General features: G+C 42.6%; 8 protein-coding genes and 1 pseudogene across 18 annotated transcripts; 6 read left to right on the top strand and 3 right to left on the bottom strand.

The window, feature by feature from the left end:
- Nucleotides 1-9,407: 9,407 nt before the first annotated feature.
- LOC106650296 lies at nucleotides 9,408-11,081 on the bottom strand (annotated as a pseudogene).
- Nucleotides 11,082-11,328: 247 nt separating this feature from the next.
- On the top strand, nucleotides 11,329-15,335 carry LOC106650380 (post-GPI attachment to proteins factor 2-like). 2 transcript variants are annotated; one of them, XM_014368343.2, is made up of 5 exons: nucleotides 11,329-12,213; nucleotides 13,174-13,531; nucleotides 13,598-13,865; nucleotides 13,944-14,141; nucleotides 14,213-15,335. In XM_014368343.2, the coding sequence occupies exons 2-5, from the start codon at nucleotides 13,367-13,369 to the stop codon at nucleotides 14,344-14,346; spliced, it is 765 nt and encodes a 254-aa protein (XP_014223829.1). In that variant the 5' UTR covers nucleotides 11,329-12,213; nucleotides 13,174-13,366; the 3' UTR covers nucleotides 14,347-15,335. The 2 variants fall into 2 exon arrangements, with proteins under 2 accessions (XP_014223829.1, XP_014223830.1); XM_014368344.2 differs by lacking the exon at nucleotides 11,329-12,213 and adding an exon at nucleotides 12,317-13,106.
- Nucleotides 15,336-30,505: 15,170 nt separating this feature from the next.
- On the bottom strand, nucleotides 30,506-32,384 carry LOC111694375 (zinc finger protein 271-like). Its single transcript, XM_023462320.1, has 4 exons — nucleotides 32,299-32,384; nucleotides 31,606-32,200; nucleotides 31,128-31,417; nucleotides 30,506-30,520 (listed from the first exon to the last, which is right to left on the bottom strand). Exons 2-4 carry the CDS (start codon nucleotides 32,180-32,182, stop codon nucleotides 30,506-30,508), a joined length of 882 nt encoding a protein of 293 aa, XP_023318088.1. The 5' UTR covers nucleotides 32,183-32,200; nucleotides 32,299-32,384.
- A 4,441-nt stretch (nucleotides 32,385-36,825) lies between these two features.
- On the top strand, nucleotides 36,826-158,060 carry LOC106650535 (protein scalloped). Of its 5 annotated transcripts, none has more exons than XM_014368590.2 (10): nucleotides 36,826-38,056; nucleotides 103,679-103,766; nucleotides 137,525-137,649; nucleotides 138,051-138,189; nucleotides 152,097-152,227; nucleotides 155,169-155,351; nucleotides 156,386-156,601; nucleotides 156,684-156,913; nucleotides 156,991-157,225; nucleotides 157,315-158,060. In XM_014368590.2, exons 2-10 carry the CDS (start codon nucleotides 103,730-103,732, stop codon nucleotides 157,426-157,428), a joined length of 1,410 nt encoding a protein of 469 aa, XP_014224076.1. In that variant the 5' UTR covers nucleotides 36,826-38,056; nucleotides 103,679-103,729; the 3' UTR covers nucleotides 157,429-158,060. The 5 variants fall into 5 exon arrangements, with proteins under 5 accessions (XP_014224076.1, XP_014224079.1, XP_014224074.1 ...); XM_014368593.2 differs by lacking the exon at nucleotides 103,679-103,766 and adding an exon at nucleotides 124,581-124,628 and having other exon boundaries at nucleotides 36,827-38,056; XM_014368588.2 differs by lacking the exons at nucleotides 36,826-38,056; nucleotides 103,679-103,766 and adding exons at nucleotides 42,064-42,824; nucleotides 83,903-83,970.
- A 3,676-nt stretch (nucleotides 158,061-161,736) lies between these two features.
- LOC106650537 (UDP-galactose translocator) lies at nucleotides 161,737-164,208 on the top strand. Its single transcript, XM_023462476.1, has 5 exons — nucleotides 161,737-162,108; nucleotides 162,172-162,359; nucleotides 162,441-162,560; nucleotides 162,633-162,847; nucleotides 162,934-164,208. Exons 2-5 carry the CDS (start codon nucleotides 162,347-162,349, stop codon nucleotides 163,573-163,575), a joined length of 990 nt encoding a protein of 329 aa, XP_023318244.1. The 5' UTR covers nucleotides 161,737-162,108; nucleotides 162,172-162,346; the 3' UTR covers nucleotides 163,576-164,208.
- Nucleotides 164,209-164,435: 227 nt separating this feature from the next.
- On the top strand, nucleotides 164,436-167,312 carry LOC106650536 (probable transaldolase). Its single transcript, XM_014368595.2, has 5 exons — nucleotides 164,436-164,657; nucleotides 165,859-165,982; nucleotides 166,069-166,308; nucleotides 166,391-166,653; nucleotides 166,735-167,312. The coding sequence occupies exons 1-5, from the start codon at nucleotides 164,561-164,563 to the stop codon at nucleotides 167,007-167,009; spliced, it is 999 nt and encodes a 332-aa protein (XP_014224081.1). The 5' UTR covers nucleotides 164,436-164,560; the 3' UTR covers nucleotides 167,010-167,312.
- An 861-nt stretch (nucleotides 167,313-168,173) lies between these two features.
- On the top strand, nucleotides 168,174-172,336 carry LOC106650356 (zinc finger CCCH domain-containing protein 11A-like). Of its 3 annotated transcripts, none has more exons than XM_014368304.2 (5): nucleotides 168,174-168,636; nucleotides 169,157-169,262; nucleotides 169,708-169,827; nucleotides 170,066-170,324; nucleotides 171,436-172,336. In XM_014368304.2, exons 2-5 carry the CDS (start codon nucleotides 169,209-169,211, stop codon nucleotides 171,465-171,467), a joined length of 465 nt encoding a protein of 154 aa, XP_014223790.1. In that variant the 5' UTR covers nucleotides 168,174-168,636; nucleotides 169,157-169,208; the 3' UTR covers nucleotides 171,468-172,336. The 3 variants fall into 3 exon arrangements, with proteins under 3 accessions (XP_014223790.1, XP_014223791.1, XP_014223789.1); XM_014368305.2 differs by lacking the exon at nucleotides 168,174-168,636 and adding an exon at nucleotides 168,775-168,913; XM_014368303.2 differs by lacking the exon at nucleotides 168,174-168,636 and adding an exon at nucleotides 168,920-169,053.
- A 3,381-nt stretch (nucleotides 172,337-175,717) lies between these two features.
- On the bottom strand, nucleotides 175,718-261,094 carry LOC106650295 (paired box protein Pax-6-like). 4 transcript variants are annotated; one of them, XM_023462306.1, is made up of 10 exons: nucleotides 261,014-261,094; nucleotides 247,030-247,160; nucleotides 227,956-228,139; nucleotides 227,699-227,879; nucleotides 211,388-211,608; nucleotides 211,110-211,219; nucleotides 178,214-178,473; nucleotides 177,517-177,833; nucleotides 176,269-177,430; nucleotides 175,718-176,021 (listed from the first exon to the last, which is right to left on the bottom strand). In XM_023462306.1, exons 2-9 carry the CDS (start codon nucleotides 247,040-247,042, stop codon nucleotides 176,944-176,946), a joined length of 1,773 nt encoding a protein of 590 aa, XP_023318074.1. In that variant the 5' UTR covers nucleotides 247,043-247,160; nucleotides 261,014-261,094; the 3' UTR covers nucleotides 175,718-176,021; nucleotides 176,269-176,943. The 4 variants fall into 4 exon arrangements, with proteins under 4 accessions (XP_023318074.1, XP_023318073.1, XP_023318076.1 ...); XM_023462305.1 differs by lacking the exon at nucleotides 261,014-261,094 and adding an exon at nucleotides 252,616-253,277; XM_023462308.1 differs by lacking the exon at nucleotides 261,014-261,094 and adding an exon at nucleotides 252,616-253,277 and having other exon boundaries at nucleotides 177,517-177,806.
- On the top strand, nucleotides 194,016-196,292 carry LOC106650319 (sporozoite surface protein 2-like). The gene is made up of 3 exons (XM_014368247.2): nucleotides 194,016-194,053; nucleotides 194,209-195,549; nucleotides 195,623-196,292. Exons 1-3 carry the CDS (start codon nucleotides 194,048-194,050, stop codon nucleotides 196,112-196,114), a joined length of 1,839 nt encoding a protein of 612 aa, XP_014223733.1. The 5' UTR covers nucleotides 194,016-194,047; the 3' UTR covers nucleotides 196,115-196,292.
- Nucleotides 261,095-277,310: the final 16,216 nt, after the last annotated feature.

Below are 277,310 nucleotides of genomic sequence, written 5' to 3'. Positions count from 1 at the left end.
TGACGATAATTACTTTTTTGCACTGCATCGACGTCCTCGTCATCGTCATCTTCCTCGCGACTCGAGCGTTTCAGGCTATCATTACGTAATCGCAGTAAGGGATGTTGTTCAGTCCAGTGCGCGTTACTGTATGTTTATAACGCACATCTACATGTAGGAGCTCCGATACTCTTTGTGTTGCCGGTTGCGATCGTGGCTTTGTGTATTACAGTCATTTTTGCCATCATCGTCCACTTACGCGCGTCTCTTTAATTTATTTCCAAAACTCGTTTTTTCTTTCATTTTTTTTCTTCAATAGAGGGAGAGATAGAGAGAAATTTTGAAAACATTTGAGGCAAGGTGGCCGTTAAAATTTAAAAAATTGACGTCATTTGTTTCAATGCCTGCTACAGTTAGAGAGAGAAAACTTGTGAAAATTGTGCAAGCAAAGTGACAATTGGCCGTTTTAATAAAGAGATCTGGAGAAGCCGCGCGCACGCACTTACGCACGAAGAGGACGACGACGCCTTATCGAGAGAACCTTGACTTCAAAACTCCGTCGAGCACGAGAGCTCTCTTTCGACAAAACCTGAATGAGCTCTCGCGCGCTCGAAAGCACGATCGGAGCTGCTCTCGGCTGCTCGCGGGAATATAGCGTATAGAGATTCGCTCGACGCGACGCGTGCGCGCGGCTTTTGCATCTCTTTCTCTCTCTCTCTTCGGGCCCCGAAAGAATCCGTTTAGAGAACCTCGAAGAACCGGTTTGTTCGAGTATACGTACGCGCGCGCCAGGAGTTTGCAAGCAACAACAGCAGCAGCAACAGCACCACCACCGACGAGAGGAGCTGTGTATAGTTTGCTGCCGTTCGTTCGCTCGCTCGGATTCGATTTATTACGTATACGCGCGCGAGTGAGAGAGAGAGAGAGAGAGAGAGAGAGAGAGAGAGAAAAAGCTGCTTGACTCATACTCTTTCTTGCTCTTCGCTCGGAGTACGTATGTTGCGCTGCTGCAGGGCCCCGCAGTGCAGTTTTGCTGTACGGTGCTCGCAGCAGCACAAACAGTACCTCAATGGGCGCAGCACCTCATCGTTTGTGTGTATATGTTCGTGCATGTTGGATAAATGCATAAGCTACGCGCGGCTGTCTGCGTTTTATGAAAAGTATATGCGCGGGGAAAACAATGATGCTGTAAATCAGAGAGATCGAGAAAGAGAAAGATTCGATTCAGGTCATTCGATTAATGAAATTAGGAGTCGGACTGTAGAGGGCCTAGGAGAACGGTGAAAGAGAGAAAGATCAAAGTAGAAAATGTTATGGACGCTCAACGTGAAATGCCCATTCTTTTTTCCCACATATATTTTATGAAATCAAATCGAAAAGATTTAAATCGCTTGGAATAAAAAAAAATGTTTAACTACGCAGCAATTGCTCGGTTATCATTTCATACAAATATACACGTTTATGATCGCGACTTGTGGTGCGTTCGCTTTTAACCGATGCAACGAAGCTCGCCCGACATCAAAATAATTGTACGCACGCATATATACAAACGCTCGTCGTGAGATTCAAGGCCTATGGAAAAACGTGCGCGCACGAGAGAAAGTGATGGGCGTACACAGGCTGAAATAGTTACGGCAATTATGCGAGACCACCCCGCTGCACGATCGCGTCTTTGTAAATATACGATTCGAGCGCCTCAAACGTGCCTAATGAGTTCGCAATATAAATTTTATTTAACATAAAAATTTACTTTGCTTTATCCTTTTAACGAAAAAAAAACCGACTAATAATAATGTGAGAAAATACACGCACGGAAAAGTACGTCTCAAACGGTGGCGGCTGCCAGCTCAGAGCTATGTAAACATTACGCGACGTGCAAATGAGTTTGAAGCACGTATTGCAATAATATCAGAAAGGAAAGCGAAAACTCGAGCCATAATAATGGTACGTCGTTTAAATGTGAAAACGAAATCATAAACTGGTTAAAAGATCATTATTCAAATAGACTTGTGGTCGTGCCGAATGACTGAAAAAAGAATGTTATGTCCAACTAATTTGCAACTCGTAAATGTACAACTGCAAATAATTCGAATGGATTAAAGTCGATCAAAAATATCGTATTGCCGCATTCATAAATGCCTGCGGTGAAATAATAGACGATTAAATGATGATGATTTGTAATGCGATATATACATGACGTAAAGTGAAATTAGTACGACGTTTAAATGTATGCATGAATTATTCATGAATGCGCAGCTGTTCACACGATCGCAGAAATGAAGCTACAATGTGAACACATTATGTCCTTATCTACGGCGTTAGACAAATACAATTTCACGCGTTATCCGTTTGAATCCAATAGAATCCTTATGCGGTACTCTAGTGAACATGAAAAAATGCTGTCATCTTTAAACGTTCGTAATTCGCCGCATAATAAAAATATCTCGATATCTCGACACGCCTATGGCATTTTGGTTCAAAGCCTTGGCAAATATTTCTTGTATCATCGTCGAATTCGCCCTAAGTCAGCTCTGACTTTCCTCTTTGAATGATGCATTGTTACATGGGCGCTTTGACAAAAGACGCCGCTCGCAACCTCGAGAAGCGGGCGAGCCGCGCGCACGCAGTAAAGAGTTTGGAGGAAATGGGCTTGACTGAAACATAATGGCCACGTAAAAGGGCCAAGTCCACACATACACATATATATAAAATCATCAAGGTAGTGAAGGACCACACGCGTCAAGTCGCATCACAATTTGATGTCGAGATTCCACCTGAATGTTATGTAATTTTGGATAATTCCAGTCAGTTGTAGTACTCCTGAGTCTCTAGATACAAAAAAAATTAGCTTTATTATTGTTCCAATAAACAGCCAGATGCGTTGCACCATCGTAATACGTTGTTTCATGCGAGATATTAAGACTAATGCGCGTTCTACGAGTCATTTCTAATGTTACTCGCTCGTGCATGCGGCATATATAGTTTCAGTACGTCTGTCACAAGGTGCAGAATTTCGAGGAATGCGCACGTTGACGAAAATTCTACACGCTGACTGCATTGGGTGCATATATGTTAATGCGAGTAACGCGAAGTTGCCTTTATGACAATTGTCGAGGACTCGCGAAGATTAGACTGACGCGCCGAGTGCACTATAATGCGATAGATTCGAGGACACCTGTGTACGTGCCGCACACACACAGGAGTAACTTGGTGCTGAGGGAGCGAATCGCTTCATTATATGTGTGTGAATTAGCATCCAGCATATATCTCAATAATCGAATCGAGTGCGCACACTTACACACACACACACACACGCATACATATGCATATAACATGAACGTACATGCATGGATTTACACACACATATAGAAGTAGCAGAGCGGCGAGGGCATCGAAATACAATCAGCAAGTTCTCAACGACATTCCAACTGCTGTATATACCTGCTATATGGACAAGCTGCTCTATCTCTCTCTCTCTCGCCAGCCGAGCATAATCACACGCGGAGAATTGCGAAGGGCGACCAATCGCTTCAACTCACGCAGGTAAAACAAAAATATATATAACTTTAAAGTCCAGAGAGTATATGGTCGCGCACGTGTGAGCAAGAAAGAGAGGGAGAGAGGAGCCTGGGTATATACAGCTTGCCAGCTCGAGACACAATCGTGTTTTCTTTCTTTCTCATTCGACAACCACGACGACGACGAGTGAAAAAAAGTCTCCTGCATATATATACAGCCTGACTCATGTGTATATGTGCGTGTGTGTGTGCGCAACTTATATATGATACAAACTTACTACGGCTCGGCCGCGAGTACAACTCGTTGCTGCACTTGCGGCCGAGAGCGTTGATGCTGCTGCTGCCGCCGTCACTGGCTACTGCAGCAACAAACGCAACGAGACGCAACATTCCAAGAAAAGAGAGAGAAAGAGCGAGAAAGAGAGAGGAGAGCGGCCACTCACCTTTTGCAGGCAAAAACGGCTTTACCTCGAGAGACTTGCGCGCGCGTGTGTAATTCTTGCACAGCTGCTGCTGCTTCTTCGCGGCTGCACCGTACTACAGTCTCGGAAGATAATGATGCGCCATGCAAAAACGCATCGTGTAAACTTAATTTTCGGCTAAATAAAAGATGAAACTCAGCTTAAGATTTACACCTATTCTACTATCGGGGTAAAAAAATTATAGTCCCAACTCGAGATCGGGACTACTGCAGGGCACTTACTCACGGTCAAGATAGATAGAATTTAATGGTTCAAATTTTGCATCGAGCTACTTTTAAAATCATTCACCTGTCTTTGAAACTTTATGAATAGGAACGATCAATTTTTACCAATTAATTTTTTCAACGCATTTTCGCAAGGTACTTGTATAATCGTTAAGATATACTCAAGATCAGGAAACGGATATTGTCACAGGGCTGTTGTTTGTGTACGTATGCGTTTGTCTCGGTGCAACCAGCGGCTGCATGTAGTGTACTCAGGTTGCACGTATAGTGCACCAGCGGCGTGCACAGTCACCGAACCCCTTCAATTATCTCTCATCATCCGCGATCTTCCTCTTTCGTTGGCGCTCTCTCCTGCTCTCTTTCTTTCTCTCTCTAACTATACATGTGCGCGCGAGTGGCGCAAGGCGTCCAATCCTTAAAGATTTCCAAAATGTTACACATCGCGGACAGAGACGGCCTTACGCGCGGCTAAAAATATACCACCTCGCAAATGCTTTTACAAGTACTCACTGCTTATATTATATTGTACACGCAGAAAATCTGAATTTCTAAATCGCCATATATACGAATTTGAAAAACGAATCAACCTAGGCAGCTCTGAGCTATTCCACAAAGCAGCATGCTATTATTACACACGTATAAGCAAACGCAACGTACGTACATACGCTTGGTTCGTCGCACGTATGTACATGCATCCGAGTATGTACTTCATGTGCGCCGCATTTGAGAGTAAAGTGTTCGGTGCAACGCGACCATCTCGCAAACGTACACGCGCTTAGCAGCTGTTGCATAGAGAACGAGGGGATAGAAAGAGAGAGAGAAAAAGCTAGGTCACACGAGTTCGATAGTTTGCTTATTTGGCAGGCCTGCATTATTAGTAATAATTTATTACATTATAAACATACACTATGTTGTCTGTGAACAAGTTTGGTAATTTACTATATTGGTACAATTGAGATATTCTAAAATTGCGATATTTCAATTTTTTAAGCTATAATTTGATTTTATCGATATCAATAAAATATATATGAGTAAATTTAATATGGACGGAAAACAAAAAATTGGGCGACGACGAGAAGATATATTTGGAGCTCTCGAATTTGCGTTTTAAAATATTTATCAAAAGTATCATATCAAAAGTGAATACTGAATAGTAAACCTTTCCAATAATCGGGGACTAAAGTCCTCCGCTTTGAACGCGATTCTAATTTTATTTATAACGTAGAAAAATAGTAGGAATAAAGCTGCACAGATTTTAGACCCCAATTTCGATTGGAGCTAGAAAATCTCATGTAAACGTTGGTTTTCTTTCGAGACAAATTTTGAATTTCTTTTTTTTGACGATTTTTTTGTTATCATTATGCACAAATATTAAGCGCATTTTAAATAACTTGAAAATGATAGCGTAAACGTTGTAAAAAATGTTGAACAGTTTTCGGCCACTTCAAATACAGTAATACCTTTAAGCATCTACCACTAGATGGCCAGTACCTTTATCTTTACATCTGCAAGTGGTATAGTAAAAATAACCGTATAAGTAAAATCACGATTTTCAGAGTTGGCAATTATTGACAAGAAAATCACTACCTCTTTCAGTTGCTGCACGAGCTTTAAATTTTCCTTTTCTACAGTGATAGATGCGATCAGGATATTTACCGCCATTTTTGTAAAATAGGAAACCATATAGAGTAAACTAAAAAATAGATTTTCGTTAAAGTAGGTTTCTCAAAATAAATTTTTGAAAAAGGGTCATGCACGGTGCTGAACATTTTAATAAGATTTGAAGACATACGTGATATCAAAACGACACGTTCTTCACATGTATTGATTGTCAAGTAATTAATCGTCATTGCCTTACCGCACTTTACTGTACCTGAAATTACCTCGCGCAAGGATATTGGTACAGATTACGCTCAGTTCATTTATAAAATCAAACTCAGGGCCTAAATATCGGTTCAAATCGTGAGTGATGCAAGGCGGGATTTAGATTTTTTATCACTTGTGCGATTACTTGTCCTACAAGGACGTTACCAAATGTGCACAAGTATATAATTGCGTAATCACAGATATTCAAGATACGTTAACTCGATAATCTTCGATAAACAATGATTAAAACCATGGGAAATGGCGTGTAAATAGGCTGTGATATTATAATCAGACAGTGTCAACAATAACTAGACGAGGGAACTACTTAAACTTGACAGATGCATACTCCTTTCGGAACGGGCACAAACGGGTACCCTCACGATAGCAGCTACAAAAAAAGTCAAAAATCGCTCCTTATCTCTAAAGCTCTTTTTCCGAGATTGAATATCATTCGTTCACGAGATAATATATTGCACAATGCTCTATGATGCTCGACATCATTTCATAAAATCATCCGAAATATTCAGCATGACTTCCATTCGACGATAAAGGAGCAAATTGACCGGGCTAACTATAAATATGCTGATGTACATTTTGTAAATGAAAAATTTTAATATTTACGAAAAAAAATTATCGACTAAGTATATTAAAAAGTAAGTAAATGAAAAATTTGAGATGAACTAAAAATTCTGTGTGGGCAGAATACAAGGTTTCTATATGTATCAATAAATGGTAATCAACAATTATTTAGAAAACAACTCTGCATCGGTAGTGGGTTTCGTGAAAATTAAACAAAAGTGCGTGTATATAGATCTTGATCCAATACACAAAGAAGTTAAAGTGGACGCAATTCATCGATGTCTCGTTATAACTATACAAACAAACAAAAACAAGGAGCACGAAATGACAGCGGTGCAATGCACACAAACGCGGAGCTCCAATGTGTGTGGGTACACTGGAATGCATTTTTAATACGTAGCCTTGCGGTACTTTCACTTGGGTATAAGGATACGTATCCTATATGCATGTGAACACATACACACACACGAGCACGCAGGCATAACTATACATGCACGGGTACGAGAGCGCCTCATCCTTGGCTACTCCATGGGATTTCAATGCCTAGGCATTTTGCATAACTGTAAAATTCAAAGGGTTCGATTTTGCCGTGGTTCGCGTTGGCAAACACACATACCCCCGCGCACGCATACACATGCACGTAACGCAGAAACTGCACGCTTCTATGTATAAATAAAATCGTTGTTCCTACCTGACGATCCGTGAGGCTCGAAACGCTGGGCATGCAGGAGCTGAAGCACGAGGCTGCTCGATCCTTGTTGTTGCAGTCTACTCGGCCAGCCGATCGTCATGGCACTCGCGCAACAACGACTCTCCATGCATAGTAGATGTGTACATGCACATACACAAACACACAAACACACAGACGTATATAAAACACAGGATGGGTAAATATACAACTTCACTGTACGATGCCAAGAGATCCCGTACCACCACGGATCGTCCACATTTTCGCTGCAATGCGCGAGCACGTTATCCTCGTTATGATTTCTATGTGACACCACTTATTCGACGATTATTTGAAACGATGCAACAGAGGCACGAGTCGACGTAGGGATTTGGTTGAAAAAAGTAACGTACCCGTCGATATCGAACGACAAAATTGTTTGAACTTTGGAGCACTCGCGGATTCCTCGCACACCTATTCGATACTTAATAAATGATCGGCGGGCAAAAGTGCAGAGAGTTGTATCGAGGTAGTACACAAAAAGGTATTGGCTATAGGCACGCGCGCGCCAAAGGAAACGCAGAAACTCGCAGTTCTCTGTATTATATTATGTGGTGGCGGGAGGTTTGGCCCGCGCGAGGGGAGAAGAGAGACTGCCGGCGAAAGGTAAGCCGTAAGGTAGAACAACCCAATACCTTTATACATGCACACGACGCGCACACAGACACAATCACAGAGACTCCGGGCACGAGAATCGCGCGGCACCAACGAGCAACAATATTCCTTCCCTTCTTGCTCTTTCTCTCTCTTTCGTGCAGCATATACACGCTATATGGTGCTTTATAAGTTCTACATGCAACTCTTTCGAGTGTGCGTAAACAGACAACACACAGACACGACGATCGCACACAATCGCACGAGAGCAGCTATATGCGTGAGACGCGCGCAAAGAAGGGGCATGATACAGTCCGTGTCGTGCCTACAGATACCGTATATCTCGTGTGTATATATACCTATACCTATAGGTACCCAACCGAACTCGCTTACTCTCTGCGGCCCGATCTTTTATTCTCACGTTGTACTACTGCGTGTGTATAAATGCGACGCGCTTGTATACTTACGCATACACTCGCACGCCGAGCGCACACACGTATTTATGCATACAAGATATAGAGGTGTGCGTGCGTGTGTGCGTGTCAGCGCCGAACGCGATATTTTGTACGTGCGGCCTGCCGTTGAAAATCGTCTATGTTCGAGCTCGTAACCGATAAGCCGAGATTCGGAGTTTCCATGCTGCGCTACGACACTCGCGGAACTCGAAAATTTTGAGAAATGAATGTGTACACGTTGAAATCGGAGTCACTGCTCATTACCTGGTAGGGCTGTAACCTTCGAAGCTCAACAACAACATTGTTATATTCATTTTTTCTTACTTTTTTAACATCATGTCGTGGATGATAAATCACATATTTATATCTTGTGAAATTAACTCGATCGATGATCGCTGATGCATCTTTATGCAATGCAGCAATTATTTAGACATATGAATCTCAATATTGATGAAGCCAAGAACGAGACGATATCTTTGAAAATCTAAATTCTCCTTTATCGTTATTCTTAATTCAGAAGATTGACGATAAACTGTAAAAATAAAGAATTGATTCACATCATTTACGATGCGCGCATTGTTCCGAATGTTCCGATGGTAAAATAATCTCGGTCAGCAAAGTACTGTAGCTACTCCGAAATCACCGCGAGAGGCAGCACTCGACAGCGTCGAAAATATCACGAGCCTTCGTGAGAGTTTTTAAATCAATGAGACAAAAATCTGATTTTATCTCGACTTCTTTCAGCAGCGGGCCCTATCTTTTTCTCAAAATATCACTTGGCATAGATCGATAAAGTGCATTTATCGTAATTTGTTTTTTTAAAAGAGTAAAAAAAAAAAAGGAACCCAAAATGAATAAAGCTCAATGAGGACTGAGAATTAAAAAAATGCTTGAATTTTTGAAATATTTTAAAAGTTTTTTTATTTAAAATAAACAAACACAACTCTTATTTTCTAAATACATTACAACAGCTGTAATAACATTATAAAAATTTCTATTTACAATCGTTTAAATAATCTATTATCGAACCTTCCTCTTTTTATTTTTTCCTGAAAAAGATTTTTTAAATTTAGCTTTTTTGTCCAGATCATTTTCGAAATCGTTATCAGTTTGTCTTTGCTTGCGGCCCATTTTTTTATCGTCAATCAATTGAGATTTTTCATCGACTAATAACTTTTGAGCTGCCATCACATTTTTTAGCAGCTCATAACATCTTCTTTTTTGTGTGGATATAACTCTAATTTTTTTTCTATCATTTTTTCTATATTCAAAAAGAGTTCAACATCATATTGAGATGTGAAGGTAACAGAAAGACCTTCGCGTCCAGCTCTAGCCGTTCTGCCAACTCTATGTATATAATCTTTGCTGTGAGTAGGAACATCAAAATTGATGACTACGTCAACATGTGAAATGTCTAAACCTCTGCTGGCAACGTCTGTTGACACCAAAATTGGTCTATCCTTTGCTCTAAATTTATTTAAAGCAGCAATCCTTTTATTTTGTAGCATTTGTCCATGTAAAGGTACAGCCATGAATCCTAAGGCACACAGAAGTTGAGCAACTCTCGTAGTTCTTTCACAAGTGCAACAAAATTACACTTACACTCTTTGTTTTTTCTTTCTCTTTCTCTGACTGCCATTGAGATAGAAAATATGCCAAGTATACTTCTTTATACTGACCAGGCATGAACATATAGTAATGTTTTAATTTTTCAACAGTTTGATATGTTGTTGACACTTCAACTATTACTGGATCTTTTAATGATGCTCTTTGTAATTTATGAACTTTCTTTGTCATAGTGGCTGAAAATAACATAGTTTTTCTTTCTTGTGGAACAGCTCTTAAGATTGTATTCAATTGCTTTTCAAATTCATTACTTAAAAGTCTATCAGCTTCATCCAATACTAAGTACTTTATAAGTCTGAGGTTAAAACCTTTTGTTGCTTTTAAATGATCAACCAACCGACCAGGTGTAGCAACAATAATATGTGGTTTTCTGTTCAATTTAAGAACTTGCTTTTTTATGTCTTCACCTACAACAACGACAGCTCATCGAAGACCAATTATTGCTCCTACAGCGGTAAACTGTTGAGAAATTTGAACAAGTGCAAAGTACCTTTGTGGATTTTCTAATAATGATTGTACAACAGGCAATGCAAAGGAAGCAGTTTTTCCAGAACTTGTTTCAGCTAAGCCAATAATATATTTACCTTCAATAGCAGGAGGTATTGCTTTTTGTTGAATTAATGAAGGCTGTACCCAATTCAAATCTATTGCAGCTTTCACCATAATATCATTGAGTCCCAAGTCCTTCCAGGTAACTTAATTGGTTGAAGTTACTTCATTCATTGAATTTTCTTCGTTGATTGAATTTTCTTCATTATCCGATGGTTCTTGCACGTCAGACATGATGAGAGATTAGTCACACTGTTTATTTTTATGTAGGACTGATAATATTTATTTCTATACTACACACACGTGTTCGGTGTTGTAAACACGAGGTCGGCAATGCGTGAACTGAAGCGGACAGATATTCTTAGTACACGTTTAGGAATTTAAGCGGGAAATTTAAAACTCTCTTGATTTTCGAAGTTGATAATTTTGAAAAGATTTTGTCTTTTATTTAGAAGTAATTTTAATCTTTTTAAATATTTCATGTTTTCGATATAATTCTTTTTTAAAATAAATAATTGTATAATTTGACCATCGTTTACATGTAGAGTTTATTTGTTTACCATTTACATCATTGAGCATGTGTAGAGTTTGTCCAAGTAAAAATAATTTACTATTTAGACGCTCATGTAGATTTTGGTTGTGTAAAATTAATTACTGCTATTAATCACAATGCTCTATAATTTTTCTGCACATCAATGATGTACCATTTTATGGTGTACAATAATTTTACAAACATAAAGAAAATATTTGTGTAGAATTTGTTTTTGTGCATTTTATTCAATGTGTAAAATTCTGCGGTGTAAAAAGTAAACATAGCAAATTTTGGACGGTGCCAATCCTTTCACGCAGGCGCAATATCTCGGCGCGGATCGTAGTTTCTTCGTTCCCTTGACACGCGCTTTCATAATACTGCGTCTGTCAGTGGCCGTACAGTGGCTGCAGGCGGAGTGTATGAGTGTGTACCTTTGGCCACTGCCTCACACTCGCACACACACACACACACACTCATACGCATCGAGTCAGATAGTGCACAGTCCAGGAGAGAGTGAGAAAGAGATAGAGTGAGTAAGTGCGCGGAGTGCATGTAAAATCGCAGCTGCTGCTGCTGCTACTACTCGCTGCCATCCAGTCAGCGTTCAACACTCGGTGCCTCCTCTGCCGCGGCCTCTCGCAGTGCAGAGCAGCAGCCTGTGCACGACAGGGCCCAGATGTCGCCTCCTCGCAATTCAACGGCGGAGTTTCCCTTAGCCACTGTTACTTAGTCCTGTTGCGTCCAACTGCAGCAGCATCAGCAGCAGCAGTAGTAGCAGAAGCACTGATCTCCGTCACTTTTCTTCACGAAGCTTATTATATATATATATTATATAAAGTTTATGTGCGTTTCATGCGTCTTGTTTTCTTTCGCTGCTGCAGCGCGTCTCGCGTGCGGACGAGTTTACGACTGCACAGTGAAAAGATAAAAGAAACAGTGCGAAAATAGAATTGTGCGTGCGTACGTGATACATATCTACACGCATACATGTACCCTGCAGTGTGCGCGAGTTTCTCTCTTCAGCTAGAATGCAGAAACTTGCAGCCTTTTCGTCGCTTTGTCAGCGCATTTGCAGCTTATAGGTAAGATCATGATTGAAAAAACACACGCTGCTCTCTTGTACTCATATTGGGATTATAATGCATGACATTGACCTTACGTCGTTCTTCTTTGTGTGTTTTCTCTCTCTCTCTCTCATACTCTTTCACTGTCTCTCGACTGTTTTCGTTTCTTCTTTGTCGCAGTGATCACTGAGTCGGATTGTTTACCAATACGACGCTAGCTGTCAAGATGACAGTCGCGCTCGGATTACGCGCTATTAAATTTCTGCCTCCTGGCTTGCGTTTTCCTGCCTCGTCAAGACGAGACGCGGACGAGAAAATGCCGTCTCAGGTCGATGCAATGTTGTATCACGTAACTCCAGCCGTCGTCGCGCGGGTCTGTGCATTTTCTCGCTGTTAAAAATAGCCCCGCCGAGTATTCGCTGAAATATATATCAAGTTTTTGCTCCGCCGAGCTCTCTTGTACATTCATCGCACAATAATGTACAAATACAGGCATGCACCACTTGCTTTGCAGAAATCAATGTCTTCTTATCTTTGCTTATAAAAGCCCTCGCTCTCTCGCTCTTTCTCTTTCATTCAATCTATAACGTTCCATCGATTTTTTGTAGGATTAATTCGCGATGTGCTCGCTAAAATAACAATGATGCTTTATTTGTATCGGCATTAGGTAATACATCGCACGTGTGCGTCCGTGAGTAAGTGTGCCAATATCTAGATTTAAAGTGAAAACTTGATTGCCTCGCGGTTCTAATTGAAATTTCTTTGTATGGCTTCTTTGCTTAAATACTGTTTTATTCTCAATCGTTTCAGTATAGCAATAAACTTTGTTGTTGAATGTTCTTCATTTACTAGGCTCGGTTATCATTGCAATGATTGTATAACAGGCAATCTATTGTAATATTAGTATAGATGTAAGTTGACAGTAAATATTATTTTTATGTATGATATATTAACATGATGGCATTCTTTTACTTACAGATAAACTACTGCAATGCCAAAGTTGCCAATGATTGCTTGAATCAAATTTCAAAGTGCTAAAATGCTAGCTACGTAGAGCATTACACCAATTATTTGAAAAGCTGAGCCAGATATGGTTTTTAATACTGCTTCATTCGTGATAGATTATGTTCCTGAATAATTCTTAAGCTTTTCATACGCAAAAAGCAAAAGAATGGAGGTAAATAATGGTGCTGCTGGAAGAAGTTCCATATACCTTATGGTACCATTTCGCAAATTGTGCATCATCACTGTCTCAATACCCATTGTCACTTTGTTGTTTTGCTTTGTGACAGCTTATATATACCAACAAGATGATATTCACGAAACTCATTGCAGAGTAAGATATTTCATAGTTACATTTACAATTAAATAATATACTATACATAATTTTTTTTTATTTTAGGTGTACAATGTTCTTCCATCAATATCAGCCATTACTGGAGTATCGCCTCAAAGATATTTGTGGCGTGTTAGCATAGCTCTTCACATTGGTCCACGACTTTTAATAGCCAGTGTATATTACTCATTTTATCTTAAAATTCTCAAGTCCATTGAAAATGTGCCTAAAAGGTTGCAAGGATTGAGATTGTTAAATCTCTGCTATTGGCTAAACATTGCAGAACTGGCATCTTTATGTGGAGTTACTTACATTTCCAACAAAGAAAATTATGGTATAAGAACATTTTAAATTTCATTTAATCGTTGATTTTATTTAAATAAAACTTTAAAATGACCATTAAATTTTCCAGCGGTGCATGAAAAAACTTTTATAAGTTTTATGATCACTTCTCTGCTGCATATGTTGGTTGCTGTAAGGTTGGGTCGTCTCGCTACACCAAATGCACAAAGTTTGCAGTACAAACAAGCCCTTTTTTCAACGAGCCTGATAAGCACTGTTGGCCTTATAGTCTTCTTCTTGAAGCATCGGTTATTATGTCATGATTTGGGTAAGATGAAGTTACCTATGAACTTAAATTTTAAATGAATACTAACTGAAATAATCATGTTTCTTCCACAGCATTCAGTTGGTTTTCTCTTTGTGAATATGTGCTAGCTTCAGCCAATTTGGCTTTTCATGCCACAGTAATTTTGGATTTTCCAGTTGATCAACTAGTTGTGGGAAATAACTTACATCTTATCAAGGTGGACTAATTTGTAAAAGATAATTTTCACCATCTTCAGATGATTTTATTTAATCTACTAGATTGCTGCACTTTTGTTTACTTAGAAATGCTTAAAAATAGAAATTATAAAATTATAAAAACTTTTGCCTATAATGAATAAGCTGTTACAAAAACAGATACAGGTGAAAGTCAGGATAATCTTTGGTACTTGATAAATACTAATAAAAGTGATAGCTTTTACCTATCACTTATATATTTATAGCTAAAAGATAAATTCATCATATTTATTTAAAAGAATTTCATATTATTTTGCAAGAGATTGTTATAAAGTATAAGGTAAAAAATTAAAGATACACGGATATCACAAAATTGTATATTCTAGTCGAATTTGTTATTCTAGTCACAAGAATTCTCAAAAGCATCTGTTTTCAAAAAATAGTTTGTTTATTGATCATTGATCTCAAGTTACTCAGGGTTTTAAAAAAAATTAATTAACAATCGTGTATCATATCATGATAGTTGTTGATCAACTTATAGTATTTAAAATTAAATAAAACGAAGCACAAATAATACATAGAATACATAGAAGCTGTTAAAGTATTATAAGAAACTAAAAACTATATTTCGTCTATTGATTTATTCTATTAATTTCGAAATCAAATTCTGATTGATATTATTATTGTTAAATCTTCTCGAATTAGAATTTTTTTGCAAACTTAATAATTATAGCACTGGTGATAAACTTTAAAATCTTAAGTTTCCCATACTCTTTTTAGATGAAAAGAGTTTCTGAACACAGACTCGAGCGTGTATGTAACGTATTGTACTATAGTACTATTTCTTAAATGATAAAATAGATTGAGATCATTTTTATCGTATATGAGCTCAATTGATAAATGAGAATCATAAAGCACTTGAAATTTGGTGATATCATTTTTGCACCTTTTTACATATATAAAGTAATGTAGAAAATTTTGATATGCTTTTAAAAGTTGATCATTTTATTCATTTTTTCAATTTTTTGATGGAGATTATTAATTTTACATTTTCACTACACATTCTAATAAAATAATAGTAAGAAACAATATATAAAATAAAAATACTGTAAATGAGATAACACTTAATACATGATGATTTGTTGATCAAAAATATTCATTTGTTGCTTTGATCAGATATTTTTAAAACTCAGAATGAAGAATTGTTTTGTTTATAAAATCACTACAATGCGTTACACATTTTATTAAAAAAACTTGTTACTTTAATTAAAAGTTGTAAAATGTTAAGAAATTCTAGTTTAGAAATTGTACATTTTATGTAAATTCATATGACTATGTATCTGTAATCAAAAACGCATCGATAACTGTCGAGTACTTTAAAGCGTCAGATTCACGAAATAGGTGCCAAGCGATGCACGAGAGTAAATATAAACGTGTAAGTTAAGTTTTTAATGGAGATTTTTATGGTTTTACCATTTATATATCAAATTAAGCAACAGTTATTACTTTTTTTTTCATTCCAGATGGTACCTAAATTGTAAATCTTGAATTTTCATTTATGCGATTATAAAAGTATATTTTGGTTTTAGAGTATTATGATAAATTCAATTATTCTATTTTATAAAATCTGTATAAAAATTATAATGCTTCCAATTTGTATAGTTTCAAATATATTGCGCTGTGTTAATGCAATTATCAATATTTCTGTAAAAAAGTATTATTATTTGCTTTTAAATGCTTGCAAATTTGTGTTTTGCATAGTAAGGTAGTTTTTTTTAATATATGTGTCACATCGATTTTTTTTCTCGATAATTGGCTTCCATATTAGTTCTAAGAATTTTTGTCTTTCAGCCAAGTATATTAAAATGTAATGTATTATTTTAATTATTAATAATTATTTAGTCGAAAATTGTTTTGTATTGAATATAATGAGCTTTGGAAATAGTGTTTATTATGCTTTACAATGAATGTGAGATAAGTTCAAGCGTCAGAACGTCTAATCGGTATTTATCATCGCTTAAAGCGTAACAATAATGAATATTTTTAGCGAAACAAATGAATAATTTTCATTCCGCACTTATCATGTCGCGCAAAATAGAGTAATCGTTTTCTCGCACGCTTCTTCAGAGCAAAATATTATCAAAGATTTATGGGTAATGTGAAAATGATTAAACGACAATTGATATGAGTTCTCATATGCATTTTGAATGATGTCACCAATTGCATGAATCCAATTGTATGTTAGTGCGTATGCCGATGATACATTTATTGCTATGTGCGTCGTACAAAAAAAAATCATTTAGAAAATTATGCGAATGTTGTAAAGATAGGAGATATACTTTATCTCCAGGTTGTGAATCTTTAAAAAAAGTCTACGAAAACAAAAAAAAAACGTCTATACAGTACAATCACCGAATGAAATGTTATGTTTTTAGCGCGATCTTATACGATATATCACCAAAAGTTTTCAAAGATAAACCGACAGAGAATGAATGGAGATTATATAAGGATACACAATAATAATAATAATAATAAAAATAATATTAATAAAAATAATAATATTGCCTATATGATTCTTTTTTGTGAATTTTTTACCGCGCAGTTATTTTCAATATCTCGATGAATATATTATTATAACGAAAATAGATTGTTTTATGATTATGGAATAAAATCGTGTAATTGTTAAAAACAATCGTTTTACTTTCCTGTAGCTGTCACGAAAAACTTCATCGAATCTATACGTACAAATGTATATTTGTAGCTTACCTTTCAGAATGGAATCGATGAACAATTCAGTCGTCGCCGACGTCGTATCTTCCATGCGTACTCCGAGCCATGACGCAGAGAGCGACGTAGAAACGCGAAACGGATGCTGAGAATACCGCGAATCGGCGCGTATAACTTGACAAGTGTCTAAGTCACGATGTATAATATGCGGCGATATGCTGCAGCATATATATATTGGTCTGATACGAATGCACTCGATGTCCGTCTAGGTATACTCCGGCGCGTTCGGATTCAGACACGTAAACGACGGGAAAATCGTCCAATGAGGCGGCATCGTCGTCTTAGGGTATGCGCTCTGTACATCATTGGGCTTCCGATATGTTTCTCTATCTTCAATAACTCGACGACGAAACTGACGAGCTTTACAAGCTCCTGTCTGTGCGCCGAGCAGCGATGTCACGAGCACACGACATCGCGATACATGTACCTGCCGGGAGCATCCGAGAGAAGATTGTCATACCTTTACCAGATGTTTCGAATAATATGCTTTCTTACAACAACAACAATTGCGATTCAATCAAATTTTCTATACCCTTTTTACAAAGCAAAAATATATATGTAACATTAAATGGCCAACGAAGTTTTGAAAAAAATCAATCACAAAAGATAAATCGAAATAAGTTCTTAAGTTTTTTCATTTTATAGTTTCATAAAAAATTATTTCCAGTTGAAAATTGCAGTTTAAATGTGTTTTGTTAAAACATTTCAACGAAAATAAATGAGATGTGGCCATTGCACTGCTATATAATATTCAACACGAAGAACGAGCTCGATAATCGAGTCAGGCAGTTATTGCAGTGCATCGACTAATATCCATTTAGATCAATTAGATATGAGCAATATGGCAAAGCTGACGCATTTGATAGAAATTTATGATCTTGCGTTGATTTGATTTGTTAACCGATACACTTTCTTCGAAAAATTTAGCCAAGCTAGTCCAGAGCTTGAAATATTTTCTTTGTTAATTTTCAATAAATTTTTCTTAAATTTCATCGGTTTTAATGCTTAGTAATCTAATTTAATAATGATCAATATAAAAGTGATTAATTCACATCGAAGCACTTTTCACAGAGACGATGAGTGAAAATGTACTCGTACATGTCAATGTGTGCAAGAGAAGCAAGTATTTTTCAATACTCGTCTCGCAGCAAAAGATTTTCTCCTCGCCATGCGAATGAATGAAAATACCTGTTGCAACGAGAAAAGTGTAATTTTCCCCGGCGAAATTTCTGGAATAATCGAGAGGATGGACGACTGCTGCATTATAGTCAAGCGCTGCCATTAAAATGTAATATTTGTGCTCTGCCTCGAGTTCGACGATGCCTTTTTTTCATACTATGGATTTATATTCCTCGGTGACCAGGTGTGCAGTCTAGGAAAGGACGGACTCTTTTCTCTGTCGAGCTGCTTATAGTAGAGTCGAAGAGAGTGAGAGAGAGCCCGCTTGCGCGCGGATTCTTGTCCTCTTATGTATTCGCTGAGGAATCCAATGAAAATATGTCGCTCTCGCGTTCCAGACGCGCACTTCTTAAAGATATTCCGCGCCCCGGACGACGTCGAGAGAGAGAGAGAGACGAACTATCTTTTTCAATATTATACACGCTGTATCACAATATCTCTGCTCGTCAGTAGCTTTTTTGATGTATATGGGCTGATCTGCAGAACGTAGCCGCTTTAGATCAATTTCGATCCAAATTTTATAAAAAACTTTGCCACTTTTTTAAGTGCATTAAAAAAGAATAATAAAACATGCAGCATAATCAAATTTTAGTAAACGACTTGTAAGTGGTAGCGATAATTGTAATTTACCCGCGAAATTGTTAAAGTAAAAGTTTACATTATGCATTGTAGAATTTTTTAATGATACAATTATTTATTATTTATTATATTGTAAAAATAAATTTTTACTCATAATTAAGCTTTAAAAAAAGGGAATTATGCCAGTGATGTCTTGAAATCTTCGTATTCAAGAGAGGAATATATCATTTTAAGATGGTTTACGTTTTTCTAATTTTTCTCTTTATTATTAATTCAATTATTAAAGCGACGAAACTTGAGTAACGCAAGTACAACCCGTTGTATGCATAGGCTGCATAAAGTGCCGACCTCTAATACTTCGAAAATGATTAACAAACGACACTGGAAAAAATTCAAGCTGATTGCATAAAACTTGGAAAATGAACGCCTGAATCAATATTTTGATTTTTTTATTATATATCTGTGGTGGAAAGGCATAACGACTTAAGTCCATTTTTCGTGTTTTCGAGAAAAACGCGTTTTAAGTTGATTGTGCCAGCCTAACTAGACGCGGACGAGTTGAGGTCTGAACCTATGATGTTTTAAGCTACTATGAGGTAGCTTTTGACCTATGTACTTATGAAATTGAAAGGCGCATCATAGCGATGATACGGAGCAAAAAATATGGACTTAAGTCGTTTTGCCTTTCCACGCTTTGCACTTAAGTCCACTTTTGGCAGTCACACTTTTTTCAGTATCGATAATTTCGCGCAGTTTGTGATCATAACCTTATTTAATGATTTTATATTGATAAAATAGCTAATTTAACGTTATACTAGTGTCAGATCTCAAGTCTTGCAACGAAAAAAGGCCAAACTGAAAATCGCGAAAATGACCCCTCGCGTATTAAATGTACCAATTGTATAGTGAAATTCACAACATTCGAAGAATGTGAGAGCTATTTATATGTTTGAATATCATTTTCTTTCATTTTCAAATCAAAGTAGACTCTCTATAATATTTTGGAGCTCACAAAGGTGGACTTAAGTCGTTTTGCCTTTCCCCAGTTTTCACGAAATGGACTTAAGTCGTTATGCACAATGCTGAAACTAACGATAGAAGCTATATTCGTCTATTCTGACCTTTGTACCTTAAAGTAGACACTAAATATAGGTGTTTTTCATCATAATATCGATTTCCAAAAAAATGGACTTAAGTCGTTATGCCTTTCCACCACAGATATACTCAAGTATGAATTTAGAAAAAATCAGTTTTTTCTACAAATATGTATTCTAACGTATGCTAGCCTGCCCTAACTTATTAAGACACTGAAAAATCGACCGAACATGAGCTGCATCATGGCAACGTGACAAAGGCCAGAACGCCTGCAACGTTTTTTGGATTTGCCCATATACGCTGCGAAAGCTCTAGCTGCTGCTGCAGCTTTAGGCATTCTATCGCGCCTCTCCCTATCTACCGTCGAGAGACGAGAGAGAGAGAGAGAGAGAGAGAGAGAGAGAAAAGGAGCAGCTTATTCTAGTTCTTTTGCCCGAACTATATACATTGCCTGCCTCGGTAGCACATAACGGACCTCTTTTTTAATCTCTCTCTCTCTCTCTTCCCTGCCACTGGTACTGCAGCTTCTGCTGCTACTGCGCTCGTCTTTCACTCGGGCGAAGAATTTCCCTTGCAATATTTTAATACCTGGCGATGCGCGCGTATATAGACGCCAACCCCGCGTAGCGCAGCGCACCCAGAGATACTGGCACAGCAACAACCGCCCCGAGTGAATCTTAGCTCTAGCGATGAATCCCGAGCTCGCTTACACGCGCGTACAATGTATACATAGTAATATACATATACCCTGTACCTGCCGCGGATCCTGCATACCATATAGCCCATATACATCTATATACATCCTGCTGTGTACTGCGAGCTTCTTTAGCCTGTCTTTGGCCTGTTCTTACTTTTACGTAAGCCGCGTGCGCACCGCTGCATTTCTCTCCTGTACTCTACGAAAGGGAGTTGGCTTTTAAAAAAAGACGCGTACAACGAGTAGTAACGCGTATAATTTAAAACGCTCCTTCTCCAGAGAGAGAGAGAGAGAGAGAGAGAGAGAGAGAGAAGCAGAGAGACGCAGAGAGGAGAAGCAGGTGTGGTATATAATTAAGCCGAGCGTGGCCGAGTCGTCTCATGGCTGCTTTCCTTAATTTCCGAATGTTTCGCCGTCGTATACGATAACTTGAAAAGTTTTTCATCGATTGGTCTGTAACTTTTGGGTGCATTATTGCTTATATCTTGAATAATCAAAGTGCACTGAGATGACAGTTTTTATACATTTTTGAATGAAGGTCGACCTTAAAAACTGTCTCCAAGCCGAGAAGCGTTCAGTCAATTTCTCCAAAGATACGTGGATACTATTTATACGATCGAATAGATCCACCCTATGCTGCATAGAGAGAATTCGTGGTTCAACTTTTTGTTTATTTTTCTTTTATTTTGTTTATTGTAAACTGTGATAGGCTTGCTCGAACAAAGGAGCGCAGTTGAAAGCAACCCCTCGCTACAGTGGCAGCATATACCTGTATATAATTGCTCGAAAATACTCCATTGCATATCATCCATCGTTTGAACAAATTTACCATTTTGTGCGTGTGTACACACTTTGTAAAACATACACTTCAAACGATTCTCTCTCTCTCTCGCTTTGATTTTCTCTAAAATTGCAAAATTCGTGCTCGAGCCGCGTGCGTATATAAAACAGCTCGTGGAACTGCGCGCGGAATTTTGCGAGCCACGCTAGCATCTCGTTACAATTTGCTCGATGATGATCACTTCGCGTTTGGGATCAAAATTCGTTTGGCTGGTACACAAGCCTCTACGTCAGCTGACGAGCTAGAGCCAAGGAAACATGCAATGCTGTAACTAGCGTCAGTAGCAACATCGAGTATCGAATGAATTTTTCATCTCACTTTCGTTTATAAACATTCCCTCACTTGCTGTATGTAGCCACTTCTTTGTTAAGCCATATCTGTGCTATAAATTTTGGTATGCTTTATAGACGTACTCGTGTCCATACCTCTGCCATGGAAATGGATCTATAGTTCAACACTCGTTTTCTTCTCTATGCCTGTTGCGATTGGGTTTTCTAGCTTGCTCGCGCCGATCATTGCTCGATTGGTTTACGGCGGTGGCGATACTCGACGTTCACCGATCGATTCAAACGCCCGCAAAAATAAAAGAAAACAACAATCGCTGCAAACGAATTTCAGCGTATTAATCGACGTGCGAAATTCATACACGGAATCGTTCTTTGCAATCTTTTGCTTTTGTCGTCTTGCACCTGATCGATTTCCGGTAATGAGTTGCGTGAGAGTTTGGCCGAATGTTTTGAAATTACATTGCGCCACGATGGTGTGGCGAGCTCGTATGTGCACGTCTCGCGTTCGTAAACCTATATATACCAATCGAGTGACTATTTATTTCTTTATACGATATTAGAATGGTCCCCATCGAGGCGTGTTCCGGCGAAAAATTTGAATTCTGTCGCGCACCGTCTTCCTCGAAATCGTTCGACCGCTGTCTACACGTACATAAATACACGCTGTAAATAATTTCGTAACGCCCAAGTGATGAGGAAACATTACAAGGTGAAGCGACAAACGCAGCTGCGGCGACTATGCAAGTGTATGCATGTTATACCGTTTATAAAGACAATTATGAGCTGCACTCGGTACAAAATTCTAGAGAAAGTAAAATAAGTTCAAATCGCGAAATACTCGCATTGATTGATTTGTAAAACGTTTATTATTTTTTTTTTTAATTGATTCGATAGTATATTCTGCTTATTTGTAATTTTGGAAGGTAAGGACAATGGCGCTATTGATGGCTACAGTGCTCATTAACCCGACCTACGAGCGAGTTAATTTTATTAAATTACATTTATTTTATTAAAATAATGTATTAAAATTAAAATTTTTCTGAAATATTTTTTTCAAGTATCAACGTATCAACAACGTTATTTCGATGTCCAAAATTGAACCGGCATAATATGCATTTAAGAATCTTGATATCAACAATTTTATGTACTAACTGTTTAGATAATAATTTCCGTAAAGTTACGTAACACGACATAACGTTCAAGTACGGTTAATCAGTCAAATATAGGCGGGTGAATGGCCAAATTTGACAATATTTTTTTAATTTTGAAACCAAGAGCAAGTTTATCTGGCTCACAGGGGCCCTGCTACTGTATATATTCGCAAAAAAAGACCGTATGAAAGATTTTATATCAAGTGATATTTTATAAGTCGCATATAGTTTCAGATGAACGAAACAGCCAAGATTGTGAGGTACACACTTACGTAAACAAAAATAAATAAATAATCAGATTGATTTTTTCAATTTTATTTTTATGTATAATTTTGAATGGTATAGAACATCTGTGACATTTAAAAACATTAGACATTAAAAAATGAATAAATAAATATCCGCACCCCGAGCTTTGATCTTCAGTCGCTTCAGTCAAAGTTTTAACTTTTTTTGGAGTTTTTTCAGCCCTCACTGACCCTCAAACTTTTGTTGCTATTACATTTTATCACATTTACCGTTGTATCTTTACTACTGTTCTCGCTACTTTGGTCCCAAGCCGCCAAGAAAATGTGATACAAATCCTCGTTCTTCAGATTGTCGATGATCATTTCGCAGCAGAGAATCGGCAGCCGATAGTGCGTCAACTGCACGAAAGGGTCCAACGCCCAGGACTGGAAAAATCGCCTCGATATTTTTTCGCACAGATACACGGCACAAGTCTCTACTTCAAATATGTTACTAACTTCGTCAAACCGCGATATGTTCACGCGCATAAATCCGAAGAAGTCCGTATACGTGATTTGCTTTTTCGCCTCTTTCGGTGATAATAGGATTAGGTCGTAAAGCGATAGGTCTGGTTTTACCATTATCTCCTTCACTCTTACCTCAAAGTTCTCGTCATCTAACAAACGTTTTTCGAGATCTGCCGACTTCTCGAACAATCCGTTTTTGGCAAACCATTTCATGATCATCAAGGCCTCGCTTTGGTCCAGTTCGTATCCACTTCTCTCAAGACGTTCGACGACGAGCAAGGCACCGGACGCTCGTCTCGATTTAACATCGATTGGAGTACCAAAAAATGGCAACCAATAGGGAGCGTGGTTGAAGTGAATCTCCGCTGGATAAACGAAGCCAGATAGATCGGCGCCGTTATCTAACAAAACTTTGACCATATCCGGTAAATGATTCGCCACGGCCCATTGCAACGGTGTCCGGCCCGAATTGTCCCGAAAGTTGACCCGCACCGGCCGACTTAGTTCGTTGCTGATGTCGAAGAATCGCTTCAATGTCTCGTAGTCGTAGTCATTATTGCATAGATTGTGCAGAGGAGTTAGTCCCTCGTCATTGGCCTGGTTTGGATCGGCGCCTCTTCTCAGCATTAATTCGCCTACCTTCGGGTCGTAGTACCCGAAGCCAATAGCAAAATGCAACGCTGTATTACCCGTGCCATCCACGGCGTTGATGTTCACCGACTGATTCAATTCGTCGTTGATCCGGAAGAAAAACTGTAAAAAGTCAAAGTCGATCAGACAGCAGCAAATGCGTTGCAGAGGAGTCATTCCCTTCTTGTTAGCCGAATTGGGATCGGCACCGTGTCTCAGCAGCGTTTCGGCCACGTCCTGTTGGGTGAACACGCAAGCCAAAAATAGCGGCGAATCGCCAGTTTCTGTCACGCGGCAATTGGGATCCTGGCCGAGCGCCAGAAATTTCTTGACGGCGTCTTCATTGCCGTAGTTGCAGGCCGCGTGGAAATGCGTGTATCCACCTTCGTCGATATAATTCACGTAATCGTAAATTTTACAAAGGTCGGGGATCAGTTTATTCCTGTCGTAGAGGAAGTTTTCGGCTGCCTCGTGTACCGGTGTGGTGCGGCGCAAAATTGGCTTGCCGTCGTCGTCGACGTTGGGCTGGAGTTTGTAGCCGCTGTGAGCCACAAATTTGACGAATCGTTCTCCTACCACATCTTCTTTGTCCTTCTTCGTCGCGCAATCGGAGAGAAGACGCTCGATCTCTTCGGGCGGGAAAACCTCTCCGAGGTCTGGATATCGGCCCTCCCAATCTCCGATCACAGGATCGAGTTGGCAGAGAAATTCTCGTCGCACGTCTGCGTCATCCCAGTTCACTTTTTCTCGTAAGCACTTCAACAAGAACTTCGATTCTTCTAATTGTTGTAGCTCGAGATGGGCCAAGTCTTGGAAATCGATTTCGTCGTTGAACGTGGACATCTTTTGGCACGATACACAGTCACTTGCAATTTAAAGTATTTATTTCTTATTATTTTCACGAAAAACATGCTGCATTCGATACGATATTTCTTCGTCCACGTTGCAGCGTTGTAACTGACTATTGCATACGTTGGGGCCCCTTTACAGAGCACTTTCACCTTGTTTTTGAAGCATCGCGCATGCGCCATCCGACTACTTTCACCAAAAAAAAGTGAAGGTGTGAAAAAAAAAATTAGAATGTGCCTGCTACCGGAGTGACATCGTGAGTGAACTACCACAGTGGCGCAGAACGTTGTCTCCGAGTCCAGCGACGGTCATGGCCCAGACAATTTACCCAAAAAACTGAAGAGTATGTATATGTACATCAGGAACGGTATTTCCGAAAAATTATTCAGTCCAAATACATAAAACGAAATAAATGAAATTAAAGCTGTATTTTTTTTTAAAAACTCAACTGTCAAATGTCAAACTCAATCTCTGAGAAAATTGAGTATCCAAAATCCGACCTTTCATTTTCGGTCATAAAAGTGTATAAAAGTTTTGACAATTTTATAATATATGTGTACAAATTCGATTTTTGTCAAACAACAAAACGTAACGTACCGTGTCAGAGAAAAAAAATTATCTTGAATATCTTTTAAATCTTAATGTTGAAAAATCCATGTCTTATGTGTGCGGAATTGAATTCTTATTTTACCGCACAGGAGTGGAGATGTGTTAGCCCACCGATGATTGCTCGACAAGCAAGCTTACATGATTCTATCTGAATTATGCGCAGTGCCAACATCTCGTTATACCTAGTATTACAGTTTTCGCATAATTATTTGCCTTAAACTTTTTATTAGTTAATACAGTAATAAACAGTGTCTTTTATTTGCACCCTTAATTGTTGCCCTTTCATATAGCCTGCGAATTAGCAAGATTGAAATCGTACGTAATAATAATTATATACATTCCTGAACTTATTGTCATACGTGTTTTCAAAATCTGCGAAAAATACTCTGGTGAATATTTTCAGTAGCTTGAGTGACCTAGGGTCGGTAATGAAGAATGCGTCTTATCAGAAATCTAACGGAAAAATAGTTTTTAACAAATCATACCGAGTGATTGCATCTTATAATCTTACATGATTACTTACTACAATAATACGTGCATGCGCACACAAAAGATGTAAAATTCCAGATATAATTGATGCGTTTGACGGTGTACTTTGAATTGATAAAAACACACGTATAGATTTTTCAGAACTTTCATATTTAAAAAAAAATGGCCCTATTAAAAAATCGCTGGAAAAACTCTGAAAAAATTTACGCGTGAATTTTGATCAATTCTAAACCTTTTTTGCTGCATCTTTTTTTTTTAAAAGTTTATTATAGGTGAAAAAAATTCACGAACATTTTTGAAAACTTTTGAAAAAAGGAGGTACTTTAGATGTCCTAATTTTAAATTTTGACGAACTAATCCTCTTAACTTTTAGCATAAGCCTATATTATATACGTGAGATTATAACGGAAAAAAGTAACAATTTACCCTGTATTTCAACTCTAAATTGTCAACTTTTTAAAAAATTAAATAAATCGCAATTTTTACGGTAGATTCGAAAAGAAGAGCTAAAAATAAATAAGAATATTTAGTCTCATCTATTTTGAATAAATTTTACGAAAAAAGTACAGAAGTTGAAAAGTTTTTGATTTTTATGTTATATTTTTATGTATTGTTAACTTTTTTTCTAATCCTTTTTCCCTTTTTTCAAAATTCTGTTTCCAAGTTTTCAGGGTCACTCGTTTTATTCGATAATTACAGTTGTCAATCGTCGCTTCGTCGCCGAACGATCGAACGAGAATTGGATATAGTGCGCGAGCGATCCGCCATGCGCAGTTGTGTCTTCATATATATGACTTATCAGTTGCGCGAATAGAAATGCGAACTGTGCGTACGATTGTCGAGAGTAAGAGAGACGCCTAACGAGGAGGTGTAATTCTATCCGACTGCACGCGCGTAGCTGCAATTCAAATTTCCGCCGTTTGCGCTCGGGCTTGATTTTCTGCAAGCCTGCGACGTCTGTACGTTTGATAGTCCATCACTTCGTATCGTTCAATAACTCACTTGATGCATATTATATTGCAAGCTCGATCCTGCAAACCGACGTCGACCTTCCCCACAGTGATGTAGTTCGATCGGGCCTATGTTGCATAGGTAAACGTTCGTCGGTAATAGAATAAACGAACGTCCCCTGTTGACGTCGTCGTCTCGACTTACACCCATGATAATTGACAAGAAAAAGCGGATTCGATCGAGCTTCCTTCCGTTTCACCGTCTCAGCTTTGAATTGACTCTTTACCATTTATGAATGAGGGACAACAAGATTACGTCTCTGCGCGATCGAATGTACGGAAGACTCGATATGTCCGCGCAGAGATGTGCGACGATTGGGGTGCTAACCTCCCCGCTGATACATTCTCGAGCTTATGGACGAAATTACATCATGCAGCTAAAATTCGAATCCTTTAGATACATGATTTTTCAAATACCAGAGATACTTACAGCTGCTATGGAAATGAACGTTGCATTCGGAGTTGGGTCACGAAACGCGTTATTACGTCGATCTCCACTCTTGACTTTTGCAGCTGCAAATGAAATTTTCGCGATAAAACAATCGATATGAAAATTGACTACATATGCATGTGCCTAGTATGTGTAGTACGCCGCAACTCGCGTATGTATATAGCGCTTATATAGCAATGGTAGCAGTGAAAACATTTCAATCGCGTAATTTCGTACTCGCGCGCCTCGGCAAAATGTTAAATAGAGCCAAAATCGCCGCTGCATGCCGATAAACCGAAATAGCATCTCTCTCTCTCTCTCTCTCTCTCTTTCTCTTGCTTTGGCCCACCCACCCGCGCACACGAGCTTTAAATATGTCTGTGAGCTACGCTCACACATATGTGCACAGTAGATCTGTATATGGGACAATTTACGGATTTACTAATATTTCACTCATTCGCAATCATTTTTCTTCAAAGATCGCTTTCTGTAAGTTTGGCAAAAAAATATGAAACACTTATTAAAATAACTGCATTTGCTTCCAGACGCTTGCAGAAAATGCTTTATTTTGAGGGCTTACAGATGATGAGCTCTTGAGTAAAGTGAACACGAAAATTAAAAATGAATGATCTGAAATTCAAAAATCATGAAAAACAATATAAACCGCATCTTCGTACGAATTCGTGTTTGCTTACAATTTCAAATTGTTTCGAAAAATGGAAAAAGTTTTGTGGAATTCGTTAGAAGTTGCATTTCAATTATTTATACACAATTTAAGCAGCAAGTTTATAGAATATTAACGATTAAGCGGATTTCCCCATGTATGCATTTGGCTGTACTGTACAGTGTAGGAAAAGCAATGCAATCGATCTCGGTAAACTCGCGCGCGCGCGCACACACACACACACATACACTCGTATATACAACATGGCACAGCAGCAGCCGGCATATTTGCAATTCTCGCCGATATGCCTCGAAACATTTGCACTCGGTATTATATAGCTTATGCTAGTACGCAGCTAGGCACATAAGCTTCTCGCGCGCGCACGACACGCAGGCTCGGACTATTGCGAAATTCTGAGCTTCCGCACATCATACCCCGAATGGTGGCCCCGTGCGCAGCGAGCAAAAATCACCACGTGATAGATCCGCGGAAGTCGCCGGCCGAGCATCGCCCAAAACCCCACTGACTTCCTAGCAGAATTTCAGAAATGTCTGGCCAGAGGCCAGTTAAGTATGTATTTCCCGTAAACATCCGCCACCGCAGCGGCAGCATAGACACGATTGCGCTAAACGCAGACTCCGACGCGAAGGCCAAACGGACCTTTTCGAAGCAGTTGAAAAAGTCGTTTGTTGGAACGAATAATTTTGGTTAAAAATGTAGGGTTTTGACGCTAAAACTAAGAAAATCGTCTGAAAAATCTGAATAAAATAAAGAGAAAGGTATTTTCGTACGAAGCACATGTTATCAATGCGTCTAAGCGAATGAAGCTAATGGCACACAAATGCCTACGTATATCGCAGTACACAATTGTGCATGACTCTCGGATCACCACAGAAACTAACAACTCTAAAAGTTGTTAACATATTTTTGGCTTGATTAGGAACTTCCTTGACTCAATAAAGAACTTGTGCTCGCTTAGAAAACATTATCTTTTGTAACCTCTTATCTTACCCCGACGCACCCCGTCGGTTACACGAAAAAAAAAGCTCAGTAAACGGTACGAAAATGTTAGTTATAACAACAAAATTCGTTTTTGTTACCACAACCGAAATATTTTAGTTACGACAACTATTTTCCCTGTTGCTACAACAAAATGGACTTTTGTTGTCCTAACCGAGAAAATAGTTGTCGTAACTAAACAATTTTGGTTGTGGTAACAATAACGAATTTTGTTATTGCAACTATCATATTAAGTTACCACTACGTACTGCAGACTGAAAAAAAGGTATACGTAAGTTCAGCGAAAGTGGACAGTAAATCAGTAAAAAATATTTTGCTGTTGCAGCCAATATTTTTGTCGCCGCGGCTAAATAATTTTACCGTCCGAGCAAAAGGTTTTGTCGCAGCAGCGATCTATTTATCTATCTTTTGCTGTCTTAGATCGCTACTGTCGTACGGATAAACTCTTGCAGAAGTAACAAGAGTAATCGCGCGAACACCGAAGAGCACTGTCAACATTTTAAATTAAGTTCTAAATGCGAAATTTAGACTCGTTAACTCGTAACTCACCATCGCGCTATATAACACATGACACGCCGAACGCCTACACGAGATTGAGCAGTTGGCGGCTGCTTCGATGCACACAAATACACGCAAACACACACATACGAATCACGACTCATCACCACCATGCTGCAGCATACTCATGTATACGAATGCGGTGGGCACAGCGCAGCACCTCTGGCCGTCAGAGACGGCATTGTAACTTTTTAAACCGAGTTCTAAATTCTCTCGGCAACATCCGACGTTGAGCACGCTGAACGATTTTACACAAAATTGCACAACTGTTACAGATGCACAGCTCGTATTCACACGCGTTTGTACGAATGTGAATAAGCAAACGCATACTGGAACGCACACAACACAAACAAACAGATCGAACGACAATGCTACGCCGACGGTTACTCGAAGGGACTCACATACGCACACAAGAATCAACGCGCGAGCGAACAGTCAAGCAACCGGTCAGCACGACAGACGTGTTGGCCGGCTACTATTATCAAAATAATATTTATAAAAAAATTCAGTAGCCATTGAGACGCACGTCTCAATCACAGCTGCAAACAAGACGCTAAAAATTTTTCAGCTGATCGTTAACTGAAAATGCACGAAAAGTTTTATTTAATATTACGCGAAAACAGCCTACATAATTTTAACACATTTCGAGAATTATCCAATGAACTTTCATTTGATGCCTCAGCAAAAGATCTTTTTTTCCAAATTTCTTCTCGCACTGGTTGCAATTGTAATCTTTACGACCCTCGTGGACTGTCTTTTGATGTAAAAGCAAATTCCCTTTTTGTGTAAATTTCTTTTCGCCCTTGTCGCATGTGTAATCTTTCCGATCTTCATGAACTGCCTTTTGGTGAGTAAGTAAATTATATTTTTTTCCAAATTTCTTCTCGCACTGGTTGCAATTGTAATCTTTACGACCCTCATGGATTATCTTTTGGTGTAAAAGCAAATTCGATTTGTATCCAAATTTCAACTCACATTTGTTGCATGCGTAATCTTTGTAACCTTCGTGTACTAACTTTTGGTGGATGAGCAACTGACTTTTTTGTCCAAATTTCTTCCCACAATTATCACATAAGTAATCTTTGCGACCTTCATGGACTGTCTTTTGGTGCAAAAGCAAATTCGATTTAAGCCCAAATTTTTTTTCGCACATGTCACATGGGTAATCTTTGCGACCTTCGTGGACAGTTTTTTGATGTTTCATCAAAGTGGCTCGATCCCCGAATTTCTTTTCGCACCTGTCGCATGGGTAATCTTTGCGACCTTCGTGGACAGTTTTTTGATGTTGCATCAAAGTGGCTCGTTCCCCAAATTTCTTTTCGCACCTGTCGCATGCGTAATCTTTGCGACCTTCGTGGACAGTTTTTAGGTGTTTGTTCAAATTACTTCGATCTCCGAATTTTTTCTCGCAATGGTCACATGGGTAATCTTTGCGACCTTCATGAACTGATTTTTGGTGATTTAACAAATACCTTTTTTCCCACTCTAACCTAAAATACGCAACTTTGCCGCTAATTTTAGGCTCTCGTAGGAAAAAATAGTATCTCAAACTGGTGCAGATATGGTTTTTTAACAAAACTCGTTACAGCACTCGCCTTCGGCTCGTGCTATAATCCCTCGTTTTGCTAAAAAACCATATGTGCACCCGTTGAGAAATATACTATTGTCTTTAAATTTCTTCTCGCATTTGCCACATGCGTAATCTTTGCGACTTTCGTGTGCTGTCTTTTGGTGCCTCAACAAGTCTGATTTTTTCCCTAATTTCTTCCCGCAATAGTCACATGTGAAATCTTTGCGACTTCCTTGTATTGTCTTTTTGTGTCCTATTAACTTTGACGTTTGTCCCCTTTTCTTTTCGCACCGAGTGTGCACTGCTTTTATGTGCAAGAGCAACTTGTGTTTATTATCAAATCTCTTCGCGCACAATTCGCATAAGTAATTTTTGAAAACTTCGTGAAATATTCTTTTGTGCTTGAGTAAATTTGATTTTTTTTCAAATTTTCTCTCGCACTTGTTGCAAGAGTAATCTTCGCCATTTTTGTGAACTAATTTTTGGTGCATAAGCAAACTCGATTTTTTCACAAATTTCTTCTCACACTGGTCGCATGCAAAATCTTTGCGGCTTTTGTGTTCTGATAATTGATGTCTACACAAATGACTTCGGAACTCAAATTTTTTTCCACACTCGTCACATGTGAAAACTTTCAGATCATTATGAATTGTGTCTCTGTGTGTTGTCATGATGGATTCTAGTGCGTCCTGGCAAATATCACAAACGTGTTGTTGTTTATTCAAAACGACAATGTTACTTTTGTTTAAATTATTTTTCGAGACAATCTCTTCCGATTTCTACTCACTTTTATCCAATTCGATGCCTTAATTGAACAATGGATCTTTCTATTTGGTGCTACGGGTATTAAATGAGTAAAATGTATCTTTTGGTGTTCTGCCTTGTTTCATCAGGTAAGACAACATTCAAACTAATTTATCTTTACTATAAACATGATCGGTGTACCAGGAACGTGTAAAAATCGTTTATTATCATATTGTTTACAATTTAGGTACCCGCGGATAACGGGGTTTGACTGTATCTCGTTATACATTGTTCTTACAACATTTGAAACAATTTTTCGAGTTTTTCTAGCCATACAAGGTTATGAAAAAAATACAATGTTATCCAAAAGATGTTGTCCATCTTCAACCACGTATGAGGAAAACTTATCCGCGTATAACGAGAGATGCCTGTACTTCCAAATCAACCCTGACAGACAAAATTGATTAAATAGATCCTTGTGAACGTATCTAATAAACAATTTTATTATTCATTCCAAAATGTGTTGTGTTTATCCATTTTGGCGCCTAAATTAAACGATGAATCAGTCTATTTAGTGTCATGAAAATTGAATAAGTAAAATTTATCTTTTGGTATTATAATAACATTCAAGCTAATTTGTTGTTGTTACTATAAACGTGATCTTTCATATCGAGGATCTATGTCATAATCGTTTATGATTCTTTTATTTACAACTATAAGTTACCCGATTTATCTGTTCATACATTTTTCTCACAATATTAAAATTAGTTGAATATTCTAATTTGGCAACGGTTTCTTCGAGAAATTTTATTATCTCCCTAATACTAAGTACTCTCAAAAAACTCCAAGTAACATTGAGTTAATAGATCTTTATAGTTAAATATTTTGAAAAATTCGATTATTCAATGATTATTCAAAATGTGCCACCACTATTCGTTGTTACTTCTCATGCAATCTCACCGTAAAAGCCCTGATATGCGTTGTCATATAATACAAATCAATTTGACAAATTACTGAAATTTTGGTGAATTTTAGCTAATTGAATGAAAAGAGGATATCCTCTTAAAAACATGTCTTTTGAGTAGATAAAAAAATATTACTAAATGAAAAAAGCTTATAGTCTTGTATATGATATTTAATTTTTTTTCACCCCTGTAACTTCTTTGTTTTTTCCTTTGCTTTTTCATCGAATATTCCTTTCTTATTGGCTATATAAAAATTGTGTCAAAAAGAGGACGATCACAGAGGGAAAAATATCACTGTTATTAGGTTACGAAAAATTATAAATTTCTCCTTATCAATGACTTGAACCGAGATAGTGCCGTTACATTAACCCATTAACGCGCAAAAGTGCAATTTTGTGCATGAATTTTCCGTTGTAAAAAAATTATAAATAAAGTTAAAATATTTTCTTGAAAATCTATACCCAGGGGTTTTTGAGTATGCTCTTTCAGTATCCGGTGTTATTTTTGCGATAAATAAACATTATCATCGTTTATTTTGCCATTAAAAACAAAAAACGTGATTTTTTGACTCGAAATTTTTTTTCAAAGTCGATTTTTTACCTTGCCTTGCCTTCGGAGGGTTCCCATAACACCAGAAATCGTGCACTTTTTCTCTGAACCTTCGAAAAATGCGCTGCCGCGATTTTTATCTTGCCCCTATATTTCTAAAATGGCGAATTTATACCGAGCAGCGATATGAAAATTGCCTTATTTTTTATTTGTAAATTATTGACTTTATAAAAGAAAGTCATACAATGAAAAGTGTTCAAATTTGTTCAAAGAATACATGTGAATTTTTTTTAGAATTTTTTAATAATTTTTTCAAAATTTTTCAGATTTTTTTTGGAACATTTTGGATTTTTTCGACAGGCCGGGAAATGGTCGTATTTTGCAAAATTTTCAAAGTGGTCTGAAAAATTCTGAAAAAATTCACACGTATTCTCTAAACGATTTCAAATAAGTTTTTACACTCCAAATTGTACTTTTGAGTTCATATTTAGCGCATGTAAAATAGGTTCTGAGTAAAAAATGAGTGAATTTTTATACCGCTGCTCGGTATAAATTCGCCATTTTAGAAATATAGGGGCAAGATAAAAATCGCGGCAGCGCATTTTTTGAAGGTTCAGAGAAAAAGTGCACGATTTCTGGTGTTATGGGAACCCTCCGAAGGCAAGGCAAGGTAGAAAATCGACTTTGAAAAAAAATTTTGAGTCAAAAAATCACGTTTTTTGTTTTTAATGGCAAAATAAACGATGATAATGTTTATTTATCGCAAAAATAACACCGGATACTAAAAGAGCATACCCAAAAACCCCTGGGTATGGATTTTCAAGAAAATATTTTAACTTTATCCATAATTTTTTTACAACGGAAAATTCATGCACAAAATTGCACTTTTGCGCGTTAATGGGTTAAAATAATACATATTATGGTGCTAGTACTACTGATAGTATTATCTCTATACAAGTTAGTGATATGGAGAAATATGCACTTTTGCCAACTTACCTCACATGCCAACACACCCCGCTCTTCCCTAAAAAGTTTTTCACCGATCACCCACAAAAATTGTTTGTAAAAAAAAACATTTTTATGCTGCAAAAAAAAACAAAATGTTCAGCTTGAGAATTCATCGATCACGGAGGGGACACGATTTTCGTGTACAACTTATGTTATAGCGAAGCTGTAATTAAAATTTAAACATTCTGTGGGTGAAATTCGAGTACTTTGGTTCTGAAACATCACCTTCTCGGGATTGGAAAAGACAAAATGACTGTCAAACGAGGTAATTGAAATTATTTTCATAAAAGTTGACAACCCATTTATCATTGTTAAACAATTTTTGCAAACTTTTGAATGGGACCAATTTTACAAAAAACTCATTTATGATGTGTAGAATAAAGTCTATGTGTATAGGAATAATATTAGCTATTCACAAAAATAGTGAATAAGAAAAAAAAATTTTGATTTGAGAACAGGTCGCGAAGGAGATATTTATCATATTTATCCCACTGACAACTGAAATTGGCAGTAGTTCATGGCCAACTGATAGTGGCTACAGATAGAATTTAGTCAAATGAAAGGAACTACGGTGTTAGTTTTAATTATTTTCGCGTTTTCTACAGGCAGTGACACAACAAACGAAAACACGTAAAATAATAATGAATCATAAAATCACATAAGCAGCTAAAAAGTCATGATTATAAATGTAATCAAGCCTTTCTTGGAATTTAAAGAATTCACTCCTAAATATTCACAATGATCGTTGAAGCCTTGTATTAGATATCGTTGACACAAAAGTTGTATTAATCCATGAAGTCGCAAGGAAGAACGACTCGGCTACGCTCAACATTAATAATAACTGACCACTGAATAATACATTCGAGCGTCAGGGCTGAGTCGATGGAAGCATTTAAATCGGTAAGAAGCAATTGAAGCAGCGGCACAGCACAAGTCGCCTAGGGTCACCGGCAAAACCGAGTCGATTGAAAAGTGCCGCCACCTGGCGCCTCGCCGGCGCACAAAGTGGTGGACGACGCTCCGGCCATACGCACGAATACTGTATCGAATCTCGAGCGTGCATCACGTGTGCTGCTCTGCGCCTCATTGAGACAAGCGCACCTTTTGATAACCAATGCGCGTTATATCGGAACCGAAGCCTCACTTCGATCGCGCAAAAGTCAACCGACTCATTGAAAGGGTAAAAGTAAAAACGCACAACATTATCGATGTTGTATTTTCACGTCGAAACAGTTTATTCGTTGCAGATTTGAATTCTTTCAACGTTTTGGAACATCGTCGAACGTTGCATCAGGTCAATGATTTTCCGACGATTCCTCCACCCACGAGCGTAGTAAGGACTATAAGGGGACAGCAGCCATAAAAATGCCTCGGTGCGGTAAATCCGTAACGTATCGCGAACACACCTATGTACATCTAGGTATAATATTATACATAGGCATATAGGAGCTAAGGTCGAGAGCAGTTGTGCAGAAAACGGAGCTCGGCAATATATTCGCGAACAGTCGTTGAGCTGTGTGCGTTGATCATGCTGCCTGCCGCTCCTTTTGCGACCCACACACACACAGACACACACACAGACGGAGTCGCGAAACGCCGCAGCTCAGCGCACGCATTCGACGCCTGCTCTACTACACACCTATACACCCCTTACATATACACGCTACACACATTTTCGCTCTCTCTCTCTCGCTCCATCTTGCGTTATATTACCTGCTGGCACAGACTCGCAAGGGGGTAAGGGGAAATCGGCGAGGCAAAGGGGGATACTAGCAGCAAGTTTACCGAGCCCATGCTCCGCGAGAAGCGTCATCAACTTTCGCGTGCAGAATTGCCTGTAGGTGTGCGCGCGTGTGTGTACCGTGTAGATCGGCGGCGGCGACGGCGGCGTTGGAGGTGGTGGTGTCGGTGGCGGTGGCGGGAGAGAGACGACCGGGAAGAGGGGGCGGCGGCCGCGGGGGGGAAGGGCACCGTCGGACCAGACCGTGGCGTGCTGAGCGGCATCGCCGCGACTTATTCCGCTCCTCATGCGCAGTCGAGGCTGCGCGGTAGGCCCGTGCGTTGTCTAGATTCTTTGTGTCATTCTTGGCATACCAAAAACAGCGAGGCAGCAGGCGCGCATACACGTATCTATATCTATCTCTGTTTCCCTCTCGCCGATCGGCGCTCTCTCGCACAGCAGTTCTCGAGTTTGTTGCTACTACTACTATACACACGCACTCTTCTATCCATGTGTGTGTGAGAGTGTTTTCTATGTGTATGCGCGCGTGTGTGTATATACATAACGCGCCAAGCAGTGTGTGTCTCTGTATGTGCCCCCCGTAAGTGTATATGTGCAAGAGCCGTGCGTGTTTATAACGCCCGTTCACAAGTGTTTGTGCCACCGTGCGTATATACGTTTTATATACATGCATATCGAAGCATTATATACATAACAGATCAGGATAATTCCGAGTGTTTGGTCATATTCACTCGTAACTATATATGCGTAGACGTATATTCATTGTTAACACTACTGGCGTGCGTGCCGTGCGCGAGTGAGAGAGCCTCGAGTCTCTGACTGGCGTTTCGCTCTGGCTTTTTCGCGTTTTATCTATATTTATCGCGCGTGTGCCTCTGCGTCCGCAATAATATTCGGCCGATACACACACATACACACCTTGGCTTTCGATTCATCAGCTACTGCTGCTACTGCTTCTGTTGAGCGCAACGCCGTGTGTATATTGCACGCTCTCTCTCTCTCTATCTCGAAGTAAATCGAAGGAGAGCAACATTTATAAAGCCGCAGCTCCAAGGCATATTGGCGATTTTGCTGCTCTCGCGGTGTGAATCTTTCTCGATTTAAAAAAGTGTTTTGTGAATTATGCGTCACGATTGATCGTGAGAAAGAAGAAGAAAATTTAGTGCGAGTGGACTTGGACGCCGGTCGGAGTGTCGTTCTTTAATAATTGTCCGTACATAGAGTGACAGGTAAACTCGTGTTTCCCAGTGCTGGTGCCGTGTACATGCAGTTTATTGAAAGAGATTATCGTCGTGCATAAATATTATACGTTCGCCGATCGTCGAGGTACTCTTTCGCACTCCCTGTCTGTCTCTGTCTCTCTCTCTCTCTTGAGGCAACAGCTAGCAGCAACAGTGTGCCGTTGCAGTGCTCGCGCGAGATTACGCACACATATAATACACACAAACCCAAAAGGTGCTGCGACGTTCAAGTGTACAACGGACTGTGCGACGCGCTTCGATAGGCGTCGCTCGTCAACTCTTGCTATACCAAATCAGGTGAGTGATCTCTTTCACGATCTATTGACTAATTTTATTCATCTTTATCGTGGGGGGGGACTTATTATTAGTCGAAAAAGGAAAATGGAAAAGAAAGTTAAAGAGTTGGCCTCTCTCGACAGTCACAGGGAACGAGTACTACTGTACACAAATATAAACAAGCTCACGCCAAAGCAGCAGCAGTTCGGATTCACCTCTGTGCGCCCGCGCGACTCCCCGAGTTAAAAGTGTTGGTGCAGCAGCCGTGGCAGCGCGCAGTGCTGCCGCTGATGCTCGTTTATAGCTCTGTGTGTGTGCGAGTTTGCAACTGTACAATATAATACGTGAGCGAGCGAGAGCGAGAGACTTTGCGCGCAGACTTTCAATGCGCCAGAAAGAGACGAGCTGCATATACATGATCGCGTCGACGCCTTTAACTTATACTATACACATAGGCTGCCGAGCGCCGATATATATGTACACAGAGTATGTGTACCTTATACTGTATACACCTATGCATGCACGTACTCTTACATAGATACTGCTTTTACGTACATTACAGGTCCATCATTCATATATATAGTTATATGCAATGCATGTAATATTTATCGTACGGTTCGTTGAAACGCACAATGCAATAGTTAACGAGGTTAGGCTCGCCTCTCTCGCGCGAATTACCTTTTCGCATCCTCTTCTGCATTCGCAGGCAAAAATGAGGTTTATAATGCGAATTCGCACTCTCTTCGACGCTCGAGGCGGTTTCGCTTGCAGAAAAATCAAAGTCTTCGTTCGTTCGTTCGTCGTGCTCTATGTGTGTGAGTGCACAGCGTATATACATATTATGGTAGGGCTATACTCACACACAGAAGGTTGCACGCGAAAGCAATGCTAGTATAAGCGAGAGAAGAGGAGAGAAAAGCCAACGTCAGAGTGAAAGAGAAAGAAGGAAGGAGAGGGAGAGCGAGAGAGCGCCAAGGAACAGGTTGAAGCCTCTCGAGAACCCAAGCAACTCGCGAAGAGCCAGCCGAGAGTTGCTTTTATACCATCCATCCTCTCTCTCTCTTCTTCTCGTTTTCTCTGTGTGTGACTGTTGCCTTTGCTTCTTCGTCTCTTATATACCTATAGCTTTTCTATACTCACCTGCGTCCCTCTTTCTCTCCTTCTTTCGTCAATATATGCGTGAATATAAGGTACATTAGCTTTACCGTATTATTTAAACTCGAGGATAGCTATATCGGCGCATTTGAATTTAGTAATATCGATGTACTGTTATGTATGGGTCGCACTACCGCCGATGAATTTACCAATAAAACACCAAAACAATGAGTTAATTGCTCGCCGCCGTTTAACGAGAAAAACCATGCCGGCGAGGTAAGCCTGTGGACGCGCACGTAATTTCGTCAACTATTTAAATGTCTAATTTCGAGTGATCAACACGCCTACAACCGTTGCACTTGCCAGTTTGAATTTTTAATTTATAATTCTATCGTCGTGTTCCCCCGCCTCCATAAATCAATCTTTCGCGTAATTTTCAACGATGCTCCAGATACACACGTATCGATCTAGCGCAGCCTAATTTAATGTTAATTCAATTTCCATGATAATTGACGATTTGATTAAAGCGACACTTTTCCGCTGCAAAAGCAAAGCGCAGTAAAAACGTCGTTTATACAGCGTCGGCGGGGAAATAGCACGTAATACGTGTATAATATTTATTTGTCTTACTACTTCTTACGATATTTAACGAATTATCATGTCGCGAGCTCGTGTCTTTCTCTCTCTGTAGGTATGATTCATATTTTTTTTTTCTTTTTTGAAACCTGCCACAAGGTATGTAAATTTTTACGGTTCGCTCGTTCTATTCAGCAGACGTTTACACACGCACACACGCATGGAGAGTCTGTGGCGAGCATTTTAAAATCACCATTTAGATGAAAAGATTGAAGCAGGAACCGAAAAACACATCGAATATTCATAACGAGTGTCGTTCGCCTTCGTGGAAAATCGCCTCGATCAGTGGGGGGGCTTCGCGCGGCTGATACTTCATCTTCGTGAATAAGCAGGTGTAAACTTCAAAGTATTACGAGTTCGTCTCGTACATTACTTCATGTACATCGATCGATATCCATTATCATACGTGTAATGTATCGAGAAAGAAAGTTTGGCTTTTATCTGGGTGATGCAAGAACTGGAATAATCATATGCAATTACTTATGCATCATCTGTTCTCAATATAGGTGCGATGCTACTAAATGTACAATTTAGGTAGCTCATCCGTTATCTTCGTTTTCTTTATCTACTAATTTTGAATATTACCGAACTTGTCGCGTTAATTTTGACTACGACAATTAGCAAGACTAATCCTCGTGACTCGACGTGGTAAATCAATCGAGGGGACGATTGTGAAACGGAAAAATTGAATAACCAACAGATGTTAAGCTAGATTTGGCGTATGCGGGCTGATACGGGGGCTTACTGAAGCGAGATCGGCTCGACGCTGACCATCGTCTCACGATTTTTTTTTATCAAAAAACCGTGATGCCGTTGCATTTCCACCCTCGATCCTCTATCCCCGCGTGTTACATTAGTCGGCAGCGTCATCTTCGGTGTACGACGTTTTAATACACGAATAATACACGCACACTCACGAGCACAGTCAGCAAACGCAGACAATCGAAGCTTGACCCCCCACTCCGGGGCAATATTCGCGAGGCAGGCTCTCGAAGGCAAGCAGCGCCGTCTTTACCGGCAAAATATACTCCATAGGCGCAGCCGCACAGCTCCGATGTAGGGGCGAGCGTGTGTTTGTGCACATGCACGCGCCTACTTGTGCATAAACGAGTGTTGGTGTGTGTGTGTGTGTGTGCGTACAGCTCGAATCTCGAGAACGGAGTAGCGCGCGCAGGGACTCTACTACTACTATATGCTGCTCGTATAGCGCGAATGTCTGCCTGCTCGTGCGGCAGCAGCGCGCAAACTCGACGGGGCACTCGGCCGCACTTGGCAGCAGCAGCCGCGCACTGATCCTACACAACACACATACACAGACAAGCGCGCGACCGAACTAGACTCTCGGATCTCGGCAAGCAGCAGCAGCAGCAGCGAGTAAGCGAGCGAGTGAGCCAGCAACGGCAGAAAGCAGAGATACTACGGCAGATTGTCTGGCTGCTCCGCACGACGAGCGCGCGAAAAACAATCTCGCCTTTCCCGAGACCGTAAAGCTCTCGAATAATCTTACCAAACTATTCCAAAGCTCCCCCAAGTATATACTCGGTGCAGCGCAAGCTCGGACGAAAGCTCGAGACAGGCCTAGCTTATAAACGTTTTTTCGTCTCACCGAGAACTCGCAGTCTTGTCTCGACGAGAGTATACAACAACGCCGTGAGACAGGCTCTATTCAACTGTGTCCGTGAGAGACAACACGGCTAGTTTTCGATTTTCGATGAATTAAAAAGTGCGCGCGAGTGCTGCGATCGAACGGTGCTCCAAAGATTTTCGTCGTGTGCCGAGCCGGCGGCGAGCGATACACGGATACGCCGCCTCATAGGCGCGAGTACTACCAGTGCAGTGCAGTGCAGTTTGGCGCGCCGCGACGACATGTGCATGAGAGTAGTCGATCGACTCGCCGCTGCAGCGACTCTGACCGATTTTTTTCCCTAAACGAAATATATTCAAAATAAAACAGAGGGAGAATTATTTGCCATCGCGTAATAACTGGTATGTGTTTAATAAAAGAGTGTGTGCGCGCGCCCACAGCAGAGTGAAATAATCTTGCCGCGAGTCGACGTCGCGCTCGCGCGTGAATAAATAATAATATATACGCACACGCACACGTACGCATTAGTGGCTGCGAGCGCTGCGTGACTGGAGTTGCGTTGCGAGTTGGCTTGGTGTGTTGGTGCCGCACGGTGGTGTGCTCCGACTTTACATACGCACACAGGATAATTTTAAACGCGAGTGAATCGAGAGAGAGAGACTCGACTCCGAGCTCTAGATCGCCGAGTCGAGAACCAGCGAGTGTTCAACACCATTGTCATAAATTAAGTGTACATATTTTTTTCTCAAAGTGTTTGTTTTTGTGTTGCCAAAATTACTTCCTCGTTTGATATCGAAGCGAAGGAAAAAATTGCAAAAAAAGGATAACTCAGTGCGGCTTTTGCCGATAGAAAAGTAGTGAAAAAAGAAAGAAAAACGAAGCGATACTCTCGTTTTATCCTCCTTGATTTTTTATTTTTATTTATTTTTACCCCATCATCAATTTGTGTGTGAGTGTTGTTTATTTTTTTGTTGTTGTTGTTATTTTTTTTTTTTCGTTTTGTGAGACTGTGAGCCGATACATACATAGTCCAGTGCAAAGACGAACAAAGTGTTGCGTGGAGCGATTGAAGAATTGCAGAAGGAGCAACGGCAGCAGCAGAAGAGCCAGCGCAGCACATAGATTATAATAGCAAGGCGTGGAACGGCCGAGGCAGCAGCAGCAGCATCGTCTTGCAGCGGTAGCAGTAAGCAACAGCCGAAGATAGCCGCAGCAGCAACAGCAGCTTGTATGTGCATATAATAAGACGAAGAAAGAAGAGTAAAAAGAGAAGCCAACGGCTGCAGCAGCAGCAGCAGAAGAAGAAGCGACGGCAGAGAGACGTTGTAATATACGTATAGCCAGCGAACGTGCATATAGCGTATACCATATATAATATATCTATACTCTTGCCAGTAGAAAGAGTAAAGTACCAACGGAGGAACTGCTGCTGCGAGCTCGCGTCGCGGATGGATACCGTGCATCATTTCTGGAGTGAGTTTTGCCTGCGATTCCTTTTTTAGCTCAAGCGTATAGCCGCATGCACACATGCGTGTGTGTGTGCCCCGCGCACGGCTTATAAATGTATATGTGTGCAGCTAGCTCTCGCTGCAGCGCTGCATCGTGTAAAGTTGGACTTGAACACCGCGTGGGTTTATAATACTCGCACACATCTGCATCTCTCGCAGCCGCGAGCTTATTGCAGCTTTCGACCAATATAGTTTAATTTTTTTTTTCCTCTTTGTCAATTAAGACGATCGAGACTCGGTGAATTTCTCATATAATAGGCACGCTTACTACGGAGGCGCAGTCACGTGAGTGCGCTCGTATCAACAACAAAGAAAGCGATAAGGCGCGGAGCTTTCGAGCGCGCATCGCCGCGAGAAAAAGAAAAGAGAAATAAAAAGTCGTCGTTCGTGCCGTTTGGTTTTTTTTTTTTTTTCATACGTCTGCCTGTCTTATGCGACCGGTGATAAAGCCAAGAAAAATATACGTCACTCGCTCGTCGGTCTGCGAGAGAGCCGAGAATCGGTTGCGTAGTTTCACTGGCGAGCTGATACCGATGCACTTATACATACACGCGCGCTTACAACGTATATACACACCTAGAGCGCGTGTCGAAGGAAGCGAGCGATTAAAAAAATCCAAGCGAGAGTTATCCTCGGCCGCGGCGATCTGCGCCGTGTGTATACCTACATTTTGTGTATATGAGTGTATTATTGTTGAGAGAGGCCAACAGGTGGAATATAAAGCTGGTATAGTGCCACAATATACTCGCGGCGCGCAATATGTACGCAGGATGAATCGGGCTGACACGGCAGCTCGTGAGAGAACGGGCAAAAAGTATATCTTGACTTCTTGATTGCTCAGCTAGTTGAAAAACGCACGTACGGCCTGATACACACGTGACTTTAATAGCACTTTTGCCGCGCGCATCGTTTGTGTATTATGAATTTTTTTTTGTCTTTGTACGTATCGCGCGTCGCGGACTTTTGGGCAAAACTGATCTCTTCTCTTTCTCTCTCTCTCTCAACATAATGACTCGTGCCGCCTTCGATTAGACTTCGAGGTCGCGCTTAAACGTATATAACATAATATATAATGCGAGCTCGAGCGAGTGCGAAAGTTTTTCTTCGTGACTCACGCGCGCGCGGCGGCAGCAGCAGCAGCGACCGAGGCGAGATTTATGAATTTGTTTTGGCTTTTGTTTGATCGCCACTGCTGCTGCTACTATACGTATAGTACGTGTGTACACCGCAGCACGTTTATGTTATTCCGTTCATGTGGTGGTTGTTGCGAGTGCGTTCGTGTGCACTACACGCACGTTGAAAATTATTGCGCGCGAAATTACAGCGGCGCATTCGGATCGCGCTCACTATGTTACACGATAAGAAACTTTTCGAGTGGAATTTTTTCATATATACCGGTCGATCGCCAACGTGTATACACACACGCAGAACTGGCTTTTGTCTCTTTCTTCGTGTGTTTTTGCATATGTATGTACCATTGCAACTTTTTGTTATTTATATTTAATTTTTTTTATTTCTTTCTTTTTCAATTTTGTAAGCGACTTAAATTTATTTTATTCCAAATATATCTGGATCTCTGCTTTTAATGTTCAAGGTCAGCTCGTATGTGCGTACGCTCGTTTATATTAATGAGAAACCGATCGAGAACTTGGCCGAATGTTATATGCGCAACGATCTTCAGCGGCAGGTTTTCGGATATAAATTTATACGCGTAAAAACGATCGTCGCGCGCGCGGGAGGATTTTAAGCTCGCTCCAAGTTATTAGCGAGGAATTATCAACGGGGGGACGAATCATTGATAAAATTGGCCTGTGTGTACAACAGGCGATTCGCTATATAATACTCGCGCATGCACGGAATGATTTATTAAACGTTTTGATAAACTCGCTGTGAACAAGAGAGAGATTGAAAAAAGTTCAAACTGCGATTGATCGGGCGCATCGATATCGCGCACCGGTGGCACTTGACAATTCGCGACCTAATGAATCGCGCGCTTCCTTATCTCTCGCGCGCAAAACGAGTCGCGCCGTTCCGACATACATATATTTGTACACTCTTTCTCTCTCTTTCACTCTGAAATCATCGGAATCTCATTTATACGAATCATACACGCGTGAAAAATTCCATCGCGTTAATAATCGAATTCTTTGCACTGCTGGTGCGTTTTTTAACCGATCACATTCGACGTTGTGTATATGTTGCAAAAGAGTCTCGCGCAGAAAAAGAAAGAGGAAGAAGATAAGTAATAATATAATAAAAGCGCGGGGCGATCGCGCGAGCGAACAATGGAGCGAACGATAATCAGAAGCGAACAATTAACGGATCGACGGTTCCGACGAATTACATGCGAACAACGTGTATAATGTGCCTGACTGCCATTGCGCATTCGAAGCAATGCAAAGCTCCGAGCAGCGACTTAACTTCGGCCGAGAGTCGAGGCGATTTTTCTCTTACTCTCGGTCATATACGCAAACCGCATCGATGTATATAACGTGTACGTATACGTACTTATTCGACTGCAGCAACCGGTGTTACGTAAATTTTAATCCGGCTATTACTTGTCAGGCCTTATCCGTTTTCTCTATTTTTGCGCGCCAAAATCTATGATTCGTGTGCGTGCGCGTGTCATTCGCTGTACACACAACACGCCGACCTGTGCCACCTATATTACAAGTATACAGCGAGACAGATAAATAAATACGTTACACGTTTGAGGCGGGTGACACGAAAAAAGTTTGCAAAAAATGTGTCGGGCGTCGATCGGCGCTGTCGATAAACTACATATGGGCTCCAAGTTGGTCGCGCGTAACACACATACACACACGCATACACAATCGCTGAACAAACGTCATATTAGCGCCTGTGTGTGTTTGTGTATGTGTGTGCACTACATTTGAGCGCGATTTAAGTTATAGTTTTGTTATTTATATATGCCGATCATATATATAGGCGACCGATGAGTATCTCCTCGCACTGGCCGATTGCGCGATAAAAAGCTGCGAATATCGGCCCGAGAGAGATTTTATAATTGATTAGTACGAATATTGCCAAGTTCGCGCGCTCTCGGCCGATATATATATTTTTAGATGTGTCGCTCTCTTACGTGTGTATGTGTTAAAGTCACAGGTTTATTTTTTGCCCAGATATATGTTTTCCCGTAAGGCTATTATCTCTCGCGTTTGTATATGTTTATGTATGTGTTTGGCCTACTGATCGACTGTATAAAATACAACATAAGGCACGCACGTAATCGTAAGCTTTAGATCGCGCGCGAGCGAGCGTATTTTTACGTTCGCCCAAGCGCGCTCGATCGACTTACTGTTTTCATTCGCTCCTATTAAAACCAGTTTAAAAATCTCGAGTCGTGTAATACAGCTCATTACTGCATTATGAACCCCCATAAATCTTGATTTGTCCGATAAAAATAACCTTTTTTTTCTTCTCTCTCTCTCTCTCTCTTTTCACTCTCTCGTTTGTTATGAAATTTCAATCGGTTCTCTCGCAAAGAAGCCCCGCTATCTGCAATATTGCGATAAATTTTCCATTTCACGCGCGTATACACATGTACGTAAAGATGCGTATATTTGCCATCGTCGAAAAGTCTATGATCAATATATACACACTCCTCACTCGCACACGACTCGACTTTTTAATATAAATAAACTTCGCGCGCAAACGTTTGCTCAAAGCCGTGTAAATGTGCCGTACGCGTCGTCGTAGGTAGCTTCGAGGAGACACACCAGTTTAGCGCTATACGGCGGATCGGCGAGTTTATAACTTTTTTACAAATCGAAATCATTGACACGGCGCGTATATACATACAAACAGCACAAGCAAAGTTGCAGTTGGCGCACTCGCACGCTTCGCAACACCCTCTCGCGCATGCATCTTGACTTTTCGATCGTTCGTCACGCTTCCGTGTGTTGGTCTATGCTCTGTACAAAGGTATATAGGTATATACACACGAGAAGCCGCGAAATTTCCCGCAATCGTCGGCGTTTGGAGCGCAAGAGAGCACTTCTGCACCGACAGATTTATGTGTTGGATCGAGACTTATAGCATTTAAGATCGTCCTTTTTTTTCGTTCTTTCTCTCGCTCTCTTCAACGCCATTGGCCGATGCTGCTGCTGCTGCTGTTACTGTAATAGAACGACGTTTTATCGTTTGGTCGTAGAGAGAAAATGTCGCGTTATTTTTGCGCAGTGCTCGTAGTATTGTCCCTCGCATATAACTATATATAGTTGCTATACTGCAGCAGAGAGACACTCGGTTTCTGTGATCTGTGACTGAGGGATTTTAGTGCGAACGAGATGAGCCGACTCGATAACCCACACACACACACAGAAACTTACTTTCGTATACCTAAAGCACCTACACAAGCGTGCACACTAAGCAATTTAATGGCATCGATTCCACGTTAGATCGGCTGCTGCTGCTGCTGTTCGTTGTTTTCGAATTCTCTCACGATTAGGGAATTGGCTTATAAAGCCGCGGGAATTTCTCTCTTTTAGCCATAAAATTTTTTCCTTATTTTCGAAACCCTATATATCGAGTGTTGTGTGTGTTTGTGCGCGCAGCGTTAGAACCTGCACGATTCTCTCCTCGTTCGGCGGCGTGCGCGCGAGGCAGCTTACGTCACACACGCGCGGCAACACATTTATCTGTATACGTATAGACACGCGGGTGCACGTTTGGAGTCTCGACTTTGCACGTTACAATGCTCCGGAGCTCGAGCGCGAACACACTCGATCCCGGATTTGCATTTAGCATCGAGAGGCAGCAGCAGCAAGTGAGAAGTACGAGTGCCGCATTCAATAATCCGCCCCGAAAGCTCGTGTCTCATTGGAAATTCATTTATCCCTGGGCCCTGGCTAAAATTACACCGAACCTATACCCCGGTGTGCATGGCACATTGAGAAAAGAGCGAGAGAGAGAGAGACAAAGCGGGTATATAAGCGAGAGAGAAAGCTTTATGTATGCGCTCGAGCTGCTGCTGCTGCTGCTGCTGCTGTGTGTGTGTACTGTGTACGCAGAGCCAACGCGATGCACATTTTTCTTAGCGAGATGGTCGCATGCAAGTGTACATACGATACTGGTCCTCGAATAATTCGCATTCCCGACTGCTTGACGTACAAGTTACCAAAGAAGCAGCAGCAGCAGCGTCAGTAGCCCGCATCTTTTTTGTCGTGTTTTATCAGCTTTCTATACATAAGCAAGTCGTACTAACGCAGGGCATACACGACACACGAGCGCGTTTGTCATTGATTGGATGACTCGAGCGGTGCTATTTTTTCATTTCTCTTCTTTTTGCCGTTCGCTATTTTCCGACGCGCTCGCTTCATTGAAAGTCTTGCATCATATCGCATGATATGTGTACACACACACATGTGTGTTTATATATAAGCGTGTGTGTGTGTGTGTGTGTGTGTGTGCTTGCGCAGCAACAGCAGCAGCCGCATCGAGCTTCACGGTATAATTAGACGCTGCGCTATGGGGCAGCGGCGACGGCGGCGGCAGCAGCAGCAGCTCCAAGAAATGGAATTTCGCGCGCGCGCTGTCCGTCCGTCCGGATCGCGCAACCTGCTGACATCTCAACTACCAACTCTTGTTATAACTGCAGCTCTCTCTCTCTCGACGTTACGTTTCTTTTGTGTAGTTGCACGAGTTGCGCTGCGCAACATCGGCTTTATTTCTGGCGCGCTTTTTAATTTGCCTCTTTAAGCTCTGTCGCACACTGTACCCTCTATTGCTATTCTCTCTCTCTCTCTCTCTTTCTCAATCTTTTATATACATACATACACATCTACGTTTGGCCAATCGTCCGTTGCCTTTGAACTCGACTCGGGGCGAGCTCGAGCTCGACTCTCTACTTGGAGCACACTGCGCGTGCAAAGTCTTCGTCTCGGTGTCGCTTTTATTGCACATCTAGCGCGACGATAGCATTGCCTATACACAGGTATGAAACGTACAGAGAGAGAAAGAAAGAAGAGGCGCAAAGGCAAGAAAAGTTGAAAGTAATTGAGCGATTGTTGCGTCAAAAGAGAGAAGGAGGGTGTAGAAGAGGGTGTGTACTCGAGGCTCGAGTTCTGCTCTCTGCTGCTGCCAACGCCGCGCTAGTTCTTTCTGTGTTCTTATTTTTTGTCGCCCCTTCCTCGGCTTGGCGCGCTACAAGCTATAACATGCGAGTTGTGTCGCGAGCTCGGCCTTCGCTGAAAGGAGATTTACGAGAATGTATAATTGAATGAGCGACGCTCGGCTGGATTGATTGCGATAAAATTACCAATTGTTTATTAAGTCCTCTGTAGCGCTCGCGGCGTGTCGAGTCGCTCGGGGTGGAAGCTGTTTAGCATAAAAATTGAGACGGCGTCAAATCTCGATGTTTCAATTTTCTCCGCTTTCGTACCGTACTTTAATTACTTTCCATTAAACGAAACAATAGATATTTAGTTATTCGCAGGGCACGTATATACCTGTATACCACCTCGCTCGCCAATCGTCCCGAGTACGACGCAAAAAATCGGCCTTGCCACTTTTAAAGCCGCTGCAAAACGCCTATAGCACCATTCCTGTGCCTCGCTTTTAATTTTGCACTCGTTCCCTTTTACTCTATTCTGCACGAGGCTGTTGGATGTGCGCGCGCGTGAGTATAAATATATACAAACTGCCTCTCTCGCGCGCGGGCATTTATTCCCTTTTGCTCTGTTTGTTCCTCTATGCGTGTTGTTGCCGAGTGCGCGAAACGAACCCCAGTGCCAAATTGTCGAGCGCTACTAAAATTACCATCGTCGTCGTCGTCGTCGTCGTCGTCGTCGTCGTCGTCGTAGTCGTATTCGTCGACGCCGAGTGTTCTGCACGTACCAGTGCACTGCTACATTTACAAACACATGCATACCCACGCACACATGCACGCTCACACACAGATACATACACATATTGTTGTAGCAGCACAAGTCGTGGTGAGGCAGAGAAGGTGTCGCCCTCGACTTTTACTCTTCTCTTTCTCGGTGTGCTTTTCGCTTTTCCTCCCTGCAGTGCACACACGGTATAGCTATACATGCGCACGCCACCGCTAATATATGCAAACAGAGCTTAATTCCTCGCGAGCTGCACGCCAAATTGGATTTTCCCTTTTCATCTCTTTCGCCTCTTTCTCTCTTTCTCGGAGCCACGCCACCGAACTTTCTCTCTCTCTCTCTCTCTCTCTTCCTTTACGCAACGATCGTTGCCCAACTGTTTCCCCGACTGATCGTATCGAGCGACATTTTGTATACAAGTGTGTTTCACACGTGTATAATTTTCCATCAAGAGCACAGCTACCATCCGAAGCCAGTTGTATTTTATTTATTCGTGACTCTCGAATGACAATCGGGAAAAAAGGCAAAAAAAGCTGAGCAGAGCGTGGGTAAAGGCCATTAGAGCCAAATGACACGACTCGGATTTGTATATATACGTTTTTATGGATCAGCTGATGGCGCGGCGTGTATATACCCTGAAATTATGTGTTCTGGCTGGATGTTGGGGCGCAGCAGTAGTGGACCATATAATGCGTGTAAGCAACTCTGGCCGAAACAAACTCGCCCAATTTTTTTCGCTCGCTCGAGTGTCGTTTTGTATGTGTATTCGGGCACGCGCGTCTGCACACGCTCGCGTATCCGCATATTATCCATTGTGATTCCAAGCTTCAATATGTATACGTACGTATACGTACGCGCTCATGGTCGAAGATAAGGGACGGAACTATCGGCCACCTGGCTCGTGTATACCCCCCCGTGTATAGCGGCTCTCGAGCGCGCTCGCTCGTATGTATGTTTTAACCTCCCCTTCGCGCTCAGCACCGCCGTCGTTTTAAATGCAAGTATACGCACGCACGCATACGTGTGGCACGTATAATGTCAATAGTAAAACCAGTGGCATCGAGAGAGAGAGAGAGAGAGAGAGAGAGAGAAAGAGAGAGCGAGTTGCTGCAAGCTGTTGCGGGGGGTGCTGCTACTGGTGGCGGCGGCGGCGGCGGGCGACAACGCGATACTACTGGTGGTGTCTGGCGAAAAAAACTCGACGCTCGTGCCGTACCGTACGCAGAGAAAGAGAGAGAGAGAGAGAGAGAGAACCCGGCACAGCGCTGGCTCTAATCGAATTCGGCTTGACATTCTTGCATAATAATATTCCGTTACGAGCGGGCGCACGCGCGCGCGGGGGTTAAAAGTGCCGCACGAGTTTTATACTTTAGTATTTAAATGCAAAGCGCGTTTATACTCGAGTCCTTTCTTTTTTCAGCTGCTGCAACTGCTATCGTGCGCTGCTACTCTAAGCGTCCTGATATTGGCGTCTTCTATTGCACGAGGATAATTTATCAACGTAGTTGTTCATTTGCGAGCATACGCATTAAAAACGTGTTTACCTGTAAATAATAAGCATTTGAGTTCGAGTTTCGTCGCATTGCTCCGATCTTTGCGTTCTACAAAGTTTCCCATATTAACATTACAGGGCTTTAAGAGGTATCAATTTTAAAGCGACTGAATATCATTTCTCGAGCTCGCAGTGAAAAAGTCCAGTCCGTTTATGTATTGCGAGCCAGTGCAGAAGCGTCAGCAGCAGCAATGATGGCGGCTGGCATCGACTCGTGCGCGCGCGTGGCACACAAAGACAAAGTATATAACTGCACGAGCTTCCAGCGGAGTTTTGAGGTAAAGCCGCAGGATTATATAGCGAGTGAGTGGCGCGCGGGTGGGCGGCCGAGTCCGCGACGAAGCTTCGCTCTCAAAGTTTCTATTCACGGCGTAGGACTTGTTGCAACTGCATGTTCGCCTACAGTGACTACAAGAGCGAGCGAGAGGGAAAGAGAACGAACAGGAGGTGGGCTATTTTACCTTTGGGGAAACATAGCTCGCGGTATGCAGCCCCAGCTCTCTCTCTCTCTCTCTCTACCCTATACCTACACCAGCCTGTCGGCTCCGGGCTCGTCCCTTGTTTTCAATGTACGTGTGTGTGGGTGTACCTATATAAACGCAAGTTCGATTGACTCGCGCGAGCGCCAGCGAGGCTAGTATGTGCACTTCTCTCTCTCTCTCTCTCTCTCTCTCTCTCTCTCTTTTCCGTAGAGCGTGTACGTATGAGCCAACCGACGCAACGGCAATTATGATCTGCCACTCTGTTTCCATCCGGGGAATTCGATAAGTTCCTGTGGTCTCTGTGCGCGCACTACTGTTGATAGTAGTACCTGCAGCCAGAGCCTCTATTTCTCTGGGCTTTATTACTCCGTTCGTTTGAGCTTTGGATTTCACGAAAGAGTGGCGCTGTAAGAGAGGGCGAGGAGAGAGAAGAGAGAAATAGAGAGAAGCCAACGAGCCGATACTTTTTTGTCGACTTTTCGTCAGCTCACTCGAGTACCTGCCAGTAATTGAAATGGAAAAGCCAATCGTGTGCTCCTGTGTATATGGCTGATTCTGTGCGAAATCAAATTGCCGAAAAAAATTCTAATGACCTGAAAACATATCCACAAGTTTTATTAAAATTGTTGGGACCTTTCATCGCCCTTTTTCAGAAACTTAACGTTTTTAGTGACTTTTCTAATACAATAGTGTTAAATATATTAAGCGTTTTTTAAATGCCTTGTAAATTACAATTTAACTGTTTCAAAAAATAGAGACCCATTTTTAACCACTTTGAATAAAATAATACCACTTTAAGCCTTCACCGCTAGATTGCGATTATCTTTATCTGGAAATCTGCAAGTGGCAAAGTCAAAATAACTGAATAAATCAAAGCACGATTATAGCACTCCAAAAACGTATTTTAAAAATGTATTTTACCTCAATGTATCTCGATAAAATGTTTAACGTGTATATTGTAATAAAATTAGCCATAATATTAAAAACAAGTTTTTCGTGCGAACAAAAAGAAAAATTTGTTGGTCATTCGATTCCCTAGAAAATCGGTCATATGCATGCGTCTGCATCTCGATACGCAGCCGCTCGAACCTTCGCTCCTCTTTTTTATAGAATTATCAGAATTCGGACAAATTCAGCTGGATATATCACATACGTGGATCAGGACTCGGATAGTGGGTGCTTGTTAAACACGATCTATTTGTTAAATCCTGCCTTAGTAAGTCACGTATAAACACGATATAAGTACTGGGTATACACACATGCAAACTACATCCAGTCGGCCACAGGCACACACATACATTCGGTCTCGGGTATAAACTCTTGAGGCCTTACAGCTGAGTGTAAGAGCGAGCAAGAGCCTGGCAGCAAAAGCGGAAAAGGAAATGACCCGTACGTGCAAATCGCGCTACGTGTGCATTACTAACAACGCGCTTACACTACTGCTGCTTGGAGCTTCAAGCTCCCTGTGAGTGTGTCCGTGTGCGCTGCAGCATATGTACGTGTGTACGTGAGCAGGGAAAGAGTCTCGTGTACAAGAACCACCGAGATCCAGATGCATATCGATCGATTTACGTAAGGGTTTACAACCTATGCAGCAGCATACGCTGCTATACACGAGTGTGTGCGCGCGTGTGTGTGTGTGGGTACGTGTACCGTATATGCACGTATATCTAAACTAGCTCGCTCGTGAGCTCACAATCTTTGTGGATACGTATGGTATTAGTATGTATATTCTGGTACTTTTATATGTGTATATTATTGGCCACGTACGACGACGACGACGTACCTCGCACGAGACTCTCGTTTTCTGCCTCGCGATAACTATCCTCGATAAGAATGGTAAAAATTCAGGTAAATTTTGCGAGCTCCTCGAAAATCAGCTCGTTTTTCGCTGCCGCGCGGATGTAGGTCGTCGTTGCGAGCTCGGAGCCTCGAGAGCAAAAATTCTGCTCTTTTTCCTCCTTCGTTCGCGCCTAATGTAATTCAATGCGATTTTCAATTTTAAATTCGAATTCTACTACGTGCATACAAGGCGCGTGGATCGTAGCTGCCACCGTCACTTTTTTATCCCTCCCATCTGTGGCGCGTACTATACGGCTCTCGAGCCCAGAATGATCGCATACATAGGAACAGGCTTGTTGCGAATCGAATACGTGTTCATCCCCGAACGTTATATAGCCTGATATTCGACGCTCTCCATTGTTTATCCTTTTAAAAGAGAGGCAAAAAAGATCGAGTGCAAATGTGCGCGTGTGTGTATGCGTGTATAGTGGGTAAATTGATACGCGCACATATATCTCTTTTCTTCTTGCGTGTGCGTTAATTTCCGAAACAGCGCAGTTATACGCGTTGGGGTTCGAATGGACATCGAACGAGTCGTTTTGTACGGATCGATTGCGTCGTGACAATTTAGCATTAGAAAAGCCGTTCACCCCTCGCGTGCGGCAGAGAGATCACAAGGTGCTGGTAATAAAATGTATAAGCGGAACTATTAAGCAGACGCGCGCGTGTTCGAGCACACGAATCCGACACACACTCTAGGAACACGTGAAATAAATTTTTTTTCACCATCAAACAGTCAATCGTTAAAGAGAAATATATCTAATGTACATATTAATGGCTAATAGGCAAGATCCCAGAGGTAAAGTCTGAATGAGCAGCGAAGGTACAGAAGCCACTGTACGTATATAACGCGCGCAATGAAAGAGCCAAGATCCGAGATAAATACGATGATGTGCGCGCGCGCGAGCCGGGCTTTGCTGTAAGGATAGGAAAGCCGATCATTTCACGCGCCGACAAGATGATGGTTTTATGCCTCGGCAGCAGCATCCCCGCATTTGCCCGTTACTCATCTTTTATTGGGATTTAATTCTGCATTGAAGGCCTCTAATTCAATGTAACTAATGCTCGATGCTTTTGCGATCTCTCTCTTGGCCCGAATTAACGGCTTTTACCAAAAGAACATCGAGGAAACGTTATCTGCTCGCCAAAGATTTACAATCGCGAAAAAAAGCTCCTCACCTCGATGATTGAAAGAGAGACTTTTCGAATTTTTCCCGCTTTTATATGCAGCTTCATGTAGTATACGGCGAGTTACGTAATGCATCGATACTTATTTCCTCGGTTCATGTTAATGTTCGGTGGGTCCCATATAAGCTATCGGTCATCGATTCTCAATCGACTTGAATTTATTTTCTGCATACGAACGTATGAAATCTGGTCAACGCCGCTGCCACGGGACAAATCACCGAATGCAGCTGGTATCGTTAGATGCCCACAACGCACTGGCGATCCGCGAGGAAGAAATATAACCGAGCAGAGTTGCCAAGGAGTCGAGAGTAGTTGCGCTGCGCGCACGAAACGAGAAATTGATCGATCTCGCAGATTTCGCTAAACGCTCGACGTATAATGTTATCCAAGACGTATTCATTGAATATCAGGATCGGCGCGGAACATATGAATCGGAATTACTCGAAGCTGAATCAGCCAAAAGTCGAGTGGTGTACGCAAGCGATCAGCGAGTGCACGATCGACCTGTTGCCCATGGCTATAATATATCCGATCCGGTGGAGGAGCTCTTCGTTCGTGTTATACATCTCGACGAGATATTATCGGCGAGCTCTCGGATCCCCGTACGTGTATCGTTGAAAAATGCGTACGTACAAATCTACGGATGGAGAAAAAAAGAAAGACACTCGATCTTGGCTTGCTCGTCGCGGGCATGTTGGTTTACATGTGTACATAGGTATCGATTGACGCATTATAAGCAACAGCAGCAGCTAACGCAAGCGGCTCGGCGAAAAGCAAAACGTAATTCTTCTGGAATAAAAAATCGATTAGTTGATTGAAATTAAAACTTAATGAATAAAAGTAGCTGTGTAGTCTCTCGTTAAGCGACCGCCGCCGCACATACGCGCGTATTTACAAGATTTCCGGCAAAAATCCTTGACACTATTTTTACCTAATGCCACTTCATTAAATCGTTCTGTATGCTCTCGAATGTGTGCCGCAATGTGTATCGCGCGGGAAAATAATACGGAGCTCGATATACTACGGCTAGCTGCGCAGCGCACGTATATATAGTACAGTAGTCCGTGTAATAAGAAAGAATACATATAGCTGCAAGGAAAAATGTAATAAAGCGTGGTAATAGCGATATTGTTCGCTCTTGAGCTCGGCCGTATTATAGTATAGAGGGAGGCAGCCGCGCCACCAGCTCCTCGACGCGCCGTCGAGGAAAATTGAATCGGTGACGACCTCCTTTTGAAAACTGCTGCGTCCGCCCCCGCACAAACTCGCCTTATATTTTTTCACACTCGCCTAGACCCTTTATTACTATTTGGACTTTTTCATTTCGTGGCGTACAGCTATATGCGAGCAGCTCGTACGCTCGTTGCGGCCTGCTGCAGCTAGCGCTACGTGCTTTTGCGCCACCAAACCGATGAACGCACGGACTTACGCTATTATTTTCTCCTATACTCTCGTAATTCGAAGATATTCAAAAGCTCGAGGCAGCTTACGGGTTTGGGAAGTGCTATCGACATCTGTACACGAATTTATTCTCTCCGTCCCTGCGCCCAAAAAGCTCGGACTCGAACACGTATACACGCACAACGAAGCACACGTATGAATTTCCGAATGTCCCTGGCAAGCGAGAGTCGTAAAGCGACCGTACGCTATAATGCCCCACGCGCGCGCGAGAGACTCCTTTTCAGTATGTCACGCGTGTATTCCTCGAAAGATGTTAAATTCAAGCCCATGGCGTTCACGTCGGCACACAGCTGGGAAAGGGATGAAAACCCTTTATCTTCGCTTTTAACGGCGTTTCGCGCGTTTACGACGTTCGTCTCGTGTTCAGCCAAGTGCGGTTTACAATATATGTAATACACACACACACACACACACACAAACACCAACACAGAGGAGAAACATTTGGCGAATGTAAATTGCGCGTGCGGAGCAAAGACTTTACGATACGTCGTTGCGCCGTTGTTCTCTTTTAATGAACACAATGGTTTGGTCACGCAGCAGATAAAACAATTTCTCGGGTGACGTTCGCTAGGCCTACGTGTGCTGTTACAGCCTGGGGCTCGGTCGCTCCGTCGGAAAAGATATTCCCGCAACGGTGTTTATTCGGTGTGACGCGAACGTAATCGTTTAATCAACATCAAACGCGTCGAAGCCGTGTGTATGTTCATTTAAAGATGTATGGTAAGGTCGTAGTCGTCGTTTTATTCGGAGAAAAATACATACGGCGCATCGCATCTTCGAAATCCTCGAAAGCGAGTGTAAGAAAGTCTTCATTTACAGCCGAACGAGACGTAAGGGCAAAAAGATCGAGGAAGAACCCTCATAAGCGCTACACATAGACACTCGCATGCGCACATGCACACACAGGGCCACTTAGCCGTCAAAAGCCTGCTATTATCCTACCGTCGAAATATCTCTCTACTCTTCTCTCGTATATCGCGTATATACGGTATAATATAACTTTACAGGGAGTATAGTAGTAGTGGTAGTAACAGCTTCAGATGTGCGCGTTGATGCGGCATCGCGCACTGTGCCGCGGCGTCGTTGACTCACGCTCTCGCCCCGAGGCAAAGCCTCTGCGCTCGCGATTCCACCATCATCATCGTCATCATCGTCATCATCATCGTGGTCTAAGTATACCTGGGTTATTTCTGGCCGGTAGCTGACGCATCGCGTATACACACATACAATTTCGTCTCGCGCTCTTCTCTTTCACTCTCGAAGTCGCGTCCTCTCCCTCGTGTGTAACTTACTTAACCACTTTTTTTTTCTTCTCCTTTTCCTATATTCTGCTTATATCTTCTCCTTTGCGCAGTACAGACACCCACCGAGCCACAGCAGCGGCAGCAAATTTCGAGAAAGCGAGGTAAACTCAGCATCTCAGAGCCAGGACGAAAGAGAGAGAGAGAGAGAGAGGAAGATATACGAGTCTGGCAGAGTCTGCGCCAAGCGGTAAGGCGATACTCTCCGCGCGCCCGCCTGCGTATTATACAACGTATATCTATATGCGCGATATAAGCTTTGGTGGATCGAGACTCTGCGAGTCCGTTGGTGCATACTGTACGCTTATATATTTTGGGAGGTGGTACATATTAATAATACGAGTAACAAAAAAGTTCGGAGCAACGGTTGCGTGATATGTTAATCGGATTTCAGCTTCCGAAGCGACTGCGTATGCACACACACATGTGACGTATGAAATTCAAGTCGATCATCGCTCAACGTCGCTCCGTCTGCTGATCATGATATCGATATGCACTCATTATCTCTCTATATATCACACATCGCCTGCGAGTCTTTGCTGTAAATATCCTTAATAAATATACACTTGGCTTGGAAAAGCCTCGTAGCTGCGAATCGATTTCCACTCCATAAGTTGGCAGCAGCGGCGCGTCTCTCATTAAAACACCTGAAAACAGTAGAAAAAAAGGCTGTTTGTAAATCTTAGCCGGCAGCTATTGCGGTTCCCATATATATTATTTTCTCTCTCTCTCTCTCTCTCTCTCTCTCTCTCTCTCTGGCTCTCTTGCTGCAGCTCAAGCTGATCCTCGGCGCGCGCTATACACGCTACTACTCGCTTGTGCTGCTGCCGAGCGCGGGGCACGAAAGAGAACTCGACGTGCTCGTCGAATGCTCAATTACATTTAACGAGGAGTAATATATATACGGCAGCAGCCGAGGCACTACTGTTGATGCTGCAGCTGCAGCAGAAGCAGCTACTTCTGTCTCTCGAACGCGCGCGCGAGAAATACACAGACAACACAGGCAGCAGACAGAGACAAAAGTATATATGCGAAGAGCTGCGAACGCGTCGCAGTGCAGCGAGCGAGAATTGATTTCGCCTTTCCGCTTTTCTCTCTCTCAGCTTTGTCGATGCTGTGCGTAAATAGTAAAACGTATTCCCTTCGAATGGGACTCGATGCTCTTACGGGCTGTACGAGCGAGTCGCTGCTGCTGCAACTCGACTGTAATATAGGTACACATAATAACGCACTGTAGCGGTCGCCACGTTTCCTCGTACTCGAGCTGTTACTTTCCTACTTGCCTGGCAACCAGCTGAAATATAGTTGCTCGTTTGACTTTTCTCTTCCTCTCGCTTTTCCCTCTGCTTCTCTTTTTCTCCCTCTCTCTCTAAGAAGATTGATTCTCGTGCAATCGATACGTGCTCTAATACCTACCCGCTCTCAAGGATCACTTCACCGGTAATGAAGCGCCAATTTTCGACCATTTACACCCCCACGAATTTGATATGTAATTTTTTGCTTTTTGTGTCGAGTTCGCGGAACGACGCGAGCTCGAGCCTGCACTCTACTCACGTATTGACACTGATGAATCGAACCTCGAGCTGAAATGCATATTACGAATCGATACACCTGCCACTGTGCAATACGAGTCCGTATAGCATAGCGCGTCGATTGTGTTTTGTACGCGCCTGCAGCATGAATATTTCAATTGATAAGATAAAAACAGCCCAGTTTATGATATAATACCACGCCTGCATTAATAATAATGATAATAATAATAACAACTATATTGCAGGCACTTTTCCATGCAACGTACGGCGAATATTTGCCTCGAATTTCCTGTATTAATACGCCACTGCCTCGATAATAGTTGCAAAAACTATTTGTCATTTGTCTCGCTCGATATCGTTCTCTCCTCGATGCCTTTATTTTTTTTTTTCTGTTCTCGCTTCCGACAGCGAAATTTCGGAGCGTTTCACGCCCGGATTAGAGTCACCCGCAGGAATGTGTGCAAGTATTTTTGCGCTGGGCCGTGGTATATACTACTATATAACGCGCGAACACGTCACGTGCTTAATGCCGTAAACGAGATATATAGAGAGTAAAAAGTCGATAACGCAGGTGCGGTGTATATCGGAGTGTTGCTGTCCGTTGTACATTGGATATGTATTGGAGCACATGGAAACTGCAGCAGCAGTGCCCGCGCTGCAGGTGTTTATGTATATATCATGACTTATTGGCAACGATTGCAACTAGTATAATAAGTATTTGCTAAGCCTCTCGCGGATCTGTTGGTACGTTAAAAAGCGAAGGCCGCAAGCATATACTCGTGTAGCTGTCGCGATTCGGCACTCTTGTCGTGATCGCTAAAATGTAGTTCAGAGCCGCCGCGCCAAAGACTCTTTCTCCCTTTTTTGGCGTAACATAAATAGCACAAAGTTTCGCTTGTAGTGCATTTATGTATTATATCGGCGATGGACAATCAAATTGCTCTTAATATCTCGACAACTATCTAATGCGTTTCGACAACTGGCAATTAATTTCTCAACGAATTCTGCAACGATAAAATTTACATTTCAAGTTGCTCCATTACTATTTTTTTACAATTGAGTCGAATTATAAAGACTAAAATAAACTGCCGTTGAGTCGATCTAAGTCGTATTTTTTCGCTCGTGCGATGGATAATACCATATAGTACCAACATCGCAACTGCCTGCATACGACGCGTTCAAAACGTCGCGTCTTTGCACTCGTATAGTCGTCTATTTCGGAGATTACATACGCTGTCAACTGCTACATGTTCACACTCGCACGAATAGTGTGAACAATGGCGCAGCAGCAGCAGCAACAGCAGCAGCAGTAGCAGCAATAGCAACACGACTATACGACGATATCGATGGAAGGATCGAGTCGCGGCGTATAAGGCACAAAAAGAGAGAGAGAGACACACACAGCTATCTGGCTGACACTGCTGCTGCTGCTGTTGATTCGATTTTCTCTCTTACTCGCTGCGGTTTTATGCATCAATGTGGAACACAGCTCGAGTCTTGGCGTCGACGGCTTAGAGGACGGATTTCGCTTGCATAATGCATTTTTAATGCCACCCCGGCTTAAAGTCGACTGCGCGCAGCAGGCTCGATGCATGCGAGGCGCTGCTGCAGCAGCAGCATAGCCGATTCATTAGACTCGCAAAACTTTTGTTTACGACCCATCGGATCATTCGTCTCTCGCTGCGGTGACAAAAATGAATTTTTTTTTTTCAAGCGCGTCAATGTTAATGTTTTTTTGTACCTATTACGCGCGCATTGTATTATTCGCCACGCGCGCGCGACAATATTCCAGCCGTGTGCGTTACATTGCGCCGCGCGCATATCGCAGGAAAACCCAGGTGACGACGGTAAACAAGCTCTCGAAACTGCGGCGCTCTATCACCTGTTATCGTCCGCGTGTGCTTCGTCGCGCATATATAATACCAAAACCAGCCGATCATCGCCACCGCTGCTGCGCGCGTAAACGTATGCGGATACGTAGGCGAAGCTACACAACTGCTTCTTCCGCTCTTCTTACGTATGCCTGCGTGTGTATTGTGCACGCACGCGGACATGTGGCGCAAAATGTTGCTTTACAGCACGCGCTTTACCTCATATCTTTGGCTTATTCAGCGTGTCAACGTTTTTTTGTCCAGCTCTCTCATATAATACAAGTTGCAGCTCAAGCGCACTCTTCCTTATGCGAGCCACGCCAAACTACTGCTACGCTACGTAATTAAACTATTAGTTAAACATCGTGTCGAGGCCGCGCCGAGGCACCCTGCACAGTAGATCCTGCACAGCACGCAGAGACTGAAGCTCGAAAAAAAAATTTTAAGAATGTCGAAGCTCGTTAATTAGCCGGGGCTAAGAGCGTAGAGCTACGAACTTGGCGCATTATTCAACATTGAGGAGTTATTATAAAACGAGAGAATCTCGCGAACAAAAAAAAAAGAAATAAAAGGCAAGAAGCAACATCGCGAAGAGTACGCGAGGTAGCGTAGCTGCAGCAGCGAGCTCGTGTTGTTGTTCTTGTAATCGCAATTCGAAACAAGCATACACACATACACACAAGTGTATACACTTATACATACGAGTTTGACGATTCTTTATGTTCGCGACTTATAATGTAACTTATAGCTTATCTGAAAAGTAGATCTCTTACGTATAATGGCTAAATGCGCCTGGTATATTTCACCGGTGCATATGATACACACACACACATACAAGCACATTGCCAAGCTCGAGCAATCCTGCTCTGCGCTAACGCGCGTGCGAGCTTTTTTTGGTGACTCTCGAACCCTATTGCTACTTACTTACTGCTGCCACTGCTACTACTTCTAAACGGAAGTAAGATAAATCGCCTATTTATTAATGCGAGTTTGTTAGTTGGCTTTTTTGCTCACGGGCGCTCTCGACTGCGCCGCGCCGCTGCCGAAGTATAAACGCTCGACTCGAGATTTAGCGCGCAACTGTTATTATTTGTATTATCATACAATTGCGCCGTTTATAGAGTTCGCACGTTTCGAGTGTATAATGCCACGATCCTCGTGCATTCTTCATCGTTGTGAAGTACGCGAGCGCCTTTTTATCCGCGCGCTGCACTCGGCACAGACAGACTATACGATCATATTATAAACGTGCTTATGTAATAGACGTTTAACGAGGTTCGCGCGCTTCGCTGTACAAAACAAACGAATATTTGCGAATTATTCGCTGTTGAAATGGGACTCTTTTCCGACAAAACGACGAGCTGAGCTTGACACACTCACGAAAGACTTTTTTACCGTTGCGCGCGGATCGACTGCACTTCTCGCACAAAATTGCTTCCTATAAACAGAGAGCGCTTCGGTGCCGATTAATCGAGACTCGGATCATGGTAATTCTTCGAATCGTTCGATTTATTGTAATCTATATACCGAGCTGCGTACTTGTGCGGGCAAAAAAAAGTTTGCAGCGCGCGATGAACGATAATTCAAGATATCGATCGCGAAAATCATCGCCAGTCAGATATATTAACGTAATAATAACTCAATGATTGTCGTTTATATACAATATACATACGTGTACGAGTCACCGATTCTTTTTTTGTTTTTCTTAATCTCTTTTGCTCTTATAGCTCCGTTTTGCCTATCAATAATGCTCACACGCATCGATAAACGAAATATCACGTGGAATAAAAGCGCCATCGAGTCTTTCTATTTGTCCGCGTCACACGCTGCTGCTGCCTCGACTCGAGGCTCTCTCTCTCTCTCTCGTCCTTTTTTCTGGTCATACGCAGTTGGGATAATTCATCCATCTCATTGCCATCTCCTTCATTCTTCTCTTTCTTTGCCAAGTCTGCTGCTTCTGCACAGCCTAGCTTCACTCTTCGATCGTATAAGTATACGATGTATAAGCGCTTGTGCGCGTCTGGGTCATGAATAATTTATGCCTCCTCGAACGAGCCGTTGGCTTCCCTCACTCGTGCGCGAGTATGTGTGCAGCGTGTATGCGTATGCTTCTTTCGACTCGCGATGATCCTCTGCTGCTGCTGCTGCTGCTGCTGCTGCTGCTGCTGCTGCTTCTTCGCTGCACTTCTACCCTTTCTCGCTTTCAGCTTAACTTCCATGAGCTTGACTTGAGCTCGCATACACGATTGTCCGTTTTCGCACTCGCGTGAGCGGTCGACCGAGTTCGATAATCCTTTCCTCGGCGCGACACACGAGCCACACACATACGCAAGATTAGCCATGTATAAATGTAACAGTTTTAGGGCGAATCGCGTGAACTACTTTAAAAGTGAAACAATTGGGATGGTTAATCGAGTCGAAAATTTATCTGCCAAATAATGTGCTTCGCAATTACACTTTTTTCGAATGAATAAATTTTTAATTCAATCTTGTAGCTTTTATAAGTTTCGAAAGTTCAAACTTTTTATTCCCACAGCGCTTTTCGAGCGATAAACTACCGAGGGAGTACACGACTTGTGCCTTGTATTTTTGAATAATTCAATGCAGCAAATACAAATTAGTTTGAAAACAACGGCGGAATCAAAAGCACGTGATTATATTCCGTAATAGCATTTACATCGCTATCAAGTACTAGTATTAGTAGTAGTAGCAGTAGTCCTGTAAACAAACACACGCACCCCCGTATACGTCATATCTCAGATCTCCCGGTGTTTATTCAAGAGATTACGCTCGTTGACAGCTTATTCTACACACGTTGCTTTTTCTTTAGTCTCGTTCTCGCGACACGCGCTGCACCGATCGGCTTGCTCGTTTTTGTTTTTGTTGTTTTTTTTTCACTGATTTTCCTATCGTACGCCAAGCTTTCTTGGAAAATTGCAGGTACTTGACATTACGCAATCGGTAGCACGAGTTCTTCGCTGACATTGATACTCGTTTCTTATCGTAATTACTCTTGACTTGATGTGGCATCGTCGAAACTACATAGCGAGTAAAACTTGAGTAATTGCATTGTTTACAAGTCACATAATGGCTGGGGCTATAATTCACTCGGAAACAATCGGTGTAAAGTAATTAATGTCAAAAAATGTGGTCCCATCCATGTGTACAGGTCGCGCGTTCGTGTGTCGTTGCGATATCGCAAGTAACGTCAAAAAGAGCATAATGCTAAAAAATAAAAAGAAAAAGAGAAAAGTTTCCTCGTGGCAAGCATTCGCACTATGCGCAACGTCTCGATTACATTCTTGGAAATTCATATTCGCGCACGGAGAGAAAGATGCATGCAGCACGCGTGACCGTTGCAGAAAGCGCATAAAATTTTGCTTTGTTCGGTCATTGTATTACACGGCTTTAGCTATGGCGTTATACATATATGTACACACACACACACTCAAACACACACGCATTTATATACATAAGCAGCGGCACGAGGCGCATAATTTTTCAACGTCTCGTATACGTATGTAATGCACGCGAACTAGAAGCTCTAATTTAATTTATAAATAGTTACGTGCAACGTTTCAACTCGTTCGCCGAGGCTTCTCGATCGTTAAGCACGGGGCATTCGACGAAATTTTTTATTAGGAATTATTCTGAAATGTTTCTCTCTCTCTCTCTCGACGATTTCTTGCGTAAAAAGCAATATAATAATTCATATCGGTAAATACGATTCGTATACGAAGCCACGGGGAAAGCACCTGCTTCCGAGTCGTCAAAAGAAGCGTCAATATTACTGTAAGACTGCTAAGTAAACAGCTTCTAATTTGAAGTCTTATCTTGGGAACACACGGCGCAAGTGAGAAGCATCAATGTGTGAGAGCGAGTGCGTGAATACGGAGTGATTCATTGGGCAACAAGGCGATCGTTGGCGACCGCGCGGAAAACTGTTGACTTGGGATGACAAAAAATAACAGCCTAATTGCTAGGCCCAAGTTTGCTAAGATGAGACATAAACTGCAGACTGCGACGATTGTTGCAGCTTTTCGTATTTGATCCGTCCGTTAGTCGAGTTAATCAAACTGATCGCACGAGCGACGTGATTCGATCGTTTGTTTCGAAGAATTCTCTTTGTAAATAATCGAGAGAAAGCAGATTAAAGCTTATTTGCTCTGCCGAAAACGACAAAGTGCTAAATATTCAACAAATCAACGAATCAATTTGTTTAAGATTTGGAAGGAATTTTGAAATGCTTCTGTCGACATTTTTTTACACTTGCGGAAGTTGTAGTTTTCCAAATGTCACGCTCTTGTAACGTTTGCAATGCAGTGCAACGATCCACAGGTGTAACAAAATCCGTAAATTGATATTATTTTCCTTCGTCACACTAATAGATATGAAAGATAGTAATCTTTGATTAATCGGATTTTGATACGTCGGAAATCAATAATAAGCTGTCACTTTGAATTATGCTCACAGCGGAAATGAACCTGAGAAAAATTTGAAGAAAAATAACACAAACAAATCAACTTGACGAAAGAAATACATTAGAACAAGAAACCTGTGAAAAAAACCAAAGACGCTTCGGCGAATTTCGAAGAAAATGTAAATGCGGAGCAATTAAAATTGATTCAAGTAGTTGCCGTCGATCATGTGTGAAATCGAAAACTCATAAATATCTGAGTCACATTTTGACCGCAGCATACCGGTTACAGTTGCGAATCGTCACATTTAATATTTTATCAATAAAAAACCCAAAAGTACTTGAACATCACCTCGATAATTCATCGCGGCCTGGATATTACATGTCTCCACAGATTTTGGATCGATATATTTGGCTGCAAGTAGCCATGATTTCTGAATTATTAAGCAAACTTGGTACTCGTCATAAATTGAGTGTCTCATAAGTACAGTTAAGTCAATGGCTTTGAAATTTCCATAAATAATAAATTTTGTATTTATTTTTATTGAACGACTATCGGGAGCATGACTTAACGCGCATAATGCTTCTCTCCATTGTGTAAGATGCTGAAGATGCTCGGCGTCAAAATTACTTCTCCTTGAGTACTTTGCTTGGATTGGATGTCTCGAGCGCGTACACTTGTAATCGGACAAATTTTCTTCAATACACGTATAAATAAAACACTGCGCGCGGGAACGAAATCAAACAATGATTGAATTTTCAATAAGTGTTCTCTGGCATCGCTGTCTCGCAGGAATCGAGTTATTTTCAAAATGTGCCACTTAGCGCATGACAAGCGTGGTCTTTTGGTCGGAGCTTCCCTCGTGAATTTTTCAAATCTTGGCAAATATACATTGGTCGCGGGGAGCAAACTTTTAACTAGGGTAGTTATTGCTCAAGAGGTCGAGAGCCGCGCATTTAAAAGAGAGCATTAATATGAACGACAGTTTATCGGATTGGTGAAGGAATAATAAAAAAGGCTGCTTGTGCTCCAGAAACTTCGGGGACTTTCAAGGATATTAGCTGCGAATTCTCGAAACTGCGTTGAATTTAAATATAAAAACTTAAATTCGGAGCGGTGATAATTTTGACATTTGCACCGCGCGAGAGTACAGGTTATAATTAAAATGATCCGATGCCGGTATATCTCGCAATCCTTCTCGTGTCATGTGTAAACACAGACTCGCGCGCGAGTATTTCATCACACTATCTCGACTCATTCGCAATTCGCACACACACACACTATTATAGACGCACAAAAGTTGTAATAAGCGAAGAAAATGTATAAAACTAATTCTCGACTTCCTCGCGCCAATGCCTGTGTGTGCGTGTAAAGTGGAGTCATTCTTAGTCTTCAAGCTTCTGCACATATCGACCGGCGTGCGGCTGACGAGTAATGAAACACGTTCCATCGACGCGTATATATATTTCGTAAAGCAAGGCGAATCGAAAGGCTATATATGTGTGGAAGTTTCGTACGTGTGTAGCGGAGTTCAAGGCCGGCACATACGTTAGCCGCGGCCTGAGTGTACATTAGAAGTGTTAGATTTTTCATCGCTTCTACGGTCAGCGTACTCCGTGAGACACACACATATACTAATTGAACGATCGTCAATGGGAAAAGAGCTTGAAAATTGTGTATATATATGGCGTCGTCGGGTCAAGGCTGTGTATAACGAAGCGTCTCCACTCGGTGATGACGCGATCTCGGTCATTCGATCTCGATCGAGCAAACAATCGCCTTCGCAGCCAAATTTTGCGAAATAGTCGACGTTGTTTGCTCGGGCGCGTCCTCCCGCGTGCGCATCTTTGATAAGATCGATTCGACAGATGACAAGTACGAATAGTGCATTATATGTTCCTCCTCGTCTTCATCGGCAGCAGCAGTAGCAGCAGCATTAACAATATGATCAAGCAGGCATTTAGCCAGATAGACGTTGGCCAATTGTATATGAGCGATATGTTTCGTCACATCTGCGTTATAGATATAAAATGGGCTATGTATCGATGCGCGTAATATAAAACGATGCCCTCGGCGCTGTGTGTCCCCGTGGCTGCCAAAATTTGCAATACCGCATCCAATTATATACCTCCGATACTCGAGCTTTTATTTGTTAATACGATTGACTTCTCCAAGTTCATTCGCGGATGCGCATGATCGCTTTGTATGTAATGTTTTCTCGCGCGCGGCACGAGGTGTAATTGTCCATAAGAGATCGAGGCTCGGATTTTCGTGGCGCACGAATCGGCCTAATAACTTCAACACACTGCTGTGTAGCGTCGATCAAAGAACGAAAGAGAGAGAGAGAGAGAGAGAGAGAGAGGAAAAAATTCATATTGCTATTTGCGGCTCGTAATACGTGTTTGCAAGCGTATAATATGTACATACATACGTATGTACGGTTATGTACTGCAGGGTGTTGAATCCATATTATACGCTGTTATGCAGACCCGATTAATATAGCGCGAATTCACAACTCTCGTCCGCGAGGCGCGAGTTCGAATTCGCCTATATATCGCCATGCCGCGAAGGAAACATGATCGAGTAGTAGTGCTGCTGCGGCTGCGGCCTCAATTTCTGCCATTTCGCAAAGTAAAACCTCATTGATTTCTCTAATATACCGCACGAAGTTTATAAACCTGCGATTTGTGTGTGCACACAGACACGCGCTGGAGCGAGCGAGCGATCATATTAGACACTCGCGCGCCGGTACTTTAAGCGCAAAAAAAATCATCTTTTCGATTAATTGTACCATAAAATCGATTAAAGCGTCAATGAAAGAAAATGCCTCGATTCGAAATGGCTTCGCTCGCGCGCGAGCTAGCTATACCTAGCTCTGAGCAGGCCTCGATGATTAGAAATCGATCTCTCTCACACACACACACACACACGTGCTGCTGGCGTGCGCAGGTATAACGTTTGGCAATTACGACACATCGGACTGTTTCTTAAAGCCCGCATAACGAGTCTCTGGTGTGTAGCTTATATGTACATTATATAGGTACGGTATCCTTTTGCGGAAGAGCCCCACGATCTCGCGTCAATGATACAACGCGCGCGCGCACAGTCATAAAAGACGCGACTTGAGGCTGTGTTGCTGCTGCTGCCTATGGGATATAATACATATAAAAGCGAAAAATGTCTTGACGCGCTCGTCGACGTGTTCCTTAGAAATACGACGTCGTATAAGTATACAGAGTCTCTCAGGATATTGAAGCACGAGATACGTATCGCATAAAATTTCTCCCTCGTTTTCGTTTCGCGTTTAATCATGTATCGATAGATTACGATTTTTTCCCCCTTTACATTTATAAGAAGCATACATTTTACAAGTTGAATGTAAAATATAAGATGACGATCGCAGAAGCGTGAAATGTCAATTAAAATTTTGAATTTTTCCTCTGTTTCAGGTGAGTTTACAATAAATCGTACTTAAAGTCCTGTGAGTCGTCGAAATCGTAAGTTAACATGCACACGCATTCTTCGCAAACTTATTAAAGCCAATAACGATGGGAAACTTGGGGTTAAAATGAAGTCGAAGTAATTCCCAAAGTCCGAGCCAAAAGTGCAGTGTGATGAATTGCATCGAAAAATTTCGCTGACAAAAACACGTGCAGCAGCGGCAGCAGTCGGCGGAGCTCCCCCTCCTCCACCTTCTCCTGCCGCTGGCAGCCCTGCACACAACACGAGTATCATTGCCATCTTCTCTCCTCTCTCTCTCGTATGTGTGTTTGTCTCTAAAACTCGCATGAAAACATACACACAACGACACCGGCTCTCTTGCACATATACACGATCGTACCAGCAGCAACAGCAGCATCGCGTATATGATTATATGTGGGAAGCTGCATCAGCGGCAGCAGCAACAGTAAAATCAGCAAGCGGTACATATAATGTAACGAGTATAAGCTCGGGCTCGCTCGCTATTCCAAGCATTCGATTTGGTATTTTTCTTTGTGTATATATCGCTCACGCGCGCGGGTCCATATGGCTGCTGCTGCTGCTCCTCTGCGCACGTTCACGGATGGCCACGGATAGTTCGAATTGTTCGGCACGGGCAGCGGCGGCGGCGGCGGCCCATTGATATATCGTCCCAGGCGCGGGTTCCCTTTGAACAATCTGCAACTCTTCTCGCGCGCGCCTGTGTGTTGGTGATATGGGTACGCGCGCGTGTGTGAATACTCATACATACATATAGCCGAGCTCGCCCGCCGAATTATCCTTCGCGAACCTGCTTCTCTCTCACGGAACCTGCTTTGCTGCAGTTGGGATCTTGCTTACAAACCTACAAGCTTGGTCAATTTACTTGGGCAGCGGCGGAGGGGCGACCGACACAGGCCCGGGCTTTTTTACTTTTGTCGTGGCGTGCGTGCGTGCGTGTGTTGGGCTCTACGCACTCACGAGAGTACACCCGCGGGATTTCTTCTTTTGTTTTTCGCATTATATCTCTTTTCTTCCGAGCGAGAGATGTGTAGGTATCCTCCGCACGCGCTTGAGCGCAGATTTCGGACCTTTTGGCTGCTCCGTCGTCGTCGACGTTGTCGTCGTTGTCGTCGTTTATTTCACATCGTGCGCAACGAGAAAGACATTTAAAGGAGTAATTTCGTCGAAAGGAGGGAAAAAAGGAGTCGAGGGAAGGCAATAGTCTACATATCGAGCAACTTGTTTTATCGCAGCAGCTCTCGACGAAAGCGTACATAACGATTTTTCTCATAATATACTTAGCGGGTGAGCTGCTGCTGCCGCCGAGCGAGAGCAATGATTAAGCTAGCCACCAGAGCAAATAATCAATCGTCAAATGAAGCGTAACCGTGAAACCAACGGCCACCCAGAGATAGCTCTACGGATACCGAGTCATCCTTTCTGTTTGTGTACTTGCAGCGCAGCGTCGTATATTACCTGTATTAACAAATACTAGCGCGCTCCTTTCCCGCTCTTTTTTTTCTCTTCTCTACCTGCGTCTCTACTCTCCGCGCTCTGCTATTAATACCGCGAAATTCACAAAACGTTGAGGTCTCCTTTACAAGACAATCATCATCGTCGTCGTCGTCGTCGTCGTCATCGTCATCTTTATGATTCGTCAATCCCACAACGAGCATCTTTATAAACGCTCGTATATATATTGTATAGAGCCCGAGTAGTTCTAGATCAATGTCAAGTACTCAGAAGACGAATATTGTATTATATATATATTTTTTTCCTTTTTTTTGTCTAAGACTCATCCACGCACTGCCACACCGGTCGCTCACAAGTCCTGCCATGCTCCTCTCTTGAAGTTTCCCTTTGTAGGTTCGTCGCTCTTCGACTCGCTCGCTCGTTCGTTCGTGGTCGCTCGAGCGCGCGTGGGAACAAAGAGAGAAGGAAAAGAAGAAGGAGTAGCGAAGCAGGAACAGCAACAGCAGCAGCAACTCTTCTCTGCATCCTTAAAGTTCGCTCGCTCGCGCGCGTCGTCGTCATCGTCGTTTCTTGCCCTCCTTTTCGCCTCTTTTCGAATTTAATCCGTTGCGCTGCCGATGCTTCTGTATATATGTGCGCTGCAATATACACACACGTCGTATATATAGTCTTTAGCCGATACCTTACCAGTTTCTTTCTCGATTGTTCCTATTTAAGGATTTATAAAGCAAATACATCGGAGCTTTATGGAGGATCGATCGAGGCTTTTAAAATAGGACCGCTTATTTACACACGGTGTCGTGCAGACATGGAAAACTAACGTCATCGATTAAGTTTCCCGTATAATTACAGGTACGCGCGTCTAGTCATTGACGCGTGAGTTAAATCAATCGCAGAAGCTGTTTCATTCGAGTTGGAAAAATTTCTTTTCCGCGTCGGAATGGCGTCAATGTAACAGTTAACATCTCGTCTTTCTTGGCAACAACAGCAGCAACTGCGGCGGCAAAAGCATCGATATATAGGCCAGCGAGCATATAAAAAGACGACGTATACTGCGATTCTCTCTCTCTCTCTCTCTCACTTACATCGCTCCCATCGACTCTGCGGTGCAAATCTCGCGACTTTTTTTTCTCTTATAGATACGATAATAATAGTAAAAGCACCCATTGAAGCCATCGTCGTACATGGAGTGTCGAATGGAAACACAACATCGTACCAGTCTTTATCAGTCATTTTCTTGCTGTTCTCTATTATATTCCATTACTTGTACGCTATCGCCAGTGTGCAGCTACTCATATTCGCGCGCACAGCAGCGTTTCCACTTTGGTTTTATTATCGCGCGCGCGCACAATATAAGCGAGCTCGAACGGGAGAGAAAGAAAGAGAACGAGGAAAAAAAAATCATGATTCGCGAGACGAATCTCGTTCGATCCGCGCCCCGATAAAGTTTATATCTGCGCGCACACGAGAGGCTGAACTGCGAAGGCGATAAAGATGAAAGTATACACATCTGTACAGAGGAAGAGGCAAGAAGAGCCGGAGGAGGCGAAAGCAAAGATATAGGAGGGAGTAATGAGAAATTGACATCGCACGTAGAGCAGAAACATCGAGAGAGAGAGAGGAGACTGCATCAGCAGCAGCAGCGCTCGCGGGGTCAACCGGTCGGGGAAAAGAAGAAGAAGAAGAAGAAGAGGAAGAAGAAGAGGTAGAGGCAAAGCAGCAGCAGCCATGCTTTCTGCGGTTGCTGATCAACGCTGCTGCTCCTGCGCTCGTGCTAGCTTCTATATCTCGCGTTATATTGCGGTCATTACCGCGGCTTTTACGCACGTTAAGCTCTTCTCTCTCTCTCTTTCTCTCTCTTTTGTCTGGCCTTTTGCTTGTTTTCTTCTCGACTTTTCATGAGTTTCGCGCGCGCATGCGTGTGTATAAAACGCGCGACTCGTTTGTGTTTATTTTAGTTAGATTTACCTGACAATAACTCGGTTGCGATTGAGAAAATTCAAAGTTTTCATGTGCGAAGTTTTTAAGTACGCATAACAGAAAAATGCGGCAAATTATCAGTTACAATGAATGATACCTAACTCGTGCGTAATTCTCTATCGAATTGTGTATATAAATCAAACCGATCGAGTGCAATTTAATTTTTATTCGTAAATAAAGATCCGTCTTGCAACGTCGGCGCATAATTAACAACATTGCGTCAGGAAGCCGCGATCGATGTAAATTATATCGGAATCGCGACTCTCAAGCGTGGAATATGTAATATATAAAATATAGGGTTGCTTCTCGCGCTCGGCTCGGTGCGATGCACGAGATCTCTCTCTCTCTCTCTCTCTCTCTCTCTTTCTGGGGAGACGCGAGCAAAGAGAGAGCGAGGTTTCCTTCGCCTGACGGGCGCGGAGAAAGAAAAACAAGTACAAAAAGATGCAGTGCCTCTCCGAGCTCCGAAGGTGAGAGAAGGGGGATCCGTAGTGAGTGCGCAGAGGCAGATGCACTGCACTTCTATATAGGTAGACGCACGCGTTTATAACGGACTCCTCTGCTCCGCGGCGACTATAGTGCGCGATCAGCGATGACGAAGATGATGCTAGCTGCGCATCTCGCGTGTTCGTGCACGGTACACACACAAACAAGCACACACACACATGCAGGCGCTGCACTTCTGAGGGTGATGCTGCTGCTGCTACTCCGAGTCTCGTAAAACCTGTTGGCGCGCTGCTCCTCGCTAATTTCATTTCCTTTTTATTATAATACGACGGCGCGATGCGTGCGTGAAGTCCGACTCTCTCTCTCTCTCTCTCTCTCTCTCTCTCTCTCCTTGCCGGGATATGTTGTCCCGTAATATATTATACACTTCGTGTACATTATACTCGTATATCTGGCTACAATCTACCAAGATTCGCGGCGATATCGAGATCTTAAATTGTACTTTTCGAGAGCAGAAAAGAATATCGCCGCGGTAGCCGCCGCACTCCGAGTTGCGCGCGCGCGCGTGTATAATCACGAGGCACCCGTTCGACGCATAAATTGCATCATTACAGAGCGAAGCAAGATGTGTATGCGAACTTCGTCGCGGCTCCCGCGTGTGCACTGCGTGCGAGTCGCGTACCTGGTCTAATGCATGATATTTCCGAAACGACGACATTGGATTCATCTTTCGCCGAATTGACGGGTTCGGGTAGCAGCGCAATCGCTGGTTGTCGAATTACAAACGCGCACTAATTCGCGTCAATTAAATCGATCATACACGCGTCGAGAGGAAAAAAAGTTCCGACAAAAGCTACTCTCTGGCTGGCGTCGATCGAACGAGGGATACGCTCGTCGCGGCTCGGTTAAGTATAAAAGAGAAAAAAGTCGTGCGACCAAGGTATAATATCACGAGTAGTCATCTCTCCACGAGGCAGCCTCTCTTTCTCTCTCTCGTCTGATGCAATATCATAATGTACAGCAGCAGTCTTCTAAACGTGCACAAGGTGCGACACGTCTGTATCTCTAGAATCGGTCGACGATCTATCGCAATGCATGCGCTGCTGCTGCACCGATGCGCCGTTGTGTATGTGTACGTGTAATACGCCGCGTCGTTGTATCGCCTCGACGAGCTCTTGTTGAATGAATAATGACCCTTTATTGTAACAAGTATCGGCAACAACAGCGTCTGTGTACGATCATGCGTCGTCACTCGACGAGTCTCGACGATTGTCCCTACACACGCGCCATGTTTGCTGTTTATCATGGCAAAAGTTCGACGCGTTATGAATATCGAGCGATGATATTTTATCCATAAGCGCGGGACCAATGATGCAGGGATTAGTGACAATTTCCAATCCACTCGAGCTCATATGGACTGAAAAATAATCCTGCGTAACTTTATCGAGCCTGGATGAAACGTGGATACAAACATTGTGAAGCGAAGACGCGATATTGCGTCATTAAAATGATAAATTAAGTAAATTCGAACTCTCATCCCGTATGTGCGGCACAAAATGATAAATAGTGCACCGCGGGGACAAACTTGTACCATCTTCGATGTGGGGACTCAAAAATAATTGCCATGATTCATAAATGCTCGTGCCATAATTACGCTTTACGAGTGTATAATACGTATACTTGATATCAACTGTTAATATTCCGTGCCAGGTTTTTTGCTCTTTTTTGCTCTTTTATGTATACACAAGCGCGCACGCACACAAGAGATCTCATCGATGCCGCGCGTATATAATACGCATACATTTATGTACGCAACTCGCGCACCGGATCGCCGGCTAATGTGCGGAAGAACAAGTGCGCACGGATGGCAGCGAGCAATGCTACGCGTACTCCGCTGGCGCGGATTTATGGCTAATTGATGAATATCTCGCTGGTATTTTTCAAAGATTTTGCGCATTTATTTCTATACGTATGCGCGTGTGCGTGCTTGTGCGTGGAAGGGGCCTATATACATTAGGAATGATAAAAATGCGCGTGAGCACTTTGCGTAAATAATTCATTGTGTCAGGCCGAGCTGCTGCGCTGCACTCTTTAACGATATATACGCATGCGGTGCAGCACCGTAGTACCTATACCTACCGACTACATAGCGATCCGCGCGCAGCTCGTTTGGTGGCAGTGCGTTTCCGCGAATCCTTAAAGGACTTAATTAATGCATCCAGACTAGATTCTTATAGTTACGTGAAAACTGAGACCTGCTGCGTGGCGCAATTTTCATTTCGATACACGGCTCTCGCGCTGTATATCCGTTATAGCTGCAGCCCATGTGCGCTACACGGGAGACCTAGGCAAAATGAGCCGTAATTCGGTATTATTAAACTCCAAATAGCCGTAATTAGAGCTAATTTAACGAGCAGAAAAACAAATACGAGTATCGCTCGAGCCGCTTGACCTCGATATAAATGTGCACGAAAAAAAGTATAGTAATATAATCCATACAGCTCGCGTCGAATGCAATTGACTCGATCGCCGCGGCCGCGTGTACCTCGAGCGCGCCGGCGAGTTTGCAGCGAACATGTGCCTTGCAAATTAAATTAATTCTTAGCTCGTATATACGGGTTTCGTGTAAGACGCCAACGCAAACGCAGAAACATAATCCAAAGCCGAAGATAAAAATCCTGAATTTACAAGATTAGCCGAGCCGATCGAATGCAAGTGCGCTGCATGTATTATATAGTATACAGAGAGCGTTACCGATTTCGCTCGCTCGGCGCGCGCCACCATCGTCGTCATCGTCGTCACGCGCATCGTCATTGCAGAGTACGTAGAGTATAATGCTCGAAAGTTCCATCTGTCGTGAGCCGATGCTGCTGCTGCATGCCGTTACTGCAGCACATGTACAATAAATAACGAAGAGCGATGATGCAGCCCGCGACGCAGTGATATTATATTATTTGCTATGAGGTATATGAGCAATTCTCTAAATGAAACGCATTTTTGGAGGTAGAATCGCGGCAAATTTTTTTTTCAACCTACGCGGATACGGACCCCCGGGAAATGTTTTTGGGGGTCCTAGGAACATGTAACCACGTAGGAACCATTGAAATTTCAATAGTGCTTATTTTTATAGCTACTTTTGTGCTTTAGGTCCCGAAAAGTCATGTTTTCGCGTAAATACGACAATTCACTCAATTTCTAAGTGGCTGAAAAAGTATTAAAACTCATTTTAAAAAAGTGACTGACTACTCCATTCGATAGGAAATTTTCTCAGCTTTTCAATGGTGTTATCAGATTTTCCGATAAGTCGCACATTCACCGAGAAAATCGCCATCAAACATGCCAAGCTAAATATCTCGAAAAACTCGGTACGGAAAAAGTGAATTTTGAGGTTTAATTTCGATTTTTCCTCGTGAAAATGAAATTTATCGAAAAATCTGACTGCACCATGAGAAAGCTGAGGAAATTTTCTATCGAAAACATATCTTCATTTATTTTTTCAGTGGAATTACAATGTTAAACATGGGAATTTCTTTTACGTTGTTCGCTGTTTTCTGTTTCCGAGTTGATTCAGCGCGGTCGCGAGGTTTTCGGCTCACTACAATCAAAACTAGCTCGTAATTCCATTGAAAAAATAAATGAAGATATGCTTTCGATAGAAAATTTCCTCAGCTTTCTCATGGTGCAGTCAGATTTTTCGATAAATTTCATTTTCACGAGGAAAAATCGAAATTAAACCTCAAAATTCACTTTTTCCGTACCGAGTTTTTCGAGATATTTAGCTTGGCATGTTTGATGGCGATTTTCTCGGTGAATGTGCGACTTATCGGAAAATCTGATAACACCATTGAAAAGCTGAGAAAATTTCCTATCGAATGGAGTAGTCAGTCACTTTTTTAAAATGAGTTTTAATACTTTTTCAGCCACTTAGAAATTGAGTGAATTGTCGTATTTACGCGAAAACATGATTTTTCGTCCTGTAAATCACAAAAGTAGCTATAAAAGTAAGCACTATTGAAATTTCAATGGTTCCTACGTGGTTACATGTTCCTAGGACCCCCAAAAACATTTCCCGGGGGTCCGTATCCGCGTAGGTTGAAAAAAAAATTTGCCGCGATTCTACCTCCAAAAATGCGTTTCATTTAGAGAATTGCTCATATACGAGCGCTTACTAGCTCGACGTACTGCATGCACGAGCTCGCCAAGTGAAAGGGAGAAGAAGAAATCGCGAATCGATCCGATAAACCGGATAACGATGTATAACGCACACGCGCGCGCCGATAAACGTAAACGATACGCGCGACGAAAAACAATAGGCGAATCATCTTCGTAAACATTGCGCGTAAGCGATAATATTCGTATCGCACGCGCGCCTGTATATATGACTGCTGGATCGTGTCTATAATATAATCGAATCGCGCACGTTTATGGACAGTGAGGCTCGGGGGCACAAGCAGACGTAGTAGTTGGAGGAGCAGGAGGCGGCGGCGGAGGAAGGGCTAGCGCGCGAAGCCGCACCTGTGTCTTAGGAGGACACACCTGTGTGTTTTTCCTATATAAATTAAAAACAATACCAAATAAGTTATCTTTTTTTTTAATTTTATTATTCAGTATAAAATTATGTTATTCTAAGACTGTTTACTTCAGAAAGTCTAAAGATTATTATCATAAAATTCTCTCTTATTCAAATGGAACTGAATTTTAAGAAAATATTAGGAGAATTGTTTGCACACTAAGATACACAAGAAAATAGCAAAAAATATCGTAAATGAGCATAACTGGAGACAGTAAAATAATTGCATTGCAACGATTTTAAGACTTCAAAGATTGAGATTGGTTAAAAATTATGGTCAAAATTATGCTGCGAAGCCTCTGAGAATCATAAACCATTATAGTGAGGCCCCGACCTAATTGAAGTGCATAAAGGTATTTGAAGCATATTTTTTCTGAAATAAAAAGACTTGAATTAACTCAATATCATACACTGAACAATAAACATTTAAAAATGATAATTAATTTTGCATTTATTTTAAATTTATAGAAGAAAAAACACACAGGTGTGTCCCTTAAAGCGAGTCGCGTTAGTCACGCAAGCCTTATATTATACTGCACAAGTGTGCTTCGAAATTTTCGACGCTCGTGTCGTATATATATACGTGTCTCACGTGTGTACACATACACACACGCAATAGACGACGCGTGACGTACGCGAGGAAGATTTACGAACGATCGGTTGGAATCGTGAGGACGCGACTCGTTACTTTCGCACCCTCTCGTGCTGCTGCTGCCGCTACGATCGTTGACTTCGAGGACTTTATTTATTCGTGCGCATCGAGCCTCGTACTCTACTTCGCGATCGTGTCCAGCATTTATACACTATACACGCGTTTTGGCCTTGTTTGTAGATCGAAGATCGGTTGACCATAATGTGGGACTAGTCTCGTCCGCTGCTCTCTCTTTTTTTTATATACGTACATATATACAATTTCTACGTCTTCGTGACTGAAAAAAATCAATGCCATTCATTTCGATGAATTATCAATGCGTCTGCTCTATGTTAAATGAGCGATAAATTTTACGAGCTAAACTGTTATTAATTTCAATAGTTTAACTGCGGCTTTTAATGCGCTCTTGAACTTTTGCAAGATATATATTTCTCAAGACGCGAGCAACGGTAAAGTGATTCCGATGAAATATATATAAATGAAAAATTCAATAACAGTCCCTCTCTTTCTCTCTCGCTCTCTCGCTTTCCGTCCGTAAATTCATAATAAGGAATTCCCTACGTGCCGCGCGTGAGCTTTTTTCTTTGCTTCTCAAGCGCGCTTAGGCGCCTGAATGGATAAGGCGTTTAAAGGATAAAAATCCTCGCTCGCGCTCATAGTGGAAAAAGTCGGTGCAAACGGTCCAGAGAGTAAGTGGGAGAGAAAGAGTGAAATAGCTCGGTAATGAGGAAGGAAATGGTCACTGCGAAAGCGAGAAAGAGATGATTTTTCTTCTGCATAGCATGTTTATGATGCTTCTTCATTTGCGACACGCGTCGCGCCGCAGCCGCCACCACTACACTGCGCCGACGACGTCTTGTATATATTATATACAAAGATGATCTGTGTTGCAGGGCTAACGGTACAAACGTGTATGCGTATACATGTATACCGTGCTCATTATCCGTCGTCATCGCGGCTCGTCTCGTTGTGCAGCGCGTCGTCGCGCGCGACTCGGACGACGAGCCGCGAGATGAGGTCGCGAGCTTCGCAATAATACTTACGCGTAGACGTGTATAGCTGGCTCGACACCTACAGCAAAACATACGTAATAATATAATAATAAGGAAAAAACCAATGAGCGAGATCTTGCAAGATTATTGATTCATTTGCGCACGCGCGCGGAAGTCGAATATAGGACGTAATTTTCGACACATATACGCGCCTCGGCCACGTGCACCTCGACGACTCGGGGGCCTTTGTGATGGAACAAAACCTCGATGCTGCTCCTAGCGACGATAATGAGGCTTATATTCGCGTGCGTACACACAAACACATACACGCGGGCGCGCGCGTAGTCTCGGAAATTTCACTGTGAAAACCGCAAAAGAATTCAAACGATTTCCGTCTTGGAGGCTTTACCACAATGTACAAACAGAGAGAGAGAGAGAGAGAAAGAGACGAATTCGACCAAACGTACCTTTTATATAATGCTATTCCAATGAAGGCGAAATTTCTTAGGGGCGCGCGAGTGCGTTAAGAGTCCACCACATGAACATTCACGTATACATACGTGTATATCGAGCTGAAACCGAATCATCACGCGAAGAAAAAAGGGAAATTTGACTGCAAAAAGAGAGCAGGTCAGGCCTTCATAAAGCAACATCAGCAGCAGCGGTGGCAGCCACAGCTCACTGCACGCTCGCGGCGAGAGATAATGGTTTTAACGCACGCAACGTCATTTTTCTCTCTCCCTCCCATTTGTATACATACGTATTCCTGGATTGATAGCTGGAATAATTTCCATAATATCTCTTTCTTTTCTCGGCTTCGTCCATACATATACGCACGCGACGCAGGCATTGTTCCACTCTGCTTTTCGTTAAAGTGTTTCATTTTTTGGCTCCATCGCTGAACAATAGGTGTGGAATATTTTGAATACTTCGAGAGTGTTAGAAAGAATCTGATTCTTGAACCGAAGACCATCGGATTTAGCAAATTGAATAGAATCAGCTGACCGTTATACTTTTGCTTACACAAGTTCGCGTACGTAAGATCGGCTTATGAGGCTGAGCCGCACATAATGTTAGAAAACGTGAGCGTAATGCGGAGCAGCGAGTCGAAATGCGTAACTTGCTCATCTGGAAAATAGACAAGCGGACTGAAACACAGCTCTTGTAGTGGATTTTTTTACCTTATTTTTTGCATTGTCACAACTCGTGGACGCGCGAAGCTTTAATGATTTATGAGCTTCGAGGCCCAGACTTGGAATATGTTATAGCAAGGGAGCGCAGGTCTTTCTAAAATTACTGTTCCCTAACTTCTCTCTCTCTTCTTCTGCTCAACCTAATGACACGTAATTTTCTGTACATAGTCTCGAGCGAAAAAAGAGACTCAACGTAGGTCCTTGTAAGTGCGCGTATGCGCTTGTGTGTATGTCCGTGTACGTGGGTGCGACGACATCATAATTATATTTTCTAATGACCGTTAGAGCTTTCGCTTCTGAGAAACCGGTACCAGTCCACCGGTTTCGGATTACCTTTAATTATTTTTCAACTTTTAGATTTATTATACGATGGACACGTGCTCAACACATACATGTGATTAGCCTATATTTGGGAGAATGATAATTTTAATGATTGTTGTTTCTCAATGGAGCGCTGAGTTTCGCACAATAAGCATACGAATTATTACTGTATGACTTTTAAAAGTTCACTCACGTACATCGTGGATGTTATTTATTTTAATAAAGCAACATCTGATATTTTAAACTCTTAAAAATTACAGGATCCTCGTGAAAAATAAAATTGCACCAACGTATGAAAGCACTGCAAAAACAAACGAATTCAAATATCACCTAAGCATATTAGATGATGCGTGCGCTTCGGAAATCTTGGCTGAAAAACACGCGTGACTCACAAGCTCGATTTCATAATTTGATTCGATCGTTATATTACGCATATTATCCGACACCTTCTGTTATTACTATCGGCGCTCGGTGAAACGCAGCGTGGCAAAGCTTCGTTCGACGAGTTCATCGAGCGCTACAAAATTTTGCCTACAAAAACGCTCGGCTCGCAAGTTTCGCGTCAACGTTCCGATGTCGTACTTCTTCCCCGTCCATGAATGAAAAGTGCATCATGCAGCTAGAACGAGTCGAAGCTCGCGCGCGTTACGTATCGATGGCCGCTCGAGTGCTGAAGATTTTTGGCAGTGTTCGCGAGCAGAGGAGCCCTGCACACTTATAATACCTGCTCGTTTGGCAGCTCCCGACTGCGCGTCGTTGAATAGTCACTCGAATTCGCCGAATTACCGTAGAGATCGCCGCGCGAGAGCTTGCGAGGCTGCTGTTGCCACTTTTATTTGTACACAAACGGCTGCTGCACACATGTATTTTCGTATCGTCGGTGCACCTGCGCATGCGCACACAGAGCGAGATCGCTATCGATTATTTTCATTGACGTTGGCAATAGTTGGAAATAGCCGCATTGCAAATTCCAGGAAATCCGATTCCTGCTGCCGATTGTTCATTTGGCAAAAGTGAGATCTGCAAGCTCGAGCTCACGAGCCAGTGCAGCCGATGCCCCTCGGCTCGATTTATTATGCACTGGGTATAGCGGGTGCGCGCGTGCGAATAAAAGTGCGCAGATGTAGCGGATGACTTTTGGCAAACGTCTGGCTTATTTCAACGATGGCCATCGAGTCAGTTCCTCGTGGATGTACACAATCGCGGCGGTGATCGAAGCTTCTCGTCGATCATTATAATAAAAATCAATTTAATTCCGAATCTTTCTTTACCCGAAAAGCTCAGTTCGCGATCTGTCGTGTCACGCCACTAATACCCGGTCCCGATCGTTAAATTTCTACTTGCTCGTAATTGCTGTGGTATTAGTGCGAGTTTCCTGCGTACGTATGTGTATTCGTGCACGCGAGAGCTGCGCGCGACTTACGGATACGTGTGTGCACAGCATATAACGAGCACAGAGCTGCACCTCGTGCACATCAATTCTCATTAAAAGCCCGCGCGCTAATATATTATAGGCGCGCACAGATGAATGCTGACATCAATGTTTCGAGGGTAAAAAACTATTATGTGCTCGCGCTTGCATATTTAAGTGCCCGTATATGCTCTCCCGCGTACATGTATAGGTATACGGCGTTTGGCGTTCAAAGCCGATCGTGCACCGAGAGCCCGAGCGAGCGAGAGAGAGAGAGAAGGCGGAAATTTCCGTGAGAATAAAAGGGTCTTGTACGTATGTATACGCGTATGTGCAATATACGTAGAGAGAAAAAGCCGTAGTTGCGGTACTGCGTGGGCGAGTATAGAGAAGCTGAGCAAGAGAGAGAGAGAGAAAGGTCAAAAAGCATATTCAAACGAGCGAAAGCGTGTGTGCGTGCCAATGTTGTGTTACCGCGCTCGTGCGCCTATTACAGGCTCTTTGGTTCGGGCAAAAAGCGCGCGTGTACGGCACGCAGTACGCTTGTTTACTTTGTAGTCAAATATCAACCCCCAGCTCTCTTTCATTTCGATGTTTTTTTCACGATTTTCCCGCGCGAAATTTTCCTAGACGATTATGAATATCGCGATGACAATAACAAGATATTAAATTTTACATCTTAATCCGAGACAAGCACGCACACGCCTATAATCTCATTACATGCTCCGAGGAGGAGGAGGAGGAGGAGGAGGAGGGGAGGAAACGATGATTGTCGTGTCTCTTTTCGTGTGCATCAACGGAACACATATTCGCAAACAGAAGTTGGCACACTTTGGGAAACTATAGGCAGACCCTGCGCACGCTCACGCACTTAACCGCACACGCGCGTACACACAAACACACATGCAGCAGCAGGCGGATGCACAAACGCAAACGCCGCTTATATAGGTATACCTATGTACCGCGCAGAGAGCCGCTGCCGGTGTAATTTAGCGGGAAAGTCGCTCGACACGCGCGAATTTCGTTATACATCGCGAATCTCATAATAACGCATAAATCAAGCCTCCTCTCGGCTGGCTCTCTTGGTGTAATAATAATCCGAGCCACACACCAACACACGACGCTCATTGGGCTTTTATCCTCCTCTCGCTCTCTCTCTCTCTCTCTCTCTCTCTCTCTCTCTCTCTCTCTCTCTCTCTTTCGGGATGAAAAGTCTCAGGATATAAAAGAGAGGCACTCGGTCGCTCGCTCGCGCAATTGAAAGTCGGCGTGCTCGCTCGCTCGGGCTTCGATAAATCAGTGCTGCCACTGCACTAGTATACCTCCGGGGTGGTGTGCGTCGCTTATACACGTATATATATAAGAGAGCGCACACACCCACGTGAAAACAGCTTACCGTACTATATATATGGAGAGAGAGAGAGAGACGGGAGAAAGGAAGAGACGTCAGGCGTGCTGCGCTGCGTGCAGAGGGACGGAGCAAAAGAATAAATCGCGCGTAATGGCTCTCGGACACACAATGCGATTACTTTCGATTAAAGTGCAAGAACGGAGCGAAAGAGAGGAGAGCTGGAGATAGAGAGAGAGAGAGAGAGAGAGAAAGGAGGAAAGAAAGAAAGAAAGAAAGAGCAAGAGCAGCGTTTTACTGGCAGGTTGCCCGCGCTCGCTTGCCTGTTGACGTTCGTTCGCATGGGCTCGGTGAGCGCGAGGCTTACTCACACACACACATACATACACTTACGCAGAGCACACGTATTACGCCAAAAGCTCTGGCCCGCTCCATTACATACATCAACTTAATATATATTGCTAATGCGCTGCTGCTACCGCTGCAAGCTCCGCGCGCTCGATGTAGCGTAAGAGCTTTCGTGTAGTTGCAGGGGAGGAGGTGTTACGGTAATAAGCTCTTCATTGGGTGTACGTGTACGCTCCCCCCCTTGACGATTCAATCATTAAATTTCTTGTTGTTTGATGTTACAAGCCACGTATATTGTATTTGTAAACTTTAATTCTAACTTTGATTTTTTCCATTTTGTTCCAGGTAAGTCACGAAGATGTTCCAGTTCCTACCGTTAAATAATACATCCATTGCGACACGTCCAGTCACAGGTGACGTAGGCACACTAAAAATTAAACATAAACTACCAAATTTGATCGTCGGCTTGTGTTGAATAAATTTTCGCAGCTCCGAATCACGTCTTGTTTGTATAAAATGTCAACTTTCTTTATTTCATGCTCGTTCTTATCGTACAACTGTCTGTGTTCTTTAAATTGTATATATCTGTATGATTCATCTAATAATCTCGTGTAACAAGAAGAAAACGACGCTCGACTACGGCGACGAGGACGCAGAGCCAAGGCAGCTTTCGAGCTTGAATACAGATATAAGTAATTAATTCAGGCTTGCGCGCATTCATCGAGCTCGAGACTCGGAGACTCTCGTAGTCGTCGTCGTCGTCGTCGTCCCAATGCGCACGCCAGGCTGCTGGCTCGGAGCTCTGCGAGACTCTCTCCGAGTCTCGATGTAACCCAACTTCTCAATAATTGTTTCCGTAGAAACTAGCAGATCGTTAATGAGCTCACTTTCTGCGCGAGCCAGCAAGTGAATAAAGCTCCCCCCCGCCTATATGCGCCGACGGCTCGGGGATGCGGAATTAACGCGCGCTCACTCTCGCGAGCTTCTGTTATATTATAACGCGCGTATACTCACCTTATAATATTTTATATACATTTATAATCCAGTCTGGATCTCGAAAGATTCGCGAGACGATATATATAAGGACGAAAGAAATGGACTGCGCGCCGGGCGACTGCTACAACACAACTTATACCGTAACGAGATCTATACAAATGAGCAATTTCAGGGATAATTGCGATCGTCGAAAGATAACTATACGCGCATCGTATAGATGTATAGAAGTGCGCGCAAGCGATAGCTTAGTACCTAGTTCATAATACGGAGTCGAAGATCGACGGTGCTTTACGCGTTTCCGGTCGCTCGAAACGACGCGACGCAGCGCACCGAGCGAGAGAGGCAGTTTCCTCGTGACCCGTAGTCGTAAACTATATGTATACGACTGCTGCTGCTAGGATCGCTGCGTACATATACTGCAGTATACTACTACGCGCGCGCGCCAACGAGAGAGCGAACCTTTTAACGTTCCGACTTGCTCTGCTTTTGTTACACACTACTAGCTCGCGCTCGAGCGCCTCGCAGCTAACTTATATACACCTATATGCCCAAAGCGTATACGAACGAATAAAACTGGCGAGGTAAGAAATTGCATTAGCCGATTGAATTTCGCGCGGGGATGAATAGACGATGCGTATACAGCTTCCGTTACACACCGCACGCGCGTCTATTGTCTGTAATTGAGGACGAATTCGAAATTAATCCATTCAATCAGCGGCTTAGTCTTGGTGGTAGTGGTGCATCGTCTGCAGCCGATGGGGGTGCTCTTGGTCTGCTCGAGAAAAACACCACCACCACCACCACAGAGCCGTATATAAAGCACCGTATATGAGAGCGGTGTGTAGGATATAGGTGTCGAGTGGATTCAACGAAATCCATTAAGCCGTTGACGACGGCTATGCGCGAAATTATGTCGAGGAAGGAGTTAAACTTGTGCGTTCGGGCTCTGTGCTGAGAAATTTAACGGTACGTTAACTTCCGCGGGATATATGCTATATAGAGCTGGGGCTTGCTTGCTCGCTCGCTCGACTCTGCGCGCATATATAAACCGTCGTCTGGAGTTTCGAGGGTTTTCAAGACGAGTTTGACTATGCTTAAGAAAGGCCTGGGCGGCTTTTTCCCCTCGACTAAATTTTTTATATGTTACATGCACGTGTATGCGTAATGCAGTTTTCTGGGTATAGCATCGGGTCAAAACGTGCATAAACGTCGAGAGTCTCGTGATTATTAATACATGAACGTGTCGTCGTGTGTAAAAAGCGTCTGCTCCGGAACACACACACACACACACACACACACGCACGCACGGTTCGATATATAATACTTTTTCCTGAGAGTCGATTTTCATTTCGCGCCATATACGCGTATAATATAACGCCCAAAGTTGGTAATTAAATTATCTCGCACGATAAATATTCATTTTCCCAAAAGTAATAGCCGCCAATTAGCATAGCTTTGCGCGCATATATTAACTTATTGATGCAAGCAAGCAGCAGCACACGTGTACCATAGCTCGCAAATTAAATTGAAACTCGATTCACGTACGTCATTTATAGCGAGAGCCAGGCCGACATCAAAGAGTTGATTAATTTTTATGCTATTTGTACTTTAACATAGACACTTAATGAATATGACTAATTATGCACTCGAGACACTGAACGATATTACCCGTATTATACGTATATGGTGCAATAATTTCGCGATTCGCATAACAATGAACAGAAGCCTGTATATAACTATACACGTTCGCGACACACCCGACTGAATGACTCTGATACTCGATATTCATGCAGCGCAATACTTTTTTTAACTCGATGACATTTTTAACGCAGATTTTGACGTTTCTATTCTCTATAATCACGTAAAATCGATTACGTATCGTGACGTACTTTCGTGCCTCGAACTTTGTGTTATTACAAAATATGCATGTGTAGTCCCTGAGCCATGCGTATGTGCGTGTATGTTTGTGTGTGATAGCAGCAGACGCTCGAGGCAGCAGCAGGCAGGAACATTGATAAAGGCGAAACTGATCCAAGTGTATATAAACACAAATATAGCGTAGTGCTGCACGAGCAAACCAATAAACCGCTCCGGTTTTACGACTCGTTTCGAAGCCGGCCAGAAAGCAACAACTGATTTGATTTGTCGTTTATTTTGCGCGATTTATGTGCATGCGTGCCTCTATGCGTACTATAGTTTGTGTGTGTGTGTGTGGAACGCAAGCAAACAAATTGATAAAATTGAAAAGTTGTACGTGCACGCACACGCAAAAACACTCGTACACAGATGCGCGTCGAGGGAGAGAAAAAGAGAGAGAGATAGGAGAGCGACCGAGATTGATTAACTCGGTGCAAAATGGACTTGCAGTTATTTTTTCGGCTTATGTAATGCGTAAAATCGCATGTACGCGCACGCGAGCTGGCTTCATTTTTCTTTCTCTCTTTTTCGGACTGTTTCGCGCCCTCGAATATGAGGCGTTCATATGAATATTTAACGCACACGTGTGCGAGTGTGTTTACTGTGGAAAAAAAATGTATCGAAGCGCGTTTAGTGCGGCGTTTTGTGTCCACCAGAAAAAAAAATCGTTCTCGCGAGCACTGGACAAAAGCACACGCACACTGACTCACACGCGCGCGCACGCATAATACGCTATATCACAGGCTCGTGTCTCTGATCGCTCTTTTTTTATTTTTTTATTTTTTTGAATGTACGCGTCATCTTTTCAGCAAACTCTCGACGCATTTTCAAAGGAGCTTATCGACTCATCAGTTTATACATGAAAACCGATCATTTCTTGAAAGAAAAAAAGTTCACCTGTGTGTGTGTGTGTAAACAAAGAACGTATTCTTTCAGGGTGCTTTCCGGAAAAATCTCGAGGTAAAAGGGTTCTTCACAGGGCCGGTAGGCAGCTAGCCCAGGTTTTCTCTCTCTTTCTCTAGTCGGAACGAAAAAAAAGCAGCACGAGGTACAGAAGAGACACTGGCTCTCTGCGGTCTGTCTGAAAAGCGCCTCGACTCTTCGTCGTCGTGCTCGCCTTTTTTGCGCGCGTAACTTTTTTCCTCTCTTCTTATGTGTGTACGCTGCTGTATGGTCAGGTGTACTGTTCCATGCTCTACGTAGCGAGCGCGCGCTCTCTGTGTGCCGGGTTTCTCCGCTGCTCTGTCAGGTGCGTGCATTGGACCAACCGCGAGGAAATTTTTCCCTTTTTCTTCTGCGTCGTCGTCGCTGTACGATATACTCCCTCTCCCTCTCTCTCTCTCTCTCTCTCTCTCTCTCTCTCTACCGTAGTACGCCACTGCTTTGCGCGAAATTCTTTTTACCATAGACGGCGCTTTTTTCGTGGTTTTTCTCTTTTCCTTATACAATCTCACGTACACACGCGTACGTATACGTACGTATACCGCTATTTACTTTTACTTTGTTTACGCTCGTACACGCACGAGCCCGAGCGATTTGCGAATTATTTTCGTCCGGGCGGTATATGCTTGACATGCGAGCTGACGTGGAGGAGCTTTATCGTACACGTCAAAATTTTCCAAGCAATTTTCAATGGCTGAAATTTTTTGAAATTATTCCGAGCGCGCGTGTGCAGTTTACTGGCCGATATGTTATTTCTCAGCCGTAAGAACCAACTTGTGCAATTCCTGTTTGCGATTGCCTCATATCGCCTCGCGCGCGCGGTCACCGGGCAAAAACGAGAGCTCGAGCACCGAGAAAATAAATAAAGCGATGTACAATAAATTAACGGGAGATCAGCAGCTCGCTCTGCAGTACGAGAGGATTGAAAAAAAGCACGATTCGGCTGAAATGGCGCGCGCGCGCTCGGTTGACATAATAATTACTTAGTATTATACAAACATTCGTCCGCAATTGCTACCGCATCAAAACGACGAAACGTCGTGGCGGTGGTGCGCGGGAAGGATGAAGCAAAAAAAAAAGTAAAAGTCATACGCATAACTGTCGCGTACGATACGTACGGCTTAATACGGCAGCAGCGTTAAAGCGATTACTGCGTGTTCGACGTTTAATGCGTCGCATAGCAGCAGCAGAAGCAGTAGCTAACAGTAGCAGCTTGCAGCAGTAGTGGAGGTGCATCGATGCGATTGAAAATTGACCAGTGCGCGTGTGCAGGGGGCCCCGCGCAGTCAATATCGGCAATTATGCATCATATATGTACCCGATGCTCCACTCAAGGTCGGGTGGTGTAAAAGCTGCTTTGGTCCAGGATGATCAACCATTATACTTGTATACAGAATCAGAGAGTCTCGGGAGAAATAAGCAAGATGATTCACTGTATGTAGAGAGGCCAGGCCGATGAGGAGGTTGGCTAGCTTTAGCGGATATATATCGACGGAGCCTTTATTCACGCTCGCTCGAGGAAGATTGACGATCCCCTTTTTACATCTATCTCGCTTCTTTCCTCTCTCTCTCTTTCTTTCTCTCCTGTGTGCGCGTGCAAATCACAAAGTCAGAATGATTAATGGTTGCAAATGCAACGCGTACACCACATACGTATAAGTGTGTGTGTATAAGATCGAGTCTCCGTGCGCAATATATAGTACAATGTTACTGCTCGGCCCTTCTTGCTCCTTCTCTCTCTCTCTCTCTCTCCTAAGTTTCTCAGGTGATCTCAGTCCGTTCGTATGTGTGTACGGCTTGGAAACAAGGAAGTGCAATTTAAATAATGAATTTCGACGTTTTAGCCCGGAGCAAAGAGGCCTCAAAGCCACACAGCCACACTCTCTACGTGTATATGGCGCGACTATTACTTTAATAAGTACATACACGTTTAATTTTCTGCTTTGTACCCGGCCAATCGTGTGCACTGCCGAGGATTAGTTTTGTTTACTGTGCGACAAGCAGCGGAATTCATTGCAGCAGCTGCCCCCACCGAATCAGCTGCATCAAACAATAATCGATAATTTCGCCTATTCCGATTCGATCTTTATCGAACGGCTTGAATTGGCAATTAAGTTGTTCGCGCTATATACAACTCGCTCTCATATATAAATACAGCCATCTTCGACTTTGTCTTTATCGAATATAAATATGTACGTATATTCGCCAAGCTCGAAAATCCCCCTATAGCTTCACTTCGACTTTTCTCTCTTTCTTTTTGTGCATTCACAATTAATCAGGGCCGCAAGATAGAGACAAGAATCTCGTGTTTTCGCGCACACACACGCTGCTTAGGCCATGTGTGCAGTCAGTACTGCTCTAATAAGACGCTCGCGCGCGTCCGCGCAAACGTACCTATATGTGTTTATGGCAGGGACGCATGAAGATCAGAATCTCGACCCCGTGAACTTATTTTCTCGTACGGGAGAGTGTACTCACGATTTTCTCGCGCGCACACCGATATTGCATCGTAAATCTTGCGGTTTCAATCGCTTTACACGACTGCAGCGTACGCTTGAGTATGTTTCTGAGTGTGTGTGTGTGTGTGTGTGTGTGTTCGAGCATGTGGGGGAGAGTGGACGTATACATACATAGGAGATGAGCATCGATCACTACGTTTTTTGCCTCGTTTTAACTCTCCCTCCCCCTCTCGATGTCGATTCCTTTTTGCTCGCTATGCGATTTAGACCAGTCATTGCGCTGCGCCGAGTTTTTTCCCCCTTGCATTTCGTTAATACCTACATTCATGCGGCAGATAAACTTCGAGAGATCGTTTCGTTTCGTTTATCGAAACGTTCAAAAGTACATTAACGGTAATCGCGAAAAGAATACTGTAAAAAATGCTCATTAATTTCATTTTTTTTCATCGATCAACGTTGCAACTTTTTCTTCCATTTTTCACCAAGTTTGTGCATCAAGCAAGATTCTGGCTCTTTTTCCCAATTCATGTTTTAGCACATGTTTATGCAGTTTTATTTCAGAATTTTTTTTATGACTAATGTATCCATAGTTTTTGAACTCGCACAAACTCGTCTTTCCGTCTCTGGGATATATTATTCATACGACTAGTCTTTTATCTTGTATTTTTGTTGTTTCGTTTCTGCTGAGTGAGTTTCGTTCATTGGCAATCGGACGCTCAGCGGCGCACGCTTTAGTGATTTTCCAAAGAATATATTCAGCTCGTTATGATCTGCAGGATCCGTTATATAAGCTCGATCGACCAATATATTCGTAATAAACCGTCTACTTAACATCATCTCGTCGGGGGTATAAATATAAATCGATAATCCGTTAGTCTCGACGGCTGCGTGACGTCGAGAGAGTATATTAAAATAAAATAAAACGACGAGTGAGAAGAAAAAATAAAGAAAAAGAGAAAAAACTAAAAGAAAAGCGATGGAAAAAAGACCGTACCTTTATCAACGACTTCCGACTACTATTCACCTCATAACCCTATATCTGCAGCGTAATATTAGATTTCACTTCTCTCAAACTCCAGCTGCTTTCTATTTTCATTCGTCCCTCGCAATCTCTTCTCCTCTTTGTGCTGTCTCTCATTTTATTAGTCAATGCAAATGTGCTGTAAGATATAATAACTGACTTAATTGCGCCGCGCGCGTCTTTTGGCAATACCGCTACACTGTGCGTTATATATTCGTAAAAGCTCGAGCTACAGTTAAAACGAGCTTGATTAATCTTGATTCACGTATGTATTATGCGAATCACGAGTGATTTCAGCCTCAATCAATTCGTCGTATTTGTTGCAATTAACGCTATTATTCATTTGAATCGCCGCCATGCGCTGTAACTATTTATTTCGATGAAAAATAATCAGGCGATTCGCGAGAGATCCCGCAGTGCGTTATCTCGCGCGTATTCTCACTGTATAGTGCGTATATCTCGTTATTAATACAACGATTTTCCGTCTCTTTCTCTTTTGATAAGTGCAGGGCCGGGTTCTCGGACTACAGCAACAGCAGCAGCAGCAACAAAGTTGAAAAAGAAAAGAAAATCAGCTGCCAAGAGAGCCTCAATGGACGATAAAGAAGCGCCAGATGAGAGAAAGAAAGACGAGACGTTCGCGCGCGCATAAGAGAAAAGAGGGGGAATTATATACACTCTTGGCGAACCGGTTTTCTCGGATGACTCATTCTCTAGTTCGCTTGCACACTGCCCTCTCCCAAGTGCAGCGAGCGCACAACATACATACACACATAGAGAGAGAGACTCAGGAGAGCCCATCCTCGTCGCTATACTTTCTTCTCCGAGGTACTGCAGCAGCAGCAGCATCGAGTGTAGCGTACTCTGTGTATGTTTCGAGTTGCATTTCCTGAGCAAGCGCGAATGAAAACCACCGCTCGGCCAAGAGCAGCGCGTATTAACGCGTACGCACGTGGACAATACGTGTATGAACGGATACGAGTATGCGTGCGTGTGAGTGTGTTTATAATATATACGCGCGCGTATTTGATGTCCGCGCATGGATGCACTTATCGTTATTATATTGTGTATAAATAATGAAGAGGCATGCGTACATAATATATTTATACATCGGAGTATTCATACGTATGCACCGTATATATTACGGTGAAAGTTTTTTGCGTAATCAATTTTTATTTCATTTTTCTTTTTCTTCTTTTTAGTTTCTCTGATTTATTATTCTCCCTTGCGATCGACCTCCTTGTTCTCATCTATTTTTTTGCTCTTGCTTTTGGTTTTTAATTAGTAATTTTAAATTAGCAAAGTTCGTTGTTTGTTGTGACAAGCTCGTGTTTCAATTGTTTCAATATGTCACGTCCTATTGGCTGGCAAATGCACGACGTACACAAAGCGGCAAGGGATGAGCTGAAAATTGCACAGATCGCTCGATCGAATCTACTTTTGCTAATTCTTTTTCCGTATAGATAATTATTTTCTAGAATTCTAAAAATTGATTTTACGTCGTGAAATTAGTTTCTGAAGAACTTATCGAGCGGTGCGTAGAGTCTATAGTTGAGTGAAATATAAAAGTTTTATTACGTTCGTTTTTCTCACGAACGAAATTGAAAAAGAGAAGGAAAAAAAATGAATGAAAAAGAAAAAATAAATAAAACGTTTTGTGCAGACCGTAATGGCCGCACAATTCTAACGAGTCGAGAACGCAGAGCCACCACACCACACTAGCGAGGCACTCTTTTCGCGCCCACACACTTATAAATAAAGAAGTAGCAGCTATTAAGCCGTCTAAAATTACATCAAGCAATTTCCAAACCTCGTATATATAGCGAGGCGCGAGTAACCATTGCGATTATTTTTGCATCAGAATCGAAATCGGTGGAAAAAGTTTTCACGCTCCAGGACTGCGCCGTGTTCGCTCTGGACGCGGAGAGATTGATTGAAATGAAATTTATTTCGCCTAGGTGTAAACACCGTAAGGCGCAGTTCAGTCATACAGTTAGAGTTTACAAATTTAGTGGTTTTTTAAAATAGCATTAATAGTGGCTTGAACAATAAAGAGAGAGAGAGAGAGCAAAAAAAGCGAAAAAAAAACACTGAAATGAAAAAGAAAACGGTGAAACCTTCGTTACGTCAGCCGATTACAATTGCTCGAGTTAGTTTTTAGTTTGTTGCACACACACGCGGCGCACTTGTGCGCGCGCATACACCGGTGCAGACATTCTAATGTACGAGCTGATACCGTAGAGTGCAGTAAAATTCGGTACTCTCGGACAAACATTCGTTGCGTAGGTGTAGTTTTTTTTTTACGTTGCATCGACCTAACATCAAAATCGGAAATCCAATTGGCTATATAACGACCTTTTTCGAATGTATACGCTCGGAGCAGTGTCGAATGCATTGCACGAATGCAGTTTACGGGAACTCATCCCACGCATTGTGCACTGCTGCTGCTGCTGCCATTGCTGCTGCCGTTGCTGCAGCCGTTGCTGCGCGAGCAGTGTGAATATTGCTCTGTAAAAGCTTCGATTATTGAGCTTTTAGGAAAATCTGATTTTACGCGCCCCGTGATTTTGTTTTCTCTCTCTCGCTCTCTCTTGACTGTATTCTTACCCTTTGTGTCTGTGGTGCGCATTCGCATTGTCGATGGATGTACGCATTGTCGAATATTCAACATTTTTCGTCCAGGATTTCTCTTTCTCTCTCTCTTTCTCTCTCTCTCTCTCTCTCTCTCTCTCTTTATCTCTCCCCTGTTTTTTTTGTATTTGACAAGTTTTGTTTTTTTAACTGCTCGCATGTACACGTAGTGTGCGTTTCATTTCAAATTTACTATTTACTCTGCGATGCTTTTGTTTTTGTTGTTGTTGTTTTTGCTGCAGCTGCTGCTACTGCTGTTTCTGTTACTGCGGTAAGGCTATTTGATAACGAAATGGCGAATTTTACTTTGTTCGCAGTGTGATGAATTTAACGCACGCGTGCTCGCGTCAATTTTGCACTTGTTTTTTTGATTTTGCATTTAAATGTGAATTTCAACGTTTTATGGTTCAACGTTGGTAGGTCTTCCAATCCGTTGTTTTTTTGCCATATCATCGATACACCCTCGCCATGGGTAAAAATTAATTTTGACGAGTGGATTATTCATGTCCACGAACACCGAGCGACTCTCGTTCTTCCTGTCGTTTTCAATCGCTATGCTCGCAAATCCTGCAATGTAAAATGATGCCTTTTGCGAATCCATACAAAGTCTCTTTCTCTCTCTTTCTATCTTTTAGTCGCGCTCGCACGCGCCGCAGGAGCACATGCATACATACGCGCGGCTGGATTTCCTGCTTCGAAAGCTTCCTCTTTTTTTTTTTTTTTATTCACGTTTGCTGCTGCTGCTGCTGCTTCGCGTCTTCCGTTGCTCTACATTTTGAGCCAGTGCGGGCCCGAGCAACAAGTGCGCGCAAATATCCCCAAAGGGTCGTTGCGCTTGCCTCTAGGCTTACACAACTCTTACCGCTGCTTATCTATGCAAAGAGCGTCGTACGTATGAATATCTTATGATTTGTGCCGGCTCGTCTGCGAGCAAATTGTTCTTTTTCTACCCCAGCACGACTGAACGCGTATAACGCGTTCTAGACTATATACATCTATGTGCACTGAGTCAAAGAGCTAAGCTGTATTTTCTTGTATTTTTTTTTCTATCCAAAATGTCTATCTGCTTCTAGCGTTAAATTTTCCAATGATAACGTTTAGCCTGGAAACGAAACGAGGCAATTTCAATTCCAGGCCATTTCCGCGGATAAATTATAATAATGTACTTTATGCATGCGCGTAAGGGTAATTTCCCTCGCGCGTGCAATATTTTTCACGTTTGAATGTGTAAAGTAAATCGATGGGAGCCGGCAGTAAAAACACATTTCGTTAAATTCAATTTACACTCGTAATGCTAGTATATTTCACAAACGCTCACTCGATTGAATATTCAAATAAATCTTTCCATTGAAACGCGCGCGCGCGAGTGTGCGAAGAAGAAAATAAGGCCTCCCATTTTCTGTCTTTATTTCCTGTTATCGTGCGCTTGAGCTTTAACGCAAACGTGTGACAGAATATACGCGAGGATTTAAATTTCCAGTTGACGTACGAATTCGCATTCATGCGAGATGCAAAAGCTCTCGCTCTCTTTGGTACAAACGTTTCTCTCCAGCTCCAGCAGCGCTCGACGTATACGGGCGTGCGTGCACGGATTATATTCCCGAACGAGTTCAGCGAGAGTACTCATTTATCGAGCTACTTTTTCCACTTGGCACATCGGCCTGTACGCGTAGCATCGGAGAGCTGTTCCAGTAGCGGCGGTTGTAATTTCACGCATTATTTCGTTGCCCGGCCTCCTCCTCCTCCTCTCGCTCTCTGCACTGGATAGCTTATTATAATAATGCAGCGCCGAAAGTCCGTGAATATAAGCCGCACAATGTGTGCGAGCTCACATTCTATCGGCCGAGAGCTTGCGCGAGCTTGCACGGAACAACACGCGCGCGCGAATAGCCGCCCGGCGTGCACAGTGCACAGTACGCAGAGCTCGAAATGCGGCCCGAGCTGTTACGCGCATTGTAATGATTTATGAACGCGGCTCGTTGCTGCATATGGTGCGCCGGCAGTAGCTTAAACACCTGTGCAGCTATCGTGAATTTCATTAGTTTAATGTGCATAAAAGCGTTTACAAACAACACAAACAGCCATAGCCTGTGGTCGTGCTGGAGAGCTGATACGCGCGCCGAGCTGTTGCTCTGTACTGCGTACGTGCTGTATGTATGTATGCTGTGCAACTGAAATGCGAGTTGCGTGTGCGTAAATACACACACGCACACATGTAAACGTGCACAGCTGAAATTGCATTCATCGATCGTTGCGTAATGCGAGCTATAATTGCATTCGCGTCGAAGAATGGAAAAAGTGACAAAAAGCAGCAATCTGACGTGTTTGAGGAAGCGATGAGATGCTTTTGAGCTCGTTCGAGGGATTTCGTTGTGCTTTCGATAAGAATTAGTGAGTTTTTGCTTATCGCGAACTCAATATCTCGGCCCGCGTCGCGTGTATTTCCGTAGTTTTCGTCGTGCCAAGTTATGCACCTAAATGATTCACTATGCATACGCATGTACGTATGTACACAATATACATTATACACAATAAACGTACGGAATGTGCGCGGGCTCGATACCCACGTTTACACGTGCGCGTATGTATTACACGAAAATTCAACATCCCAATTCATTAAATGACAAATCGCGAGCAAATCGCACATTACGCGCTTTCTCTCTCTCTCTCTCTCTCTCTCTTTCTCTTTCTCTCTCGATATATCGTGTTTCTCGCAGTACGTTTTTGTCACGAGTTACAAATTTACAAATTTATTATTATATATAGTTTGCTGTGTATATGTGAGCGCGTCAATTGTCGATTTGTTCGCAAGCACAAGAGACTCGCTGCAATTTTACACACATAAATATACGACACACTGTTGCTGGCAGTAGCTTGGATAAACGCTTAATATACGCGAATTACGTGTATATATTTACGCGATAAACAGCGTTCGATTATTTGTACATGTAGCGCTCGTAAATATATTTGCCACTTATACGCGCTACATATTATACGCGCAATGGCTGCAGCACGTAAAACCTTTTATTTCGATCACATTTGTCAGCGAGGAAAATGACTCTATTGCTATTGTTTATCGCACCGTATGCACGCGCGCACGAGCTCTACCGTACACCGCCGTTTGTTTTCGTCCCCAAAAATGCGCCATGTGAATTTTTCGCCCGCGCGCTGTCGCGCACTGTGTCTATCGTACGCATACGCACACGCCCGTACCGGCCCGAGCAAATCTCTTCATTATAACTCAGAGTTTCGGAATATTACGTGTCGCGTGTGTAGTTACTGTCCATTGTCTATGAACTCGCGCACGAGTCTCGATACATAATACGACAATGTTTCGAATAAATTGTCGCGAGCTCGTGGTGTCATTAAAAAAATCGAATATATAAATAATAGCTATTGTTTTTGGCCAATCGTTGCGCGACACATTTATTAATTTTAATGTATCATACAGCTATTTATACAGGCGAGCTTCTGTATATAGCAGGATCAGCGCGTCCTTGGCACGTGTCACTGATTTACATCTGTATATCCTGTATTAATTATACTGGGCGTTAAACTGTTGATTCTCTCTCGCTTGCCATTAGACAGCAAATCATGTTTTTCGGGTAATATTCCGTGGATATCGAAGTCGCCTGACCTGAAAATCATGCACGCGTCAAGGATATCATAGTACCTTGTGCATTATTGAATATGAATATTTTCGGAAAATCATGTGTCTCGATTCGAGGCCCGAATATATTCTTATGAGGCACGTACAGACACACATAACCACATTCAAGAGGCGTGAGAATCGTATCAAACTTTTGGATACGAGCCAACCCTTTCATATCAAAGCGAGCCAGCGGATAAAAAAAAAGAGGCGCTCGTGGGGGCCGCTTGCACACTATCGAAGGATGGTAGTAGCAGGAACCACAAGGAATGGATCGAGAGAGAAAGCGAAAAGCCACGAAGAAGATCTTACTTTCCTTTGTAGCTCAAAGTGCGCGCGAGCGAGCGCAGGAGCACTTGACTCTTTCTGTCATTCTTTTTGCGCACTTGGACGGATGCGATCCCTTCTTGCTTGCTTGCTTGCTTGCCCGCGCGCGATGCTTTGTCGGCGTTGTACACTGCACCTGCTCTTCTTCTTCGACGTTGTCGTCGTCGTCGTCGTCGTCGTCGTGTGAAAAAGACTGTACACGTACGCCCTGTATACTATAAGTATATATGGTAAAAGCAAAAAAGAGTCAAGATTGCACAAACTTAAGGTTAGAGAAGCGATCGATTTGCGCCATATAAAACAAAGCCTAGCGTCGCACAGGCCATCGACGTCGTGTTTACGCTCCGTGTGTGTCCGCGGCTGCTCTGGTGGTGCCGGGCATTGCGGCTTTATTTCTCCGGAGTGTACTTGAATTCGATGCGCTTCTAATTCAAGCTCGAGCGCCGCATGGGACACAATACGACGCTGTATCGTACACGGCTCGCTCGCACTTTGCGTCCCAGTATAATTTATCTATACGGCGCGCGGAGAAAGTTTTGCCATTGCAGTTAAAAAGGCAATGAGTCGTTATTCATCGATAGTAATCGAGCACACATGTGTGCCGATACTTCATTTCTCTCAGTGCGTATATATCTATAAATTGAATTAGCAGCTTCGAGTATCAATCTCGTGTAAGTGAATGCGTGGGTGTTTGCGTGTGTCTGTGTGCATGTGAGCGAAGCACAATGCCACCGTCGCAATAAACGAGTGTGTGTTTGTAATAGACATAAAGATAGAAAGCTGCTGCTACTGGCCGATAGGAGTAGGTGGCTACATGCGCGCATACCATTGCGAGTTTTCGGTCTCCGTCGTCCTTGCAACTATTAGATTCGCGCGCCCGTATAGCCCTCCACCTCTTCCTCCTCCTTCCGCCGCCGCCGCCGTTGATGCTGCTACTACTGCCACTGCATCGGTTTACAATATCGTAAATCGCTCGCTAACCAGTCGGGCCCGCGGTATGCACGGAATTCAACGCTGCCCCGCTCTCTCTCTCTGTATGTTAGTCCGTGTGCATGTGTACCTAGAGACAGGGCCAGACATTCCGCCCCCTTTTGGATTCTCTCTACGCTGCAGATATATATACACGTACGATATCGCACACGTACACACGCTCACACTGCACACCCGGACAAATGCAGTTAAACACTCACTGCATGGGAAAAAGACTTTTGGAACGGAGAGAAAGAGGGATCGGAGAAAGAGAGAAGAGAGAGAGGAGCGCTTTTTACGTGTACACAAATACACGAGGGGGTTGCATTTATCGTTGCAAGAGAGTAAAAAGTATAATGCCCATGCGGCGGCAGCTTCGGCAAGTTCGCTTCTATATAGTACATCTCCGAGATCGTCTCGTTTTATTTTATTCTCTCTAGACTGTCTCTCCTTCTGAAAACTCCGGTATCGATTTGAAAAATAAATCTAAAGAGTACTTTTTGAAAAACGTTCACGGCCGTGTCTTCGGCAAAGCTCGCGAGCGAGGCCTCTTCCGTACGACAAACAATGGTCGTTGGCTTATCGATTTTTCGCCGAACTCGCTAGCAGCTACTAGCTCGCTCACGCGCATTGACCGCAGACGGTGAACTCGTAGTAAAGCACACCCGAGCAGCGGTATTACCATTACATTTGGCAATATCCTCGCGCTAAAGCTGAACAATTCAATTAGCTTATCATCCGACTCTCATCGCAATTGGTCAATGAGCAAGCTGTTGTTTTGTTTTGTTTTTTTTTTTTCGTTCTCTCTCTTTGATTCCGCGTGCGTACACAAACGCGCACGAGTACTCGTATGTGAAAAAAAATTTTTTTTTTTGGGAAAAAATTGCGCGCAGATAGCATTCAGCTTGCACAAATGGAAAACAATGAAAAGTTCTGCGAATGCTCGATAAAATTAAACGCTATGCTTAGCTGAGCTCGTTCGACCTGGCCGTTCACTTTTATTCTCTTTCTCTCTCTCTCTCTCGCTGGCGCGCAATCGCCACCAACAATGAAAAGTTGTTCTTGGAATAGATTTTTTTTACTCACCCGCAAGCAATAGAGAATTAATTAGCACGTGAAATCATTGCCCCGAAGTGGACCATGAAAGCGCGTGCGCCTTTATATGTGTGTGTGTGTATCTATCCCGACGGCCGCCTGCACCGCCACCGGCTTTCGAAATTACGATTCAGGGGCTTATGAAAATCTCCCCCCGCGCGTACATAACAAAAAATCCAACGCATGTTTTTCGCATATTTTTCCAATTGCTCGTTGATTACCTGGATTCGGGTATATACATAACATAACTCGTCTCTATATAATAAAATTTCGTATTATTAACAAATTGGAGCGAGAGAATTGAAAAAAGCTAGCCATATCGAGCTCGAACGCGCATCCACGTCAATTATTCAGGGTTTTCATTGATACGCCATCAGCAGATGGCAATTATATGTGAATATACATTCGAATCATTGGCGAAATTCTAGTATTAATTAACAATCAGTGTAATGGTAGAAACAGCGCTCGCTGTGTAACCTACTACGCTGCGCGAGATCAATATTGAATCATCGGTCGTTAATCGGGTTGATGCAGTTGTGCTCGGGCGCATAAAGCGCTGACTATTGGCAGCAGCAGCAGCATATCGTTTGCGTTTGGAACTCGAGATACCGCGCCACGCGCGCCTCTGTTTATAACTCACACGCACAGGTGGACTTTATTAGTCTCTTTCACTGATCAAAGCTCGCCCCAGCAACGTGTGCGCTGCTGCTCCTGTTACGCTCGACTAGGCCTCGTCAAAATAACGATGATTAAGCATTACAAGCTCATCTTTGGCTATTGCTCGCAACTGCAGGGAGAGAGTACATTATCATCTCTCTCTCTCTCTGTTGTACTTTTGTTTTGCCTAATGACACATTTCCCCGTCAGCGCGTGACAGGTTCTAAAAGCTCCGGGAAATTTATCGAATCGCAAAGTAAGCTTGCGAAAAACTAATGCGCGTTCGTGTACGTGGGTGTTTAGAATTCAGAGGCCGAGACAGGCTAAATAAGTTCCGCCGGTCTCGTTGCTTTCGTTAATAAGCGGCCGGACGGACGGACGGACGGTGTGTGGGAGTGTGCGCATGTGTTTTGTGTACAAACACACATGTAGATGCAGTTATGAAGCTCTTTTTTCCACCCTCTTTCCGACATAATTATACTCTGTTTCTGGCTTCTCTTTGCAGTGAGCGCGCACACACGCCGCGCGATACTATTAATGTTGCAACTGAAAAGCAAGTGTATACACGCTTTTGTTAATTAAATCTTCTCCATACAGCTCCTCCCGACTTCAGTCTCTCTCTTTTTCTGTGATCTCTGTGGATGAGGCATTTATTTATTGACAAATTTTGGTCGAACAACTGCGAACGAACTCGCGCTTGTATACCTTTGACTGCTACTCGCTCCGTTCCCGGTACATATATCGAATCTACTTCGGGCAAAGTTTGTCAAGCTTCTGCCACTGGTTTCACCGCGCGCGCGCGACGAATAAACTCGAGCTCAATGCCACGATCCTCTTTCGCTCGAGTTTTCTTTTCCTCTTCCACTTGGTCGATGCATTCTTTACGACCTTTTACTTTTCCAAAACTACTTCCAAGACTCCCTGATATATACGTATATGTATCTGTAGACGGAAGTACGCTTGAGATTTTCCGAAGCAAAAAATTTACTCGCGCGGGAGCGACGATAGCACGAAGTATGCGTCTGCGCGAATGTTTGCTACGATGCAAAATGTTACAACGTCGTCTCTTATACGTCGGCGTTTCTGTCGGTGTATAATTCGATAATTATAGGTGGGAAAGTTATTAGGAGTCGTATAATCGAACGATTACAGGAACGAGCCGCGGTAGTGGCGGTGGCAAATGGAAAACCGCCTCTGCGCCAGCTCGCGCGCGTACATCGCCAAGCACGATGATTGATTTAACGTCGAAAGCTCCTCTATCTCTCTCACAGTCTCTCTCTCTCTCTCTCTCTCTCTCTCTCTCTCTCTCTCTGTCGCTTTTATAAGGCTAATTACGCGGGTACACCTGCACCGTGCGATTGATACGCGCGTAGGTGTGTCTTCGCGCGCGTAGTCGAGCTGCTGCAACTTATACACCCCCGCTCGTGCACCTAGACGAGGCGCACATTATATAGCCATATAGTCGAACCGAGAGATCCTATCTATGTATATAACAACATGCGTCTAGGAGAGCTTCGTACGACTGAAACTTTAGCCATTGAAAGCAAGCGAAACGGTCCTCCCCGTATACGTATAGAGCGAGAGCTCCTGTGCAAGCCTCGCTGCTTGACTCTCTCTCTCACTCCCTTGCTCAACCGGAGGCAAAGTTATAGAAGCTCGCGCTAATTTGCTCTGATTTTGGAATTTATTAGCCTACACTTTGGGAGAACGATCGCGTGTGTGCGTTTATTACCTCTCTACCATCCCTCCCGCGCTGGAATTGCCCTTTTTTCATTTCGAGCACATTCACAAGACTCCGAGGCTTATAATTCTAGTTACGAAAATTTGAGTAACGACTTGGAAGCTCGTGCCGTCTGCTCTCGTTCGTGCTCGGATTTCGTTGCGAGAGAAGCACACACACACACACACACACACAGAGCTCTAATTCGCGTTCACGGGCGAGAAAGTGTGCGCATCGTCGTAGTCGCTCCAACGCACGCGGCTCTCGCGACGTTAACACGACGACGAGTTACGTAAGATCGATCGCGAGCTGGAAAATTTGCTCGACGCGTTTTGCACGTAGGTGAATATTTTCCTTTCATGCGCGCTCGTATATATGCGCTTATACTGCACCGGCTGCACGCGCGCGTAGATGCGCTCGCTCGGACATAAACGCAGCAAGCTACGCGTGTATACATATTTGCGCTTTCCTACATGGTCGCCTGGTTTTCCTGCCTGCTTTTTTTCTTCTAACGCGTCGTGAGCCCAAAGTAGCAGCGAGCTCGTAATTTATTATTTAAACTCTTTTCCAAAGTATATAGACGCAAGGCGCGCGCGCGCGACTACAGGTGAATGGTTACACTATATGTATTTGCTTTTGTCGAGCGATTACGAATTCCTGGTTGATGAGTCAGAGACGCGAGCCGAGCAGCCGCGCGTTTATTGGCTTTTTTTCAAACGACTGCCGTTATTGTCTCGAGCATTAGCTTATTAAATTTATGTATATCAACTGGACAAACATGACATCATTGACGCATTCTTGACTTCAATATTTGAACTTGAACCCAGTGCAACATCGGCCGCTCTCGTTTTGACAGAATTTTTCTTTTTTTTTTTTTAATTTTGTTCCGATACCTAAATACTTTGTGCAGTGTATGATTCACTCTGTAAATTCGCTGAATTGGTCGAAAGTTGAAAATATCGAATAAGAAATTGCACTTGGCTGCAGTAGATGCAGCACGCGATAGCAAGGCTTATCCAATAATATTCCTAGTACATAAATTATCGCACTCCCTCGTGTGCGCTTGGAAAAAACATCCACGCGCAAGAGTGTATCTGTAAAAGTTGGCGCTAATTCTACATCCGCGTATACAAATGCGCGAACAAAGTGCAGCGCTACGCATTGTTCAACAGAGATCGTATTCTCGCGCGTCAAGTATGTGCGTATATGTATGTACTCATTGTATTTATGAATGTACAGCCGACAAAAGAAGTCGAGCTCGATCGAGCGGTACTCTCGTGCATTGGTGCAGAATTATCGGGCCGCAACATCGGCGGCCAGCCGCACGCAGAGGTACAAACGAAATCTCGCTTTATTATCAGCGAGAGATGCGTGAAAAATTACAGCTTGAGCAGTTAATCATCGTTGGTGGACAAGGAAAATGGAGTTACATTTTCCGTATAGCTTGGGTTCTCTCCTAATATTGGCCAGAAAAACGTAGGTGGTGCGTACTGGAACGAAGAGCTCGCGCGAGGTTCATTCCTCTCGCAAAATACATACACTCACACTCGCATTACACCACACTGTATATCATAAGTACACGTATATATGTATGAGTAATATTTTTCAAGAGAAGGATCACTGGACCCGACGATGCGCACTCTAGACAGATACACATGTTTCTCTATATTATCATAATGCTAGGATAAATCAAATGCAATAACTCGTAACTGTACAAAACGCTCTCTGCATTTTATAGGTACAACCCACTCGCTCGTCGACGTCATCCTGAACTGCCAGGGAAATCCTCATGAAAGACTGGGAACTCAGTACTCAGAATAGCATCGGTATCGTAGACATTTCTGTTCTTTTTCTCTCAACCATTGCCTCTTCAAACTCTATCACTTTAATTATTTTACTCAGCTCAAGCGTATCCTGATCCTCTATACAGCAGATCACGCTTGAAATCGGCCGCAACGCGAAGTATATACGCTGCTTTTATATTTTTCTCATTTATTTTTTTCTTTTATTTAATTATGAGTTATCCGAGTTCGAGAGTCGATTTTGTAAAAATACATTTATCTAACGAGTTTTTCTCTGTAACGAGACCGAACTTTGGTATTTCACAATTACTCGTTAAAGTCGCGGGAATATTGAAATATCCACTGGCGAAGCGATAGTAAATGAAGCTTACAAATTATTTGCGCTACGTCACAAACGAGAAAATAGAATTACGCGTGCGAATGAGCGAATAAAATGTGTATCTATCTCGTGTTACCATTATAATATAATATCGCTCCGTTGTAAGCCAGCTATATACGTACAGTCTACTGCGAACTCTCTCTCTCTCTCTCTCTCGAGCGCGAACGATAACTTGTTTTACTTGAAACAAAGGTGCAATAATTGAATTCCCCGAGTCGTTGCCGGAGCATACTTGCAATACGTATATACACACAGCGCACAAACAAACGGCGGCATTTTCTCTGTTTATATTTATATAGCCGCGCGGCTATAACACAATATTGGCCAGCGGGGCTCTATCGACGACTCAATCAAAAATCCGGAAGCGAGCTTATAATACGTAGCAGTAGTATACTCGCGGCGGTCGCCAAGCTGGAGAAAAGAGGAAAAAAATACCGGTTATCGCTGCGGAGAAAACAATCAGTCCGTGGGCGATTCGTTCCGAGCGCGGCGCGCTACACGATCTCCGCGACTTATACATATATTACATTATAACGTCGCGCTCGCTGCACGCATTACAATATGCTTATCCGCATAGTATTGAGAGACGGAGAAAATATTTTAGTCATGGACGACGATGCGGCTGTCGCAATTGCGCTAATGCACACGCAAGAGTAACACAGTGTCCAATGTAGCTGCTGGACACGACGCGATGCTTAGATGGAAAAACCGGTCGACCTCGTGTGGTCATGTACCGATCCGCCGTTGGGGCCGCCGTTCGCTACTGCTGCAACGGTATATATCACGCAAAACCTCTGCTCCTGCTCAGCGATTGATTTTTTTCAATAGAGCCTCGTGTTTGCCCCGCTTCGGTGGTATATGTATACGGTAGCACTCGTTCGGCGAATAGTTCGGAAAATTGCAACGCGCTGCGGTTTCGTCGTTGAATTTTAATGTAATTTCAATACATTTTGTTGCAAAAATACTTACACGGATGGGGACGCGTGCCGCCGTCGCGTGGATGTAATACGTCGCGGGCTTTTACGCAATGCAACTACGCGGCTGGACGCTCGACGACGACGCTTTTACCTCGTGTATAACTGCAGGTCTCGCTCTTTTTCCATGTTTTTATTTCAATGCAAATGTTTTCGTCTAAACATACGCTGATAGCTGTTGTGCAGCTCTTAAATCCGTAGCTGCGTAAAGAGTCAATTTTCCCGATAAATCCTATAGAGCTACACTCGTGCGCGCAACGTAGTTCGAAGGGGAGATACGCTGCTAAACAAACAAGAAATCATTTACGGAGGATTAGGCGTCGGGATTACTGCCCTCTACCGTCCCTTGATTCAGTACGTCTTATTAATATTAATTCGAAGTTATTTCATCTGAGCCATTCATTGAACGCAACGCATTAGGTATCGGATTGCAAACTACTTGTCACCCTCGCGCAGAATCTGCATTCATAATTCATTTCAAATAATCAGCTCGTTAATACAATTACGAAGGTAGCAGATTTTTCTGCTCGACTGAGTCTCTCTTCAGCTAGTCTTTTTAAATCTTGTTTTATGTACACGGCTCACGCGCGACCGAGCGATGATGCACACGCGTGAATTTTCTCCACTTTTGGTGCGGCATTTATAATTTTGTGTGTATATACGCGTATACGTCATCGCCAAAGGGCGAGGGTTTACGATATGTACGAGCGAACGAATGAATAGATGCACGCTCGCGAGCGGCGCCGTACCATTTCTCGGGCTTGCACGAATTCACGGCCACTTGAATCGCGGACAGATTCGCGTAATGCGCATCAGTTGAAGATGTTGGTCTTTTGTATCAACCCTCGCGTGCAGCATACACGAATTGGCACAAAAGCAGCTTTGGATGCTCGTACGTGTGTGTGTGCGTGCGCAGCAATGACAACGGCACACGTCGAGCGTAATGTGTGTGCACCACTCGAACGTCAGGCGGAGCGCAAATTTTTCAAGTGATGCACGTATATTCGCGGTCTTATTCGCGTCGTGTGTGTTGATGTGTGTTTATACCCGGGCAGGAAATAGACGCGAACTGAAAGAAGCTCTGCACGTTCGCGTGTATACAAACACAAAAGCTCATTAGACAGTAACGGCGATGAATATAAATCGCGATCGGGGGTGCGAGCTGCTTTATAAGTGAGTCCGTACATGTATACACTCGCTCGACATAATAGATTTTCCCTTAGCGTTGAAAAGTTCATCCGTTGATTGTGCGCTGTATTTTTGAGAGTTTCTTTTTCATTCTTTTTTCATTGACTGCGTGACGCGTTAGAGCTTGAATCATGACGAAGAAAGCAGCAAGAACAGCAGCAGCAGCAGCAGCAGTAGCACTGGAAGTAGTAGTAGCTACTCGACGACGTTTAATTAAAATTAATTGCGCGAACGTTTACGCTCCGGCAAAAACGTACATAAACGCTACATTTAAACGTGCGTTTCTTACGTGCATTTTCCGCCTGGCTTTATGTTCTTTGAAAAATGGCGAACAGATGAGCGAGAAAGAGAAAGAACGAGAGGGAGCGAGAGAGAGAGAGAAAATCAGCAACTTTTTCTAATTGACTTGTCCTATAACTCACTGATTTATCTTCAAAGCGCATTCGCAAAAGTTCCAAACGAGTACTCGTAGAAGAATCTCTTGGCTTTTCGCACACACATCATTGGGACAAGAAAGAGAGAGAGAGAAAGAAAACGACAAACCTTTCGAAAGATGCACGTATATATTGGCGCGTTGTGAAAAAGCTCGCGCGCAGCTCGGGGTTCTGGACATTCTTTCGTACATTTACCTGGGCCTTGGTAATTGTGTCAGAGAATTTAATGTTCACCCGCACACCGCAGCACACACCTTTATCGGCTGTGAACATCGCGAATCGAAGATGACCTCAATGAATACACGCTGCTGCTGCTGCGCGCATTTCTTTGTTGTTGCGTTGATATGTTAGAGAGAAGGAGAGAAAGAGACATTCTCGGCGTTGCGAGCGAGAAAGTGAGCCTGGATCGAGATTTTTCGTCGCAGCGCAATTAAAATTGCAATTTACCGGCGACGAAACTTTCCAGATTTATTTTTCGCGCGCTTTAATTGATGATCAGCTGTTGCGGCGCGCCGAACCTATACGCGACTTTTCGATGAGAGCTGGTTTGACCGGAGGAAGAGAGAGAGAAATCCAGCACTGGACGCACACGCGACGGTTAAGTGCATCGCACAAATACGAATTGCAGCTCGGGCCCTCGTATACGATTCGGCAGCTCGCGTCGATGAGTCATCGGCGTTTCGCACGCACATGCGTATACACATATACTGAGCAACACGCTCGCAGCAGCGAATTTAACCGAATCATCGCCGAGCTAATTTGAAACACCTGCTTTCACCGGCTCCGATCTTGCGCAACCTTTTCGTATACGTATATATATAAGTATAGCACACACGTCTATACACACATGTACGCAAATGTATATCGTAGGGACACATACATACTCGCAGCGATCCTTTTTTTTTCTCAGAAAGATCTGCGAAGGATTCGCGTGCGTTCTCACGCTCGGCGAATTTCGCAACATATATAAATGTAAGATATATGTGTGTGTGCGTAGTAGCGCCCCGATCGGTGGTTGTAAGGTATATCGTCGCGCCGCGCCCGGAAATTCGTGTCCTAAAGGACTCGTTTTGTGCGCGCGCGATCCGAGCGAATCAAGGTTTTTCAATCGTGTCACCCGATGTCGTCGCCTATATTATACGTATAGCGCGTATCGATCATTTTATTACGTCCTCTCCACGCTCGGCTCCTTTTCTCCTCCTTTTTTCTTCGCTCGAATTTCCGTTCGTCAAAGGAATGACGAGGACTCGCGCAGCTTCGTATACAAACGGCTTTTTGTGTTTATCCTGAGTAAGTGCATGAAAAATTCTGTATCGATCAATGCGTAACGATTATCCGCGCGCACGCGACACGTCACGGCTTATATCGCTCTCTGTCTCTCTCGCGAGTCTCTGAAGCGAGCTGTGCCGCAGATTTATCGCACACGAATTGCAGCCTATGTACGCATAGAACTTATTGTGCTTTATGTATACCCATTGACTTTCTCGCGCGAGCTACCTTACATCGCACATAACTAGGCTTTATGCGCAGAGACCGCGAGTGAAATGTAACATTATGTAAATATAGTAGCGAGAGGGGTGCGCAATCGTGTCATTTGTACACGATAATATAATGCGATAAAGAAAAAAAAAGAAGTATTCCTCGTCGGAATTGCCCAACTGCAATTAGTTATTGCGCGTGTAGTCGTTGATCCTACTGCTACAATACATACGTGGCTGGCAGCTGTATATACACGACCACTTCGTGCTCTCGACTCGCACACATGCATAATATTGAATCATCGACGGCTTTCCGCTCTCTCGGAAGCGTTTCATTACCGCCGCCTTGCTGTGCGTGCTGCAGTTTTCGAGAAAAAACATTTTCGCATTTTTCATCGTCAAGCGTGTGTGATACACCTTCGAAGCGACCATCATTTCGCCATTAAAGTAATAAGAGCCGCTGCTCGACGAGGCGAGCTTGGACGGAGGAAAAAAAAGGAGAGTGAGAGAGAGAGAGATGATGCGTTCCTCGTTACATGCGTTCACTCAAGTACATACGTACGAACAAAACGATTCTTTGGATTCGCGTGGTTGACTCGCCGTTGTTACAACTGCTGCTGCTGTCGTTGCTCGAGTTCTCGAGATTCTTGCCGCGCCGATTCACCGGCGGGGTAGGAAAAAAAATTGGACAAATCATTAAGTCGCAGTCATGATAATGATCGCTCATGACTCGCTTAAATTGAGAGATAAAACATTGCGCGTGTCGTTTGAAGCGCAGCCGAGTACCTTATATTCCTGTATATGCAGTTCGAAAGCGTCAGGTTTAAGTCACCTTTGTGCAAAAGCGAGTATTATAACATCGTATAGCGGTCATTGGCCGGTATGGGAACTCGACGAATCGAGCATCTTGCGCAAAATATAATATCGTAGCTCTCCCCCGTAGCTGCACACTACTTTTGTATCTGCGAAAGACCAAAAGAGAGAGAGAGAGAGAGATAGGAGCTGCGAAGGTGGGATGAAAGAAATATAGCGTCACACCTGTGTGCATTTGAGCATACATTTACGAAACCTCATCAAGTGAAGCGTATAGGTAATGCAACAGCCATAACAAACTATAGGCAGCCGAGGCAACAGATACTTGCTCGAATTACCATAATAGCCCGTTCGAGAGTCGAGATTCAGTCAGTCTCTTCTTGCCTTTCTTCGACCTTTTTTTTCTCTCGAGTCCTCTGTCCGCAGATGACTTGCCGTGCTTTTTCTGTAAAATAAAGAACGGCGCGCGGAGGATGCCCAATGGCCGTTTACTGCACCATTATGACTCCGCATCGACTCGATCATCGTTGCTTTTGTTTACTCCTTCGTCTTCGAAAACTTTGCACTTGCATCGAGATCCTTAATGACAACATTTCTATGCCCAAGGCAATTTAATTTCATGGCTGAAAACGAGGAGACTACTCGTTCATCGAAAGGAACGATCGCTCGAATTTTTGTTTTATTTTACCACGCGAATAGAGAGCAGCAAAGAAAAATACACGCTCGAATCGCAAGAATTCAAGCGCATTGCACTAACTTTATGGCGCTTGAATCGTGTGCTGTGCTTTCGAGCAGCACACCAACGTGCTTGGCTTATTTTACACGAATCCTTGGAGATTCGTAAGATATGCGATACAGGTTCGATCTCTCTTATCACGGGGGCCCATTGTCTTTCCTAATTTATCCTTCATTTTTGCGATACACGTTGGCGCGAATATTTCACGATCATGCTGAACTGTCGGATCGATGTATTCCTAGGTGCTTATTCATCTCTCGCTTGAAGCTCGTAAACGCACGTATTTCGCCGGGTTGTTGACTCGTAATGCTGCTGCCGCACCTACGCACAGCTCGAGAGAGAGAGAGAGAGAGAGAGTGAGATATCCGAGTCAATAAGAACACTTCTACATAGGTACAGCGTCAGCAGCAGCAGCAGCAGCAACAGCAACACAGGCTCCCCGAAGGCTGTGAACAAGATTAATTCGAGTGTATTCGCAAGCTCTTAGAATCCGTCGTCGTCTTTGACTTAAGGAAGCATCATAAATATTCACTTCTGTCAAGGGAAGCGGGTGTACACGGGGCTATATAGATATATTCTGGAATGGAGATATAGACAGCGTGTAATAGCGTGTCAATTAACCCTAATCAAAGTTAGCAAATACTCGACTGTAATCATTTGAAATTCAGCTAAATTGGGCAAATAGAAGCTGCTGCTGCTGCTGGATCTCTCGCATATCTGCCAGACTTCTACTACTGGCGGATCAACTGCTGCTAGGCGCTGCGGTGTACAGAGCTCGAATTTGATTTCGAGCAGTAGCGCACAAAGTCTTCGATATGGTCGTCGTCGTCGTCGTCTTCGTCGCACATGCACGCGCCGCTCGATTCTCGCGCGGATCAGCATAATCGCATACGAATTGGCCAGGAATAGTCGCGCGCGCGCGAGTCCGTACAACGTTAGCCAGTTGCGATAACGTATTCACTTAGAGGCAGTAAATATTATATATGTGTATGTACGCGACGTCAAAGCGATAAATCGTAACGCAATCATAGAAAATTAAGCGGCAAGAATTTTCTTATGCGCGCCCGATAATAAAGTAAGTGGCCGTAAATGCGAAATGAAAAATGGCTCGATCAGTAGTTGTATATATCCGCGGCGCGAAGGACATTGCGCGCGAGAATATTATTATTCTCGAACAATCGCGAGCTTTCAGCCCCAATGCGCAGGAGAACAATGGTAGAAATCGAATCGTTTCAATGAACTTTGCTACGCGCGCACTCACACACACACTGGCACGAACTCGCGATCGTCACACACCCGTGCCGATACACAGTGCATAATATAACGAAACATTCCTCGCAAGACTGGCTGGCCGCGGTGCGCGTATGTAAGCGCGCTTCGGCGTCTTGCGTTACATAATATAACTCTACGTGTGTGTTTGTATGACGCAAGATAAGCTTTGCGAGCCGTACTGTAATGTATCGACGCGTGGCACGACGACTCCTGGCAACGAGCGATGCAACGCCAGCATGATGCAGTTATGGCTTATATCCTGATGAGAAGAGCTCGCTGTCGCTACTGCATACGTCGATTCATCTTGAGGAGCGCGTGGCTGTAAGCGCGTTTCGATGTGATCGCGATCGATATTACCTCGCGAGAAAAATCGCGGCATTTTAGATGAGCTTAACTCTTAAGGTACAGAGGCTGGTACCAATGGACATGGTCGTACACAATAATCCTTGCTCGTTGAATCGTCGCATCGACGGTATATGTATCGTCATTTTCCAAGAAAAGAATTTCGTTGACGAGATGACTCGCAGGACACACAATACGTCGTTTAAAACAGAGAGCTGCAGTGAACTCTATATAGCTAGATACAGACAGAGAGTGCAGAGCTCGACATTGTCCACACGCTGCAGTCTCATAATAATACGATACTCGCCAACTTTCCCTCTCTTTGATGCTATATAATGCGAGCTGCTTACTACTCGTGCCACTGCAGCTGCAGCACACGCACGCCGCTGCTGCTGCTGCACATATCTCGCGGTGCAGTGCGCGACGGTATATGTATCTATGGTGCAGCGACTCGCGCTCGCTGCAGCCTGCGCCGATTGCCTTTCCCTCTCCGTTATTTACACTCGCTGTATACTGGTAGCGTTAGCTTATATAGCTGTGGGTAACGACGCGTTACCGCCACCGCTGCCGCTGCTGCTGCAACTATATATGCACACACGCGAGCGAGCGTAACCCAAGTATAAGCGTCGTCGCGCGACTGCTGCGCGATAATAAAAGTCCAGTAACCCACTTATGTGTATGCATGCTGCTAGCGCGCGTTATTACGCCCTCTGTGCCTATCGGATGCTGCAGTGCTTCGATCGCGTTTTACTGTTGAGGATGAGCCACGTCGTGCCCTCGTCGGAATGAGGATCTAGACCACCACCCCTCCGGCTATATGCCATAATAAACAACATGTTGACGCTATGGACATGTCTGCCTTGAGATGCTTGACGACAGTTTGGTACTTTGCTCCTGCAGCCACTCGTCGGTAATTGCGCAGTAAAATCGACCACAAAATTCGTTCCCCGTGTACATACAACTGCGTACTCACGCATCGGTTTTAGTCTTTATCGTACGTATAAAAAGTGGTGGTGCGCACGCATTGCGCACACATGTGTGTTCGTGTGCGTTCATGTGCGTTTTAAATTTGTACGTACGTACGTATGTATCTCTATATATATACGCACACATTGGGATACGCAAATGAGTTTGCGCATATTGTGCACATGTACGTATAGCCGTACGCGTGGTTGTGCAAATGTGCTTATTAAGTCTTGCTGTATGGTATATGCACGTGTTTACGCGCGCTCGAGCCATGTAATGCACTGACAGCATGCGTATATACTATGTGTGTTTGTGCACTGTACGTGTATATAAACACATACGTATACCCGAGCCACAGATCGATTTATTTTCTATGCGTCGACGCGTATATAATTTTCTCGATCGTGTGCAGATAAAGATGGATTTTAAAGTTTCGACATCGTTCCGCTTCTACGTCGGTGGTCGCGTTCGATGCACACTGCGAGGATGAGCACATCAAATTTTCGTATTGCCATTTAATTTCGACTGCGAAGGGATTTTATGTTCATTGAGTTTTTTTTTAAGTTTTTGCTGTGCGGTATTTTGCTAAGTTCCATAAGGGTAAATGAAAAAATGGTTGAACAGTTTTTTTAATTCGAGAGGATACATTTTCACATTTATTTTCCAACAATTTCTCGACGTCATCGATATCCTTTAGCAGATAATTGATCATCATTTTTTCGAAGTATCACGTTGTATAAATTGGACTCGAGCGTGAATTGTGCCTTATAAATAACAATGTTCTAACGTAAATCATTTTGCACATTATGGAAATATGTAAACAGCATACTAAAAAGTAGAAGTTTCCCTGTATTTACGAGTGCTTACATGCACTGGCAAAATCGCCGTAATAATGGTGAGATTGAGCGATTGAGCGTGAATCGTGCAATTCGTCGAATTATGCCGAATAGCCATGTTCAAAAAACTACGCCTCTCAATCATCGATTTAATATGTAGCGAATGCAGGAAGAGCAGAGATCAGTTTCACTGTACAGTGATAAATTGCAACTCTTACCTGAATTATGGGCTTCTATTTATAATCGTGTACCACATTAGCAACACCTACGCATTTGTACTTCACGTCCGCAGCCAATCAATTTCTAAAAATCTAACCCAAAATCTTAAAAGTCATCAGTGATAAACTAACGCAACGAATGCACAAGTACACTAATCAATTAGTGCCGCGTGTGATAAATCGTATCGTACAAGACTTTCTCAAGGCCTGCAAAATAAATAAAGTCTCGGGTCAAGTCTCGTTAGTGGCATAAATTGATCATAGCGAGCTCGGGCGAAGTTGCAACAAATAGAAACAAAGACAGTGATAAAGGAGTCCGGTTATGGAGTTTGCTGAAAACAAATAATCATTGTACAGTATGTATACCAGAGCGCGCAGCAATGAACTGTCTGCTAAATCAAATCAAGCACGCCAGGCAGGGTCCGAGGGAAAGACGCGGCGGACAGTTGGTAGGGAGCCCATATGAAAAAAGAAATCACTCGGGTACTTTTTTTCATGCGCAGTTGGCGTGTGTGCGTACATGCGAAAAACAATAAGACGACGCATCGTGCCGGACGTTATGCAAGATGCGCCCATTGAATTAATTCAAAGAGGCTCACGCTCTCTCTTAACGGTCGACTTGATGACTGCATTAATCGCTGCTGTATGGCTGTACATTATGTCGAGGGTTATTATACTATACATCCCCAGCAGTGCGGTTTATGCACACGCAACATACATGTGCGTATAATATATATCTCAATGATCGACCGAATCACGTGCGAGTAGGGGATGGAAATCGAACGAATTCGTGCAATCATTGACTATTTAGAGCAGCGAATGCACCGTCGTACCGATCCACAACCTGCGCCTGAACGTTCCCCGTTTCTTTTCTTTTCATTCCTTGCAAAACGCACTGAAACTTTGGCCGCGAGTAATATGCAGAAAGATGCAATTGGACGAAAGCACAGGAGTCGACGAAATACAATCACGATGAGTCATGGAAAAAGTATCGTTATTATATTCCGTCGAGCTCGGCGATGCGTTTGTTATCGGCCGCAGCGGTGCGGCGCGTCTACTCGGATCGCTGCTGCAAGAACTTACTATCCTCGCGTCTCGTATGACTGCTGCATGCTTGACATTCGCATGCACAGCGTTGCGCGGACGAGCGATATTCCCATAAACGCCTTTAACCCTGCTGTGACATTGCACACGTCACCGTGAGAGAAAGAGAGAGAGAGTACTATACATAGGAAATTTGTATATAATATTTTTGTTTTTTCGCTCGACTGTTCGACAGCGTGTCAAGCACGGCGCGGAGCGCGACACAAGTTCTGACGTTATGCTACACACAACTCTCGTTTTGTTGATTTTATTACGTGCGACTTGGGTATATGGTGTACCTATTCGCCCCGTGGGTCTGTATATAGCATTGCAACGAGCTTATGCATACATACGTGTACGTGTATACGAGTGTACGCACATACGTTCATTATCTGTAACTGCCTTTTTCAAATGAAAACACGACGAGTGTCGCGGACTGACTCGGGCGACACTATTTTCACTTTCACTTCGTCGAAGCACACAGTGTCAGTGTCCTGCGTCGTGCCAGCTCCGCGAGAGAGCTCCGCTCCAGGACGAGTTTCGAAATGTGTGACTGTAGAGAGGCCTGCAGCAGCAGCAGCAGCACACAAGCGTCCACGAGAGAGCGAGCGAAAGAGTAGATAAGGATATTGTTGCGGTACACACACACATTGGCTGCCATATAGACGCGGCCGGCCACGCTCTCGCAGCCCTGTACACCGAACGAGTTATTTATTGGTTATTTATGTGTCGTCGAACGGATGTTGGGCGGATTTTTCGCTATCGGCTGCAGGCCCATACGTTACTGCGCGCTCGCCGTACCGTATTGTACGGACTCGCGCTTGATTGGGAATTGTTGGTTAATGGAATCGAGAGACTGCGAGATATGAGCTTTATTGTACTCGAATTCATTTGTGTGTTATGCATATAAGTACGTGCAGCCGATATAAGAATTGCAGCGAGACTCTCCTTAAATGTGCCTTTCTTACCTTTTCGCGTCGCGATTTATCATTTTAGTAATACAGAGGCTATTGTGTGCGTCAAAAACAGTGTGCTCGTCTCGGAGCAGTCTGTACAGTACTCAAGACAGCAGCTGGGCAATTCAAAGGCGAGCTGCTCGCCGTCATCGGCCGAGGCTGCTGTACGTCTCTCGAAAAGCCGACGACGACGCAACTGCGGAGTATAAGATTGCCCCCCTAGTATATATATATATCGGTGGGCGCGTGTACGTGATTTATCAAACGATCAAGGGCTTACGTAGAGGCGCGCGCGTTTAGCTCTGCGCGCACAGCTTTGAGGTACGCTTCGTCGTCTCTCGCTCGCTTTGTCTCGTCCGAAAATTTAGTCACGACTCATCGTTGTCATCGGCGCGCGGCTCGTGCCCGCGTTGCGCCCACGCAATAGCAACAGGGCCATTGTCTTTGCCGCTGCTGCTGCTGCAGTATACAACATGGATCGTTCCAGGGTTTCACGCCGGTATATACATACGTACCAGGCGCGCATTTCACAATTCAAAGACGCGCAGAGCTTTGTTTGCCTGCGCGATTCGGCTGCATACGTACGTAGGGCGTCGTTGTCATCTTCTCTTCACACAGGTTTGGGTCCTTGATTAAACGAAACGTCGAACGAACGCTAAATACGCGACGTTCGTGAGCTGCTATTGCGCATTTCCAACGAATGCAAAAGATGTGAGAAAAAAAAGGAGGAAGAAGAAGAAGAAAACGAAGAAGACGACGTGAGCGACCTAGTTTTGGTGCACTCGATTGTGTCAAGCCGACACTTTCTCAATCGAACTTTCGCACGATTTATTTATTCACATTCTAATTGTTTGCGCAGTAGTCGAAATTGCATATGCAGAAAAGCTGCTGGCGGCGCGCTGCGCCGTGTAATAGACAATTACGGGCCGCGGCTCGAGCGTGTGAGAGCGGAAACGAAGCGTCGTCGTCGTCGCCGACGTCGTGCGTCTTTTTCGAGAGCAAAAGAAAGCCAAGCGAAAGAAAGAGAGAGAGTTAATGACCGATAAGTGAGCGGGCCGGGCGCGCGCCTGCCTGCCTGCCTACATTACTGAGCAGTACGTACATAAAACAATCGGTGCTGCGCACGGATATATATACATGTATCAATCGGGGGCGCGAGTTTCTTCTTCGCGTCCCCTCTGCGCCGCTGCTGCGAGCATTGAGCTATACGCCGCGCTCAGGTGAGAATCGACCTGATTTTCTCGCGAATAATTGCGCAATAGCGCGTGTAGTCTCTCGCCATGCATTGTCTTTGCGTTTTTAAGCTTCGCGTCGGGCAACGGCATTTGAAGTCCTTTACATTTTCGATTCGTGCTTCGTCGATCTACTTTTTATGGCTGTCAGGTCGGTGGACGAATACAATGTGAGCTTGCATATATAATGTATAGACGCGGTCAGTTTGAATTCGTTACGTAACGAATCATTATTCGGCGTTATTCGCTCTTATCGCGGCTTTTCAATAGTTAATCAATAACCTCGATCTAAACGACGCAATCTAAACGATTCGCTAATATATAATACACGACTCGCGACAAGTATTATAATCGCGATGAGTTGGATAAGAACGAAGAAAAACACCCGGGCGCAATTTTCTGCGCGGCGTTTCGAATTTTATGTGCTGCGGCACCGAGACCGACCGACACTACACACCGCTAGACTTGCACTTTCTCAGCAAGAATGTCGTTTAGAATTCGCCGGGTGATAAAATTATTATCGCCGGCATATATTATAACTTTTAGTACACGGAATCGCGCACGCCCATAGAGCTTTATGGTGCTGTAGTACGCATGTGTGGATATATACATTATGAGCCACGCGCTGCGTCTTTGTCACGCTATGTGGTTCTGAGCACGAGCGCACGAACTATTAAAAATCGTAAATCTCGCTTGATTTCTTACCGAATGTATAGATACTCTAAACGATAAAAAGTGCACGTGGATTAGCGACGACGATCGCAAAAATATAATATAAAGACTCGATCGAAAAATGACTCGCGTATACGACGAACGCGAAGGATCGTCGTATTGAGTAAACAGCTACGGAGCGCGTGTAAGCAGGTGACGCTCGCGACGTCTCGAGTTGCAATTATTGTGATTATTGTGTATATATCGGCGAGTGAAGGCTAATAACGCGTGATCGGCTGCGCGCGCGCAAAGTGTCAATGACCTCGAGAGAGAAAGACGAGAGAGAAAAAGACAGTGGAGTAAATATACTGCACACACCGCACAAGACATTCGAAGCGAAAAGGCACGAGCATACGACGGACGCAACAATAAAACGATCCCTCCTCGACGCAAGGATGATTTATTCGATTCGCATATAATAGTGCTGCCGCAGCAATATGCGAGGAGCTTTCTCCGCTGGGGTGAACATGTCCAAAGTCGAAAGAGAGAGAGAGAGAGAGAGAGACAATAGTTATTACCGGGCTCGCTGACGTGCACGATAGATTACTCGAAGCGCGTCACTCTTTCGATAATTCGTATTTAATTTATGTTTACACGAACCAAGCGAAAGAGAGAGAAAAAGATTAGACTCGATTGGTTTTCGCTCCGCAAACGACGTGCGCGTCGATCGGTGGTGTAATGAATTTTATATACAGCATACACGCTCGATCAGCTTATCGGGACGCGCGTCGAAGCTGCGCAGTGAGGCCGCGGGGACGATATCGCTTCAATAATGTAGCTCGCAGCGCTTGCAGCTTAACAGATCAAGGTCGAATGTGTATGAAATAATTGACTTTTATACATATATTGTTATTTACATTCCTGCCTGGATTCTGATGTCTTTACGCGTAGCGGCGTATAAAACGTGATCGCGATATAAGTTGTTGGTCCGTACACGGAGCTTTGTGTTATAAGGCCTGCAGTATCGCGTGCGCATATAGTTATACAGTCGTTGAAGCGAGTAAACAGACTCTCGCGCGCATCCACAATATGTTTCTCTACCGCCGCCGCTGCCGACGGTGCTGTTCTTGCCTCGCTTGCGCGAAACTTGCGCAAATTTCTATCTCGCGTCAAACGCCCGAGGCTATATCTAGGCGCGCGCGCGCAACTTAGTTGTAAATTTCCTCTCTTACTCGTTCACAGCGCTCGCAGCTCCTCTTCGCTCAACAAGATAGGCAAGCGAGGGAGAGAAAGAGAGAAAGATAGTCTTCACAGGGTCACTTCATCTTTCCAACGTTTATATAAATGTAACTTCGGACTTACACACATAGACAGGCAGCAGAGAGGGGTTTAGAGAAAAGCTCTCGCGCGTTTTGCGTTCTCTGCCTCGACTCGACTCTCGACTATCCTGTACTATATACATACTAGCTGCAGGACTGTTTTGTGCATGTGTTTTAGAGTTTGCTTATCTGCGCGCACTTCGCCCACTACTACTGGTGCCGAGTCTTGCACTTGGGCTTTCGGTCGCTAATTGAAATTCTCGCTCGACGATGCAACTTTGCTCTCTGTTTATCTGGCCGGTTGCTGCTGCCGCCGCTGCTCCATGAACTTGAGCGAAAATTAAACATTAACTGCCCCCAGAGTTATTACACTTGGTCCGGGCACATATAGAGGAAAGTCGCTTTGTAACTTTGAGGACCAAAAGACGCCCAACGGATTCTCTCTCCTCCATCGATCGAGTCGAGGAAAAACATTTTGTTTTTTCATCAATATTATCGTGCGCGATTACGTTGCACAAAAAGACAAGCCTTTACGCTCGTGCGTACGTATAGAGTGTGTAGTACACACAAGTTGGTGCTTGTCAGGCGCGGCGAAGTCGAGCTCTCGAGCCGCCGCTGCTGCACGCAAGATTGCATAAACGCCGGTAATAATAAGCGGTCGAGAGCACGGTAATACGCGCCTATAAGCCGTGTATTTATTTTCTTCTCTCTCTTTCTCTCAACGTTGCCGTTCGTCGCTAACCGTGTGCGTCTCGAGTGTAATTAACCATCACTCGAGCTCTGTCGCTCATCGTCGTATACACACACACACACACACACACACACACAAACAAACAAGTAGGTGCAGGAAGCGCATTTTGTATCTCTGCTTGTGCACTGCGTAAATGCGCTTGTGAGCCATGTGTGTATACGTACGTATACGTACTCGACGCAGTCATATCCCTATGAATTTGTGGAAAGGCCTCGGGGAGGTCGGGACAGCCTCGAAATTCCAAGCTCGATGCCGTTTGTATACATGACGCACTAGCTGCTAGCGTGCGATGTTGCTGCCGCTGCTGCTACTCTGCACAGAGAGAAGAGAGATGCTAGAGATGTGCAAGTTTAGAAACTGCTACTAAACACTACCACCAGTACTTGGCTCTCTCTCTCTCTGTAAGCGCAGCAGCAGCTCTTGCCGAGATGCGCTCGTACGTAGTTATACGTGTGTGTGGTGCAGGAGTTAAGTAGAAGCTATATACGCGAGCGCGTACACATGTATACAGTGCGGCACACATACGCACCCGTCTCGAGTGACGTGGTTGGGTAGCTTTGACTGTAATTTAGCAGTGGGGATCAACGTCTGTTGCGTTGCACACGTAGCTTAAGCGCAGAGCTTCGAGCTCTCTCTCTCTCTCTCTCTCTCTTCGGGCTCTTTTATGCGCATCGTATGTGCATCGCATGTACTACACGCACACACGCACAGCACGTACTCCAGTACACGTGTAAATATATTATAGTTTGAAGGATGGGCCCCGAGCGAACTTTACGTGATTCTCGTTTACACTGTACATACCTAGTATCTATATGCGGCGCGTTTAGAGCCTGGCGGCGCTCAACTTATTGGATCAACCAAAATTAAACTATTTAAATCTGTCGCGAGTAATTAATCGTCTCGCAATGCGTGCGATATTTTCGAGAAATCTCATTTTTTACCGTAAAAATTATGTACCAGCGTGTGCGTACGCGATTACGACGTCAAAACATTTCGTTTTGCAGCGGAAACGGCAAATAATGCAACGCTCGCGAGCGCTACACGAGAGAGTAACAGCAGCAGACGCATAACGCAACCTTGCACAGCTCGCACATACGTACATACGTACATACAAGCATAAGCAGGACAGTAGAACGACGAGCCTTTAGGCGTGTTGTGTGTGCTTTTTACCCCCCAAAGAGATCTTTCGCTGCAGCGGACTACGCGAGCCGTCTCGCTCGTACATGAGTCACGCCTGCACACAGAGCCGGCCCGGCCGTAATGTGCATTATACCATTATGTACGCGTGTGCACACATATCGACACAATGACATTTGAACCCTGTCGCGTCTCTGTCGCCTGCGCTTCGAGAGTTGGGCGCTGCTTTCTACGTAAATAATATAATGTGTACAGCGTCGACAGTCCGCGGAGTATGTATATTATAAGCTGCTCCGTTGCTGCTGCTGCTGCACTGCTGCACTATATGCAGTGGCACGCGCGCGTCGCACTGCTTCTCACCATTGTGTACGTCTGACTTCCTGTCTCTTTAAATGCTGCACATACATGCACAGAGAGAAGACGAGCGAGGGAGGGAGGCGAGGCGAGGCGAGGGTACAGCAACAACACAGCACAGCCTTGCATACGTTTACTCTCTTTCTCTCGGCTATATAGCAGCGAGACAGCGCAAACACGCGACTAACTGCGACTGCGACCACGACTGCGACCACGACGTCGACAACGCGGACTCTAAAGTGAGTCAATGCGTCGCATAATTGTGCAATTAACGAAAAAAAGGGAAGCACCGGCAATTGCGCTATACACCATTTCTTATATATAATACGAGTCTATTGTTGGCGTTGCATGTCGTTGTTGAAGAACAGAGTTCCTTGTAGCGCAGAGGTGTGCACTTTGCGAGACACGACTGGTACCGGAGTTTGGTTTTCCACCCTAATGGGTAAACATTTACATGCTAATATCTTCAGTCCTCTTACTCGTACTTTCATGAGCTTTGCGCTCGAGCTCGAAATTCAAAGGTCCGGACCTGTCGGCTTGATATTGAACTGGAGGAACGTGAATGAGGACGTTGATTTCGATGGTGATCCCCGAGATTTCGATTTTATTTTCCTCGTGTTAGAGAAGATCGAACGATATAACACCATAGGACAAAGAATGAGAAATTAAGTAGACGAGTAAATACGGCGTGGCAAAAAGTAATTGCACACATCGATCTCTCGAAGATCATAATAAAACTTATTATGTAGGCGTGCGCGCATAAGACAGTATAATGTACATGAGTGATACTCAGTATAGATATTATTTGTGTGTGTGTGTATATAATGTAAAGGAGTTGCAGCCGCGTGACTGCTCATAAATAAGACATCGATCCTAAGAAAAAATGCTCTTGCGAGCGAGAGTGCAAAAGCGCATTATATGAGTAGCGTCGCGGGCGCGTCTATACTTATTTGTGCGTGTGCATTCGATCGTCGTCATCGTCTTCGTTCCACGCTGCCACTGTTGCTGTGTTGTTGCTTCTTTGTGCGTCGTTTTTTCGTAGAATCAACGTTGCGACTCTTTGGTTTTCTCTCTCTTTCTGTCTGTTGTTTTTTTCTTACTTTCCTGCAGCTTGATACGGCGACGATCTCGAGACGCTGCTGCTGATGCAGTTGTGCGAGTCTCGATCGATCGTTGTAAGATCATTGACTGCACTACCAGGGAGTTCAACGATGCGATTCCGATGGAAATTAATGTTGGCCGTGTACTGCGAGCCTGAAAATTTGTTTGTCATTACTCTTTCTCTGTGGGAGAAGAAACACGTGTTGAAAATATACTCTCGTCGTTGGGTCGAATACGTTGTACTTTGCTCGACGCATAGAGCTTTCGAGCATTCTGTGCTCTCTCTGTCTCTCTCTCGCTCTCTGCGGGCAGCAGCAGGCACAGCATAGCGCTTCAATCAAAATGCCAGTTTATATATGGTTCAAGTTGGCACGCGGCGTTGCTTCGGCTTGCACTTGACACAGTCGTCGTCGTCGCCACCGTCGCAAGTATATAGGAGTCGTTGTTGTTTTTTTTCTGCACGGACTCGCCTTAAGAAGAAATCATTAAACCATCAACAACGCTACCAAGTACAAATACGTACCCATATTTACATATTAAATATAGCTTCATACTTGTGCACGTCCATTGGTCTTGGCGGGCATTTTTTTCATAACTATACGTGATGTGTATCTTTTCGTGGACACTTTCGATCTTTCGCTGCTCGTTTACTCGACTTAACGACTTCTCCTTCTCTCTCGCTCTTTTTCCCTCTCGTTCTGTACGTATAGTTTTGGCGTGTTGCCAAAGAAGAAGTACTTGTCTCCTTGCTCTTATTTGTCTTACGAATATACACTCGTGCGCAGTCCTTGTATATGCGTGCGCTCTTTAGATTATTTATAAAAGCGAATTGTACGCGGCGCCTCCCGTTATGCCTGCTCAAAGACGCTGCGCTGCTGCTCACGATGACGATCATCATCATTTTACTCGCTCATTATATTCGTTGTGTGTTGTTTTTTACGTGCAGCAAACGCAATATTAAAAGTCGATATTTTTCCTCTATGGAAAATGAAGTTAAACAGCACCGATTGGTAACGTACCGATGCACTTCACCCGTAATAACTTGAAACATGCTTTTGCACAAAAAGATTACGGAATACGATGTGCCATCCACGCGAGTTGCTTTATTACGAACGGCCAACGTATAATCGCGATGACACGATAATGATGATTACATTTGCCTGAAAATTGATTTGAATGCTCCTTCGCGTCGAGATTGCCGCGAGTGTGTGTATGTGTATGTTTGTGTTCTATGTGTCTGCCTATACCTGCTGCAGCACACGAGCTAGAGGTTATAAAGCGACGCGCGACGACTATACGACTGTATTATTACGTCGAGTGCAGTACCTATATATGCTATATACAAGTAGGTGTGGCGCGATGACCCCTTTTACGCGAAAACGTCTTGACTGTATAATGTGCGCCGTTGCTGTGTTTATACACACACTGCGCTCGACGATCATGAGCGAAGCGGCGGAGGCGATCGTGCCTACCCCAAAATTATATCAGCCTGAATTATCGTATACTTGGGCGCGAGCAGAGGCGTATTTCGCGATCACACGACGACGAAAATGACGACGATCGCGAATCGGTGCAATTTCGACGTGTTACTCCACCGAACCTTTGACTCGACGCCCCATGATCTCGCTTCGTCTGTATGGCCTGTCCCGAGGAGCAGAGAAAAAAAGTCCGCACAAACGTTTAATGTCTTATTTGGTCTAAAGCAAAGTACTATGTTTATTTTTGCTCGAATGTTCAACTTTCACTTGGCAAAGTTCAACATCTATACCTCTCGACTCCTTCTAATGCCTATATTACCAAAGTGCGTAGTCATGATTGGAAAATAAAGATTTTCTTGTTATTATTCTTGAGAATAATCTCGAAACTACGTACGCGATTCTATTGGTTCTCGAACGCGCTTACGTCTGCAGACGAATTAAACGCGATACAACGGAGTGCGCCTGTACAAATTTGCATTTCGAAGAGAGAGATAGTGTATGAGCTCGACTAATCATTTATATAGTTGATCATCAATCTTCCAAGGCAGCACTGTCTATCTCGATTCTGCATTGCAATAACGTTACCCCCCTATAGAAGTTCAATTGGCCAAATTACCTGTAAAAAATGTCACTTTTTCTACTTTGCCGAATGGTCGTACACGCGTACGTATGTGCATTAGCCTATTTATATTTGAAGAGATTATTTCTCTGAACGCAACTTGTCTTTCGACTCGTTAATCAAGTTGGGTATAGCCGCAGCAGCAGCAGCAGCGCGACCCCGCGATTTTAATTATGGCTATTAAGCGGCATGCCGAACGGCAGCAGCGCGTTGTAACCCAATTCCATGTGAAAGGATCGCGCTCGTTGCAGTATGACACGCGACTTGTCGTGCCTTTATTTTCACTCGAGCTCTGTGTACTCCGTATGTGCATGTGTGTGCGAGTGTGTGTTTGTGTACACATACGTGCCGGGGCTTTTGCCGGGTCGCACGGCGCGCGATTCCCCTCTCTTTTCGAAAAAAAGCGCGGGATCGATAGATAATAATGTGCAAGATTCGCTCGCGTGTTGCATACGCTGCGTGCGTTCTCGGTATTTACTATTGAGTTTGTATTTAATTTTTTTTTGTTTAATTTTTTACAGGACCAGAGGATACTAGCGCGTTTTGAAATATGTTTTACGAAAATACCGGTAAGATACCACAATTCCTTGACGTGAAAAATCATACTTTTCATTTATTTTTTTATTTTTTTATCATTGCATAGTTTAACAACGTTGCGATCGACTCATTTTATAACAGTGTTACACCTATTCACTCAATAACAACATTACTCGAAGATTAAGCGTAGAATCTTCGCGTTATCACGGAACCAGGAAAATAATTTAGGGTGATGGATTTTACGAGCCTCCAACTCTCGTGGCGTCATCACATTAAGCTAAGCTCGTGTGGTTCATTCGCAATACCGTAAATTATGTCGCGCTTTGTACTTCTTCTTCTGTTTTTTGCCCTCCTATCCTATGAAACTTTCGAAAGATAGAGTGAGCCATGCAAGCTCAAAGTGCAAGGGGCTAAACGTCGAGATTCTCTGTATCGATTTCGACATACCGAAAGTGCGGCATCCATTCATTCGCTCTTTCTTCTCTTTTGAAGATGCACCCGATGAACGACACTTTTTTGCTGGTCGTTCCGAATTTGAAAATTCTAGTTAAAGACTTTTGATGGCAATCGTTCGCAACTGTCACTAACGAACAATGAATAAAAAACAACTGAAATTCACTAAATTGAGTGAAAGCGAGTTGAAAAAAAAATTCGCGCGAAACCACTTTCGACTAACTGAATTTTTGCCGCTAGCGCACTTTTCTCGCAAATACTGTTTCTTCGGGTATTTTGGCACGCCACAAATTTTCCTGCCACGCAATCGTTCCACGAGTGGGATTGTTCAAAATTTTCGTGCGTACGAGCCGTATAAAGATCGATGTCAAAATGCTTTGGTTCGAGAGCCTGTCAGCTACATTGTTTCTCTTTCTCTCTCGGCGGTGCATTATACCGCAAAAATCATTTTAATAATAACCAAGAGGGAGATGAAACGCGCGGAAAATACATACACGGTTTATTATGAAGCCGCGGATATATAATATCGGTGTGTATGCACAGTCTGCACGGCGCAGCGCAAAAATCAAGTCATCCGTTAAGTTTATAAATAATCATAATGCATCTATTGCAGGCAGCGTATGGCAGGTGGATTTGAAATTTCCACTTCGAACCGTTGCGCATGCATATCCATACGAGCGCGCATCATAATATATACGTGGTAGAGAACAAGAGTCCATCCGTGAACGAGCTGCACGGGCGGACTCTATACGTGTGCAGTATACGCGCGCCTCTCTTTGCGCTTGGAAAATCAATAATAATATTATGCATTTGACCTGTAGTTTCGCGCGTGTACGTCGAGAGTCGTAATGCACGAGCTGCTATAGTCATCGTCGAGGATGAACGTACACATACGTATTACAGAATTCGTTTTAATCGTACTTTACGTATTGCTGGGCGTTGTACGACTTTTTCTTACTTATTCGTTGACGTACTATTTGATGGAAATTTCAAACGAGATTCGAGACTCTGACTTGAGTTGCTTCTGACATAAGTATTATAAATCTTTGGAAATAATATGAATTTTATAAGGATCAAAGGTCAAAGGATTTTTTAATAGTATTTACCATAATTTGAAATTCATCGATAGAAAATAACGAGATTTCTTGTAATAAATTATGTCTCTTAAGCTTAATTAATCTACGCACCAAGTGATGCTAACTATTACTTGAAAGTAAAGCTCTGGTAAAAAAAATTAAACCAGCACTTGCTCGGCTTTTGCAAGCTCAAAAGCATCATGCGTTGTAGTTTAATTACATTAAGCTTGCCATTGATTGAATTAATCCTTCATATAGTATAACGACCTGGCAGTCTACTTAGCTACAACGTTTTGCACCGAACACAATCCACGCGGTGTAACATTCTTTGCTTCGCAATCGGATTAGATGATGCAAAAAGCAGAACGGTAAACAGGCGGAGTAGAACCGAAGCTTGTGGCAAGTGTAGCGCGAGGAAGCGACGCAGTCGCGCGCGTCATCGAAATCGATAATCCACTCGACGAGCCCCCCTTTTTTTCGTGTCGTTGCGAATACACACGCACGCATACTACATGCATACACGAGGATGCCAATGATGAAGCCGATCGGCCGTCATCGTCGTCGCGAATCGAATCGTCGATTTGGGGTGAGCTCTCTTTTCCGGCATTGCAAAACCGCAACCAGAATCGGCGCGCGCCAGGCCAAGCCGGGCCAGTCAGGATATATGCGCGTAACACGGAGTTTATGCGATACATAGATACACGCACACCACCAGTCAAGGGCTATATGCGTGTATACGCAGGATCTGGCTGCAGTGCCGAGCGTATAATAATGAAGAAGAGAAACGCGCGTAACAGAGGTATAAGGGGGAGGGTGGATGGGAGGCCAGGGGGGTGGTGGTGGGTTATAGGGTGTATATGTGTGCGCTGTACGCGCTCGTACAAGAGAGAGATAAATGGGATTAATTTCGACGAGGGATGTTTCGATGCGGCGATAGGGCCGATTGTTTTGTTGTTGTCAGGACTCGGGAGAGAGAGAGAGAGAGAACGAAACGATTGCATACTGTACGCGCTGTTAAAAGTGCGCTCGCTCGCTTCGTACTTTGATAAAGTGGAAAGGGGAATCGTGAAAAGGGGTTTATTGCGCGCCCTACACACTACGACGACTCGATAAGGGGATTACTGCTCTATTCGTCGTAGCTTTTCGTTCTTTGCCTCTTGATATATATTACGTGTATTGCCGAGGAGTTTGCCGCCGCGCACTGCCTGTACCTATATCTGTACACGATTATTATACGTATAACACAATGGAACGGCCAACGACCGACATGCATATAAACGACAATGATCTTGAACGCGATGATTCGTCGTCGCTGCCGGTGCACAGCTCAAGCCGATCAATGAGCGCTGTTCGCAGCTGTCTATATAATATAGAGCTCTTTCCCGTGCGCAACACCCTGACTTTTATCAATTTTAAATTGAATTTACATTCGTAGATGTGTGCGCCTGGGGTTCGAAGCAGCATACATAGCTCGGCTCGAGTCTAGCATATAATTGATCCGACCACCAGGATGAACGTCCTTAAATCTCTCCGTTTTTATTGTCCTCATAATTAAATACCATTTCATTAAATCCTACATCGCTGCTCCCCCTCACGGCTAGACGCGCGCGCGTGCGTACTTGGTTGTTTTTTCTCCAACCCCTCACCCTCTCGCGCTCGAGCTCGGGCATATAAATTTATTTACCTGCACACACACGCGCGCGCGTGCGTAGTTTTGCAACAAAAGAAAACACTAAATACACCGGCTTGCGTGACGCAGCTTAACATGTTATTGCCTCGTAAGTGTGTGTGTGTGCGTATATAAACGTATAGCTCACGTCGGTGGCAGAGCAGCAAGCACCACCACAGCAAACGCGAGCGACGCTGCTGCTAGGCGATGTCGCAAATTTCAAAGCCTGCGCGAAACACGTATACGTATACATACACATACGTGCGGTGACAACTACACATGGTGCATAAAAAGAAAAACAACGAAATCTCCACGTCGAAACAAAGCCTCTACAGCCGCCACCGCCGACGACGACGACGAAGCGCACCTCCTTCCTCTCTCGCACGTCACAAAAAGAAGAAGAAGAAGGAAGCAAAAAAATTAACCCGAGCCCACCGAGCTTTATATATTCGAAACGCGGGTGTATACCCAGCGAAAAGAGACGAATGCGAGAAAAAGTTTTTAAAATAAAAAGAATAGAAAGACGAAGAGGAGGGAGCCGATGCTGTGCCGCTGCCATCGTCGTCGTCGTCGTCGCCACCCGCCGCCGCTGCTCGGAGTAGAGAGAGAGAGCGAGTATATAAAAAAAGGAAGAGGCGCGAGGCGTGTGCGCTGCATTAATTAAACTAGCAGAGGACAATGAGCCTGTCTTGCTCGCTGCAATTCACGCCTCTCTCGCCTCTCGCATATACACTCCCGGGCCTTTGCCAACTCTGACTCGAACCGTGTTTTAAACTTCTCTCTCTCTCTCTCTCTCTCTCTCTATGCTCGACTTCTCTTGTTACTTTTTTTTATCTCTCCCCGCTTCTTTTGCTTTTTTTCCAACATCTTTTTTTTATGTGTAAACATATAATAGCTACGTCGCTTTTGACTTTTGACGCTGCGTGTCTCGCTGCTCTCTGTGCACACACACACACACACACACACACACACACACACACACACACACACGCGCGCGCGTTTGTCGCTTTACTCGCGGCAGTGAACATATTATATACGTGTAGTGTACGAGTCGACTCTTTCTTTGATTTACTGTAAATGCGACTTATATCCCGACGCGTTTACGAGCTACAATTAGACAAGTGTCAGAATTGATGATGAATATTTAGGCGAACGATAATCAAGGATTTATTTCGCGCGTTTCAATGTAAATCCAAACTGTCGTATCCTGCATATTATTACACGCCGCTGCGACGGGGGAGCATCGGCGGCGGCATAAATAAGTTTTGTATAAATTTGCCGCAGAGTACAGTTCAAAAGCGGTCATTGGCAGCGCGCGCCGCTCCGCGCAGCCAGAGATAAGTAAGCTGCCTAGTATCATTAATAAGCAGTCGCAGCAGCAGTCGAGGCAGGTATATATAGCGAGTAAGAGCGAGAGAGAGAGAGAGGCGCGCGCCTCGTTGCAAACGTACTTTGAAAGTTGCGCGTAATGGTGAAAAAATGTCATCTCACGCTCGGTGCGCCAAGTATGCAAACGATGCGCGACAACGAGCGAGCGAAAGACACTATGGCAGCAGCTCTCGGCAGGCAGCCGAAGACTTACTTAGGGGCTGATTGTACAGTGATTATGTACAGGTATATACGTATATCTATATGTATTTATATTGTATATAAAAGCGAAGCTGTGTTATGCGCGCATAGGGATGGGGACTGCCACGCTATATACACACACCAGCTGCGATCACAATCGCGCTGCTGCTGCTGCCGCTGCGCCGGGAAGATTTTCTTTGCCAGATAATGGCTAAATCTGCGGAATAAACTTTGCTTATCAGCGTCATCATCGTAAATATACAAGTATAATGGATTACCAGGCATTCGAAAATCGCTTTGATGTGAACAATTTTGCAAAATCGGAGCTAACGACCAAGCACACGTTTGTTTTTCTATTTGAGCTTTGTACAAGCAACTTTTGAGTCAGTAAGCGTATGTACCAATTCATTATACGATAAAGTAGACTGCAGAGTCGGCGCCGTGCTTCGAACCAATTGGTGAGTCAAAGGCAAGCTCGACGATCAGGAGAAGTTCAATGGCAAAGCTTCAACTGTATTCCTTTCGCAAGCCAAGGGTTGATAAAATACAGCCGTATAAGCGTGATACATCATCTGTTTACATTGTATACGGCACATGTATGTAAATGCCCGTGTACTTTAAGGAGGCTCCTGTGCGCCGTTCAACACGACAGCGACGAAATACTCTCAGCTTCTTGCTGATCATAAGATAATTGCCTAATACAATCAAAATTAAAGTAAATGCTTGTGTTGTAATTGTGTAGCGTAAGACGGTTCGTATAACGTATAAAAGTTCCATTCTTGTGTGAAAAATAATTTTGCGCCAAACTGTATCGATGCTTCAGAACGCGCTTCACCTTTACGCGCGTGTATTTATTGCTCGTGCAATCGTACACACACACACACACACACACACACACACACACACACACACACACACACACACACACTCGATTTCAAGCTTTGAAAGTTGCTCTGCACATTAAACTTGGCTTGATAAACGTGCGTGCGCGGGGCTGTTACATTTGAATTTGTTTGATGGCTAACAAAGTTTCGATAGCCCGTCCGGCTGCGTTTGTTCTCTACCTCTCGTTCCCTCTATCTCTCTCTCTCTCTTTCTCTTTCGCTCTTTCTCTCTTGCAGCTGGGATGCACATTGCATAACAATCGTGTTATGTTGTCAAGTGCCGCCGCTGTTGCTGTTACTGATGGTGATGCTGCTACCGCTGTTGTTTGTGTACTTTGAAAACTCAACTGTGTGTGCAGCCGCGAGTGTCTGCGCGTACAGTTCGCCAACCCGATCGTCAAAGTCTCATAATTAAAATTTAGTTTAATACTTTGTATACATTTTCTTTTGATCGAATACGTGTACTTTATCAAGAGATAACGGTGCATTGATTGAGCTCGAACATTAGCTTAATTACGAGCGTCTGTGCATTTGTGTGCTTTGTGCGCGCAGGCTAACACACTGCTATATAATATGCCTCGTCTAATTGGCGTTTTCCCAAAAAATAGGCAGAGCTCGAAGCGCTCGGCGAAAAATCCAATATCGCCGGCGATGATTTATCGAGGCGTGCTTGGCCTAGAAACTTTTTTTTTCTCTCTTTTGAAGCAACCAATTATATGCATCAAAGCTGCGCTTACATACAACAAGCCCAGATAATCTAGCGTCGTATACGGCACACGAGCGGGCGCGTCTTCTCTCTCTCTCTCTCTCTCTCTCTCTCTCTCTCTCTCTCTCTCTCTCTATCTCTCTCGCATGGATCGCGATAAATAAATGAACGCGCGCGCGTGTGTGTGTAAAAGCTCCTTTAGCGGATATAACGAGGCATCTGTTGCAGCGCTACATACGTACACGGCCGACAAAGAGTCTCTGGGCTCTTATCTCGCGCTGTAAGGCCTCTTGTGCACGCGCAACGCAGCGCGAGATACACGCGGCGTCTTTTGCGCAATTGGGGAATCGAGTAAAAAAGATCCACGTGCTGAGATTCTTCGACTCGCTCCGCGTGCTACAATGCATGTGTGTGTGTGTGTGTATAAATAACGTGAGAAATTTTCGAGAGTTTCGCGTGCTCATGCGGGAAAAACGTTGCATTTTGAGACGTTCGCGCGCTCTCGTGACACACACACACATATACATCGCACGAAATCGATGAAAAAATTGCGATATCCATCCAGCTCGGAGATTACAAATCTTTCGCAGAGCCCTGTATAACTGCAACATCCGACGGTACGCGTTATAAATATGGCGTTCGATCGGAAATCGATAGACGTATGCGGGACGCATGGGCTATTTTGACCCGTGCAGGCAAATTAACATGACAAAAGACTTATATAATTATTACGCAGTCAATTATATTGGCTATGCCGCTGCGACAACGGATTATGAATTATTAGCTCGCTGGGCAAATGAAATTAAGTCAGCGGAATTTCCAATTAAAATTTAATAACGAGCGGTAATAGAATAAAATATAACGCTGCAGAGCATGTGTGTGTAAATATAATACGTGCAAATGAAAAATAAAGCTCCGAAGCCGCGAACTGGATATAATCGCGTTCGCTGCGTGCCTCTCTCTCTCCCTCTCTCGTCGACCACTCGTATGTAACACATTTTAATCTTTTAACGAAATTTACGAAAATATCATGGTCGCTCGCGGGGGCCATATAATCTGCTATATACGTAGTAAGCGGAACAGCATTTAATTATTGACACTTTCGGCACTCGCTCGCGACGCTCAAGCTGGCCTCTGACGTTTATGCGAGCTATATATACCTAAGATATTAGTGTGTTACTGAATTATTCATCGAACACGGGCGCATCGGGGCTGATGCTGCTGCTCCAAACGGCGGCGGCGGCGGCGGCGATTCGAGGGAGAGGAGAGATGCTATATAACCAGCATTGAGTAGCGAGAAAGGCATAGAGCGCTTAATTTAGCAGTATGTAAATTAATCTCTCTAATTGCGAACGTTGGAACGAGCCGTATAGCGCACGTGCGGTTATATCCGCCCTCGACCCCGCTTATACACATATAACCTACGTTTCATATATATACACACACATATATTTCAAATCATATGCATTTATACGCGTCGATGGGATGCGCGGCAGCGGTCGGGGGCTGGTCTGTAACGCGCATTAAGATTACAGCGAATTAATTTTCATCGAGATATCGCGCGCGCATACGGACGTGAAATCGTGCGCGTCGCCTTTTGTTGATGCACCCATTGTTGTTGCCGTGCAGCTGCATGCATAGACAGAAGCGATTAGAAAGCAGAATGCACACACGACTCTCTAACGTGTGTGGCACTTGCAATTTTATCATTGATTTCGCGAATGCTGGCGTCGCGTATATAATACTGCCTCGTTGTAATTCGTAGCGTCGACAATTAATATGTATATACAGCCCGGTGCGAGTGACGTCGTTGATGATATTTTTACGCGAGCAATTAGCAATCGTGCGCTTGCTTTTTAATTAATGCTCCTTTCATACGTATGGGATGGGTATTGAAGCGCGCACGAGCAAAGATCGAAAGAGAACGAAAGAAAATTCATAAACAAACGTACGCGATTCATCTTCTTTTTTTATTGTACTCGCTAGAGAAGCAAGTGAAAAAGCGAGCAAAGAAAAGCGCGTAGATGCGCGGCACACACGCGATAAAAATGAGCTTTAATTGCATCGACGACAACGTCGGCTGTATACGCGTACGATACACAATCGGCCGATTTTCATTCGGTCGCATCCCCATTTTTTCGCGCGACTGTTTTTTCGAGAGCACCTCGAATATAAGCTCGTCGTGGCTTGTCACATGTATATCGGGCACATCTCTAATTGCTTGTGCATCCTAGTTTATTTAGAAAAGGGGCTGTTGTGTGAATCCGTCTCGCTTGTCGATGTGGGCGCGACGGTGTCATTGTGCGCGCCCAGCCCGTAAGTGTGCGCGATGCGGCGTTTGCACACGATGAAAGAAATCCACACACGCGTACAAGCTGTGTAGTTGCCACTCCGACAAAATTAACCCTTGCAACTGCAAGCCTGTAATCTATATATTCATCGTCGGGCTTTACGAGCTATCGTGTATGTATCTGTTACGAGCGAATACGTCGCACTTCTTCGCGTTCATTCGCTCGAGTGGTGTATACAACGCGCGGGGGATGTGACAAATTCATTAGATGTTTTCTACCAGCCTCGTTTTTTTTCACCATTTTTCAACGGGATGATTTCATTATTTCTGCTCGAATTTAACGCAGTACAGCAGTAACAGCATCGACGCCATCGCGTGCAAAGTTTTTTTGGTTTTTAAATCGAGCGAGTAATTATGAAAAGTCGTTGACTCTTCTTCTTTTCTTTTTTATCATTGCGCGTATTTTCTACTCACTTTTTTTTACGACGCACAAAAGAGTAAGTAAGACTCGCGCGCATGCGTAATTGAAATTTTTCAAGTGGTAACTTTATGTCCTTTAATAAGTCAGGCAATCGTGCGCACACGTGCGCGCACTCGCAGTTCTTTTTAACGGATGAAAATAGAGCTACTCTCTCTTACGCGCCAGGGAGAATCAAATGAAAGCTTAATGAAGCATTTCAGAATGAATATATTCGCGCGCGGGATTTGTATAATGTTGAACACTCAGTTTTGTCCGTACGCAGCGATGTAACTTTTTTCGCAGTGCAACATACGTTGATGAAAGAAATTTGTCGGTTTTGTTACTCGCATCCACATAATCGTTATATCTCGTATCTTAATTATTCGAGTCTTCCGATTTCTTGTTCGTTCCATGCGCGCACACATGCTGAATGAGCAGAGTTTTAACTTTTTTTAAATTCTTTTTTTTAAAAACTCAGCCATTTTTCTCGACTAAAAGAAGTACCGTTGAAAGGTTTTGAAACGCATACACACGTTGCGTGTACAAGTATATTTTTGCCAACAAATACTCGTTTACACTTACTATCGCAGGCTTGGAGCACAGAGCACAGGAGATAGCGAGGAGCTATACAAGTTATATATAAGAGACAGAGGGTGAGGAAGAAAGAGAGAGAGAGAGAGAGCAAGGGACGATATATATAATGTTCCGCGATATTAAACGGTACGCATTCCAGAGTTTCCGTCCGTCTCTTCCTCACCCTCATTTTAGCTATCTCTCCCTCGTACGCGCGTGGTATATATATACAAAACCCTACTACTGAATACTCCTACGCTTTTGCTGCGCTGCTACACTATTCGCACTTTTCTCACTTTAATTTCTCTTTATTTCTTTTGAGACTTCGTTTTTCCTCTCTTTTTTTATTCTATTTTATTTCTACTCCTGTTGCCTTCTTTGATAATAAAAAAAACCTTGATATCTTGTTTGCCAGAGTAAAAGATTCTTCAAAAACTAATAAACTGTTGATATTTTTAAAAAAAAATTGCTACGTACTCTAGAAAAACGCCGAGAAGTTCGAGAATTCGTGCTGTTGGCATTGGGGAAGATCGAATTCGCACTCGAGCGATACACTTTTCGATAGAAACATCTTATCTTGGCTCCGCAATATTTATCTAAAATTAAAAAGCTCTTGTACGAATTCGCGAATGAACTTAGAATTCGCATCCACCCCGCCGCGTGCAATCCCAGGGCGCCATTCGCCGCGGTCTTTCGTGCAAGAATGCGCCGAGTAAGCTGCAACCTACGGTACGTATGTATCTCTGGCAATAAGCTCCATGAGACGCACATATGCATATTATATCACGTGTTTGTGTATATATGTGTGTGTGTGTGTATTCATCCATCCATCCCTCTCGCTGTCTCTTATTCTGTCTCTCTATGCGGTGCATAGACCATGACGCTAGAGAGAGAGAGAGAGAGAGAGAGAGAGAGAGAGAGAAGCGAGCACGCGTACTCAACATTCCACAAGGACAAGCGTTCCGCATCCTTCATGCAAGCTGCCTCCATGTGTCATTCGGTCTCTCGCGTGATGTATGCTTCCGCCTCTACCGAATATGCGCGTCTCCATTAAAGCCGCAAGCCCCTTCCGTGTGTATATTCGTACATATACGTGTATATTCGGCTTCCCCGTGTGAGCGTAAACGTATACCTTTACCCATGTGCGAGAGCCTCGATCGTGCAAACCACTCGCGCGCAGTTCTATTTTTTTATCGTATCGCTCCTCTCGCTCATCGAGCGCTCGCACACGTGCATCGAGGCTTGGTGCCACTGAACCTATCGGGGCTCGCATAGACTACGTTATATCGTGCATGTGTGTGTAGGAATCAAGTCGAGTATACATATAGCTCGTCGCTGCGCTATTCCACTATACAGTTGCGGTTTTGGCCAAGCACGCCGCTCTCCTTGCCCTCCGTGTGTCTCTCTTTCTTTCTCGTTGCGTGTGGCTTGCGCGCAGCCCGACCGGTCAAACTTGCCCAGTTGGCTTTTCATATTTCGCGGTCGCGCCGCTGAAATTTGTCGACAGAGTTGGCCGACGACGAGTGAGAAAGCTCGTCCAACGTGGCGCATACACGCGGGCATTTTCGTGAATTTCCGAGCGAGTGTATAGCGACGTGTAAAAGGGCTCGCGGACGGGTATGCAGCGCAGGCACGAGTTCGCTCGTGCGCTCGCACTTTTATTACAACGCTGTATTACACACCTGCTCGGATGATGTGTAAAAGCTCCACGCAGCTTTGTTAGAGTTTGCAGTTCGGATCGTCGTCGTCGAGTTTCCCGCGCTCGACGAGCGTAAATACTCGTCGCGAGCGATTACCGCGCTCGAGCTTCCCTGCGTTGTATGGAAAATCAAGCCCCGCGCAAGCTTCGTTACAGCTCGCGTGCACCTTTTACATACGTGTCACGTAGGGAAGAGACATTAGCGGCGCGCGAGTCGCAAGCTCGTTGTAAAGCGCGCAGGTACATGTATCAGGCTAACAGAAAAGGCAGGCTCGCTCCTTTCGCAGTTCGCTCCCTCTGGAAAGCGAGGAAAGCTCGGGGAACGTAGGGTCGACCCGCCCTCGCTTCGGCACGAACCCCCGCTCTGCTGCGCGCTCGAGTCGCGACGAGGGCGGAGCCAACCGCCCCCGCGCGCTACACACGCTGCTGCTGCTCCCGACGCCTACGCTCCCAGCGCGCGATAGCAAAGAAACCACTTGTTGCGCGCGCTCTACGCTCTACTTGTATGCTACGTGATTGTTCACACGCACACACTTATGCGATACGAACACCGAACATCGGCGATATTGCATTTATTATCCAAGGGAAAGATCGCATCGACGATAAAAGTCGAGTACAATGACAACGCGAGAAGAAAAATCACCGACTAGATTTTTTGATTTGCGAGGGAATCCGTGGAAAATTTTTAAAAGCACGCTTGTGTATCATATAGCACACGCGGCGCTCCAATCCAAGTGAAATATTAGCAGACGGCAGCGTCGTCGTGGAGGCACGTGGAGCAGCGCGGCAATGCACGCGATGACGTCATCGTCGACTTACTGCTTCTCTCCTCCTCCTCCTCCTCCACTTCTCTTCCTTTCTCTCTCTCTCTCTCTCTCTCTCTCTCTTCCTCTCCGAAGAGCGAGCACGAGCACATTGAATCTCTGACTATACGACGTAGTAATACGTTGCAGCAAGCTCGCAAGCTTCGACTTCCAGGCGAGCTTCGCAACGGCTGCTGCTGCGAACGGATCGCGTTCATCATATACATATATACGACGTATATACGCCCGCACGGGCATGTGTGTGTGTGTGTGTGTGTATTGTACATATCTTTGACATGCCTGACTCGGTACAATCCTCCGCGCAGTCTTAGAATTCCACGAAATTTCAGCATCCGACCTACCTTAACTCCCTCGTCTAAGCTCTCTATATAGATTACGCGCGTCGTACTTTATATTTACCTATCTCGCGAGCGATTTACATCTCTCTCGCTCACTGCATTGCCCAAACCTTTCACAACTCCAAGATGAGTTATAAAGTAAGAGTGAGCACGACGGGTTGTACTTTTTTTACTACCGTTGAAAACAAAAAAATAGTTTGCATTTGAAATCACTTGATTATATGAGACCGAATACATAGAATTTGAACATTGTTACATATATAGCATATGCAAGACTTTTGATTGTGAACGAAACAAGCCGATTGATCAATAACACGATAAATATTTCACATATATCGTCTATGTATTAAAGTATTAAAGTTTTTTTCTTCACTTTGTGTATTACAGGCAGTGCGGTGGCTGCAGCCGACACCATTTCCTCACCGTGGACACCCGCAAGTTCCGGGCCGCCGCCCGACGCCAACGGCACCGGCTCGGATACAAAAAATCTCGACGTTGGCGACATCAGTGATGTAAGTGCATCCCGTGAACATAATTGTATAGTTTTGGATTTTCGCGCTCGCGTTCATAAAATTTTCCTTTTAAAAGTTGTAAACATATATTAAGTAAATATTATTTATGAGAAGCTTGCGGAACATGTTGTTGATAAATTTGATAAATTATACAAGTTACTTCGTTGTCTCGATTCTTCTTAGCGTTGCGCGAGTATCGGAAAGTTTATGCGTGCGGCGCAGCTTCTGTATCGATAAACGATAAGCCAATATATAGTATAAAGCAAAGCTGTAGCAGCCGGCTGTGTGCACGCGGATATCTGCACTACGCGTAACATAATTAATGAACGCGCTCGGTGCAGTCGCGCTAACATGTAATGGATCATATCGACTGACGCTTTGGCTTTGATGGCTTTTGACAGGATGAAAAGGACTTATCGGCAGCGGATGCTGAGGGCGTCTGGTCGCCGGATATCGAGCAGAGCTTCCAAGAAGCACTCACCATATATCCTCCATGCGGTCGTCGCAAAATTATCCTCTCCGACGAGGGCAAGATGTACGGTAAGTGCCAAATCGTTTTTCATTTCTACACACTCGCAAGCTCAAATATTTATTCAAGTAATGTATGGCCGAATGTGCCTCGCGCCTAATCGCTACGAAACCAAGTTAACTTGGATTCGATTGGCTAGCTCCTCGTATAGCGCATTTGATTCTCGAGAGATGTTGTCATCAAAAACGATTGATAAAAATAACTCGCCTCGTAAGCTCCCTCTCGAGTCGAGCGAAATATATATTTTCACGAGTTCACACCCTTCCGAGACTTGCGTCAGCTGCGTAAACGTATATCGGGGTGTCTGTGTGTGTGTCGCCATAGTCACAGCCATAGAGCTCTCTTTCTGTCTCTCGGAGCTGTGTTATTGCTCTGCTACTGAGGTCAGTCTACGTGACCGCGTGACGACGATATCACCCCTGCGACGACCATAACCACCGCCGGAGAGGAGAAAGAGAGAGAGAGAGGGACGGACAGGCAGACAGGCAGGCAGACTCCGAGCTAAGCAATAATGCCAGGCCAGCAGCAGCTATGTACGGCAAAAGCGACCCCTGCGTCGAGTCGCCTCTCTTGTACCGAAGCCTATAAGGTTGCTCTCTATTTCTGCAGGCAGATAATTTCATTGCTCTTCTTGTCATGTACATAAGAGACCTATTGCGATACATCCCTGAAACCCTCTCTCTCTCTCCTTTTCTTATGCGGACAATATATATTCGAGTCCGAACTTGACAAAAGAATTTTATCGACGAATACCAAAGTTAACTCGTCCAGCTAGCTGAGCCAGCGGCTTCTTTTTCTTTTTCATATGCACATCGGCAATCGTATCGACGTGTACAGCTTGCAATTTCTAATGGACGTATTTTTCTCTCCTCACGAGAAATTCGTGCTTCTGAAACGCGCTCGAGTGCACCCTAAATTCGCACCAAGTATTATCTTGAATGAATTCAAAAAATTCCTCGTAAACCTTGATAACTATCAGTAAAAAAAATCACTCGGTAAATATTTTATGAAATCTTTAATACGTTGAGTAATGAAATCGTTAATATTCCATGTACATCCTGGATGAATATAGGAAAAAAGAAAGCAAGTTATTTGCTCGAGCTGTCACCGAGTCTATAGAGCATTTTCATTGGTGGAGAGTCATTTTCTGATAGAGCTTGCAGATTTCTCTCTCTCTCGCTCTCTTGCAACAGTCGTAAATTGCTATTTTTCCTCCGGCAGTATCACGTACACGTACAAAAGCGTGATCATATTTTCGAAAAATCAATCAACTACTATAACTCGCCAAGTGGAAAATAAAGCTGAAAGCTGCAATAACGCTCAACTCTCGACTCGATAAATTCAATATAGTCTAGATAGCAGCTATGATTCAACAGTAATACAGAGTTTCTACATGTTTTGTTTTTTTCAAATTTCATGGAAGCACGTCACATGGCGTTTCAGTTCAAGAGTTTACAAACTATCTTTCTAATGTTGCAATTAACTCGTTCAGCATGAAGTGTTAACGTTTTATGTTCTAATCGTTTTACATTTTACGTCCCAAATGCTCTGGTCGAGAGTTTTGACCTCGCACTCTTATATAATGGGAAAAAGCTCGTGTACGTGTCGGAGGGTGTCTGTCGTACGTGTGTGGAAAAATTCAATATTTGCATGTCCAGTACAGATAATAAGAAACGAAAAGGCTCGCAACAAACTTCCATACACTCGGAGCTCTCTTCCGACTACGGGTCGAGAACTAAGAAAAAGAAGAGGGTGCGAGACTGAAATAAATGTGTTGCTATATATTCTTGCATCGCGTCCTTTGCCCGCTGTTGCTATACCTATATGCGCGCCTTTAAACGGACGGACAGTAAAAGTAGTAGGAGCAGCAGAACCAGCAGTAAGCGACAAAAGTGAAAGATGTCTAGGGGACAAAGGAACCGAAAAAGCCAAGAGGGTGTATCTTGAGTCTAAGAAAGTGGGAATGTTACAATATGAGAAAAAGTTTCTTAATTCGTAGATTTATATCGAATCCTTTTCGTCATCTCAGCGTCTTTTGCGTTTTCGAGATTTGACCCGTCGTTCCAAGATTTAATTGGCTACTTGAGCGAGATCGATTTTCTTCCGATTACGTTTATTGTGAACAAGTCTCTTGAATGAAACGAAAAATTCAAGACACTGTAAAACACAGAGCTTTTACTGAACAAAGGTAAAATTTAACGTATCGTTATTCTTGAACTTTCATAATGAAAAGATTACATACTCGGATAAGATGAAGTTTTATTGTTGGGCTGTAACACTCTGTAAAAAAATTATAATTCTTCATAAAATCCAGAAATTTTTCAGTCGAAAAATTATTAAAAGGCTCTATTCATTGAAAATAATGCATACGTAAAATGAATGGCGGGATGAATTTTTTGACTCATGATTTGTGACTTCCGGCTAATTTTACTGCTGAATAAAATTTTTGTCCCAAAAAGTACAATCCTTCTATTCTCTCGTAGATGAGTAAACTTTTGCGGTGACGTTGCATCCGATCATCGAGTTGTTGACCCCTCTCGAGGGAGAACCCACTATCACCATTACTATACCAACATCATCGCTATACTATTTGTGACTTCTTGCACATACACGTACACGTATGAGCCGGTCGAGCGAACGCGTGTATACATACGAGCTTGGCTCCGTTGCAAGTCTTCTTTTCCGACCGGACGCCATGTATCGCGAGCTTCGATCCTTCCGCTAGGCAGGGAGCCCCGCGGTATCCTGCCGCGTGAAAAGGCGTTCATTCGTGATCCGAGCGCGTGCCTTTATAGGAAAGCGAGCTACATATATATACAAGGATCGCGTGTTGCGTGACGTCTCCGCTGCGTGGGCTGGTCATTGAATAAGCGCGTGCTATAATACGCATCGGCCGAGTGTACAGCCTGGCTTGGCTGGCTGACTTCGACCCTTTGCAGCAGGATTTGCGCTGTTTGATATCGTTAACCGATACGAAGAATCCTCATCTTTGCTCGACTATGTATCGTGCCCCGGGCCTTGATTTAATTCAAGCTCTCGATGCAATTGGCATTTCAGCGTGACTCGAGCACGGCCTTCTATCACGAGCGCAATTTTTGCGCCATCATTATTGCCACGCTTCGCAATTCAGGAACTCTACTTTTCATTCCGAACAAAGCCTCGGAGCTTGTAACTAGAGCCTATGTGTTCAACGTTCTTTACACTCGGGTGCAACTATTATCACCTACACAACGGCACCGCGCCATAGAGACATAATCGACGAATTTTCCCGTTGACCATCGTCGTTGGGCTCGCACAAGTTTCGCTTCTCTCTCTCTCTCTCGCTCTCACAGCGCGTCGTAAAGTCTAAGCTCGTAAAATGAAAAGCGATTAAAGCTCTCCCTTACACTCTATATAGCTATATTATACATATATATTTATTGGCGTTTATACATCGCGACGAACGAGTGAGGGGGTGTGTGTACGCGTATACGATGTACGTGTAAGAGCGCACACACGCGTATACGGGTATACACTCGCGGATTTACGAGGACGATAAAAGCTTGCTCTCTGCAAGCGCGAGCACGTAAACCTTGAACAATCTTCGCGGCGCGCATAGTTGCTGATGCTGCTGCCGCTGGTCAACGCCAGCAGTTATGCCCGATTTTTTTCCTTCAACCCATACGTGATTGAGAGCTTTATACCTGCTGCTATGTGTTTATATGCACAACTTGTTGCCTTTATCCTCCCAGTCTCGTGAGAATAATTTTCTTTTTCGCCGCAAATTTATTATATTTTTCAATGAATCGCATGATTAAATTCTTCCATTATTTATTATTACGAAGGATTTCTGTTGATAAGCATTTGCTACGTATGACAATTTTCACTTGGTCGATGTACTAAATTTAAAAAAAATGTCTCTGTCTCTGTAAGGCATTTTTCATTTTCATTGAAACTTGCAATTTACGTGAAATTTAATAAATGCATTTTTCAGGATAAAATTCTACAAATATTCAAACGCACTTGCCCTATCTTTAACGCGCGTCGAAATTAATATTAAAAACTCTCATGCGTGTCGCAATTATATCTTTAGAGAAATTTCGAGGCTGGATTCTTCCGCTTATTCATTTCTGCTTTATTGGTATATGCAGTAGCTTATATTCACCCATCATTCGACTATACGGATTGCTGTTTAATTTTAATTGTGAAGCCTGTATGTTAGAGGATCAAAACTTGCTTGTTATTATAATTATTGTTCTTTTGACTTTAAAAACAGAAGAATACATAGTAATTTTACTTTTGATTTTACAACGTGTACATGACACAAATGCACTTGAATAAAAAAATAAGCCTTTTTATCCACTTTTTTACAATTATGATACTCGCAAATGCGATTAGAATTTCTTCATATTTCAGGGATGTTTGTAAAAAAGAAAACATCTGCACAGGGAGATTTTATTGCATTTTCATAAACCGTTATACCTTTATTACCATACACGCGTACAATTCAATAACACAAAAGTAGCTGCGCATAAGGAGATCCGACTAGTCTGAATTATAAATTAATCTTGGTTTTTCCGCAGCTTGTCACGAGTCGCACGAAAATTTATTAAAGCATAATCTTGATGCGCTACTATTTTCATGCATTAATTATGAAGACAGCGTCTTTGGTTTCCCCAGTACCTCTAATTAAAATACCTCGGGTAAACTCGCAACTCAAAGCGCTTCTTCGTCTTGCCTTTGTGCGAAAGCTCTTAAAACCTTATGGAGCTTAAAATTACTTTCATAAGATTTTCCTTTTCATTTTTAAAAACGAGACGGCACGCGCAGGCGACGACGGTGCTAGTAGCACGCGAGCGCAGCACAAGCACCCGCTACACTTCAGACAATAGTCAAAGCTCCAAAGTAAGCTTCCAAGTAAATAAAGCCTGTAAGCGTTTAATGGACGTTTGATTACGGAAAATGTCAATGCAGTCAAGGCCATAAAGAGTCTCTCACGCGAGAGTTTAGAAAATGGAGCTTTTGATCGAGTTTCTCGGTCGGCCGAGGCACGATATAGAAAAAGTGGCGATCTTAAACGCACAGCTTATTAGAATATATTCAAGCTCGATATACTCATCCTCCTTTTTATTCCATCCTGATTTTTTTTCTTTCTTCCTCTTTCTCCGAGCAATAAGAGCAAAGCGCGTAATGTATACATATATCTATATACGCTCTGTACTCGCACAGTTCTCGCATACTTGGCCCAACTATTTTACATAGTTTCATCCAAGCAGTAGCAGAAGCAGCAGCAGCAGCAGAAGCGGTAGCGCCAGTTCTCTCTCTCTCTCAATTCTTAAGGAATTTAGGTTAAATGCAAACACGTATACATCCCCAGCAACAAACGAACTTGGATGCAGGAGAAGAAAAGAAGTAAGGAATATAGCGCGCGAAACTGCGAAAATTATACCTTCAACGATAAAATAATATTCATAATTGAAAAAGCGGGTATTACGTTTTATATATATATATAAAATCAAACGATACACAGGGGTCGCTTAATTATGAGCACACACTTTTTACAAACGTCGAGAATCTTAATACATACGCACAACTGCAGTATTCGAGAATTGTTACTTTGCTCGCATTTCTCGCAGGTTTATAAGAAAAAAAGTTGATGCGCGTATTTCATTTCACAAAATATATAATATACGTTTCTAGCGTCAGTAGAGCGGCTTGGGGTGAAAGTATTGTCCGGCGCAGTATCTCACAAGGCAGTAATACGCTGGAAGTATATAAAAATTGCAGGCGACAAAGCACAAGAGCGAGGCCGCGGCAAAACGTATGAAAGGAGAACGAAAAAAAAAACGAGAAAGAAGAAGAAGCGAACACACAGCCCTCCTCTCCTCGTGTGCGCAAGCAAGCGTGGAACAATGTAAGGGTAAAACAAGATAAAATCCGCGAGAATGTGACTTTTATTTCGCGAAAAGTTTTTTCGCCCAAGAGACACAGACGGCAGCGCGTGATAGCGAGTGAATATAAAAAAGAGGAGCTGCGAGCGGTGTGCACATACACAAGTCGTAATAGTAAATGACGAGCTCGCGTTGGCGCGCTCTACTGTATGCACACAGACACACTAAATTGAGAGAAAGAAGGGAGCAAAGCAGCGCAACGAATAAAACGAACGCGGGGCGCAAATTCACAACTCCGCGGTCTATGTGTATTATACGTAATACTGTGACCGCGCGTCCGAGGAAAATTGAAAAAAGCGAAATATTTTGCGCAAATTAACCGAGTTTTCGACGGGCGCGCGCCCACGCTGAATTTTGTCTAGGCAAACAACAAATTTATTCAAAGAGCAAATACACATACAGAGGCGGTGGTGGAGACGCGGCTGTACACGCGTACACGCACTCGGCTGTAAAAAAGTTATAATTAATTCAAAAAAGCATGAAGCGAGCGTTAAATTTTAATCACGGGAGTTAAAATTAATTCGAGTAACAGTACGCTGCGGCGCGTGTATATATAATAGCGTCTTCCCATTGAAATCAAGCCACACAGTGCGCAGCGCACATACACTGCCAACGAGAGAGAGAGAGAGAGAGAGAGAGAGAGAGCGAGTGCATGTCACACAGCGGCAGCAGCAACTCGACGTTGCCCAGGAGATATTCCTTCGGACAGAACGAGGACGATGTAATAATCTGCGTCCGCATTGTCCGTCTTGCGTGTGCGACGACGACGACGACGACGACCGACCGTCCGACCGACAACGACTACGGTGCACGGCACCGGCTATCCTTTGACATCTCGGCCGCGGGAGGTTTAATTAAACTCCGAGCGTAATGGTCCGGCCAAGATGTGACACACAACTGCGCTAGACGCCGCACACGCGCTCGCTCGCTCTCTGTACATGCGACGATGATGGCTATGAGCGCGTCGAGGCTCGGAAAGATGAGTCGTAATAGATTTTAGCATTTCATCGAATGAATCTTTTTAAAAGAGAGCACGTAGATGATCGATTTCAAAGCACGAGAATATCTTTGGTCAATTTTGTTATCAACCAGTGAGATCGTATAAATACTCGGACTTCGAGAGGCATATATTGAAAGCGCTCCAATAGCAAAACACAATCGACTCCTATACCTAGGATGTCGCAAATAAGTAGAACGAGCCGGCGAGAGCCGAGCGAGAAAGAGAGAAACAAGTTTCTAAGGGTGAGGTGCGCACACACACACGCACACGCGTATAATATACACACAGACACATGGGCGCACAATGCACGCAGCAGTAGCAGCAGCAGCAGCAAGCGGCGGCAGTAGCTATAGCGACTGATAGCGACTAGGCGCGCGCGCTCGAGGGGGGTGGGCAGGAAGCGGGCCAAAGGGGGAGGATTTCAAGCTCGACACACAGGATGTGGACGGCAGCAGCGCCAACTCACCCTTCTCCTGCTGGTAGTGCTGCTGCTGCCGCTGCTGGCGTAGCAGGCTCACCCTCCACTATACTACTGCTGAGCTATGGAACTATGCGAAGAATGTGCAATTAGTGAACAGAGAGCGCCGGAGAGACAGCTGGCCACCCTATACCTCTAGCATCCAGCGCCTCTGCTCCGTTGCACATCCCACGTAGTGTGTGTGTGTGTGTGTGTGTGCAGCCCCTTCCCTCTTCTCCGCTCTGGCTCCGTCGCCCCCGCGCGTCGCTATACTACTACTACCACCAGCCGCTCTGCACCTCTTGTTCCGTGCGCGCGCCCTATGGCTCCTACTACTACCACTACTACTAGTACAACTACCACCACTCGCTTATACTGGCGTCTCCTCGCTTTATTCTACTGCTAGTAGCAGCTAGTAGTAATAGTACGACGACGTCGACTAGCGTACGGGGATCAGAATCGCCCCGACACACGACGCAGCTATATTGTCTCTCTTTCTCTCGCTTACTCGCTTACTCGCTTTATGCGAACTCACGCACGCGTCCGTGTGTATGTGTGACTATCGCCATACGCATTACTCGCTCACACGTAAAAAGAGAGTCCTATGCTTGTGTGTGCGAGACAAGCTCCCTCTCTCTCTCTCTCTCTTTCTCTTTGCCGAAGAAAATGGAAAGAAAGGAAGATGGATGGAACAACGTCGACGGCGCGTCGACGCCAAGACGCGAACCCGAAAGGTCAGCAGCAACGTAAATCGTTCGGCTGGTGTGCTATACTATACTTATAAAACGACGACGACGACGACGACGACGACGACTCGACGCGAAGGGAACGAAACTTTTGTCTTTTGCGGAGATCGCTATAGATACAAGCACGAAGATAATGTGTCGCGCTATTGAGAAGGAGACTCGAATTTTATGATCCCCGAGCATTGTTAGAGAGAGAGCTGAGCGTCTGTACGCGATAAGGCCCTGAGGCTTCATTACCGAACAAAACGCCCCTCGTCGCGCGGTCGGCCGACCTGCACAGCTCGTCGCCGCCGCCACCGTCGCTTTTATGACGTTTGATGAAGTTTTTATAGTCCGTGTAAGCGACCTCTCGCGCTCGACTTACGCGCTATAATTATAAAGCGCGTCACCCAGAGCTTGCATTTTTTCACAAAAAAAAAGAAGAAGAAGAAGAAGAGGGAAAGAATTACAATTGACCGAAGAGGGTATGAGACTCGTAATGTACTAATCCAATTACTCTATCGGCTGTGAGCGATGTTAATTTGTTACATGGGCTTATCGCACACACATTTATTTATTGAACGAAAGCAAGAAAAAACATCTGTTGAAAATGTGAAACGATGGATAAATTAGCAATCGACAAAGCCGCGCATTTCCAGATAGACAGGATATATTTTTTTAGCACGCGACGCAACGTTGCTGGGGTCGCAGAACTCGGCGTGACGTAATACACGCGCGCGCGAGACATCATCGCAACTGTAAAGCGAGACGACGACCGCGCGCGTATTATGCATTACGCGCTCGCGCGCTGCATTATGTACGCGACGCGTACACATACGCATATATCCAGGGCCAGATGGCTGCAAGCCCAGCTCGGTCTTATGTATACGCGTGTGTATATGTGCGTGTACGTATACGTGTGCACGCAGAATTTCTCGACCTCGTAGTCGTCGCAGTCGTCGCATGTGTATACCGTACACGCATATATACGAGCATTGTAATTTTAGACTTACGAACGAACGCGTGGGCCTTATATATATGCGCGCTCCGCGGTGTACGTCTGCATACGTGTACGCGTACGTGTATACGATAAATACGCGCGCAGCTGAACAATGACTTGTATTATTTATATGATTAGCCGTCGGAGCTTATTTTTATGTTATACATGCGCCGAGCGCGATGCCGTTTGTTTTTTATTTCAATTTTTACCCCTTGCGCTCGTATACGCGAGTGTCTGTGTTGATATACTTTTCCCTTTTATTTTCACGCTCTTCCAACGCGTCCGCTCAGATTATACCAAGGAAGAATTGAAGCTCGCGTCTTTATGCGTTCTGGGCGCCTCGATGCGCGATATGCTCGTCTTCGATTGTGCATCTCGGCAAGGCTGTATACGAGTCGCGCGCCTGACACAATATGCGATGTCTAAGCTCACGAGTACATAATACGATGAAAACCAACGGTACAATATAAACACGAAAGATAATCGGCCATTTGTGTTATGCAGCGAATACAGGAAAGCAGTAGCGTAGTAGTCCCATGTGTGTGCTCTCTCTCTCTCTCTCTCTCTTGAGTCGCTCGATCTGCTGCCTCGCGCGCGTCTATATTGCCTCGCTCGCTGCACCCCGGCGCCCGCCGTGCTGCTCTCTGCGACCGTCGAACGCATCCGAGCTATATATACCAACCCTTCGTGTAATAGCCCATCTTGTTAAATTGAGCATTGGTCGAGTGATTTACGTTAATTGCCCCCTACCGCGCTGCGCCGCTTCCCCTGCACCGATACACACGCGCGCGGCATTACGCGAGACTTGATACCGCGACTCTCTTTTCGGTCCCGCGTGTAAGCTTGTATTGTACAGGCTCCTTGATGCTGCTGTTTGTTATACTACTGGCCTCCTTATAAGAGCTCGTGTTCGGTCTGTAGCCGCACATGGCGACGACGCGCTACTTACGACGGTACTTGCCCTTATCGCAAGGCGACGTTTCCTCTCCTTCTGCTTATTCTTTTAATACTCCAACGCGACTCCTCACGAGTGGTGTATTATGACTGACGCACTTCGTAGTGTACTCGTGCGTCGATGCGAAAAATCGAGAGACGAGTCGACGCGGGTAAGAACGAGACAGTCTTCAAATTGAATTTCGAAGTACATGGTATTGTTCTACGCAATAATAAACACGCTGCGTATACGTTTTCATGTGACCTTTTTCCTCCATCTTTTGCCTTTCGATTAGTATATAATATTTGTATGATCCGTCTGCGAGCTATTCGAACAATGCCGTTCAATCCCAGCGATATAGCTCCTCGCATTGCTCTCGGTGCACAGAGCAAACTGAAAAATCGTCTTACATCTCCTTATACACAATTCCCCTTTCCCCAATTCTTCTCTTGTTTATACAGTACCACTGCCGCGCAAAAGCGTAGTACATAGACGCGAGCGAGCTTCGCAGCAGCTTCTATCTCTGATCCTTCTTCCATATATATATATATACGCGTGTATAAAATGGGGCGCGCGGGGGCGGGGGCGGCAGCTTAGGTAGTCCTTCAGACGAAGAAGAATCCGCACGCCGCGCGTAAGGCGTAAGACTTCATAGGCTAAAGCCATTTAACGGTCTTTTGCGAAATTGAGTCATCGCGTGGTTTGCTCGGAATCTCGGATATTTTCCTCTGCTCGCTTCGCTCCGGCTGGCGCGCGGCAGCAGCAGCAGAAGCAGCCCTTGCTTGCGCTTGCTGTTCCGCGCGCTACAGTACTGCCTTCCGCGCTTTCTCTTAGCCGAAACAGCTGGCAAAGAGGCGCATTAACATCCACCCACGCCCGTACGCGCACTCGCGCGTCTCTCGGTTAGAATCGAACCTTCGCGAATTGAATGTAAATGCGCCACCGCCCCGCAGCTGTAATCTCTACGCGATAGCAAACTTTTTTTGCCTTTTTTTTTTGCTGTTCTTTTTTCTTATGATTTTTTTCAGCATGCCGAGAGACACCCGATGCAGCGTGCTCTGATTTTTTCTTCTAACGAATACGTTTGACGAGACGAATTCTTTTTTGAAGCTACGAAATCACAAATTAAGCACACGTGCGACGTCGCGCGACTTCAGAGACGTTGATACGCTCTATAACACAGGTACATCTCCTCAAATCAGGCCTCAAGTACAAGCCTTTCATTAGCGCCGCTCGAGTCAAGTACCTAATTAACTCTGATCGCTCAACTATATAAATCGTGAGCCAGATAATGGCTTCAACTTTGCTTGGCTATTCAAACTTTCGGCATTGTAACACTTTTTCTCTTTGCGATGGAGCTTCCTCTTTCTCTCTCTCGCTCTTGCGAAGGCACATTCGGCGCTTGCCGCTGTAGTATATAAGGTTATATGTACGCTTTTTTGCCTCGCTCGCAAACTTGAAGCGCAATTTGTACTCGAAAAATCAATGGAAAATCGAGCTGAATTGAAGAAAATATTCTTATACGTTTCTGCCCCCCTTGTTTTATTCATATCAGTTTTGTAATTACTCGGCTAAAGCAAAAGTAGCAACAGCAGCAGCGGCAGCGGCAGTAAAGAAGCGATGTATAAACATTCTTTATGTATTGTCTTATAAACGAGAGAAGTTCTGTGCGAAACTCGTATAGACTATGTACAGATATATTCTCGTTGAGCCAGCTCTCTCTCAACTGCGTAGTACAATTAATTTCATCAGCGCGTATCCATCGGCAAAGTTCAATAACGTATCGAAGCCGTTGAAGCTACGGAGGTGCTTCTATCTGCTGCTGCTGCTACTACTACCACTAGCCAGAAAATTCATTAAAGGAATCAGAGGCAAGGCTGAAGGTTGATAAGTGAAGGAAGGATAAAAGACGATAGTACGAGCGAAGAAAGAGAGAAAGAGAGAGAGAGAGATAGAGATAGAGCGAGTGGATGAGAGAGGGTGAGGGAGGGAAGGAGTGCTATGTAGCTAGAGCAGTACGGGCGACGGAGGAAATCTTCAAAGAAGAACGTGCGCGCGAGCGAACGAACGAACGCGAAAGCCTGGCTTGAGCTATAGACGAGAGAATATTAAATTTTCCCTCGGCGCGCGGCGTTGGCGCCACGACTGCTATACGACGACGACGACTAACCCGAGTAGCAGCAGCAGCAACACAGCGAGGTGAGAGCTAAATTGCGTGACTTATTTTCCATCGCAGAAAACAAGCGCAAAAACGATGCGGCGCATGGCAGCCAGCAGCCTAGCCGTGAGCGCAAAAGCCTATGTATAGAATATGGAAAAAACGTCTAGCGCGCTCCACATTATACGTAACATCAAGACAACAAGCCTGGGACAAAGACGCGATATGCACTTTTGACATTATTCTCCAGCGATGAAGCGCATATTTTTAAGAGGTATTTCATAGCTACCACCACCACCACACACCGCCGCTGCTGCTGCTGCGACGCACATATGCGAGAGCTCGAGCTAGCAAGAACGAAAGGTTCCCATGCGGCAGCCACACAGAGAGAGATAGTTTATGCATCTCATCATAAAACTTTTGGAATCTCCTATTTATAAAGCTTTCGCGGCGAAGTTTGTGCATATTTCTCGCAAGCGCCAAAAGAGTGAACAACGCCGTACGCGAGCTTGAGCTGCCCGCGTATAGAAGAAGGGGACTTCCTTATGATGCGCTTTATAATCCTAGCAGTCGAGCCCAGACTTATGTTCGTGAGCGTGTGTGTGTGTGTACGTCTAAAGCTAACGCTTTTTTTATATATACGTATTACGTGACCCCGAGCTTGCGAGAAAGTTGGTCGCGCGCTCGCGTTTATTATCCCGAAGCTCGACGGGGGCCGGGTTAACGCGCGCATTCCTTGGCTTGCGCTCTCTTACGCGGAGTCCTGCGCTAGCTGCGCTTGTCTTTTTTTCGATGCGCTCGCACGAGTTGCAAAACTTCAAAACTGGTCCTTCTCCCGGACGATTAAAATAATGCACGAAACAATGCGCCCTCGCGATGAGTAACTTTTCTCCTCGTTCGTCTTCTTCCACTTGTATTTTTCTCGCTGCCTGCTGGACTCTCGCCTGGAAGAGAGAAAAAAAATTCCACGGGGGTTGTTGCAGCGTATACCACGTCTTATAGATATAGAAGAGTGTATACCGTTATAGGTGCGCGCATCGGTTTATCTATACATGCGCTATATACGTATGCGAACTAGCGGCGGCGGCGGCGGCGGCGCGCAGGTATAAAGTTTCCAACTCGCGCGCGTTTAGCCAACTCTTATCGTCGCATAGTCGCTATAAGCCAGTAGCCTAGCAATTATGTGCTTCCGCTTTAAGAGCTGATAATTCACGTGCCAAGAAGAAGTAGTACTTCGTGGAAGAAGACGAAGAAGACGAAGTAGAAGAAGAAGGCGCTACGCCACACTACTTGGCCAAGGTCTATACATATCTATATAGCGTGTGTATAATGCACCTAATTTTACAGAGGCAAGCGAGCGAGCGAAATCGGTGCGAGAGCCACGATCGTTTTTAGGTAGAAATCCTACGATTTCGCCCTGAGATTGCAAATTGATGAGTTTTCTTGGTAAACTTCTTTCATTTTCTATATTTTTCTGCCCCGTGCGCGCCGAATAACGCGAGCCATTAACGAGGAGATCTTTTAGGAGTTATTATTTGCCGAGCGCGCGCCTGCGTTCTTTCTCTCTTTCTCTTTGAAAGGTCGGCGCGAAACCGACCATATCGTAACACGCAAAAAGTGAAATTCCACAAGTGAGCGGTGAGCCTGCTAGGCTTATATATTTGTGGTTTTTCTTTTCTTCTTTTTCTTATGGACGTTCGTTTATTGTTTACAGGACGCAACGAGCTCATAGCCCGGTATATCAAGTTAAGGACTGGCAAAACGAGAACGCGCAAGCAAGTATCGTCCCACATACAGGTGCTCGCCAGAAGGAAACTACGCGAGATCCAGGCAAAGCTCAAAGTGGTAAGTAGAGCTTTCGTTCACTTATTCAGTAAAACATTTGGTAGATTATTATTCTTGAATTACACATATAGCCGCACGCATTAGAGCAATATATAATAGTTGCACACTAAGTACACAATTTATTAAGTCTAAATGTCGTAGTTGGCTTCTTTGTTGATTGAATTTTTTTTTTCACGCATTATTTATTTTTGAATCAAAGCTTGACCGTAGATTTGATAATATTTTTTGCACAGTGCACACTACAAAGGCAAATCCCTGAACAATGGCTTTATACAAATACTCGGCATCGCAACCTCTTTACACTGTTGATTTCTGTTCATTCGAATTATAACATTCAGTTTACTCACACGCAAAAAGAAAACAACTTCAATTGAAAGTTAGCCCGAAAATAACTGGAGTATCGCAATTAAATGTTTTATCTGTAAATATATTACCAAATAGCTACGGTGCGGAATCGAGCTTCTTACGGTTCGTTGCACTTTCCCGCCCAACACACGTGCCATAGTCGACTGTTTCGGTGCATCTATGTAAATCGCGTTAATCAAGCGTAAAAATGAACACAACGCGCGCGAGTCTACAAATTGACGTATAAAACAATTGAATTCGCAGGTTAAATTACTACTAAATTATCGGTAAAATTTTCCAAAAAATCATGGTGAATAATAAATAAAAGGTTGTTAGGAAGCTTGCACAGATAATGCATTTCAACATTTGGTAGTAGTAAACGAAGCGATGCTTCAGCATGAGTGTGCAAAAAAGTAGATAACTCAACGCTAGAAAACGAGCGGATAATGAGAAAATATCTAAAAATGTGAAGGGAACGACCGAGAATGAATATTGGCACGAGAGTCGGGCCGTAGAGCTTTTTAATGAGTTTCAATTAGCACTTTTCGATCGTCAGTTTATTCCATCAAAGCGATTTATTGCGTTCAATAATTAAAATTAAATTTTCATTAAAATTTTCTATTACCATCTGGTTCAATTTTATTCACACATTTGCAACATACAAACACGAAAATACCAATAGTAACCCTCATTAGCCCATTCGATAACCGCGCGAATGTTTGACATTGTTTAACTAGTTAGAATTTCTGCGTAACCAATTTTAAATTCTCTCTCTCTCGCGCGCGCTCTATCACGCGCGTGCACATGCAATTACGGTCGGAAAAGCTTTTCCCGGCTCCGAGGAAAAATTCGACCATAATTATATCGTAAAACGAGCGGCTCAAACGTTATTCGAGTGCGTCAAATTTGAAAAAAATGCCCCTGAAAAATGAAAGCCGATCTTTTAATGACGAACGATTTAATATATATTTTCCGTGTTAATTTTTGAAGGCTGAGGTTACTCTCTTTCTCTCTCTTTCTCTTTCGCTCTCTTTATCCGGCGCTTGTGTGCAGTCCATGCACGCGAACGCAAACACGTGAGCTCTCATTCTACTAGCAAATATTCGAAATTCTCATCGAGCTTTATAAATGAATATAGGTACGTGTGCGTACTTTGGGTGCGTTCTTGTGCGCGCTCGCCTCTCAATTAAGCAAATTAATTTCGAGTTGATGCAGATTTTCGTTTGTACGCACGCTTGGAATTCTTTCTATCTCTCTATCGCAGAGCGAACCCTCTCCCCCTCTCTCTCTCTCTCTCTCTCTCTCGATCTAGCTCTCGGGTGTTCTATGTACATCTCGAGCGTGCAGTATTTCCACGCGCGTTAATAAAAGTCAAGCATTTTTCAATTAAAATCCGATCTCTCGTTTCTTCTCTCTTTCTGTGTATACACACGCGCGTGTACGTGTACACACCTCTTGCATAGGCGCGAGCACACATGCTGCAACTTCGAAAAGGTTATCGAAAAAATCAAATTGAAAAAGCTCGTTCCCGTTTGTATGTACGCCAATCTCTCTCTCTCTCTCTCTCGCTCTTTATGTGTATACACGCACACGACGATGTATGCGCTCAAAAGCTCGCGAGTACGTGTTTACGTATGTGTGCGTGCAGGTAAATTTTTTGCGCGCACATACTCCGCCCGCCCCGTATTATACGTTACAAACAATGCACTCCTCGGCTCTTTTACACTCTATACTTTGTACTCACTAAACTTATGCGCACGCATCGCTAGTACGAAAAAAAGTTCCTTCTATAAAAATGAATAAAATAAACGATTGGAGATAAAAAAAAGCTGCGCTTGTAAACAGGCTCTTTCTATTTCTCTCTCTTTCTCCGTATGGAGCCGGCGCACTTTTAGGACTATATAATTCAGTATACGATGCGTATTATAGATATGCTCTGCTCTGCTACGGTATTTCGTCGAGAGTACTTATGTGTATGGCCGTTTGAAAAATTTACGGCTCCGGTATGTGCATTCAATAAATGTGTGTGTACGTGTGCATACGTGCATGTATGCACTCGCATTGCAAGCTTTACGCTTGCGGATAATATAACGCGTCATCGACACACATTGTATTTCAAAACTGCGCAAGTGCTTTGTATATATTCGCGAGTAAAAGAGAGAGAGTATAGGTAAATTGAGATCAAAAAGTATGTATATACGGTACGCGTGCTCGGATCATGTGCTCTACGTGCACTCGGTACTCATATATTTAAATATAATATAGAACAAAAATGAGTAAATTTTATCAATGCGTTCAACACGATGAAAATTATATTAAAGCTTGTTGATGCACTGCGCACTTGAAACATGGTATAATCTTTTAATTGTTCCGTTTTTTTCGCTGCGTGCCATGTAAAAAGTCATTACAATCAGAAATCTTCAGTGTAAATGTTTTCGGTTTTAAAATGAAAATAACAAAATTAATAATACGAGTGCGGGCTTATCTGCGTGAATTCATTCATTTAATACTTCATACTGAAAAATAAATATTGATTTAAATGAAAAGAAAAAAAGTAATAAAAAAACTATAATGATTGTAACCATAATCACGATAGGACGAAAACCCTGAGGAAACAAAAAAGGTGCTGCATTACTCTACTAGTTTATCTAGCGCCCAAATAATACATACTCCTGATTATGGTCAAGGTCATAACGGAATCGCGATCCGCTGCGCGGATTCGACAGGATCCTTACACGCGCCCTTACACGCGTCCGATCCCATGTCCTACCCCCCGACGGTAAGTCCTGTGGCCCTTGGTTCACTCCATTTATAATTTTTTTTATTTTATAATTTTTTTTTGTCTTCAGATTATTCACTCATTTACACTATTTATTTTGCTTTTGATCGGCTCACGCTTCTGCTCTCTGTTTGCTTTTACAAATTATACTCTTCATCTCCACAGATCAATAACAAAAGGGGGGGGGGCGATCTAATTCGGAATCGACCGTACCTCTAATTGTAAACTGTCTATTTACTATCAGTCATTTCATAATTACGCGATGATATGAAATATCATTCGATCTATTTTGTGTTTTCGATTTGTGAATTTATCAAGCACGTTTACGTTTTAACATTTTTGAAAGCGTATAATTTAAATAAACACAATATTATTAAAATATTTTAAATGGACACAACGAGCCGATTATTCAATACTTTTGTGCATTATATTATTGTTTTGGGATACATTCTACGTAACTTCACACACTTATTCTATCCTACGGTAATTTTTATTTTTTGCTTTACTAACCCTGGTGTTGGCAAGTACGTAGAGCTTCCTAGTTTAATGAAATTAATTATAATTTTCTGTTAGTGATTGGAATTTCGTATATTTCCTTAGAATAATTTACAACCGGCATTAAATACTTATTCAACATAGAGTACAATAACACTGACATTCCAAAGATATTACTGGAGCATTTAAATTCTAAATTAATCAACTATTCAACAATTCGGTTTTGTGGTAAACGCACACTTTTGAATATATTCTTTAATTGTTAGCATTATCTTGAACAGGCATTGGACTTTTAATATTATTTAAAAAATCTATTTTTTGCTTCAAAAATTTGTTTACCATCCATTGTTTAGTTGCTGTATATTTCTTGCTCATCGTTCTTCCTAAAAAGTTCCATGCACTGACATTAAATTTTGTTCTCATAATTGTGCGTCTATATTTTCTCGTAATTTTTACCTGAAAATACCATAGACTAAACAAGAAATTCCAATAAAATAGGGAAAAGTAGCAAAATTTTAATTTGAATCTACTGTTTATAGCAATTTTGGCAGCCGGGCCTGCAACCGGGCACATCTCAAGATGTCAAGCCGTTCTCTCAGCCAACGTACACCGGCAAGCCAGCCACTGCAGTGTCGAGCGGCGAAATGGTTCAAACACAGCCGCCACCACCATGGGAAGGTCGGGCCATAGCCACACACAAACTCAGGCTCGTCGAGTTCACTGCTTTCGTGGATCTTGCAAGAGATCCTGACAATGTGAGTATACAATACACGATACAAGAATAAATTATAATACGAGACCTAGACGTTTAATCTGATTCTCTGTTCGATTTTTTAGCAATACCAAAAGCATCTGTTCGTGCACATAGGCGGTTCGCCGTCGTATTCTGATCCACTGCTTGAGGCGATTGACATCAGGCAAATATATGACAAATTCCCCGAGAAAAAAGGTGGTCTTAAGGAGCTTTACGACAAAGGACCTCAAGAAGCCTTCTATCTCGTGAAATTCTGGGCCGATCTCAATACCAGCATGGACGAGCCGGGCTCATTTTACGGTGTAACAACTCTGTAAGTTCTCGATCCATTTACGAATCTCGGATTTTCCTTAAAACGACATTCTTTAAAATTAACTTTAATTGTTGCAGATACGAAAGCAATGAAAACATGACGATAACATGTTCGACGAAAGTCTGCTCGTTTGGCAAACAGGTCGTAGAAAAAGTTGAGACCGAGTACGCAAGGTTCGAGAATGGAAGGTTCGTCTACCGCATCGCACGCTCGCCCATGTGCGAGTACATGATCAACTTCATACACAAACTCAAGCACCTGCCGGAAAAGTACATGATGAACAGTGTCCTCGAAAATTTCACCATTCTTCAGGTGAGAATTGTCGTCCTTTTTTCGATTTTCGATCCAAAATTCGTCTCAAATAACGAACTGTGTCTAATAATAATTTTTCGCACCAACAGGTAGTCACAAATAGAGACACACAAGAAACGCTCCTCTGCACAGCATACGTTTTTGAAGTGTCGACGTCCGAGCACGGTGCTCAGCATCACATATACAGATTGGTTAAGGACTAGCCAGTTGTTACGACTCCTACTACTATATTCACTGCAGCTTGCGATTATTGAGACGAAAGAGAGCAAGTTCGCCGTGCAGCCATCCACCCCCATCAGTGCCTATCGCTTACGACAACAAAAGAAAAATTTAAATCATATAGATATATACATACACACACGTATATGAACATATACACTTTAACACAAAATATATTATTATATTATTCTCACGTATGTACTCACAACCGTTGAAACGAGAACTATTTCTTCGACCGTATTGTAAATTCCTATTTACAGAATTTTTTGTTACGACTTTTTCTTTTCATAACTGCAATGCGTTACACACTGCATGTTGAATTTCAAAATACGTTTCTAGCGTCTTTTACGTATAAATAATTAAGTAAATAAACTATATAAATAGTATAAAAATTTATTTGAGTGTAATATAAATATATAAATATCTATATCGGCTAAAAGGAAAAAATTACTCGAGCGTGCATTATTGCGAATAATTGAAAGAATTAATATAATGCGATATAACTAGAGTGATAGACAAACTTTATAAAAGCAAATAAGGTGTGAAAAATATTATACTGTATACGCTTGTATACAAACATTCAGAATGTAACAAAAAATCAATTTGAACTAGCCGATCCACTGAAGTCTACATTATTTCTTATTTTGTCGTACAAAACAATATAAAAACAAGTCGTTGATGTACATTTTATTTGATAAATTTAATTATCATAAGCATGATTACGAAATTGTGATATTACGTTTGAAAAATGTAATCAAAATCACATAAACACAAGCTTCGTTAAAAACAAAGAATAAAATGAAATCTAAAAAAAATGAAGTTGCTTTAGTTAGGCAAAGGTGACAATCACAAGAATTAAATGATCTTTGACAATAATAGCGAATATATTACACATTTTTACGTTTGCCAGTGATAATTATTGCGTGAGCTCAGTTAACGTGTGATTTTTATCCTTCTGGCTGGAAATAAGAGCGATTTTCATTCACATTCAATCGATGTGGCTCAGCATGGACATGACTTTGATATTATGTATATGATTATAGGCACAGATAAACACACTCGCAAAAAATATGTCGGAGGTACGAAAACTTTAGACTCCAGATACTCAGGTGGATAAACACTTATATTTACTTACACGAACACGCACATCGCATATGTATGAAAAATCGTACATATTTGTGTTAAACGATAATTCTATGGTTATTATTCAGATTGTTATGAATGATCTTGTATAAAGCTATGAGTGATCTTTTAAGTTGATACAAACAGACCAGAGCAGATGCGTAGAAAATATGCTATTTTCAGTTATATTCGATTGCCAAGTAAATTTTGCTTCTTTCATAACTTTTTAAATAAATGTTGTTAAATATTACATAATATTTTATACAAATCAAAAATACTGAAATATGAAAATAAAAGAGCTTCTATCAAAATTTACAAAAAATTCTTGGTGAAAATTGGCCATAATTTTGTCACAATTAAAAGTGCAAAATTGTCAATCTTCACCTTATCCAATTGTTAGGTTAAAGCTCTTTATTTTTATATCTCAGTATAAAAAACTAAAGACTACGTGTGTATCATTTTTAATATGTTTGTGAATTTTCATGCATTGCTCGTTGTGTATAAGAAAGACTTTACGCACTTTGTTATTTACATAACAATTTTGACATTTTAGGCATCGATGGATGTTTGTATTTCTTATAATCACTTTTGTACTTTTTAAGGCTAATTTTTTTTTAGTTATTACAAACGTCGATAATGAATTTCTTACTTAGCGTGCAGTTTGTTTTTATTACTTTTTATTACGTTAACGTCAGATTATATTCTATTTTGCTGCACTTTGTTTTCTTTTTCAAATAAATTTTCTGTTTGTTTATGCGTTTAAACATAAACTTGCTCAAGATTTCACGTATCGTACTTAAAATAAAAAAACCGAGAATACTTGTCACGATATACCTTTTTTGAGTAGAGGACGCAATGCCTTATGATTTTTTAATGGGTTCTGTTATAACATTGAACTAGCTTACATTTAAAGATTTTTTTATCAAGTTGATGTGGTTTCCAATTTTTCCACACGAGAAATACTTATTATGAAAGTTACACCATTATTATAAAAGAAAATTGGGTACATTTAAAAATGCACTGTTAAGGCACTACAAACAATCATACTAAGTTATAAAAAACGGTAAATTAACAAGTTTTTGATCGAATATCAACAACTTTTGAACAATAGAAACATGAAAATATAATAGACATTCGTTCTCGTCTTGAGCATTTATGTTAATTCTTTTTTACTTTTTAAAAGTCGACTCAATGAATTATCAAGTAAAACTTATCGCATGCATATAACTTTTTCATCTCAAACTCAACGCTTTTCACAATGAAACTTGCCTACCAAGCATTAACATTAGTAAGAAAAATACACGTTACTGTAAGATTATGTTATAATTTATTTACTGTACTGTTACTTTAATTATGTTTACGAAACAAGTGGCAATGTATTTGATCTCTTTCTTTTAGTCAGAAGTATGTCAATTTTTTGTTTTTAATTCAGGGTGAGATACAAATTATTCTGATTTATATTCATAATTATTGGTCATATTGCAATTAAAATTTTTATTCATAATTAAAAATTTAATTTATTTAGCGAGCAATAAATTTGGCAGCTTTGCAATTTTTGTTATAATTTGTAAAATTTGAATGTGCGTGATGTGTTGAATAAGGAGAATGATTAATTATCTTCAACATCAAAATCAATAACGAACGATTCAATAATTTTTTCCAAATACTTATGAAAAATAGTTATCAGTGTAAACTATTATCTTATTAGTAGAGTGCATGTAACATCTACACATTCACATTCTCCACATGTGAGTACTGTCCTTGACGGTAATAAATGATCTCTTGTATTGTTACTTAAAAGGCCGTTTCTATCGACATCAAATAGAAATTTCAAAATATTCTTGATTTACAGTCGATTTACGTTGATTTGAAATCAAGAAATTATATTATTGAATCATTCTCGACTTTGGTGAATTCAATGTCTGAAGAAAGTAATAATTTTACCTGGTTTTTGCTTTTATATCATATGAAAGTATGAGAAAAAAAAGATCGACCGAACCAAGAATTCAATAAATCAAGCACCGACGCTAATAATATAAACATTAGATGATAATAATTTTAAAATGAGTAAATAAAATATATGAGGAAAGATAATAAGAAATATATATTTATCTATGTCTTCTGTGAAGATAGAAAATAGCATTCTCTCTCTCACTTTAATATTGATGATATTGAAAAATCTTGAAATTTGAGGAACTGATGAATCTGCTAAATAACATCTGAGACAATTTATTCGAACGTAAAAGCAGCTCAAACTGTATAGAAAGTAACATATTGAACAATTTGTAAAACACTTTCGAATTTGTTGATTGAATTTGTACATATTTGCATAAAAAAAAACTTCGGAAAATTATGTATAAAAAAATGAAATTACAACTGTCATTTCCTGTCGTTTAGAAAAAAATATATTATAAATAACTTTACTATTTTTTACTATGAGAATTAAAGGAAGATATGTGAGCAACTTTAACATAAGAATAATGTTCGTATCAGAGTGATTTTCATAGAGGAGCTGACTTACGCGAAACGATACTCGTTAAAAACAACAAACTGATCTGAAGTTTTAATTTCAGTTATGTTCGTTCTTAATCCATATCCTGATATTGCCATATCAAATGATTGATCGTTTCTGAGTAAATTGTTCGAAAAAAATTCTGGTTGATACGATTTCAATACAGGAAAGCTTGTATTTGAAAAGCCATGAAATGGTCAAAACAAGGATTAAGTAGTTGATTTTGACGAGTAAGTGGAGATATATTAAATGATATATATCATTGAATTAGAGTTTAAAAATGTAATAGAATTCAGTATATGTACAGTATTTGAAAACATGTTTATAATTTGTATGAAAAATGAATAATTGATATGAAAAAAAATGGTTTCTATTTTTCATTTTCATCCCAAGACAATTTTTAATAACATCAGAAAAATTCATTTTACTCTTGTTGAACCACCCACTCCGATGTTGAGAAAATTAATTTTCAATTTCTCTTGTATACTTTATGTCATCAGAATTGAGAAGTTCCATATCTACCGGTAACAACGATCAAAAGAAAATTCCCCTACATTAGTTGCCAAAGTGGGACCCTAGATCTTGTCGATAGAGTTAAATCAGTCTCTAGGTTGCCACTTGCTATATCAAAATATAGTTAATCTATTGCCTGCTCTCGTGTACACATTAGGCTTTCTAAAAAAAAAGCCGACGACGCGTAAATTTCTACAGCACGCACGCTGCGGCATTAAAGCCGCGCCGTATGTCCGCACAAAAGAATGACGGCGAAAAGGAATTATGCATAATTTATGAGAAGATTATGAGAAGATGAGCCTCCTCCGTTTGACTTATCCTCGTTAAACGGAAGGTCAAAACAAAACATCGTGATCTCTCAAGTTCTAAATTAACTCGTTAGAATTCCAAATGTACGCCTTCGATTTTTGATAAAGAGATATCTAAAACAAGACTCAAATTATAGTTATATGGCCCACGCTGCAAGGCATTATTCAAGATTGGAAGTTGCCTGTAGTATTGATAGCGACACATCAGTGTAAGGTGACACGTCGATAGTTCCTGAAAGAAAAAAAAATGAAAAATAGTCTTTCATTTTTAGATTTGCAAAAATTAGTCTTCAGTTTTTAGAACCAACAAGTTATAGATTAAATTTTGAAAAAAAATTGATACTTAACTTAAAATCAAAAGTTTTTAGTGGTGTCCAGATTGATCTTTCAAAAGTTTCTGTTTATACTTTTTCGATTGAACATCAGTTTTAACTGATTATTATAATCATGTCTAAAAAAGGTAAGTTGATTTCTAAAACAAATCAAATTTGAATATTATGAAGTAATTTATTGTTAAATTTTTACTTCTTTTATTCAACAGTGGAATATCCAATGCTAAAATATGTTAGCTTGGTCACACTTACATTACAAAATGCCCTTGTTGGGCTTAGTATGCGATATGCTCGTACACGGTCTGGTGATATGTTCCTATCTTCCACAGGTATATTTTTCATTTTATGATGCTATAATATAAAAAAAACATGCAATTTAAGAAACTGTATTTTCATTCCAGCTGTTTTTATGGCAGAAGTTGTGAAACTAATAACTTGTTTGGTTGTTGTTTTTCTTCAAGAGGGTAGTTTCAATAAATTCCTAAATGCCCTTAACAACACGATTATCAAAAATCCTAAAGATACATTGAAAGTATGTGTACCATCTATGGTATATGTTATCCAAAACAACTTATTATATGTTTCTGCATCCAATTTGGATGCTGCTACTTACCAGGTAAATTATATTAATTGATATTTATTAAATATTTAATACAGGGTGAAGAAGAAGAATATTTCATGTAAACATTCAAAATCTTTTAGGTAACTTATCAACTGAAAATTTTGACTACAGCATTTTTTGCTGTTGCAATACTGAAGAGATCTCTTTTAAAAATCCAATGGGGAGCATTAGTTATGCTGCTACTTGGAGTGATATTAGTGCAATTGGCTCAAAGTAGCCCAAAAACAGTGGAATCTGGGATCGAACAGAATCATCTATTAGGATTTTCTGCAGCTTTAACTGCGTGCTTCCTATCTGGATTTGCAGGCATTTATTTTGAAAAAATTCTTAAAGGTTCAGACATATCAATATGGATGAGGAATGTTCAACTAAGTTTGTTATCGCTACCGATAGGATTTGTAACTTGCTATCTAAATGATGGCCCAGTTATTCAAAAACATGGATTTTTCTTTGGATACGATGGATTTATCACTTACTTAGTAATACTACAGGCATGTGGAGGATTAATTGTAGCTATGGTTGTTAAGCATGCAGACAATATTTTGAAAGGATTTGCTACTTCTCTCGCGATAGTCATATCATGCGTTGCTTCTATATACTTATTTGAATTTCAATTAACTTTCAAATTTGCTTTAGGAGCAGCTTTTGTAATTTGTTCAATCTTCATGTACAGTCATCAACCTGCTGCTCCCAGTAAACGTTTATCTACTGAAAGAGTATGAGGTTGGTTGTTCTTTAGATTGATTTGATATGTAGCCTAGCTCAAAACATCAAATCAAATCTAAAGATTAAAAGTTGTTAAAAAAATATTTTGTAAAAATATAGGAATCTATGAAGTAATCTCATTACAGTATTAATTTTTCATGAAAGATAACATTTTCTATATATTTTTATATTTTAAATCAGAGAATGTTAGATTTTTTAACACTGTAATTCAATTAGATAATTAAATCAATCAAACTAAATATATTTATAAAATATGTAGATAAACAAATTTCTCATAACTAAAAAGATAATTACTATTAAATTAATTATTTTATTTCTTGTGACGAAAAATTTTCTACAGATTTGATTGAATAAGTGTTAGTGAAAATTTTTATCTGTACTTAAAAAATTAAAAAAATAGAATTATCATTTATAAGTTAATTTATAAGAGCAATTGGTATGTATGGGTGGAATAGAAGGTTCATCATCTGTTTATATTTTATTTTAATGGTTTAAATTATATTAATATTTAAAAAAATTTTATACTAAGATTAATGAAAGTAATCAATTGACTTTATTATTGTAAATATACTATAAAAACAACCAATTATGCATTTACATAACATTAAAGGTGCATAAAAACTACTGATAATAAGAGCATATTATAAAATAAATGTTTTTATCGATAAAGATGTTGTTTTATTTTAAATTTTACCGACACTCGATAAACTGGAAATGCTCCGAACTTTGATTTTAAAATCATCACAAGTAAGCGTAACGTTAAAAAATATTACGAGAAAAAAGATCCGGCACTATCATCGGCGTCATCGTGTATCCACGCGAGACTTCCCCCACTAAAATTTTTTCTCGCTCGCACACTTGTCCAAGATACGGTTATATGTCTTTCAAGCGTAGACTCCAGTACGAGTCTAGCAGTCTTGTGCAGTGTTTGAAATTATACAAGAGTGTTTTTTAGTTGAAATAGAAAAACCAACTTCCAAAATGAGCGAGCCAATTTGCAAGAAACCGAAAGTGCAAAACACTTTGAAGGAGTTGAAGACCATGACTACGGTCGTTGCCGATACCGGTGACTTTGAAGGTACATAATATATACCACTTGCATAACTATACCTTCATATTGTGAGAAAAACGTGGAGCAAGCAACAGGGGATTGATGTCGAATTTGTACGTGTGTATGTTTATGCGAAGAGGAAAAGACTCGTTACTCGACGCATGATCGTTGCACGTATGCGTGTAAGTGCATGACGCGCAAAATATCGTACGTTTTTTAAATAAATTTTCCAGTTCGTTCGTGAATTGATTCAAATTTGATAAAGACAAAACTGAAATCTTACAGTTTTGTACTCTTTCCAGAAGCTGTTAAACTTGATATTTTACAGACTCCAATTAGAATTTGTAATGAGTTGGAAAATTTTTGACAAAACCGCAATCGCGTGTAAACGTTAGCGTATTTTTTTTTTCTTGCTCCAAGGCCTTTGTAGAAAATCAGCTCGAACATAATTGCCATTAGCGATTGTTGTCATTAAAAATAAAGCTGATTTTCCAACTAGTATACGAGCCAGTACATATGTCACATGCGTCGAGTATGATTAAAAAAATTGTTATTATGTAAGAGAGTTTATTGAACTAGTGTAAAATAAGCGGCAAACGCGCCTGCCCTGCAGTGGTAAATCAACTTCTCTTTGCGGCCTCCTTCTTTTTCGGAAAAAAATTCGTTTCAACGATCAGGTCACACATTGCCTTGGAGTCAATTTGAATGCCATATAAGACTTTCTAAAAATTTCAGCCACTCGAGAATCTCGAGTGAAAGTCATCTAGCATTTCATTTTTTCATTGGGACATTATTAGCACGAACGGAACCTACTGTATAGGCTTATGCGTATCTCGTGACGTACAAGCGTTTTTTTTTTCGTCCAAATACTCACGCAATTTGTTTTTGCTCGAGGATATAACATTATGAAGCATTACGATAAGATTTATGAACTATCTTCGATAATACACGCTTTGCTGGAGAGGTCATGACACAAGTATTACATCGTTTCTATACTTGAACTTTCGTAATTCTGCTGTACCGGTACTATTGTCAGTTCGAAATAATAAGGAAATCTCAATGGATTTTTTTAGTTACATAGTAATGCAATTCAAATTAATATACATTTAAAAGCTGTTTTTTTTTTAAATTAATGCAAGTTTATAAGGTCATCTAAAAATATGAAAAAAAATCGGTTTCACGTGCTCTTAAAAGTAATCGATTGAAAACAACACTGTTTGCATTACAGCCATGCAGCAGTTCAGGCCCACCGATGCCACAACAAACCCTTCTCTCATTTTGGCTGCTGCTAGCCTGAAGAAATACTCCGATTTGATCGACAAAGCCGTGGAAATGGGCATCAAATCTGGAAAGTAAGTCCCCTAATTTGTTTTATAAATTGTTCTATTGGAAATAATGGCCTCGTTGTTAAAATGTTTGCCCGATTTTATCGTCACAGAACCAGAGAAGAACAAATCGAAGCTGCCATGGATTATACGAACGTATTTTTCGGTATGGAGATCTTGAAGATTGTGCCAGGACGCGTGTCCACCGAAATCGACGCTCGTCTCTCCTTCGACAAGGAGGCCAGCATCATCAAGGCCGTGAAAATCATCAACCTGTACGAGGAAAACGGCATCAGCAAGGAACGAGTCCTCGTCAAGTTGGCTTCGACCTGGGAAGGCATCCAAGCTGCCAAGTAAGTTCGAATCATCTCAAACGAATAACAAGCGAATCGATCGAGAATTTATTGACATTACTAAAATTTGGATTTAATACAGGGTGTTGGAAGAGGAGTACGGAATCCACTGCAACCTGACTCTGCTGTTCTCGATGTCTCAAGCGATCGCCTGCGCCGAAGCCGGCGTCACGCTCATCTCGCCCTTCGTCGGTCGAATTCTCGACTGGCACGTGGCTAATGGCAAACAGAAGAGCTTCGAGGGCAAAAACGACCCAGGAGTCATTTCTGTCACCAACATCTACAACTACTACAAGAAGTTCGGTTACAAGACCGTCGTGATGGGTGCCTCGTTCAGAAATACCGGTAAGTTCAGTTGCAAAATCGAGTTCTCTCGTCGATCGTTCCATCCATACACCTTCACGAGCAAATGAATCTACGTTTCAGGCGAAATCAAGGCTCTGGCTGGATGCGATTACTTGACGATTAGTCCAAAATTGCTCGAAGAATTGGACCTCAGTAACGAGCCCTGCCCCAGAGTACTCGATCCCCAAGCGGCCAAATCCATGAACATTGAGAAGCTACAGATGGACGAGGCCAACTTCAGATGGCACATGAACGAGGACCAGATGGCCACCGACAAGCTCAGCGAGGGCATCCGCAAATTCGCCGTCGACGTTCGCAAGCTGGAAAAGCTCTTGCAAGAGCGAATTCCTCAATAAATACGGGCGTCTTTGTAACAACCTTACAATTGTAAATTTTGGCATAATTTAGAGTTTAGATTTGTTTTGTGCGACGCGTATTTGTAGAGTTTTTTTTTATGCATTTTGTGTTTTACGCATATCATGTTTTTTTATGCAATACCGTTGTTCTGTATAGCTTTATCAGCGAAAACGGGCGCATTTTGAATGTGGCAGGAATTTTTGTAGAAACAAAAAAAGAAAGAACAAATGAAATATAGATTGCAGTCCAACTGTAAAATGTGAACTTCTCTTCAAATATTGAAATAAAGATCTACCAACAGAGCTGTTATCGCTCACGATTCATGCATGAACATATCCATCGACGCAACGATAAACTGCTCGCAGGGACAGAGAGATAAATGTATCTATCTGTCAATTGTGTTACAGTATTACTGTGTTTCTTTACGGAAAATTTTCAATTCGAATATCGTGGGAATATAGATGCAGAGAGACTCCGAGTACAAGTCGAAGAACACGCGATAACGATTGCTTTTTGAAAAACCTTGAGCGTTTTTACGGTGCATCGTAAGACGTGTGTGGGCGTGTACATCGAATTTGGAATAGGACTGATGAAACACAGACAACGATATACCTAATTTTTTCGATGGATTGGATACTTCTTCAAGAAATGAATTTATGTTTTAAGCTTTCTAATTATATCTATCGCTCCGTGAATGCTCTGCATGAATTAAACGGCTTAAAACGTCAACTCGACATATGCATATTCATCGTTTTGGCTCCTCTAATGAAGGTTTTTAGATCAGTTATCGCGCCTAATTCATTTTAATTACATAATTTTCCAATCTCGATCAGTTTCTAATCGTAATCGATCACCCTGTCACTTAGCTTTCTTTGAAAAATGAGTTTTTGAAAATAAATTTCGTATGCACGTGTCATTAACGCATCCCCCTTCGAGTGCATTATTTACAAAACGCACGAACACGCGGTAGGCGCGTTATATCATTTTATTTATCAGCGGAAGAGTTAAAGTACCGCATGTGTAATACGAGCCGCGCGATAAGTTTACACAAAGGCAAGTCATGCGCGATGGTAGCGCGGCGCATCGCTTGACGTAAACTGCACCGTGCCACGAGAAAGCGCAGCGCGCAGCACGGCAGTCCTATTGTAATAGTGACAGTGCTCCGTAATTTCACTTCTGAGCTACGAGTAGAGCATCTCTATCCGTGCTACACTTGTTATTATTATATACTTTTGAAGCCGCGATTGCCACTGCTGCTGCTGCTGCTGCTGCTGCTGCTGTTTTCTTGCTTCACGCACGCAGCGCAGTGCGATATCGAGAAATTTTACTCAAGCTTGGAGAGAACTCGAGGCAGTCCAAATCTTTCTCTTAGCGCGTTGTGTACGAGCGGAGAGCGTCTCTCACTCCGTCTGCTCCAGAATCTAAATAGGTATATTCATATATACCTATATACAGTGCCCGTACAGCACACTCACAACTGTACGATCGACCAACGTGGGCTAAGCTGCTGGTTGAGCTTGACACTCGTTCACTTACTTGCTGAACATTAAACTCAGCAGTAGTCGTGCTACACACACGTACGCACGCAACACAAGCTCGAATTCCAATTTCCAGCGCTTCTCAAACGTACGTACACAATTTTACCTATAATACTCGCACGTGTGTGGAGCTGAGAGTGGATTTTCTGTATGTATATACGCGCTGATAGGATATAGGAGATTTGCGATATTTTGATTCTGCACTAATACAATTGGCCGCGAACCTCGCGAATAACGCGATCTCCGCTTGTATAACAACAAATTTTGCCCTTCATCGTGTAAACAAAAACGCGAATCGGGGGCTGCTGATTGCTACGACTGCCTGCTCCAAGCTAGCCGATATCAATCTTAGTCCTGCGAATTCAGTTAGTATTGCTCCGACTTTTTGGCCTTTAACGACATCCCAATCTATATATTTTGTTATAATATATAAAAATCTATTAATCACCTTTCGAATCCCTTTTCGAAATAAATCTTAAGAAATCATGTTTCGTACAATGAAGTGGTAAATTTCTCGTGCTTTATTTTTAATTCTTTTACTTTTATCCACACGTTCAATTTATCGATAAAAATTAGCCCTTAATTAACTTGTTAACTCTTTTTTTCAGTAAGGAACACGATCATTCATCGTTTTTCAAATTCTTGGAAATAGACATCAAAATGAATACCAAAATGACAGATTGCTACTTTTATTTTTACTCCAAATGCACAAGGGTAAGTTTGAACTTTCGTTTGCCATATTTATAACTCTGTTAGTTTCTTTTACAAAATTTCTGATTTTCTATTGTATTTTTAAGATTTCTGCAGTAGTAAAACTTTTCTCTGTTACACTCATTTATCACCACCTTTAATACTTTAAGGTTAGAGTAACAGTCATCATATATGGGCATATGTTATTGTAGGTGATAAATGTTGATTATTACCTAGCGCATGAGCTTTAAATTCAGATAATTTAATATTCAGTTTTAGAACTTTCGTAAACCAAAAAGTTTTTTTAATCGTCTTTGATGTGTTGAGGAGTGTTTTTAAAGATTCATTTCCACTCAAATTTTGAGTATCTTGGAAAATTTATATTAAATTTATTCTCATGAAAAGTTTAATCAGAATGGATTTAGAATCAATTGCTTTTTAAAACTAAAAATAATTCTTTTGTCGCTAGGGAGAATCCTGTGCCTTCAGACACGAGCCAAGTGCATTAGGAAAAGAAGTTGTATGCCATTCTTGGCAACAGGGTAACTGCCATGATATGCGGTGTAGTTTGAGACATATGGAGATCAAGGTATGTTCATTGCATAACATTTGATTTAATTAAGAGGTCTTGTTGTTTAGGAAACATTTATATATAATGAGAATTAACTTTTTTTCATAAAATGATCATTTTTGTAAATATTACAATAATCCTAATATATGATATTTATTCAAACAGATTATTCATTTTATAGATTTTTTTTAAATTATTTTGTTGAATGTCTAGTAATAGAAAAAATATTAATATACATTTTTCCTGTTTACTGTAGAAAAATCGAAAGTCCATCCCTTGCTATTGGGAGAAATTTGCAACAGGATGCCAAAAACCTCATTGCCCATTTTTGCATAGAGGAAAGAGGCCTGCTGTCAACATGGTTCAAGAACCAACAGCTCCATGCAGTCAAAATCCAGAGTGGGCTACACAAGAAGTCACTTATGACAGACCTAAGCCTGAAGTTAATAAACCAGAAGTAAATTGTATAAACAATAGCTTTGTTGACCCAAATTTGATAGTCAACTTCCAAGAAGGTATGAGACTTTACTAGCCCCAGCGGGCTTCTTTAAATCTGCACTACCTCACTCCTGGCAATCATATGCCTATGCCATCTAATATCCAAACGAGCCTAAATCTTCCACTGCCACAATCACATCCTTCACAAAGCCAAACTCATACACCTTCGCATTCAAAACCACCTCAAGCTACAGCTAACAGTCTAGGTATACCACAAGGGGCACGATCAAGTACCCATTCCTCACCATGTCATCATAGACCTTCACCTTTGCCATTTGCACCACGCCCTCAGTTACTGCATGTGCATCATCAACCAAGAGCCCCGCCGCCTCCACTATCTCCACTGCATGTACCTCCAGCAACCCAACAGCCAAGCTCACCTTTGCTTCAGAGACCTGGGGCTGCTACTGCATTTTCCAGTAATATTCATCCACAACAATCTACATCCCAATCTTCTGCAGTTGCAACAAGACTTCCTTTTCCTTTTTATGGCTTTACCTCGTATCATAGGTTTTGATCGCATGAGGTAGTGCTTTATTTCTTTAATTTACAACTTTTAATTTCATTTTCTATAAAACAATTTTGCAAACAAATTTCTTATGTTTACAAAATTTATGTTATTCAACTATCAAAAAAAATTTATAAATGTTTTTGCATTCTCTCTCTTTTGCGGATCACAAAGAAAATTCTAGAGAACTATTAAATTAAATTATTTTATGTTAACTTGAATTTATAATAACGAATGTGATTGCAAATAATCTTTTCTGAAGACAAACTAGAATATTCAAGGTGATGTTGCAAAGCCACAATTTTGAAAATTTTACTAATACATTTACTTAGTTTGTTCTTAGATACATTTTTTTAACCATTTGCTGATTGACTTTTAAGCATTTACCAATTTTATTTATTTTTAGAATAGCATGCCTTTTAATTTTGCAAACTTGTGTAGAATAGAATATATTTAATTAATTTTTTTCTTAAAAAAAATATTTATTCATTTACTTGACTATTATCACTTGCATAAGTTCAATAACAATTTTTGATAAAATAATTAAAAAATTAAAGGGTACCTAACTTCAGTCTTATTATAATAACTCAATATATTAACAAAAAACATCATTTTTACAGGCGATGATAACTCGAAGTTAACTCATGAATAAACCACTTTGTTCATAGGCAGAACAAAATAATTCCTTAATCAGTTTAGAAGAAAAAAGCTAATTAAAAATTCACGAATTTCACTGCACGCTTGTACCCTTCAAATTTTTCTTTAGGTAGAATTAATAGTTATTATTTGATTAGTTGTTTACATATTGCATCCTTCCATTCATTTCTTTCTTTGTATGTAATAGCAATATGTATTGTTAAATTAATATTAATATCCAAGATCTGTAATTCTAATGCACATCTAGCTTTTATTTGCACGTATTGTAACATAATGGCTGTATTATATATACATTGTATAAATTTATTATTTATGCATAATATTTCATACTGCTTCTCTCGTGAGTACTGGCAGCTTCTAAAGTCTCAAAATTATGGAATTATTATAAACGATCATGTGTTCATGATATTTTAAAAAAATTATGTCACTATTCAGTGGAAAACAAGCTATTACTTGTTGAATGATTTTTATATTTGTTTCTGCAAAATATTTTATAAATATTGTATCAATCATCTATACAGCCTATGTCAGTCTTTGAAAATGCACGAAATCGTGCAAAATTTCAAGTATCAGTAGGTAATTGCATCGCCAAGTCGTTTTCCTATTTAAAAAAGGAAAAAAACAACAATATTACTACATATATGAATGGATAATGTAAAGTTGAACTGATGCCTTTCTTGTGTTTTGGATTAACATACAAAACAAATTAAATTGTAAAATCGAAGCGACTGTTGAGATAAATAGAAAATAATTGGATTTAGTTAGACATTATCACTATTGTGAATAGGCCTAGATTTGAAAAAATTAATAATTGCATCACAATTCTCTTAATTTGATAAAATTCTAAATCAATCAATTGAATATTTTATCAATTTGTTATTTATGAATTAAATATTGTAGCGTTGAAGTTTTCATGAAATGATAATTTGTTATCTTCGATTTTTTTGAAGTAAGATTTATTTTGTATTTATGAATGTAAAACGTTGTTAACGTTTAAGCTCATCATTGAAATAAATATTTACTAATGCATATTATTATCGCAATAATGTATCGCCTTGCATTGACTTTTGTTTTTTGTATATCAGTAGATACACATGCATTTTATTTTTTAGTACTAAAAAATTAAAAAATGATCACTACTAAAATATGAATATTACAAAAGTCGAAGATATTTTATATCTACAGCAATGCATTTAGGAAAATGTAACAGTGTAGAATCTTATGCAGCAAGTGCAAGGGATTTTCCAAGTTGAATAATACATAAAATCAGATACTGGAAAGTTTACGAAAATTATGTAAAATAAATATTGAATGAAGTAAAAAGCGAATCGAATGAAATAATGTTAAAGAGGAAATAAGTTTAAGAAAGAAACGCAATACAAATATAATATGTGTATACATAAATTTACAAACATTTAAACTACTTATGATATTGCATCTCTTACATTAACTTGAAAATATCTATTTGTTGCTTTAGAATCATCAAAATAAAACAAATATTTTTTATGAATCGATTGCTATGAACTAATGAGTAATTCAAAAAATATTTTTCTTATATTTGAATTATTAGATTTTTTGATAAATCGAGTATTGTATAAGTTTCTATGATAGGTATTACTTTGTTTTCATTTTTTATATTTGTAATGAACTGTGTACGGCTATCTTAAAAGCGAATGAAATATTAATTGCTATATATATATATATTGTAATAATGTCAAAGTATGAAATGAAGTTTTTTATACACTAATTGAAAAACATAATATTGCTTTTAGCTAATTATACCAAAATGAAAGCAAAAATTGAAAAATCATAATGAAATATGATAAAATTAATATGAATATAAATGTGAATATTTATGAAATTGCCTTCACAATTTACAAAATCTTTTAAGAAAGATTCTTGTAAAAAGGTAGTCGTAACACGAATTTAGTGATAATTTACATGGAACAGTTAGCAAAGTTTACCAACTTTTTTTACTAAATTGCTCTTTGTCATAATTAAAACATACATATTTGAAATGTAATTCATTTGTTATATATTTACAAGCAGCTTGCTGAGTTATCCATTATATATTCGTAAATATGGTAAAGAATAAAGAAACTCAGTAAAGTATTGATGATTATTAATTTGATTACTTTCAAGTCAATATTGTTGAAATCTGAGAACACGATCTAACTATAATATATTGCTTGGTTGACTTCTGTTTTTCACATTAGTTATAGAAAATCTACAAACTATTTGTTAGATATAGAGTGCCGTGGGTTATGTATGTTGAGTAAAATCTTGAAAAGATGAAAGAAATTGGAAAAAAATATCATGATATTATTGGCTGACAACTATATTAATGTATATGAGTCTACATATTAACTAAGTCGATGGCTTTTCGAAAAAGTTATTCAAATTTCAATAAACTTAATACCTCCAAATATTTTGCTTTATGATTTTCTCTGTACTTCTAAATTTCTAATTATTTATGTAATTTATATTTGAAAAATATGCATTTAACTTTTTTCAGTCTTTACCATATTGGGTGTGCACCTGAGAGCATTCACCAACTCATGTTGTTTGACAACTATAAGAATATGGTAATTGTTCAGTAGTATGATCTCAATTACTAGTGGGGTAATTCTATATTGCATCCTGATGCATTATTTTCCACCAACATCAAGATATTGGAAAATCCGAATGTCAAAAAGCGTAGGAATGTAGGAATGTATTGGGATATATTCGTTATGTTTTTATGGTAGACATTGCTGTTTTTTCTATAATTTCATTATATGCATATTGTAAATAATTTCAAAGACGATAATTTCAATCACACGATAGTTTATTTGTCTATTGTATAATATTAATCAAAAAAATAATAATAGCAATAATAGTATTATTTTTGTGCTGAAACGATACTTGGTCCAAAAACGAAATAATAATCATTTTCCAGCCGGCTATATACTATACATTTAATTTTCTTTTTTGTTTTGTAAAATTTTACAATATTACTCGAAGTGAAAATTAGTAGTCCACATATCATCAGTAAGTACTTATAATTATTATCAACTATATATTTATATACATATTTATATATATTTCTTTATATTAATTCATTTATATGTAAATTACTGACAATACTTCGCTTCAATATGGACATTTTTAAAGAAATGTTCTAACAGTTTTTCCTTATATTGATTCATTTTATGAATGCAAATTATAGTTTAGTACAATATTATTGACTTAAAATCTATCGACCATATAGGTATTCGCTGTTTAACATCTTTTCATGAGCATCTCTGTGGAGGAAAGTATGAATCAAGTAAAGAAGCAGTTACTTAAGGTGTAGTAAAGCCGAGGTTTAATTAGTACAAAAAGTTGCATTACTCTCTGATTTTATGGTTAATTGTTAATAATAGTATATTTACCGTATGGCCCCTACTTAATCTGAAAATTGTGTGTATAAAATCTGTTAATATCCGTATACAGCATTACTTCTTAATGATTGCGATTATCGACAGAACTGATGTAATGCAACTTTGCAAAATATATTTATATATTTTGTATGTTTTTTATAATTAATGTATATTTACACAATATAAACTTTGAACGTTCATTGATTTATGTACGTAATATAATAATTGTTAATAAAAGCAATAATACGCTCATCAAGTTTCTTTGAAATTTTTGTACGGACACAAAATGCCTGACAAAAAGTGCGATTGTGCTAGTGTATTCGTAGTTCTTAATTTTTATACAATTTCAAATTACATCGAAGAAAATGATATTATTAAACTCATTCCATCTTAAACATATAAATTCATAATAATAATAATAAAGCTTAACAATCGAAATAATAATCTAATGATACATCATTAGCTCTATTTGTACCTATTTATGGGCCTCCGAATGCGAGCCCAAATATATATTCAATAGAATACAACGATGCATGCAGCTTAGTTTTCAAATTTTTTTCGTTTTCTAACTAAATAAATTACACAAGTATACATTCCGAAATGTCAATTTGGCTCGCGACATTAAAATAATTTTGATATACATTTATATTAGTTCTGTATACTGTACAAGGTATATATATATATCATATAGACGGATTTTCAACGACTAATTGCATGGATTATCAACTATATCATCAGAATATTTTACGAATCGTATAGATCTTATCGAGGCGAATGTTGTAAATCCAAAAATCGAATAATAAAAAGAGATCGGTTTTTTCAACTTACGTCAGCTGATTTAATTTTTGTTTTCTAGACGCTCGTTTTTTTTTATTTTCCATTAAACGAAAGATTTATATATTATTAATCTGTGCATGTGTTCAGTGCAAATATAAAGTTCGTCATTGATATATAGCGTGACGTAAAAAAAAACGAAGAAAAAAAGTTTTATACAAAAATTGATTCAATGCTTTGGTCTGAAAGAAGGCCGCAATGGTTCTGATGCGACGGTCACTGCAGCCTTGGCGACCAGTATTGCGCTGCCATTATATCTGGCGCGGCCTGTCCCGGCACTGCTATTGGCACGCTTATACCTGGTAATATCAAACCTGAAGAACACAGAAAAAAATTGACAAAAATTAGACGAAGAGTATTGACTCGGTTGAGTTAGATTTAGTTATGATAATTCCAAAATATTTCTCGTTAATTATCGTCGTTGTTGCAAAAGATGCATATTTTCACAATAAACTCGAAATTTTTTTCCAATTTGCATAAATTTAGTAATGCGTCAGTGGCAACAACGATCTAGTTATGTAAGCAAAAAAGAAAAAAAAGGCAATAGTGTGTAGCATTTACCGAATATCGACGTGTCCCGATCGTAGTCACCTCTCTTTTAGTTAAACTCAAACTCTCCGCTCTCATACTTTCTCTACAACATCGACTTCGAGGCAATAATGTTAATGAGTTGTGCTATCGGTTGACTGCATTATCGCCCTCGATCATCATCATCATCATCATCAACACATGTGGATGTCACTCATACGGAATTGTCTAGCATCGGTTTTTGTGGCATCGAAATTGGTCAAAATTAACTATTCATAGTAAACGGGTGTGCGATTTTGTGTGGGTGTCTGTGTCTGTGAACATGCTCGCACAGCTCTGTTTTTTATTTGGCTCACTCGACGATTCAACTCCGACGATGAAGTTCGAGAGAATAGTCAAATCGTGAATTATATAATTATGATAAAAAGTACTGCACGCGCTTTAACGGGCAGAAAGCAGCATAATTTTTGCGTTACACATCTAATATCGTGTGCGTGTGTGTGCGTGTGTGTTGCGTGGGTCAGGTGGTCAGGAGTCAAGCGTCGAGTCAATCGGTGTATCAGTCTCTCTCTAATATCGGTAATAACCGACGGCATTGTAGACGGCAGTCGGTGCGCTCGGGGCGCTTGGCACGGCGCCGCCGCTGCTGCCGTTGGAGCTGGTGCATCGCTGCAGGTGATGGTGGTGGTGATGGTGGTGTTCCTTGGGCTAGAGGGCAAGTAGCGAGTGGAGCGAGTGCGGCAGACACTCACCGGTCGAGCTTCCCACCGGATGGTGATGATGGTTCTGATGGTGATGCTGATGGTGATTGTAATGGTTGAGGCCCGCGGCCGTGTGGTAGGGCTGGGTCGGGCTGCAGCTCGGCCGAGTGCCGTAGCCGAGGTGGTGGAGGGCCTCGTAGCCCGTGGCGGCGCCCGACATCGAGCCGGCCCGACCGACGCCGACGGCGCACGAGTAGCCGTTGTCGCGCTGCTGCAGGCAGGCCGGCCCGGGCGACGGACCCACCGACATGCCCACCGTCATGCCCATCGGCGAGAGGCCCGAGGGGGACGAGTTCGAGCCGACGCCACCGGGGCCGCCGCTGGCCGTCAGCGAGGACATCGGCGACATGGACTGGCCGCTGCCGTTCGGATTGCCGCCGGGGATGCCTCCGTTCGACGTCGTCATGCCGAACGACGACATAGACGTCATGGGGCTGCAAAATAGATAAAAAAAACGAAAATTAGTCAACTTACAAAGTAAAAAATTTCGATGACAAATGATTCTCGTGGTGACTATTACCTGTACGAATCCGGCATGCTAGATATTCCCGAATAGACCGATGGAGCGAAGCCGTGATGCAGCCTCGGTGGTGATGGGGCCTGCGGCGGTTGACCCAACAGTCCGGTGGATGGTGGCGGCGTCGGGTGTCCCAGAGCCACGACCCCGTGCTGTTGCGGGATCTGCTGTTGGCTCTGCTGTTGCTGCTGCTGTTGTTGCTGTTGTTGCTGCTGTTGCTGTTGTTGCTGCTGCTGTTGCTGTTGCTGGGGCGGGTCCCTTCTCTGGGTGCGCAGCTTCTCTTCGCGACGCCACTTTGCGCGTCGATTTGAAAACCAGACCTGATTTTTTATTGTCGTGACGAAGACAAACAGACGAAATTCTCGGTCAATCTCTATACTACTACATCGACTATGGGGGGGGATTTTATGGACGATTGAGCTATATGAGGGATGATTATATGCGAGAACGGATTGGGAGGCAGAGAAGAGGAGCAATAAACTCGGAGCTAGGGCTCCGCTAATGAAGCTTACCACAACTATTTTTCATCATGCTACTAAAGAATTTGGTAGTATAGGAAATGGATGTATTGAAAATAGGATAAACTCGCGCGCGATCATACTTTTACTCTACTCATGATGCAAAGATATATCTACGAATGACCTAATACAAACTAAACTTATATTAAATGAAGATGAAAAAAAGCGAAGAGCGTAATTACCTGTATCCGAGCCTCAGGCAGTCCGATCTTCTCGGCCAGTCTCTCCCTCGCGAACACGTCCGGATAATGCGTGCGCTCGAACTCCTTCTCGAGGGAGTCGATCTGCTCGTTGCTGAAGCTCGTGCGGTTGCGCTGGAGCTTGCGCTTGAGGCGCATACGGGCGGCGTCGTCGTCGGTGCCACCGCCGGACGCCGAGCCGGCGTTGCTGTTGTCGCCGCCGCTGTTCGTCTCGTCCGAGTGCGGTCCACCCTCGAGCTCGGCTGAAATGTGAGAAACGAAAATTTGGTCAAGTCTCAATTGAGTAACGCTTCGGAGTCGTTGGATGTAATTTCGTATAAGCTGTCGCGAGGTTAAATATTCAATGTTTGATTTTATACTCGAGGAGCCACCATAGGGCGCATAAATATTCAGAGGCGGCGCGCGGCATGTTTATGTAGATTGAGTTTGTTTGGCGAACGACTGGGCGAATTTAACGGCGTATTTAGCGCCCAATAAGCGATAAATCCGCCGAGCGAAATCTCGTCACGAGCTACTGCACAGCAGCGGTTTTACGCGCAGCTATAGCATACACGAGGTCCAGGCGCGCGCTCGATTTTTCTCTCATTTTTCTTTTCATCGGTTTCACACAGCTTCCATTCGTTCACGATGCTATCTCGGGGAAAGAGCTGATTTCGAAACCGTCGGACAAACACACGCTTCTGTCTCGCAAATTGAAGCGATATAAGATGCTCGCTAAGGGTACATTAGCTAGGAAAATATCAGAATGGTGACTCTGAGATATACCTTTTCAGAAAACGGCATCTCGCGAATAAAATAGAATCAGCTCTAGCTTGTACCTACTCTCACCCGTCGTTGGATATAATTTAACTATGTACTTGTACAAGACACGTATGCACGTACAAGTTTTTACTTATAGGATAGGTATGTATATGAGATAAAAAGGCGAGAGAGAAGAAAATTCCGACAAAGAAAAGAAGATACGCTCGTGTTTACGTGTGTGGGGGCGTGTGTGTGTGTGCAGACTGTATACGTAGAGGGTTGGGTGCTGCGAGTTCGACTGATCTCTCCCTCTCTAGCTTTCTCTCTCTCTCTCTCTCTTGCTCTCTTGCTTATCGCTGCTTTCTGGCTGAGCGCGTCCGCTGCTCTTGCCTCTCTCTCTCTCTCTCTCTCTCTCTCTCTCTTGCTCGTTCGCGTTACGGAAAGGGAGGAGAATGCTTGGAGGAAGTCGCGCGATAAGACGACGACGAGCTGCTCCGCAACGTGCTGCTGCTCGCTACTCTACAGAGAGAGAGAGAGAGAGAGAGAGAGAGAGAGAGAGAAGTGAGCAAGAGGACAGGCTTCACCGATGTCTTGCAGCTACACTTCTTGCCGCCCTTCTCTCTCTACATATTTTTTTAAAATAAAAATTTAATACATCCCCCCGTCGGCTTCGAGCTTTCGCTTTGAGTATTTATTATTGTCAAGGCGCGTTTCTCGATTCTCGAGCGAGCGAGGATATTTTTTTCTCGTAGTGCTATTCGTTGAATCACGGCCGCAGCGCAGCAATGCATTCTCGATACGACCAAATTAAAGGTGGGCGCGCAGCAACACACAGGCGCGCTATATATAATGCCGGGGGAGAAGCTTCGTCCGGCGTTAATGGAAAGCCGATAACAGCCTTCCGACAAGCCACAGCCAGATGATAAGAGAGAGAAGGCAAGAGTCGGTACCTATATAGAAGCTTTGAGACATTGCAGAGCGCAGAGAGTTCGCACCCTCTTGTGTGTGAGTTCAATAAGATCGTCGCGCGTCGCTCGTGCCAGTTGCAGAAATGTATCACGCTCATCTGCCTTAAATCATTTGCGCGAATTTCACGGGGATAATTTAGGGTAATCGATCGGGGGACCAAGTTTTAGGCCTGTCAAAAGTCACTCGTCGACGTGCATTATAGTTGATCCAAGTTTGTGACAATTATCATTGTTATGAATTATTATCATTATTATTATTATTATTATGACAATGGTGACGATTTGACTTGGGAAGCCAAAGTTCGCTGCATAATCCCCGCTCGGTGGCGCGTTTATGCGACATTTTGGGAACGCGCAGTAGTGGCTGCCTGCCAGTTGCAGCACTCTCGAGTCGCATTATACTTATACGTATGTGTGTGGATGTGTCTGCAGCAAGCGTACTTATACAGCCGCAAAAGGAGCTCGCTCACGTACGTAACGCAGCTCAAGATTATCTTTGGCTTGGCTCGAGAGCTGTGTACTACTACTGCAAACTCCAAGTAAGCGGGAGAGCTCCAAAAACGTCGAGCATCTTGGAGCGCTGCAGAGGCAGCAGTGTGCGCGGCTCCTCCTTTTCTTCGCCCAGCGGCGGAGCGCGGCGGCCTGCTTTTCCCATCTTTTTCCAACGGAATTATTCAATTTCAGTTTTCAAGAGGCAGAGTTGTAAACACGAAAATCCTCGATGTTCGGGAAAAAGAAGTACGCAAGGACTTTATGGGAAGGGTCAGTTGCAGTGTTGCAGTTGGGATACTGTAACACACAGGCTGCTGCATATTATGTATAGAGAGAGAGAGCTGACTAGCTCGTCCCCCCATCGGTTTAACGCGGATGGGTGTAGAAACGCGGGCGCGCGTGGCTCCTCGTCGTATCCCCTCCCTTGTATAATACAAAAATACATGTGTATGTGTGTATATAGAGGATAGATCGGGTACGGCCTCGTTCCACCAACCACGCAACGTTACGAGCGCGTTCGAGCGTGATGGCGGACCTTTGTAACAGCAGCCACTGCTGCTGCTACTACAGCCGTGTGTTAAATCTGCGCGCCTCGATTTTGCAGATTATAACTTTGCTGATCTCTCTTTCTCTCTCGGTCGCTTTCTACGCGTCTGTTTGCAGCTCATTTTTTATTTTTGCTGCTCTTTCCGTGTATTATTTGCGTTAAAAAGGGGGAGTGCCGCTGAAATATCGAATTTTTTCTCAAAGTCTCGTTATCGTTCTCTTCTTTTTTCGCTCTCTCGTATAGATACATAATGTAATGTCGTGTCGAAATCGGCCTATGATATAAAGGATACATTTTTCGTCTGATGTGTACATGTGTGTACTTTAATGGCCGATGCGCGCATTTTGTGCACCCGATTGGATATAATTTTCTCCCCCTTAATACGCTTTTATTATACTAGATATCCGTCAAATTCGCAAATAAATTTCGATAATTATTGAGCTAAAACAAAAATAAAAATGAGAACTTTATTGTTGTCGTGTATCTGTCTCGTTTTAAAACCAAATATGAAAAATGTTCGCCGCTTTGAAAAAGTACGCGTACTTTTTTACCGTAAGCACAAAATATAAGCGTCGGAGCATAACGAAGAGCTTCAAACGACAAACGTTCGTTTCGTTATACGCATATGTACGGTATACAACGAGGACGTGGACGGCAGCCGCTCATTTGGCGTACAGTCGTTTTTGCCTCGACAATACTCGCGTTAAATGGTTCTACGCGCACCCCATCATCAAATAATAGCTCTCGCGCGCGCGTACATGTAAATGCGCAATATACATACCAGTTGTAGTATACCAGTAGGTACATGCGCCTCGTTCTATAACGTAATGCATATAGCTAAGGTAAACATACAAAGACGCGTGCACGCGCGCCATAACAGCCAAAGTTTGGTATTATAACGACGCGTACTCGACGCGAGACCAGAGAAAGAGACGAGAGCTCAAGAGGTCGAAAACGAGCGATATCAAAGTTGAGCGACGGAAACAATGCGAGCGCGAGGCTAAAAAAAAAAAATTCGAGCGTCGGTGCATGTGTTTCTCCTTGACTCCGTATATATACGTATGTAGCCGTGGTTGCGGCGGCCAACAATGCACATAGGTCGATTTTCAAGTGATCTCCAGGACGAGAGCTGAGCAACGAGAAGGAGAAGGAGAGCGAGATTGAGAGAGAGAGAGAGAGAGAAAGAAGAAAAAATGACGCGCGTGCAGCTCTTATGTACCCTCAACTGTATATGCCACAGAGCAGCGAGTCATTATATTTTAAAGACGCTACTTTGCACTCAAACCCTTTACGCTACGACTTCTGCACTCCGCTAAACGTTTTTTCCTCGTTAAATGACAAAAAGAATAAGGAAACGTTTGCTCAATCGGTCTGTGTATAAGCGAGGAAAGATGCGCTGCAGTGCACGCGATTTTTTAACCGATATATTCATTACAAGTATCCGGGCTGGCCAAGTGTCCGCATCGATAGTGGTACCTCTGCGGTCTCGTTGTGTAAGCACAGAGTCGAGCCCACTCGAATCGCCATGCGTCGGAAAGTCTCTAAACGGCTCTCGAGGACCACTAAATGGCCTGGCACACGATTTCGCATCTTTGCGCACATGCGTGTACTACATTTATATAATAACAGTTGCTCGTTCAGCTGTGCGCTAAGTGGTATACCTTTATGTAATAAATATATGAACGAGAGCGCGCGAGTTCGAATTTAAGGGAGGGTCTTTTTATATGCAGGTATATAATATCGTACGTAGCAAAGTTAAAAGTTTTTAAGTTTGCAAATATATTAGACTAGGTCCACAAAACATGCCGTCGAAGATATTTCATTTTTCAAAAACTGTCTTTTACTTATATACAATTATTTTGATTTTGCCACTTGCAGATTTACAAATAAAGCTACTCGTCATCTTGTGGTAAAAACTAACATTAATTATCATTGATTGGTCGACAAAGATTCAATTATGAAATTCTGCATCAGTTACTTTAATTTTAATGCCTGATTTGACATCAAATCTGTATTCCATTCAAGGCTTTCCTTAAAAACAGTGTACGCATAAAGTTGTCGAATTTTCTTTAAAAATCACAATTGATTACATGAATCATCGCAAAAAGATTATGCAGCTTTCATTGATCTTATTACGATTCGACACAGGCGCCTTGACAAATATATCAAATCGGAAATGATCTTTGCACTCGATCTCTCTTTCGAAAAGCGCCCTCGAGCTCATTACACGCACTTCTCGCTTTTTATCGACTCGAAAGAAAAGAAAAAATCGACTGCTCTCACAAGCTTACAGCACTGGGCTATACTTGAAGAGAGAGAGAGAGAGGGTCTCTGCGTGTAATTCGCTATAATCGGCGTATCACTCGCGTGTCGAATGCCACTTATAACGCGCCCGAACAATGCCTCAAAAGTCCGGTTCGTAACACGGCGCTCCATTATGTGTAGTAGCATGTACACAGAAAGAGACTCGTGCGAGCTAGGCAAAAACTGGCAGATGATACAGATGTCGCATGCACATGCTCGAGTGCTCGCGATTGAGTTTTCTTGATGGCGCAGCTCGGGTACGATCAGCAGCAGCAGCACAGACGTCGAGATATAATCAGTTTCTCTCATTGTATAAGACCGTGCTTGTACAAATTTCACGCGGATTACTAAGCCAGCAGCACGAGTCGAGGCGCAACTTCAATGATTTATATCCGAGATTTTGCGGGGATTATTCGCTTATGCCGACTTGTTTCGTACATTATACGAGCGTGCGTATGTACAAATGTGTGTAGTGCGCGAATGAGAGTAAGTATAGCATAAAAAGGGTGATTTTTTGCTCGTGCAAGATCAATCGGTTGCTTAATATCCGCCTTTTGCCTTTCGATCGACTCCATTGTAAAAGAAAATCCCATTGCCGAATTAGAATTTCTTCGACTCTCGTGCAGCCTGATTCGTGCTAATATCATTTTAGAGTATTTATCTAAACTCGCATACAGTATGCATACTCCTTTTCGCTGCTTCTGTATCACGGGCACTCGTTGATGTAATATACGGTTTGCATGAATATTAATGGGCGCAAAGCAAAACGAAACCGATCTCGATGTTGATGTGACATTAATTTATGTATGTAGAAATCGTAGCTGCTGTGTTCACGTATATATACGGACGAGACTAAACGCCCATTGCCATCTCTCTCTCTCTCTCTCTCTCTCTCTCTCTCTCTCTCTCTCTCTTGCCGTGTGCAGTCGTTTCGTGTAATATACGTTTATAACACGAGCGAGAAAACGCTTTAGCCGGAGCAACTCGTATATATTTGTACTGCTTACCAGATACTAATGACGTACATAATGGGGTTTGGCCTTTTAGCTTTAACAATAACGAGCAGCACAGCTCGCACCACCGTCGCCGACGCTGCTGCTGCTTCGGCTTCGGCTGAACGCACATATATATCTGCACGTCGACATAGACACACATATATATCGCATCGTCGCAGAGGGGCGGGAAAAAAAGGGGGATAGCCAACGTTTCAAACTTTCCCTTTTACATAACCAATGACACTTTGGTCATAGGAAGGTATAACACGAGCCATGTATGTGTTGCGAGCGCGCGATATTTCCCACTCGACGCCTAGCCGTCTCGCAGCATCAGCCGAGGACGACACACGCGTTATTATATGTGTGTGGAGCACATATGTAGGGGCAGGTATTACGTTATACGTGTATATATAACAGTCAGAGAGAGAGAGAGAGATATGGAATATGAATGCGTTATTACATAAGCCCGCACGCCATCGCTGACGTTTCATTGGACGGCGGAATACGAGAGCATCGCCCGACTCTCGACCACCTATACCACCTATATCCTATATTATACATCCAACGCTGCTGCGTGTCATATTCTCGTTTCTCCTATTCTTTTTGCTGCATATACCGTATGTATACCGTATATAACGCGCTGAAAGCTCAATGGAGAAAAAAGGCCAGGAGCGAGCAAAGTTCATTATTCTAAATGCTCGTTACATGGTGTTGCTTGCAAGATTATTCAGTTGTTCATTTTATTCATTAACCCTTACTCTATGATTGTTCTTTTCATCAAATTACAAAGCATCTTTTCGGATGTTTATCTGAGTTATAACTTTGCAGGCTCCACATCGACTCACTGTTTAGCTATAATGAAAATATTTATACTCTTCAATCTTTGATATAGAATATAATCGAATGGACTTATGTACCAAAGGCTTTCTCGCTACTTTAGCAATTTTCATTCCATTTACATTCATCTCTCGCATAATGTATATCGTACGAAAAAAATGCGTACCTCTCTCTCTCTCTCTCTCTCTCTCTCTCTCTCTCTCTCTCTCTCTCTCTGTCTATCCGTGAGTCTTTATATACACGAGTTTGTCTCAGTGCTGCTGCTGCGAGAGGCGCAATCCTCTTTGCCAACAAACGCTCGAGCGAGTTTTCGCGGTGCAAATCTGCTTATGCGCGCAACTCAATCAAATTCTTTCCCTTTCTCTCTCTCGCTCTCTCCGCCTCTCCGTCAGCGTGTTTCATCGTCTCTTCTTCGTACCTATATATACGTACAATTTCCTTACTTGCCAGTCATACACTGCCGCTATACGTTATAAAAGATACGTCGTATACGATGGAGAGCAAAATAATCTTCCGCACTCTCGGTGCTTGACTAAGTGTGTGTGTGTATACATGAGAGAGATGAAAAATCGAGCTTGCGGGCCAGGGAGCACAAAAGTCAAAGTCGTCGGCTCGTTCGATTTTCGATAATCGAGATACGCGAGCGCGCGAGGGGCCGTACGGATTAAAAGGTTATATAGCTGACAGAACTTGCGATCTTATATACTGCATTACACGAAAATCCGCAGCCGAGTTTCTTACGTGTAGCTGCACGTGCATAAATTAGTTATCTAGTCGAGGAAGAGAATGCGCGGCGCCCGGGGAACTATGCCGCGGCGTTCTGCTATATACTCGGGCTTGGAAATAAAGCGGAAACTTGCGCGGAGCGGGGGAGGCCGGAGGGGGCTGCGAGCAAGTTTCGGCCGGATAAGCTCGCGTCCAAGAATCGCGCGCAGAGAGAGAGAGAGAGAGAGAGCTCTGACTGCCTTTTAGTCGGATCATCTCTCTCCTCTTTCGCGAGCGCAGTAACAGAGAGCGCGTCGGTGGCGGCCCAAGTTTTGATTCACGCGGCCAGGCATGCAGCAGCGCCAGTGCAAGAAGTCGACGAAGGAGCCAGAGAGAGACGTAATACATGGAAGAGGATATAAGATCGTTGAACATGCGGAAGTTTCGCGTTGCGCCGCGATTACTTCCGGCCTTTTGAGCCGTATACACGAACTCGCTGCTGCTGCTGCTGCTGCACGAACGTGTGCGCGGCGCATTGCACACACGCGTACGTGTTCTACTTTGGAGCGAGCGAGCTCTGCCTTTTGCATCTCTCGCGTAGCAGTAGCAGCTTCAGCGAGACTTTGTCCCTTTTGCAACCCTTTCTCCCGTCCTCTCTCGCTCTTTCTTTCTCTTCATACGTACATGAGCAAGTGAGATAATAGTTTTGCTACCTTATCTCTCTCTCTCTCTCTCTCTCTCTCGCTCTTTCTGGTTTTTGACTCGTGTGACGTAAAATTCGAAATTAATATATCGCACGAAATTCCTATTTCTTGGGTACTTAAGCCAAGGTATTATACGGAATACACGCGTGCGCGCTGCAAATAGAGAAGCAATAAATGTCGCGCGCAAATTATACTCTCTCGGCAATGAGTGCGCAAGTGACTGTAATTCGTGCGACTCTATTATAAGCTACTCCCGAGTCTCTCTCTCTCTCTGTGCCTGCGTAGCTCTCAACCGCAAACTTTCCTTTTACACAAAGCTCCGTATAGCTAGCTCCACGAACTGCTATATAATATAAGTAAGTATATGTGTGTGTGCGCGCGACGTTCGCTCCAAAGACGACGACGACGACGACGACGACGACGATTTTCGCCGGCGCACACTTACCGCGCGCGCACCCGAAACTATTGGGGCGTACTGTGTTTCTCTGGCTCGACTTAATTCATCGGAGTTTACGCAGCTTTACGTACGTACGTACGTACCGTATACATTGGGGCCTGATTTTGCAGAACAAGCCTCCGCCGCAGCGACTTGGCAAGTATATTTATAATGTACTCTCGGAAGAAGGATTTATCGCTCGCTTCCAGCAGGCTTATCGATTATTCGAATTAAACGTTGAGAGCTTGCGAGCCGACTGTGTTCGCGCGAGTCTCGTACTTATATAGCCCCGTACCCCCTTCTTAACTTTACTCTCTGTAAGACTCCCTACGCGCGACTAAGTTACTCGCTTGTTTTTACCCACGCCCCCGCACAAACGCCGACATAGTTTTCCAAGTATAATATTTGAAATTGTTTCAACAACTGCACGTATACGAGCGTATAGAGAGTGTACGAGCTCGTGCGCACACGCACATAAAACTTTTGTCCACGCGAAAACGAAAATTTCGCGCGCGGAAAAACGTGTTTACGCGTTTAAACGAATGAGAAAAAAAGAGGAGAGGAGGAAAAAATGTAAAATAGTAAAATAGCAGTACGGGCGAGTACGGACTCGTATATAGTAGTATAGTAGGGAGTTGGCGTTGGCGAGGCAGCGAGAGAGAAAGTGATTAAACGAGTGGCAAACTGCACAAACGCGCAAGGAGTGAGGGAAAACACGTTGTTAGCTCTAATGTCGCGAACAAACTCTCCGACGGGCGCCGCCGCCGCCTCCGTCGAGTTTCTGCCGCACGCTTGGTTAGACCCTGGCAAACACTGGCTGACACGCTACGTCTGGACTCTCTGCTGCCGGGCGCGATATATATTACACGTACACAAAGTCAACTCGTCGCATTTCCGTGTTACGCTGTATACTTTTCATTGTTATCTTCTCTACTTTTGTCTCGTCTCGTACGCTCTCGGACATTATCATTATCACCTGGAAATTTAATCCAGCGAGATATATTCATAATTATGGTAATTGATTATGATTGGTAATTTTTTTTTTACTAGTTACAGCATTGATCGAGTTAAGGACCAGAGCTACGCAGCAAGCCAAGCTTTTTGTCTCGCGAATTTTTTTTTCACTCAGCCAGTCAGTGGTTAGTGAACTCAGCGTGCGGCCAAAAGTAGTCTTCTGGGAGCGATCGGTACTTTACACATGCAAGCGCGCGTGCAACTGGTTGCCAAATAGATAATATACGCGCACTACACACGCTGTACTTTTCTACGCGCTAATAAAACGTGCGAACCGTACACCCGCTCATTTCACCCAAGGGAGTAATAGAGCTGTTTATGCAGCGATTACTCACTGCCGAGCGGAGAGCCCTACGTAACGACGACAACGACGACTCAATCGCGTGGGGTATACTCTGCATAAACTTCATTGAGAAGAACGAAATGGAAAGCGAACCAAGTCGAAAGAGGTGTACGCGACAACGTCATTACGTCTTCTTCGTACACACATGCAGCAACGTATAAGGGGAATACTGTACGCACTCGACTCGAGGCAGAGGATACTTGCGAGATATTGCTAGGCCGGTCACGCGTGGCGCGTGCGACCGAGCGCGTAGCGACAATTACTGGGTCGCGAGTCGTTACAACCGATCTGGCTACTGTACCATGTATAAAAGCATCACGACGGTCCGGTTTATGCGACAACGAAAAAACCATTGGCACGCACTTCGACTGTTATGTGATCTCGGCATGTATACTCTGTGAAGCTCCTGAACATTTAGAAGATAAAATCATTTTGACCATTTTCTAAGTCCTCGCAACAAATTTATTGTGATACTCGCAATACTGTAGGATGCATCACGTAAGTATAGTAACAAAGATGATTTCCTTTTTTCAATTCATGTTGCAATACTTAAAACTTTTAAACAATTTTGATTCTAATCTTTATCATATTAAGCCGTTCAAGAGAAACGAAATAATTACGTTAAAAATCAAAATCATGGAACGTAAAATTTCCAAAGATAAGAGAAGGTATCGAACGTTTCAACGGAGTCACGTGGGCGAGTTGTGACAATAGGTAAAATTTGCAAATTTTCCTCGTACATTTTACGCGTCGTTTCGTTTTCGCATTAGCAAACACTCGGCGCGCGCACAAACGTTCTAGTGCAGCCTCGCGACGATGCTCAGTCGTGCATACATAAACTAATGATTTTTCTAGAGGGCTTACACACGAGTGTGACTTGACCATTACACGTTAAATAATTTAAATTTTTATTACGAATGAAATTTTAAAGAGAGCAAATATTTTATCGGTCCTCTGGTAAATCAGCGACATTTGGCAGTTCGCCTTTTTGCGTTTCCCGAGCCGATGCTAGAGACGCAATATCGCAATCATCATGCATTATTTCGTTTTTAAACTTACTACGCGACTAAAATATTCTCACGAAAGATACGTATAATTATGATTAAATATTTGAATTTTGGCAACGCGTCAATTGCAATGTCATCCCAATAGCGCCACTCATCGCAGCTTGCAGAGCGAAGCAGCAGTGTATAATCTCCAAAGCCGCACCGAAACAATCCCGTGAACACGAGGAGCATCAACGACAGCCCAGAGCCGCAGGTCTCATTACAAATAGCCCGAGAGATTTTCGCGGGAGTGGAAAAGCCCCGAGGGACCATACAGGCTGCGGTACAAGTTGGTCCACTGGTCGCGCGCACCCACACACACACACATACACGAGCGCACGTCGTGTGTGTATCTATATCCGATTGAGCAAACAAATGCGCCAGCCACCCCCTCGATTCTACGCTCGCTGCTACTGCTACCGCGTGTGCTACGTGAGTTCATACGTGTATATCTATATGTATGTGCACACACAATGCTGTGTTTTAGCCCCTTTATAGACGATTAATCCAGTTTACTCGTTCACTGGCTGAGCTACCGGTACTGCTGCTGCTGCTGCTGCTACTACCCCGACTCTGCGCAAAGAGAGTAAGTGTAGGTACAGAGAGCGAGCGTGGGTATAGGCTTAAGCTCGAATCCGCACAAAAGTCGCCCTTTCCAGACGCGCGAGCGAGCGAGATGTGCGCTTGGATTTGGCTTAGCATATAACTCACTATATTTTTTTTGCTGCTGTTCCGTCCACGTTTTCCATCATTGTTTGCGAAATGAATACTATCATAGTCGAATTAAAATCAAATGAGCGTTAAGCGCGATAGATCGATAATATTTTCATTGTAAACATTTTGTAGACGATGAACCTGCTGCGCGTACTAGCAGATGTTTTTCTACCTACCAAATTATAATCTTGATATTTTTCGAATTACCGGCTCACTCGGGAGATCGAGGAATTCTTCGCCGTAGCAGCGGCCAATATAATCACTGTCTTTTAAACTTTTAAAGGCTAATCACTCGTAATACGCTGGTAGAAGTACGTACGAGACTCTGCTGCGCATCGCATTGCCGCCAAAAAAAGAAAGAGGAATGAAAAAAAATATCCTCTCTCTCTCTTTCTCGTGCATCTCGCAAATACATGTCGAACTGTGCAAGGCACACAGCAACGCTGCAACAATAACATTTTTCTCTCTCTCTCTCTCGTAACTTTGACATTACCCTGACATATCGCCGTACACACGTACATTCTGGCTTTTTTCTATCTCGCTTTTGCACACTTTTATGTGTGTATGTGTGTATGCAAGCCCGGCGTGCGTGTGCGAGTATGTGTACGTGCGCTCGCGCGTTTGAGACAAAAATAGGGTGGAAAAAAGAAAGCAGCCGAGGAGAGGAAAAACAAGTACAAGTACATGTACACATGTACGTATACGAATAGGTGAGCCTTCAGTACATAGCTGTGCGTGCTTACGCGTATACTCTTGTGTATGTGTGTGTTAAAGAGCGAGAGAGAAAGTTAGAGAGATCAAAAAAGAGAAGAAATATATACATATATGAAAGCGGGTGCTTTTTGCAGAAGAGGGAGACACACGGCCAGTAGCAGCAGACATCTCGCCCTTCTTTTGTGTCCCTCGTTCGTTCGTTCTCCTTCTCTCACTGTCTCTCTTTCGGGCCGATATTGAAATGGAGTCATTTGAGTGTGAATAATTTGCTTTGCCCCGCAGCAGCAGCAGCAGCAGCAGCAGCAGCAGCAGCAGCAGCAGTAGCAACCAGCTCGCCCAGACTACGTTTACCTACTATACCTTCAAACTCGCATGCTGCCGAGATTTCTATGCTTATAGTTAGACGTTGTTGTACGTACACATACACAAACATACTGACAGGGTGAATATGTGTATGTATGTGTGCCTCGACCGACCGGAAAACACAAAAGTGAAACTGCTTTTTCTCTGGCGCGGCATCGAGCTTTTCTCTCTCTCGACTTCTCTCTCTCTCTTGTAGCAGCGACGAAAGATGATCATTTCGGTCGAGAGAAATGACTTTGTTTCGACTGCTCGTACTTTTTTTCCTCTTTGCAGGCGCACCGTGTACGTACGTATAAGATAGAGGGCTTTTGCGCGTGTATATACTGCGTGTATAACGTGTTGATCGCAAATCGAGCGCGACACTTTCACCTCGCTATATGTAACAGCTGCATATATCGCATGCGTTTGTCTGCGTAACGTTGCATAAACGCGATAAAGAGGTCGATGAATCTTAAGAAAACAATGTTTCGACTAGCAATTCGACAGAAGCCGACTCTCCAGCCTTTCAGAATGAGAATCACACGATGTTTGAATGTTTATTTTGGTAATGGTCGAAATGAATTCGGGTGAACAGTTTAATAATATTATCATGCTGTAAGGGAACTCATTGTCATAGTAATATATAACCCTTGTATGGCAAAAATGCATTTCTAAAAGTTACCGTGAGATTTAGAATTGCAACGATATTTTTCTATTAGACATTTCAATAGCTGTTGTGAAATAATTTCTCTGAAACTGAGTGTCATTCGATTCTATGTTAATTACGTCTTGAAGATGGCTTAGTACACAATTGCGCTGTAAACAACAATGCTCATAATTACCCATATAAGTCACAACAGGAACGATCCTGATAAAGTTGTTAACTCGTCTCAAATATGCAATATGACACTTGGCTGTTAATGCGGACGAGATGGCGCATCATTGTATATTCATAGTCGCTGATTCACCGTAATAATTTGCTCCAATGGGATCAGACACCAGGTGGATACGTGAGTATATGCCTCCTATGTACATTACGGAAAGTGCGTGTAATCGAAATCTCTGTATATTCTATTTCATGCGCAACATTCGCTGCATATAATTAAGTGGAATGTATATAATAATAAATGTCAAGCTCACTGCTCACAGATTAGACGCCCGAGTATTATTATTATGGACTAGCGTCAGGGCCTTTATTCCAGAGTATTGCACTTGCGACTAATGTCGCGTATGGTATACGAGGCACATATTATACATGTTTTCAGTTGTAAAAAAGAATCACCGACGTTATGTGTTGCACGAATGAGAGAGAAGAAATATTTCAAGTGATTTAAACAGTCTCCTCTCGTAGTCGTTTGTAAATGTGCAAGGTCGACTATGAGAATCGCGTACGTCAACGCACAGTTCGCGAACACACCTTTTACAAAGTCAGTTTGATACATTGGTAATTCTACGACGATCGTCACCTCAAATCCGAGGTCCTGATAGAACGTCTTATTTATAACAATCTCGTCGGTGCCAGAGAGCTGAATCATTCGATGATCGAATTGCGTGTAGGTAAAAAAAATAAAGCGGATTTACCATGAGAATGATACTCGACAAGATGGTCTCTTAAACTAACTACAGACTCGTGTATTATCTGCTTCTAAAACGTTTTGCTTTTTCTCATTGTTGCCAGGCTCGTAATGGTCTCTCGCATTAATAACTTTCATTATGTGGCGCGCGTTTATCCTTGCGCTTGTTCGGGCTGCGCTACTACTAGCCTGTCGTGAGGACGCATGATTTGCATCGAGTGTGGATTATAATAATAACTGCATAGCAGCCATTCGATGTGTATACGTGCTTAAATTACACCTACGTAATCGGCCGTGTATGTGAGCTCGAGAGGAAACAATAACAACATCGATGTACGAGTAGAGTCGAGAGGGAGTGGATATATCAGAACTTCATTCGTACGTGCACGCGTTTCATATGAAAAGGATTATCTTATTTATTTGATTAAACCTGGGTCAGCGTGATAGATTTTTCACTTAGCGTATGGGTAATGGATATCTTTTAAAAGCTATTGTTTAGCCAATTGATTTATATTCGTTTATCGACACCTTGTTGATCGACTTTATTTAGATTTCGACTTGTTTTTTTGCAGTTAACAGTAATAAACAATAATATGTCCGGTGAGTGTTTGCTTAAGTGACGAATGCAAGTTTGTATCGTCACTCCACTCTATTTGATTTTTCGTTCTTCGATCTATTTGAGTAAATTGTGCGGGTATTATTCAATCAGTTCGAGTGCCAAAAAATGCACACCGCTTACAAAACTGTTAATAAACTGCGAGCGCTTGCTGTACGTGCACGCGAATGAAGTGAAAAATTTCACATATATGGCACTTATGATGTGCTCCCTTTCACCTTGTTCCATGCATATGCTGCGCTTGCCGAGGCTCACATTATAAACGACTAAAACCATTTCTCGGCATTAAATTCGCGCTCGGAATATCAATCACTTCCCTTCAGCCATCGCAGTTACAAGAGCTGATCGTTCGGCTTTTTAATAAATAAAAAGTCAGCAGAATTTTTTTGGATTTTTACACCTGTCTTCACAAACTATAGGAACGATCTAACAGCTAAAATCCATTTTTATAATTCATAAACGAACCTACGAACGGAGTCTCTGAAGACTTATCGCGCTATCGTATACTGGATCGTTTCTTTTAGCAGGCCAATGTCAGAGATGCGTAAGTGCGCGAGGCGCATACGGACGGATGGAGTGCGTGACGCGCACCAGTCGTATTAAGAATGCTAAACAAGTGCAGCGTCGAGACAACGGCCGAGTCTATATAAATTCAAGACTCGTTGGACTGCGGCAATCAGTCGGTGTCCAGCATTACATTACGAGACAGTGCGTCGAGAGAAACATGAAGGTACACAATACGCGAGTGAATTTTTTTAACGAGACATTATCGTGCCAACAATTTTTTTTTCTTTTCACTTTTGCTCGAGTAAAATCTGTGATTTTTTTGAACGAATAAAATTTCATCAAAATATGGATAATTGATTGTTGTGATCTGTGTTGCAGGTATTGATATTTGTTGCGTTTTTCGCAACGACGATTTTCGCCGAAACTCCGGTCGGTCGTCAGCGATACTTCGTTGCCCAACCGTCATCCGGGCAATCCGCTCCTTATGCCCCGAGAGGATGGAAACCGGACGGTCCGTCTTTCGACTTGCCCGGACGTCAGAATCAGCCGAGTGTGAACGTTCGTTATCCGCAGAACATTGGCCCCGTTGATCAACAACAACGACAACAACCGTCGTCGCAATTCGGTCCTTTCGAGATTGAAATCGACCTTGCACCAGCTATACCGGCCGACTCGCCACGCGTCAATGTTCAGCCGCAAGTTCAATCGCAGTACCGTGAACCGAGTCGTGTGTATGGTGCACCTAGCCAACAATTCCCTGATCCCCGAGAAACTTATGGTCCTCCAGTGCAGCGACCCAATATTCATTTTGATAATCAGTATGGAGTGCCTGCTCAAGGCAGATTCAACGTTCCAAACAATCAACAATTCGCCCCTGCTCCGCAACAAGAGCTTACTCCTCCAAGCTTATCAAATCCAAACGTCTTTAATCCTGCACGTGCTCAGCAACCATCTAAACTGTCGAATCCTACGAATCTGTACGATGCTCCAAAACAGTCACAGTACATCCCACCTAACTTTGACAACCAGTACGATGTACCAGTGAATCAGTTTGATTCTCCAAACAAACAATCTCCGTATCAGTCCAGTGCGACTAACGTTCAAGAATTTAACACTCCTACCAAACAGCCGTTTGGGCTTAACAATGCAAATGAGAATGAGTACAGAGCCCCAGCTAAGCAGCAATTTGGAGTTGGGCCCAATATCCAGGATCAATTCAATGAACCTGGTCAAGATGAATTTGGAGTACAGCATCCACAAACTTCAAATAGGGAACCAAAGTTTGAAAATGACCAGAGAAATACGAGCCCAAGAAATCCCAGTGCTGTACCTAATCAGTATCCGTTAAACGAAAATAATGTACCCGTCAATCCTAATAATCGTTTCGGACCCCGAAACCCATCTTACAATTTTGGTTCAAGAATTCCACAAAACAATTTTGGACAATCGAGCCCTCGAAATCCGGTCGGAAGTCAAAATTCTCAGAATCGATTTGGAAACGATAATAGTCAATATCCCCGAGTCCCGGACAGTCGTTATGGTGCACCGCCACCTAACCAGTATCAGACACCTCGGTTTGGAATCCCAAATCCAGAATCAAATAATTTCAACAGCCCCAGACCTCAATACAAGGACGAAGAATTGACAACCACTGAAGAATCAACATCGACCGAGGAAATCGAATCGACGACAGTGGGCGGTGCTCTTGCTCAATCTGAAGTAAGTTTAAGTTTGAAAAATATATTTGTTTGCAGTTGAAAAGAGAGAATATAATCACCCTTTTTGTATACAGTCGGAAGAAGCAAATACTTCGGATGAATTCAGCGATGAGGTTGAAGACACCGAAAAACCCAGCCAGTCGACTAGGCTCGCGAAGCCTCAACGAGGCGAATATTATGTATCTCTTCCCGATGGACGTCTGCAGCGAGTTCGTTACATCAGTCAACAAGACATCGAAGCCATGCGATATTTTGCCAAGATACGGGCCGAAAACGTGGAGCCTCTTCGTGGACCCATATATGCATACGCGCCACTTCAAGAAATCAAAATTGGCTCGGAATCTATCCCATCCGAGTCTCTGAGCGTTTCTGCGTCCGAATTGAAGCCGCAAAGTACCGATGTTGATGGAGTAAAGGTGAATGCGATTAAACCTTTGGCGCAGGTTCAGTACCAACTTGACAATCCTGCGGGTTTTTTGTTGCCCCTTACGTCTAGCTACTCAACTTTTTCGGCAAACTATGCAAACTCTCCGAATGAAGAAAGATTAATAGTTGCTATTCCTTAAAGTTTTTGGACTAACAATTTTCCCCAGAAATGTGTCATTAAAAATGTGATAAGATTTCAAAACAATTATTTCCAGTACTGTAAGCTATTTGAAAAATAGCCCGTACATTGTGCCATGTACAGATCTTTATGAAAGTTTATTTGTAGTATAAAATTGTGAATAATATTATGAAACAATACACTTGGACACTGTCATTTCCCGACTTTATAACGCCGTGACATTGCACGCATTCTTAACCGATGTATATTGCGGTGAAATTATAAAGAAACCTCAGGTGTGGTTGGCATGCACAGTATATGGCAAACCGCAATGCAAAGAAAAAATTACAGAAGTGCAGACTACGTAGTGTCTTGAATTTTCAATAAATGACTTTAATTACGAAAATTTTCGAATCAAACTTATTTGCGAATTAACAACAAATAAAAAATGTGCCAGTTTTAAGCAGATCTTTATTTATGAAATTACATGGTAACCTGCAAAACTTATTCAATAAATAGACTAAGCTACAAAATTAAAAAGCTTTAAAACCTATACAGTTGTAATTTAAAATTAGATATCAAACTAATAGTGTTTCATTTTTTGCATTGATAAATAAAAAAAATTGATGAAAATTCAATCATATTTAAAGCCTGCGTCCACCGCTAGATGGTGGTTACCTTTATCTGTAAGTCTGCAAGTGGTAAAGTAAAAATTATTTTATAAGTAAAGTAACAGTTATTAAAATCAGCATAATTCGTATTGAATTGTGTGCCAATCAAGTAATTTCAAAAATTTAAGACCGCATCGTGAGCAGTTACAGGCACATTTGTCCTTAACAAAGCCACGCGCAATTCGGTCTCTCGCACGGAGCCAGTTCAAGATACAACGATAGAGAATTGAAGCGTGTAGTAGCTCTCAAGGGAGTTAACCAGTGCAAAGGTTACAGATTCTATGTATACACCAGCCGGCAGAATGTGCATACAATATTATATAGCTGTATAGATAGATGGATAGATGGTATATAAGCGCGGTGGAAAGCGCTTCATTTCCATGACGACTATCTGTCGCCAGCCGCGCTGACAGCGGATGTTTCAGCTAACGACGTTGATAATGCCGCGCGCCATCGTCTATTAAATGCCATCGATTAAGTCGACATTCTGCTGCGAGGAATATTTTCACGCTGTAAATTTGACTATGGAAATCCTCAAGATTACGAGAGAGCCGCTCGTATATTCTACAACGCTCGCACGCGTTATGGGTCTTTACGGATAGCCCTACGGGCATTAATATAATAACGAAAAAGGACGAAGGAGCCGAGAAATCCTTTGATCGGTGTGGTATTAATCCTTCATAACGCGCGAATAGCTGCTCGAAACAGCAGCGAAAATCGGACACGGACTTCAAAGCTTCTCAACGGACTCGGTAGTAGTAGTAATAGCAGTATATAGGATATCGCACGGCCTGTGAGCGGCGTAGAAAGAGCGAGAGAGAGAGAGAGAGGAGTGGACGCGCGATAGCCACACTCAGGGGCCAATCGAGCGGCATAATCAAATCTGCAGCGGACGCGCGAGCGGCCAGCAGCACAAGCGCACGCGACCAATTAAATCGGCGTTGACTGCTCGACTTACGGGGGGAGTGGAAACGAGCGGCGGCAGGAGGGGGATGTTGCTGCGCTCCAAAAGAGGAGCTTTCGAGCTTCTATATGCGCCGGCTTCAGACACACGTCGCGCGCGCTTCTTCACAATTACTTCTACTTATGGAAGCGCATCTTTAAAAGCTTTGAGAGCTTTGCACGTATAATAATCAGTAGTTTCTCGTTGTATGCGTATTCGTAATTGAAATCGCTGGATAATGTACGATCTATATGTGTGCGCCAAGCAGTTTGCGCAACTTATTCCGATTTTCTGGATCATTGATTGTAAATGCATCGACGCAAGCAGTTCAGCAAATATTGGTATTATCGCGCAAGTAATATGCGGGATTTATCCTTTGCGTATGATTATCGAGAGAATCGCTCTTCAGACGCGTGCATATGGGCATATAACAAACGTTGGGATCGCATACGTACGAGCTCAGTAGAACAATGTTATAACGAGCGATTTTTTCTATCATTATTAAGGCTATCCTTGGCAGACGGAGCCCACGTGCAGAGAGGCAGACGGGGGCTGAATTTTCAACGCCATCGATTCGATATACGCGATTTGGTTTTCTCTCTGCGCGCAAGGAGAAGAAAAAACGAAGGCGCCGAGCTTTTATATAAGCTGTAAAGAAAAAACGACGCGAGCGCGCGGCAATATTATCGAGCCTCGTGAATAATATCATTATTCCCGTACTAGAGAACTCAATCGCCATAATGCGGGGATTATATTAAGAAACGATAAGTTTTCCCTTGACTTTTATCTATATACGCGCGCGCAGATATATATATTGGTATGCGAATTCGAGCGCGTGCGGTTTATTCTCTTCATCAAGTATAAAATGAAATCCTCCTCGGAAGGAGTATGAGCTTGCGCCAGAGCCCCGTGCAGTAGGGAGGGAGTCAGAAAGAGAAAGAAAAAATACCCATAGTCTACGGAGAATAGGGAAAGTCTGGATGAATTGAAACTTGTCTGTTGCGGGTTGCGGGCGTGCGCGGGGGTGACTCTTTCTCTGTCTCTCTCACTCTCACTCCAACTTCCGGAAAAATTAATATCCTGACGCGTGTGTGCTGCTGCTGCTGCTGCTACCGCGGGAAAGGGGCTCTCTCTCTCGGCTACTGCTACTGCTACTGCTCTGCACGCTATGTGTACGCGCCGGCTGTTGCCAATAGAGAAAGAGGACTGGAGCTATGTAGCAGCCGCGCATACAAGCCGCGTATATATACAGTCTCTCGCTCTCTTCCTATGTATATAGGTATACATGCGAGGATCAGAGGAACTTTTGTTGCCGAAAACAATGGCCGCGAGGAAGAAACGAGTGCACGATGAAAACTTTTGAATACGGGAGTGAGAATATTTTTCAGCGGTTTAATGCTGTTTTGCTAGACGCGCGCTCGAGCTTGTTTGTCCCTCTACATGCAGATTTATAATAAGTTCTGCGCATGAAACTTGATACAACTTTCAAGTTGCGCACCGAACGCTGAGAAAAATTTTCTAATAAATTTCAAAACGATTTTTTACAAAAATTTACTATTTTCGATTTTTTTCAAGATAAGTTAGATATTATCATCGACACATTTCGTATGATAATAAACCAATCTTAAGTGATTCTATTTAAAATATCCTTGCATTGTTATTTTTCTTTAACCTTTAACAATAATTTCAACATGTCTCTAATCAATTCATGAAAAATCAACAAGCTATATCAGAAAAATGATCTTGTTGCAGAACAGAATGATTTATTATATTTTGTAGAACATTTTTTTAAATTTATATTTGTAGGAATCCTGTTTACACGCGTCCATGAATAATTCAACTTGTTAATAAAATCATAATTGATATTTTCGTATCACGATTATCATCGAAATTATCCACTTGCTAATATATAATTGGCTCAGTAAAACAATCTTGTTCACTTCGTAGTTGCGTTGCACTTCGTGGACAGGTGAAATCTTGAAAAAACGTTTCACACTGTATTTTTAATTTTTCTTTACGTCGCTCCGGAGGTGCCTCCACACAATATATGGTTGAGAAAGTTGTAACCGAATACATTTAGCGCGAATCGATACGCATCGTCAAGAAACAAGCTCGACGCATCAGTTTATAGTGATGTTATGGCGGAAGTGTTGAGTGTTTAAAATTCTTAAAAATTGTTGACTTTATGCGGAATAACGGTTCATCGTAGTTTTTATTAAAACGGATCATATTACTTATTCATTATTTGATCAAATTTAAAATGGATATAAACAACAATTCAACACTTACAATGTAGCAAACTTTGACTTTTTTTAGTTTAAAAATTTTACACGAAATATACAAGTGTAGTTTTGTACACAAATGATTTAAAAATTGTATGCAAAACTTATTCAATAAATAGACTGAGTCACAGAATTAAAAAGCTTTAAACCCCATGTAGTTTTTAATTTAAAAATAAACATCGAACTATAAGGGTTTCATTTTTTGCGTTAATTGATCAAACAATTGATGAAAATTCAATCATAATTAAAGCCAGCAACCACCGCTAGATGGCAGATACCTTTATCTGTAAGTCTGCAAGTGGTCAAGTAAAAATTACTTTGTAAGTACAACAAGTATAGTTTTGTTTTTTCATTATCAGACATTAGCAGACGTTTGCATAAAAAATATTCAGCATGTATATTTTTTCACGCGGGAACATTAATTTCTTCAAGATGCATTCTCTGGCATATTACAATATTCGCCCACTCTTTTTACCCATCGTTGCCGAAGCAAAGTATGACAAGTTACGCACGTAAATGCAATATTGGAGCACACGCGCGAACACGTTTGATGTATGGCAGCTGCTTCTATTGCAATATTGTCTTCATTTTACGTCGCCAAGACTGCCGCGGAGTCACTTGGTATTTTTGTTGGGCTGCAGCGTGCAACACAATGCGCCAGTCTTACATATATACCTGTGTAGCGTGTCGCTTGGTGGGAATCGCCGCGTGATACGAGTCAGCGGCGTGCACGGCCCGCTGCGACGAGCTCGACTCTATATGCGAAATTGCCGAAATTAAAGAGCAGGCGCAACGCGTTTCAAGGAGCACAGCTCGATTCGATTTGCAGATATGCACGTGTTTTTCGCTATTATATGCACGTTTACGCGCGCGCAAAATTCTCAGGAAAATGTACTTTTTATGAGAACATTTTTCGGAGCAAAGTGACGAATTTCTCATATACGTAACGCGCACGAGAGCGAGGCGAATTATCTCGTGGCAATGTCAATAACGCAGCGTGTGCCCGATGCGCGTGTCAGAATTCCTCGGCAAATTTTCTCCTTTCCGAAATCCATCAGCTAGCGTCGATCGCGCGTCGCAGCAACATCTGCTACTGCATAACTTGTCGTCATTATTATTAGTCTTTCACGTATACGCGTGTGTGTATAAGGTCGAAAGGGCTGCAGACTGGCCTGACTGTGCAAGTTTCTTCTCCGAGCGAGCGGCGCGGCAAGGATAAGCCCAAAAGGTAGAGCAGAGTCCGCAGGGTGCGCATATATTTCGCTGGCTCACTCGCCGTAGTATACGTTTTTGTTTATTTCCCATTATGCGAGCGCGCGAGATTAAGAAAATAGCGGGAGGCCGGTAGTGTACGGTAGTACCTATAGTCGAGCTCGTCGACTCGTATACTTGGCGCACCCCGCAGGTATACATGCAACACACACTCGCAGACAGACCCCTGTACGCCACTACTACCACTGTTTCTGTATTATCTATGGGAACGATGACGACGACGACGGACCAATGTCAAAATCTTGATTTCTCGCAGCGTTTTATATATACGCGCGTTGCGTGGCGAGTATTTTGCAGAGCTCGAGCGAGAGAGAGAGAGAGAGGAAGAGAAACTCGCGAAGCGCACAATTATTATAACAGCTTGCCCTTGCTTTTTCTTCTGCTTCAGTGTCACGGGTTGCGCGCGATGACGTTCAGCCAAATGTCTGCTGCTGCGCGCGTATCTCCTGCTATATACGGCGCTGCTTCAGACGCGCTCCCGCGTATACATGGGGTGTACGTATACATCAGCACAGGACCACGCTGCGGAGCTGGGCGAAGATTGCGTCGGAGGAAACCGGCAGCAACAGCAACAGTAGCAACAGCAGTCAGCCTTTTAGGGGTGATTTTTTTTCCTTTTTTTTTTATTATTCCGGTACAGTTTAGTTGCTCCGATTCTTGCCTCGTTCTCCTTTTTTCATATTCTCGTTATGTAGCGAGAATAAAATTGCTCCCCATCGAACGGAGAATCTTTCCTTTTTTTTTTATTATTATTTCCCGAAAGAATCGTGGCATGCAAAAAAAAATTGCTCACGAGTTCTAGAACGTCGAAAGCTAGTCGGCGTTACAGTCCTACGCGAGAGTAATTAACCCGAGACAAGCACAAGTCGAAGGAAACAAGGCAAAGTTGCATCTATTATGGTGGTACATTGAAGGGGATAGAATGCTGCTAGTATTAAATGTGTGTATTTGTTCGCAGGGTGACGAAATAATGGCACACGATCAAGAGAAAGAAGGAGAGAGAGAGAGAGAGAGAGAGAGACGTAGTCGCACAACACGCTGGGGTGGTCTTGACTGATCGAAGAGAGAGAGCAGCTATATATAAGTATACTCGAAGATCGACCGACCGACCGACAGACCGACGTGGTGTGTCATCGCGCACTCGATTTCTTTTGGACATTTGTCGCGTAGTCGTTGTTATTGTTGTTGTTGTTGTTGTCGCACGTGAAAAAGTGACGTATAGGAAAGAGACGCCAACGAGAAGTTATTTGACTTTTTCTCATTTGTAAAGCAATACGCGTTATTATGCCGTATCAGCAAGACAAAGCCTCGATCGCTTATAATATTAAAAGAGCCCATATCGATTGGTCGTGTATAGTATAGTATAAGCAGCGTGCGAAGCTCATTTTCGAAAATAGGCCAGAGCGCACAATGAGCGTGTACAGCAGGTCCTATTTGGCTGTCTGGCCCGATGCAGATATATACCTTCAAAAGATCGATCGACGCTCGATCGACTCTCGACCGTGCCTCGAACACAAGGGGAATTCGAGGAATTCACTGCTGCGATTATGCACGCTCTCCCGCGTGTAATTCGATCTCTCTCTCTCTCTCGCTCTCAAAAGTCCTCAGCTTCGAGCCGTCATGCGAGCACATAGATCTTTCCGCACGATCCCTGCGCGACGAAGCTGCGAATTGCTTTCTTTCTTATGTGTGTGTGTGTGTGTGTGTGTACTTTAATTTTTTTCCCCCTCTCGCAACACACGCACGGTGTACGCTGGAATCTTTGCACAGGCAATTTCAGCGATCGAATCGCGAAACCACAAACGACTTTTCAAAGTTTCCGCCTTTTATTATATATTTTGATAATGTTGCCAATACAAATGCGCGTGTTTACCTGCGCGCGGCTTGAGAGGCTCTGTCGGTGTGTACCTGTCACTTGATCAGCGACAGAAATCGCATGTAAAAAACTCTGAGGCTGACGCACACCCGCGCGCCTCTTTTCGCGCTTAATCATCCATGAGCTTTCTCTTCTCGGCTCGTCGTCGTCGTCGTCGTTGTCGTCGATGCGACAGGTGACGCTGAATCTTGGAAAAATGTCTCAAAATCAACATTCATCTATATTCTCGTCGGAAATTCATGCGGGCGCGGCGTGAAAAAAAGTTTAAGCACCGACTATAAGCTTAGAAGAAAAAAAAGAGAAAAATGAAGTACATAAGCCGCGTGCAAGCACAATATCGGGTTGAAAAATATCGAGCAACACTGCCAAGCTTCCTATACTTCGCTCTTGAGTATTTTATTTATATGTGTATATAAAAAATGGTGCCTACAAAACTGATGGTCTCTCTCTCTCTCTCAACTGTCGACAAAGCCGATTATGATCGGATGCAGAGGAGAGAAAAAGAGATATACACACATGAAAGCCGCCCCCGCTTGAGCAAGGGGGTGGCTTGATTTGCCTTCGCATTTGGCCAGAAATATATCCATTGTCGTGCCAAAACGCGCAAGCCCACACAGATACATGTACGGCGTAGGCCTTTTAAAGTTCGATAAAACAATGATGTGCGCAGTTAGCGGCGTACTTGCTGCAGAGAAGTACGAGCTTGTATATCGAATTCGCTCGATCGGAAATTTATTAAAACGGCCACGTGTGTGTGTGTGTGTGTATGTGTCTGTACGTCGGTTCGATTCGGATGTGTTCAGTTGTTGCACTCCTCTCTCTCTTCCTCCCTCTTTTTTCCCAATTTTTGTTTCTCTTTTCTTTTTTAGTTTGTTTATTCGAGCTCGTTTGTGGCCGAATGATGCGGTCAGATTCAAATGACGGTTTTGTTGCATCGACGCGAGGATCTGTTCTGCGTCAGGTCCACGCGCTTATATATAGTATCGCCGCTTTGTTCTCTCTCACAAACAGTTGGACAGACACATTTTCGTGGGACTGAAATTTTGGCAAGTAAAAAAAGAGTGCAGTATCAAACCACGACTGTCAGTCATTTGTTCTTTATATCTTTTTTTCTTTTTCATAGAAAGCATTTGAAAATCGCACTACATCGAATCAGCGGCTAAACGAGCTTTATCAAAGTAACCCGCGAGATTCAACTTTTTTCGCGCACCAACGAGCAAACGGGGGAAAAAAATATACCTCATATCTTGTGTGCTTTCCTTGACGTATCGAGAATATGTATTTTTGAGTTGTTCTCGCTGTTGTTTTGATCCGCTGCTCGCATTAATGCGCGTCGATGAAAATGTAATCGTATAATATAACATTATGTGTGTGCTTTATGTATGAATACATTGGTCGATCGTCAGCGTCGATAACGAGTGTTTGGTTGCGTTAGTTGAGTGGTACCCTGACCGCACACACAAACACATTCTCTCTCACACATGGGACGATGATATCTAGCGCCATCGGACAAGCCTCGCGTGTAATGAGGGTTAGACTCCGTAATGTAGCTCCATGTACGCACATATAAACGATCTCCATGGCTGCGCGGATCTTATCGCGCTCTTGTGTGTATATAGATGTTTCATAGCTACCTGCGCGTACCAAAGAGCAAAGATCAGAAATAGAGATTCGATTGTGCTCTCGGGAAAACGCAAAACTCGTGCAGCTTACGCCCATTTTGTGCGGTTTCTCGCTGCTATCTCGAAGGGTAATTTTCTCTCATTTTTTCTTTCTCTCGCGGGTCTCGATTATACCGCAAGCGGCAGCAGCAGCAGCAGCAGCGGCGGTGTAAACATATATTTTTCAGGAAATTTTGAGAAAAGATAAACGTTTTAATTTACGCACGTTAGCGTATAATAAATGCGGTAACTCGATACTTTTTCAGTATACACACACACGTATGGCGAACATCCGACTCGTCTCACTCGAGTATATGTAGGTGCCTGCACGCTACGTACGCCTATGTATGTGTGTGTGCGAATTGCCGTATTTTTTCCAGGCAAGACGTTAAAATTGCTATATGAAAAATGCCGCACTTTATGAATAAAATATTATATGGTCACAGTATGTTATGAGTGTGCAGCATAATATAAAAATACACACACACAGTTACAAGCTCAGGGTAACCCGAGCTCGAACAGGAGGTCAGGACTCTGGGTGCGCTACATAGCGATTTCTCTCTCTCTCTCTCTCACTCGTTTTTGCTATATAAGATTGACGAGGCCGATAAATCGGGAACGAGCTGACATGACGTCGCAGTCGTCGCCATTGACTGCTATATACATATAAACGCGGGCGAGCTGTGCTGCAGCACAGGGCGCGTATATATATTCTCTTATACACGGCACAGCACGGGCTGCTCTCGAGAGCATTTGACAGAACACGAGGCGACAACTCACTGACCTGCGAATCCAATGCATACGTATACGCTCCGTGTATAGATATATGTAGGTATAGGAGAACACGGCGATGTGCCTCGATCGCGCACACATATCAAACAGCCGAGGGGAGAAGGGACGACGACGTCTCCTTATCGCTAGGTAATTATCTGCGGCTACGCGTCGCGTAATGGGATCGACGACGAAAGAGACCGAGAGACAAATATGTGTGTGTGTGTGTGTGTGTTTATAATATAACACGTACACGTACAATCTGCACGACAAAGGTCTCATTGTGGTTTCCTTGCGTTAATGCTGCCTTACATTTTTTTTCTCTCTCTCTCTCTCTATATTCCGACGCTTGGATTCGCATTGTATGCAGACTCGAGCTCGTAAATTGTGATTTGCATTCATGAAAACGTAAACACACGCGACAGAGAGCGGGTATCGCTTAATTATACGCCTGACTAGATTCGCAGAGTACCGCTTACCTGCTCTCTCGCTCTCTCGATCTTGCGCAGGAACAATAATTCTAATCGCTCGGGCAAACCCATGATCATGATAATTATTATGTTCCCGTCAAATAGTATCATCAACGTGGAGAAACAGTCCACGCACAAAGAGATTCAATAAGTAGATAAATTGCGAAAAAATTGTTAATCACGAAAACATCTTTGAATCGTTAGAAATCCCACAGGTTATGTGGTAATATTATGCATAAGCAAAAAGCTTCCGATTGTATACATGCGTCGCATCTAAAGATTCCCAAAGGACGAGCTGGAAATATAGTAAAAAAAAAAGGGAAAAGAGAATAACTCGAACTGGCTACCTTTGCGTACGCTGTTGAGAATTCCCATCAGAAGGAACGCGCCATGGTGTGCATTGTTTTTCTGCATACTGCAACCTGCAGCAGCAGCAGCAGCAGCAGCACAGCCTGCCGCCGCTGCGCAAATACGAGTAAAAAAGATATTCGCATATACGCCACGCCTGAGAATGCCTTAGCTCGGCGCGCGGTGGGCGGAGGCCTTTGTGTATGCGAATACAACAATGTGCGTGTGTGTGCGTTTATACGCAGCAGCACAGGCTCGAGTTTTGTTGTTTCGCTTATATGCGTATACAGAGAGGACGCACTTTTACGCAAGGAAGAGGTAGAGAGAGAGAGAGGGAGCAAAAAGCGTCTTCAGACAATAATGGCCTCCAAAGCCCAGTGAGAATACATAGCTACTTGCGTTATGAGATGCTACTGTTTCAAATGAGAAGCTTCTGTTTCAAACTTTCATCAAATTTTACACGAGCTCAAACTACTACTAATCCTGATTTTTTCTCGTACCTCATCGAAGATCGATGTTCCGAAAGTGGCAATTGGAATTAGGAAAAAATCCTTTCTTGCATCGTCTAGACAAAGATCATTTTTCATGTAAAAGTGCATAAATGTAAGGGTAGCGAGTTGTGCATTTGATATATGGAATCGTTACGAAAGGGAGCTCGAAGTAAGTCTCAAAATAAACGCTTATACAGTTTAAGAGATGTATATACCCGCCAACGCGTATTTACGCATATACACATTGCTGCCTGCGGAGTTTGCGGATAGAAGAGAAGAGTCTTGGAAGCAGCGGCAGCAAGTCGCGAGTTAAGTCGCGTGTAGAGAGCTCGCAGCAGCGAGCGTAGAGGGAGGAACGCGCGTAAATTCCAAACTAAGCGGCAAATCTTGGCAGGCAAAGTTCCGCCTATCTCTCTCTCAGTATCTGTCTCTCTCTGTTTCTTCCGCGCTCGCAAGCAGGGGTGTAAGCGCACCGTACCGCTCTAGGTATATCAGCCATGGGCTTGCAGACTCTCTCTCTCTCTCTTTCTCACTCGCGAGCGAGCGTGCGATGATTGCGACGTAATCTGCTTTTGCTTCTTGCTTTTCAGCCCCGCGCTTGCCACACGCGCACATATGTATATCCGCGTACGTGTACGCGCGAGCAGGAGCAGCAGTATAGTTTAGAATTTATACATATACGCGTCAGCCGGGGAAACGGATGCGAGCGCGGTTGGAGGTTTTTTCCGCGCACTTATGCATGAAAAGAGCTAAATCTTTTTCTTTCCTACCTCTTTTTTTTCTTTTTAAATTATCGCGCGAGGCAGAGCTCGGCTGCGTAAATTGCGGGGAATTCGTAGCGCCCACGCGTCGCGAGGCGACGATACCGCAAATTAATATTTTTCGAAACTACAACGTCGGACGATATAAAAATTGATAATATATGCCCGAGAGCGACTAATCATCGTTGGTTTGTTGGCAATAGAGCAATCGGCAGCCTCAAATCCCGCAGGCCTCGGGCATCGTTAGGATACTACGCGGTGTCCGATAACCGCTTTATCCGCGTATAAACACTGCGGCGCGCCACCCCGAGAGCTTTTAATCCGGCCCCGAGGGCCTCTGCTGCTGTTGCTGCTGTGCCGCATTCGCAACCAATATGTAAGCAACATCACAACTGCACACGTCGTACATCATGCAGAAGCGCGTTTCTTACATATCGAACCCTTTTAACATATTTGATTGTGCGCGCACGTACGGCTACGAGGCTGATCGGAGCCCCGGCTATACTCGCGGAATACTGATCGCTCATACTTATACGTATTTCGGCAATTTTTCAGCACGTTATACACAACACGTGAGTTTTGGCAGAGGTGCGTGCAAACGTTTCAAGAATTTTCCTGTTTTTTTCTTTCTTTCTTTTTTTTTTAACTGAATCATGTACAACAAACAATAGGAGGGTTCATTTGTTCGAGGCGAAAATTCCGCCGACGAAGGTTAAAATTTTGCGGGGATGCTTCGCGCACTGCATACGTACGTCGACCCAAGATCCTTTTCTCTCTATGTGTGCGTGTGTGTCTATGCAGGCGAGGGTGTTGCTCATGGTGGTAATGGTAAGCTGTTTGTGACACTCAGGCCTCGTCGAGGCGCCCCCCTTCCCGCAACTCGCCCTGCGACTCACGCGCACATGCATCCTGCAGCGTGTATAACGCATTACAGAGAGCACAGCCGCATGTAGCTATCCATACACACAGACACAGACACAGACATACACAGAATGAAGCGTGCGCGGGTAAGGAAAGAAATTTCGCCCCCGTTTGATGTGTGCCGCCAGGCAAAGAAAAAGCCGCTACCGCTGCTGCTACTACCGAACGCGCGCGATCATCGCTGGGTTCAGGGTACACATGCGTGTGTGTGTGTGTGTGCGTACGCCGAGTCGACGATGTTGTATTCCAAGTGCCTCCACCGTTGCTCTTCTTTCTCTCACTCCTGCTCACATGTGTGCACACACGCGAGTTCGAGATTTTTGCACGAAAATACAAATTTACATCTCATAAAGACCGTACCTCGCTAGGACAAAATACATCAAAGCTTTGCGGCCGATCGATACTGGCGCGCGTCAGCCGATAAGACCCCATGTAAGCAGTTATTTTATAACGAAACAAATACACAGACACACACACACACACACACAATACAAGCAGACCATGTGATGTGTACGAGGATATAGACGAGCACACAGGAAAATCTCTTCGAAACAAGCCCGTCATCGAGCCCGTCGTCGTCGATGATATATGCGCTCCGAGTTTACACTTGCAGCTCTTCTCGATTCTCCAGCTATGGGGTGTGAAAAATGTTACCGTACAATGAAGCTCGCCACTACCGCGTGTATATTATTATAATATATACATGCATCTAGGCGAGGGTGTATAGGCCGTGACTGTCTATGCGTACAATGAAAGAGCTCAAAGAAGAATATAAATAGTAAATATAACTGCAGTCCGAAGACTCGACTCGATGTGCCTGGCGGTATTATTAATCATGATACGATTTTTATAAATCATTTTCAGCGCCGGTCCACTCACTCGTTATTAATTTCGACTCGAGTCGAAACACACACATGCGCAGTTATCTCTGTATATACAGAATGTATACGAACAATCCGTATTACACATATCGCAATAGGTGAACGCGATGCGCGTGGGTGTGAGTGGGCAGTAGTACGATATAGCCTTTGCTGGAAATTCATAAGGACGCACACATATTGCACACGCCTTCAAAATGAGCACATGCACACACACGTATATCGCGCAATAATCGCGAGTATGCACATACACATAGTATAACGCACAAACATACACATACACACAGGCGTATGTACGCGTAGGTGGAGAACAAATGTGTGGGTGCTGGGGGTGGTATATACGTATAATATAGAGGTTATAGGCGGCGGCGGCGTCGGCACAGAGCGAGCGGAATAAAGCCTCTTACGGCTCGATGATCGCGCGCGTACATGACCGCTGCCCAGTCTGTGCCGGTGCTCCGTGCCCATGTTGTAGTCGCGTACGTATATAGTCCTTCTCTCTCTCTCTCTCTCTCTCTTCGAATTAATTAATCCTCGCGTCGTGCATTTCTCGCTTTCTCTTGCTTTCTCCCAACCACCCTCTCTCTCTAAACGCGTATACTCACTCGCACGTACACGTATATATTCACACAGGGTGAGACAGAGAGAGATGCGTATTAATATCAGTGTAATTTGCGTATGTACGCTCGAGACACAGAGACTCGCGCTCGCAGCAGTTATATTGCAAACTCGTTCGCCCGTTGTATATGCTTATAGATATGTATAATACATAAATGCGAGAGAAAGAGAGAGACAGAGATAGAAAGGGAGAGAAAAAGCAAGGCCAAAAATCTCATCCGTCTCTCTCTCTCTCTCTCTCTCTCTCTCTCACGACAAGCAGGGATATTTTCGGCGAGCCACCGCTAAATTTCTACATTATTAATACATATTTTCTTTGCGCCCGATCAAATTGAATTTTGATCAAATAACTGTAAGTTCATGAGCTGCAAGCGCTTTTTGAAAATTTTCGGATTATATTGTACGCGAGCAAACTGCACTTTGCAATATTCTCGATGTACCGTACACTACATATAATATTACGACATATTTTCAATGATAAATGATCGACGGCACGATTGCAGTATAATATTCTACTATGATCGGCTTGTGAAACAAAATAAAATACCAGAAAACGCGAGGCAGCAGCATCTCGATGCGGATAACATAGTATATATGTAATACGGATGGATGCAGGCGGCGCGTGCGGCGGTGCGATCCGCACAAAAGGTGTGCGTAGGCGGGCAAACTTGCGGACTGTGCGGTTTTGAGGCCGTCGCCACCGCACGACCACGAGCTCTCTGTATATGTATGTATGTATGTATTATACGCGACGATGCAATACCACGCGCTTGGCTCTCTATGGTCTTACAGCTATATATACGTTCACCGCCACTTTGATATCGGCTTCCCCGTACCTTTTTTTTTTGCACAAAGACTCCGAAGACTCTAAGACTGTAGACGCGCGGAGTATCGCGTGGTTCGCTCGCGTCCACTTTGAAAATTTCCGAGTTGAGTATTGAGAGATTTTACAAGTTGCTATATACGTAGCAAGAGGATGAACGCGCGTCGTATTTGTGTGAAAAAAAAGAAACAACAATTTAAAAGAAGAAGAAGCAGAAGGAAAAGAACTTACCTTTTTTCACGTGAAGAATGTCCGCTGGATCGGGAGGGAGAGCCGTACAATGGTTCGGACTTAAGCTCGGTTGTAACGAAGAGAAAGGACTACCTGCTCCGGACGGATACCTGCGCACAGGAGAAAAGTGACAAAAGTTTAGTACAAGAATTAGAGAGAGCCACGGAGCCACTTCTTTTCATCGGACCTCGCGTGTTCAGGCTAATTTAGCGAATAAAGGCACCAATTACGTATTATGCGCGATAATTTAATGCGTTATTATTGTTGGTATACTATACCATGGAGTAGGTCGAGGCCAGCCGCCGGTTTGGCCATTGAGCAGTCGGAGCTTGTCGTAGACGCTCTCGGGACTGGCCGCACCCACGCCCACGACGCCGGTGGCGCTCGCCGTGGCTCCGATTCCGCCGCCACCCTGTTGCTGCTGCTGTTGCTGCTGCTGCTGTTGTCGCTGCTCCTTTTGCGCGGCCAAATTTCGGAGTACCCTGTTTATCGACGACACCTGGAAACACACGCAAGGACATTTTCGTAAATATCAAAGAATCATCGTCGGCGAAATTCACGATAATCGAGTTATCGCGGCGAGATAATGTAACGAGATATATTATGCGAGTATGCCACAGCTGCACCGACAGAGTCGCACGAAAAAGCGATTCATCCTCTTCGTCCACTGAATTTAATCCTCTTTCAAAATTAATAAACGCGTTGAAAATAATAATAACGCCCCCCGGGAGAGAGAGAGAAAGAGGTGAAATCGTCTTGCTGAATCTCATCTGGCGAGGCGTGTTACGCGTATAGGCATAACGCGTCGATGCATCGCAATGTGTGTGTTTGTGTGCGTGTGTGAGTACAGGCACGGTACGAGAGGCTCGAGCATCCCATACATGTGCGTATGCGAGCAGTGGTAATTAAAAGCGATGTATGGATTCGTTACTCGTGATGCTGATATACTCGCGCACACTCTACACTGTTAGCTTGTGGAGAGGGAGAGAGATAGACTTAATTACCCCATGTGCGTGGGAGCGCGTCAATTGTCGTACATCTTCATCGCATCGTGCCTGCCTGTATACAGCTATAATATATAAAGTGCACACACGTAGCTCCCTCGTATGTCTCCTTTTTTTTCTTCGTCATACGCGGCGGCACAACGAGGCAACTTGGCGCGTACCCTTTTTTTCATTTTATATTAAGAATTCGAATTTTCCCGATCGTATAATTGCCTTTTTGCACATATAGTTGCTCCTTATCCCGATGCGACTTATATACTTCATAATCATCGAACGGGTTACAATTGGAACTTTGGATCGCATCGCTGTTTAATCCACTTATCGTATAGCTCGCGCCAGTCTTTTTATCGCAATTATATAATTTCTTTCTTTGGCCTCGCTTTGGTTCTTTCTCTTGCGCCTTAATACATCGAAGCGCGCCCTTTTTTATTTTTTTTTACAGCTCACCGCCATCTTCGACTCGCGCGCTATTTTCTTCCCTTTGTTCTATAGAAAGCCAAGGCCTTTTTCGTTCGGTGCGACGACGACGACGACGACGCTGGCGCAGGCGTGCGCACGCGAGGCACGAGGATATAACGTCAGGACACTCTCTTTTCGCTCTCTCTCTCTCTCGTTCTCTCGCTCCTTGGCTTCTGTCACTTGCAGCCCATATAAATCCCAATGTGTCCGTGTATTCTGAGACCTATAGAAAAAGAAAAACTCCTAAAGCCAGAACCTCTGGGACCGATAGTCCGTGGTAATTTATGCCCGCGTCTTACGACTTCTCTCTCTCTCTCTCTCTCTCTTCTTTCCTCCCTGCAGCTCTCTTTTTTTTTATTTTATTCTTTCCGTCTACCCTCATAGAGTCCGCGCAGTTCCGTATAGATATATGGAGCAAGAGGACCGGAACTTTTACCTAATATATGTAGGATATGTATAGGAAAAGTGTTATTGGTCGCCGCAACATGTATAATGGATATGATGCTGTTGCATGAATGCATGAAAAGCTGCTTCCACAGCGATTGTTTCATCCCTTTCGCGCCCTGCTTCGCAGCTATATGCATCCTGTACAATAAATTCTCGACTTCTTTTCTCTTATCGTATAATAATTTTATTTTGACCACCAACCGAGTCATTTCGCGAAAAAACTTCATTTTTCCCCCCTTTAAATAATGATACAAAATCGTAACTTTTTATTTTCTCATAGGATCGTTACACTCGTAAAATGTATGGGTAGCAAGGATCTTTCAAACATCAATCGCATAAATAATTTTTCGACGCTAATTAGGCTTTTGTTACATTCATACAATACCGAGGTATTTTCTGGCTAATCGATTTTTGCATAGAGCCCAACAATGCCTCGAAACTCGTCTAAAGGAGAGCAAGATCTACCAGAAACACGCGTAGCCGAGCGGTACGTCAAAATCATACGGTATTCATCATTTTCCGCGTCTCCTTTTTTCCAAAACAGCTCTGGCAACAAAGAAGCCAACGGCACTTCTCTCTCGCATCCACATAGAGCAATCCGAAGCTTTTACGATCGTCCTCGTGTTCGCAGCTTGACAGTCGCTCATACGTACGCGTATTATATATTGTACAGACGAGCCGCCGCGGCCTGAAAACCGCAGGTATAGGTATAATAAAGACACGCTCAATGTCACCGATATTTCGAAGAATATGACGGAGCGAATCCCCGTGAGCGAGCGCGTCTATGCGGCGCGACCGAATCCAATTTTCCAATAATAGGCCATTATTGTGTACGCGAAGCTATGTGCGTGTATATAGATTTCAGCCGCGTCCTTGCGCGCCGACAAGGAGCCAATCCGAAATAACCCGTATATATACATCTCGGAGCTTCACTTACTCGAGTCTCCTCGGATATTGTTACGCTCAGGCGTAGAATATATGTGACGGGAGCCACTTTGCGGGATCATAAGCCTCGCACCGTCAGTTAAATACGCGTATCTATTTCGACGATTTTTTCGTGTACACACGTTGTACTACGCCCGATAATTCAATCGAAGCGTTAATGGCGCTAAAGTCGGTCAGAATTTGAAAGTCGGTCAGAATTTTTTCAATAAAAAAAAAAAAAACTGAGTATTTTAAACTATTATATTCGCATATATAGTTTTATAAACGCAGCACAAAAAATTAAACGTATTTATATTTTTACTTCGAGTGTTTGAGATTTCGCTTCCAGAACACATTTATATTGCGAGTACTCGAGTGCAAGGATCGCTCCGTGGAGGAATGAAAGACTCGGGCGACAATAGTGCCTATTAAACGATCGCTCACGAAATGAAACGACAGCATAGCAACTCCGGCGTGGCTTATAATATTATTACTCAAGACAATACCTGGACGTTGCGTTGCGACAAACGCATATAATATAAACGCGCGTGACAAGTTTAAAGTAGCTGCTGCTGCTGCTACCGTTGTCAAATTGACATGTGTTCCCCACGCGCGGACTGAATAGAGATCTGCAAAGACCGCAGCGAGTTGGTCCAAAGAAAAGCAGAGAGAGAGAGAGAGAGAGAGAGAGATACTCGACGTCATGTAATGTACTTTCTCGTGCGTGTGTGTATATGTGTGTACGCATTGCACACTTGAGTTTCGCGTTCTCTCTCTGCTTTTGTCCGTGCGCTCCACGGACGCTGCCACTCGTGGCGCTTTATTAGGCTCTTTATCCCCGTGGCTGCCAGTTGGTCGTTTGAATTAATACATAGGCATTTACATATGTATGTTTCGGGCATCCGAGAGCAGTCTAATTCGAATGATTTGTCAAGGTAAGCCGTACGAGCTACTATAGACGCCCGACTCGCCGCGGCCAAAGGGTTGACACGGCTTACACGCGAGCTTGAATTTATGTATCGCTTCGTATTACTCTTTCGGCGGCTTAAAGTACACATTGCATCGATATTAAAATATTAACGAGTCTTTGACGATGGCGACAAAATAATGTGCACTCCGTCACCACTGCTGTGAATAATATTAAAGGGTTGGCATTTTGACACCATATACAGCTGTATATTCTTTTCAACGTTTACATCTATCGCGTCGCGTGTCTATTTATCGAATCGATTGACAAAATTAAGCATTTCCTTATCCGTCGATTACATGTAAATACAAAAAACCTCATTTGATTTTTATATTATATCTTGTTATAAATCCGGACGCGTAGCGCGCGCCCACGCGCACGAAATGCGTATTATGCACCGCGTAGTGAACTACTCGACGAGTTGTAGCGATGAGTCAATTAGCGACTATCGCTCCCTCGTATGTTTATACGTGCGCTTATACGTACAGAGGCTATAATTAAAACGAGAACGGGAGCAACGAAGGGACTGATGGTGCGTGTATGAGCAGCCCACCCTGCTAAACGCACCAAACCATGATGTACGCATACGTATAACTCGCTGCTTGCTGTGCCGAGTCTTATACACATATCGCAATATGCGAAATCTCCACTCAGCACAATGTTTATACTTTCATTTCCGTTTCTTGTAAAGCCGCGTTAAAAAAAAGGATTTCTTTTTCGATCCTCGTCCATTGAAATAGGACTTGCAAGCCAGTTGTCACAACTCCTTGTTGTTTCTCATAAATTTTGCCATGGAAGATGCGTAAGATGCAACTGCGAAGCCCGTGTATACGACAAAAAAAAGGGAGGAAATGAATGAACGCGCAGCTTCTATACATCCGCGAGTATAATGTTGTCGTGCGGCATGACGCCTCCGCAGAATGCCTCGTGCACTACCGCGATCCTTTTTAGACTTTTTTTTTCATTGCATTTGCGCGCATGGAGGATACTTCAATTGGTTACTTTTTAATGGCCCAGATATTTAACGAATTACTTTTTCTTATTTTGTTACTTATGCAACGATCGCAACTAATTTAAAATGCGAGAAAGTTTTGTTTCCTTCTAAATTTAATAATTCGTAAATTGTAATTTTGTTAGTACTTGCTTCTTGTACAATTATTTTGGCTTTGTCACTTGCAGAATTTTAAATAAAGGTACTCGCCATCTAGCGATGAAGGTTGGCTTTAATAATGATTGAGTTTTCAACAATTTTTAGAGCAGTATTTAATTTTGATAAAATTAGCGTTAAATATCAGTAATTAAAAATGAGTCTATTTACGTTACATTCATCGACGTTGGTACTCATTTTCAAAAACCCTCTTTGAGGTCTAGCAATTCATTTATCATGACAAAAAAATAATATGTCCATGCTGCGACTTGTATAATTATTTTGACTTTGTCACTTGCAGATTTATAGATAAAGGTACTTGCCATCTAGCGGTAGAAACTAACATTAATTATCAGTTAAAATGTGTAAATTTGAGTATGCAATAAAATAAATAAGCATTAATACATCATTTTTAACAAATATTTTACGTAAAATATCTATAAAATTCGGTATCGATTACTTCAAGTTTAATGCAAGCAACGCCAGATAACGCGTAATAATCCTCGCCGTACATCGATCAATTGAAATTTTGACAAAGTAAATCAACAAAGAAACTGCACTTGACCCATACGATATACTTCATTATCGGGTCTTCCGTACACGAGCAGCAAGATAAAGTGGACGTGGAAAAGCTTCTCGCACTGTGTGCCGCTGCTCTCTAAGCAGACATAAGCTCCACAGGATACTCGAGCTCGTGTGCGTGCAGGTCGAGTATCTTTTGGCTTTATTGCACTCTGCACAGCACCGGCGATCGTTTTATAAGGGGGGTGAGATATCATCGCTCTTTCTTTTTTTCTCTCCTTTTCCGTCGCGCGATACGCTCGTGTAGTTTCTGCACGCGCCTCTCTTACATTTATATACATTTAGCTGCTCTCGCACTCGAGCTGTGAGCGCGTGGCGCACGCATTATGTATACTAGCATATAATATCACACCACGCACTGCAGCTGAGACTTTTTAAATAATCCTCCGAAACAAATTCATTGTCTGTTTCACGGGGTGCGCGCGTATGATCTCGAGCTGCGAGTATACGGACGAGTCTTCGATATTAGCTTTTCGATTGCGATCTCTATTTTCGTTCGTCGAAGATTAGGCATCGGACAAGTATAACACAGCAGCACTTGCATACGTCAACGGGTCACTCGTCTTTCTTCTTGTCTCCTCTGCGAGACGATTCTGCGCAGCATCAAGGATTGCGTTCGTATATGAGATTTACAATTGTGTACTTTATACGGCAATGTTTGTTTAGCGATGAGATTTTCGATAGCAATACCATTCGAATCAGGTGCACTTTCAAAGCGTTCGAGATTTTATACAGGGGGATTAACAAGCGCAAGTGAATTGTTTATTCCTTTCAATATATAATCAGTTACTTAAATGGAGTGAATTGAATTTTCACTCTCGCCAGTTCATCGTATACATGGATAGGCGTCGAAAAATCTCACAGAAATCCACACAGTGCCGATTAAGTCATTACTGCAATTGTGCCGTAATGCGATGTATCACGTGCACCACCCTCGAGCGTTGTGTCGACTATGGTCGCGAGCTCCGAAACGAAATATATATGTAAGTGGCACACGAGCAAAATTTCATAACCCATCATTACGTGGTGTGTGCGCGTATCGCGCGAGGGAGCCGCAGTATAAATACGAGCTATACGCTAGGCTCTTGATCGCGCGTCAATAGGGCGAGAAAGCCAAATCACAGGTCTCCGGTATCGCACGACCCGACGCTCGCGTGTGTGTATATAAATGCGAAAATTGACGTGCTCCGAGTTTCGAGTTATTTCGATACTCGGATGCGATCCATGTATACGTGTATTACGTATATAAGGGCTGGCGCAATCGAGTCTCGAGTCGATTAGAACCGACGCGATATTTTCTTTGTGAATTTTTCGTAAAATTTTCTCATACCTCGTTATAAATTCTAATCGTACGTGGTTTATAGCTGTGCTCGGCACGATCGTACATAATTTATATAATAACGACTATTTGTCATTTAAGGGGGGCGGGCGTACATTAGCCACGGGCTCGTCGCGATTTTTCTCAAATCTCTGCAAATCGCTGCGAAATTGCACGTACACTCATATGGACCGCTGGTTTACATCGGCACTCGCGCAACGAATCGCGCGACGCGTGCCTCGAGTATTTGTATATATACATTCGGGCAATATAGTTTAGCACGCAGCCTCTATTGCTCGGGCCCGTGGGAACGCGTGTAAAAACAGTAGCAGCATATATAAACGCGTAGCGGGCGTCGTCATACGTACATACATACATCTCTATATGTATGAGCAGGGTGCAACTAAGGGGAGAATTGAGAGAGAGAGAGAGAGAGATGGGTGCAACGTGCGACGCCTATACACACGCTACAGTACATGGTCAAACGAAAAAACGTCGGAGCAAACGATGTCTTTATTACGGGTGACATAATCGCGCGCCTCGTCTCCGTATGTGCTATGTGTATGCTTCGAAGCGTGTCCAAGTCCATATCGCCACTGTAAGTGCCCCCCGTATATAACCCCACGCATAGTTTCGCAAAACGTCCTGCGTCCATCTGATAAAGGCTAAAATATTCGAATCACGCGTATTATTATGCTGTTATCTGCGTGTATATGCGCGCCTTGTTGCAAGCTTGCATTATGCATTCTCGATAATTCCCGTGTCATTCTTGACGACAGATCATGAATGGATTTGGATTTTGAGACCTATCGAACGAAAATTTGCGAGAAAATTCAATCTCAAAGGTGCTGATCTAAAAGAATCAAATTAAAATTACATCCTTATTACTTTTTTCTTTTACAAAAATTTTTTTGTAAAAAAAAAAATGTACGGTCCATGGCTATTAAACGCGATGCTCCGATGTTCCCAATGGACTCGCCCGGACGTGGTCTAATTTCTATTGCAGTTAAGTTACGGTGACACTTGAGATTGTGCACTGAATCGTTTAAGTCTGGATTTTTTTATCCTAGTTTTTGGAATGTTGGAGGCCAGCTCATTTGGGTGTTTTGTAAGCCTCTCTTTGTATTTTACCAGATATTTTTCTATCTCGCTTGCGACCGAGGAAATTTTTAAATCGTTTCTGATAATTTCGTTTGTAACAAACCAAGGTGTGTCCACCATTTGTCGCAGCGTCTTGGCTTGAAATCTCTCAACTATATCGATGTTCGATTTAGATGCGAGACCCCCAAGTTGAATGCCGCACTGAGAAAAAAGTATATCCTTTGCTCAGAAAAACTAATTCTGCTGTGACAGCAGAAACGAGTTCACTTGCGACAAGTGCAATTTCTCCTTGTGACAGGGAGAATCATCACTTGTGACGTGATGTGGGCCGTACTTTTTTTACATTTTCATTGAATTAAAATCTGCTAAATATTTGTAACTTGATCGTAACATAAACATCGCCAAAAAAATACTAATAATGGTAATATATTTTAAAACATTTTAAAGGGTCAGTTTTTCAGTCCCTAAGCTACATTAATGTTGAGCATTTCTACCAGAGCAGCAATTCCTTGGATAAATTAAAATTTGAATACTTGAAGCAAAGTATTTTATAACCTTCGAGCAAATGTTACGCCATGGTAGTTGTTGTTTTTTCGAAAGCTACATTCATATCAAATTCATGCGTATTGCAGAATAACAGATCGCCTCTAAGTAGAAAGTGCCAGCCGGGCGCGCGCGAGTCTACGGGGCTAGAAGTCCCTCCCTCAGCTGCCGCGGCACGCGAGGCATTTGCAATTTTAACGGAGCACGAAAGAGAGAATTAAACTGTAGACGAAAAGAGAGAGAATTTCGTTACACGTTTATATGTATATATAGTACGCGCGTGCTATATGTACGTATGCGTATAAACACGTGGAAAAGCGTATATTAGCCTAGAACGAACGAAGCCCGAGGCTTTATTGAGTGCAAGCAAGGAGTACCAAAGCAAAGAGCGTATATCTGTATATAGACTCGCTGAACTCCGCCAGATTGAGGCGCAGCAGCAGCAACACATTTTAAACTTGCCATTATTATTAAATAGATAAAGATTTACGTTCATGAGCTTTCTTGAAAGCGCTTCAACTTAATTCAAAATGTAACGTCTGAATGTGTACATAGACGCAACAAAGTTGATTCAGTTGTTTTTCAATTTTACAATGTTGTAGGAGAGCTTTACAAAAACGACGAGAGTTGCCGTCAACAAGAAAAATTCATTTATAAGCGCATTTTGAAAAAGTAAAAGAAAAAAGACAATAGAATCAAGCTCGATGGAATGAAAAAAGTATACGTAGTAAAAAGCGTCTTTTAATTTGTCCTCGCCTCGTCGTGCAGTCTCTCTCTCTCTCTCTGCTGGGAGCCCTTTTAAGGGTACTAAGCGATCGTCGCGCGCGAGTAGTAGTATTTAGCAACGCGCACAGCGGGCGGTACTATCTTTTTCGCGGGGGCGTCCCCCTTTGCACGTCTCTCTCTCTCACTAGCTCTGTTCCGTCGGTGCGGAGCGCGCCAGGCACACGAACACACACACACGTACGCGCGTAAAGAAGCATCATCGCTTGCACGCGCCATCGGGCTTTATTGCTTCTTATGTATGCGCTTATATATAGACTTCGAACTCCGCTGTATACTATGCAGGCGGCAACGAGGGTGAGAGCTCTATCCCACTTTAAGTTTCGTTTTTATATTACTTTTTAATTGCTTCGAAATTTGCGCTATTAAAATTCTTCTTTTTTTTTCTTTACAAAACGAAAAATATTTGACGATTTTTTAAGAAAAAAAGACGCGCATGCAGATGAAAAATACCTCCAGTTGAAATGTTTTGAATGTAAAAAAAATTAAAAACTAATAACTAAATACTTGGAAAATGAAATATAGAAGAAAAACGAAAGATCTGTCCGTCTGTTGTCTCGAGAAACAATACAATACTACGCACGTCCATCAAGAAGTGGATCCTTCTATGTCTCGCCATACGGAATATACCGCTTTTAAGTAGGCTCGCGCCGATGTAACATAACATAATAATATTCAAGCGCTCGATCGGTAGGTAAAACGATATCCTTTTGGCCACACGTTGTGGTCTCCGTGTCGTGCGTCGCCATCTTCGTGGCTTCGCTTGATTCTTTCTTATATTATATACGCTATGTAGTACTACCTCGTGAGTTTACGAACTCGACGATGTCACGCTGTTATTTGTGCACTGACGCGAGGCCGCTCATACCTTCCAGACTACTGCTGTGCTATGGGAGTAAAATTTACTTTTCATAACACTATACTTATACGCTAATTATTAGCAGATTTGCGCGTTAGCATTAGCCCCTAGCTACATTTATTAAACGCTTCAGCCGATATACGGGTACGACATTCCGCGAGCGCCGCGCTGTCTTTTTCAATACATCTCTAGTTTATATAACGAACACGTAAATATACTCGTGTGCACCGTGCGCGTGAAAAGAGAAAAAAATTGCTCGGACTTTCCTGCGCGTATTTTCCAGCTTATTAAGGTGACTCACAGTCGTGTAATATCTAAGAGCAGCTTTTCGCCGATCTCCATGTTGCTCCAAAGATAGATCTGATCGAAGGTGACAGCCGATGCGTGTAGCACGACGTCGCTGTATAGACACCGTATAACAAGGCTCGCAAGTACTATATAATGCGATGTGTTGTACGGTACACATCCTGCGCACGTGTCAACGCGTCGTCGTCGACGTCGACTTGTTTCACAGCTGACTCTCGAGATCGAAAAAAAAAAAGAATAAAAAAAAACGAAAATGAAATAACCGCGCGTGCCCCGTGCGCCGCACGAGTTATTTACCGAAGACTCTCAAATGTGCAAGTGCGATCGTTCGTGTATGCGCACACGCAGCAGTTATTGTGTATTACGGTGTCCTTTTAATAACAACTGAAAAAAAATCAAGGCGATTCGACGACGATCTTTCTTTATCGATGAGCAAATAACAGCAACAAGTAAATGCTCGCGTTGATCGCGAGTCGAACGATATCACTCGCTCTCGAGCGCGCGTGCACGAGCGCCGACGCCAAATGCGCGTCTCACAATGCTATACACACGCACACACACACACATTCATCATAATGTATGTACGCACGGAAAATCACCGAATGAAATTTCACACTTGATCAAACAAGACCCGCGACACGATCTCGCGGCGCACAGGCGACAGAGCAGCAACGATATTGTGTGCGTATATCGAGCGCAGGGGAGAGAAGATACGATAATCGTATATTGTTGTTGCAAAATGACTCGCTACAATAATGCCGCGAGCCCGCGCGCGAGTTTGATTAAACACGCGAGAGATTGTGCTGCACATGTTGTGACAGCGATTTCGCGCTCTCCGCCTTTTGTACACGCGACGAGTATACGTCAACAAGCTCGTATGGGCTTGACACAATTTTTTTCTTCTTAATCATAAGGATTGATTACGTAATCGCTTTTGTACGTGACAACAAAATCGGTCTTTTGTACTGTTCGATCGATCAATTGTTTGAAGGAATTTTTGGGGGTTTTTTTCTTTTTTTTCGGCGGATTACCCGACGCTTGGCTTTCTTGCATCGAAATCTTGCGCACTGCAGGCTGCATCGTGCCATAGCGAAAGAAAGTCCTGCACTATTCCGAGCCGACACTCGTAACACAAAAATCAAAGCGCGTAAAAACAATGAGCTATGCTGTGCAAAAATACAAGGCTTGCACAAAGATTTTTTTTTCTCGTTCTCACTGTACATGCATATAATGTAAACTTGGAAGAAAAGAGAGAGAGAGAGAGAGAAAAAGCAAGACTACTCAAGAAAAGGACGCAGACTACAGTGCGACGGGCTACGCGACGACTGCAAGAGAGTGAGGGAGAGAAATAAAGACGAAGACGGGCGTATATATAGCTCTCAGGCGAGAGAAAATACATAATGCAGCAGTCGCGGCGGACGTCTACGACGACTCCCCAGCCTCTCTCTCTCTCACTCGGGTTCCCTTACCCCTCTCTTTGTGTAAATGTGTAAGTATATATATCTACGCGTTTCTCCGACACACAGACTCTCGGATACGGGGTTGCGTCGAGTAGCTGTAAGAGCCACCCATACACACTCATATGTGTGTGTGTGTGTGTGTATGTGTGCGCCTGCTGTATATAGCACCTCCGTCGAGTCGGTTGGCGTGAATTAAATGCGAGAAAGTGGCACGGTGCCGCTGCTGCTTATACTACTGATACCACCGCCGCCGCCTCCGCCACTACTCTTACTCGCGAGGGGTATAAGATTATACGAGCGTGCCAGAGGGTGGAATTAATCGGAAAAGTATGCGGGTGGCGGAGGAAAACGACTACGACGACGTCACGGATAAGGGAAAGAAGGAAGATATGTAGGTTGAGAGGATTTTTCGTCCTACATCCCGAGATGTATTTCACACTCGAGTGTCGGAGTTATATATATTATATCGTCGCGTTTCGCTCCTCCATAAACTCTGCCTCATTTTCGTTATTAATTCCGTCGGCGTACTTGGACTATTAACACGATCTCTCCGAGCTCGAGTCACAACAATGAAAAAATCAGTGTAACGAGAGTACGCGTAGAAGAAAATAAAGATGAGTCCCGTGCTCGCGACGTACAAAACCGATCCCGAAAGTTGAGAGAGCCTTGCCAAGAGTCGAGGAAAAAGAGAGTGGGAGGCCACAAGAGAGGGACACGGCAGCGGCACATTGATTTACGTTCTAGACGACCGGGGTCCTGGTATGTATACCATACATTCGCTCACATGCACACAGACAGACACTCGCACAAGCTTTCGTATTCTCGTCGGTTTTCTAGAGGAACGGACGCAGTCGCCAACAATTCACTCGTCTCAGATTCTACAGGCCATCCATTTGAAGCTCGCCTTTGCTTTTGCTATCTATTTATCTATCCTGCAGTGTTTGCGGCTGTATATGCTCTGCGCTTCATCCGAGGCGTATGAGTGCGGCTGAAATTCCCTTCGGGAACTCGTCATCTCGACATCTTTTGTTCCCTATTTTCTGTATCTTGAATCATAAGTTAATTTACAACCTCGATGATGAAATCTCATAAAATTTGATTAAGAAATAAATTACACCGATACTCGGCTAAGGGCGTTTACGCGAATCATCATCAAAATTATTGTCGTGAAAATCGAATATAATCGCTTCTGCTTTCGATCCGTCGCAGTCATAATCGATCTCGCTTTGACGATTCGAATTAATGCAACGGAACATATGTAACCAAACACATATCTCTAATACGTATTTATCCAACGAATAAATGCGAGGCAGAGAAAGAGAAAAAAAAGCTCAAGGAAAGCCAGTGACGCGAGAGTAAACCAATAAGGCGCGCGGCGCTTGGGATGCAAGAATCAGACTCGCTCCGAAAAACCCAGAAGCCTCTCGCACGCGCGTCCGTATAATATACATCTGCCATTCCATTCAGGGCCCTCGGATGAAAATGAAAAATAAACGCCAGGAAATCAGCCGAAGAAAATATAAATTTTATTTTTCCATTGCCGATCCGCGCAATAATTAAATCGAAACGACTTGATAAGCATATTGAAGACTCGAGCTTTTCTTATATCGCCACGCGTAGCGCTAATATTATCGAGCGGGCTCGAGTCAATTCTCTCTGTCTCTCTCTTTCTCTCTAGCGTTTTCTTCTTTTCTCTCTGCTCTTCATGCCTTGTCGTTCTCGGCTCACTACTACTCGACGCCCGGCCGTTATACGAAGTTCTCTTGCAGCAGTAGCAGCCTCTCCAGCCGCTCCGCTCGCGAGAGATGGCGAATTGAATTTGACGACATTACAATGAAGGGGGTAATGTCTGAAAATAATGAAATTTCCTCCAATCAGCAGTATATCTTTCGTCTCTTTTTATTCCTCGCAAGCACGCAAGTCGCCGTCGCGAAGCTTCTTCTGTCTTCTCTCTCTCTCTCTAATACATTCGATTTTCCGCGTTATTTCCAGAGTTTTTATTTGCTGTGACACGATCGTCGTCGTGCTTTCTTATACACGCACATACCAAATATATACACACGGCAATCGTTGCATTAGTGCCCGTGCAGCACGAAAATTTAAATGTTTATCTTTTCCCGATTGAATTTTTTTCAACTCGATCTCGAGAGCTTCCTCGTGGGACTCTCATCTCTCCCTCGCTCTCTATCTCTCGTTAGCGAGACGGAAAAGGTATATTTATTTTGCGTCAAAGTGCCGTAAAAAATGTAAAATGAACTTTGCATTTTTGAAAAGTCGTAGGCGCTGCTGCGGTAGTCGGTAGGAAGATAACGGAGTCTCGGCAATAAGCTCTCTCGTATACCTCGAAAGTCGGAAGCAGCAGCGGCTTCCGTTTGAAGAAAAAAAAGAAAAGAGGAAGAAGAAGAAGAAGAAGCAACCCTGCTGCCCTCCTTGAATACACGTCAGTCTCACGCGGTGTAAACAAAAGGCCGCGTGCGCGTACGATTAAATTAAAGATTATCCGCAACTGAGCGAACAGCAAAGCAGCAGCAGCAGCAGCAGCAGCAACAGCAGCAGTGGCAGCTCGAGGGAAGGAGAGGGCCAGCTACACGCGCAGCAATGTTTGTAGAACAACTGCTACTGCTACTAAGTAGAGTGAGAAAATAATTCCAGCTAATGGAATATTACACGGGCCATTTAAGAAACGTTAATCTTAGCCACAACAAGTTTCTGAAAGCTTTGATCCTCTCTTTCTCTCTTTCTCTCTCTCTCTCTTTCTCTCGCGCCTCTAGGCGAAAGAGAAGAGTAAAAGAGGAAAATGAGCAGCAAACTCCCGGTTGCTCTGCCAACGCAAGCAAAGAGAGAGAAAGAGAAAGAGAGCCACTGCTACCGCTATATATAGACTTTTCTCTACCTCTTCTTCTTCTTCTGCTTCTTCTTGTTCGCGCGCGGGTCCGCGATAATTTGTTAAAACGCGGAAATTCCCTCTTTCGCCCTAAAGACTCGAGCTCTGCCGGTCGCTAGGCTATGTATACGAGCTTATATAGAAGCCAGCCAGAACGAGCTTTCGGATTATATATTTACGCGTACATAAGCTCGGTTTAGCTACACCCACGCTGTAGACTCCTTTTAAAAGCACGTGTTTAAGCTAGCAGAATCACATCTCTTCTATTTAACGCATTTATGTGTGCGCGCGTAAATTTTTCCTTCCCGAAGCTGGAGGCGAGTCTTGACCGATGAAAAGAGAATAGCATAATTTGTACTTATACGAGTGTGCCCCATGAGCATCGCGCGAGATCCAAGCGCTCGACCCTTGGAATATTTCTCTCGCTCAAAAGTCAATTACGTCCTCTTTAGACGCTCCTCTCTCCCCGTTTGCACGTGAAAAAATGCCGACTTTGCGCGCGCACACACACGAACGTACACATCCGCAATATACGAATCCATTAATAGCTAGTGCGTGGGCACACACACACACACGTACAGACACACACGTAGATCAGTGCCCCAGAAGCGGAAGAAAAAAGCAGCGCAAGTAAGGGTGGCTCGTAAGAAGACGAAGAAGTAGTAGAAGAAGAAGAAGAGCTCCCGAAAGAATCTCGGGGGCTGCTGCTGCTGCTGTTGATGGCGAAAGACACAAGGGTGGTGGGCGGCGTGTATAAGGAGTTTAGCGTAGTAGCTCGTGCAGCAGCGACCCTCCAGTAGTCTCTCGCTCCCGGTCTCTGCTTCTTAGTCAGCGTTTATTGGACGCACATGCAAATATCCATGGCAACCAATGAGAGAGAGAGAATATATATGTACGCGGGACCTCTGCTCGCCCGAGCTGTGCGAGATGCTTTTTTTCTCGCTCACGCTATAAAGCTCGTACTCTGTGTCTTGAGCGTATACGTACACCTACACGTGAAGTATTTACAAGATGCCTGCGTCAAGACGTTGCTGCTGCTGCTGCTGCTGTCGTTGACGTTGACATCTTATAATGTGCCCCCGATGCCGCTCGCGAGCTAGAGTTTCGACTCTTTAGGGGCCTCTCTTGTGCTTATGCTGATCTCGAGTGCAGATTGAAGCTGCTTCCAACATAATTTCGAGTATACGATTTTTGCATAATATGCATATGTGCTTCTGCACTCGAGTAATCGGTAATCGTATGATTCGTAACCGTTGCCACGAGCAATTAGTTCATCCATCAGTCATTTCACTGTCACTATGAAAAAAAAGGTACAAACGCCGCGAAACCTCATTTCCGATTTAAACCCCCGTTATTATTACGAAAGGGAATCTCTGTAGGTGGCTCAATTAAATAATATGCTCGATTACGGCTCGCAGAGAGCTGCGCTGCCTGCATAATGTTTACGCGCGTAGAAATATCATCGTCACTGCGGGCGGCAGCAGTATACTGTGTAATTCAATGCCCCCACGCGCCTTCGGTTTGCGACTCGACACGGCTTTTTATACGCAAACGGGCGCGCGTGTTTTGTGATGCATAATGCTGCTTGCCGCGCGCACAATGCCACCCTTTTGCCCTACACTTCATTGAGAGCTGCGTAATACGTATACATACGCGGCAAGGATCTCTGCTTCCTGCTCGCACTGTATATCATCTCAAAAGACACCACGCGACGTGTCTGAATTCATAATATGCCACGTCTTTGAATGCCACGCTTTTTGATTAACTATATATACATATAAGGAATAAATTAACGGGCTACTTACACTCGGTATGTTGTCGTTGGAGCAGACGCCCTCTTGCAGCAGACGATCTCTGATCTCCCAGGCGAATATCGACGGACACTCGCTTTTGTAGAGCGAGATCTTGCTGACGACCTCGGCGGTGGCCACTCGGGGCTTGCTGCCGCCGATGGCTCGCGGCCTTATCGAGCCCGTCTCGTAGTACCTGTAATAAAAAGCGAATTAGTCGTTCACGAGATAATCGAGGCGAGCGATCGTGTTATGTACGATGTAATACTGACCTGCCGAGGATTTTGGAGACGCAGCCATTGCTGACCTGGAGAATGCGCGATATGTCGCAGGGCCTCGCGCCCGAGTGCGCGAGCTCGACGATCTTCTGTCGGGTCGCGTCGGGCAGCGGTCGGCCGCCGACGAACACCCCGCCGAGCTGATTGACACCGCTGTGACCTGCAATCACGTCGTACTCTACTCAGATTTTTGTTTCGTGCTTGGCTAGGATCACTCAGAATGGTCATCATATTGGATATGTGTTGCAATTATATAAGTGGTACAAACATTTCGTAGCGCATTTATGTAGCAGTATTTTTTGAGAACAGAGCGCGTTTTCGATTTTTCTTGGCTTACGATCGAACTCGAGTACACAATAAATCATAAAGTAAAAATACGTAGCATTTTTTTCTACATCTTTCTCCACACTATTGCGTGAGAACTTTTCACTGGCAAGGCGAATCTAGGAGTTTTTTTTGTCAAGGGTTTTATTTTCAAGTGGCGCTAAATCTCGCTTTCAATGCAACTACGCATCTTGGCTGGCCTCTCATTGTTCGAGATGTGACAAGTCGAAAAGTGTCTCGGTCTGTACTTACGCACCTACTGTACTTTTTTCCTTTTCATATCGCTCGATTGAAACGAGGGTGGGATCTCGACTGATCTCGAGCTACTTTTCTAGCCTCTACGGGTGCAACTCGACGTGATTTGCTAATTTTTTCTGCAATATGTAAAACGTTGGAATATTTGGACGCTACATCGGGTCTTGGAAGGAGTTCACGTGAGTATCGTTTTGTTCCGTTCGCGCGTCTGTCTCTCGTCGAGAGCGAAATCTCGCAAGATCGAACGCCACTTCATTTCTTTTCGGTAGCTTCTTTATACTTTTCATTCTCTTCTTTTTTTCGTTCCCTTCCCCAACGCATCTCCGCACCGACACGAACTACTGCGCGCAACTATACTCGCAGCTGGACATCTAAACTCGGACCTCGTGCGGCCTTTGTACGCGTATATAAATCGAGCGTGTATACATGGGGATGTCTATTTCTACGACGTGAATACCTATATAGATATACTACATGAAGAGTCGAGCGCGCTCCCTTGTTCGTCGACTCTCTCTTCCACTCGATATTTTCAGGCATTATACCGGCAATTTATCAAAATTCGTTTTTATTGTAAGAGTAAACAAAAATCTCGAAAGGTGACGACGATAAATTCAATTGATTTTTTTTAAGAGCCGAATTATGTATGTTGTACGCTTATAAGATTCACAGTTTTGCCGACGCGCGCACGGCTACCGTTGCAATTATTTAGACGCAAATAAGTGTCTATGGCTCAAGATTTATTACGAATATTATATACATCGTAACATACGAGCTCGACGAGATAATCCGGAAGCATCGGTGACTTTTCCTTCGTTTTTTTTTCGCGCGCGAACATTAGAGACTGAAGCGACAAGCTGCGCGACGCGACGAGCGGCGCATATAAGCGCGATAAAGCGGAGCGAGTGCAGCGCAATTTTTCAAGGTAATGCCTCTGCATACACACACGTATACACCCAAAGGCGGTAACGATAACAGCTCGGCGTCGGAATTCGCGGGTCGTTATGCTCGTGACGTATCGCATATAGACATAATAATATCGAAGCGCTCGCGCGTGCGCGCATGGGATGCACGATGATAAATATAAACAGAGCCCCGCAAAACAAAATACGAATAAATTATAAGCTGTCTATATACGTGTGCGCATACGAGGACGTAACGTACACATCGATCGTGGATCTTTCGGCTGCTGCTGTTGCTGCTTGGATTCGCACGAGCCATTTGTCGCTAGCTGCTAATTCAGTATATACCATGTGCCGCTGCAGTCGTATGTCCTAGGTTTTATAATAATATACACGGAGTGTCCAGAACCGCAGGAAAATTTATCACGACGACTACTGCCTCCACACAGAAACGCGTGTACTACAAATGTCGCGAATTCTCTGCACTGCGTGTATTATAGGACGTGCGAACGGTATAACACAAAAGGTTCACGCTTCATCGGAGCAGTCGACGTCCTAAGTGTGTATATAGTCCACGCGTCACACGTGCACGACGAGAGTATCGAATAGTTGACCGATAGGTTGCGAGCCAGCTAGAGAGAGCTGCCCTCGAATTCGAGACTCTTTGTCAATCGTCACTAATTACATTGTACTTAATTTTTAAGAATAAAAAAACTACTGGCTCTCCCTATCCTGGCAGGTGTATCCTCTCCCATATCGTTTTGAGCTCAAGGGTCCTTCGTACGTTAAATTGGGGAAAATTCGCGTCTTCCCCTTGATACGCAACGTCACACACCGACATGGTGCAAATCTTTCTAGGAGATATATTGCAAGCGAAATCAGTAGCATGGAAAAGATCAAGATTTTTTGTCCACGAACAAGCTCCAAGTTCAATAATTCGATAACATGGATTTAATCATCGACACCTGTAAGAGTAGTCTCGAGTACTATACTTTGTCAAACCGATCATCTGAATTCGTCAACTTACTCGTATATTTATTCAAACGTCCGCTCGCACTACTGCGAAAACTATCAATGACGAATCGAACTTGAAGCGACCTCGTTAAAACGAGCCCATTTAAATGAAGAGAAAAAAAATCGGTATATATAATCGTGAAATTTCGTTCACGATCGAGTGAGCAGCAGTGTGAAATCTCAAAGGCCAATGGAGCGTCGCGTAAACGACCCACATTGTAAAGCCATAGCCAAATACGTCTGAGATTCGGTATAAACTCGCGTAATAAGCTAATATTTTCCAACTATACAAACTACACAGCTTGTAAAATCGTCTATTTACTATATTATCTAAATATAAACGCGCTAATTAATAAATTCCGCGCTACTGACCCATTTTTTATACTTTGCGAGGCGGTTATCATTCTCTCACTCTCTTTCTGCGGCGCGATTATTCATCGCGCGCTCGTGTATCAACATAATAAAATGCAATTAAAAAGTGCCTTTATACGGTACACAGAAGCGGCGTGTTACACACGGCACACGAGCTGTTGAAAGAAAAATATCATGTACGTCGAAGAAAAAGAAGATGAACAAACAGGCCGCCGCCACCGCGCACCACGTGGAAATACAAACGCATGTGTAGTATACGATCGCGCCTGCGGGATTATATGTGTTACGATATTATATGTACACACATATATCTGGCGCGCGATATGTACCCCGAGTTGGTAATACGACATACATAAAATAATTCCCCTGTCAACGCGTAATATCGCGCATGCAGTAGCAGCAGTTCGAGTCGTCAAAAAGTCGACGAGCAAACACGAACGACGTACGGCACGTCACACAGCGGCAAAAAGCCCGAAATGAAATCCTCGCGTATTACGCTCGCTACGTCTCTATATGATATGCGTAAGTGTGCGTGCACTATACGATCAGTCGCACTGCGCTTACAAGCGACAAGCCCTGCTCAAATGTATACGTACATTAAATTGCAGTATACATTCTATGTATTTAAGTGCGAGTATTTGTCAAGTGTTCTGCACATACCAATCGCGCGACTCTTTATTAATGTGCATTAAGAATTAATATGATGCCTGCATCGACTCTCACCCTCGCATACACGTATGAAAATTCATTTTTCTCCATCATTAAGATCCAATTAAAATGCACGGTATGAAAAAACATCAAAGAGCTCAATTTTTATACGACTTTTATATAAAATTATTCGGTACAATTTTTGCCGAATCGTTGTCGGATCGTAAATGTCGATACCTATATTAGGCATCGTGTTGTGTGTGTGTGTGTGTGATACTAATCGAGTGCGAGCAGCTTTGTAAATACTTCTCACGATCGCGAATCGAAAAACAAGTTTATTTTTGGCAGAAGCCTGTTGCCGCCAGCTATTTTCCTTTTGATTGCGTACGCCACAAGTACGGGCTACAAGCGATATTAACTTCTCGCGCGACCGATTGTTGTTCGAGCTTTTTCAGTAAAATGTTCAAATGATTATGATTCAAGTAGAAAAAAAACTAAGTTACCTAGTTTTAAATGGAGCTCGAATTCAAATAACACTTCAATCGCTCCTTAGCTGTTCAATAAAATCAAGTTTATCCGCGTTATTAAGATATAGTTGCAAAAATAAATCGACCAATAGAGTCTTTCGCAACGAGTCAATAATACAAGCTAAACGGAGATCGGGTAAGGCAAGTCAATAATTGGCTCAAGGTTGAGCGTGGTGCAACGTTACTTACCACCTCAAAGAACGAGCGCTAATGTCGAAGGTGTAGCAGAGGCATCCGTCTTTTAGCACATGCACGTCCATATAAGGCCTTGAATCATCATCGATTGTCAATACGCTGCAGCCATATTATATACTACGCGAGCTTACGGCAGACTCGGAGCGACCAAACCAAATCGTGCGTGAAAAGCATCTGCACGTCTACCGTTAAAGGAGTGAGGTTCGACAGTCACGAGGACAGCTTGACCCAATGCATATACAACACACATGCGCGCATGTAGTCGCCCGAGTCGATGTAATTTAAAAACTTTTGTTCGATCGCTCGAGGACGAATTTACAAGCTTTCATGTGGGCCTTGACGGGCAAGACGGATCTACTCTATACATATCTCATTTATGCACGGTAGCGGCGATCGAAGAAATTTGAATGAAATATCTCGGGATTCCGACTCGCGGTAGCGCCGCCGCCGAGTCGAGCAGTGTTTCCGGCCCTCGCGAGTGTTGCGCCGAACGCCACCCGACACAGGCAACTACCGACGATTCTGCGTCTAAAATGATGACTATACTGAGACGCATCGCTCAATCGGTGTGCGGCGACGCGCGAATAATATCAACTTTTATATGCGCCTCGTCGTGTATACGCGCAGCCTGTCATCTGCGGGATTTTCGAAACTCTTTGAGCTCCTTAAACCCCTCCGACTCTCTCGCGCGCACTGTCAGCCACGTCTCTATATATCCGTGAATCCTGATGGAGCGCGTGTTTGTACAGAAGCTCGACGTTGCGACGTTTTCGCGGAACAGATCGACGGATTAACCCAGTGACACGATATCCTCGAATAATTAATATTCCCATTTCCCATCGTATCTTCTCACGGCAGAATGGCAAAGAGACCGAGAAGATTATCCCATATGAATACTCGTATTTTCGCTTATTGCAAACGGAAATAAAAACGTGAGCGTTTAGTTGTCGAGTGATATTGATAAGAAGTGCGAGAGATCTTCGAATACTAACATTCTTAAGAAAATACCTAAAAATGCAAATTTCATTTAATTTTAGACGTTCAAATTATAATCTATATCGAATTAAATTTAAGGTACTTTTAAATGAAATCTTAATTAAAAATTATGTATCAGTGCTGATTGATTTAATTGCATGCTAACATTTAAACATTTTAATTGAAAATGAATGTTTTAATACTGATTTATTTTTTGCGATATAATTGTTCAAGATTGTATGAAAATTCAATTAAAATTAAAATCGACCTCCATCGCTAGATGGCGAGTACCTTCATCTGTAAATCTGCAAGTGGCAAAGTCAAAATAATTTTATAAGTTCAAGAACGATTTGACAAAATTAGCAATTAATTCGAAGCATGTTTTTAGAATTCAGTACCTTTGCCGACAACAAATTCGTCGTAATTAAATTCATTCCGAATTACAAGTATTTACAATGATGTTATTAAACAAAACTAATATTTCTAAATTCAATATAATTGTCTTCCTAATGATAAGTCATGGTTACAGAGGCAATGGACGTGCTCGTTTTGCCTCTGTAGAATTGATGTCCTGTTCCCAAGTAACTTATTTATAACCACGCTATAGAGAGAATATCGAACAACTCAACAATACCTGAGTTATTGTACGTTCGTTCGGCAGACTCGAAATTTATCGGAATATCAAGGCCACACAAAGAAAATAATTGTCCAAGGATAATTATTTACGTTACATAATTAACCTTAAAAGTCAAAAAATTAATGTAAAAAAATAATTGTACAAAAGAAAATGGATTTAATTAACATAAATTCAAATGTTTTTACATGAATAGGAATTCATCTATGCGAAGGAAAAAACCTTGTTTCATCTTTACATCAATTATATAGTTTATTTTTTCACAGTGTATATAAAATATACAAAAAAACGGATAATATAGTAGAAAATGTTCTTTCGCGTTTCAACACCCCAAAAACGAGAATAAAAGTTCATGCGCGCAAGTTGCTGTAATAATACTTGCATATATCGAGTATTTATGTACATATCATTCCCCTCCGAACGATCGCCCGAACGATTAGTTTCTATATGTACGTGCGTCGCGGTATATACCACTCGTACAAGCACACAACAAGCGCGATAATAAATTCACGTACCATTCGTACGCGTATGTACATATTTTTGCTACCAGTGGAACATAATAGTCCGACACAATAAAACGAGGATCATCCTCGACGATTTGGAAAATCAATCATAAGCATAATGGCACCTATATGTATGCAGCTCGCGCACATGATTTTCCCCTCCAAAATCCGAGTTTTTTTTTGCTCTCTCTCTCTCTCTCTCTCTCTCTCTCTCTCTCTCTCCTGCGCGTAGTTGTCGTTGCACGCATTGACCATCTTAAAAGTGTAGTAGCGAACATATCGACGCACGGGCATTAAAACACGCGCGAGGGTAATTTATGGGACTTGTCGCGCGCGCGCAAGGGTCATCTTATATGGGATAGGTTCATAAATACGTGGACGAACCGGTGGTAAGGAACTTCTGCTGCCTCGAGTATATATAAGGGTTTTTTCTATGCGCTCCGACATGCCAGAGTTTACGACTGCGCCCTGTAAGAGGTACATTATGAACCTTGGGATAGTCGAACTTTGGGATCGCTTCTTATATATTTGAGTAAGTTTCTTCGATGCTTTACATCGAACTTACGCTCGTCGTTTTCGTTCTTTGCGAACATCCTTCGATAAGCTATCAAAGGTACCGCGTGAACTTGCTTTTCGAGTGGTTGAACAAAAAATCGCTACTCTTTCGACGAGGACTCGTCCGGGGACGCGTTTGCAAAACAATTTAGCAAAATAACATTCCACGAAATGCGTCAACTCCTCGGCAGTCGCACAGCTGGCTCGTAAATGTCGTCGTGACTTCATTAGTACGAGTGCGACACGAATAATACCTTACATGCGTACAGCATTGATCTGCAATGCAGCAGTTAGACAAACACACAGACGCACATGTATAAGGTTCCCGGACACGCGCGTGTCCCTTCATTGTTGCCGAGGATGTTTTGAAAACGCGCGAGAGGAGCGCCCGAAGCTCCCAAAGCGTTAGCACAGATCTGAGAGACTCCAAAAGTTTGACAATAGAATAAAGTTTCGAGTGATCTTGCCAACTTTCTTTCTGTCCATATAATATAAGCTACACATGTTTCTCGAGAAAACTACGAGCGTCAAATAATCGAGCAAGGTGTGGCAAATGAAGATTCGCGCCAATTTGTACAGCGTCACCGAGGGGGGACACGGACGAAAGAAAAGAAGAATCAAAGGAACGCGTCAAATGCCTCATTGTGCGCTGCGAGAGTTTTGTGCGTGCCTATGGGTGGCGCAATGATGTATCTCGTCCAAAGCTATAAAATAATTAGCGATCCACTTATATGGAGCTTAATATACTTATCAGAATCAAGTGGATTAAAGCGACGCTGTGTACGGGCAACAAGAGAAAACGAAACGAAGAGGATGGCGATCGGCCGCGAGATACTATCCGGTTCTGTTCGCGCCGCCGAATCCTCAGAAATCTCATCCGGATCAAATTATCGTGCCAATTCTAGATGCTACCTGTAAAGTGAACTCATACATAAATGTCAACGATGATCGCTCATATAAGTGGGCCTCTTTCTCGAGATATATTGCGAGAAGTGCCATGCGATATCGATCGATATCCTACACGCGCTTCTTCGTTTTTTTGATATATAATAAAATACCGTACTTGCGCGCAACTGTTGAAACAACTGCGAAAAGAATTAATTCGAATTTCGCTTCGAAAGATATAACCACACACATACAAGCAGGAAAAATATTCGCTCGAGCTCGTCAATTGCCATTTACGTAAATATTAGTTTTACGGCAAACATCTATTGGGAAATACGTACGCGTCGTTACATCAGATTTGAAGCATAGCTTTTATGTATATTTGCCTTTTGTACAGCAGGCGAGAATCGTGCAAGAGAGAGAAAGAAAGACGAAGAGAGAAAGATAAGCTTGTACAATATAAAAATGTCGTTTCGCTCGCGCTGCCAACCTCTTTTATGAATATTATAATATTCAATATAGTTATATGATCGCGGTGGTGGCGGCGGCGCGAACGAAACAGAATGAAAGAGCGAGAGAATGTTCTCAGCACTTGCGAATCAAGCGAGGGAATAAAAAAAGAGGAAGAAGAAGAAGATATCTGGAATTTTTTGTCAGACTCATTAAGAGCGAGCGACGATGTTGATGGGAGAAAGCATCAGTGCTTGCGATCTTTGTGTGTGTTACATATAAAATCTCTATATACATGAAGGTATATATAGATGGTGTAGTACCTATACATATTGGTGCATATCGATGGTAAGAGTGTATAATGTATAATACGTGTGCGTGTGTGTAAATGTGTGCTGCAGCGACGACGACTGCGGCACAAAGAGAGCAAGACTCTACGATCGAGTAAACGCGTTATTCCGCGCCACTGGACACGTCGGAGCCAAGTATATAGTATAACAGCACGGTACACAACAGCACGCCGCCGCCGTGTTAGGCCCTTTTTGCGGCCGCGTGCGCCGGCCAGCGTCTTGGCGTTTGTTTGTTTGTTTCTTTCGCTGCTGCTTTTTTTCCTCTTTCTCTCTTTTTTCCCGAAACTTTAAACGCTGCACGTAAAAGCACTTGACTCGTGGTGCAAACGCGAACATTAACGGATTTATCTTCGTCAATCGTAATAATGATCGTTGAGCGCTAGCGATGATCTTTGATACGGTATTCGGAAGAACAGGAGTTTGCATCAACAACGAAATTCGTACAATACTCAAACCCAACTGCGGAAGGGAAGGGACTTTGACTCCGAACTATGTGTATATTACAGAGCGAGGAGAAATGTTAAAGCTTGCGGAATCGCACACGAGAGAGATGTGTGAGTGCGTCAGGGCGCGCGCACGTTAGCGAGGCTTATCTCGTGCGCTTTGAATTCGTCATCCCTCTTTCTCCGCGCGCGAGGCTCGGGCTAAATTTCTAACCCGTGCAGCAGTAACTCAAGAGCTATATATGACATAGCTAACGTCGATCCGTCTGAGCGTTGAATCTGCGCTTGGAGGCGGGTGGGTGGGGGAGTGTACGTGTAACTTGTGCGGGTGCGAGTTAGAGAGAAAACAGAGAGAGAGAGAGATGTCATGATAGTTATATAGGTATGCGCGGGAGCGAGAAGCAGCGCGAGAGACTGCGAATGCGGCCTGTGGAATGCGCGTCGAGAAACGCTAAATAACTGACGTATCGTGCGTTTAAGAGAGCGAGCCGAGCAGAGAGGGTATTCGAAGGCAACGCCCGCCTGTGTAGCTTTGTGCGCGAGCCAAGGAATATGATGAAATTTCACCTTGGCTTATCATACCCATGTATTTCCTGATATGAATATATATGCGTCGCGTATATCACGCGCACGAGAGACTAGTTATTATATTCATTACGCAGACGTATGTATATCTCTATGCGCACAGATGTTCCGCGCGGCAAAGACTCATCTTGACAGTTAAGTTTTTTTTTCTCTGTTTTGAGTTAAAACTTCGAGACACTCGCGTGCGAGAGTTAACCGCACGTGTTACGAGACGACACGAGCGCATAGGCGTATACTTAAAGAGACGGCCGGCTGAGAGACGGAATTATAATCATTTGACAGAAAGTCAAAACTCGGTTTTATCGATACTGCATTTACTACGTACGTATATATAAAATAAAAACATATTATATAACGAAAGGTCAACCCTCTGCGTGCGTGTGTACGCGCGTGCTATTGTAGCGTCCAACAATGGCCCCTTTCTTTCTTGCGCGCGATAATTCCCATAGCGTCGCGTAGTAACGAGAGCAAAGTCGAATTTTAATCATTGTATCGCTGGCTGCTTTCTCGTGCATGCATGGGAACGTCAGCGGGTGTCGAGCTATGCGCCACAATCACTGTATATAGGTATGTAGTAGTATAAGGGAGGCCCATTGTCGATTCATTAGTAGAAAGTTTCGCGCGCGCGCGTCGCACAGCTTGTGCATTATATTGTAGTCCACCTTTCTCCAGCTTTTCTTGAGCCTGGTATGCGAGCCGCCGCGAGCGCACAGGTAGTATTGTAGTCGTCGAGTCGAGCTCGCAGCGTGCGATCTTCGCGACTCCGTTTCTCATGGCTTCGCAGGGGAGGCCCAGGTTGCTCTTGGGGCTGCTGCAGTGCGTACGGAGTTCCTCGAGGGTGCAAGTGTCACGGCTCATTCTCTCTCTCTCTCTCTCTCTTTCGCTCTTTCTCTCGCTATTCACCGCAATTGACGGGCTTCTCTTTACTTAATATCGAGCGCTATTCGCTTTATTGTTAGGCAGCTATTACCCAATTTTTAAGATTCCATGTTCAGTAGTTATACTGCACTTAGGAGTCAAATTAGACGAAAAATTGATGTCCGTAACACGACACCTAGACGATTAAACGTTTACACCAGTCTCTATTCGTTTAAATATCCATTTAATAAAACGTATATGAAAGCACCAAATCGTTGTCAAACTGAAAATTGCTCGGAAAATAATGCGATTACCAAAGTCCCGAACAGCGACTTACGTTTTCGCGGAAAAAAAAAATCAGCCAATACAACGAACGAAGGGCGAAGACAAGCATTACGCCGTATAAGCAGCGTGTGATACGACGAGCTTAACGAAGGCCGATGTCACCGAGGCAGCGGCGGCGGCGAAGACCTTGCGTCGCGGCCACTGACCCGCTAATTCGATTTACCTTTGCCTTTGTCTTTGCTACACGCTGTACACAATAGCCGGGAACTGTACGTGCACGTGCTTCTGTATTACGCGTGTATAGTCTCGAGAGGAGCTGTTGCATTTAAAGCGATACACGTCGAGCAACGTGTCAACGATCGTCCGTCGTCGTCGTCGTCTGTTTCGAGCTCAACCGTGACAACAGCTGAGTTGCAATTATTTTGACACACTGACACAAGATTTGGCCGCGCGCATCCCCTATACCATACGATATACGATATAATATAGTCGACGCAGGTAAACGAGGCACCGAGCGAAAAAAGGTAGAAATGCGCGAATAATAGATTTAATGGCATACAAAAAGAGTCGTTTTAGGGCTGAAAAGCGTGTAATGCGTCGTGTGCGCCTGCAGCAGCAAGTCCCTATCGTCGTTGCGGGACTAAACAAATATTTCGACAAATCATCGCGGCGCGCGGCCAGTGCCGGGCACCTAATTTTTCTCCGCCGTTTCGTGTATGTACGCAGCACATGTAACAACGCGCCCGTGATTCCCCCCCATCTCGTGTAAGAAACGTTCGTTTGGAGATTACATCAATACATTACACGTACTTTCCTTCCGTATCTTTGGATTGTCGCTTAGCTGGGCGCTACGTACAAGGTATACTGCACCCTTGGCAATACTACTGGCGTGGCACGGCCCTACAGCCCTCTCGTACTCGCTTTTTTTTTCTTTTTTTTTTTTGCTGCTGCAAACGGCATTGGCCTTAAGCTGTGGACGCTTCCGATAAATACGCGTGTTCTCGTGTCTCCCTTTTTGTGCGCTCGCGCATATATATCTGCACGTATTTATGTACTTGGTTGTGTCGTTCCAGCTTTGCACAAGTTTTGTCGTCTGTCGTATTCGCATATAAAAATGCGCGTAAACTGTCCGTGTGTTTAGATTTTCGGTTTTTCTTCCTTCGCGGCCCTGCAGCCCCGGCCATTGTCGTCGTGTTGCGGGAATAGTTATAACAGCAGTTGTAACAACAATTCGTACAAATACGCGTGTACATGCGACGCTCGCAGTCGCTGAAAAAGATGCGCTCGCGATTTTTCGCAGAGGCCAACGTAAGTGTACCCTCGATGAACTAAAGTCGGGAGCTGGTAAAAGTGTATAAGCTAACTCTCGTTTTCTTTGCTTTGGCATGCTGCGCGTATGCACGCGTGAAACCCTGACAGTTGCGAAATCAACGTTAAAAATTATAATGTTAGTGTGTTGCAATGATCAATAAAATTTCAATGATGAATGTATCTTATAGCTGATGATTTGGTTTTTACTTGCGAGTTTGATAGTGACATCTAGCGGTACTCTTATTAAAAGGAGGAATTACAACGAACGAACTTCGATTAGATTTAAGATTCGTTCATAGGCGGGGCTTTGGATTTCATTAATGAGCGGAATATTGCAAACCCATAGGAATTTCGCGATTTTTTCCTATGGGAATGTGCAGTATAGATTATTTTTTTAGTTTTCTAATGTCCGAGCTTGCAGTGAAAACATACATCATACAGTGCACGAAACCTGCAACTCTTTATTTTCAAAACTCTCTATTCAGAAAAGTTATTCATTCTCTTGCCTAATGAAGTTTTATTACAAAAAAACAATCAATGAAATAAAATGAACAAATTTTGACGAGAAGGCAGCATCCACGTACAATACATACATCATAGCATTATATACAGACACACGTATTGTCTAAAGCACCTTGAGAGGCGTTAAGGCGTATACGTACGCGTAATATAAGACAAGCCGGCTCTCTGCGAAACGGTCAAATTGGCGTAAACGCGGCGGCGCGCCGAGCATTTTGTCACATAGCGACGCGCGACAACGAGATGGCAATGATCCAAGACGCTGCTTCCGATGCTCTTTATTCGTTCGCCCCCGCCCTTCACGCGCTCCTTTTTCTCTCGCTCTCTCTCTCACACTCGTTCTGATACTCTTCTTTCGCGTCGCGTTCGGTGCACGTTATAAGACGACGACGACGACGACGAAGGAAAAACAAACGAGGGCGCGTCGAAATGAGATATCACGCTCGCGCGCCGCCACTGCCAGCAGCACTGCTGGGGTAGTATAACGATATAAAGCGCCGCAAGCAGCTTATTTATATGCGAGCTAAACGCCTGATTAAAAGTAATGCGAATTTTCACGATATTAAGTTGAAGCGAGAACAAATTGTACTTAAAAAAAAGAAAAAAACAAATATCGCGATAACTCCAGCTCGCGCTTTTTTTATTCTATTCAATTTTTTTTTCTTCAACCCCCCACCGCATATATCGGCACAAACACGCGTGTATATAATCGAAATCGCGCGCGCCTACGGATACATCCTTCTCTCTTTTGTCCTCCCTTCCTTTTCGGCGTCGCGCACATACTCCTCACACATAAGCACGCATCTATCCGCCGCACTAAGAAAATACGAAGCGAAAAACGTAGCACGCATTTGAATTTTTCCTCCGCACACACATGCCGGGATAGTAGACGTATATATGAAAACTGCTTTGAAATTCAAGCCGTCGTCGTCACGCGCGCTAGCTTTTTTCCGATCGCGAGCGATCGTCTCTCTTTTCTTCTCCTCTTTCTACATGTGTGTACGTGTATGTTTGAACGTTGTGGGTGGCTATGTGCACGTATCCCTGTGTGTGTCTTTTCCTTTCTTTTTATTGCAAAAGAGCGAGAGAGATATATAAGGAAATTCCGTGCGACAACGACCAAGACTGTGAAGCGCTATTCGATACATACACAGCAGCAGCAGCAGCGGTGGTGGTATAGTCTTATCTACGTTTGCAAAGAATAATATGGATGTAGGTGGGACGCATGTGTGAGTGTATACGTTCGACGTTGGAGGAACAGTTCGCTGGAAAAACGATTGGATTATATGTATATGAAGAGAATTGACGTATACGTACACACATGTACGATACACAAGGTATGGTATACGAGAGAGAAAAGATAAACCTCGTCGCGAAATGTGCGCCACGTCTTTCTTCGCCTATATTTTGTACAATATATACTTTTTCATGCATCCCCGAAACGATACTGGGACACAGGAGCCGACTTTTCTCATATACGCGTTTAGCTCTCGTCATACGTGTGTGTGCCATCATTTCGTGCACATCGAATCAATGCACATATATTGCCACATATACGATTTTCCAATTTTGAGCGCGGGGCAGGACCCGTGCCAGCATAATATAAGCTTTTTACATGCACGCGTATAATATATAAAAATGTAAACCAGTTGGCATGGAGGGGTACGTCGGAAAAATTCGATAAGAAGTTTACTGCCTGGCGACCTCTCGAATGAAACATTCCATCGCGGAATATCCGATATTTATCAACATTCATTTGCTCGCTGCTGCTGCTGCTGCTGCTGCCACTATACCGTCGCCGCCACCAGTGCACTGCCACTTTTTAACGTTGGTGCTCGCGCGCGCGAGGTGCTGTAGCGAAGGAAAAAAGAATAAACGAGAAAAACGATTCATCGCGATCCGGCAAAGCAGCAGCAGCAGCAGTAGCGTATCATAAGCATTGCAAATGAGGCCATTTCGTCGGGCGAAAAAGCGATTTCAGCTTTCTCGGTTTTTTTTCTTCTTTCACAGGGAGGAAAAAAAAGACAACAACGAGAAGCGAGAGTAACATTGAACGCTCGCAAGTGTGAGTGCGTGTATGAGTGTGTGTGCATACAGGGGATGCAAGTCGAGAGAAGGAGGAAAAACTTGTGTACTACCTCGTCGTCGTCGTCGTTGCAACTAACGTTGAGCTGCGTGTACGAGGCAAAGCAGCACACACACGCGAGACTCGTATGCGAGTGATCGTGTATATACTCAGATAAAGAGCGAAGAAATAAAAAAAAGACAGAGAGGCGCGCACACACACTCACACACGTGCGCGTCCTCCTCCGGGTAGTCTTTACAAATATACGCCGGAGTCGACTCTGACGTGCACCAGTTACGTAGCCGGTACTACTCCAAACACGAAGATATCCGCTTTTACTCTTTCTCTCTCTCTTTTTCTCGTAGTTTACCTCTTTCGTCGCTCCGAGCCCTCTCTTTCTCTCGTGTACATTTGTGCTTGCGCGCGCTTGTATATATACCACCCAAAATACGAGAGAAAGCTCCCACTGTGTGTGTGTGTGTGTGTGTGTGTGTGCACTGTACACTGTGCCTCTCAGCTAAGCGTGGCTCTCTCTCTCTCTCTACATATACATCGTACAGTAGCTATATAGCCCAGCAGCAGCAGAAGCAGTAGCTCTCTCTCTCTCTCTCTCTCCGGCTGTTTGAAGAGGAAATTTCACAGTCGAATGCACTCGATGCAAGACGTACTACGTATAGGCTCTTTCTCGCGAACAGTCTCTGTATATGTGTATGTATATGCGAACGCGCGCGCGCGCCTATGCAGCGTTCATACATAGACTCGCAGCCCATATAGGTATACGATTTCTCTCCGTCTGTCTGTCTGTCTGTCTACTGCTGCTGCTACTGCTGCCTTTTTGCGCGAGACAGCTACTACATGCATGGCACGAGAATTTCAGCTACGTGTATGTGTGACGCGTGGGTGTATGCCATACATAGCTATTTCCATGCAGGACGTAAACGGGCGCTCCAAGACTCCAAAAGGCACACGAGAGGGAGACGCGATCGCGAGGCCAATTTCGATTATTTTATGCAAAGAGGGCCACAGTGCTGTATACCATGTTGTATACGTACATCGCGATCGGACTATCGCTTTTTCTCAAGCAAGTAATAATTTCAAGGGTTCGTTGAAAGACGCATGAAAAAGTTGTTTCAGGCTTTCTGTGTGTATACGACGAAACAAGGCGGTTCCAGCCACTGATTTGAAAAGTATCATCGGTTTTTACAAAGAAACCCATGTGCGAGCTGCGGCGCGCGAACGAGTGAGTTACAGAGTTTGTACGAATGCACCTGAAAACATCGTAACATCCCTTTTTACCCGACGCCGCTCCTTTTATTTTTGTCGCTCGCATACACCGCAGCGGGAGCTGCTTGACTCGTACCGAAAGATTTAATTACTTCAAAGACGAAGTATGTCTTCCTTTTTAGCTTTGCTAAAAGCTCGCGCGACGTATACGCACGTGAGCTGGAGGGGCGTGCATAAACGCGTAAAAAGGTACATTCCATATCGGTGAATATTTCAGAGTCGAAAAGAAGAGAAAAAGAAGTACAGAGGAGGAAGAGAACGAAGGGAGTAAAAGCCGAAAGAGAGGCCGCCGTCTTATATAGGCGCGTGTACACGTTTATGTAGATATACACAGGAGAGCCAAAGATGCTGCAGCTGATGCCAGAAGGAGATCTGAAGTAAGGAGTGTGTAGGTGGAGAAAAGCTCCCGTTGCTGCTGTGCCTTTTGGGGGGAGCGCCTCTGCGCCATTCGAGTGGCATGTTATAAACTCGAGCGCGCAGGCAGAGCTCGCTAGCGGCTCTCCTTCTCTCTCTCTCTCTCTCTCTCTCTTGAGTTGTACAAAGCGCGAAAGAGAGATAAAGACTTTCTATCGCGTATACGTGTATACGCAGCCTAGGAAATCAAAGGTGCAGGCTCGGGCGCAATGCGTTGCTCTGCGCTCGTATACGTTAACGTTAGAGCTCCGCACGCCGCGCGAGAAAAGCGGAAAAAGACGCTCGCAAGGGGTTGTGCCTTCCTCTCTCTCTCTCTCTATTTCTCACTTTCTGGCATCTGTTTCTTTGCCACCGCCACCACATAAACCATCTCTCAGAAGATGTTGCACCGGCGTATTATGCACTGTTTCTTTTTTTCCTCGCTGTTTTCTCTGCGCCCGTATTTAGTAGCAAGTATACGCACGCGCAGCGGTAAAGTAGGCATATGTATATGGTCGATTCTCTATGAAATTGAATAACCATACCAGTTTTTTTCTACTGGTATATGAAAAATTTGTTATTTCTAATGTCGCAGATGTTCTCCAATTTTGGTAGAATTTTTGGAATCATTCATCGTACTTTTTCAAAAGACCAAAGCGGGCGTTTTCACGAAAATTAATGCCCTTGTAGAAACTTTTAATATTAATAATAGCTTAATGACCAAAAGCTGATCTTTTAAAATATTTAAAAATTCATCATCATTAATTTGCTAGTTTTTGAAATAACAATTTGACTATTTTAAAAAAATGTTGACAAGTTTTCAACCTCTTTCAATGAGATACTTCAGGCCTTTACCATTAGATGGCGAGTACTTTTATATCTGTAAATCTGCAAATGCGAACGTCAAAATAATTTTATAAGTCCTTTATTTTATTTTTATTTTTATTGTACAAATACTTCGGTCTTTAAATAAGCTTGAAAATTCTGATGAAATTCTCGGACGTGCATGATATAAAAAAAACGGTTTTTTGTGCCAGCAGAAATTAATATTTTGGGCCTTTAACTTGACAGAGATTCAGCCATATATATATATATATATATATATATAAAGTAGCGGTGGCGGCACGTTTGAGACTCGACGCATCGACGCGGTTATAGCTAGATATGACACATCTCTTGAGAAAAAAGCAAGGCAGGCGCATGAGTATAGGTATGTGGTGCGTGCGCGGCTTGCTGGCAGCAGCCTCGTGATCGTCAACTACGGCTTGATTCGTGGGTTCCGTTGCGTATAAGGCGGCGATTCCTCGCACAGACAGATATGTATCCGTGCGCCGCGTGCTGCGTTCGATATGAGACCCGACAACGATGACTGCGAAGCTTTTTCCTCGTCCCAAGCGCGGGATCTCCTTATTTTTGCCTCCTTTTCGGAATATTCTTTTGGCAGCTTCTTATTTTTTTCATTGGGGTATGATGCGACTTTGCGTGGTGGTTCCAATTCTAATGCTTGCATCGTTTAAAGAGCAAATATGTAGATGTTTTTAATTGAGGCTAGTTTTGAGCTTTCAAAAAAGTCAAACTTGATAACTTTTGGAAAAATTAATGTCCATTTCGGCAAGAAATATAAACGAGAAAAGAAGAAAAGTGTAAATGAACGTTGGCACGCAGTAATAACATCGGCTGTTATACGTTATATGCAAGTGCAATTGGCAGCGGCGTTCTATAGAGCTCGTCGATCGCTATATCTTGGCGCCTTTCAACGAGACTAATGGATTTAAACGCCTCGACGCGCTACGGGCAATCTGTTCTGTGACTCTTTTTCCTCGTTTTCTTTCCTTCTTTTTTTTCATCCGTGCGCCATTCCCCGTGCACGCGATCTTACTCGAGAAGTGTGTTTGAATCAAGATCCAGCCTCTCAAGCTAATGTCGATTGAATTTAGATATCAGCTGGGTTTCGATCGGAATCGAGGGTATTTAAATTCGTGTAATTCGTGTTAAAAAAAAAATCGAAAAAGAAAAACAAGAAAAAGTAATGGAACGGGACGCGCGTATTAATTAATGCGTTTTTGCATGGCATTAAGTCACTCGCTGCTCGGAGCATACACTTCCATAATCTACTCGTACATAAAAGAAAAATATAGGCGACTATACGAAGCGTAAGAGAAAAGGGAGTCGAGGAATGTATAAGAAACTTTTGGTATAAGAAAGAAAGAGAGAGAGAGAGAGAAAAGAAGGCTGGGGGACGAAGAAAAAAAGAAGATGAATGGTGTATGAAAGAGGAGAATGGGGTGGCGCGTAGGTGTGGATGATATTACGGCACAAGGAGAAAAAGAGAGAAGGGGGTGGTGTGCGCACACACACATACACACACACACACACATATACACGCACACGCGTCCACATCGCTATCATCTGATCCGCAAACTTTTCTTCTCTTTCTTGCTCGTAATACAGAGCGTCGGACGGTAGACAGAAAAATTCTCCAATGCGTGTTTGTACATAAGCGAGATCGCGCATACAGCGTATAATACTCGATCGTGCACTAAAACGTGCCAACTTCGATATTGTCGCTTTTCCTCTCTCGCGCGCGTCGTTTTTGTTTCGAGCGATGATTCATGCGATCGGGAGCCAAGAAAAATCACGCGATTAAAATATGCGTCGTGTCGACGCGCGGTGGTAGTTTATAATGGACAATTTTATTCGAGAGAAATGTGTCGAAAATTTGAAGATGTTAAAACTCACCCTTATGTGCCATGTCGTCAGCGGTGACGGAGCCTAGGAGGCCGGTGGCGCCCGGCCATGGAGCGACCGCAGCGCCCAGCTGCTGCGACGGCAGAATCTTCAGGCCTTTCTGCGCCTTTCGTTAACTGAAACTGCATATTAATGTTCTCATTTATTCGTTCGTCTGGGCAATGTATAGATGATATTATAAAGTAAAATTAACCAGTTACCCTTATCTTAAGAAATAATAACGAAAAAAAAACTATCGAGGCACAAAAGTATTTGAATTTTTCACACACAGGATAATTAAGCCTAAAAGACTGCGCGAGAAAGGTCGACGTAATTGAATTGACAGATCTACTCGAAGAAGCGTCGTTGTGGCTTCGTTCCCTGTATACAATATAAACATAGCGCTCGCAGTGTATATCGAGTATCATAATTATCAATTCAAATACATAGTACGCATACAGATACACATACTCTGTACATCGCTCTTGTATGGAAAGAGAAAAAAAGTTACTGTTACGCGACGAGCAAAATTACGTAGAAACGCGCGCTATACGATGGGCTGCTTACAAGAGGAAGGAAGGATTTAACGGGGAAAAACAGACACGCGCCAGCAGCAGCAGCAGCAGCACATATACACGGGGGTGGATGCAAAAGTGTTCCTAAGTGCGATAATTAGTGCCCACCGTCGCCTCGTGTAGCGCTCGAAACGCGTATACATACAACAACGTGTATACGACGAGGGGACGTCCCAAAGCTCGTCGTCTCTTTGCTTCGATATATGTGTGTGTGTAGTATGCAAACGTTATACATGTGCGAGGCTGAAGCGCCTGTGTACACACAATTTTAATCCTCCTTCATGAACTTATTTTCACTTGTTTTCTTCTTTTTTTTACAGGATCGCGCATCTTTTGTTTCTTTGTTCAGGCATGCATGATAATAATGCTCGCGCAAAGTTGTTAGCTAATGAGCATATATTTATACACGGAACTGTACAGCTACTCAAATGCCGTTTTGCAAGTTCATGATCCTGGGCAAATTGCTCGTGAGAAATTAGGCAGATCTAAGGCTCTTTCTGCTGCGGCAAGTGCTCCGCTGCTACAAAGTTTAAAAGACCCGCAAAAATCTTTTCAACGCCGATTTATATATTATAGGTGTCGATGGAGAAAAAAAAGGAAGAAGAAAAAAGCGGAGCGAAGAGATTCCTCTCGGTGCGCCGAGCGCGTACACACGGCGGACTACACGGGATACTATTCTACACAAGTTCGGCCGAGATCCATGCGCCGAAAAAGAGGGATTAGGCGAGATTATGCCCGGCTAAGCACAAACATGATCTTTCAAAGTCTGACGGCTGTTTGCATTGCTGCGTGCATTTTATATGATGTTTTATAGGCAGTGCGTGTTTACAAGAGGGCCCGTCGTCGATTTTTAACTCGATCAACGCCAAGGTCGAGCCTCGTGCACGTTTAGGCATATTTATTATGACGTTAATAGTCCGCTGTTTGCACGACAAATAAAACAATTAGGATTTCTCATTTGAATATTCTCGTGGGGCGCGTTTAAAAGCTGACCTGTGCTTATAAGAAATTATATTACTTCCGAACTTTCGTTTCATTGCATCTACATTTATGCATTGAATGTATATTAAAGTGAAATAATAACTTATATACTTTGTCCACGATATGTGTTTGGCAAATTTAAAAGCGACGTTACGATATTTCTGAAAGGCTGCATACGCGATGTACGGACACATACGTCCGCGAGTATGTATAATATGAATTTCTCGGACACGTCCCTCTCACTACCATATACTTATGTATATACCCGCTGCAGCAGAGGGAAAAAAATCACATCGCTTATCTCGTTTTCTCTCTCTCTCTCTCTCGTTCTTGCTCGAGTTCTTCAGACACATATACACACACCCGCGCGCGAAGTCGATTCGAATCGACTCGCGCTTCGTTGAGTTTCTGCGTCGTGCTGCAGTCTTTGCCTGGCAGGGAGAGAGAGAGAGAGAGATAGAGAACCTCGACAACTGCGAAGTGACGACGACGTCGCCAGAGCAAGAGAGAGAGAGAGAGAGACGCTTGCGCAACGGAATCTTGCGGGCTTTTTCTTGGAAGTCTTCTCTCTTTTTCTAGCTATAGCAGCTATATAGGATAGGTATATAGGTATACGCGTCGCGCGGCAAGTTGTTGCGGGCGCGCGAAAGGAAAAGCTTATATAGATATAAGTATAGAGTTGGTTTATACGCGTTACGCGAAAGCCGAGGCGCGCGCGCGGCTAATGTAACGAGAGATGCGATATCTGCCTCGATAGCTGAACTAATCGATCGTGACCGAACATATCGCCAATGCGTCGAAGGATAAAAGGTGGCCGCTACGCGGCGATCTCTCGACGAGGCGGCGCACGTTTCCTTGCGCACACCTTTTTTTGCTCTCGCGCCAACTTCTGCCGCTCGCTATACGTATATAAAACCTGTACATCTGTGTGCGGGTATTTATTCGATCGAGCGCCAGGCTGCGATGCGCGCGCTAATAGTCGACATACGACGAGCTCCGATTTTTTGCCATCCGCCGTATCTCTCGCCAGCAACGAGCTATTTTATCATTCGGTTTGTACGCGTTTCCGAGTGCATGCGCCAATTGCCTAACGCGTCGTGCACACACGTATCTTCTTCCTACGACTTATCGCGCAAGTATGATTTTGTCAATTTTGCGCTTGGCAAAAAATCACGACGATGAGGGAAAAAATACTTTTTCTCGCAAACTTATATTATTGAACTGCAGCGCGGGGATAACAGGAAAAATAATGTAAGTTGCAGCACAGCTTACACCTGAACTACAATCTACGAGGCAAATATAGAAAGGAGTAAAAATCGATGAACGGAGCACTCGTAATATACATACTCAGCGGTGTACCAATAGGTACATAATATTCGGAGTCGGGAGCTTACCTATATATACTATTACAAGTTTTCGTTTGACGCGCTCGAGCCTATATACAGCCGGGCGCGATGCATAAACGCCAGCTCTCGGCATGTGGCGCTCGAGGAAAAACAAATTGGCCGGATTTTCTTCGAGCACCACACACCGGGGGTTAACCCATTGGACAGAGAGGCAGTACAGTATATATAATATATAGATGTATACAGTATATATATGGTTGTAAAGCTGCCGCCGCTACAGTTCGCGCGTCAAAGGGGTTTTGCGGGCGACGACGACGACGACGACGACGTCGGTGCAGTGAGCGACGACCACTTGAAGCGCGCCGCGTGCAATAATATATATAGTACATAAGGCACTCTCGAAGGTCGCCGTACTATACGTACGTATACACAAAACGACCGGAGATCAAAGCTGTCGGAGGCGTTGGTACGGATCGCAGAGAGAGGGTCTCGTTCGGTACACACAATTCACATGTATGTGTGTGTGTAGAGAGGTGTAGGTGTGTATAACGCGACATCGCCGCTCCAACAACCAAGTTAAGTTCAACAATTTTACATTTTCTTTTTTTTTTTTTTGCTCTTGACTCGGCGTTTCTCGTTTCCGCGCCTACACGCGCTACAACTCTCTCACCAGGCAGACTCGAATTGCCAAAGGCGCGTTTAATTAGGCTGCAAGTACAGTATGTATATACGAGCGAAGAAACAGACCAGTAGGCGCATATGCCTAATAAAGAATTACATTCAGCGCGGCAAATCTACAAGGTGAAATATATCCCGTTTCCGGGTTGTCGCGCGAGAGAGCCAGACGGTCCTTAAGGAGCAGCGAGCTTTTGTTCCTGCTGTTAACCGAGCGCGATCGAGAGAGAGCCAAGATTTTCCGATTTCGACGACTGCGGATTAGTGGGACGTGTGCGCGTGTGTGTTCTCGACTGGATTAGCGTCTCGCTTCTCTTTTATTTTTTTGCGAGCGCGTTGACGACTCGTTTCCTGCTATATTCATTACGCACAAATTCGAAAACGTCAATTTACCAAGTATATAACTCGCGCTACACGTGACGCGAGCGAATTAACTTGAAAAAGAAAAAACGTAAGCCACACGACCTCATCATCGTTTGTACGCCATTCATATCCTTTTTCCCATCGCGACGAGTATCATTTTTTTTTTCGATCGCTCGGCAGCTACAGTAGTCTAGTATAATATTCATAAACATCGAGATCGAGTGCACAAACGCAGACGTCTCTGGCTCGCGAGACAAGTAAGAAGAGGCAATAAAAATCTCGCCATCGACGCCTTTGTTGCTCCTACGGCCCTTTCAATGCTGCTCTATTCTTTGGCCGCTGTATGCAGTATGGCATGTATAGCAAGAGCCATCGTCGAAACTATGTATAATGTACACGCGCACGACGATCTGCAGTATGTGGATACGACGGCGGCGACGGCGGCGATCGCCACGGGGTGTCTTTTGCGCGCGCGACGCAATTCTCGTACGCGTATACATAAGGCAAGATCGCGTCCCCCCCGCGTGAGAGTACTTTAAAAAACGGGAAATTAATCGAGCTTTGAGTGGTAAAGTCTACTTTCGTATGTACACGAGAGCTGCTGAATATGCGAGCAACGCGACGATTGCCTGTCGGATGGATGATCGTCTCGAGGATTTTCCGAAGCGGTCGTCGCGGCCCGGCGTTATCGAGCGTGAATGACGGACGCGTTTAAATGTGTATTACACATTGATGCGTGTGTAGCAGCCGAAAATGAGTAAATACAAACTAGGTTCACTGCTCCTTAGCGCTGACAATCATTGCTTCGTACGTAATTAAATCGAACTTGTAAAGAAATACGTCGAGTCGATCAGAATCTTTTCTCACATTATGAACGTATTTAAAACATGTTCGGCATTGCTTCAGAGGGGAAAATTTTTTTACGCCAGAAGCAGGCACAGGTGTTTTTTTTTCAATTCTCGATTTGTTTTTTTTCTCTTTTTTAGTCAACAACGCGTCGACACCTTGAACGTCGTCGTCGTCGTCGTCGTCGTCGCATCGAAATCTGGTTTCACGGAAGCAGGTATTAAACGTCTGCTCAAATAGCCGTGTGACAATTGGTACGATAAGAGAGTTACAACGTTGTTTTTGGCTAATTTGGAAGTTTGTCTTACGCTATATATCGATAAAAAATACGAAATGATTCGAAGATGAACTATGAACGTGACCTATTTAGCGTTTAATGTGCCATTGTTTTCAGAACAGATGTGAGTATTCGAGGATGCTCCGACTTCGATGAACGATTATAATACACGACTGCGCCCCGATTTCGGAGATAACGCCGATGTTCCTCAACGTGTCTCGGGGACGTACGGAAATTTATTTTAATTTTCGCGAATCGACATGTAATCGAAGCACGAAATTAAAGCAATTACGCAATATCAAAATTTATGAAAACAAAAAATCATGTCATACATGTCTTGCTTCGATTAATCAAAAATTAATCCGCATGTGGATCCCGTTACGTATTTTGTGAAAGCTCACGCAAAATCACTCCGTATAGAAGTGTCGCGCGCTTCGGAGAAAAACTCAAAAATGTGTGTTGTACGCGAACTGCAACGGATACGTAGTAGTCCGCCGCACGCGCGTAAACGCGGAAACACGTGGACTGCACTTACCAAGATCCGTCGTCGTCGGTCGGCGGACTTTTTGCGCTCGTGCGTCGCACGTCGAATCACTTTGTTTTTTATCGTCGTTGTTTTTTCTTGTTCCAATCGATCCCGATGCGTCACGGCGTTTTAAATCCTTCACGATGCACGACTCGATTTGCGCACACTGCCACACGCGTTTATTCTTTTTATCGTTAAAATACAATGGTATCGTTGCACTCGATGCAAGTCAATGTTTGTGAATCCAGTGCACGTGTACGTCACCAGAGTCCTTTTGCGGAAGTTTATCTCGGTTACAAATTACATATTTTTCTCGATATATATATCACAAAGGGAAATCGTAAAACTGCACTGATCTCATATCATCGTCGTATTATACTATTGCACTAAAAATAAAAACTGTGTACTTCTCTCCCACGTCCGCTTTACACACGGTAGCTTATCACTTAAATGCCGTCGATGGATTACGAGCAGCCACTGCTTGTCGATTCGTTACGACAATGCTTGATATATGTACAATCAAATCATGCGTGTATTTGAATCATGTGTAAATGAACAAATAGGTAGGTGTGCGTGCGCGATTCAGAGAGAAGGTGTGCGCCTTCAGCAGCAGTAGCAGCAGCACACGACGAGCAGTAGTAGTAACGAGAGCAGCAGCAGCGGCATCGATAAGACGCGCTCGCGCGACAGCGGCGGCTCGACTAAGGCATTTCCAGCGGCTGAGGCGATCAGCAAGGGCTGCTGCTAGCTGCTGCCACTACACACGGGGGCATAGTACACATGTGTATCGTGCAGAACTGCGAGAGACTCGGGTGTGCATATAGCCACTAGTACGTTGCTTGTGCGCCCCCTTGCTTTTGCCGTCCCTTTTGCGCCACTACCGACTCTCTCTCTCTCTCTCTCTCTCTCTCTCTCTTTCTCTTGGCTTCGAGGTAGCAGGCAGCAGTCAACGAGATAGAGAAAGAGAGAAAGAGAGAAAGGCAGGCCTCGCGGTTTCGGAGTCTACGTCGAGTTCTCGGCACAGCCACATGGAGGGGGACACGCTGCGCGCAGCCTCGGTGGTATATGCAGCGAGGGTAAACTGCGGGCCAATGGCAGACGGGAGCGCATCGATTCGTACCTACCCGGTGGGTGTGTGCAGTCGCGCGGAAGGCCGGGCCTGCGCAAGCGCATCTGCCCCCACTCTGCTTCTCTTTCTCTCTTCCTTCTCTCCTCGTCGTCGTCGTGCTCATATACTCATATTCCGTTCAGACTCTGCGCGATATGTATCTCGCGTCCGAGAGTATGCGATACACATTTTGCTCCTTCTCTCGCTTCGTAATGCAGCAAAGCTTCTTTGCATTCGCCGCAGTAATCGAGAAAGAGATGCATCCGACTTCGGGCCATCGCAACCCCCGATACGGAAACGATTCCTTTTAACTTCGCCTCGTACATACTCCGTATGAACATCGTCCCGCGACGTGGATTTGCACACGAGTCCTTTGACACGCGTCGGATCACAAGTGCCAGGCGTATCCGTGACACACTTTTTGGCGAGCGATAAAACCGGCGCGAAATATTATAATCTCGGTTAAAACGACTCCGACTATTTTATAGCGCGAGCTGAATTATTACGTATTTACTAGTGTACTTAGCTCTCGTAACCGCGTTCGCTCTAACGCCGTAGATAAATATTGATTTTTCCTATCTTTTCGCATAAAAAATCGTAACGATCACGGCTACACGTCGTTGGATCGATTTACTTGCAGATTATTATAATCGTAAATTATTTTTACTGAAGCGTTAGCCGGTAATTATTTATATCTTTAGCAGAATTAGTATTGAAACAACAACAAAACTCTTAGTATCTCTTATATATCTTATCAATATGCAGTATAGAACTTCCACGACCTCTGTATAGCCAATCTATATTTAGCTTTCACGTATATGTTATCTAATTATTGCTTTTCTAGCCTGCATCTATACTGCAGCTGAGAATGCATTACAATGTGCATTATACCCGACATTACACTAGATAGGATTTTAAAAATATTCACATCCTTCATCAGAAATATTTCCTCGAACTCCGAGGATCGAAATAATTCTCCAAAGCGACAAGATAAAAGAGAAATGGAAAAACAATAAAGATTTTTTCGGTAATATCGCGCGCGTGCACGAATCGTTTCGATCGACGTCATTACGTCGCTCGTGTACTCCCGTCAAACGGGGATGGGTTATAAATATGAAAATACCTCGCCTGGGTATTCGTCGCGTATTAAATAGTCGAAGTTGCCCGTTTGTCGGTGCTCGATATTAAAATATGTAATAATTGCGCGTTGTTTGTCCCCTCGCCGATGTGTATATATATACGTGCAGCAGCAGTTGTATAAATCGCGGGCGATGCTGTCTAGTCAGCCGTTCCGCCCGCGCACCGGCGTTAATATCAGCTACAGTACGATACCACGCACGATGCACGCAAGGATGAGCAAGGGGCCTATACACGACGCATGCCTATACATGTCCTCCGACGCAGACACACAGAAGTACAGTATAGCGATACATGCACACACACTCGCAAATATTGCACGCTCCGAGCGCAGGATATTGTGTTTCCCTATTATGAGATGATGGAATTGTCGAATAATGTAATTTCGACGCCGATTCCGAGCGAGGCCTCGGCTCGCTGCTATTATTATATTAAACTCCAAGGGCACACGCACGCACACGGGGAGGCTCGTTTGAAGTTTTCGTCGTATTAACTCTCGCGATCGCAGCAGCAGCCGAGCACTTTTTACTCGAGCGCGAATATTATATGCGTGCGCGTTGCAAGGGCCACGATATGACTTTTTTCTTCTTTCGGCTTCGCACTCTACTCTACTACGCTTACATCTATATCGCAGTTCGATATTTTTTCAAGTAGATGGATGTAAACGCTCTTATAAAGTCGTTGTCTCTCTTTTTCTTGGCATACAGCGCCCGAAGTCCTTTCTCAAAATCGCATCCTCCTCCCCGTTCGAGTGCGCGACAAGGAAGCAGCAGCAGCAGCAGCAGCAGCCTCTGAGGGCCATCCACTGCCACTGCGCGCACGAGTTCGCTCGGTATTACATAGTCACGCTGCTATATAGCTGTAAGGGTGCAAGAAGTTTACTCGGTTTAACTTGCTTAGAGAGCTGCTGATCCCGAGCGTTAGAGAAGCGCTTGAACGTCGAGAGAGCGGCATCAGGCCGCGCTCTCTGTGACGATTTAACCGACTAGCAAATTATCTCCCATTCGAGAGCTGCACACACCTGTTTACCGCATTACACTGTGCAGCCATAATCAAGAGTATGCAATTATTGAGCTCTATTCCGCGACTCGAGACGCGAGATGCAATTAGTTTCGAGACTCGTTTGTAGTATGAGATCTAGAGCATGGTCCAAATTCTACGTTAAGATACATCATTTTGTGTAAAATCTTGGTGACTGTAATGAACGTTATATTCGCTCGCATAAAAATCAAACGTTATATATTAACGTAAAATGTAATAACAATAATTTCTTTAATGAAGTATCTCGCGTTATACTATTATGCTCGCAGCGAGTAATCGCGAAATATATGTACAGCGCACTTATTAAAGTACAAACAGAATTCATCGGCAAAGCTTTGGCGTGCGCTTTGGTGTAGTAAGCATTTAATGCATTTTGCACGTACACACGTATAAATAGCGATTCAAGTTGGGCGCCTGCGAGTGACAGTAGGAAAACTGCCGCGGGCACACGCGAGCGATTATATTATCCGCAAGGCAAGCGTCGTATACATTTCTCTATCTTTCTCGGTCTGTGTGTCTGTGCGTGTATATGTATAAGTGCGTATGGGTGCGTAAACGGGGGTGAAAGACGCAGCTCAGCGAGTATATACACACGCGGACGACCGTAGTAGTATAGTAGCAGCTATGTATAGCACATATAGGCAGAACAGCGGCAGCAGCAGCGGCACTATGAAACGAGCTTAAATGGGTAAGATCCAAGCTGCTGGAAGTAACTTGCTTCGATTTTGCATTAGCTCAGCTACGCGTGAATCTAGCCAAGGTCAAGTCGTTTTGCGCATTACCTCCCTCTGTATAGGCAGCAGCGGCGCAGCTCTCACATGCATGTGCACTTTATATTATATACACCACCGTGAATATATCGTACGTATACAAGTGGCTATGCAAATTTTGCTCGCTCTTTCTTTTTCTGCGTGCATCGTTACCTCGCACAATTATGTATATCTGCTGCTGCTGCTGTTATTTTTGTTGTTGATGTTGTTGTCGTATCGCAGGTGAATCTTTGCTCGACTGTATACAACTGACAATTATCGTTTCAATTTGCATGCTAAATACACGCATTTATACACTGCACGGATGCGTATGTATACGAGGGATGACGGCGATGCCAGCGGGGTTTGAAAAATTAATTGCACTTCATTGTTGAAATGAAAGCGAAACAGAGCGTGACAATTGTAAATCGATTTGCTCTATGTGTATCTTGACGTGGCAAGAAAGTATCATTTCTTTAATTAATAGCTCCATTGACGCAACAAAATGTGTACTTCCTACCTTTTCTGAACGAATCGCGCTACTACCATAAATTCATTGTACATTTGTAGATAAAAATCGAGTCTTAGGTGTTTCTGCAGAAATACGTAATCAATGAAAAAAAAAGTATTTGTTCAAATTAACACTCTATATTTTTAATTTTATGTTTGAACTGGGACAATCAATCGAACCCATTAATGAGTGTACATCGATTTTTAATCTCATTGAAATAATTCAATTGTTTGTATTGGCCCCGTGAAATTACTTTTATGAACAATTTTTCAAATTAACTGTCTCGCTTAATGTATTCAAGTGTTTTAAAGGCCTGAGTCAAGCAACTCACCTCATATGGCTTTGTATTTTAGTGTTACTGTTAATGCAAATAAAGAAAATTTTTAAATAAGCACAACGAGCCGATCCTTTTGTTTCAAGTAATTTTTATTTTCGTTGAAGAATCAAATTAGTCTTTTAACGAATGAATACAATGAAACACGAAAATAACATTAACTAATGTATTGAATAATTATGCAAAGATATTTTTATTTTGTTTGTTCTTTGAAAGACATTTCTTTTCATCAATAAAAGAGAAATGCTTGCTTTTGAATGATACGATTAGCTTTTTTCATTAATTTTTTTTCCTTGGTCATTATCATTTTGTTTGAAGTTAGTAAATAATACACATTGCTACACACGAGTACACCTTCAATGCATGTCAGCAGAAACATCCGTATCAGACAATTTGCAAATGAATAATTTTTTATTTTTAGAATACAACACCATGAACAAAAATGTATTTTAACTGTTTAAATAATAAGTTACGTGATATATGGGTTAACGCATACATCGATATAAAATATAATTATCGAAATTTTTATTTTATATCACTAATAACTCACAGCTAATATTATATATTATTTGATTACTTGTATTTGCTTAAGATTTTTAAATACCATAAAATATGATTTCTTGAAAAAATAATAGCACGTTTGTATCACATGATTTTTAAGCATATATTGTAATATAAGTCAGTAGTATCATGAACGATAAAGAATAAAATTCTGTTGATTATAATTTTTTTCAGGATATAATAGCTTCAATGAACCAAACGAAATTTAAGTAAGTACACCTAAATAGGCCAGGCTCGTATCCCATCCTGAGGTTATGTCATCGATAGAAATAGCCCTTGACGAGCTCGAGTGGGAATAATATCTCACTCTTCATCTGCTATATAAGCTCGCGTTCAACACTCGAGTCTGAGGTGTGTATTATTATATCTATGTATAGGTAGCGATTGTCAAGCAAGACGCGTACATCTCAATCGCACAAGTGCGCGAAGAAAAAAAAGAAGAAGAAAACCTTAAGTCAAGGTGTTCACGTCAAGCTTCAAATCCGTAGCTATTGTCGAGGATATTTTTTTCCGCACAGGTATATAAAACGCTATAAGAAGAATAAGTACGCAGCAGAAGAAGAGGGTGGGGGATTATAAATCTTGTATACGCCGCTTTACTGCTGTAATATAAACGAACCCCTCGATCGCGTGTTATACAAAAATCCCAATGGGTACATACGCGTTTATTTACCCTCTCAACACATTTTTGTCGCTTTACGCGCGCGCGACGACGACGACGACGACGACGAGATCGTAGCTGCTGCTGCATTTTGGGTGAAAAGCGCGAGAAATCGAGGAAACGTCTCCGCAGACACACCTACGAGCGCGCGCATTATTACCCATCTTCTGCGTAGCACAATTGCATAGTTCATGGGAAAAGTTCGTCACCTAGTCTTACGTCCATTGTATGTATCGCACGCAAGGATAGCTTGGCTTTGCTCTCGGCCCTATTGACGTTCTCTCGGGACGTTCGCGCGTGTTTATACGCATACGTACACACTCGTACAAGAGTCCAATGGCTTTTTGTCGATAGGTGCAAATGCGAGTGCGACTTGTGCCAAGCAAAGAAAGAACGAGAGAGAGAGAGAGAGAGACGAGAGCTGCGTGGATTGAAAGGTGAGATTTCTCCATTTCGATAAGTAGGACAATTGAGGTTTTGACTACGTATACAATTTCGTCAAATGTGACGTTTATTGCACGCGGTTTTGTCCCCTCTGGATTAATGCTTTTCTTCGGGGGTCACTTTTTGTATAATTTAATTCTTAAACCTATTACTCTTTTAACGGGCTTTCAATTTATTAAATTGAATTTATAGTGATATTTAATATACCGAAAATATATTATTGCGCCTTTTTGTAGTATTGTAGCATCAATAAGATCATTTGAATAGTTTATAAGTAATTTGACCTCTTATTCAAATGTGCACGATTTTTCAATTATTTAGTCGTGAATTGAACAGACTTCAAACAGACTAGATGAAGCGGTTTCATTGAAATTCTTAAAAAGTTATCATTCTCAATAATCATTTAATCTACACGTGGTGAGATTAGAACGAGGAAATATATCATTTAAACAGCAGAGTAAGGGTTACTGGGTGATAAAAAAAAAAAAAAAAAAAAANTTGGGTGAAAAAAAAAAAAAAAAAAAAAATAGAGCAGCGAATAAATAGAGCAATGTCAGTTATACTAGTAAAATTTACACAGTAACATACATTTAATTTCGATAGTAATAATTTAAATAGAAAGAGAAATTAACATATATAAAGATTAGCCTAGTTTTGAAAAGTTTTACGAGGTTTGTAGCCTTGAAAAAAAGCAATTATCATTTTGCAATTTGTACATCAGCGATAATAAAATAAATCATGTATAAATCTAGTAATAACGTATAATGTTTGTTCAAATAGACGGGGAAAAGATAGTAGATTTTACTACTCCAGGCACGTCGATCTTATAATTTATCGACGTCTTTGAACTTTGCAATGAGCAGTAACGATTCTTTACTTAGCTGCGTGTCTCGGGCGTTATCATATTGTATGTTAGTTATGCGAAATATACTAAAATCAGCTATATATGTCGGGTACGCATCGAATAACGCAGATCGAGGCCTCATCATCATCATCATCACGGTTGTCTTGTAAGTAAACGTCAGGGCAATCACACGGGTGATCGGGTCAAAAAACGTTGCAAACAGATTACACACGCGCTGCATATAACAGCACGCATCAAAGCAAAAGAGAGAAAAAAAAAGAAGCAACGGAGTGTAGCACACGCGCGACCGTATCATATATTGGTATGCGCGTTCTCTCTCTCTCTCTCTCTCTCTCTCTCTCTCTCTCTCTCTATCTCTCTCTCGTTTGGTATCGATTCGATATCTCGGGCTGGAGTTATTTAGAGTCGGCGAAATAACAACGGTGGCGACGTGCCGATAGGTGTGGTGTCCTGCAAAGTCTATAAGGACCGAGAGCGACCACGAGCTTCACGGTGGTCCATTTCCCATCGCTCATCATCTGCCATCGCCTGCCATAATATATGGCAGCAGCAGCAGCAGTGGCTATAATGTATACTGCGTGGCGTATACACAGTCGTATGGCATAAGCCTATAGGCACAGGCGCACAGGCTGATCACGATGCGACATTCAATACTCTCCCGCGAATATTTCTAAATTGCCACAGCCTGTGCGTGCGTACGTGCGCGCACGAAAGCCAAGTGCATCGTTTGAGATAAACGAGGCTTTCGAAGGACTTTGCGGGTTTTCGCAGCTTGTGTATACCTACTTACCTATACATTATAGAGAGGCTATTGTGTTACTCAGCTCGTTCTGGCCTGGCTTGGCTTGGCTTGGCGCACGACCAACGATCGGTTTTCAAAACTCCGAATATAAGTACAAGGGCCTGTATATACTACACGCATGGATGAGATGATGATGAGGTGGTAATGCGATGACAGGCTCGAGAATCGAGAGAGGTATGCATCATTCAACCTACCTTGCGATGCCAACGTATCGTCTTCATTGCTCCTACGGGCCACTGTTGCTGCTGCTGTTGATGTCCTCACGAGGCTTCGATGTGTATGAGTACTTAGCTCGATCAAATTTTCGGTGAATTTTGTTCTCAAATGGTCCATTTATCTTGTCATGAAGCTCAATGGAAGAAAGCGTAATTTGCTTTTGCTCTATCTAATTATCTGTGAACCAGTGATAATAATTAGTCTATGAGTGATACTTTGTCAAATCAACCGGTCAAAATTTTTACATATATTTCATATGATAAACACATTGTTTGCTTTGTCAGAAATATCCCAAAATGTTGGTAAAATTTTCGGGACCATCTATCACCTTTATTCAGAGGCCGAAAATTGACATTTTTCCAGAAATCGTGATTACTGCAAACATTAGAACGATTCCTAGTTCAGTGTAGTCAGACTTGAACGAAATAGTGTTAAAGTGAAAGAAGCAATAGAATAATAGAGAGAAACATAAAACTCAAAATGTTATTAATTATAATCTGGACTTTTATCATGAAAAACATTTAAAGAGCTTTTTCAAGACGTCAATTACTAACTCGTAAAATTTTGTAGAGGGTTGATCATTTTAACGGTCTACAGACATCACAGAGTATTGAGAAACGTGCAAAAAACGTCTTATATCCCTTACACGGAAAAACTTTTGACCATGTTTTACGCTCGAATGCTGAAAACGAATCACACTCGAGTTCTACTGAGCTCGTTTCATAACCAGCACTGAGTGCGATTCACGCTCGAGCTCGAGCATGTATCACGCTCGAGTTCGGCTGAGCTCGTTTCGTCACCAGCGCTGAGCGCGATTGACGCTCGAGGCTGAGCGTAAATCACGCTCGAGTTCGGCTGAGTTTGTTTCAGTGTTGCGGTGAATACGATTTACGCTCAGTCTTGAGCCACTCAGTCACAATTATTGAATAGATTTAACAAAAATGAATAAATATTGAATATAAGAAATTTATATGGGGTGGTGACTCTCGCAACATCCGTCCACAATGTAATACTTGGTCAATTTGACAATGAGTTAAGTATTATAGTCAAGTGAATTACTATGTAATGACTGTCATTTTGGTTTTATAAACTGTTTTTTAAAATAAATCAATGCAAATATAAAACACTGTATATTAAGCCCCCTTCAGCAGGCTGTAGCGAAAATGAAAAAAAATTTAGATGGAAGTGAAATTTTAACCAATGATAGTTTATTAAATGAAAAGATTATAGATGTTATAGGAAATCTTATTCGCTTTCGAATGATATAATTATAAATGGGTGTTTTAAACCATTTTCAAAAGATATTAAGAATCCAACATATTTCCCCTATGTTCTGTCATGCTAACTCTGTGTGCTGCGTTACGCATATAGACACATTAATTTTTCAAATTCATGATTCATGATTAATTCGCTCTCATCGGCAGAACCCGAGAGCATTTCGCGCTCCGGACTGATCATGAATTGTGCTCGACTCAGAGCGTGAATGTATCTCTATGTATTCGAGCCTGAAACATGGTCAAAAGTTTTTCCGTGTATATCCCTTATATCCCAATGATTACACAACCAGCGAGTGCTATGAGTGACCCAAGTAACCCGACAAATCGAGGAAAGAATATTTGGCCAAGTAACCCCAAGTAACCCAAATAACCCAAATAACCCAAGTAACCCCAAGTAACCCAAATAACCCAAGTAACCCCAGTAACCCAAGTAACCCAAGTAACCCAAGTAACCCAAATAACCCAAATAACCCAAATAACCCAAGTAACCCAAGTAACCCAAGTAACCCAAGTAACCCAACTAATCTAGGAAAGAATATTTGGCCAAGTAACCCAAGTAACCCAAGTAACCCACGTAACCCAAATAACCCAAGTGACCCAAGTACCCCAAGTAACCCGAATAACCCAAGTAACCCCAAGTAACCCCAAGTAACCCAAGTAACCCAAGTAACCCAACTAATCGAGGAAAGAATATTTGGCCAAGTAACCCAAATAACCCAAGTAACCCAAGTGACCCAAGTAACCCACGTAACCCAAATAACCCAAGTAACCCAAATAACCCAAGTAACCCAAGTAACCCGAATAACCCAAGTAACCCAAGTAACCCAAGTAACCCAAGTAACCCAAGTAACCCAAGTAACCCAAATAACCCAAATAACCCAAATAACCCAAGTAAACCAAGTAACCCAAGTAACCCAAGTAACCCAAGTAACCCAACTAATCTAGGAAAGAATATTTGGCCAAGTAACCCAAGTAACCCAAGTAACCCAAGTAACCCCAAGTAACCCAAGTAACCCAAATAACCCAAATAACCCAAGTAACCCAAGTAACCCAAATAACCCAAGTAACCCCAAATAACCCAAGTAACCCAAGTAACCCACGTAACCCAAATAACCCCAAGTAACCCAAGTAACCCAAGTAACCCAAGTAACCCAAGTAACCCAAATAACCCAAGTAACCCAAGTAACCCACGTAACCCAAATAACCCATGTAACCCAAGTGACCCAAGTACCCCAAGTAACCCGAATAACCCAAGTAACCCAAGTAACCCAAGTAACCCAAGTAACCCAAGTAACCCAAGTAACCCAAGTAACCCAAGTAACCCAAGTAACCCAAGTAACCCAAGTAACCCAAGTAACCCAAGTAACCCAAGTAACCCAAGTAACCCAAGTAACCCAAGTAACCCAAGTAACCCAAGTAACCCAAGTAACCCAAGTAACCCAAGTAACCCAAGTAACCCAAGTAACCCAAGTAACCCAAGTAACCCAAGTAACCCAAGTAACCCAAGTAACCCAAGTAACCCAAGTAACCCAAGTAACCCAAGTAACCCAAGTAACCCAAGTAACCCAAGTAACCCAAGTAACCCAAGTAACCCAAGTAACCCAAGTAACCCAAGTAACCCAAGTAACCCAAGTAACCCAAGTAACCCAAGTAACCCAAGTAACCCAAGTAACCCAAGTAACCCAAGTAACCCAAGTAACCCAAGTAACCCAAGTAACCCAAGTAACCCAAGTAACCCAAGTAACCCAAGTAACCCAAGTAACCCAAGTAACCCAAGTAACCCAAGTAACCCAAGTAACCCAAGTAACCCAAGTAACCCAAGTAACCCAAGTAACCCAAGTAACCCAAGTAACCCAAGTAACCCAAGTAACCCAAGTAACCCAAGTAACCCAACTAATCGAGGAAAGAATATTTGGCCAAGTAACCCAAATAACCCAAGTAACCCAAGTGACCCAAGTAACCCAAGTAACCCAAGTGACCCAACTAATCAAGGAAAGAATATTTGGCCAATTAACCAAATAACCCAAGTAACCCAACTGATGAGGGGAGCATTTTTGGCCGAGTAACCCAAGTAACCCAACTGGTCGAGGAGCCTTGTTCACATTTCAGAATGATAAATATTAGAAATTATGAATGTTCGGAATGTTTGAAAAGTTGGAAAAACAACTTTTATGTACAAGCTACAACGGAATATGTAGACTATAAAATCTAATTTTTCAAACATTTTTTATTCTAAAATTTTGTTTTTCAAAATATTTCATGTATTGTTTTCAATATTCTGATTTTCGAACGTTTCGAATTTTACACATTCCGAATATTCATAATTCCTAATTTTTATCATTCCGAAATTAGAACATGGCTCAAATTTCATTGGGCTCTACAGAGAAAAATTTTTTTCCTAAATTTTTTCAAAAGTTTCTCACTCCGGAATATGCAAATTGAAGTCCTTGTCATCATAGAATCCTCCTCGATGAAACAAATCTATAGTCCTGAGAGGTACACATGTGCCGTAGGATCCAGCTAGAACCAATGATTCAATCATAGTCATAGGCATGTCATTTTGTTCAGTAGATGGAAAACAATGACAAACGGAAACACTTTCAGATATTTTAATCAAATATACACAATTTGACAGCCATATACAGGGTGCGACAAAAGTATGGAAACCCCTGGAAATATCGCAGAATTGTCGTTAAAAAAAAAATCAAAGTCCTCATATCCGACGTATTTTTCGCTGAGGAATCCAATGGTGATCTTGAATTTGACCTTGAACGTAACCTTGAAGCCCCAGCGACCCAAATATCGATTTTTCAAATGGATACCCCCAATTTTTATTGCAGATTTGAAAAGAGCGTAAAATTTTACGTTGAAACGTGTATTTTGTTTTTTTTTCAAGGTCATTTTAAGGGCGTCACAGACACAAATAAAACCCCCATTTAACCTAAAATTAAGTTCCAGTAAGGGATTATTTTCTAATTGTACTGCCTCCAAAATCACCTTAAAAAAAATAAAATATATATTTTTACGTAAAATTTTCCGCTCCTTTCAATGGTAACCCTGAATTTGACCTTCAACATAACCTATACGCTACGGTGAACCAAAAATCTATTATTCGCACGGTCGTATCGATTATTCGATTAGACCCCCATTTTTTATAACAGATTTGAAAAAAGCGAAAAATTTCACGTTCGACTATGCATTTTGTTTTTTTTTTAAGGTCATTTTAGAGGTACAGTTAGAAAAAAAACTCTTACTCAAACTTAATTTTAGGTTAAATGGGGGTTTTATTTGCGTCTGTGACGCCCTTAAAATGACCTTGAAAAAAAAACAAAATACATGTTTTAACGTAAAATTTTCCGCTCTTTTCAAATCTGCAATAAAAATTGGGGGTATCCATTTGAAAACTCGATATTTGGGTCGCTGGGGCTTCAAGGTTACGTTCAAGGTCAAATTCAAGGTCACCAAAGTATTCCTCGTCAAAAAATACGTCGGATATTAGGTCTTTGATTTTTTTTAACGAATATTCTGCGATATTTCCAGGGGTTTCCATACTTTTGTCGCACCCTGTATACACTTTTATTCATTAATATAATATGATAAAATGACAGATTATGCTAGGAAATGGTCTGAAAGAAGTGCTAATTTGGTCCAATACCTATGAAACTGCTTGCGTTTGTAGCCATTCTTATGTAGAACAACCTCTGATAATTTCAGTTCATTTGATCAAACGGTTCACATGAAAAGCACAGGCAATTTTAAAATGAAACGTAACTGCCCAGGAGTTGAATGATACAAAAATACCCCAATATATATAATAAAATTAGTCTTAAATCATTGAGGCCGTTTCAAACTTTTTGAGCAATGGAAAAACAGCAATTAAGTATACATTTTCAACATATCAGACCCACAAGGACAATTTTAACTTATTTTAGACAGCCGCACATAGAAAAATACGCCAAGTTCATTATAACATTTTATGAGTTTCACTTGAATGTTAGTACACACTAGTCTTGGTTTCTTGTGGTGACTGGTGACTAAGTTGATGATAAAACTCATTTTTCACATGAATATGTAAAATTTCACATTAGAAATTGAATTATATTACTCATATTTATTACATTTTTTTTCTCTCTATTTTTGACTCCATTATTATTTGAAATTTTGATTGTAAATAAAACTCAAATCTCTGAAAATATATCACTAATTTAACGAAATAATTGGTAACGAAATTTTTCAATTAGTTAAAAAACAATAGTAACTGAATAATTTAACCATCAATTACTAGTTTAGAAAAAGGTAACTGAATAATTCAATTATCAGTTACTAGTCAAGTAACAAATAAATGAATATTTCAATTATCAGTTACTACTTGAAAAACTAGTAAGTGAACACTTCAATTATGAATTCCTATTTTAAAAAGTCACAACTTAATTATTCAGTTGGCTGTTACGTGATTAGTAGCAGACAATTGAATAATTCAACTAGCAGTTACTAATGTAGTAATTGATAAAATTTGCAACACTGATTAAAATTAAAATTAAAATTTCTTCCATGACTCTTATAAAATTAAATTCAACGTGAAATTCTTGTAGTTAAATGTTTTTGATTCATTTCAATTATGATGTTTGATGTTCTTCCACTTTTTTATAGCCTGCCTAATTTAGTGGTGTAGAATGGTTTTATTTATGATCAAATTTTCATAACATTTTTGTACAATCAACGTAACAGTGATACATGCATGTTTAACGAAGATTTTATGTGAAAGTACCTTAAGTGATATTCGGTATTATTTAAAATAATTTTAATTTCTGATTTTTTATTAAATTGTTTTTTTTCAGTAATTCGAATAACGTAAATATGAAATGAGATGGGGTGTAGGTTTGGATATACCGTCGTCAAGCCGTTGAGTTGTTGCTACAGCAAGCTCTTCGGGCTCGGGGAAAATTCATGCGATGATGACTCGGCAGCGCGAGGGCTTGCGATGCGACCACTATGTACCGTCAGCGTGTGCGCGGGTCAGATCGCCGAACGCAGGACGCAGCAGCGTTGGTGGCGGCGGCGGCAGAGCCGCATGTGCTAATGGCCTGTGAGAGAGGATAGGCTTCAACCGCGAATATATATGCGTTTATATATCGCTTAATATACGACGCGCTGCTCCGCTGTAACTGCTGACGTGCGTGTCCCGCTCGGTGCGTATACGTTTATATAACGCGCGCGACACAGGATCGGCGATGATTTCGGACTCTGCAGGCGCGCGGGGTAGAGAGAGAGAGAGACTCATAAATTATTTTGCAGTGTGCGGCAGGCGCGAATTCTGCCCTCGTGGGTTGATTTGCAAAGATTTACCGAATGTACGTATAGGCGCGCGCGTACACCTATATCTATGGCTGCGCGACTGGATGATGTAGCGCTCGCCAAGATAAATTCTTCTCCCTTTTATTTTTCAGGAATTACCGCGCAGCGCTTTTGTCATAATGATCTTGGTGAGCATTTTTCCAACGACCTGTTTATTTACGACGTGTAAGAGGAGCACAAGCGGCTGCCCGAGGTATGCGTGGATTTGCTTGACTCGTATCAAAATAACAGGTGCGTAATTGCAATGAAAAGTACTGCATCGAGAGGCCTGCACACATAAACACACACTCCCGTACAAAATACGGCTTTCGTGTATGGATTTCTCGAGGCCTCGGCTGAAATAGCTCTCCGGTCCATTAAACTCCATCAAGGCATGGCTGGAGCGGGCGGGCTGGCGCGCGACTCATGGTGCACGAGCTCTATACGCGGTATAAATACACCAAGTGGATCGAGGCAACTTGAGCTTTATTAGCACCTCGACGCGCCCTAAAGAGGTATTCGCAAGGCGCGCATGTGTTTTGGTACCTATATAGATCGAAAGATCGGCCAATAATACATATATATGAGCACGAGCACCTATATAGCTTGAGCACACATACGCATGTAACAGAACCGCAGAGTCACCGCCTGTTGCACGTAGGCCCGTCGTGCCGCGGAACATTTCTGGGCTTTTTTTTCTCTCTTTTTTGCGTCGGTCGGTATTTACGCGCGCTCGAGCTCTGCGGTAAACCGCGCGCACTTATACACGACGACGAGGCGAGGAGAGGAACGCGGAACGCCGAGCGAACGAGACAATGCATAATGTACCAGCATATATAGCATATAGGTGCAAAGGCATACGCAGGGTAGAGACGTGTATTTCATGCGTGTGTGCATATTCTGTGGATTTCGCCATTGGCCGGTTCGGCTTCGACAAAGGCGTGGTTATAATATACTGCCTACCTTTTGTGCCCCCTTCCCTCCCCCCGCCCTCCCCCTTGCCCCCTTCTCCCCTTTAACGCGTGTCTCTCTCTCGTACACCTCTTGCTTCTTCGTATATACACGCTGCACATACTGGCAGCAGCACACCGAGCCAAAGGTAGTCATACGTGTGTGTGTGTGTATGCGTGTGTGCATATGAAACGTATGCTTCTGTACATTGCCTTAATTCGCTTGATCCTGTGCACTCTCCTGTGCGTCTTCTATTTTCGTTTTCGAGCCCATGTGGCTTGCGGAGCTTTGAAATAACCCGTTCGTTTACCGCGTCCTGCAACTCCTCTCTGCGTGCGTCTGTGTGTGTGTATGCGTGTCTGGGTGTACGCGAGCTGCAGTACTCATCACCTGCACACACCGAGTGCAGCTTTTTGGCTATCGGGTCGTGGCGCGCGCTTATATGCATGCAATATACATTTCATAGTGCGCGCAAGGATAAAGAGATACCACCAGCTGTCCGTGCAGAGGCTTCGTATATACCACGCAATATCTGTGTGTATATCGTTTTGGATATGCCCCAACTTTTCTGCCTATAGCGATATATATAATCAGCTTTTGTTATACCGACACTGATAGAAAAATAAGCCTATTACCAAGAATTCACGAAGGATTTGCGGCAAAAAATTGGATAATTCTGGCTGCTATTTCCAGTAATTTTGTTAGAAAAAAATGTATAGCGATGAACCAATGCGCGGATTTTTTCAGCTTGCCGTGCTCTAGAATTTACGTCAACTGTTTGCGCACCATCGTGGCGACATGAATCTTTCACATTAACGAAATGAAATTGTAGAGAATATTAGTACACAAACGAATAAATCTTTGGTATCCTGCCGAATTTTTCATAATTTATCAATAAATGCCTTTCGATTATCAAGTAGAAATCATACAACTTTTTTGGTTTCATTTTACGATACTGACGTTTAACACCGTCTTTTTACTTATAACAATTATTTGTAATTTGCCACTTGCACATTTATGTATAAAGCTACAAGCCATCTAGTGAGGGATGTTGGCTTTAATTACAATTGAAATTTAATAAATTCTTCACTCAATTAACGCAAAAACTAAATGAGGTCTAAAACCTTAATTTTCAATTTAAAAAATTAACGCAGTAGTGATACATATATGTTCAACAAAGATTTCAAGTAAAAGTACCATGTATAAAATTAAGTATCGGTTACTTTAATATCAATATCTGATTTTCCACTATATCTTACGAGGTTTTTTTAACGACTCGTTGAGAAAATATGATTCATTCGATTCACATTGTACAATCAATGATTGCAAACAAATCGAAAGTTGTACTAATTTTTTCATTCAAAATCAAAGTTGAAAATGATAAATAAACTAGTTATCAATATTACCTTGTTACGATTCGACACGTGTAACGATGCGCAGCTTATCGAACGTCGTTGTAAAAATATAATATGTTTGACAACTTTGTGTACTTTCGTAATGAGCAAATGAACGATCATCATTTCACGAAAATTGATTTTTCTCGCAAAAATTTTGCAACGCCAGCAGTCGCATTTCTCTGCCTGTGCATATAGACACTGACTGCGCATAAAACAGGATAACGAGAGAGATATGTGCACGCGTACACGTGTGCGAGAATAAGAGCAAAGCTCGAAGCGCGACTGCGTCATGTGCACCAAAACGAAAACCGTGACGAATCGTTTACATGCGTGTGCTGTATGCTCTGCGTATGTATGCGTGCATAATGCGAAAAATCGCCAAAATCTCTATTATTTCTGAATAGTTGAGAACAATCACGCCCATATTCATATTGTATCGTGCGTGCCTGACTCGAGGACGTATCATGTAAACCGATAGAAATGCTTCGGGATTTATAGCCTGTATAACGATCGCACGGATACATATAATACACGAATACGCGCGCCTCGTATTATTTTGCATGCATCGTAGATTCAGATGAAGCGAAGGACAACTGTACAAACAACCATGTACAACAGTGCGTGTAGCCATCAGCGAATGATCAAAAGGAGATGTGGCACATGATGGACAACTAGGCATGACAAATGCAAATCCTAATGCGTGTGGAGGCGCAATTATCGTGCACTCTGGAAAAAAAATTCCCGTACGTACACTTTAGTTAATGCCAATAAGAAATGGAGCAGTCGATCTTTAATTTATTAGCTTGTTTATCGTTTGCAATATTGTTACGTCACCCAATCGTGCTGGTAAGTAATTTGTGAGTTTTTTAATTTTGCAATCCGAGATATCATCGCGGCCAATTATTATCTGCTAATTTTGTAATATTGCCATACACCTGTCTAGATTAGGAGCTTCTTTTCTTTAAATTGTCAATTTATATAAATAGGGAGTATATTTAAGGCTGTGCCCGCAGTTTCGTTTCAGCACTTTATACATTGAGTATAAGATTCAAAATGTTTAAATTTTTCGTTTTCGTTTGCATCATTGCGGTCGTATGGGTAAGCCAAGCTTTATTTTTAATTTCTGGTAATATCAATTTTCCCGAGCGTTATCTCATTTTTACTGTTTTATGTGTTTGATATCAAAGGGTGCCGCAGATAATGTATCGGAAGATTTCAAAGACAAATTAAATCAAGTCCTCAACAACAAGCAGAATGTGAGTAATATTTCGTGTTTTACAACAATATTTTTAGGGAAAACTCGTTGCGATACTTGACTGGCGCTCGTATTTGTATTTAATTTTCTCCAAAAAGAGAATATTTGCCCTTGTCAGCTTGCAACTGGATCTAAACTATATTGAAATGAATTTTAGCTCACCGAAAAAATCGATCAACTATCGAAACCCGCTTGGGACCGCGGAGTCGATGTAGTACATTGCCGACAGATTGTTGACTTGGACCAGAATAAGGTTATTCTCGACAGCGTGGAGAAATGCATCCAAGACAGAATCGAAGCATCCAAAAGTGTTGTCGAGAAACTCTTTGATTTTTTGAGAATGAAAAACGTCTCTCTTCCATCTAAATGAGCTCGTTTCTATTTACTTATTTTTTTTATAAATTCTTAAAATATGCATAATAAATGAAATTTTAATACAAATATCATGCGTTTGAAACATCATTATTTTGGTTGCAAACGATAGCCTTTTAGTCGTCGGTTCACGCGTCAGAGTATAACCGCAGATCAGCTGGTCGTGGGTCGATAAATCGGATCGGTATCTCTGTCCTCCTCCTTAACGCGATCTTCTTAAACGTCCGACAACGAAGTGAGGCACGGCCGGGGTCCAGCAGCAGGAGCGCGACGAATGAGCGGCACGCTTATCAGGTCACGCAGACGTATCGCTATGAGAGAGCGAGAGAGAGAAAGGCAGGCGCGGAGTGTCGTCACGTGGTGGGTGGCGGTGGATTGCGGAGCTCTGTGTATACTCTGTGCAGGACTGCCGCTGCTGCTGCTGCGGGGTAGCCATGACGACCGCAGAGCCAATCATCCGGAAGTAACGCGCAGCGCGAGATAACTCTGCATCCAATCAGCTTTAAAGGGGGGCCTTTTCAGGCTTCGCTGCTCGGCAGGAGCTACTCTCTCTCTCACTCCCGCGCACACGTACACGGTACAACACACCCATATGCGCCAGCGCTTGACTCCGAAAGCCCGCGTAAACGTGTATATATCTTTGCTAGTGCGGATTCGAATATGGGTAAGCGACGGTATATAAGCTGCTATCTAAGTTCGTAATACATTTTAGCGTCACATGAATTTTAAGAAATCATCATTCATTGAAGAATTTGTAATTGCGATCGAAGCCTTTCTCATTTGTATATTGATGAAATTTTATGCGAGAGATGAAACTTTATTTTGATAAGACTCTGTGTGCAACACATTCTGAAGTACGAGTAAATTTTAAGAGATAGAAAAGCAGAGCGATGAAAACTTTATCAAAAAAGAACAGCATATGATTGCGGTAAAAAAGGAAGAGAAGAAGAACGACAACAAAAAGATAGTTCTGATACATTCTTTGTCAGTTTTTACTCGAGACTCGTGGTCTGTCGAATACTTATTTTACAGAGCGAGACCAAATCGACGACAACGACGATCAAGGGCGTCCGTGATTCCTTCCTTTGGCGCGATGTCTATTTATTTTCCTTATTTTCCTCAATTTTTTTTTCTTTGCTCTCCCCCTTTTCTCTATCTGTACCGCTATGCGTCGCGTCGCACACAATCCACCCACACAATACTGCTCCGTTGTGCGCGAGTATGCGCGCGCGCGCGCGAAAGAAATACAAGCGCAAGAGCCGGCAGAAAAGGAGCTATACATCGGTGAAATTTATAAACTAGCGACAATTTGTGGCCACGCGAGGAGAAAATATCACGATAAGGTTTTCTTTGGTAGTTTTTCTCGCTTACACGTGCACATGCATATGCATGCACGAAAACGGAATATGGACTTTTTCAACCAAATTTCGGTAAAAACATATTTACCTTTAAATGTATCTAATGTTTGGGATTTTTAATAGTACTTTTTCCACAATGAAATAACAAAACACTTCCAGTGACATTGGAGTAAGAAATTATGACCCTGTAGGGTATGTAGTTACTTCGAGACGTATAAAAAAGTCGTAAGTGCGCGTGAACTTGTCTCGGCTCTCGAGATAAATGAGCTTACGGGAGCGTCGCGCGGCGTAACGCACACCCACACACACACACGTGATACGCGTATATACCTGCACAGCATAGCTTGCGCGCGAACCAACTCTCCGCTGCTGTCTCGCTCGATAATAACAATAATAATAAAAAACCAGCGCACGGAGAACGTCTTCTCGCTGTTTATGGGACGATAAGCAGCAGCACAACTGCACCGCAGCAGCTATCGTCAAGGTATAGATATATAGGTACAACACAAGGAGTAAATGGGCGAAGCGAGGCAGTGGCTGCGCTGCCGCTGATCGACTTCTCTTATCGAAGGCTTGCGGCATATCCTTGCTCTCCCCGTAGCTGCTCTCTGCTCTTTACTTCGTACTCGCTATTTTGATAAATGTTACGTCGATTTTTAATGCGCTTCGATTTTTGCAGTATTAGATGTATTTTTTTATTTTTATCATTTTCCTTCTTCGACCTCTCTTACGCGCGCCATCAATATTTTTATCACCCGAACTCGGCGCGCGCCGAACGAGCGAGCGACGTGATTTATCACACTGCATTATAATGTTTTGTAGTTTCAATGGGGTGCAGCGCTTAATCACTAACTACAAGAGACACGAAGCAGTTGTAATGGAATTTAGCAAAGCAACAAAAACTCATTAGCTAGGAAAACATAATGAAGCAGCTCTTCTCTCGTCTCGTAACCAAGCGGACTTTAACGAAAAGCAAATACTGCGCGACGACGATTCCGTCGCTCTCTCGAGGTGTGTATAATATTCGACGCTGCTGCTCTCGGCAAGAAGTCGACAGTAGCCGACGCTACTCGCGCAACGGTACTTAGCTGCCAAGGGCCGAAACAGCCGGAGGGAGAGAAAGCGAGAAAACAGTGGAGTCGAGAGTACGCGCGTATAGCGAGCAAAACAAGACGAGGATGAGAAAATTAGCGAGAGGCGTTCCGTCACGCGCTTATTGCGCTTAACTATACACACATACACGGCGTATAACCGTATAACAAAGCGAAAGCGTTAAACAGACTGTTCCCTTTTCTTCGTGTATATGTATATAATAACTAAACGTAGCGCCTCCCTTTAAACGCCTTAACGAGGCAGGATATATCCGCGCGCGGCGGAGTCACAACGACGAAGATGAAACAAACGCGCGCGAGCTTGTACGAGAGTAGCGATCCCTTGGCGTGTTCGAAACAGATGTGTTTTGCATTTTCGTATTTATATAATATACCTAGCTGCGAGTCATAAGCTCTATGGGAAATTACTATAGCCAACTATAGTCATGATTGTATTAGCCCAACTTGCGACTTTTGTCGACGAGATTTACCACGACACATAGTAGTGTCTTACTGTACTGATTCACACTGACGACTTCAAAACTATAAGAAAATATTTGTTCTCGAGAAAGTAACGAAACAATATTTATAGATTTTGACCCTCCGAATACAATCGTACAACTCTTATGTGCCCAATCAACGAGTCAAAATCTCGAGAAAAATGAGTTCAAAGATTCGAATATTAAAATATTACGAATAAAAGACAAAGTTTTCCTCTTTCTAAGCAAGTGTCTCCAAAGTAGGATAACCAGTTAATTTTTTTCAATATTCTTGGAATAAAACACGAGGAAACGAGTTTTTTTCCGCACTTTTTTACACTCATTAGGATTAGCAGGCGACAAGACAGCTAACTTGTTAGTTCATGAACACTCATTTAACTGACGTGTTACCCCCGGGAATCTCCTTAAAATTTGTATATGACAACGGACAGTATTAATAGTTGACGCATTATAAACAACGATCACGTAAACGAGTATTGTCGGTGAGCGTTATTTATACGCTTACGCACATTATTAAAGGCTCGTTCAAGATAGATGAGGTTTAACGATATTTCACGGGCTTTTCCGTAAAACCAGAATAAGAAGAGGAGAGAGAGAGAGGGCGAGGGTGAGAGACAGAGAGAGAGAGCTGGTGAGGTGATATTAGACCGCGTGCGAAGGCAGTCTTGCAGAGTCAAGATAAGAACGCCGAGGCAATAGCAAGAGAGAGACTGCCGAGACGCGCGTAACGTTTCGTATATACGTATATAACGCATAGAGCTCTAGCATAGGACGACGACGACGACAACGAGACTGTGTGGCACAACGCACCCCTTTTCCCCTACAACGACGGCGACGACGACCAACGTAATATCTTATCCGCACCGAGCTTATCCGGATTTTGCATTCATAAGAGGAAAGAGAGAGACAGAGAGTGAGAGAGAAAACTAAAACTACTTTGGCGTCAACGCGATCGTCTTACGTTGTCGAGGGAAAAAAATGCTGAAAGCGTTGTAACGCTTGCTGTTTTCTGGATTTCCATTAAATTAAATATGTTTGCGAGTGCACAAGAATACTTGAGTGAATTTCAAAAAGTAAAGTCAACCATAACTCATACTGTGATTCACTGCATTTTTGTGAACGATGCAAAATGTAACTATTTATTTTACTTATATAAGAAAGCTGATGGCTTCATTGTAAAGCATTTTAAAGTAGCCTCTGATTGGTCAACATTATAAAATAAAAGATGAACTACATGAAACTTAGAGAAGAAACTAAAAAAAGTGAAACATTTGTTGAAATCGCAACTATATAGTACTGCTACTTGCCTGCGTTGAAGTGATTTTTTGAATGAACCCAAGAATGGTTCGAAATAAAATATTATTTACATGAATTTATTTGTATTAATTATTATGATTATATTCTACATAAAAAATAATTGAAAGTTACAATTTTTTTTGTCTGACTTTTTTTACAGCAAATTTGATATGTGCAAAATTTTTATATTAGACAAAACTTGACGTGTAAGACTTGTGTAAACAATCTTCTTGATAGTTATCATAAACACTACGAGGACCGATTAACTTGACATTATCGTATGGGATTGACTTTATATTAACACGAAAGTATGAACGCGGCTGCCAGTTTCATCGCCTCGCTTTCATGAATCAATTTAATGATTTTAAAAGCAAATATTATTTAAATATAATAAACTACTTACTTTTAAAAAATATGCTTTTAAAAAAATAAAGTCTTCCAATCGTTCGCAATCAAGAAGGATTCGTAAGAAGAGGGGCAGACGCAACTAAAAAGCTTGCTTTTACTGATGTATATTTATAAAATTATATCCGCTTTGTCACTTACAGATTTACAGGTAAAGCTACTTGCCATCTAGTGGTAAAAACTGACATTAATTATCATTAACTTTTCATAAATTTTTTGTACAATTATCGCAAAAAGTATATGAATATTAAAACATGAATTTTTAATCAACATGTTCAAATTTGATTGAAAAATTAAATCTTTTAGTTCTTTTATTTTCACGTAATTGATATAATATTATTACTAATACAAGTACTGACATTAATACTGATTACTTTTGATCAAAGTTTTCATGTAAAGTTATCTAAAATAAAATGTAGTATAATGGTTGGTTTTAATGCTTGATATTATATTAAATATTCATTATGAATATTCTCGCTGAATATCCTGATTCCGAGTTCAATCGAGAAACATCGCTGAGTATGCCACTTATGCTTTTACTCTCGCAGTGAGAGCAAGATAAAATTGATTCATATAATCAATTGAGCTATCAGGTAATTTTTATTATGCGAATGAAAGTATGAATATATTATTGAATAATACTTATTTTCATCGAAGTTGTTTCAAATTAAAATCATGTCAAAAATAATTAAAGTGAAATCATTGACAAAGTTATCTGCTATTTGAAATAATCAATTCATAAAATTCTACCTTTCTTGACATTCCCTGAACAAATTGTAAAATGACTAATTCTAACATTATCCTTAGTTTTCGCAGCATACATAATAAGTATTTTACATGATATTAAACATGAGTGGAACTGTTGAATAGCAAACAAATTATTTGTGCACCTATCGTACGTTACTCGTGTTACACGCCTATTTGAAGAAACCATGATATTTTTTTTATTATGTGATTGATGTAAGTTTTTATATAATTACAATAAGAAAATTAGAAAAAAGTATCATAACTAGAATTTAATAACAAAATGGAATTAAAA

This window comes from Trichogramma pretiosum, unplaced genomic scaffold (assembly GCF_000599845.2).
Source record: "Trichogramma pretiosum strain Unisexual culture from Peru unplaced genomic scaffold, Tpre_2.0 scaffold3, whole genome shotgun sequence".
In the NCBI taxonomy this organism is placed as follows: domain Eukaryota; kingdom Metazoa; phylum Arthropoda; class Insecta; order Hymenoptera; family Trichogrammatidae; genus Trichogramma; species Trichogramma pretiosum.
The sequence above is the reverse complement of the archived record's forward strand: the minus strand, read 5'-3'. Positions and strand labels throughout refer to the sequence as shown.

Excerpts from the sequence above, each read along its gene's own strand:
- LOC106650380 (XM_014368343.2), top strand. The coding sequence starts at position 13,367 with ATGGAGGTAAATAATGGTGCTGCTGGAAGAAGTTCCATATACCTTATG. Across the intron at positions 13,866-13,943 it reads TTCCAACAAAGAAAATTATG|CGGTGCATGAAAAAACTTTT; the intron begins GTATAAGAACAT and ends TAAATTTTCCAG. Across the intron at positions 14,142-14,212 it reads GTTATTATGTCATGATTTGG|CATTCAGTTGGTTTTCTCTT; the intron begins GTAAGATGAAGT and ends TTTCTTCCACAG.
- LOC111694375 (XM_023462320.1), bottom strand. The coding sequence starts at position 32,182 with ATGACAACACACAGAGACACAATTCATAATGATCTGAAAGTTTTCACA. Across the intron at positions 31,418-31,605 it reads CGAGAAGAAATTTAAAGACA|AAAGGTATTTGTTAAATCAC; the intron begins ATAGTATATTTC and ends TAGAGTGGGAAA.
- LOC106650535 (XM_014368588.2), top strand. The coding sequence starts at position 83,916 with ATGTTCCAGTTCCTACCGTTAAATAATACATCCATTGCGACACGTCCA. Across the intron at positions 138,190-152,096 it reads CGACGAGGGCAAGATGTACG|GACGCAACGAGCTCATAGCC; the intron begins GTAAGTGCCAAA and ends TATTGTTTACAG. Across the intron at positions 156,602-156,683 it reads TTGCAAGAGATCCTGACAAT|CAATACCAAAAGCATCTGTT; the intron begins GTGAGTATACAA and ends TCGATTTTTTAG.
- LOC106650537 (XM_023462476.1), top strand. Across the intron at positions 162,561-162,632 it reads TATGTTCCTATCTTCCACAG|CTGTTTTTATGGCAGAAGTT; the intron begins GTATATTTTTCA and ends TTTTCATTCCAG. Across the intron at positions 162,848-162,933 it reads TGGATGCTGCTACTTACCAG|GTAACTTATCAACTGAAAAT; the intron begins GTAAATTATATT and ends AAAATCTTTTAG.
- LOC106650536 (XM_014368595.2), top strand. The coding sequence starts at position 164,561 with ATGAGCGAGCCAATTTGCAAGAAACCGAAAGTGCAAAACACTTTGAAG. Across the intron at positions 164,658-165,858 it reads CGATACCGGTGACTTTGAAG|CCATGCAGCAGTTCAGGCCC; the intron begins GTACATAATATA and ends TTTGCATTACAG. Across the intron at positions 166,309-166,390 it reads GAAGGCATCCAAGCTGCCAA|GGTGTTGGAAGAGGAGTACG; the intron begins GTAAGTTCGAAT and ends GATTTAATACAG.
- LOC106650356 (XM_014368303.2), top strand. The coding sequence starts at position 169,034 with ATGTTTCGTACAATGAAGTG. Across the intron at positions 169,263-169,707 it reads TTTACTCCAAATGCACAAGG|GGAGAATCCTGTGCCTTCAG; the intron begins GTAAGTTTGAAC and ends TTTTGTCGCTAG. Across the intron at positions 170,325-171,435 it reads GATAGTCAACTTCCAAGAAG|GCGATGATAACTCGAAGTTA; the intron begins GTATGAGACTTT and ends TCATTTTTACAG.
- LOC106650319 (XM_014368247.2), top strand. Across the intron at positions 195,550-195,622 it reads GTGCTCTTGCTCAATCTGAA|TCGGAAGAAGCAAATACTTC; the intron begins GTAAGTTTAAGT and ends TTTTGTATACAG.
- LOC106650295 (XM_023462306.1), bottom strand. Across the intron at positions 178,474-211,109 it reads CATTCTTCACGTGAAAAAAG|CCGAGCTCGAGGGTGGACCG; the intron begins GTAAGTTCTTTT and ends CTCACATTTCAG. Across the intron at positions 177,431-177,516 it reads AGCATGCCGGATTCGTACAG|CCCCATGACGTCTATGTCGT; the intron begins GTAATAGTCACC and ends TCTATTTTGCAG.